Source organism: Xenopus laevis, chromosome 2S (genome assembly GCF_017654675.1).
Source record: "Xenopus laevis strain J_2021 chromosome 2S, Xenopus_laevis_v10.1, whole genome shotgun sequence".
Classification (NCBI taxonomy): domain Eukaryota; kingdom Metazoa; phylum Chordata; class Amphibia; order Anura; family Pipidae; genus Xenopus; species Xenopus laevis.
The window spans coordinates 144,828,264-145,072,056 of NC_054374.1; the positions used below are offsets into that span (position 1 = coordinate 144,828,264).

The window sequence follows — 243,793 nt, forward strand, 5'->3', positions numbered from 1 at the left end:
CTACCTTTTTCCTTTAGCAGAGTAATCCATATCAACCAACCAGATGAGAGGAGCCTGAGAGAGCGAAATTCCATCTTGGGCAGAGACACGCGGTCAGATTTGGGGAGATGAGTCACCCGGCGACAAATCTTCTCTTCTTCAGGGCGACTTCAGAAGACGAATCGCTCAGAGTGCCAACCCGTCTGCGATTTACATTCTAGCTGGCGGGAAGGCAGGGGAAGGCAGTTCGGGGAGATTAGGTATTTTTCCTCTAAAAATTTGAGTTTTCCCCCACCAGAAAAAATGGAGGTTTAATAAATAGGCCCCTAAAAGTTACCTATAGGTCATTCTGATTATTTATTTATTTTTTTGTTGTTGGTCTGCTTTTGTAAGTAATTATTACTTGAAGTTTCTAAACCTGACTGTTTTGCCAACTTAAATAAAGCAAGGTTTTCCTGCAAAATAAGACCGCGAGTGCTGGTAAATTTCTCCTTTGTTTTGCCAACTTGTCATTGAGTTTTTAATACTAATGGACTCCTGCAGCAGCCCCTTATAGAGGAACATGGGTGGATGAGATGTAATGTAAAAGCATCAGGCAAATACTTTTATGGCACATTTATAAATAGCAAAGACAATGTGAAAAAAGTTTAGTGGTATCTCTTTAACATTCCTTGGTAAAACTGTACTTGGAATATATAATTAAGGATTGATATTAATAACAACAATAATAATGAACTAGAAATAAACAAAATGAAATGTTAGAAAGGAAGAGTTTAGGTATAGAGAGAAGATGTCACATTTGGCTTTTGTTCTCACTGGAGAGGTGGAATTTGAAAGGGGCTTTGATACTACATTACAAACGTGTTAACAGTAAATATAGAGATGGCTAAGGATTTTCTAATGTGAATGAAAAATAGAACAAGAGGTCGTTCCTTAAAAGGGGACCTGCCACCCGAAAAAAATATTCCAAATCCTATTTTATCACGTTAGTCAAGCAAAATAAGATTTAATTGCACTATATAAATTATTTGAATATGGTTTTCTTCGGTCTGGGAATTCATAATTATAACAAGCAGGCAGGAGCCATTTTGTGGACACTGTTATTAAGACAAGCCTTGTATCATCTCAGAATCTTGTTTGTGCACCAGAATGGGGGACCTGATGTCCATCCCCATGTCCTGGTTACACAATTAAATGGTAAAGAGAACGGGGGAATGTGGGGAGAGCAGTGACATTAGAAACAAAACTGAAACAAATTAGAATTATGACCAGGTCACACTTCCATCTACAATGTAACAAGCCAACTAGTTCAGGTGATTGTTATCAGAAAGTATATAAAAAGTAACCTTTAATAATTGTTCCAATATAAATTCATTCACACTGCCAACACAGACTCACAGCGTATTGCCTTCAGAGCTGTGCAGGACCATGTCCCTAAAATGACATTAACTTAAAAACAAAAGTGTAGGATGGAACCATTCTCGTTTCTAGAATTCTAATATTCATATTCGCTCTTGGCACAGTGCAGGTTAAATTATTAGTCTCAAGTCGCCGCCAGTCCCCTCCCTTCCACCCTTCCCTCAGTGCAGATTCTACCTGTCTACGTTGGGAAGAGTGGGAGCTAAGCACACCACCTTCCACCTACGCCCGCCCAACGCGTTTCGCTGTTAGACAGCTTCGTCAGGGGCGGGCCAGACAATATTTGATTGACAGCTGAGATTTTTAAACAAGTTTACAACAGTTATGAATACTTTAATAAAAAAAAAAGAATTTGGATTTCATTTTTAATTTGAAAAGGACCTTTATTATACAGCTTTTTATGTCTAGGAACAGATCTTCTTTAAGGGCTACTTATGCTTAAACTACTTATAGCCAAATAAAATAGTTAACTTATTTCCCAATATAAAACCATCAAACCTGTTTACAGATGGTTCCAGTTATTTTTGGTTCAAGCCATTAACTGTTTATAAAGTAAGGGGTGGTGGCCTATTTTAGTGGTTTTAGAGGTTTTTGAAAACACCATTTTATTCCCTTTCTTTAAAACCATTAATGTCATGAGATTTATTAATAAAACCCAAAACTGAAAAAGTATGGGAAAAGTTGGGAAAACCTTATCACACAGAAACTACAACTTTTTCGTATAGTCACATAAAAGCCAACATCAAAAGCAATCGAAAACGTATAAAACCATAAATCAAAGAGAGATCTTCCAGCTGTTAAAGGGATATCTGACATTGACTTCTACATGATTTCAACTTGGTTTCAGCTGGAGTATTTTCGTATTCAGCATTATCACAGTTTTGATGCATAATAAATCTTGGAAAAGTTGCGTTTTTTTCCCCCCCCTACTTTTTGGCATTTTTGAGGGTTGATTTATCAAAAATAAAAAAAAACGCAAAGAAAGTTGCCAGAATAAACTCGGCAAGTAAAAGCTATATAGAAGTCAATGGGAATGTTCTCTAACAACTTAATTTATTGCTGGAATGCAATAATGTGTAAATATTTTGTCACAATTTTTCATATTGACATATCATTCGAGAAAAAATATGCACAAGATTTGTCTGCATTTTTTTCTCCATCCGCGTCACCCCCCCAAACTCAGATATTGATAAATCTGCCCCTTGCTGTCAAAAAGTCGCGCTTTAATAAATCAGCCCCATAGATTTAAAGAAAGCCAGTTTCACCTTGTGCAACATTATTTTATGAAGCTTTGATTTTTTTTATGTTCGAGTTTTTTAGGGGGGAAAAAAACCCTTGAATTTTTCCAGATTTATTATGATGCAATGCTGCTAAAAAACCGAATCTGAAAATACTCCAGCTAAAACCTGTTGAAATCGTGTAAAAGTGGCAGATGTCCCTTTTAGGGATGTAGCGAACCGCCGATAATGTGTTCGCGAACGCCGTTCGCGAACACCGGCAAAAATTGCGAACAGTTTGCGAACAGTTCGCGAACTTCGAACATCCGAAAATCGTTCGATTCGAACGATCGAAGGATTTTAATCGCTCGATCGAACGATTTTCGTTCGAATCGAACGAAAATCGTTCGATTTTAGCGACCGAATGGTCGAATGGTCGAACGATTTTGACGCGAACGCCTATTGGCGAACGTCGCGCGACGTTCGCGAACTTGCGGCGGACGCGAACAGCCGATGTTCGCGCGAACAAGTTCGCCGCAGAACAGTCCGCGACATCCCTAGTCCCTTTAACAAGATGTTTTTCACCTTCATGATCTTCAAGAGTTTTGGACTGGTTTTCGTTTTATCATCTGAAAAAGTTTGTGACCATATCTCATAATGACGTCGGTTAGAGTCATTTCCAGTATGTGCAGAATATCCAGTACTATAATCATTAATATAACGGATGTTAAGTTGTATGTCTGCTTGCTATTAAGAGGGAATTATTTTCCCTAATGGATATAGGAATATAGTATTTATGTCTAAATAACTATTCATTAACTAAGGGGCCTATTTATACCAATATCCAAAATTCTATTTTTTCACAAATCCAATTTTTTCTAAAAATGTTAGTTTTTTTTTTTTAAAAAAAATTCTCAAAAACACGAGATTTACAAATTGTAAAAACCACAAAAAACTCAGCAAGTAATAATAGTCAACATCCTCTAGAAAGTCATTGGGAGCTGCGCCATCAGACTTTTAGAGTTCTTCAGATTGTTTTTTTTTGCTAGTGATTGTTGAAAAACTGCAACTTTTAGTGGTTTTCAAGGTTTTTGTATTTTTTAGCATAATGTTCAGTGGTTTTTTTTGTTGTTCATAGGGGGTTATGTAATAAAAGGTACTAAGTTTGCCCAGGAGCAGTAACCAATAGCAACCAATCAGCTGGTAGTATTTATTGGCAGGGGCGATCCTGGCCCCTCCGCCGCCTGAGGCAGCAGCAGTTGCTGCTGCCCCCCTCCCCCGGAAATTCGATCTTAAAGTACCAGGAGCAGCATTTTTGCTGCCCCTAGTACCTAGTGGAGCGCTGCCGCCTGAGGCGACAGCCTCAACTTGCCTCGTTGGTGAAGCACCCCTGTTTATTGGTCATCTGTTTAAAAGCAAACATCTTATTGGTTGCAATGGTTTTCTGCTCCTGGGCAAACTTAGTGCCTTTTATTAGATACGCAAGTTAAGGTGGCCATAGATGCATGATATTATAGTATGAAAGATCTTTCTTACAATAATCGGTATGTGTGTGGTTGGACACAAGGCGACTGATTAAAAATCCTTGGATATGGATCGGGCAGGACTTGAGGGTGCCCGAATATCGTAACGTTAATGCTGAATCATCAAATAGAGCTAACAAATTCTTTTACATTTTTTGTAAAACAAAAAAAAAAACAGTGGGAAAATGATGACAATATACTGTAGCTTTGCGTGCAGCATACCTCCCAACATTTTGGAAGTAAAAAGAGGGACAAAAATGTGTTTCGAACATAGAACAGTGACGTTTTTGACCATGCCCCTTTCCGTGGCCACACCCCCTAATTACCATGTTCATTTTACAACATTTGGCAGGTTATGAAAGTTTGAAAATATTTCTCCTTATCTAAACAGTTTTTTTGTGTCTCAAAATTGTTACAAAGTATCTTATTTGCACCTGTTTGGTGTTCTGGGCTCTCTGCTAAAAGCCAATTAAGTGAGAAACTTTGTTTCTTTTTCTGGCTGTTCAGTGCAGAGAAAATAGGGATTTTCCAGTACAAATGAGGGACTGCGGGTTGAGCTGTCAAAAGAGGGACTGTCCCTCCGAAAAAGGGACAGTTGGGAGGTATGGTCTAGTTTTCCAGTAGCCTCATACAATGCAATGCACAACATTGTAAACATTATAGGCATTTGCCTGTATTTAACACATATTTTTACGTTTAGCATACTTTTACTTTTCTTTAAACAATCTGAATAGAATGCATTATCTTTCAGAAATGTTTACATCTACAGATTTCCTCTTATTCCTTTGTGCCTTAACTGAAGTCATGACACGTGGAACATGGCACTAATGCCTTCAGGTGCTGTTTGTTTAGCTTAAGACACAATAGGAGCATTAATTAAAGCCATGACTAGAACACATTCACATATGGTCCACTTATTCAAAACAAAATGTCATTATGCCCTATTAGCTCTCATTGATTTGATTGATTGTTCTGTTCAAGAGAGTGAAAATAATCTGATTTTAACATTACAGGATCATTATACATTTTGATATAATTTATACACAGTATAAATTAACTGTGTAATGATATATTATCAGCTTCTCGTGACCAGAGTTAGGACATTTGGCAAGCTAGGCCTTACTTGTTGAAAGTTTTTACTCATGGCCATATCCATCAGATACTAACTATACCAGTGATTCCCAACCAGTGGCTTACAAGCAGTATGTTGTTCATCAACCACTTGGATCATGTTCCCAGTGGCCTCAAAGTCTCAAAGGTGCTTATTTTCGAATTCAAGGCTTGGGGGCAAGTTTTAATTGCATAAAAACCATGTATGCTACCAAACAGAGCCTCCTGTAGGATGCTGGTGCACATAGCGGCTACCAAATAGCCAAACACAGCCATTATTTAGCATCTCCAGGGACTGCTAAATGCTTGTGTTGCGCCCCAACTTTTTTTTACATTTAAATGTGGCTCAAGGGTAAAAATGGTTGGGGACCATTGGGCTGAGAGCTGAGATGGGAGTTGATGATTGATGGAGTCTACAGGTTAAATGGGGTTAGCCTGCCTAGAAATTGGAAGACAGTAACAGATTAAGAAGAAGGAGAGATCCTGAAAACTGGAAAAGACAGGTAAGGGAAGGATGTGACAAACAGGTTCAACTGGGATTGCTGGTTAAAGTTCTTGGCTATCTAGTATAAGTAATTCTAAAACAACTGGACTTTGTTCCTGGCTATCTAGTATAAGTAATTCTAAAACAACTGGACTTTGTTCCTGGCTATCTAGTATAAGCGATTCTAAAACAACTGGACTTGCTGATTATTGATGAAATTTCATTACTCATCTGAGCAGCTTTTTCAGTTCAACTGACTGGTGTGGGAAATCCTCGGCATATAAACTCTTCCACTAATCCAATCACAATGGCACATTGTAACTCTTCAGAGAGGTGACATCTGAAACTCACAGAGGTGTGATTATGTAGCACACATCATCTGTGATAGGAATACCAAGGTATCATGCAACTCCTAGAAACAGGTGTTACTTGTGAGAGTTGCATGAACCAATGTGTGAAGTGTTCTGAAACTGCTGGGGTACAGATGTTAGAACAGCAAAGTATGTAGCTGTTCTAACGTCTGTACCCTGGTGGTTTCAGAACAATTTTATTTTTATTTTCTTCTGTGTGTTTTTTTTTTTTCTTTTTGCCTATGGCTATGTTCAGGCTCTGGCATGAACGGATTCAGTTTGCGCTGTCTGGAGTTTTTGAAAGAGACAACGATGGAAATGAAAACAGCCATTCTTCATTGTGTTTACTATTTCAAATGATCAGTTATCGTTTGGCACAATATATAATTTATTCGGTTCTCACTTTTGTCATGACAGAATGACTTATGAAACAGTTTCATGTTATTTACAGTATCCACATTTAATCTTAAAAACAAGAATGACAGTGCTGTACACCCAAACTATACAATTATCTTACGTAACATCATAGATAAAAACAGTTTTCTAATGCAGAACTGTAGAGTTAGATGAAATGTCAGAAGTTCTTCTCTTTTATTGCTTACAATTAACCACTTTCAGAACCAATGGTTCCTTTTCAAAGGAGCAACAACAGTGTAATTGACTTGAAATACAAATAGAGATACACAATGAAAATTAATCTGAGACAGTCTATAAACAATTCAAAATGCCACTTATTATCATTCATTTATATAGAACAGATAGTTTATATAAACAGCCTATAGTTGTTTTTTGATTTTATGCTGTTAAATCAAGGGTTGAATTTTATAACATAGGAAATCCTGGTTTGCCTTATTTTCACAAATGATTTGCTTCTAGGGATGGGCGAAAATGTCGCCGACGCCCATTAAAGTGTGGGCGTAATTTTTTTGGCAAAACAAGGCGAAAAAATTTGCCCATCCCTATTTGCGTCAGCTGGACCATATAGAGGCAATAGGGGATAGTTGTACATTAATACATTAAGGCCCCGGCAGATGAGATAGGAGACAGCTATCAGAATAAAATAAATCTATAAGGAGCTATATATATACAAATGACATGCACATTTTCTATGAATCTTAGGCAAGCCAGCAGGAATATAATGATAGACAGGAGGCATGAGGGATATGATGCAGTACAAGTATAAACTAGTGCATCTTGATAACTGTCCAACAAGTATTTTTAAGAAATATTTGTAGTGGTTATAGTAGTATATGATGCATAGGAATACCCCACTTGGTGTATGAATTAAGAGATTAGCATGAGAGATACATGAACCTGGGGCTGTATTTCAGAAATGTGGGACCTAAGGCAACTCCAGTAGGAGTACTTAGAATGTAACATGTTCCAATAATGCAGTTTATTAAACGAGATTAAAATATCATCAAGGGAACAGTGATCAAAGGGTCTCATAAACAAGCCTCTCTTCCCTGTCCTAAAGCTAGCACTTTTGCAAACCCTTGTTAAAGTCCCAAGGTTCAATTGACCCAATCTGTGGCTGCCAGATGTAACCTTGGAAAAATTGTTCTGATGGCTAGTGTAGGGATGTGAAAATCTTAGACACCCTTACACTTTATTGACAGGCACATCCTTAGCTATTTGGATACCTAAGTGGGTCCTAAAACACAGTTGGGAGGAGTACTGTGCTCCTGTGCTTATGTAACCCCTGTAATTCACACTGTGACCTGAGTGGCGCTGTGCCAGAGTATAAAAGGTTTAGGAGCCATGTGCTCTGGGTCCATTGCTTTAGCCCAACCAAACAGGCTGGAAGGGAATGGGTAGTGCTGACCCTAGAGTCCAGTACCCTAGTAAGTAGATAGCTATACTTGTTCATAGATCACTCTAGGAGTGATAGAGAGGTTAATTAGTTGAGCAGCTCAAGGCTCCTACGAGGAGATTAGTGGGATTAAGATCCCTGGGTAATACTGACCCAGAGAGGGACCAAATGTGTTGAGATTAGGGATGGTAGGTTTCCCCTAAGAGCAACCAGGAGTGCCTGAGTACTGAAGATATATTAATACCCACACCTGCTGCAACTACTCTCTGCTGCTATTCCCTGGCCTGTGGGGATTCAGCCTATGCGTGCTGTGAGTATAAGCTCCTTTAATGCTGCTGTGGTATTTGATGCTCCATTGTGGATAATTGTACTGATCATCTTCATGCTTTATTGTTCAATAAATATTCTTTTGGTTTACTGTTAAAGAACTATTGGCGCCCATCATTGTGCTATTGCACTGAGTTGCAGTTGCACTACACCCTTCCTCCACTTCGTTGTGAGGGTTTGCCCCTGAGAAAGAGAGTTGATTTGTGGCCAGAGCCCACAAAGGAAAGTAGCTATAACTGCTAAAGTAGAAGCAGTTTACTATAGCGCTACATTTTGGCGCCCAACGTGGGGCTCTAAAGGGTTAACTGTAACCATTAATTGTTATACTGCACGCAGCCTAGTGTGACAGGCGCTGCGTGTGCGGACCCAGTAGGAAAAAGGCACCTTACTGTGGGGAAAGTCTGTAGTTCTTATTCCCCCAGTGCTGCCATACTGATTCCAGTGAGAAGTGTATTGTTTGCTTGGTTCTGTCCTTATTAAACATTATGGCTCCCCTATCTGAAGCTGCAATGTGGGATTGGTCCCTGGATATGGGAGCGGATCCTGAATACACATTTATGGTAGATGATGTACCTGAGGAATGTCCCATAGACGTTGTGAATCAATCGCTAATGGGAAATTCTATATTTGATGCGTTTGCTTATGTAGCTAGAGAACCCTCAGACAAGAAGGGATTTGTCCGGCTCTTATATTGGGTTCCTGTAGTGCCCCAGAAAAGCACATGGCCTTCTAGAGTCTATCCGATGGGAGTCCAGAGCGAAGGGTGCCCTTGTCGGTACAGAGCCCGCCAACACTCCCTCCATTTGGGTTTCAGCTAGCTCCTTTTAGTGACTGTGTAACTGACTCTTTTAACTGCTCGAGTTTATTGGGAGAACAGAGGGCTGCAGCACTAAAGTGTCTGATGATTATGAGATTAATGTGTCTACCCCTGGGCTTAATCCGTTCCTAGCTGATGATGTCAAGGACTGTAGTGTCAGTTTGCCCGTGAGGAATGTCCTAATATTTGCCCAGGAAAAAGACCCGTTGGTGGATAGCTGTCTTGCTACACCGCCAACCTATTTCCCCCTCGCACAGGAAAAGTGGCTGTTAAGAAATTCTCTGCTGCGCCACACCCTGTGCCCTGGACCTGCCCAGAAGGGGTTAAGTCAGAAAGCCCGCGAAGAAGTAAGGGGCATACTCACTCACCTCTAGGAGGCGTTACTGAGGAGATGTCGCGACGTCCTAATTTAAAAGATAGCTTGGCTGGCATATCCTGTTTGCCGTTCATGCTGCTAGGATCTTCGGAGCTAGTGGACTGTGACCCGAATTCTGTTATGGAGCGATTTCCGAAACCCGTTGTTCCGAGCTGCCCATGGAGCCTTTGCCTCGTCGAGCGAGAGCTGATTCCGTTCCTATCCGGGTGGAGGCTGAGTGGCAGTACATATACCAAGGAACCTTTACCCCAAGTGAATGGGGAACAATGATTCCGGCCTGTGGCGTGTGCGACTTGGAAGCACCCAACGCCTTGGAAGATCCGGAGAGTGTTTTGTTTCCAGTGTGAAGCTCATCTGTGGATGGGACCATTCAAGCGGGCTGATCAACCTCCCTGGTGGACCGAATACGGGACAAGGTGAAGCGGCAAAACTATTCTCATCTATAACGAGATAGAGGGTGCCCCCGGGGTGGTAGCGGCTGCGGGCCCCATATCTGGAGCTGCACCCAAGCTTGTCTCCGCCCCGCTCCAGAGCTTGTCCATACACCAGTCCCTGAGCCTGCCTATGGACTTTGTTCTATGCCCGAGTCTGTCTCAGTGTCTGCAACAGTGCCGGCCTTAAAACTCAGTGAGGTTAAGTTCATGTGCGATTGTGCCTCGCAGACTGATCTGATCATACCAGGGGGAGAGGAACTTGTGACCGCCGCTGCGGGTCACGAAAGAGTGCCGTCCGGGCTGGGCGGCTGATGTGACTCCTAATATCCCCTTGCTAAAGTCCGAGGGTGAACAAAATATTTTGGCGTGTCCTGCGCTTTTGCCTCTTAAAGCGTCTTCCCCAGTTTCAGATGTACTAGGGGGAGACTTGAATTCCTTACTAACAGTTGAGGACCCTGACTGTTGGGTCCCGGCACACCCCAAGAGAACTTTCCAGAAGGGGTGTGGCACGTGTTAGAGCCTGATGTAGCTGGCAGGGCTGAAAGCTGCTCTTGTATCCTCAGAGGAGGAAATGTCTCAAGCCGTTCATATCTAGCTATGCTGAGCCTGATGTTTCGTGGGAGGTGAATTCAAATCCTGAATTGCTCCATGCCTCAGAAGAGGAGAATGTTGGAACTGACCAGGAGCCTCTTGTGACGATTTGCCCCAAAGATGATCCTTTGCCCCGCAAAAGTATTGCTCAGGGCATGGGACTTCATGGGATTTAACAGTGACTGTCTATACAGCCCTAGCTGTTCCTGCACCACTTCCAGTCCTTAGTTCTGATGTGGACTGGAGGAAGTTTTCCTTTGGCAGGTTGGGGACCATTGCTCCTGTTGCTCCAACCATTCGAGATCCTCCCATCCTGGAGGATGAGGAGGACCTGTTAGAAAAGTTGATCTCTGCCAGTGTGGACAGTGATGGAGATTCCACATTGGACCTTCCGGCTCAGGTCAGATGTCAGAGCCGACGATCTGTGGCTAGTGAGCCAACAAAGAATGTGTTGCTCCCAGGTGACAGTGTTTCAAACTCCTAGTGAGCCAGGAGAGAGCACTCACGTGTCGGAGCTGTACCATCACGAGTGGGGTAAGATATCCATAGAGAGGGAGAAAGGACTGGTTGCTACCATTCCAGTTGTTGCTGATGACTCCATCCTCAAAAGAGCCCTGGATGGGAAGAATATGAAGAAGGAAACTCCTGAAGCCGTGTCTTGAGCCAACACCTTCTATAGAGAGACCTTCCAGTTTCACTGCACCTCCCATCATTGGTCCTGAGGAGGAAAAGATTTTTGGGTGCTGCCAGGGACGGCAGACCCCAATGTATTCACCTCTGTATCCAGAGTACAGAGGGTGATAAATTTTCATGTTCATAGAACTTGGGGATATTTCATGCCCTATGCACCACTGTGGGTGTACGAGAAGGTGGCGGCATCTTATGAAAATTGGCTCATAGATGAGATTCTTCGCAAAGAAAAGATGCACCACAGTTGCCCTTACCAATCCTGACAAAGTGAGGAGAGAGCAGGATTGGCAGTACCTGCGTTCCATAGAAAGGGAATGGTGGTATGGCCCGCACCATTCTAAAGAATGCGTGAAAGCTGTGGCAAGTATAACCCCACCAAGTACTTCAACTTGGAAGTCTATTTGGGAGATGGACAGTGGGTGGACAAACCCCATCCCAAATACTACCATCCCCTATGAAGATACTAAGGCAAGATTTCTTCACATGATTTAATCTGCTGGTGGGTGGGTGTTTATTTCTTGTTTCACTGCTGATACTCCATTGGGAGTTTGTTTGTAGCTATTTTTTGAGCTATATGCCTATTTTCCTGTCCCTTCAAAGTGACTGAACTTTCTACAGGGGAGGATTGTTTTTCATTTTACTCCAGTTGGAGTTAGGCCCAAGGACTGTTTTAGTTAATACCTGCCCGTTGGTAGGTTCATCCAATTTCTCCTAAGTGCATTTTCAAAGAGGATTGGGGGTTCGACTATTTGATGGACTAGAATACTGATTGTGTTTGGAACTGCAGTAGTTCTAACTTGTGTTCTTTTGCAGGTGTACTGATAAAAGTTTACCTGTTCATGAATGAACTGTGCTATTGATATGTTCTCTTTCAGTTATTGCCATTGTACCTGGGTTACTCAGGAGAGTTACCCCGAAGAGGTTATAAGATAATGGTATAGTAATGCAATGTGTTCTTTGAAAAGGTTTCTTGCATGATGTGGCCTTAACTGCTATATTTTCAGTATTGTTTTTTTTGAAGGTTCCTTGCCGGGACGGAAGGAATCCACCAGGGGAGAATGTAGGGATGTGAAAATCTTAGACACCCTTACACTTTATTGACAGGCACATCCTTAGCTATTTGGATACCTAAGTGGGTCCTAAAACACAGTTGGGAGGAGTACTGTGCTCCTGTGCTTATGTAACCCTGTAATTCACACTGTGACCTGAGTGGCGCTGTGCCAGAGTATAAAAGGTTTAGGAGCCATGTGCTCTGGTCCATTGCTTTAGCCCAACCAAACAGGCTGGAAGGGAATGGGTAGTGCTGCCCTAGAGTCCAGTACCCTAGTAAGTAGATAGCTATACTTGTTCATAGATCACTCTAGGAGTGATAGAGAGGGTTAATTAGTTGAGCAGCTCAAGGCTCCTACGAGGAGATTAGTGGGATTAAGATCCCTGGGTAATACTGACCCAGAGAGGGACCAAATGTGTTGAGATTAGGGATGGTAGGTTTCCCCTAAGAGCAACCAGGAGTGCCTGAGTACTGAAGATATATTAATACCCACACCTGCTGCAACTACTCTCTGCTGCTATTCCCTGGCCTGTGGGGATTCAGCCTATGCGTGCTGTGAGTATAAGCTCCTTTAATGCTGCTGTGGTATTTGATGCTCCATTGTGGATAATTGTACTGATCATCTTCATGCTTTATTGTTCAATAAATATTCTTTTGGTTTACTGTTAAAGAACTATTGGCGCCCATCATTGTGCTATTGCACTGAGTTGCAGTTGCACTACACCCTTCCTCCACTTCGTTGCGAGGGTTTGCCCCTGAGAAAGAGAGTTCATTTGTGGCCAGAGCCCACAAAGGAAAGTAGCTATAACTGCTAAAGTAGAAGCAGTTTACTATAGCGCTACACTAGATTTATCAGTCGCTACCTGGATCCCCTAAAGGGAATAAACTCCAACCCAGTCATGGAATCAGGAATGTCATTCATATCCACTGCCATTACAAAATGCCAGTATGCACGGCTGATTTACACTTTACGCAAGTATGACATGTCTGGAGAAAATGAAAGGGCTTGGGGTTTCTGGCACCTAGGCACTATTTGTAACCCTTTTCCGTGCCTTCAAACTATAGTACAAAGACCTTCACCGGCACAATCAATTTTTTCTCTCCAAAGCAGCCTCCAGTTGCACCATAAGGACATAGAGATCTTATATTTGTGTTATTAACAGCTGTATATTAGGAACAATTTTAAATAGGAGATAAGGCATGGAAAGGGAGAGGAGACAGTGACAAGAAAACAGAGGGAACAGAGAGATGCCAGTACAGGTATAGGACCTTTTATCCAGAATGCTCGGGAACCTGGGGTTTTCCGGATAATGGATCTTTCCATAAGTTGGAGCTGCATACCTTAAGTCTACTAGCAAAAAATTAAATAAAGCCCAAAGGCTTGTTATGCCTCCAATAAGGATTAACTATATCTTAGTTTGGATCAAGTACAATGTGCTGCTTTATTATAACAGAGAAAAGGAAAATAAGATGGAAGATGGAGTCTATGGGAAACTGCCATCCTGTAATTTGGAGCTTTCTGGATAACAGGTTTCCAGATAATGGATCCCATACCTGTATAAATGAAAGAATAGGGAAAGGGAAGAGGTAGATGAAAAAACATACAGATATGTACTAATTGTAACAGCTCCTTTTTTATACTACTAATTTAAACCTGCATTTTCTACCTGCTGGCAATAAAAATAAGGACTTGTGCTCTAACCCATCATGAAGGTGTAACCAGAATTTACTTCCCAAGGCACCGTCTTTCCTCCTCCTCTTGCATGTTCCTCCTTTGGCCTCCAGCCTTGTGCATACCTGAAAAGCTAGCAGCAAAATGAGCTACAAGTCTGCTCTTTCCTAGTTTTCATTCTCATTTTTTTTCTTCAAGAGACCCAGATGTCCTCAAATGTCTTTACAAATTTTTCTGAGCAAAGTTTTTCACTTTACACTCGAGCTATGTGAAAATGATGGAGTGACACACGAGCCAAAGGCTTGATTTTGGCCTTACTGTGGCAGGTGCACAAGTGAACTCAAAAAAAGGAAGCCCGGTGTCCATTGTGAAGATACCATGGATACACCTTGTAAGGGCAGTGGGTAATTAATCATCATCAAACATATTTTCCAAAAAAGAACTAGACACTGACTTAGAATCATCAATGGGGAAATGCTTTTATGGCAAAATTAACATTATCAAAGACAATGTTATGGTAGATATAAAAAAGTTTTTTTTCTGATGTCAATATCTCTTTAAGGCAGTGATCCCCAACCAGTGGCTCATGAGCAACATGTTACTAACCAACCCCTTGCATGTTGCTCCCAGTGGCCTCAAAGCAGGTGCTTATTTTTGAATTCTAGGCTTGGAGGCAAGTTTTGGTTGCATAAAAAACAGGTGCCTCCTGTAGTCTGCCAGTCCACATAGAGGCTACTAAACGGCCAATCACATTACTTATTTTATCCTGCCCAGGAACATTTTTTATACTTGTGCTGCTCCCCAACTCTTTTTCATATCTGAGTGTGGCTCATTGCTACAAAAGGTTGGGGACCCCTGCCTTAAGGGCTACAAAAAAAACATAAAAACACAAATCATATTTTGCCAGAGGGAAATTTGACAGCTCTATTCACTTGCATAAGATTTTTAGAGACATAATTATCAAGGGATGAAAGTAAGAGGTCGCCCTTTGATAAAAACTCCACTTAAAATCCTTTGTGATATTTCTGAACTCTATTGTCACCCTTTGCTAAATATGCTCCATAAACATAAAAAACCCCATAGGACTGTTTTCCTACCACCATGGATGTATGCATTTTAAATCATCATCAACATCAAGTACAAGTTCAAAAAATAAAAAAAAATTCAATTGTATTAAATAGTATTTTATAGGAAATAACCTTCCCATGTATGATTTATTCAATTGTAAATATGTTTTATACTTCCATGTGTTAAGGATCATTAAGGGCACTGTTGCTTTCCCTTCTCTTTATCAATGGAAATTAAATTATACTTAAAGGAGAAGGAAAGGCTAAAATTAAGTAAATTTTATTAGAGAGGTCTCTATAAATACACAAGTATACCCTCAAAGTAATTCTGCTCTGTCCTCTGTCAAAAGAAACATAGCATTTCTTTCCTTCTATTGTGTACATGTAACACGGTTAACACAGTTAACTTAAATATATAAATGTTCGCCAAATATCTCAGATCTGCAAGAGGTTAAATTCCTGACAGGAAGAATCACTTGGACTGTACCAAAATACTGACCAAAAGTGCAGAATATACCTTTGAATGTTTTACTGTTAATTATGTTCTAGTTAAGAAATAAATAGTTCTAACAGAGCAGCTAACTTCTGTGGGAAAGATCATAGCCACACTCTAAACAGAATCTTTACCAGACCACAATCCTTAATGGACTTTCCCTTACCCCCTGTCTATATCCTACCATTTGGTCTGGTCCCTCCTCAGTGCTTTAGTTCCACAGAAGAGGTAAGATGTCTGTTACTGCTCTAATCACCTCAAAAGTTTTATGGTTGATTTTAAGAGTTATTCTTTTGCTGAATCAACTTGTCTTACCTCCAGCTATAGCAGCATTATGCTTTTATCAGGTCCCCAGCAGACAGTGCCAATCAATAAAGCATTGTAAAGTTATGATATCTCTGCCTGTGTTCGAGTCCTTATGCCTGTTGCAGTAACAACCCCTACACTGGTGGAGTGTGTGGAATAGAGGGCACGTGGGTCGGGTGTGACAGAAACAGAGGGTTACATTTGGTGCCGTGACTCGGATTTCATCGATTTGCACCGGTGACCAGTGAGGATTCTCATATTCGCCAGCGGTAACTGCAGCTGATAAACAAATAAGTGGACTTTGTTCAAAGGTTTGAGAGACTATTTTACAAGGACTCTGTAAAGTGGTATAGAAAGACAATATGTCTGAGCATCGCACAACACCTCTCCAGGGCACTTACAATCAACCCCTGCACCACGGGGAAGAGGTATTCAATCACGTGACAAATAAGTAATGTAAATTTAAGTTTTGGCATGTCAGCAATTCAGACCTGAAAGTTCACTGACCAGGTCTGGTTCACCTGCACTAACTGGTCATGGTGTAGCTGAACTGCAACATCAGCACGCTGCACAGGTAGGAGGAACAATACAAAATAGTGACCCTTATTGCAGAGGTGCAGCTAGCTACATGCAGGGTACATCTGAAAACCCTCAGTTTTTGTCCGATCTTATAAAAGAAGTTGGACAACAGATTAGCCACTCAATTATAACAGGGTTAGCAGCCCAAAACACCCAGACTTGGTGACACTGCGCCAGTGAGTGACAAGCAAACTGAGGAGTGGGCTAAATTAAATTGGATACTCAATGCAAAAGTAAAGGAACCCCCTGTATTTAGGGGAGATGAAAATGATAAATGTACTGTATATGAATGGGAGGAAATTATGCAGTCTTACCTACTAAAAAGGGTTACCAACTTGCTGAGCATGGTAAAGAGATTATGGATAGACTTATGGGTCGTGCAAAAGAACTAGTGAAAATTGGGTCAGAAATAACCCATCTACAGATATTAAACGTGACCCAAGAGCGATTTACAGTATCTTGAAGCAACATTTTGGGGAAGCCATATCCTCCGCAACCCCATTAGCAGACTTTTATTCCACACTCCCAAAGCTTGGTGAGAGTAGTTTAGACTACTGGATTCATTTAAATCAAAGTCATTGATCTTGCCAATGAGTGTTTAAAACAGGCAAGGGAAATGTGTGGAAGACCAGGTCACGAGGTGGCAATGATGTTTATTAGACACTGCCCAGAGGCCAGATTTGCAGTGTGTATTCAGGTGTAAACCCGCTGAAAAAGTGGACTGTGGGTGAGGTTCAAGAAATGATAGATAGTTATCATAATAGAGACAAGAGACTGAGGCCCGAATGTAAGCCAGTCAAACCCATAGCTAGCAAGAAGGGGGAGATCTTAAATGTATCACTGATTCCCACTTTTCTGAACCTCCAGTAAACGAGAACCTTCCATCTTATATTTAAAGAGGAAGATAATACAATGTTGAGAGATTAATTACATTGCTAGAGAAGGTAATCCCAGTTCAAGGGGCCTATCAGCACCCGGTGCTGCCTGTAAACAGCTGGGTTAACCCATTCAAGGAGGCACAATACTTGTGATTATATGCAAAGATGGCAAACACTCAATACAACAAAGCACATTGTATGATGAACAATTTATGTTTCCTGTGCTGGCCAATCAGGTCATAAGAGGCAGGAATGTCCAAAAGGAAACTGACACATCAGTTAAACTAGAAAGCCTGCATGTAGAGGGGTGTAGTGTGGGCACAAATTCACAAACCCCAATTTCCCATGATGTCCATGACCTAGGAGAATTGCTATAGGGGAACATTGCTCAATCCATAACTGACAAGGACATTGGTAGTATTTCAACGAACACAAAGGGGTCGCACCATATGACAACTTGTTCTATACTACTGTTGTTGTTCAAGAAAAATGTGAACTAAATGCTATGATTGATAGTGGCTCAATGGCCTGTACAATCAGTGAACAAGTAGAGGAGAAATTAGTGAAAGCTAATTTACTAAAACATGTTCTGGTTTCACCAAGTGGTATTGTACTTGTAGGTTGTGGTGGCAAACAGAGTAACCCAAGAGCTCAGTACGAAATACTGTTAGAAAGTTTAAGTGTAAATGATTGTCCATACTAGTGGTGCAGGGAACTGATGATATATTATTGGTACAAATGTTATCAACATATTATACGCCATCGCAAAAAAAGGATGACAATTTTTTGGAAAGTGTCTAGCGGCCTGAAAAGCATAGCGATGAAGATTCAAATCTTTTACAAACTTTTGCTATGTATAGGCGTGGAAGGTGACATGTCGTAAAGCTTAATAACTTGTATTGTTTACACCCCATCAGGAATATAGTATGGGGTAAACTCCCAGGAATGTAGCTTAGTAGTTGGGCAAGTATTATAGAGCTATACTTCCAAGTCTTGCCATGTAATGATTGGTAGGCGCTACAGTTACATTTTGGGGTGAACAGATGGATTCCATGAAGGTGATTAATATACTATTGATAGCAAATAACATTCGGAGAAATGCAATAATTGTGATGCACCCTTTGGGTATTGCTTTAGAAGATCTTTGAAACTGGACTGTCAAGGAAAAGCAAAGCTGTTACTAATATCACACAGTACATGAAAATACTTGCACGTGGTAATTCTATGAAAAGAGAATGTTCCATATCTGAGCAATATAAACCTCATGAGATATGAGGATCGTACTGAAAAATCTTGGCTTGGAAGAGTTGAATATAGATTTATGTGAGGTCTCAGAGTTCTGGAAACAAAAAACTGGGAGAACTAATTACTCATTATGAACAGATCTTTTCCCAGGGGGAAGTTGGACTGTGGTGATGCCAAAGACTTTTATACACGTATAAGAGCTAACAGATGACCGACCTTTTCGCCTTCCATACCGAAGAGTCCCTCCTGCACATTTTCAAAAAATGCGAGAAGTCTTGAATGAAATGGAGGAGAAGGGAATTATTCGGAAATCCAATAGCGAGTGGGCCTCACCACTTGTCTTAGCATGGAAACCGTCTGGGGAACCCAGGATTTGTACAGATTTCAAGGTGGCTGAATGCTCGTACAATAAAGGATGCATATCCTTACCAAATCAAACAGAATGCTCTAGCTTCTCTTAGTGGGAACTGCTGGTTTAGCACTATGGACTTAACATCAGGTTTTTATAACATTCCAATACACGAAGATGACAAGAAGTACACTGCTTGCATTACACCTGTTGGACTGTTTGAGTATAACAGAATGGCACAGGGATTATGCAATAGCCCAGCAACTTTTGCCCGTATGATGACATCAATCTTCGGTGACCAAAAATTACCTAAGTTGTTATGTTATTTGGATGACCTCTTGGTGTTTGGAAAGACTGAACAGGAAGCCATTGACAGAATCGAGATGGTCTTTAGTCGGCTTAGTGAACATAACCTGAAACTAGCTCCCAAGAAATGTAAACTATTAAGGCAATCTGTCAAGTTTTTGGGACATTTCATCACAAGGGAAGGAATAAAAGCTGACCCAGAGAAAATCTCAGCAATAACCAATGTTGCTGTGAGTGACCTGATGGAGATGGATAAGAGAAACCATCAGTAAAGAAAATACGGTCATTTTTAGGACTAGCAAATTATTATTCTCATTTCATTCCAGGACTTTCGAAAACAGCTAAGGCCCACTTTAACCAGTTAACAGCTGAGCCAAAACAAGGCAGGCATATGTCAAAGAGAAATGGACAAAGAAAACCATTATAAGGAAAATTTGCCCTGAAGACTGGACTATAGAGTGTCAGAAGGCTTTTGATGATTTGAAAGCAGATTTCCAAAACACGGTGATGCTAGCACAACCCAGACTTTAGCAAGCCTTTTATCCTGTCAACAGATGCATCTATGGATGGACTTGGCGCAGTACTTAGTCAGATGTCGGAATGCGGGAAGAGGGCCCAGCCTATTTCATTTGCTAGCAAGGCTCTAACTAAGTCCCAGTCAAAGTACCAGCACATCGCCTTGAATTCCTAGCTCTAAAGTGGGCAGTGTGTGACAAGTTTAGCCACTGGTTAAAAGGACACCGCTTCACTGCCTGGACTGATAACAACCCCCTCACATACATAATGAGCAAACCAAAGTTAGATGCTTGTGAGCAGAGGTGGGTTGCCAAACTTTCACCGTATGATTTTGACTTGAAATATGTGCCAGGAACACAGAATATACCAGCTGATCTCCTAAGTCGTCAACCATTTGTAAAGACAAGAATCAACAACAGAATTGTAGCAGAACCCTACCAAGATCTGTTGGAAACTTGCCAAACTTTTGATAAGGATGCAGTTCAGGAATCATTTAGACTTTCAGTGAGTGTCCAAGGAGTGGAGCATACGCCACTTCATACAGTCCCTAATTCCTGTTTGATGACAAGTGAAGAAGTTAAAGCAGTAATGCAAAACCACTTGCAACCTGCATATGGTCAAATACGCCACACAGTACTGATACTACCAAAAGTGAATACTCTGATACAGCAAGTATCAATTCCACTTCCAAAGTTCTCCTTAAAGGATCTTCAAACTAAGCAGAGTGAAGATGATGACCTTTCCAGGGCCATATACTTTGTCCAAAGAGGGAGAAGACCATCCCGTAGGGAACGTTCTTATGAATCCCAACAGACTTTGAGATTGCTAAAGCACTGGGATAAGCTCAAGTTGGACAATGGAATTCTTTACAGAGTTTCAAGGAACAGGTCTGGAATTAAGAGATACCAGTTTGTGGTCCCTTCTTCTCTAAAAAGGGAAGTTCTGAAAGGAATCCATGATGATGCTGGACACCAAGGTCAAGACAGAACAAACTTTCTAGCGCGTGAAGATTTTTCTGGATTCAGATGGAAGACGATATTAAAACATATGTAAGACAATGTAAGAGATGTGTTGTCAGTAAAACTCTAGAACCAGAAGGAAGAGCGCCTCTTGAATCCATTCTTACTACCCCACCCAATGGAACTTGTATGTATTGATTTTTGGTCCGCTGAGGACAGAAAATAATGAAAGTGTTGATGTTCTAGTTGTTACAGACCATTTTACAAAAATAGCTCATGCATTCCCATGTTTTAAACCAGACAGCCAAGCAAGTAGCCCGTAAACTTTGGGATAATTTTTTCTGTATATATGGATTTCCTGAAAGATTACATTCAGATAGAGGATCAAATTTTGAAAGTGACTGATCAATGAGCTTCTACAAATTGCTGGAGTAGAAAATCTCACACAACACCCTATCATCCTATGGGAAATGGTCAAGCAGAACGTTTTAACCGTACTCTAGGAAATATGTTAAGGTCCTTAACTCCGAGAGCAAAAAGTAAATGGCCACAGATGATCCAAACACTGACCTTTGCATACAATTGCCACTGGTGCATGAAACCACAGGGTATCCACCATTTTTTCTTATGTTTGGACGTACCCCACGGTTGCCTGTAGACCATCTTGTTCAGAAGTGTATTAAAGGATGAGACAGTTACAAGCCATGAATGAATTTGTTGCATCTATGGAGAAATGTTTGCAGGAAGCAATAAGTATAGCACAGAAACATTCAAGTCAAGAAAAAAAGAGACAGGCCAGGAAATACAACCAAAAAGTAAAAGGTTTTCAAATTCATACTGGTGATCATGTTCTACTTGTAAACAGAAAAGAACGAGGAAAACGTAAACTAGCTGACATTTGGGAGTCTACAGTGTATGAAGTTGTCAAGGCCAATCCAAAAATACACATTTTTCAGATACTGTACGTGATCCAAAAACTGGAAAGATCCAAGTAGTGCATCGCAACTTAATACTACCAGTTAATTTTCTGCCTCTAGAGATCCCTGATGAAGATTCATCAGACAATTCTTCTACTGTGTCCAGTTTGGAAGCAGAAGATCATCATGACTCTTTTGGTGAGGATGGAGATACTGAAAGTACCCTGAATTGGGTTTTGCAAAATAAAGAGAGTAGTAGCCCAATAAACCATACAGAGAGAGGAGATTCACTACAGTCATGTAATGATATAAATACAGCACAAACAGAAGGCATTGGAAATGAAGTTTTATTTGACCTACAAGTACCCAATGATTTGTCGGATTCACAGCTTAGTAACCAACAAGGTGACTTTGTTTTCCAGTCAGATAGGCAAAGTGATGTTACTCCACGCTTCAAGTGACAAAGAATCTTCCCATTTACCCAGAGATCCACAAAGTCCAGTAGAAGGTTTACTCAAACAAGGTCTGGTAGGATTGTAAAGCCAGTGGACAGACTTATTTGCTCAATGAATGCCATAATATCTAGCTGCCAAACTGAAAGTCAGTTGCTAGAAGTACTTAAATTGCTAGGCAATGCCCTTAACAACTGAAGGATAGAACAAACTATCACTCTACTAGCGCTTTGATAGGAATATGTAAGAGCTTATCTTACAAAAATAAGGCAAGACAAATGGTGTGTGTATGCATAGTTTAGTGGCATAAAAAACAGAAATTGATAAGGGGTTTAGTACCATATGTAAATAGTATCTCCTCATTTGAGCATTGTGTAAATGGCACTTTGTGTTACCTACTGTACGAGGGTAGTGCACACCCTCTAAGTAGTTCTTAAATGAACCTTTGCTAAAGGGCTGAGGAAAAGGCTCTATTACCTTATATTGTAAGCACAGATACCTATATAGCTTATTGTAATATAAGAACGCTATGTTATATTATTCCAATTTAATGAGTAGATGTGAATTTTGGTAAGTCTCACAACATACTATGTAAAGTTTTGATTCAGTTGGTGTAACAATATTTGGCGAAATTAAGGAGGGGTGAATGTAACACGGTTAACACAGTTAACTTAAATATATAAATGTTCGCCAAATATCTCAGATCTGCAAGAGGTTAAATTCCTGACAGGAAGAATCACTTGGACTGTACCAAAATACTGACCAAAAGTGCAGAATATACCTTTGAATGTTTTACTGTTAATTATGTTCTAGTTAAGAAATAAATAGTTCTAACAGAGCAGCTAACTTCTGTGGGAAAGATCATAGCCACACTCTAAACAGAATCTTTACCAGACCACAATCCTTAATGGACTTTCCCTTACCCCCTGTCTATATCCTACCATTTGGTCTGGTCCCTCCTCAGTGCTTTAGTTCCACAGAAGAGGTAAGATGTCTGTTACTGCTCTAATCACCTCAAAAGTTTTATGGTTGATTTTAAGAGTTATTCTTTTGCTGAATCAACTTGTCTTACCTCCAGCTATAGCAGCATTATGCTTTTATCAGGTCCCCAGCAGACAGTGCCAATCAATAAAGCATTGTAAAGTTATGATATCTCTGCCTGTGTTCGAGTCCTTATGCCTGTTGCAGTAACAACCCCTACACTGGTGGAGTGTGTGGAATAGAGGGCCACGTGGGTCGGTGTGACAGAAACAGAGGGTTACATACACATGGGCTTCTGTATCAGACTTCCTGTTTTCATCTTAAACCTCCAGGGCAGGGCTTGAGCATGCTCAGTTTGCTCCTCTCTCCCTCCCTCCTCCCCTCCCTGCTGTAATCTGAGCTCAGAGCTATGAGCAGGGAGAGACTCCGGCAGGAAGTGATTTCACATCAAGGTAATATGGCAGCTTCTATCCTAAACAAACAGAGAGAGATTCTAGAGCTGTTTACTCAGGTATGGTAAAGCATTCTGCAGAATAAATATAGTCTTATAGCTTGCACTATTGTCGCTAATCTATTGGCACTAAACTCGTTCGTTAGTTTTCCTTCTCCTTTAATATCAATAATATTGTTTTATTCTTTTGGAGTGAGTTTCAATCCTTACATGTTTTCTCATATCTAATTTAGAACAGTATAAAGAGCAGAGTTCAGGTTGCCCTACCATAACTTTAAAACAGGTTGGTAACTTGTAAAGGTTTCCTGTAGATACAAATCACTCAATCGCTCAATCAACAGTTTGTCATTCAAGTTGGCCATTCCCAAGGTCCCATTTACTAAATGACGCAGAAAGTTTTGTTTTTCTCTTTTTTAATTTACAAATTGATGTGGATTTGCTCTCGGCACACCATTTTTTCCAGCACAGTCCCTCGGTTGCACCCACTGCACCAACTCTAGAAACATTTAGAGGCAGCCCATAATAAATATCCATATAGACACACTCCTAACTGGTATACTTTTCATTATACTATGTTAAGTCAATTATTGGGGCATGGTACAGTGAAAAACCTGTATTTAAAACCTGCCAAAGCTCTGTAAATTTTGAATATATTAACAAAGGTGCAACTGGGACAAGGCTGTTGAGTGCACCTACACTGCACTGGGAGTGGGAGCTAAATTGTATGCCTATTGGCACATATAGTTCTTGCACCTACCCTACATATAGGAACCCTATAACTCTTTATCTTTTTACTAATTTAATTAACATTCAATATTATTGACAAAAAGCAATCAGTACTTTGATGACACAATTAATATCTGACTTTTATGGACAATTTAAGAGCATCATTTATTTATGAAAAGTATTCTCTTTCCCTCAAGAGGTAAAATATGTTAACAAAAACAGTGGCATTAGAGGGGCGTATTGATGAATTATACATAATATATATTGTTAAGTATGTGTAATATCCTGCCTGGAGTTGTACCAGAGTCCTGGTGTTTCTGGGCTGTCTGAGTTACCACTGCTCTATATGAGAAGACAGCTAAGACTCTGGTTCACTCCAATTGCTATACTAGTAATTGCAAATCGGCATGGCTTGGTTCACCTGTTATCAATCTGGCCCCATGTGATCAGTGTAAGCCTTTAGGCTGCCTATAAAGACCCCTGCTCTGTGTCAGGACCACTGGCGGGACCTCTTCCCGACGGGGGAAGATCCAAGATGGCGACGACCATGCGGTACACGTGGGTGCACCCAAGAGGCCCCGTCCTTGCCCAATTATAGGTCTTCATTCCAGTGAGTACCTGGGTGCAATATTATTAGCCTGACTGATTCCTGGACTTTGATTCTTGCTTTGATTCTGACTCCGATCCTTATCTGCCTGCCTATTTGAAGTCTTGCCTGGACTTTTACTACGCTTGTGCCTGATCCCTTTTTGTACTGCATACTTGGACTTAAGCCCTGGCCTCCTCCTTGGTCTGGATTACTCCCTCTGGGAGCTGCTAGGCCCCCTGACACTCTGCACTGAATCATTGCCCAATATAGGTTTATGTTCCATAGTTCCTGGGTGTGATAATCCTGCCTGTTTATGGTTTTCATCGTTACCTATACTGACTCTAGCCTGTTTTTGACCACTCCTCAAATTCTGATTTTGTACCGCGTTTCTGTTTGGTTTTGACCATGGACTGTGACCTCGACTATGCTTCTGCTCCTGATTTGGTACCTTATTGTCTGTTTGGTATTGACCCAGCCTGTCCCTTGACCTTGCTCTCCGTTCCAGTAATATGTTACAGTTCCCTTGCCTGCCCAGAGCTTCCCCCTTGGTCCACTCACGTAAAGTCCTGGCAGAATCTGAGTAGCGGAGGGCTCCTTCCGAAGCCAAAGGCCGCTGCTATAGGCAGAAGTACGAGCTGAGACTGGGACCTTGGGGTTAACTCTGGGTTTTGGGATACCAGACATTACAGTATGTAGGACAGAGATATCCAGTCTGGGGGCTGATGCCACTTGTTATGGAGTTGAGGAAAGGGGAATTAATTGTGTTGAGAAAAAATAGTCAGCTTTATATTTTACTAGCAACCCTACCACTGTGTGAGCTTAGTACTTACCTCCCAAAACTGCTTCAACCAGACTGATGAGGTTACAGACAGTACTTTCCACTTTAAATTCCCAACATGTATTAGGTTTAATACACATCCTGGTTTAATACACATCCTGCATGGCTATTTACTAGTTAGATGCATGCTACAATAGTAGAGTAATTCCAAAGTAGCCATTCAGATGTTTATATTTGTTTGGATTTACAGGAGATTTAAGCGGACACATGTTTGACATTGTTTTCATTCCTTTTCAATTGATGTATTATAAAAGTACCCAAACAAATGACATTGCCCATGCAAAGTGCCAAACACAGTTATGGGATTAACCTTGAGGTGTTTTTCAACAAATGACAGTCTTTACAAGCCACAGTACAACTGCAGTTTGTTGTAATCTGATCAGGAATGTGAAGTTGAATCCAGGTGCTTCAGGTTATACTAGGTTCGTTGGGATGTGGTGTTTGGCCGAGTCCTTAGAATGATCTCATACCAACTGATATATCTATCTGACTGCTGTTCCTTCTGTGGGGAAGATGAAAAAATGATTGTTAATAGTAATGTGTTAATGACTTTCCAGTATTAAGTTTCAAACAATTAGACAGCATTTTCTGCAAAGAACAAAAAAAAATCCAAATTGTTCAAAATGTAATCAAGAAGATGTTTTCTTTCCTTATTTTACCAGCATTAGACCAGTAAAAGTTAAGTGGTTGCTATGAGTTACTGGATCACCTCATATTGAATTACATGTCTAGACGTAATCAGTATGGCAGCAATTGTATTTATTTGTTTATATATGAAACTACTATATATGTGTCACACCAGCCCCTATGGCAGGTTGCACTAATAAATACATTTAGCAACTAGGGATGTAGCGAACTGTTCTGCTGCGAACTAGTTCGCGCGAACTTCGACCGTTCGCGAACGTTTGGGAACGTTCGCATTTTGAGTTCGCGTTCGATTCGAATACAAGTTGTTCGACCATTCGACCATTCGAATTCCTTCGACCACTAAAAATCGAACGATTTCCATTCGTTCGAACGATTGTAAGCATTCGATCGAATGAAAAGCATTCGATCGAATGGCTTCGATCGTTCGATTCGAATGAAAATCCTTCGATCGAATGATTAAAATCCTTCGATCGTTCGAATCGAACGATTTTAGCGGGTGTTCGAAGTTCACGAACTGTCCGCGAACGTTCGCATTTTTTGCCGGTGTTCGCGAACGGCGTTCGCGAACACCAAATCGGCAGTTCGCTACATCCCTATTAGCAACATGCAGATAGAAGAGAATAAGAATAAGTAGTGGAATAATTTATTATTTACTGCACATTTATAGAAAAAAACCCTACACAAATAGGTGTATATTTTTCCTATAAATGCTTGGCTGCTAGGGGTTTTTGATCTTGCACATGGATATCATTTCATAAAATAGTATAGTTATTGCCACTTTTGGTGCTTTCATTGGGGAATCTGCAACATTTGTGATATTGAATACCCTTTTCCAGCCCCTTTTAACCAAGTCAGTAACTTATCTGCTGGGGGCCAAATAAACCCTCGAATTCGACCCTGGAAGTAAAATCCTATGAATTCGAATATCGAATTCGAAGCATTTACCGCAAATCCTACGATCAATGGAAGGAAAAATCGTTTGATCGATTGATTAAAATCCTTTGATTCGAAGGGTTTTAATCGCTCGATCGAACGAACGATTTTTCTTCCACCAAAAAACCTTAGAAAACTGATGGGGAAGGTCCCCATAGGCTAACATTGAACTTCGGTAGGTTTAAACTGCCGAAGTATGTAGTCTAAGTTTTTTTTTAAAGAGACAGTACTTCGACTATCGAATGGTCGAATAGTCGAACGTTTTTTAGTTCAAATCGTTCAAGTCGAAGTCGTAATCGAAGGTCAAAGTACCCTCAAAAAAATACTTCAAAATTCGAAGTTTTTTTACTTTGAATTCTTCACTCGAGCTTAGTAAATGTGCCCCCTAGTGTATGGTCCTTACCTCTCAGCCTCCCTGGCAGATACCTAGCCAAAATTGGGCAGATATCTAAAGAGCAGTTTTGAAAATCCTACCATGCTATCATGTAATTGTTGGTTCAGGGAGCAAATGATCAGATCATCTCAATTTGGCACAAAATGTATCGGGCAAAGATCTTTTTATTGGGCATACGATTGAATCTTATGGCCGGCTTAGAACAGATGCGTTGATCTTAATAACTATATAAATATATGTTTCTGAATATGATGTAAAACAACACAAGGCACACAAATTAAATTCCATTACAATAAAGAACAGTAATGTGATGGCAGCATTCTTTTAACTGATAGAAAAATGTCTTACACAAGCTGCTTTCTACCCCTAACTGACAATCCCCGGGACCCTCCCCTACTGTCTTTCTCTCTTCTACTTCTTCAAATAATCCGCCTGGTGCTTGTGTAGGCAGTGCTTCCCTCAGGCATTCTAACACGTAGTTTTATTGACAGAGTTCTTGTGCTGCATGCAAGACTCACATGCCTTATATTGTGGATCTACTACTTTTTTGTATTAAATTTTAATTGCCCCAGATCTCTTCATCTACCAGTTCTGATCTCGACTGCAGTTCCAAATCACTGGCATGGATGTTTGGAGATTTAATGACAAACCTCTGCAGCAGGTAAGTAATTATCCTCTCATTTATATGTTTGAGGCAGCAATGTTTGTAACAAGGAGGTGTATTGGTGATACCCTTGATATAAATAAACTATGTTTGCAAATTGCACAAGTTCTTCAGGCTGCCATTCTAAGTCTCATTACTAAGTTTCAATGAGAGAGATGTTTATTCTAAGAAAAGTAATAGATTCATTGTCATTGTCATTCAAACATTATGCAGGTATGAGACCTGTTATCTGGAATGCTTGGGACTTTGGGGTTTCCAAATAAGGGGTGTTTCTGTATTTTGGATCATCGTACCTTACCAAGTCTGTTTAAACCATTAAAACATAAATTAACTCAATAGGATTGTTCTGCCACAAACAATATACTGTTTTATTATTACAGAGAATGATTTGCTTACACAGAATATATAAAAACATATAAATAGAAAAATAGCAATGGAAAATAGCATTCTCTATCTGGATGATAGGTTTCCAGTTAATAGATACCTTACCTATGCTGCATATACCTGTACGTATATATAGAAAGGCAATGCTGTGGAAATAAAAAAAACATGTTTCAAACCATTCATCAAAATGTACCCGGAATAAGTGAATACATTCATCAGCCATAAATGAAATATTTTACCCTTTGTGGAACACTACAGTGCCTTCTTTAAACATATACACATTTCACAGACGCCTGTATGGATTCCTCAAAGTCGGGGCCCCTTGAAAGCTGAACCTAAAAGCAAATATTCTTTTCAAAGACAGTTGTCTAGTGTACTAATATGATATTTGCCAAGTCCATGGGCTTTACTTACTTTATTGTGCATGGGAAAAAGTGATTGAGGGAGCGGTGGCTTCAAACGAGAATATATGCTCATTTTTGATATATTAGTGCAAAGTTGTAAAGTTGCAAACTGTGTATTCTGTAATCATCCTTGAAAAACTAAAAGCGAACAAGGCTGTAAAAGTTCTGCATTAAATCTATAAATAAACCTCACAGTGAAGTGTAGAAGAAACCTGCCAAGCCTCTTTTCTAGTTATTCAAACATAAAGAGAAATAGTTATTGCTTCCAAAATGTGCCCACATTTAAGCTGGCCATAGACTCAAAGATCCGCTCGTTTGGTGACATCGCCAAACGAGTGGATCTTTCTCCGATATGCCACTAACGGCAGGGCTATATCGGGGGTAATTCGAACGTTCGGCCGTATGGTCGAACGATTGAATTACGATATGCCGAGGAGCTCCGACGGGTCTGTCGGGTAAAAATCAAACCTTCCCGATCGATATCGTGGCCAGATATCGATCGGGAAGACCGGTCGGGAGCCCCCTTACATGGGCAGATAAGCTGTCAAATTGGTCTAAACGACCGATATCGTCAGCTTTATCTGCCCGTGTATGGCCACCTTTACAGTATAAAGCATACTGCTTAGTGCTCTGCAGTCGTAGATATCCAGTTCTCAGCGCAATTGTAGACATTAAGGGGCAGATTTATCAAGGGTCGAATTTTGAAGTGGAAAATACTTTGAAATTCGGCCATCGAATAGAATCCTCCAACATTCGAATTTGAAGTCGGAGGATTTTATTCATTGTATGATCGTATTCCGATCGTGGTACGATCGTACGATCGTATTCCGATCGTACTTTGAATCGTATGATTCAAACGATTTTATCGTACGATTGTATGATTTTCCTTCGAATATAAAAAACGTAGAAAATTGCTCTGGAAGGTCCCCATAGGCTAACACAGCACTTCGGCAGGTTTATGTTGGCGAAGTATTGAAGTCGAAGTTTTTTTTAAAGAGACAGTACTTCGATTATCGAATGGTCGAATACTCAAACGATTTTTACTTCGAATCGAAGTCAAAGTAAATTCGAAGTCGTAGTATCCTATTCGATGGTTGAAGTATCCAAAAAATTACTTCGAAATCCGAACTTTTTGTGCTTCGAAAATTCACTCGGACCTTAGTAAATCTGCCCCTAAAATGACGTGGTTTGGTTTAATCTGATTTTGCTTGTCTTTTTTTATCTCAACAACGGAACTTCTTTACTAATAGATTATTTTAAAATCTTCAACATTAATCTCACTGGGTCTTTTTAATCCGCTTGATTTCACAAGTGATCAAAACAACAAGAAGTAGACAAGAACAGAAGCAAAAAAAAAAATACCACTTTTATACCTAATGTAATACCTTGAAGTGTTAATGACACTAAAAATGTTCCTTTCAAAATATTGATCTACATAAAAAGTTACCTATAGGTCGTTTTTTGTTGATAGTTCTGCTTTTGTAAGTAATTGTTACTTGAATATAAAGAGCATCAAAGGGACTTTGACCCCACAATACATGCGCCCAAAAATATAACATAGTGATATAAATGATCAAACATCCTAATAAATAAAAAGCAATTTTTATTCACCACCATCCCATGTTGTTAAGCTAAAACCATTTAAAAACAAGCAGCGCTACATGTGAAAAGCAGGATCCCTTTGACCCCATTGACTGATTAAATTAATTTTATCAGATGTGGGGAAATTTGAATGCAAGTAATTGAGATGAATACTATTCCATTGGTATGTAGAGAATATTCAATTGGATAAATCCTTAGTGGTTCTATAGAGATAAAATTCCAAGGTCAAGACAAATAACGTGCACACATTCCCCAAGATGACTCAATGATCCGAGAAATTTCCCAAATGTACTTGTTGCCTGTAGACCAGTATGTAATAATAGATAGAATATGACCAATATGAGGGTTAACAGGTACTGTTTGTGCCGGAGTTAGTCTGACCTTACAGGAGCGCTCCAGTGAGCTGCATTATACACGGAGCGTTTCAAGGTATATAATAAAGGATTTGTATCGACTGTGCGTTGAGTTATACTCCCGAATGCTGTGTAGATTGATTAGATAAGCCGCATGTCCATGCCGCCTCAGACCTCCGTTCCTCACGACCTGACTGTTTTGCCAACCTGACTGTCCCTTCTTAACCTGACAGTTATAGTTTCTAATGCTTAGTGACCACTGCTGCACAAATATGGCAGCCCCCTGTAATGGAACATGGGGGTAAGAAAGGTAATGTAAAATAATCAGGCAAATACTTTTATGGCAAAATTGTAAAAAGTATTCATTCAATTGTTATCAGTAAAGGTTATTTTCTGGTGTCAGTATCTCTTTAAGTGTTTCTCTTGCTTTCCGAATATATTAGTTTAGCATTAGCTTAGTATTTTTGCTGATTAAATCAATTGTTCTAACGTGGCTGAAATCATTGTTTCCAAAACTGGGGCACTGTGCTCACACACAAACCAAAGGCACACATACTTGCTAGTTTACATCAGCCAATGAATAGGCAGAGTTGCAATTTCTATACCCAGACTACTTCCTGTTACAGTTAGAACCTGCATTTTCTGTCAGGTGACCAGTGAATGACATACAGATAGGGTTGACACCTTTTCTGGAAAAAAATACCGGCCTTCCTAAATTCTTGCCATTTTTTCCTATTAAAAACATTGGCATCAAGCATCATTTTTACCGGCTAGGCCAGTATAATTCTGGCCAGGTGGCAACCCTACACACAGAACATCACAAAAGGTTGGCTCAACATAAAAGATTGCAGTAAAAAATATGAATATGTGTATGCCAATTTGATTCCTTCATTTGTCACTTAAAGGAAAACTATACCCCTCCCACAATGTAGGTCTCTATAAAAAGATATTGCATAAAACAGCCCACATGTAAAACCCTGCTTCATCTAAATAAACCATTTTCATAATGATAAACTGTTTTAGTAGTATGTGCCATTGGGTAATCATAAACAGAAAATTGCCATTTTAAAGATAAGGGCTGTCCCCTGGGATCATATGATTCACAGTGCGCTCAAACAAATCAAACAAACTATACTTGTTAGGTCACATGAGCCAATTAACAGACAGAGTTGTGTCTTTTCCTCCTGTTACAGTTGCTGTAGTATTTCTGGTCAGGTGATCTCTGAGGCAGCACACAGACCATCACTAAATGTTGGTTTAAGAGATGTAAAAGGGCAATATATATTCCAGTTTGATAAGATTCTTTAATATGTCACTTAATTGGATATAAACTATCTGTTGCTCAAGTATTCATTTTGGGCATATAGTTTTCCTTTAATAAGATATAAATTTTTCAGTTGGTACAGTATCCTTTCAAAACACTTTAAGCAAGTACATGATCATATCTTATGGCAATATGGCTACTGGAGATAAGACTTGAGTTTATAGATAAGATATATAGATATATATTTTTCCAGCTGGTAATATGAATAGCTAGGCAGCTAAAGAACAAATCGCTGTTACGTTACAATTTACAGAACATTCACTGTAAAATAAGGACAATACAGGTATAGGATTTGTTATCCAGAAACCTGTTAATTTGAACGCTCCAAATTACTGGGAAGGCTATCTTCCATAGACTTCATTTTAATCAAATAATTTAAAAATTTAAAACATATTTCCTTTTTCTCTGAAATAACAAAACAGTGCCTTGTACTTGATCCCAGCTTAATGGAGGCAAAACAGCTGGGAATAAGCTTACTGGAGGCAAAACAGACAGGAATAAAAACTTGGAGGCAAAACAGTTCTATTGAATTTATTTAGGGGCCGATTCACTAAGGGTCGAATATCGAGAGTTAATTAACCCTCGATATTCGACTGGGAATTGAAATCCTTTGACTTCGAATATCGAAGTTGAAGGATTTAGCGCAAGTAGTGCGATCGTACGATCGAAGGATTATTCCTTCGATCAAACGATTAAATCCTTCGAATCGCACGATTCGAAGGATTTAAATCCAACGATCGAAGGAATATCCTTCGATCAAAAAAAGTTAGACAAGCCTATGGGGACCTTCCCCATAGGCTAACATTGACTTCGGTAGCTTTTAGATGGCGAACTAGGGGGTCGAAGATTTTTTTAAAGAGACAGTACTTTTGACTATCGAATGGTCGAATAGTCGAACGATTTTTAGTTCGAAGTCGTAGTCGAAGGTCGAAGTAGCCCATTCGATGGTCGAGGGAAGCCCAAAAAAACCTTCGAAATTCGAAGTTTTTTTTACTTCGAATCCTTCATTCGAAGTTAGTGAATCGGCCCCTTAATGTTTAAATTATTTTTTTTCAGTAGACTTGAGGTATGAGATTCAAATTACGGAAAGATCCCTTATCCAGAAGAACAAGGGCCCCAATCATTCTGGATAACAGGCCCCATACCTGTATATAAAAACCCTGTGTGCTTCCCAAATCATTATACATTGACAAAAGTCCATACCGGTGTCCCCTAATGCATCATTTTTAATTATTATGTATTAGACTTAGTACTAGTTAAGGTGATGTGTACAACGGTAGTAATAATAAGTATACAGTATGATTCTTTATAGAATATATTCCCCATGTTAAAAAAATACATGTTCTGTTGAGGTGAGAAAAACATCTTTTTAAGTAACAGTGTAATAAATCTGTTATTCATACAAGTAATGAGCAATAAATAGATAATTATAGCTCTGGTTCCCTGTAATTTGTATAATGCACCGTAGAACTGGTAATATTCTCTGTGATGAGCTTGGAAACAAGTAATGAAAGAGACAGTAACAAGTGTCTAAAAAAAATTATGCATTGCAATCTGTTGGAAATTGACTTCCAGTCTGTGAAAATATGCAGGGTTATTTAATAAGTGGCGTAAATGTATCATTACAATGATTTAGTTGTAAATAGCTGCTTTTGTTTATTTATATTGGGAGGCAATACTTTGCTACGCCAGGATCTGCCGGCATTTAGTAAGTAGCAATCAGTAGATCAACCCCGGTAATTCTGACATTGATATCATGCGCCAACTAATGTAAAAGAAAAAATACAGAACTTTCTGGGATAGAAACATGTAGGATTGTCTGAAAGCTGAATTTTAAATCGGTGTCTTTTAGATTTAGGGGTTTCTAAAACCATTTTTCAGGGGGAGAAAATGTGCTACCCATTAATTAGTTTAGAGTAGGTTATGCACCTTATGTTAATTATGTTTATTAAAGGAATCAAGAAGACACTTTCCAAACACTAATTTTTGCTTGTGTAAGTCTCAGGGGCAAATTTACTTAAGGTCAAATATCGAGGGTTAATTAACCCTCGATATTCGACTGCCGAATTGAAATTAGAATATCGAAGTAGAAGGATTTACCGCAAATCGTTCGATCGAACGATTAAATCCTTCAAATCGTTTGATTCAAAGGATTTTAATCCATCCATCGAACGATTTTTCTTCGCCCAAAAAAAGATAGCAAAGCCTATGGGGACCTTCCCCATAGGCTAACATTGACTTTGGTAGGTTTTAGGTGGCGAACTAGGGGGTCGAAGTTTTCTTTTAAAGAGACAGTACTTCGATCCCCTTGTTCAACATGTGTGCAATGAATAGGGCTTGTATTGGTCATACTTTTTGCCTATTGTTTTTAATCACTAAAAATCTATGTTTTTATCATTTCTGTATCCATGTAACAGCACAGGGCAAATGTAATCTGAAGCTAAACCATGTTTGATCAGTGTGAAATAGATAATTGAACCAACAGTCAGGGGCATAACAACTGGGGCTGCAGGGGGTGGGATTGCACCTGGGCCCACACCACCTTGGGGCCCACTTTTGCCTTTGTGAAGGCACACTGAAAACTGCGTCAGGAGGGGGGTCCTGGCTGCATGGCCTGCACCTGTGCCTGACCCCGATTAGTTACGTTACTGTCAACAGTATAACCAGTATAACCCCCTCTCCACCCTTTGTTGTGCCTGTTTAGTAAGCAGGAGATTCAAATAAAGGGCACATGTGGTGGTGGAAGGTCAAGATAGTTTTCTGATTACTATTTTTGGATTTGGGGGATGTTTTTTAAATATTCATTTCATGAACATGGATTTTAATTGTAAATTACCCTATAGCTTGTAAATGCAGTGCCTTAATAACATTATAACACAATGTAATCATTGATCAGTCTTCTCTTTTCTCTGTTTTCATTTCAGGAGAAGACAATTATCTGCTGCAGTGACAATAAGGATTTGTGTTGTGACAACCACAGCTTCTGTATTTGTTTTTAAAAACAAAACTGTAGCAAAATTCGATGAAAATGGATAATAATTATTTATAAATCTGTGAAGCATGGAAGGCCTTTTAGAAGGTGAAGACAATTCATTTTATCCCATGAGCTACATGCGCTTCTTAAGAGCAGAAAATGAGCCTTATCAATTCCAAGCAGGAAGGAATGAATACAACGGGCACATTGAGATTAATGACAATATACTGGACATGGAGACTATTATTACAAATTTGCCTCCTATAAATGAAGACCATATGGCATTTACGGAGACCGAAGAAAGGCCACGCTGCGTTATTGTTGGTAAGGAATTTGAAAGTGAAGATGTATGTGGTGCTGTATTATACCCACCATTAGCAGAAGACAAAAACTTCTTAGCTGCCAATGCAAAGACCCGATATATACAAGTGGTTGAGCATGAACCAAGTGCAATCCTGTTTCGGGATTTTTCATCAGTTACCTCTATACCTGGGACCATAATACACAACATTTTAAACTCTGAAACCTTAGAGGAAAGCGACGTTTATGATGAAGACGAAGAAGAGGAGGCTGATGAAAACGGCGATGTCTTCACAGATTTACCGCAGTATCAGTCAAGGTTTCCTGGACTTAGAAGGAGTCAATGTCATCCAATAAACCCAAATGGCAACATCATTTTCAATTTTGAGGATGTTTGTCAACTACTCGGTAGTACTCAGAGTGATGTCGCGCAAACATTGAATGAAGGTGAAAGAAACAATCTCATGGTAAGAATAAAAATATTTCTAATTTTATCAGTTGTAAAAAATGTTTGCTTACTTTGCGTTATATGATGATGAATTCGGGGAATAACAGAGAAATCCAAGAATATACTTACATTCTACAATGTATATTGGTCATTGCGGGGAGCTAAAGGTGGACAGAGATTAATGTTTTTCTATAACTCAGTTATCATATATGAATATTCTTCACTTGGCTGTGTTTATTAATTAGGGGTTTCTTTGTATCTAAATATTTCCAAGCGACTATATATGTCTCTGGACATCATTGGCACAGGTATGGCATATGTTATCCAGGATGCTTGGGACCTGGATAATGGATCCTTCTGTAATTTGAGTCTTCATACCTAAAGTCTACTAGAAAATCATGTAAGCATTAAATAAACCTAATAAGCTGGTTTTGCCTCCAATAAGCATTGATTATATCTTTAGCAGGCCATAGACGCAAAGATTAATTTGTACTATACAAAGGTTTGTGCAAGTTTTTGGACTGTTTGTGTATAGTCCCGTCATTTTTTGTACCATGGTGATCGGTCTTTAGTAGATTGGACAGATTAGAAGATTTTTGTCGGCTAACCATAATATCCCTGCATGTATTGCTTATCTGATGATATCAATAGGTGACTGCCATGTCTGCACAAGTGATGGGCCAATTTGAGCCGTTTCGCTTTGCCAAAAAATTAGCGAATTTCGTGCAAAATTCGCGAAACGGCAAAAAATTTGCGAAACGCGCCGTTTTGGACTCCGGTGTCCGTTTTTTTGATGCTGGCATCCGTTTTTTTGGCGAAAATGCGTCAGCGTCCAAAAAACGGACGCCAGCATCCATTTTTTTTTGATTCTGGCGAATTTTCACAGCCGTTTCGTGAATTTATTCGCCGGCGGCGAATCGCGCCAAATTCACCCATCACTAGTCTGCACATCTATAGCCAGCTTTCATTTGGATCAAGTGCAAGATACTGTTCAATTATTTCAGAAAAAAAGAAAATAATTGTTTAAAAATTTAGATTATTTGATTATACTGGAGTCAATGAGAGATGGCCTTTCCATTAAGGGTGCAGGCACAGTAGAGAAATGTTGTAAAAAAATTCTGTACTTCTCTGTCGCACACTCAAGTATTATGGGGATGCCTTAAAGACTATAATATATAGAAATATAAGAGTGGTCTTCAGCAACAGTACCCAGTACCCTTGCCTAGTTCATTTTTAGGGAAGAGGCCATTCCAGAATAAGACTAAGTGGAGTGCCCAACAATTTGGTGTTGGACTGGGATGCCAGGTGCCCACCAGAAAACCTTAGACTGCTGGCCCACTTTCCAAACTATTATTCCTCTTCCCCTTACTTAACCTCTTTATTATTTTTTTTTTTTTTTTTGGCCCCTTTGCAGGCAAATATATCTTGAATGGTGTCAGAAATCTGAATTAGGGATCCTTCCATAATCTGGGTCACAACATTACCAGTCTGCCTAAAATTAATCATACATTGGTATGCTACCAATATGGATTCATGCAGCTTAGTTACCATCAAGTGCAAGCTACTGTTTTATTATTACCGAGAAAATTATAAATTACTGTAATTCTGAGCTTTCTGGCTAATAGACCTGTACATATGACCACGGAAGTTGGAGGTTCCAGACTGATTTATGAGGATTATTAAAGACTGAACTGGGAAATGATGCAGGGCTTTGTTAACTTCATGCCCCCCCCCCAAAGAAATATATGTCTTAGGTACCTTTGGAACCCAACGGGCAATCTGTAAACTGTAAAATACCATAGGGGTTGCCTGTAGAGTACGATACACCAATACTTTATATTGGGCATCTGGGATGCTGTTTTGACCTTTGACTAGTTGAAAAGCCAGGACCTATTTTGAATCTCAGGCATGAGTGTCCCCCATACACTTATATAATGTTCTGCATTCCTGCGGAGGAAGCATTCCTGTTATAGAATCACCACTATGTAATGTAATAACACTCCCTGAACACACCTTTTCCCACAAGGCAGATGTGTCACCCTCGTGCTATTTTAAAGATTTTGTACTCAGAGTAGAATAACAACAAGGGGTTTTGGCCAAAGTTCCAAGCAAAATGTGTATCTCAAATCAAATGTTGCCCACACCTCAAAAATAAAAATCATACCTGCAGTGATGTATGGTGGTGGTTACAGCATGTTCCGGAGCTGCTTTGTCAGTAATGACAGGTTGTCCAGTTAAAATAGAAGGGATGTATGGTATGAAATATGTGAAACGGTTTAATTTTTTTTAAAAATTTAAACTTGAGTAAAAGTTCCTCTTTCAGAAGGACAAGGATCCCAAACATAAGGGCATAATAACACTTTAGTGGCCCAAGAACAGAAAGGTGAATGGCCTTAAATAACCAAGTCCAAGCAGGCCTGTGCTGGCAATCTGTGGATTGTGGCAGATGCCATAGAGGCTGCCATAAAGTTCCATAGACAGTCACTATTTATTGAAACTGTAGGGGGCTGTTTGAGCCTCACTGTACTTGAAATACCCAGGGCCTATTTTAAATCCCATGCCAGACCTGAGTTCAAGCACTTATCTTATTCTAACTGGGAGTCATTGGAACTGGTGAAAACGGGCCCAATTTACATCCAAGCATTATGCAAAGCTGATATGGATGTACCCTAGAAGATTTAAGGTAAGCGTGGCTGCAGTAGGTGACACTCCAAATAATTAAAGGGGATCTGTCACCCAGACATAAAAAGCTTATAATAAAGGCCAGTTTTCAATTAAACAGGAATCCCCATTTTTTAAAACTAAAACATCCATACCTGTTAAAAACATTTTTAAAAATCTCAGCTTTCAATCATATATTGCATGCTCCTCCTCTATGCCTTAGGCAATTACTTTCACTTTCCATTCTGCACTTCCTAGATATCACTTCCCTCCTCACATTCTCTCCTAACCATTTAATTGTTTAGCACTGAATGGGCATTGGCATGGCAGGTACTCCCCACCCCAGGCACATAAATTCGATTTTGGATGCAAAGCTTGCCTGAACAACAGTGTCGACAAAACGACACCTGCCGGCTTGCTGTCATTGTGAATTCCTAGACTATAATGTTTTTTTAAAGATTTAGATCATTTGTATAGTGTAAGTGAAGGTAATTTTGCTTGACTAACATCATAAAGTAGGATTTGGAATTATTTTGTGAAAGGGGACAGGTCTCCTTTAAAGTGTGAGCATTGACTATTTATACCAACAGTATAAAAGCAATTCCTTTTTTCTTAAGCTTTTTTACCCCCCCCCCCTAACATAAAACAGTGTTATATTTAAGAAAAAATTTATAGTTTCATTATAATTTTCATTATACAATTATCACAGAGAACAAAACTTTGGAAAATATTAGGTATTCAGTAAAATAAGAGAATTGTTCAAGGGTCCAATACTTTTGCAAACCAAAGAAGGTCAGATAGTGGAAACAGTGAATGGAACAGCATGTTCTCAGCAGATTTATCACATGGATATCCTTTAGGTTATAAGAACAGAAATAGGACATTTTGCCCAGATAAGGACCCAAAGAACTTGTCTGACAGTTTAGTTTCTAGCTGAAAGGTTAAACCTTATTTCAGGGTCAGGATAGCCTTTTGGCACTTGCAGTTGCTGCATTCCTTGCTAGTACAGCTACTTATACTTCTGCAGTCTTCTGAGTTTTTCATGTAATGCACATTATCATCATCATCATTGTTTTTGATATATATGGCCAGTTAAGCTGCACTTCACTTCCTATTTTGCATATGCACATTTTTCAAGCCCCCAAAATGTCTAGAGGTTTCTTTGTTTTACCAATATTTGTTGAAATTATATATAAATTATATACCTCCTGGGCACCCCTGCAGCCACAGGGTCTGCTTCCGTTGTAGTTAAACCCCTGATTTTGCTATTTCTCTAACAAAATAATCCTTATTCATCATTGTTCAGTATCTTGACATACTGAAGGTCAAATTCATTCAAGGGTTGCTATTAACAGTGGCTTATTTACAATATAAACTATAGATTATATTTTTTTCTGTCTGATTTTATTTGGTTTCCATTTGTGATCAATTATTCACAAATCTACATCATTTTTGTATGAAATTGTACTTTTGGGGGCAGATTTACTAAGCTCGAGTGAAGAATTTGAATGGAAAAAAAAATTGAATTTCGAAGTATTTTTTTGGGTACTTCGACCATCGAATTGGTCAAATTCTTTCGAAATCATTCTACTATTCGACCATTCGATAGTCGAAGTACTGTCTCTTTAAAAAATACTTCAACTTCATACTTCGCCACTTTAAACCTACCGAGCTGCAATGTTAGCCTATGAGAACCTTCCCCAGCTTTTTTTGATCTAATAAAAATCCTTAAAACGATTTTTATTCGATTTATTCGATCGTTCGATCTAAGTATTTGCGCTAAAATTCAATATTCAAATTCGAAGGATTTTACTTCGAGGGTTGAATTTATTTATTAACCCTCGAAATTCGACCCTTGATAAATCTGCCCCCTAAAGTACCATTCTCTTCTAAATCCAAAAATATTTTCCATTCAGCACAACAGAGTAGAGCAGGGACTAGTTTAGCATATAGAAATTTCACTGACAAACAGTGTGTGTGCCAATGAAATCTCTATATATATACTGAGGGTGCCGATCCCTATTTCATCAGGCATCAAGCTTATCCTTCCACCGGTAGACTAGGGTGTGTAGAGTCTTTCCTGTTTCTGGAAAGGGTTGGTTAAAGGAGAAGCAAACCCAAAAGTTAAAAAAAACCCTACCCCCCTACCCTACATAGACCCCCTCCCTCCTCCCCCCAGCCTAAGTGTTACCCCAGGCAAATGACTCTAACTTTGTACTTACCCCTCGGTGCAGATTCAGGCATCGGAGTTCACTAGGCGTCATCTTCAGCCGCTTTGGTAATCTTCAGAATGAGACTGGCGCTTTGGTGCATGCGCAGTTGTCACGAAACAGAAATTTGCTCCACTTCATTTTGAAGATTACCGAAGAGAAGAAGATGGCGCCCATGAACTCCGATGCCTGAATCTGCACCAAGGGATAAGTAAAGATTTAAGGGCATTTGCCCGGGTAACACTAAGGCTGGGGGGAGGAGGGAGGTCTATGTAGTCTAGGGGGTAGGTGTTTTTTAACTTTAATATTTGCTTCTCCTTTAAATGATGTCTGTAAACACAAGGAAACTGTTAAAAACTTGACTGGTGGTCTAGTGAGGGTGCAACAGGGACGCCTGTTGCATCCTTGGCGTGGACCACCGCCGTTTTCAGCTCCTGCAGTGTATATATTTTACTCTACCGCGACCCCGAACAAAGTGGGGTCGCGCCGCCCCACTAAGTAGCGGATCTGGGCCAGCGGGGCCCACAAGAGCCCGGGGCCCACCGGGGTTTTTCCCGGTGTCCCGCCGGCCCAGTCCGACACTGTCCAGGTTCACACGCTCTGCATTTTAAAGTAATTAAAATATAATGAACTGTCGCTATACATTGGTAAAAGTATCTGTTTGCTTTAGAAAGATTAGTGTAGTATACTACTGTACTATGTAATAGGTTATTGTGGGGGACAGACATTCAAGCTAAAAAAGGAGAAAAGGCACAGGCTACCTAGCAGATAACATATATAATATGTAACAGCATACAATGGGATTCTACAGAGTGCATCTGTTATCTGCTATGTAACCTGTGCTTTGAATGACTGCCCCCATGGATACACAGCAGCTTGTTTATAAAAGCGATAGAAGTTTTTCTACAGCAAACACACCAGTTTTACCAGTGCAGAGAAACCGTACATTATATTTAATTACTTTAAAACACTTTTGGTGTTATTGTTACTTTAACACTTTTCAACAATGACCAGTTGAAGAGTTCAGTCCCTGGTGTTGTATCTGTGTATGTCTATTGTTACAACCGCTGTGCAAAAGCAACAGCAATTCTGTCTTGCTTTGTGGCAAGGATTCTAGGTATACTCCTGGCATGAGAACTGCAGCCTTACAAGACCCACAGCAGACAATCAATTTCCCTTTATCTTACAAATTCAGTTTTGGCATCACTATTGGTTTTACATACGAGTTACAGATTTATTAGGTGAGTGGGAGAGATAAGTAAGGTTTTCTTAGGTAAGCACATTATCTATGGTCTTTTATACATTGTATTTATAGATGTATGCAATACAACAGTTACTTGAAAAGTTTATCATACTGAAATAAGAAAATTTCTAAATATGATCAATAAAAAATTCAGTACCATTTCTGAAATAATCAAGTTACTCTTCACTATCCCCCTCTTAGCATGTGTTTCTCTTTATTCTCTCATCATTCAGGAGTGGGGTGTCAGTTTTTCATTGACAGTTAGCAGAGCCGGGCCAAGCCGGGCAGGCGCCCTAGGCAGCATAGGCCTTAGGCGCATGCGCGAAAAACGCTTCTGCGCATGTGCGGAAAAACGCTTCTGCGCATGCACAAATTGACGCATACATACTCGCACAGATGGTATAGTGGGCGGTTGGCAGAGAAGGGACCGGACTAGGGGTAGGAGTAAGTACGTGCCTGGCGCCCCTCCACCTTTGCGCCCTAGGCACGTGCCTACTCTGCCTACCCCTAGTTCCGGCCCTGACAGTTAGATCCAATATATTTAGGGGGGCTGCCTTTCCTAGGAGATGTATTAGGGCTCACTGACATAACTGATTCCAGCACAAACAAAATCTAATAAAATAACTGACTTTGACACAAATCTTGCACATAGAGAGATTTCTGGTGAGTTTAAAATAGTGAGCTCTAGCACACCTTCTAGGCAAAAGGGGCCCCCATCAAAAAATATATTGGATTTGTCATTCAAAATCAGACTCCCAACTCCTGCATGAAGACAGAATGAAGAGAGACAGAAGCTCAGATGGGGATAGTGAAGACAAACTTGATTATTTCATAAATGGTTTAATTGATTGTATTTATAAAATGTAATTTCAGTATGGTGAAGCTTTTATTAAATTATCATTTTCCACAGAATAAAGAATTAATGAGGAAAAAAAAAACACCTTATAATCCCTCTCCATCCTGTATAAAATGGGGGACTATTCTCCATTGAAGTTGAAGTTGTCTTTTAACACTCGTTTGCCGAGGGGGTTTATATCCACAACACAGAGATATGTCAGCAGATGAACTGGATTTAATTACATATTTACGCTTCACCACTAGAATTCCTGTGCGATTATTGATACATTTTTCAGCATATTTCTGAATGGCTAGGTCTATACAAAAAAAAATTATATATATATATATATATATATATATATATATATATATATATATAACTGTCAGAAACCTGTTAAAACTCGTCAGAGCGATTATACTACATAGGATGATGAAGAACGTTCTCTGGTCATTGAAATCTCTGGAAGCTTTTAAGATAATCTAATTTGAGATTGGTATTGGCTAAGGAATGTGTGTATTTAAACACAAATTGGACACCTCGGCTCTGTGCAATTTCTGACATTATATTTTCTATGGGAGATTTGTTATTGGAACTCAGTATGGTAGAAAGCATATGACACACACATCATACATGTAGAAGTGATGGAAGTGTCCTAAGGCAACACAGAAACCTTTTCTACAGTCATTAAATCATAATATTGCTCACTTTTTTAAAGTAGCACAGGAATGTGAAAATGTACTGAGAACGTGCAGCATTTAATGACACAGTATAAGCCTCATTAACTTACATATTCAGTTGGGGGCAACATTGCAGACAATTACACCTGCCACAAAATGAGAGCGCAGCAAACAGGGCTTGTTTTTAAGAGAAGAAAACTTGTAGAGGAATCTTTAGAAAGTGAGTGTCTGCCTAGAGGCAGGTGTTAGGAATTAGTGCTGGTTTGTATGGGGCCAATGTGCTGAGTAACATACAGCATACAAGAACTGTTCTATGAAGTTCTATATTTTATTAAAGAAAAATTAAAATGCAGGGAAAGACAAAAATAAGCCTTGAAACAAGCTGACGGTCAGGGCTTACAGCAAAGAATCATATCCTGGAAACAGGCTGAGGGTCAGGGCTTACAGCAAAGAATCAAGTAATTGAAACAGGCTGAGGGTCAGGTCTGGCAGCAAAGAATCAAGTTCTTGAAACAGGCCAAGTGAAGTGTGGACAGCAATTGTATAGAGGCCATGGTCAGAACTAGGAGGTCAAATAATGGGAAACAAGGACAGGATTTACAGGAACAAGAACAGGATCAGGAACAAGGTTACAGGAGCAGGAACAAGGTTTCAAAAGCAGAAACAATGTGTTATATGATATCTACTACTCTCCCGCAATTTCTCCTTCACTGCAATGGTGGTGCTGGTCCTCCATTGACCCGGCCAGATCCTTTAGTAACAGTAGTCAATACATGGATCCGCACACACGTTATTATCTGCAGTCGGGGACTTGGCCCCTCTTTTTATTTTTATACCACCAGTAAGATCAACGTTTCGGAGGGTTTAACCTCCCTTCATCATCCATTGATGGTATAAGAATAAAAAGAGGGGCCAATTCCCCGACTACAGATAATAGCGTGTGTGCGGATCCATGTATTCACTACTATTCTTTTCAATGGGGACATACGTAGTTAGGGCACCACCCTCTTTTAAATTCCAAGTCAAGCTGGGCTAATTTATGGAGTAGTAACCCATAGTAACCAACAAATGTATCTGTAGAAATAAGTCAAATCAACTGGACTTGCTGTGTATTTTCCTTGAAAACGTTTCACCAGTCATCCAACTGGCTTTCGGTTATTCTGAATTGAGAAAGCCAGTTGGATGACTGGTGAAACGTCTTCAAGGAAAAAACACAGCAAGTCCAGTTGATTTGACTTATTTCTACAGATAAACCATGACCTGGAAGAATGAGAACCTTCACAAGCATAACCAATGAATGCTTAGCTATGTTCTGGCAGCTGCAGGAGAATAAAGAAAGTAAATTTTGCGTTGGTTACAATAGGTTACTGCACTAGTGCAAATTTGCCCACTGTTAGTCTCAATAGTTCTGCACTAGCAAGCAAAGCAATATGCACCATGGTGCTTCTTTTACTGCAAGTGGGTCTCCTAGCACTTATTGTCCCTCCTATTATTATTTTTACTCTATATCTATATCTGTATATATATATATATATATATATATATATATATATATATATATATATATATATATATATATATTTATAGTAGAGAACAGTTTATATAGTATGTATATATTATTTATATGTTCCTCAGCACTACCTACATAAAATATAATTTAATAACATCAGTCCATGTCCCAATAGCGCTTACAGTCTAAATGATGCAAGTGCAGTGTGCAAAGTGCAATTTCAAATGGAATTTGCTATGTTTTTCCCACAATGCAGTATACACACAATGACAGCATCACTGGCGAGATGCTAAACATTATATCCATAGCATAGCTGGTGTGTAGTGAGGCTGCCATTGCTGAATTCTTTACTCAACAGTAGATGGCACTAAAACACTATTCTGTGCAACTGCAGAAGCCAATCCTGATACTGCAGAAAACTATTGCTCCTTGAATCCAGAAATGAGTGTGAAGAGAGGCCTCAGTTTCAAGTGCCGCAATCACACACTCATTTAATTACGCTCATTTAATAATGAAGGGCATGCAGCCAGATACAGTGCTTTGGAATTAGTTATTTGTTTTGGAATTTTTCTTTAACAATGCATTGTCATCCCATTGTAATTAAACACTGCTTTTGTTCAGTGACTTACCTAGTCCCCTTTCCAAACCCCTATCTACAGTGATGGGTGAATTTGTCCTGTTTCGCTTCGCCGCAAAATTCACGAAACGGGCAAAAAATTTGTGAAACAGGAATTATGAAGCCGGAGTCAATTCGAGGGCGACAAAATTGAGGCTGGCGACAATTCTGACGTCAATGGCCGTCTGTTTAATTGTCGACGGCGAAATGCGGAAAATCATGTGAATTCTCGACTGCCCAATAAATTCGCCCATCACTACCTGTCTGCTCTACCCTAAGACTGTCCCAGGTCCGATCTAACATTAAGGTACATTATTATTATATCATAAACAATGATGGGGCTCACAGTCTGGCTCGGCTACGTTCCTTGAATATTAACAATTATAGCAGCAATCGCTATCAATGAAATATTCTCTATATTCTATTTATAATTGTAATTTAGCGATAATTGCTCCATAAAAGCAGCGTATATGCTCACCCCATGCTTCTGGGTTCGCTACGCTATAGACAGGCAAGGTTGTAATTCAAAGGAACAAGCACTCACCAAATTGGACGAGGTGCGTCGCCCTGAACCCGTAGCTGGAGGTGAGCTGTACTTGAAGACAAAGAAATCAGCAAGCACTCCTTGAGTCCACTCACAGAGGTTTTATTTCAGAAGATTAAAAACATACAAAATCCTGACACGTTTCATATCCACTATATGTAGTCAAGGGCATCTATGGCTCACATCCAGCTGTGCACATTCTTGTTCCCTTATCCAGAAAGCAACCATCTAAGTCAGATTAGAAAGATTGAAAGTTTGAACACATTTCTGTGGTTTTTATGTGTTGTTACAGTTTTGCTAATGAATGTGAATTAACCTTTAAACTGTGAGTCTAAGTTCTCCCAAGAGACCTCCTTATCTTAAACTGTTACAAAAGTATCTAAATATCTATTCTGGGCTCTCGCCAATTAAGTTAGAAGCGCTGTATCTTTTTCTGGCTTTTCAGTGCAGGAGTTCAAAGAGAAAGTCGGGACATTTTCACAAACCCGGGACTCTTGGCTGAGCTGTCAAAATCTGGACTGTCCTGCCAAAAACGGGACAGTTGGGAGGTATGAAATATGGTTCTGCAATGCTTTTGCTGAATAAATGGTGCCATTATATGCTTTCCCCCTTATGTGCACAAACTCAAGCAGAATCCCTATGAATATTTCATAAGTTCCTGGATTTACTGATTTCCTAGGTGGTTTTTTCACACCTGGTACAGCATGGTGAGCAGATGTGTTATATATAATATACATAGTTGAAATAATGAGATGATGCTGCTTTTGGATCATTCCACGGCATGTTGCTGTCAGAAGGACAGAAGTTGCCTTAATAGATATGAAGAGTTGGGAATGTAGAACTGCTGTGATAAAGATGTGGCAACACAACAGGACATGACTCTGTATGGCAGAGGTCAAGCAACTTAGGTGTAGATATAGCAACCCTAGCAGTTGAGAGAAATATAGGAAGGGATATGGATTTTGGAGTCTCAGTTATATCATTAAAGACAGTTACGTAAAACTTTGTGCAGGATAGAAATGTGTTGCACAGTGAACAAATTGGCCCTGTGGTTATTTATATTTATAAAACTGGACAAGATTGGGGTATTTAATGTGCAAACATAATAATAAAATGTGGCACAATCACAAATTTTGAAAAATGATGGGCACACTGTGCCCGAGTTATGGCACAACTTTGGTGGTGGAAAAAGTTTCCCTAAACAGATTTCTCAAATTGTTCATAAAATTACGCGCAAAACGCAGAGTGGCCAATCAAACATCCATTTTATTTGTGAATATTTCTGTACAATGCGCATGTCACTGCGATTTGTAAAAGAAGGAAAGCAAGACATGAAAAAATGCAGGCGTATAGGGGAAAACATGTGCAAAATATAATATATATATTTTGATAAAGGCTAGAGTGCAAGCCGAAACGTCAGTTCTTTTTAATAATTAACTTTTTCACTTTCTAAGACCTGAGAGTGCGGACATTACTGTTCAATTATTAGGCGTAAGTGCTACTATTAAATGATTTTATTTGTAGAAGTGTGCAATCACATATGTTTTATTGACCAAGAGCAGTTATGTATTTGGCACACAGAGCTGTGACATAAATGTATAGTTAATATCCGGGGTAATACACAAAAAGGACAAACCAAACCCCCCACTATAGCCTTGTAACCCATAGCAACATCTTAGTCCTTAGTAGCTTTTACTGCTGTACCAAGGATATAGAAGGATATAGAAAGCAAACTGCAAAGTAAATGAGCCATAACACGAGAATAATCTTTCTAAATGTATCCAGGGACAGATGACAGAAATGTCAAGTGTTTGGCAACAGATCTGCAGTTTTACTGCACATTTGAAAAATCCATATTCCTAGAAGGGAGTAAAAATACCATTTACCAATGGATTTTATCAGCAAGAGTCAAGATAACTGCTTGTTTCTATCTCTTTTATAAAAGATACAAAAATTATACTGCACCAATATTACATAGTAATCACAGAGGTTTTGCCTTTTATTGCTGCTTCACTGTTATTTTATTCAAAGCTCACCTTTCCTTTATGATCGTATGTCCTTCTCGGCATTCTCTGCATAATGATCAAACATTGGGCAATGTTGTTGTTTTTGTACAATCCAAGGCTTTGTCTTGTGCCTTCACTTTGCATCATTGCATTATTAATTGAATAATGTCAATCCAGTCTAAATCCAGGAAGGTCCCCATAGGCTTTCCTAGCTTTTTTGATAGAAGGAAAATCGTTCAATCGATGGATTAAAATCCTTCGAATCATTCAATTAGAAGGATTTTCGATCGTACGAACGAAGGAAATGCGTTAAATCCGGTCGATCCTCGATATTCGACCCTAACTAAATGTGCCCCCTAGTGTGAGCAACATGTTTGGTATACCTACAGTCGTGTGTAGGCAGTGTGTCATAGTATAATGCAGTGTTAGAGCAACGGTGCCTGTAATTGTGGCATGTGAAAAAGTTTGGACACCCTTTCAAACTGGACCTGTTGACAATGGCATAGCCATAAAAAATCTTTGACTTGGGATATCACTCAACAACAATGGACTACTCAAAGCAATTGAGAAGGCATCTGAAAATGAAGCTAATTGGTTTCTACCAAGCAAGGGATTAAAGTTATAAACAGATTGCAAATGTTTCTAGCTCTCATTTTCTCAAGAAATGACAGTTAGGGAAAATCATTGGAAGTCTAGGCAACATCTGTAAGAGCATGAAACCCTTCCAAGATAACTGCCCACTCCAGGGTGCAACATTGCTTACACGCCATGATCTGCATAGAATTCATCATCAGGAGAAAGCCTGCAAAATAGCATCTGGACATGTAGAGGGAAGACTGGATTCCACTAAATATCAAGCACAAATCAATGGAAGGAAGCAACAGACAGGCTTTACCAGTTTCTCATAAGTACAAGAGATAGACTTATTCAGTACAAATTTTTAATGAGGATTTACCTGACCCCTAATAGACTCCATAAAATGGGGAAAATACCCCTTCCAGTGTGTAAGAGATGTGGAGATAATGATGGCTCACTCTGGCATATGATATGGTCGTGCCCTATAATTTCTAGATACTGGGGCAGGGTGGTAGGCTATATGGTTGATACACTGATGTTACCCCCCTCTGAAAAAAACAGAAATTTGCCTCCTGGGTCTGATAGATGATGTGATACTGGCCAATAACACCAGGGTACTAGTGAGGACACTGTTATTCTATGCCAAAAAAATACTGATAATGCAATGGATGGCCCCTTCTCCCCCCAAGAAAGGAATCTGGTTTGCCTATGTTAATAAGATGCTGCTGCTAATAAAGTTGACATCTGGAGGACAATCTGAAAATTTTGAAAAGATATGGGGTGTTTGGATGGAGACACATATGGTAACCTTGCCATAAATGTGTGATACAAACATTGCTGGTCTTTGAATGTGTACAGACTGTGATGCCATAATTGCTGCTGTGACTTTGTTTTTCCTTGTCTGCTCCCTTCCCTTCTTTTCTGTACCCCCGCCCCCATTTGAAAATGTAATAAAAAGAACTTCTGTTAAAAAAAAAAATATCAAGCACAAAACAAAAACTGTGGTACCGTGTTAGCCAGCAGCAAAACAAAACAAATACTAAAAGTATTGTAAAAGTGATACCTATATTGGCTAACAATAAAAATACATTGCAAGCTTTTGGAGCACCAAGGCCCCTTCGTCCGGCATTTTGCCTGACTAAATATCAACAAATTCTGGGTGCAAATGGGAAAGAGCCAGTCAAGAAGCTAAAGCTAAAAAGGGGATCTGGCAATGATCCTGAACATGTTTCAAAAGCCATCCTAATTGAAAAGAAGCAAGCTCAAGTGCCCCCTGACTCAAACATCATAAAACTCTGTGGGTAGATCTTAAACATACTTGGTCAGTATTAAACGTGAACTGCAAAAACCTCAAAGACTTTTAGTTGGATACGAAAGGTGTGTGCAAACTTCTATCTGTGCCAAAAGGGCTGTTACTAAATACTGACTTGCTAGGGTGTCCAAATGTGCACAATAAAGGAAAACTTTACCCCCAAAATGAATACATGAAAATGAAGCAACAGAGAGTTTATATCATATTAAGTGACATATTAAAGAATCTTACCAAACTGGTATATATACTTAAGTAAATATTGTCCTTTTACATCTCTTGCCTTGAAACTCCATTTCATGATGGTCTGTGTGGTGCCTCAGAGATCACCTGACCAGAAATACTGCAGCTCTAACTGTAACAGGAAGAAGTGTGGAAGCTAAAGATATCTGTTAATTGGCTCATGTGACCTAACATGTTTGGTTTGTTTATGTGCACCATGAATCATACAATCCCAGGGGGCGGCCCTTACTTTTTAAAATGGCAATTTTCTATTTAGGATTACCCAATGGCACATACTAATAAAAAAGTATATTATTATGAAAATGATTCATTTACATGAAGTAGGGCACCTGACCAGAAATGCTGCAGCTCTAACTGTAAGGGGAAGTGTGTACTGTGAATCTTAGGATCTTAAAATGGCACTTTTACTATTTAGAATTTCACAATGGCACATACTGTACTACATACCAAGTATATTTTTTTTCAAAATTATTTATTTAAATATAGCAGGATTTTATATATAGGCTGTTTTATAAGATATATGTTTATAGAGACCTAAAGTTTTGCAGCCAGAATAGTTTTTTCAAATATTTTCTTTTTATCACACTGATTCCTACAGTATTTGTTCACTACTTGAATTGCAACTGTCTATATGAATTAAAAAATATAAATGTTTTAAAAGCCACACTCATTGGGGCAAATTCACTATGCGCCGAAGCGTCTAACGCTAGCGTAAATTCGCTAGCGTTGGGCATTTTCGTTACTTCGCAAATTCACTAACGGACGCTGGCGTAACTTCGCTAGTGTTACTTCGCACCCTTACGCCTGGCGAATTTGCGCAACGGACGTAACTACGCAAATTCACTAACGCGCGCATTGTTCTGAACGCTACCTTTTATGCTAGACTTCCTTCGCCACCTCAGAACAGGCGAAGCGCAATAGAGTAGATAGGGATTTCTTCAAAAAAAGTTAAAATTTTTTCTAAGTCCCAAAAAACGCTGGCGTTTTTTTCTATATTATGGGTGATAGGATGAAAAAGATCGAAAAAAAATTTTGGGGCTCCCCTCCTTCCCCCCTACATTTCCTAACTCATGGCAACTTAACTATACAGTGGGCACATGTTTAGGGCAAAATAAAAATTTTATTTGATGTTTTGAAGGTTTCCCAGGCATTTGTTGTGCTGCTACATATTCCTCCATTGAAATTTGAATTTGGCGAGGTATGCAAGTTAACCATCGCTAGCGTAACTTGGCTTCACTTAGCGAATCAACGTTAGCGCAACTTCACAGCCTTACGCTACCCCTGAGCGCAACTTCTGATTTTAGTGAATTTGCGAAGCGCTGGCGAAACTAAGCCTGGCGAAGTGCGGCGAAGTTACATCTGGCGCAACTACGAATCTTAGTGAATGTCCCACATTATGTTGAAAAGCACAAATTAAAAATCAACTTTTCTTTACCATCAGATATTGTTATAGCTTCAGTCAATTATTAATTTTAATCGCATCCCTAAAGGGCTCAGAATAAACTTGCGTATGGATTTATAGCGAACAAACATAAAATGCGAGCACAAAATAACTACAGGACAGAAATTATATTGCTTTCAATCCAAAGGCCATTTGAGCTGTCAGAAACAATCTTTGGGATCACTTCTCATAACCCGTGTGCGTTTGGAGCACGCCATTACCAAGATGTGTAATTGCTGACTTTCCTGTGTGGTTTCATTGAGAAGTAACCACCCCAACCCTAACGCCGAACAAGAACTCCTTATTAAAATGACTTTGGATTTCTGCAACATTCCAGCATTTTAGATTGAAATACGTTGGCAGTGATCGCACATACAGCATTCAGTCTTGCAGGCATGTAGAACAGACAGACACACTACTATTAAAGTCCACGGCTGAATAGAATTATTGTTCACCATCAGAAGCTTTATGTACACTTTAAAGTCGTTCTTTTTTTTTTTGCCTGAAGGCAAGTTGAAGTGTATTAATTAAGTTCTGACACCATGTTTTCTTTACATCTTTATTTCATTCTGAGAAACATTTCTTTCTCCGCAGTTCACCTGCAATAAAACCTATATAATTAAATCTTTGTGTTAAAGCACCCTTTGCGCTCAGGAGCAGCAACACAGTGATTAATATAATAATCAGTTATAGGTACCATTGAATTTAAAGCCCCATAACATACTGATTGTGCAGGCTGGGATGATTAAAATACCCTCTTGTAAACTGTTTTTATAATAATCATGAAAATGCTTATATGCCCTTCACATGCAAAGAGTAGCATTGTTCATCTCTGCCCACGGTCATACCATCTAACCCTCTGCTAAGGGTGAAGAGTGTAGGAGTCCAAGGGCAAATATCTGCTGTATCAAGGAATGTGAAGGGAACTAGACCACGAGTTCATGTGTGAGCCAAAGGTTTATCTAGCTGGTTTTAGTGCCAGAGTTTGGAAGTCAAGAATGTACCGAGTATTGATGGGCTTATTGTAGTAGTTTGCTTCCATGAACTATGTTATAAAATGATGGAAATGCAAGTGAAGTGCAAAAGAAAGCACGGACTCGTTTCCTGAAAATAATTTGTATTTTTATTTGTACAGGAAGAAAGATTTCGGATGTCTGATGATGAAGCTGATGAACAGCTAAATGTAAACATCGAAGAGGCAGTCATGGCTGGTGCTGCCCAATTAAATTTGATCCCTACAGACTGTGGCACACAACTGGTAGGGTTGTTTTCTTTTCAGAAAACGCAAAACTGGCTACATGCTATAATACCAGTTACTTTGCGGAGCAATTAGATATTAGTGCAATTGGACATGTTGGGGCAAATTTACTTAAGGTCGAATATCGAGGGTTAATTAATTAACCCTCGATATTTGACTGTCAAAGTTAAATCCTTCGACTTCGAATATCGAAGGAGTATTTTAATCCATCGATCGAACGATTTTGGTTCGACCAAAAAAAGATTGCTAAGCCTATGGGGAGAAAAGCGAAAAAGGACCGCACATGCTCACCGCTCTCCCCTCAGGTCAGGTGCTCAGTCAAACAGTGTCCCCACTGTAAACACGACAAAGACTCGAAAGGCAGACGGCACTTCTGAAAATGGGGTTTATTGGAGTTCCTGCTGGAGTTCCTGCTGGAAAAACCTAACCTAGGTTTTTCCAGCAGGAACTCCAATAAACCCCATTTTCAGAAGTGCTGTCTGCCTTTCGAGTCTTTGCTAAGCCTATGGGGACCTTCCCCATAGGCCAACATTGACTTCGGTAGCTTTTAGGTGACAAACTAGGGGGTCGAAGTTTTTTCTTAAAGAGACAGTACTTCGACTATCGAATGGTCGAATAGTCGAACGAGTTTTAGTTCGAATCGTTCGATTCGAAGTCGTAGTCGAAGGTCGAAGTAGCCCATTCGGTGTTCGAAGTAGCCAAAAAAACATTCAAAATTCGAAGTTTTTTTTCTTCTATTCCTTCACTCGAACTAAGTAAATGGGCCCCGTAATGATTAGATATTGGTGCAATTGGACAGTTTTCTATAGAGCAGTCATTGTGCCATTGAAATCAGTAGATGGTTACAATGGCTGATCTATAGAGAGCTATAGTTCCTGTACAAGAGATGACCTGATACACATGTCTAATTGGGTTGTGGGTTTTAGTGCTGAATGAGCTGGCATCTGGCTAGGAATGGAAATCTGTAAATTCTGTCAAATGGCAGAGGGGAGATAAGATACCATAGACAGTCATTATTTATTGGGCTGGTGGGAGGACTGTTTAGGCCTTTGTGTTGTTGAAATCCCAGTGTAGACATGACTGACATAATACCCGTGGGTTTACCTTCAGGTCAGGAGGGTTTGGTTTGCAGTCTGGACTTCGGGATCAGGTATAGGTCAGGCAAACGTTGCTTATTGCCAACCACAACAAACATTTAACTGTGCCCCAAATCTGGTTACCCCATTCCTCTCCATCCCTGTTTGCTTGTGGGATAGTGAGGCACCTATCCTCTGGCTCATCTGACATCATCTCTGATGTCATCTTAGAGGGCAGGATAGTGCAGCTACAAAAGTTCCCTCTCAAGCTCTGGCCAGGGCCCACTATCCAGTATTCTACTGCATAAAACTCATAATGTACTCTATGGTGCAGCTTTGCTATTGTGTTACTCATCGTAGTCATAGCAATGTAGAAAAGAAGTCTTCTGCAACTGTTAAGGTCCTTACATTTTGCATTCATTTTTCGGAGTTTCTGTTTTTTTAACTAGCCCATAAGCACTTCTGCAAAGTAGCCTAACCCATTCTCACAAACTGACACATCCATCAGTTAATGGAAAAATTGGACTTCAGGAAAACCCTCTCAAACCCTGAGTTTGATTTATAGTAAATTGGTACCTAACCTTAACATTTTTATACATTTTCTCTATCATTTTAACAGGGCCACACATTAGACATTGGCTGGGAAGTGACACACTGTGGTTTTTGTACTGGTTTTGCAACTGATGTTGTGTCTGCCCAATTTGTGCCACTCTTCCTTACTGTACAGTCTCCTCATGTGATTTCCTCTCACTGTAATTGTACTTTCCCACTGTCTGTATGTGGTTTCTTGGCTAAGACAAAATTGTGTTGATTTATTTACTCAAGAAGAGACATAAAAGCAGCTGCAACAGAGTGAGCACAGCTGTCATCAGAATACTCCATGTTAGCAGTTATGTTTTTTTTCAGTAAAGTGACCAACCATGTCCTTGCACAACATATTTCATTATAAAATGCAGTCTTTCCAAGTTCATTTTTACAAAACCATATGGCAGCAATTACTGCAGTGCTATAAATATTTTATGTAAACTTGACCCAAAACACAGAGGGGAAATATGACTTTATTTACTAGACAAAGAGTTCACCGGCATTGCTCAGGGTCTATGTTAAAGTAGGCTTGCGGGCCAAAGGAAGTACAGACAGGAAATGGAAAGCTAATGAGTCATGTTATTTGAACATCAGGCTTATAACATTTCATAATTCATATCTTAACCACAGTGTTGACGTTGGAAGATTTGGCGTGGGAAAATTCAGACCTTGTTGTGTTGGTATATAGAATAAAGAGAAAAGGCACACACCCTTAAATTAAACTACGGGGGGCTAATCCATAGGTGACTCCCCATAAGGGTCTCCATATAGAATTGCAAATATTAAGAGTAATGGATAGCACACCCGATTTGAAAAATCAAATAAGTTTATTACAAAAAGAAAAAAATAATAAGAAAAAATAATATACAAAAAATAAATATAAGAAGGTGAGCCCAACGCGTTTCGACCTTAAGGGTGACAAAATAAACAAAAAATCAAAAAGGGCTCACCGTCTTAAATTTATTTTTTGTATATTATTTTTTCTTATTGTTTTTTTCTTTTTGTAATAAACTTATTTGATTAATACTTGTGTTGGTAGTCACCATGTGTTCAGAATGTTTGGTAATTGTTGTAATAAAGCACGTTTCTATTTCCAATTTCAAAATTCTGGTGATGGCATTGTTACATCACATTGGGGTACTTCACTTTGACATTAATGTTAAGTATTGTGTGGGCAGTAGAATTCCGATGGCTCTTTAAATTGTTTAAACATTTTGTAGTTTTCAACCAGGGAGCAGCGTTCAAATAGAACAGAAACAGAAATAGTAGAGGGCCTAAAAAGAAACAAAATATTACAATAAAACGGAATCCTCACAGTCAGTTTGTATGACCAGTGTTGTGGTTTGTGAACCCTGACAACCAGACAGGATTTTAAGAAGATGAATACTGGAAAGAGCCAGATAATCAAGTTAATTTGAAGGCAAACTTCATGTGACCATGTCTCATGTGACCACTTATTTTATTAAAGTTGGCTGTATGTTTTTATTTGTGGCTTCAATAAATCAACAGGGTCTTAAGTTAAAAGGAGGACAAAACCCTAAGTAATTAATGGAGCCCCCTGCAGAGATTACCCTCCTTACCCAAACTATTTAGGATGCCCTAAGCACAGCCATTTCTCCACCATGTTCCGTAAAGCAAAGTATTGCCGTGGGGTCAGAAAATGTCATCTTGTGCTACTTCAGGTCCTTAGCCAGCAATGGGCAGGTTCAGTTGAAGTCAGGTGTGCATCAACTTCAACTGTGCATGCTCCTGTTAAAATAACCCCCACCCAGCTGTGCTATTCTGCTTTACAGAACAAGGTAGAGAAAACAGTCATGTTAAGGACCTCCTAAGTGGTTTGGTAGGTGGCCAGGGGGGCAGTAATTACTTTGGGCTTGGGCTTGAGCATACTCAGTTTGCTCCTCTCCTCCTCCCATCCCTGCTGTAATCTGAGCTCAGAGCTATGAGCGAGTAGGGAGAGAATCAGGCAGGAAGTGATCTCACACCAAGCTAATATGGCTTAACAATCAGAGACAGTGTCTAGACCGGTTTACTCGGGAATGGTAAAGCATTCTGCATAATAAATATAGTGTTATAGCTTACACTATTGTGGCTAATTTATTGCCAATAAACTGCTTTGGTAGCTTTCCTTCTCCTTTAAGGATCAGGGCACACGCTCAGATTCGGGAAGATTAGTCGCCCGGCAACAAATCTCCTCTTCTTCAGGGCGACTAATCTCCCAAAACTGGCTCCCACCAGCTAGAATGTAAATTGCCAGCGGAATGGCACTCAGATCGCTTGGTTTTCCGGAATCGACAGAAGTTTCCTCGTGAGGCAACTTCGGATAATGAAGCGCTCTGAGTGCCACCCCCCGTGATTTACATTCTAGCCGGTGGGAGGCAGTTCGGGGAGATTAGTCGCCCCGAAACAGAGGAGATTTGTTGCCGGGCGACTAACCTCCCTGAATCTGAACGTGTGCTCTGACCCTTAACCTATGCCATTGAGACTTTCTTCCTTCTAGTTTCAGACTGCTGCCAGAGAGAATCAGCACTGGAAAGAGAAGTCTAATGAGTGAAGTGTGTCTTCCATCTAGATTTACATTGGGTGCATGGCACAGGGCAGGTCTGTGAGGGCAATAATATAGTCATTGAAAGAAACAGTTGCACTTTTCCTCCTGTCACCTTTTAAAGACTTTTATAACTACTCCAACATTTGGGTAAAGCCATACGGATTGCAATGTGCTGTTAAATTAGTATGCTCATAGCCCTTTTGGTAACATTCTTTGTAGTTGTAAATTGTAGTCGTGGTTCCAGAGGAACTTAAGGGATTGGTAAGAAATGTAGTTAAGGAATATCACCAGAACTGATTGATGGAGATCCATGACCTTAGTCTTATTTTTTCGGGAATATATGAATATCTTTCTGCTAATTCCCTTCTTAGATATATATCTAGATTAATCATACAGGGTTGTTCAGGCTAACGGGAAACATAATGTACTTGTTGTTATTGTTGCAATGAACAAATAGAGCTGCTTTAGCGTGTTGCGCTGACAATATGGTGAGGTTTGGTGAGTCATGTTTGGTGGTAAAAGGGAAAGCCATGATGATAGGGCCAATGCTTATAATTATTCTAGTTTCAGAATCAACATTCAAATAATGTTTAGCTTCTAAAGAATATCAAATATTACCCACGTTTTTAAAGTGCACTTTGGCAACAATTCCAGTTCTAGAAGCCTGGAAACAACTTGTCCTCAAAAAAACTCAGTAATGCCTTGTCTTATTGCACCCTGTCCATAGAGTATAATGTTCTCTGTGTTTTTGTATTATACATTTTGGCACGGTCTGGGCTCACTTTAGACACTGCATCATGTATTCATCCCCCCACTTTCACTCAATTTCCTTTGGTAATAAAGTTTTTTTTTTAATGATCTCATTAGCCCCACTATATTGAGAGAATAATGTTTTCCATCTTTCTTCCTTTTTAAATATTAATTTTTAATGTAGAGGACATTGCTTTGTTTGGAGGCTTCTATGCTGTTACAACACTTATTTAAGGAAGCGAATTTGGTATACAACATTTAGAGTGGATTTCTACTGATGAATATGTTATGGGCTTTAGCAGTATGATCAGGGAATTATGGAAGTGTCTGCTATTCTTACTTCCACTTAATCTGATTTTTTTCTGAATCAGCTTTGACTGGTATATACATTTCCCGGCAATGGAAACTTTCCTTTTTACGAATTCACACATCATCAGTGAATCCCTAATGGCAATCATCTCATTATATCCAGGCTGATGATGTGTTAAAAGCACAGTTGTATTTACTTTATCTTTGTGCTTTTGAATTGCATCAACAGATAGCGGAAATAATAACACTGCTTAAAGGACAAGGAAAGTCTAAAATAGAATAAGGCTAGAAATGCTGTATTTTGTATACTTAAACATGAACTTACTGCACTACAAAGCCTAATCAAACAAATGATTTATGCTTTCAAAGTTGGCCACAGGGGGCTGTCATCTTGTAACTTTGTTAAACATCTTTGCAAGACTAAGACTGTGCACATGCTCAGTGTGGTCTGGGCTGCTTAGGGATCGTCATAAACAAAGCTGCTTGAATTCTGCATGGCTGGGAAGTAAGGCGGGGGCTCCCCCTGCTGTTCATAAGTATGATTGTTTCCCTGCTCAGCAGTTAGGGACCGTCTGACAATTCCTATCCACAGCAGTAAATGAAAGGAGAATTTCACTGCATACAGTCAGGTTTCTTATAAAAACAGTACACATTTTTTAATTAAAGTATATTGGAGATAGGTTTCTTTTACATTAAAGAAAGTATTTTTTTTGCCTTTCCTTATCCTTTAAAGAAACATACAGTACTTTGGGCTTGATATATTCAGCTTATCCTCAGATCTTGAATTCAATACCAAAAATTAGGAAAATAATTTGTAGCATGGTTGCTAGGGTAATTTGGATCCTAGCAACCAGATTGGCAAAACTGCAAACTAAAGAGCTGCCAAATATAAAGTTAAATACAGTAACTCAAAAATTAAGGTGCTATAATAAGCAAGCTACCTTCTTTCCCAATGCAAATCCAATTTGCTGAGGATGGAGAAATATGTCTTTATCAGACTCACTATTCCAGTCATGTCGGTCAAATAAATACATAAGCAAGGATACTTCCGATTATTAACCAACAGGCTACGCTTCTTTGGCTGACTCGGCCATTGCTGCAAAATACATTTTTTTATCTAGGATAAATTGTATTTCTTAAGGTAAAGGGCTCCATAATATAAAGCTCTGTGTTACACAGAGAAGGAAAAGACAATCCTGGATGCTGAGAACTGAGAAGTGATCAAGGAAAATGAAGAATGAAAAAGAGGTGACAATGTCCCAGCGGGTGGTTATAGGTTTCATTAAAATGTGAAGATGGGAAAAAAAGAGACTGACAAAAGCTGCAAAAGGTTTTACTATATGAACTCCCAACATAAAAAAGATTGAGTGCGGGGATTGGAAATCGCATGGTGTTCATACTTTAATTAAAACATTTTGAATAATGGTTTAGAAAAATAATGACACCCTGTTCTGCAATAAAATAACGAACGTTAACTCAGCAATCATGTGAGAACATTTATAATGTCTATTAACATTGCCACGGGCTGTGTGCCGTTAAGTTTTGTTCAATAGAAACGGTAATTTTACTGCGCAGGTTCCAAGGCGCATATCAGTTGAATAGTGTGACACTCAAAAACTCCCCACGGAAAGAGAGGGAATTAGTGTTAGTTAGTGATGGGCGAATTTTCGCGAAACGGCGAAAAATTCGCGAAACGGCGCCGGCGTCTCGTTTTTGACGCCGGTGCCCGTTTTTTCGACGCCGGCGCCCGTTTTTCGACGCCGGCGCCCGTTTTTTCGACGCCGGCGCCCGTTTTTTGACGCCGGCGCCCGTTTTTTGAGGGGAATTTTCGCGGGCGTTTCGCAAATTTATTCGCTGGATGCGAATCGCGCAAATTCGCCGCAAATTCGCGCCTGGTGAATAAATTCGCCCATCACTAGTGTTAGTTTCATGGTCAGAAGGTTCTCCAAGATATTCTTCTTCTATGGCTGTAGTTTCATTATTGTAATTTGTCATAACTTAATTATATATAGTTATATAATATTACACATTAGTACGATACATTATAAATATATAATAATATACTTATCTTAACTCCATTATAATCTCATTGGCAAATAATTCATTCTTCATTTTATTAACTTCACAGTGTATACTCTGAAATCCAATGGTCCTCTAAGGATTGATACCTATTCAAACCTACCTACTCAAAAAGAATTGTTTTATAATTAGAGTTAAGGAATTAACCTGAGATCCCAGTCATGGCTGGTTTGCATCACCGATTCTCTGGTGTTTTTGAGATTTGATGATATCACATGAAGTTTGAGAATTGCTGCCATTTTAACGATGTCACTAAAGATATAGGAAACAATTGGCTCTATGAGATTCTTAGGGGTAAATTTACTAAGCAGCGCAAATTTTCCAGCGACAGCTTCGCAGCCAACACTTCACCAGGAGAAAATTTGCTCAGACAACTAATTTACTAAAATGCGAAGTGGCGTCCAGGGCGATGAACGCTGGCGAATTTTTGCTAGAGTTACTTCGGCAATCAAATTGCAGATGCCTTAGCATTCAATTATGCCTAACGCAACTTTGTTAGAGGGCTTTGATCAGGTTAATTTGCATACGGCGGAAAATTATAAAGTTTAATTGGCGCATATGTTGCAGCAAATATATAACACTACACATGTCCAGGGAACCTTAATACAGAAAATAGAGTTGTTATAATGCCCTACACATGAGCCCAGTGTATAGTTTATGTTCCATATGTTAGAAAATATTTAAGGGAACCCAGTTACCCAAAAACATTTTAAGGACTTTTGCAGGCTATCACTGAAAAAAAGGAAAAGACGCCAGATGATGATGTAAGTAACAGAAGATTGAGGAAGATCTATGCACTCCAATTCACTTTGCCTGATCTGATCTGAGCTGGCGAAGTCAAGTCTGGCGAAAGAGGTAACGTTCCGTAAAATCCACATCTTAGTGAATTTGCGGAGTAATGTCCATTCGCCAGAGCAAAAATTTGATTGGAGATAGAGTGCGAATGACCACTAGAGTCTGTCTCTTTCTGTAGCGAAGTTACGCCAATAGTAAATCTGCAAAGTGCCTGAAAACGGTAACGCTGGTGCATCGCCGCCAGCGTTACTCACTTCTCACTTTAGTAAATCTGCCCCCACATATACAAGGACATGTCAGTGTACTCCATAGCTCAGGTGCAATGTCCTGTGCCCTCAGCGAGATAATAGGGTAAACTGAAGTCTGTGGAATGCAGACACTTACTGTATATGCCCAGACCAGGTTTGTAAAACGTGTGGAGGTTACTAGAAGGAAAGAACTTTAATTTGAAGCAACGTAGGGGGTTCTTCACAGTCAGGACAGTGAGGTTGTGGAATGCACTGCCGGGTGATGTTGTGATGCTGATTCAGTTAATGACTATAAGAATGACTTGGATGATTTCCTGGACAAACATAATATCAAAGGCTATTGTGATACTAAGCTCTATAGTTAGTATAGGTATGGGTATATAGAATTTAATTAAAAGTAGAGAGGGGTGTGTGTATGGATGCTGGGTTTTCATTTGGACGGGTTGAACTTGATGGACTTTGTCTTTTTTCAACCCAATTTAACTATGTAACTATGTAACTACTTTATTGGAGTGACCAGCTTCCTTAGAATTCAAGTACAGATAGTACCACAATTATTGGATGACTTGTGACTATACTGCAGATTTAATGCATCTCTATGATTAACAGTTGGCAAAATGAGATGATACAAAATAAGAATGTCTGTAATCATTCATACAGTTTACTATATGAAACTCAGAAAACCAAGCATATAAGCAAATCTTATTTGGAATGGAAGCAAAGCTAAAGTATAAAATGACATCACTTACTTGAGAATCCATTGCACGGTGCTGGTGTGATGTCATGTGTAGCCCAGTGACTGGGAGATCCCTATAAGGTCTTTCTCAGAATGCTCTATGAGAAACAACAGATTTCAAAAAAAGCAGGAGCTGTGTTCACTCAGGCTCAAAAAAATCCAGTAGCATCACCTATGGGGGGGAGGTGTAGGAGTTGGAGGCCAGAGAAAACCCCCTTAAATTAAATAAAATAAGTAAAACTAAAATAATTTACTTTTGTGTTTGAAGTAGTCATTAATAGAGGCTGAGGCCTTTTGAATTAGCCAGCATCAGAGACTTTCATGCTACCAGTGGACAAGTGCGTCCCTGTTTCAGACAAATTAGCTTCAATTTATTTTTAATTTTGCTGTAAGGAATTAAAAAGTACCCAAATCTGTAGAAAACCACCTACTATAAAACACAGACCTGCTTGAAGTGGTGTCTCTTCTGTGAAACGCATGTCCATTATGTTCAACCTTATAGGCTAGATGAAGCCTGGATACATGTTGCAACAGATACCAGCCTCCATAAATATTATATCTGCTTTTGATGGTGCATATTTGTATTTAATCTGACTGCCCATATTGGAATACTGTAAAAATAGACTACCAGTGGCTGCCAGTGGCATCCCATTATGTCTTAGGTACTATAAAATGCACTATTAACGGGTGACAATATCAAATGGTTTAAAATAACGCAAATGGTGTCTTATTTACATTTTACTGATGTAATTTACAAGGCATGATATAAATAACACTCACATTTTTGACCTTTTGTGAATCGGCCCCAATGTGCCCCTTGTCATATCACCCACTAATGATCAATGCCACAGATAAAAAAGTGGTATCTATTCTCCTCTGGACAATTCCATTGTTCAACTTCATTTGACCATTTGAGCCAGTTGTAAATTAGTGATTGTGGGTTGCAACTAGTGATGAGCAAACCTGCCATGTTTTATTCTGCCGAGAAATTGGTAAAACTATAAAATTGTATCAAATGGTATTGGAGTCAATGGGAAGCCAAACTTGCATTGTTTTTTTTTACTCTGAAATAGCATATACATGTCCCAGCATTGTTAGAGAAGCTCCTTTCCATTATACTACAACTGTTTTCTCCCAAAGCAGTGTCCAGACAGCTCTTTAGTTAAACAGGGGTAGGGCTGAGGATGGCTTGGGTTGGTTGATGTGGAAGGTGATCGGCCAATAATAATGACTTGTATTTGCTTTATGGCCAACGTAAAACTGAACAAGTTAACCAACTGAACAATTTTCAGAACCGTTTACAACTCAATGAAACCTTTTACTTGATCCCTATACAACCAGAACATGTTTATAAAACTGCTATTGTTCTCCTAATTCTTGATGATCGTATAACCTTCTGGCAGTAACAAGAAATAAATGAATTCCATCTCCCATCAAGTCTCTGATTCCCTAGAGCAGCATGCATTTGTCTGTATTAGTGATGGGCAAATTTATTTGCCAGGCGCTAATTCGCGGCAAATTTGCGCGATTCGCCGCCAGCGAATAAATTCGCCCGAAAAAATTTGCCAGCGTCAAAAACGGGCGCCAGCGTCAAAAACGAGACGCCGGGGCCGTTCCGCGAATTTTTCGCCGTTTCGCGAATTTCGGCACAAATTCGCCCATCCCTAGTGTGTATACGTTGCTGCAGCTGCGAGTGCAATTAATTGTATTTTTATTGTTGCTCTATACTCTAACGATATCCTTTGACATTTAATTAATGGATGTTTTTCTGTTTCTGCTCGAACCAATTATTAGTGTAATACATGAATGCGTAAAAGAGAAGAGATTACTGTGAAGCTTAATGTAACGTTTTAACCTCAGTGCAGTAAGTAATGGCTATGCATCCCATTGATCCTTAATGACGATTTTCATCTGATCTCACAGCCACACAAAGAATATATATACATAAACCTCTCACTGGACTCTTTTATGTATTTTTATTTTCTGCAGAAGGTCAGTCATTCAAGAGATATATATCTGACATTCACTGACTAATGAACATATTTTGTTTCAATTTTTTGCTGTAGTTGCTTGCTGAAATTTAATATTATAACACTACAATAAAATATTAAGCCGGAAAGGGAACATTCATTATAAGCACGAAAGGCATTGGATACAGATATTACTAACACAAATTACATCTTTAGTCTAACTTGGAAAATATTAAAATAACTGCTATCAAATTTGGTACAAACAAAGTACAGGTATGGGAACCATATCTGGAAACCCGTTATCCAAAAAAATTACAGAATGGCCATCTCCCATAGACTGGATTTTATCCAAATAATCCAAATCATTTCCTTTGTCTCTGTAATAATAATACAGTACCTTGTACTTTATCCAAATTAAGATATAACTAATCCTTATTAGAAGCAAAACCAGCCTATTGGGTTTATTTAATGTTTACATGATTTTCTAGTAGATTCAAATGTATTAAGATCCAAATTACAGAAAGATCATTTATCCAGAAATTCTGGATAATAGTGATGGGTGAATTTATTCAGCAGACTCAAATTCGTGGCGAGTTTGCGCGATTCGTGATACGGGCACGAAAATTCGCTGGCAAAAAATCATCTGCTTCAAAAAAAAATGGATGCCGGCGCCGTTTCGCAATTTTTTTTACGGCGCAAATTCACCCATCACTACTGGATAATCCTTTATCCAGCATTTTGGATAACAGGTCCCTTACTTGTATTTCTTTTTAGGTTGAAGGGTTGAGTAGCAGCTAAAGCCCTCAAAAATTATAGATTTATTGTGTTACTAGATGTGCCCATATGTGGCTGCTGTCTGTAGCAATCTGTACAGCAACACCATCATATTCTTTTTATCAGGGATTTAGTTGGAACTAGAGGTAGACAGAAAAATCACATCTAGGGAGCAATGGTGGGGAGGGGGTGCTAGACACGTACCTATTACCCCGGGCCCTACCCCTAGTCTGGACAAGGTGGGATTTGACCACTGGATTATAGCATTTCCTAGTGGAAATTCAGCAGAGAGCACACGTTACCTGCACCTAAGTAGGGTTGCCACCTGGCCAGTATTTTACCGGCCTGGCCTTTAAAAATTATAGTTGATCCGAATGTTATTAATAGGGAAAAACGATAAATATATAGGAAGGCCGGTATTTTTTTCCAGAAAAGGTGGCAACCCTACACCTAAGTCAAAGAGAAAGAGAGGAAGGGGTAGCAGGTTGGAAGTCGCTGATGCATTTGGACCCACAATGCCCCTGATTGATAATTACATTTTGTCTGATGCCTAAAACAATTACAAGGAGCATTCCTCCTAGATACTGCTCCAAACAGACCACAAATCATTGTCTAATTGACTTTTAGGGCATATCTAGGAGAGCAAATAAGCATTCTCTCCAAATCTTCCCCTAACTGCCATTCAGCCTGAGCACTGCCACTGCTCCAAGCCACCCCATTTGTCATATATCCTCCTCTTACTTACATACAGGGGTGTAACTACAGAGGAAGCAGACCCTGCGGCTGCAGGGGGACTCAGGAGGTATAGGGGACCCCATGAGGCCCTAATTAATGTGCAATTTCAACATATATTTGTAAAACAGGATAACCTCTTTATATGTTGGGGGTCCTAAAATGAATTTGTTGTGGGGCCCAGTAACATGTAGTTATGCCACTTACATATCTGGTTGTGCCCCATCCGTCATGTTACTATAAACATTATTATTAACATTTATTTATATAGCGCCAGCATATTTCGCAGCTCTGTGTTAGTTGAGGTATTGGCAAATATTTTCAGCATGCAAAGACCGACATCAAGGTGCCATGGAAAAGCAAAGTATTGTGAGGCTGTCAACGTGTTGATTTGAGGCTAATAACCCAGCAGCTTCTACTCTAATTTATCAATTCAAATAAGCATATTTAGCGCGCAATCTTTGCCATGCTGCTGATGAAACATAAATGGAAAAGAATTACCTAACTTAAAATTGGTTTAGTCTGCTGATAAATCTCAGACCTTTAGTGTTACTAACACATTATCTCAAGTAGGGATTGCTCTTTCATCCGGCTCTTGAGGATAGAAAATAACCCAGCTCTGCTCTAGTGAAAGAGATGCCAATACAAGGAGCAGGAAGCCCTTATCTATGAAATTCATGAAAACCTCACAGGAAAGCTTTATATATAATCTTTCCTTTGCACTGCTGTGACATGTTCTGCAGCGCATGATGTTTAATAGAGTAAGGAAATAGGGATGTAGGTTCCAGCTGCATTGCATTCTCTCTTGGCTCGTTTCTAATGACTTGCTTAAATGTGTCACCAGATGTGGTTGTCACCTGCTGTTCAAAATAAAATAAAATAAAAAGATACACAGATATCTGATTAATGAGGTTGTACTGTAGGCCACCAATATCTCAGGGGGAATGAAAAGCCGGGCCAGTTCTGTCAGCAGCCGTAGGGTCTGTACTTGGCTAGAAGGGAATAAGAAAGAAAAGCTTTGTTGCAGGACCATTATTTCCATGTAAGCAACTTGAATGAACGAGTGTTTTGTAACTTCCACAAATATTTGGCATCTCTCCCTCTTAGGAACATATGTTTGGGCGTTTTTATCTGCTTTTTGTGTTTTTATTTTTATTTTTTTTGTTTGATCTGGCGCCCACGGCCAAGTGTTCTTTTGCAGTTCTCTAACACTCTAATGGGGGAATGTAATATGTTTTGTTAGCGCAAAAAAAGTTCACAAAGACCACTGCAAATATTAGCGACCATGTTTGCATCCTTTTCGGCTGATTACAGACCCCATGACTTCTATCTCTCCCTACTATACCTGCTATCCTACAGTCACACTCCCTTCCCAGAGACTATTATCTCACTGTTACTATAGGCACCATCTCTCCCTACTATACCTGCTTTCCCACAGCCACAGCCCTTCCCAGAGACTATTATCCCACTGTTACTATAGGCACAATATCTCCCTACTATACCTGCTATCCTACAGTCACACTCCCTTCCCAGAGTCTATTATCCACTGTTACTATAGGCACCATCTCTCCCTACTATACCTGCTATCCTACAGTCCCTTCCCAGAGACTATTATTCCACTGCTACTATAGGCACCACCTCTCCCTACTATACCTGCTATCCCACAGTCACACTCCCTTCCCAGAGACTATTATCTCACTGTTACTATAGGCACCATCTCTCCCTACTATACCTGCTTTCCCACAGCCACAGCCCTTCCCAGAGACTATTATCCCACTGTTACTATAGGCACAATATCTCCCTACTATACCTGCTATCCCACAGTCACATTCCCTTCCCAGAGACTATTATCCAACTTTTACTATAGGCACCATCTCTCCCTACTATACCTGCTATCCTACAGTCCCTTCCCAGAGACTATTATTCCACTGCTACTATAGGCACCACCTCTCCCTACTATACCTGCTATCCCACAGTCACACTCCCTTCCCAGAGACTATTATCTCACTGTTACTATAGGCACCATCTCTCCCTACTATACCTGCTATCCGACAGTCACACTCCCTTCCCAGAGACTATTATCCCACTGTTACTATAGGCACCATCTCTCCCTACTATACCTGCTATCCCACAGTCACACTCCCTTCCCAGAGACTATTATCCCACTGTTACTATAGGCACCATCTCTCCCTACTATACCTGCTATCCCACAGCCACAGTCCATAGCACTGCATTGAGCATTATACAAATAGTGACAGGCCTGTGTGCTCTGTTTCAGATCTCAAATACCTGTGGTTCCCTTTGGTAATAAAACTCTGATTGTATAAGTCAGCACTGTATTAGTGAGGGGTGGGGGGAGGCGCATAGACATCCCCTCTGGTCTTTGAGGGCCCTTGACACTCAGCACTGCTTGCACTCTTCCTCCCAAAAGCAGCTGTACCAGTTAAAATAGTTTAATGCATTCCTCGGTGTTAATTAGCTCAATTATGTGATCTGAACTGTACTATAATAGATTTTACTGAAAAAGATTGCTTAAAAGAGTCTGCATAGACCTTGCCCTTGAGGAAAGTCATTTGCTGCTTTAAAATGAAATGGATAGGTTTGTCTGCATTGCGGCTACTCAGAGAAGGCTGTCTATGTGGTGGCTTCCCTGTGGAGGAACTGCATAAAGAAGAATGTATAAAATATGTATATGCTCTGACAATTTTCACTGTTTTGAAAATGCTTTCTTTGAATTAATTTCCAGATGATAAAAAAGTCATAAAAACTGTCTCAACAGCCTTTTAGCCTGCTTCACTATATTTAGCCTGTATTGCTTGGAAATTGCATGCTTCAGTTCAATGCTATAAAATATGCTAGCTCCACTTAATGAGCTTGATTTTGCTTTTATTCTTACGGTTTTACTGTTTGCACTGAGGCTGCTGATTTAGCAGCTTTATGGAAAACTCTGCATGGGTGGTGGGTTTAAAGCAGCGCGAGCTGGAATCTCTGTGTATGGCACTAATTATTATCCAGCTATGTGTACCTGGAAATACCTGGACATATATGAAAGCTGTAATGTTGTATTAAAAACAATTGTAGATATAAGCTTATAGCCCACACAGGGGTTACGGTGCAACTGTTAAGTGTACACCAGGGTCTAGTAACCTATGGTAACCAGTTAGCAGTAATAAGTGAGATGGTTTTAAAGCAGCATATGATTAATTCTTATTAAGAACCAGCCATATTCATTACCAAAACAGTGTTTTGTTTGTTGTGACTTTTGCTGTGGGACTGGAACAGTGACAAAAATGCAGATTTCCAAATATTCTCAGAGTGGGGATGGAGTCACTTCTGGTGGGGCTATTTATGGAATCTGTTATGGAGACCATGAATACAATCACATCCAGGTAGACTCAACAGGTGCATTGGTCAATCCCACACATAGGTGCAAAATCCTTTTTTTATAAATGGAGTACATAGCAGTTGCTGTTTTGTGTGACAATGAACCCTATAGTCATCAAAATACCCTGTGTACTTTAAGTTTAAGACCAATGGCCTATTTTCTATAGAAAAGAAAATGGAGAAAAAGAAAACCTGCTCAGATTAACCCCCCCAGGGAAGGAACCAGGAAGATAGGATGCTCCTACGCTGCGACACCAATAGAAAAGAAGAAGGGGCGATAAAGGTCACACTCCTTTATTTAATTATGAAAAACATGAGTGGCTGCTGTGGTCCAAAAGCCTAACGTGTTTCGGGTATAAAACCCGTATTCATGGGCTTTATACCCGGATATGATTAATAAGCAGCCTATGATTATGAAGCAGATTTATCAAGGGTCAAATAGTCAATTCAAACTTGAATTTTCCAGTTTAAAAATTCACACATTCAAATTTTAATCGCTGTATTCGAATGTAAATTTGAATGTGAGATTTATGACAAAATACTCCCTCCTTTGGAAACCTCCAAGCATTCCAGATAATTGATTTCCTACCTGTATTATTATAAGTCAAGCCACTAATTTAAGAAGCTGCCAGACCCTTGCCATTTTCTATTTTGTTACTCCACTTTCAAGGTAAATTTAAAATGTTTGGGTTGAATTAAGGTGCATTGAATTGCATGCAATTATACCCGGCTATGATTAATAGGCAGACTATGATTATGGAGCAGATTTATCAAGGGTCAAATAGTCAATTTAAACTTGAATTTTCCAGTTTAAAAATTCACACATTGAAATTTTAATCCGAATGTAAATTAAAATGTGAGATTCGTCACACCTCGACCATGGAAACAGTCCTAATTTGAATATTCGCCACCTAAAACCTGCCGAGTTCATGAACAAGTAAATGGCAGCTGTCTGTTGAGAAATTGGAGATGTTAATAGCCTTCCTGACATTCGGGGGGGGGGGGTTTCGGGAGATTTGCGTGAATCTATTACAAATGGAATACGATTCAAATTTTCGGATTGTAACCATTAGATCGAATATAAGACATTCAGTTTTTTTCTTAAAGGGATCCTGTCATCGGAAAACATGTTTTTTTCAAAAAGCATCAGTTAATAGTGCTACTCCAGCAGAATTCTGCACTGATATCCATTTCTCAAAAGAGCAAACAGATTTTTTTATATTCAATTTTGAAATCTGACACGGGGCTAGACATTTTGTCAATTTCCCAGCTGCCCCTGGTCATGTGACTTGTGCCTGCACTTTAGGAGAGAAATGCTTTCTGGCAGGCTGCGGTTTTTCCTTCTCAATGTAACTGAATGTGTCTCAGTGGGACATGGGTTTTTACTATTGAGTGTTGTTCTTAGATCTACCAGGCAGCTGTTATCTTGTGTTAGGGAGCTATTATCTGGATACCTTCCCATTGTTCTTTTGTTTGGCTGCTGGGGGGGGGAAGGGAGGGGGGTGATATCACTCCAATTTGCAGTACAGCAGTAAAGAGTGATTGAAGTTTATCAGAGCACAAGTCACATGACTTGGGGCAGCTGGGAAATTGATAATATGTCTAGCCCCATGTCAGATTTCAAAATTGAATATAAAAAAAAAACAATTTGCTCTTTTGAGAAATGGATCTCCCAGTCGAATTGTGAGTATATTTGAATTTTAAAAAAAAATTCACATGAATTTGAAATTCGACCTTTGATAAATGTACCTCTATGGGTTTTATACACAAGATGTGTAAGGCCTTTGGACCACAGCAACTCATGTTGTTAATAATTAAGTAATGGACTGTTTTTAATGTTGAAGAAGTGCAGCCCCTCCTTTCTTCTTCTCCAAGGCCCATGGCACACGACTACTTGGAGTTACATATTTCAATACTGTGGGAGACTAATCTCCAGCATAAACTTTCCCACTGACAATAATGTAAATTGTGGTGTATGCAGCGATTCATTTTCCCCAAGTTGCCCTACCAGACAAATTACAAAAAACTCCCTCATTTGGAAACCCCCAAGAATTCCAGATAATTAATTTCCTACCTGTATTATTATAAGGCAAGCCACTTGTTTGAGAAGCTGCCAGACACTTTCCATTTTCTATTTTGTTACTCCTCTTTCATGGTAAATTTAAAATGTTTGGGTTGTATTATTTTCTTTTTTTCATTCTTAAAGGGGTCACCCTGACAGTGTTGTTGGTGCATATTTATTATGTATGCATGGCTAGTGTTGCAAGAGGGACACATAAATTACTGCTATAAAGGCAGTTTTCCCTAAGCCACTGATTATTTAAGTCTTTATACATAAATAAATGTGACTGGAATTCTTTAAGTGCTAAACTAACATTAAGGGGCTGATTCACCATGGGTCGAATATCGAGGGTTAATTAACCCTCGATATTCTACTAGGAATTGAAATCCTTCGACTTCGAATATCGAAGTCGAAGGATTTAGCGCAGAAAAAAAATTGGATTGAAGGATTATTCCTTCGATCGAACGATTAAATCCTTCGAATCGAACGATTCGAAGGATATTAATCCAACGATCGAAGGAATATCCTTCGATCAAAAAAAACTTAGGCAAGCCTATGGGGACCTTCCCTATAGGCTAACATTGACTTCGGTAGCTTTTATCTGCCGAACTAGGGGGTCGAAGTTTTTTTTAAAGAGACAGTACTTCGACTATCGAATGGTCGAATAGTCGAACGATTTTTACTTCGAATCCTTCGAATCCTTCGATTCGAAGTCGTAGTCGTCGAAGTAGCCCAAAAAAAACTTCGAAATTCGAAGTTTTTTTACTAAAAATACAGCATCCTTCAATTAAGATGCATTGCATGCAATAAGGATTTTGTTTTATTGGCATTATATGTAACAGGAGCATTAGACCAAACCAATGAGCTGCGTGGGAAGTTTCATAGAAAGTCCTGTCCCTTCGTTAGAGTGCAAGTGACAGTTCTCTAGTGCTGACATCCATTATCTGCTCACTTATCAGTAGAAATGGCAGTTGCTGAAGGACAGGCAAGTGCAAACTGTCACTTGCAGATTTCCCTGCTTTTGGCATGCTGTTCATGTGGGTCATTATGACATGTGCCAACTGACAAGATCTAACGGTGTTCTAAGCACAGCTTCAGTATAGGGTGATTGTGTAAAGTTGTAGGTAAATGTGGCAACGCACTTATATTTTACTGCATACGCCGTGATCACAAATGATTTCAACAGCAGTATGAGAGGTGCTCTGTGAATTTATATATATATATATATATATATATATATATATATATATATATATATATATATATATATTTTATATATATATATGTAGTTCCCGCAGTACCAGCACTCTGATCATTAAGCTGGTTCGTGGTGCACGATCAAATTCAGGATAAATAGAATAAGAAGGATCAGCACTCACTATATTGATGTGAAGAAAAATTCGCTTTTATTATTACATCATTAATCCATAATGTAATAATTAAAAGCGAATTTTTCTTCACATCAATAAGTGAGTGCTGATCCTTCTTATTCTATATATATATATATATATATAGAACAATGCTGTATTTTATATATATATATATATATATATATATATAAGATACAGCATTGTTCTACTCATAATCTGTGAGAACAGCTAGAACCATTCGACCTATTACGGTCATTCATATCTGCAATTCTTTTGCAGTTTTATACTGCTGGTTGCTATTAGAGTCTCTTTTAAAGGGGTTAATCTTTTAGTATGTTGTAGAATGGATCATTTAAGTAACTCACATTTTTTTTTCTTTTTCTAATTATTTTTTAATTTAATCTTTATTTTTTGGTTATTTGCCTTCTTCTTCCTCTTTCCAGCTTTGAAATGGGGGTCACTGGCTCCATCTAAAAAACAAATTCTGTATTCTGTAAGGCTACACGTATATAATAATTGTTAATTTGTATTACTCATATTTCTATTCAGGCCCTCTCCAATCCATATTCCAGTCTGTTATTCAAATCAATACATGGTTGCTTGGGTAGCGTTAACAACCCCTTTAAAGGGGAACTAAAGCTTAACTAAAGAAGTAGACCAGAAAAGTTGTACATTATATTTTGGGCTTTTGTACCAGCCCAAGGCAACCACAGTCCTTTAGCGATAAAGATGCCCCAGTAGCTCCCTATCTTCTTTTCTGCTGATTCACTGCACATGCTCTGTGCTGCTGTCACTTACTGAGTTTAGGGACCCACTCACAATATACAGTACACATAGAATAGAAATGTCACAATATAAGGCTGATTAGTAATTAATACAGATAATTACTACATGGCAGAACAGAAACCAGTGCAATTAGCATCAGAATTTAATAATCAGCCCTGTAGCATCAGCTTATATTACAGACAAACCTTGTTTTCTGCTTGATAATTAGTGACGACCCCTAAGCTTAGCTTCTCAACAGCTGCTCAGAGCCCACTGAGCATGTGAGTGTCACAGACACTTTCCAAGATGGTGACCCCCTGTGACAAGTTTGAAGTCCTGGATCATTGCTGCTATTGACAAGCTGAAACTTTAGGCTGGTGCAATAAATTCAGTATATAAAATATGGCATTTTTAGCCATATTTATTTTTAGGGTTTAGTTCTCCTTTAAAACCATTTAACAGCTACAGAGTTGCTTGTATAAAAGATTTTGATATATAATAAACATTTTAGAATCTGACATCCTGGAAAAAGAGATCAGAGCCTGATAACAAAAGGACTATGTATTTTCATATCTACCAAAAAAAAGCATTTTAGCCCCTATTTATAGAGCACCACAGAAGGGATATTGGTTGAACAGTGCACATTCTTCTGATTTTCTATACTCTAATATCCTTTGGAACTTTTATTTCCACATCATTGTCGCTTATATCTATTTATAAGAAACTTGACATCATGTTCAATAAAAATATCAATTTGTTCTCCAGCTGAGACCTGGCAAATCTCATTATTTCCTATGGAAGAGTGAGGGACACAGCCATTGAAATGTTATTATAATAATAGGATCTCACTAAAACTGTACTGTGCTGATGACATTTCCAGTCCTATATTGGCAGCTATTTCTCTTCCTCCAACTTTTTGAAGGTTTAGCAACAGGCAGTTGCTGCTTTGACAGAAACCACCAAAGCGTATTGAACTAGGAAACGTCTTGCTATTTTATAAACCGGGTGCAATTTCACCAGGATTCATGCAGAAAAGCCATGGTTCTTTATCCATTGGGCAAGTCCTGATAATTTATCAGAATAAGCATTTTTTAAAAACTCTAAAACCACAAAAGTCATTGAATTTATAAAAAGATTCAAATTTAAAAAAATACCAAAGAAAAAAAAGTGCTGAACAATGCAGCAAAAAAACCTCTAAAAATTGGTGTTTTGCTAACAATTTTTAGCGAAGAAAAAAACTGAAAACCTAGTCCAAACTAATTTAAAGAGGTCCAATAGGATCAGCACAACTCCCACTGACTTCTATAGGACCTTGACAAATTTTACTTGGTGAAGTATTGCCTTAGATGTTTTTGTGGTTTTAACACTCCATGAGATTAGAGATTTTTAGGAAAATAGGAAAACCCCAAATTTTGCGAGATTTGTGTAGAATAAATCGCAATTCGATTGGTAGTAAATGGGCCCCCTTGTAGATGCTTCCCAGGTGATAGAACTATTTGTGTTGGTATAACTTATGCTTGGTTTTAAAGCAACAAGATGGTGAGATTTAAAAGTCTCTGAACGAATTGTTGGAGGGAACCCCTATTAAAAAATTCCCTCCTTCTTAAAACCTTATGATTAAAAACTAGAAATTTGACTCTAAGGGCTCTTACTCACAAGCGGTTGTAGCTGCGCTCCCCTGCGTTCTGTTTTTCTGCGTTAAGCCACAGGGGAGCGCAGAAATAGACGCATTACGCTTTTTCCAATGGGGCTGTACTCACGCAGGTTGAGACACAACATGCTGCATTTTTCCTGCGTTCGGCACCTACACGCGCCTGTGTGAGTACAGCCCCATTGGAAAAAACGTAATGCGTCTATTCCTGCGCTCCCCTGAGGCTGAACACAGAAAAACGGAATGCAGGGGAGCGCAGCTACAACCGCTCGTCAGTAAGAGCCTTTAGGGGATGATGTATATTTTTATTTGTTCCTTGAGGGCAAAGTACTGTACAGCAGAACAATAAATTAGTAGCACAAACAGGGGGTCATTACAATGAGTACAAATAAGTATAAAAATACAATATGTATAATTAAATTATACAGTAGTTACAATACATATCAAGTGCATATTGCCAAGGAGACAAAAGGATGGAGGTCCCTGCCCTGTAGAGCTTACAGTCTAAATGGGAGGGTAACATACAGACACAAATCAGCGGGATATTAAAGTAGAAGGAAACCCCCTGGGCGCAAAAACCCTCCCCCCTCCCCTGTGTTGCTTCCCCTCCCTCCTCCCCCCTGGCCTACCTGTCCCGCTGGGTATATGCTGGGTATATGCAGGAAGAAGATCGCGTGGAAGAAGATGTCGTCTGTGGACTGGACCTGCGCAGAGGGGTAAGTAACAAGTTAGGGGCATTTGCCCAGCGGGACAGGTAGGCCAGGGGGGAGGAGGGAGGGTGGGCAACACAGAGGAGGGTTTTTGCGCCCAGGGTGTTTCCTTCTCCTTTAATTGCTGTAGGTTACAGTGGGTGACACTGACATATACTGTAAGTGCCAGTTCCTAATTCAGGTGTTATGCAAGTGCTCCAAGAGGTTGTTGTGTTTAGTTCTGAAGGTATTGAGATTGAGGGAGGATTCTCTCTGGAGAAATATAACTTTCCAAATATAAGGTGCAGCAAGACAGAAGGGGTTTATGTGGGAAACTGCAGTAGTGGTGGGTGGTGCAGCCAAGCAGTTGAACACTCATATTAAAAAGTCAAGGTATTTTAAAAATACAGCTCCTAATTGAGTTGTATTTTCAAAATTCAAGCTATTTTTTAGTTTAGTTTTCAAGTTAAAACCTAAGGTTTGATTTTCATGTCTTTCCATAAACAAAAAAATACAAAAACAAATAGAGTTCGAATTTTGATAAATCTGCCTCTGTGGGGGAAATGTAATACAATTTCCAAAGAGAACAAATCTCCGAATAAAAATGTACACGTTGCAATGTAATATTCTTCCTTAGGCTTTTATCGCATTGGGAATGTTAATTGCGCGTTGCAAACCTTTAACATCTGCTTGAAGGAAGCGTAAACTTTTGGAGCAAACGTAACAACTGTTTCATGAAGAAGTTTTATTACATTCACTGTGCGCTGTTTCTAGGAAGATGATTTAAATGTAATTAATCAACTGAGTATTTTTATCTTCTAGGTAAATTCATCCATGAAGGACAGAAGGTCGCCTGGTAAGTCTTTGCTGTTAAAATATATTATTTTTCATGACATCTGCAATAAGGCAGCAGTTATATTTATCCTAGCTGTACATATTTATCGGACAGTATGAGACCTACACAGTTGGGCACACAAAGTAAGCCACACTCCACAATCAACCCTTGGCAACTACTTTCTATCGCTGCACTATTCGGCAATTGCCCCCTCCTATCCCAGTGGGCAACTCCTCTCTTCTGTCTAGTGATGGGCAAATAAATTTGGCAGGTGTAAATTTGCAGCCAGTTTCCACATTTCGCCGTTGGTGAAAAATTCGCAAAACTGCTGGGGAAAGTCCCAAAATTTTGGATGCGTGTCGGAAAAGGTGTTCGTGCCAGAACTGTTGTGTGTCAACACTATCGGACACCCATTGACTTTAACACTGGCGTACAAATTGACGTGAATCGACGCAGGTGTCAAAACTGTCGCGTTCATCAAAATTCCCGTTTTCAATTTTATTTTCTTTCGCAGGAAATTCGCACATTTTTCAGCAAAATAGCAGAAATTCGCCTATCACTACTTCTGTCCCCTTAGCACAGGGGTGTCCAAACTGCGGCCCGAGGGCCACATTCGGCCCAGGATGCCTATGAATGCGGCCCAGCTTGAAACGTTTGGTTCCCGAGGAAACGTCATGTCACAAAGGATATAGGAGGAGGGGGGACTCTGCCCATTGCCCAGTTAGTAATAATAATATAATAATAAATCTATTTAATATCCAGGTGTCCCATATTCCAGTGTAAAGCTCCATCTGGTTATCCAACTGGCATTGTAGTTCTTTTCTGTGTATTTCCTTTACTTTTACAAATCAAACGTGTTTGTGTATTTCATGTGTGGCCCCAGACATTGTGGCCCGGCAAGCCAAAAGTTTGGACACCCCTGCCTTAGCATCCCCTTTACGGAAGGACTGAAGTTAGAGATAGCAGAAGAGGTACAGGGAGTGCAATGGGTCCCATCGCCCTCCTCCCCCCAACTTTGTGCCCTAGGCATCTACCCCTGTTTCCAGCACTGGAAAGAATTGCTTTTAAAGGGGAACTATTGAAAACATTAATATGTTTATCTCATGGAAAAAATAAACATTCTGTATTGTTTCTGAAATAATCAATTTACTCTTCAGTATCCGCACCCTTCCCCCCAAGTAACTTGTCACTCATCCTTCTCTCATGCACAAGTCAGGTCAGATTTGGGTCGACAGGCCGGTCTAATACATCCTTTTCCTAGCAGATATATTAGAGCTAACTCAAATAACTGACTCTTGCACAATTCCTGCATGTAGAGTAACCAAGATTTCCATCAGAGCTGGTTATTTTGAAACAGCTAATACATCTTTTAGGCAAAGAGTGCAACCCCCCGCTCCAAGGATGTATTAGACCTGAAGAGAGAATGAAGAGTGACAGGTTGCTGACTGGGGGATAGTAAAGAATAATTAGATTATTTCAGAAACTGTACATCATTTTTAATTAATTATATTTGGAATTTTTCACATATTAGTGAGATGGAGCTTATAATAAATATTAACTTTTGTGATAGTTTCCGCGTTAATGATGAACCGTCACCGTTTTTACAACTTTTATGAGTTTCCGGCATACAGGATATGATGTCACTGACATAAGATTTAGGAGGATTTAGCTTCATCTTACCAGTTTGTCAGGTCTAAGGAGGCGAAGGAAACTCTGGCAAAAGAGGTAAAGTTCTGTAATATTTGCACTTTAGTGAATTTGTGGAGTAATAACCGTTTGCCTGAGAGAAAATGCACCTGACAATATGATGTGAACGTACGTTAGTGACAGTCTCTTTCAAACAAATTGTCCTCAACACCTGTTAGTAAATTGCCGATGTCCCTGCGGATGGGATTCCTGGCAAATTGTCGCTAGCAACGGCCACTTTGCCCTTTAGTAAATCTGCTCCATAGAGCGGTGTACTGCAGATCCATTGGGGAATCTGATTATATCGCTGAACTCCACGAATGATTCTTGTCAGATGGTGTCGCCACGACAATACGCAGATGACATGTCGGACATAGTCGTAACAAGCGTCCAAATATAATGGGACTGATAGAAAAATCGCAGGTATAAACTACATGTATCTGACGCATGCTTCGTCTTCATCAAACAGTCTTGTCGTGTGTAGTTTATACCTGCAATTTTCCTATCAGTCCCATTATATTTGGATGCTTGCGACTATGTCCGACTTGTCTTCTGCGTTTTTTTTTGGCGGCGACACCATCTGACAAGAATCGGTCGTGGAGTTCAGCCCTTATATTGACAAAACTGTCTTGTGGGCTTTGGAGGAGGACTATTTGCCCCAGAATTGTATGTCCCTGCACTTGATTCTGCTGCCTCACCTAGGTGCCATTTACTGGAGAAGCATCAGCAACTGAGTTCATGTTGTCCTGGGACCTGCTGCTTTGTACTTAAATCCAAGTGACTTTGAATAAACATCTGGTACATGGGAAATTCTCTATCGCCTTCCATGTGTGACTGAGAAAATCCGATGTTTTGCAATGCAAACAATTCCGAGTAAAGTGCCTTTAATTTCTCAGAAACTTCCACAGAGCAGGATTCTTGGGATCAGGTCTGTGGCCAATTCTGATTGTAGAGTTGCCACTTTTGCTACATTCCAAGTGTGTTTCTGTTTTGCTTGTTTAACTTCAACCAAGTGCTACATATCGTTTAGGGTTCTGGCCCACTTTCTCTTTCCCACAGTCAGCAGCAGCTTAATCTTCATATCCAGTTAGTGTCATATGCCCGAATGCAAGGAATGGATAAGCTGCTTTCATCAGGTCTGCTCTTTGGCCGCCTGTTAGAGACACTTGTATTATCCGTATGATTGTGGATATAGAGCTTATGAAAGAAGACAGACAGAGCAGGGAAACTAAGTAGGTGCTATTTACAGCCTCATACAACACAAGAAAATGTCATCTCTGTGCCTTACTTTTTGTTAGCTCTTAACTACATTTCCTTGTTGCTCTAGTACCGTTAATGTAACAAACTCTAAGAAATGTATGCTATGCTATTTATTTAATGTTTTTATTTTTTACCTTTTCGTTTGTTAAAGAGGCGCTAGAAAGCACTGACCTCCTAACCCCTCCTATGTGATATGGTTGTATGCACAGTCCCTTCCCAGAGACTATTATCCCAATGCTACTATAAGCACCATCTCTCCCTACTATACCTGCTATCCCACAGTCACTCTCCCTTCCCAGAGACTATTATCCACTGTTACTATAAGCCCCATCTCCCCTACTATACCTGCTATCCCACAGCCACACTCCCTTCCCAGAGACTATTATCCCAACTGTTACTATAAACATCATCTCTCCCTACTATACCTGTTATCCCACGGTCACAATCCCTTCCCAGAGACTATTATCCCACAGTTACTATAGGCACCATCTCTCCCTACTATACCTGCTATCCCACAGTCACACTCCCTTCCCAGAGACTATTATCCCACAGTTACTATAGGCACCATCTCTCCCTACTATACCTGCTATCCCACAGTCACACTCCCTTCCCAGAGACAATTATCCCACTGTTACTATAGGCACCATCTCTCCCTACTATACCTGCTATCCCACAGCCACTTCCCAGAGACTATTATCCCACTGTTACTATAGGCACCATCTCTCCCTACTATACCTGCTATCCCACAGTCACACTCCCTTCCCAGAGACTATTATCCCCACTGTTACTATAAACATCATCTCTCCCTACTATACCTGTTATCCCACAGTCACACTCCCTTCCCAGAGACTATTATCCCACTGTTACTATAGACACCATCTTTCTCTACTATACCTGCTATCCCACGACCACAGTCCCATCCCAAAAACTGTAATTCCCACTGCTACTATAGGCACCACATTTGTCTACTATACCCACTCTACAACAATTCCTTCTCAGAAGCTGTTATCCTCACTATCCTACTATGTGTGCTATTTTTCTAAGTGTTGCTGTGTCTGTGCACAGTAAAGAGGTGAAAATGATTTTGTCCATTAAGCTTTGTCATATTTTAGCTACGTACAACTGCTGCGTTTGGGCCCCATTATATGGGTCACCAGTTGAAATCCTCTAACATCAGCTCTGGTGCCAGGAGAAAAAAATAGCAAATTTTGAAAGAAGATTTGCAGCACACATTCTTTGTTTATATACCCTCTTCCACAAAAAAAATGCCTTTCTGCTTTAATACATTACCAAACAAAAAGAACTGCGTCAAAGAGATGTCAATGTGTCTTCAGCTCCAGCAATATCCCTTGGAAATTTGTCTATATCAAAGAGCTCAAAGAGCAGAACAAAAGTAGAATAAATTTCTCTGTGTATTTCTCATAACATAATCCATGTCTTGATGATTTCTCACTGCAATATATCCGGATGTACGTGTGTTTTATGGAAATAGGAGCAGAAATATGTGTTTGCATTCAGAATATTATATCAAGCCATAGAAACAAATTACATTTGCCCCTTGAAGTTATCTTGATTTATGCCTCTAAATGACAGGAGCGAGCCAGGCCAGTTCTAGGAAAGAGGTAATGCATTTTATACGAAGAAAAAGTGCGTAGGGCCAGATTCCATAAATCTATTTTCAACAGTGTTTTTAGGCAAATGACTCACTTGTACAGTAGATCATGTCTACAATTGTCTCCTTGAAAATTACTGAGTGGTTTTTGGTTTTTACTTGCATAGACAAAATGCTCCTCTGCAATTTGAGTTCAGAAAACCTTGATGATTCATTGAGGGCACCGTGCTGCACTTGCTTATAAATGCTTCATGTGCTCAGCTAGGCTTCACTGCCTCTCGCTTTTTTAAAGTGCAGTAGAAAATCTGACCCTCCACTGAAGTGACCTACATTTCCGAAAATTGTTTAATCTACAGAGACTCTGTTGGATAAACAAGTGTAACCTGATAAAAAATGTAAACTCAAACAGAAGCCTGCACTGGGATTTTTTTAAAGGAACATCAGTCACCATAAATTTTCCTATTTTAATGTTTTCCAATAAGTGCTGGGCAGTTTATGTTACTTACTACATCCACTTTCCATATTGACATATTTTTATTTCGTGTAATTTGTTTCATCATAAATTCAAAATACTAATATTAGAGGACTCTAAATCATGAAGGGCTATAAACAGTGATGTCAACAGGATAAGTGACCACTGAGGTACGACTAATGTATTAAATAGGGAACAATGTCCCCCTATGGCAGTGCTGTCCAACTTCTGTGGTACCGAGGGCCAACATTTTACTGGCCTATGTGGTGGAGGGCCGGTAATGGAAGTCAGTGTTGGCCACTCCTCCTTTTAAACCACACCCACTGTAAACCACACCCATATTACCACAAGATCATATCCACATTAACGGTGGTAGCACACCAAAAAACCAAATGGTTGGTGCTCACTGCAGGGAAATCACTCATATGTGAAAAATTGAAGTCATGTTAAAACATACCCTTAAATCCATATGCCTCATCCTCCCCTGTGGATAATACAACAACACCCAACACATGATTAAACACCTTAGGGGCTCTTAACAACAATTTCCAAATGCTAATAAATCCCAAGAACAAAGCCCTAACAGGCTTTCATTCCACAGGTAGCATAGGGCAAGCAGAGAATGGTACACACAAGCAGCACTGGGCAAGCAGAGAATGGCACACACAAGCAGCACTGAGCAAGAGGAGAATGGCACACACAATCAGCACTGGGCAAGCAGAGAATGGCACACCCAAGCAGCACTGGGCAAGCAGAGAATGGCACACACAATCAGAACTGGGCAAGCAGAGAATGGCACATACAGGCAGCACTGGGCAAGCAGAGAATGGCACACACAAGCAGCACTGGGCAAGCAGAGAATGGCACACACAAGCAGCACTGGGCAAGCAGAGAATGGCACACACAAGCAGCACTGGGCAAGCAGAGAATGGCACACACCGGCAGCACTGGGCAAGCAGAGAATGGCACACACAAGCAGCACTGGGCAAGCAGAGAATGGCAGACACAAGCAGCACTGGGCAAGCAGAGAATGGCACACACAGGGAGGGAAGGCAGAACAGAGCAGGAGACAGGGAAACCTATCATTCTAATACAGTGACACAGTGCTGGTGCCCCATTAGCATTTTGAATAAGGTGCAAACAGGTGAACAATGTGGGCAGTTTCAGTCTGGATCTCAGGTGTGAACAGTACAGGCCTTTAGGGGAGTGAACAATAGAGGTGTCACAAGTGTGAACAATGCGGGGGATCACAGGTGTGAACAATACAGGGGATTAGTCTGAATTTTAGGTTTAAACAATGCAGGGGCCAGTTAATCTCTGTAGTGATACCTTTTAAATGTTACACATAGTAAGCAAAAACAGCATGTGAGGGCCACAGAAGGGGGGCCAGTTGGACAGCCCTGCCCTATGGTGATATATAAGTATATTAGAAGTCGAGTTCCAAGACTTTATAAAGGTGCAGGATGAGTGTTTTGATAAAGGTCATGGAACTCAGAAATGATGTCTTATATCTTATATTTTAGAATAGGGTGTACATTATCCCCCTCACTAGATTCGTGGGCTCCTTGCCAAACCCTGCACTACCCTCCAACTGCCTCCCATTCACTGAACCTTTTCCTTTCACATTATCATTGTATCATGGGGTGGAGAGCACCTGAGAGCACTCACAGTTCCCAACGTGGGAGCAGGACTGGGTCAGCAGGGCCCACCATGTTCTTCCTTGGTCTCGGATGACCCGAAATCTTTTCGGGTGTGAGACAGGTGGCTGGAAAAAAACATTGCGGGCTACCAGGCCTTCATTTGTATTCCTCTAATCTGAACCATATATTGCACTTTTGCAAACAAGACTTTTGCCTTCTTGCTTTGTGAGATAAAGAAAGGAGACTTTAGGGGTCATGTATAAACGCAAGTGCAGTGTGCAAGTAAAATGTCCGATACAAATATGCATTTTTTTTGTTATCGAGAATTCAGTATTCTTCCCTGTAATTCCACTGCAATGGCAGCAGCAGAGTAGGGGTTACATCAAAATGCGCTTGTGGTGAGCATCAAAGTTATATTTTCATTTCAATTCTACTGCACCTGTTGAAGTAACAAGGTCCAGGGAGGCAGTAGGTCCAGTGTTTCTCAGCTTATGCATATTGCAATAGTGTATATTGACCCAAGCACCATACTCTGTTAACTTTTAGTATATAATAAGTATTGCTAATTCTAAGGGGCACGTTTATTTAGTTCGAGTAAAGGAATAGAATAAAAAAAACCTTCGACTACGACTTCGACTTTGAATCGAACGATTCGAACTAAAAATCATTCGACTATTCGACTATTCGACCATTCGATAGTCGAAGTCTCTTTAAAAAAAAACTTCGACCCCCTACCCCATTGTACGATCGATGTATCAAAATCCTTCAAATCGTTAGATTCAAAGGATTTAATAGTTTGATCGAACAATTTCTCATTCGATCGTTCGATCAAACTAATTGCAGTAAATCCTTCGACTTCGATATTCAAAGTCGAAGGATTTACCTTCGGCAGTCGAATATGGAGGGTTAATTAACCCTCCATATTCGACCCTATGTAAATCTGCCCCTAAGTATCTTTTGAATTGGCCTTCATTTTTTTTTGTTTTTGTTGGTTTCAAATTAATTGTCTTCTTCTTCTGTCTCTTTCCAGATTTCAAATGGGGTTCACTGACCCCATCTAAAAAACAAATGCCCTGTAAGGCGACAGATGTTTTGTTAATGACACTTTTTATTACTAATTTTTTTCTATTCAGTCCCTCTTCTATTCATATTCCAGTCTCTCATTTAAAGGTTCACCTTTTTAAAAAAAAAAAAATGTATACTTATAAGCTATTTAGTACGAATATACTGCCATCATCTCTCGTTCTTTATTTATTTTTTTTCAAAAACTGTTTAAATGATGAATTTGTACCCAATATTATGCTTCTTCTCTCAGAAAAGTAAGTGGACATGTTCACAGACTCATTAGTCAAGGTTCTGCACCCACGTTGCATCGTCATTCCTATTCACTATTTTTTTTATGTCATATCAGTTTTATACATATCTATGTATCAAAAGTCAATGCTGCCTTTTCTTTTGGTTCGTTAATCTTTTACCCTGATATAAAACCTATTTGCAGCTGAAGTGCATCTCCGGTATCTGAGTCAGTCACTACAATGGTATAAGGGCAATGTACAGTATAAATTATGTTATAGAAAAAAATGTGGTATGTGCAGGTCTAAAAATGTCCCATCAGCACATATTTTAGGAAAAGGATGATGGGAGACTCCTCCATTCATGTAACTTATATTCTTTGTTGAAAGCTCTTGTGCTTTTTCAACTTGTCAGGCAGGAAAGGTTTGACACATAAAACAAGATATAAAGAGGGATTCGTTTTCTGTTTTCCCCCCAATGTCAGTTATTACAGATGTTTTTTCAAATTAATTCTTCGGTGGCATATGGTTTTATTAATTATAAAATACATTTCATAGGTTGCATTCTTGTGCCAAGATAAAACTTGTTCCATGAAGAGAAATCATAATCGGCAGCAGAACGGGTTGTTTTAGGGGCACAGTACAGGTATAGGATCCGTTATCCGGAAACCCATTATCTAGAAAGTTCCGAATTATGGAAAGGCCATCTCCCATAGACTCCATTATAATTAATTAATTAAATAATTAATTAATTAATTAATCCAAATTTTTTAAAAATGATTTCCTTTTTCTCTGTAGTAATAACACAGTACCTTGTGCATGATCCCAACTAAGATATAATTCATCCTCATTGGAAGCAAAACCAGCCTATTGAGCGTATTTAATGTCTACGTGATTTTTTGGTAGACTTAAGGTATGAATATCCAAATTACAGAAGCATCCGTTATCCGGAAAACCCCAGGTCCTGAGCATTCTGGATAACAGGTCGCATACCTGTACTTGCAAAAGAGTGACAGCAATGGGAACAAGGGCTTCCTGAGTGATACAATGCATGGGCGAAGTTTGTTTGGTCCTGCCGGGCCTAACCTAACCTGACACCAACCTGGCCCACCATTCTTATTTATTTACCGATGTCCAATTGGCCCCATTTCTGACATTATTGGAGGAGCAGATGCAAGCACGAGTATACAAGTAAGCACATCGACTCATTTGACTGAGGAGGCTGTTGATAGGCTAACCAGGTCGGCAGCAGAAATGGGCCAAAACCTGCTTCAGTTTTGTCAATTGGAGTCAATTGGTCTGCCCAACCCCACTCAATCCAAGGGTAACTGTAGGGGTTTCCGGCCAACCCACATATTGCTATTTCCAATGCAGGAGGCTTTGCATTGGGAATGAATGACTGGCCCTGAAATTTCCATGGGATAGCGGTAACTAGTGTAGAATGTTTAATACATATTTTAATACTTTACAAATCTTTAGTTCCTCTTTATGCATTAAGGCTATGGACACACAGGGTGTTGTCAGCAGCAGATCAGCGGCTGTTGTCAGCCTGCATAATTTTGCAGACTGAGAGAAGCAGATCTGCTCAGTGCCCCTGCTCCATTGATTTGAATCTGATCAGCCTCAGGCCCGGATTTGTGGAAAGACCACCAAGGCCAGGCCTAGGGTGGCAGGACTTTAGGGGGCGGCATGCTGCCCAACCACAACCACATTTGGGGGATGTGCAGGAGATACAATAGTTTTTTAAATTCCTGTGCACCAATCTCCTTTGTTCCGGTCCCAATGATGAAAATTTGAGTGAATAAAAGGGAGGGGATGGGGAAGATGAATGGCAGCGGGACTAGGGGCTCCTACTATGTACATCCGGCCATGATCAGCCTGTGCACGCTCACACACAGGCCAAGGTCAGCTCAAATATGTAGGCTCAAAACAGCCACTGCCAAAGCCTGTGTGTCCATAGCCTATGGGTATGCACAATTTACACACAACTGATTATAATGATTTGCTCAGAGTCAAGGGTCTGTCAATTGAATTGCTAGTTCTATATAAGGAAACTCTGTTTCTGTGAAGAGAGATCAAAATAAGCAGACAGAAGACAGGTTGAATGCCTTGAGACCTGCAGACTCCAGACAATATGGAGTGCTGGGAGACCTACGCTGAGGTGGTGCCCTTTTACATTAAACATTGAGTGACAAGGTTACACTAGCTGTCAGCAGGATTTAATAGTCTTGAGTCAGAAGGAGTGGCAGCACAAGGGCATCTCTGAATCCATTATCTGTGTAGGGGACTGAAGATTTAGTCTAATGGTATAAAGTACTCACAGACAGCACCAGCCATGAATTCTTTGGTTAAAACGCCTTTATTAGGACATGGGCTCTGACCCAGGAAACCAGCAACGTTTCAGACTGCCATGAGTCTTTTATCAAGCTTGACTCATGGCAGTCTGAAACGTTGCTGGTTTTCTGACACTGCCCCGAAAATCATACGAATCGAGGATTGGTGCGATCGGATCTTTGCGTCTACGGCCATCTTAAGTCTTATTGCTTTCTAACTGTCTCCCCTGCTACCTAGTGCAGAATGAACCTTTCATTTATTTTATTCTCATATGGGTTATAAAGGAGAGTGAATGGTAGAATCACTGAAGGGTGCCAAGATGATAGGCACCCCCTCAGTGAATGTAGCCCGGATCCCCAACCAGTGGCTCATGAGCAACATGTTGCTTACAAACTTTTTGCCTGTTGCTCCCAGGAACTCAAAGCAGGTGCTTATTTTGGAATTCCTGGTTTGGAGCAAAGTTTTGGTTGTATAAAAAGCAGGTGTACTGCCAAACAGAGCCTCCTCCTATAGGCTGCCAGTCCACATAGGGGTTACCAATAGCCAATCACAATTTCATCCTTGTGTTGCTGCCCAACTCTTTTTACATTTGAATGGCATACCTCCCAACTGTCCCGTTTTTAGAGGGACAGTCCCTCTTTTGACAGCTCAACCCGCAGTCCCTCGTTTGTACGGGAAAGTCACGTTTTTCTCTGCACTGGCAGAAAAAGAGAGCCCAGAACAGCCACCAGGTGCAGATAAGATACTTTGTAACAATTTTGACATAAGCAAATAAGTAATTGTAACAATTTAGATAACAGGTCCCTTGGGAAAAGTTAGATTCACAGCTTAAAGGGCAATTCACCTTCATTAGCAAAACTGTAATAACTGAAAAAAATGACAGGAATATGTTCAAACTTTCATAACCTGCCAAATGTTGTAAAATGAACATGGTAATTAGGGGGTGTGGACAAAAAATGGGCGCTACGTGCGTCAACTTTTTTGTCCCTCTTTTTATTTCCAAAATGTTGGGAGATATGGAATGGGGCTCACGGGAGTTTGGGGGCCCCAGGCTGGTGGTCCTCTTCTTCAAAACAAATGCATCAGCACTGGGTATTTTCCCTGTGAGTACCATGCGGCCATATTGTCTGGATGTCCCAGGCATCCATACGCAATTTCTGTACTGTTCTGTACTCGGCAAACCCCCCAGTGACCTACCTTTCATTATCCTTTGAAATGTGAATACAGAACATTTATTCTGTGCATATGTATGTGGCTGCTGATAAAGGCTATTGTAAGATATACATCAGTGTGCGCGATAACACAGCTCTTGGCACCACAATACAGCTTCAACCTCTAGCAGTAATACTGTAGGAATTTTCCACTCATGTGTAAACATACTCTACGGCACATCAAGTGTAAGCAGGCTAGCTTGGTTATAAACCACATTTGCTTTCTGTTGTATAATATTGAGACCTGATGGGCTTGTCGAACATTACTGACATAGATCAGTCCAGCAGTTGATAGAAGGGGCATCGTTCTGTTCACTCCTTGACAAAGTAAATAATTCCACCGGCACACAGGTCTTAGTTGCAAGCAGGGACAAGCCTTGCTGTATTTTATTTGCGTGATGCAACGTTTCGGGGTGATCCCCTTCGTCAAGTTTGTGGGTTTCCGAAGCCTTCTCGGCCGGGCACCGGGCAATATACGATTTGGAGAGCCAGGGTTTGCAAGCTGGTAACTATACCTGTTTCCATTCCTTGACAAAGACCAGATGCTCCTAGCTTTGTATACAGGACCCTGGAAAAATAGACTAGATGCCAATAAATTCTGAACATGGATAAATGGATTGTAAGAGTTCTCTAGATATAATCTTTTTTATGAAGAGACAGATATAAGCGATCATCTATCTGTGCATTAATAAGAGCTGGCTGGATCCTAAACTAAGTGTGACCTGCGTAGCTCTGTAATTCACTCTGACATGCAATAAATCATTCAGTTGCTCTTGCACACAATGAACAATGCACGCTGGAAAGCTCTGTCTTCCAGGCCAAATTCATTTCTCACACCAAGCCTTCTGCTGAAAGTATTTATAATACTCTTGCCTCCATGCACTAAACAGCTACAGAGTTATTGTGGGGAATGAGATTGTGCCTCAGGGGATTGCGGACAACATCATTCTATTTAATAAATCCTAGAACCTTCCTGAGATTGATTCTGTTCTATGCCAATAAAACCTATAGCATATATATACATATATATATAGGTATCAATAGGATGAAATTCAAATGTGTAAGAGAGAACAAGGTGCTCCAGAATTAAATGTAAAGTAACTCACCATACAGTGAAAGTGGTCCGGGTGCACCAGCCCCAGACCCCCAGCTTTAGGGAGCGGTACAGCAGAAGATAAGGAAGCAGAGCTGTCCGGCACTCAAACGGATCCACAGGACCAGAGATATTCAGTTAAAAGATATTTTTATTAGTAGAAAAATTAAAAATATATTTGCATCTCCATCCACCCTACGCGTTTCGCACCTTTTGGGGTGCTTAGTCATGGGCTCTTGGTCCCAACAGTCCCAGGATGAACTAGCTTTATCTCTGGGAAACCCCTAATGATTAAATTAACCTATTGTTCTTGCAGGAAGCTTTCTCCTTAAATGTGATTAAATTATGGAATCTGTGATCACTGTTGGTCTGGGCCCACCAGGGCTGCTATATCAAGGGCCAAGTACCCTCAACCCACACACAATCTCAACCTGAGTTCGCCAGCAAATTCCTCCTCCTAGCACTACTACTACTATAGTTTTCTAGCTATTCCCTTCTCCTTATTTACAGCGGCCATCAAGAGGAGTGCCTGCAGCTCCCAGCATGGAGAGTGGAAGCCCGCCAGCCCAGTCCAACCCTGTCTTTGGTAAGATTTGTGCCTTGGGGTGTTCTCTCCTGTGGAGTCTCCTGATTGGCTGGAGTTGCTTAGTCTACTGGTACATTATCATTTTTGCCATGATAACAGTGGTGGTGGCCTACAAGTTAATTAATCAGCCTTTGGTGTGGGAGCTCATGCCAGAGACCCTGGTTCATTTCCCAGTGGTGACTAGACTAGTGCCTGGAAAAATGTCTCAGCATGCTTATTGAACCCGTAATAGCTGCCATTCTTGTTGCTAAGACGCGATACCCATCTTGATTAGATAATATGCAATATTGTGATATGTGGCCCTTAAAATGAAGATGATCTGCCTATAGGCAGATATTACATCTGAGGAGTATATGCTTTGTTTGACAGTTGCCCCTAGGGGAAAATGCCTCCCCTGCAGACGTCGGTTCCAACGTAACCTTAGCCACTGTACCTTATAAAATATCAGCTTGTTCATCAGACCTGTCAATTGGGCCTCCTCTAAAAATACAGTGGCCTTTTCTTATAGCTATGGTAGCCAATATTGGGCCTGCAAGAATTTTTATAGATAAGAATATATGACCTGTGGGATTTTGAACCCAAAGGTATTAATCAGGTAAGGGTGGAGTTGGGGCATGGCCATTGTCTATTTGGATATGGTCATTGAAGAGCATGATGCATGGTCTGATACTCAGTCTGATACTCATGATCTGAAATTCAGTGGTTTTGATGAATGTTTGTAACTTGTAAACCTCAAAACAATCGAATGAGTGAATCCATCTGATGATGCGCAGCTCTGCCAAACCCTTGTCTTCTCACTGGAATAAATGAGAATGTTATCTCCAGTCACGACACGTTCTGTTCATATCAGTGCGATTCCTTCCTTGAGTTGAATTAATGGAATTATTTTGTGGGAAACACACACATTTTCCAAATTCTTTTTGAGGGCCTGAATAGAGAGAACATTTTATGCTATCATACGGCTCCTGAAAGGGTCCAGTATGTTGTGCTGGTGAGGTTTTTGTTTGTGGCTTCTGCAAATCACAGTCTGACCTGAAAGGTGAAGACAGACAGAGCTACTAGTAGCAGCTACCTGTTGTGGTTACAAAATGCCCTGCCATAGACAGTACTAAAAATTGTCTCTTAAAATACACGAATTGTCTAAGCAAAGCCAATTATCACTATTGTCTCTTTTGTAGGGATGCACCGAATCCACTATTTGGGATTCAGCTGAATCCCCAAATCCTTGGTGAAAGATTTGGCCGAATACCGAACCGAATCCAAATTTGCATATGCAACTTAGGGGCAGGAAAGGAAAAAGCAGAAAAAAAGTCACGTGATATTCCTACCCACTCCTAATTTACATATGCAAATTAGGATGTGGATTCGGCCGGGCACAAGGATTCGGCTGAATCCGAATCCTGCTGAAAAAGGCTGAATCCTGGCCCAATCCCAAACCTAATCCTTGATTGGGTCATCCCGACTATTTTGTAGCTGGGACAAGCAGCTGCAACTAGTAGCTCTGTGTGTCTTCACCCTAAAAAGGGTAAGTTCTAGGTGGGTCATGGGCTTAGGTGGGCGGGCCAGGGGCTACATTACAGATGTGCATCATAGATTTGTAATATCGGCCCTGGCCTGGGTGGGTGTTTTACTGGCTTGGCCGGGTAGCAACCCTAGTCCAATGCTGTTCTCCACCTAGATGCACCATGGCTCAGGTAGTTAGGTGATAAATATAGTTTCTGTTTTTCTGCTGACATCTTTTAGGATTATTATGAATATTTTATAAGTTGTTAAAGGAGAACTAAACCCCCCAATAATAAAAACCCCTACCCATTACCCTACATAGCCTCTCCCTGCTTCCCCCTCTGCATAGGTGATTACCCCTGAAAGTGCCCCTAATTCATTTTCTCATGTATAGGTTCAGAGTAAGTGCAGTGGAGCTCAAGGGCACCATCTTCCAGTTCTTCAGTAGTCTTCCGGTCCTCTTCTTTCCCTTATGCAATTTTCAGCACTTTTGGGTCATGCGCATTTGCTACAAACTGGAAGACTGCTCCAACTGCTCATGCGCCAATACGGCGCTCACTTCCCGCAGAATACCTGCAATGGCTAATCATAGATATTACCTCTGTCCTAGATTTGATTCCAGCCAGGGCACTATCTATTTGTATGTTCTTCCTGTTAATGGCATAAAAATGTCTTCATTAAAAGTCTTTAAGAAATGAATCCCAGTAGACGAAGTGTCTTTGCAGACTGGGGCGTATGCATGGTCGGACTGGACCATTGAGGGCCCACCAGGTTCCATAGTTCCGTAGCCCCCGCATGCGCAAACGCTGGCGTGCCCTGCCACATTTACTATTTTTATGGGCCCAGCTGATCGCGGAGCGAGTCTGGCCTGACGGGGGCCCATGAGGGCCAGGGTCCATCTGTTTTTTCCCAGATTGTATGCCTTGAACCAAGTGGTAGAATTATATCCGGCACTGAGTTTCTACCCCTGCCAGGTGAAGATTTTTTGGGTGGGGGACAGTGTGTTATTGTTACTCCATTGGTCAGACTCCAGATGCAATTGCAGTTTTGCATATCCTTGGTGCTCTAGCACTTGCAACTGGGATAGTAGTAATGACCACTATAGAGCTTTGTTTCAGTTGTAACTGAACTACATTTTTTTACAGTAGAATTCCACCCACTCAGTTAACGGGAAATTTATGGGAATTTGTAATTCTATAACATCTTTAAATGGAATGCCCTAGCTATCTTATCCCTGAAATGGACCAAAGTAGGATTGAAAAAATGTACCTTTTGCTTTTAATATTTTTATTATAAGTGCAAAGCTTTAGTCCTCCAAATCTTGCAGAACCACATTTCCCAGCATTACCTAAGAGCCTCAAATGGATTAATTTCTGCTCTTGAAATGAACAGGTTCCAGCTAATAATAGCCCAGAGAGCAGCTGTACTCCTCCTGGAGCCTGGTGGAGAGATAGGCTAAGTCAATAGAGGAAAGCATGGCATGGCTGGCAAGGTAAATGAAGGAGAAAGACACAAACAATTAGGGCTCCCTGTATGACATGGACTCAGGGAGGGAATTTAAATTGCAGGATTTCATATCTTATTCCAGAGAGAGGGGAGAGCTGGGAGCAGGACAGACAGGAGACAGACAGGGGAGGGCTAGTGGTGTGAAAGTCACAGGAGCAGCAGCAGCAGGAGATGATGGAGTGTGGAGTTGTTGAGTGGAACTAGCATGTGCCTATGGCTGGGAGCAGCTGGGAATGGAACGCTACTGATCGCTGCTGCTGCTGCTGCCGCAGAAACGCTCCCGGGATATTTACAGTTCTATTGCGGTCCATCATGCTGTGGGATTTACAATGACAAGCAAAAAGAGATCGGCCAAATTCCTGCTGCGGAGGTCCCTGAGCGAGCAGTTAAAGGACTCCGCTAGCAAAGCGTGGGACCTGCTGTGGAAGAACGTCCGCGACAAGCGCCTGGCAGGTCAGTGCGTGCGCGCAAACTAGTCTAGTGATCGCAGCGACTAATCTTCAGCTGTGCGCAGCCTGCAGGACGACAAGGTGACTGCGGCTGGGTCGCTGGCGATTGGGGAGCTTGTGAGAGCACAGGCTGCACAGCACCCATGCAACACAATGCAGAAACTCTTGCACAGCCAGGCCTTATTATTCTTGATCTTGACCCTCAGTTTATTGCTCAGTTTGGCACCAAAATCCCAGTGGGGGTTGTTTACTAAAGAGAGAAGCTGTGCAAGCAGGTAGTTTATTGTGGGGGTCTCTGTATGCTGTGGGAAAGTCAAGTTAGTGGTAGCCGTCTCGTTGAATTTTTGAGTTGCAATGAGAAATGCCTTGGATTCAGTGTGGCATTACATGCGTCAGTCAGTGCAGGGTCCGGAGTTATGGAGCAATGGGCGAATTTGTCCCGTTTCGCTTCGATGAAAAAATCAGCGAAATTCGCAATATCACCGGCGTCGGAACTGTCGGCAATTTCACAAAGATTCGCTGCGAATTCATGCCTGCCGAATAAATTCGCCCATCACTATGGAGCAGGCATAAGCTTGGATAGGGTAGCGGTCACCAGTTCCCACCCCTGATGTCATCAACTCTGTGTTCCCTGTCCCATCCCAATGTGTCGCATTAAGAGGACATTAAAATACATTGAAACCCCTATGAAAAATTCATATGGTGCAAAAAATATGATACTGTACATACAGTAAAGAGACAAGGTTTCAGGTTAGTTAATCCGCAGTAGTAGTTTTGAGCTGCTTCTACATCACATTTTTTGCACCATATCAGATTTACAATGTGCTATGGTTTTGTGTTTTAATAGTTTCAGCAGGGAGCAATGCTCCCTCTTATGGCAGAGACACACGCTCAGATTCGGGGAGATTAGTTGCCCGTCTCCTCTTCTTCAGGGCGACTAATCTCCCCAGAACTGCCTTCTGTAAATCGAAGGCGGGGTAGCACTCGGAGCGATTCGTTTTCCGAAGTCGCCTGAAGTTGCTTTAAGAAGAAACTTCGGGCGACTTTGGAAAACAAAGCACTCCGAGTGCCATCCCGCTGGCGATTTACATTCTAGCCAGCGGGAAGGCAGGGAAGGCAATTCGGGGAGATGAGTCGACAGGAGATTTGTCGACGGGCGACTAATCTCTCCAAATCTGAGTGTGTGTCTCTGCCCTAAGGTGTGCGCACGCACAGATTTTGCGCCCAGTACACACAACAAATTGTGGGGCACACAAAATTTAGTATCAATTCTGATACGAGCACACCGTTTTTAAAAACTGCACACACAAGTTTAAAATGTGCTCACAAAAAGTATTTTTTTGCGTACATAGCTGAGATTGAATTAGAGGGAACATTGACAGGGAGCTCTTTTGATTAAATAAATATCATAAAAATGACAGGCCTGGTCCCAAACCTAGAGGGGGCAGTTTAGTTGCAATGGAGTCCTAAGTTCAATTCCAGCTAGGGAACTTTCTGCAAGGAATCTCTATGTGCTCCTTCTGCCTACAAAGATTCCCTCTAGGTACTCCAGTTTCCTCCCACACTCCAAAAATATACAGGCAGGTTAACTGACGCCTGATAAAAACTGACTGCTAGTGTCTGAGTGTGATATGGACCTTAGACTGTGAATGATATATAAAAGCTGTAGAAATAAAGCAGTCGTCATAGGGTTGGGTGTCAGCATCACTAATGGCCAATTGGTGTGAATTTCAAGGTTTTCCCAGTCGGCTTAAAGCAAACAACCCACATAAATCTCATAGCATTGCATCTAGTGACAAGATCTCACCTTGACCTAGTATTATTAGGGGGCATGGCCACAAAAATGGGCGTGGTCAAAGAAAAAAAAATGTTGCCCCTCTTTTTATTTCCAAAATGTTGGGAGGTAAGGGATTAATGTCAATCATTTTTAATTATTATTTCTATTTTCTATTCTTTCAATATTTATTTTTGTTTGCGCCGGCACACCTGCTGGGAGGAGTAGGCAGGCAAGACACGTCCATGCACCTGCATTTGTGTAGGTCCATTTACATGACTGGCTGACCCGTGTGGATCTGCATGTATCTGCACCCAACAGTAGCCTAGAAGGGGGGGCTGTGAATGTAACCGTGGGGCCCTATATCTCATGAATCCACAACTGGCACCAGAGGCCTAAGTTATCTGAATCTATGCTACTTAGGTTCATTTTCTCTTTTTTTACATTAAATGGCTATGCCCCATATACATCCTCAATGTTGGACTGGATCTCTTAGGGTCACCAGAGAACCTGACACCATGGGCCCACAGCATTTAGAATTATAGGTATTGCCAGATAGTATAAGTAGTCATATAGGCCCACGGTGGGAATAAGCATGGGCTGATGGAAAGTCTCTTAGGCTGGCAGGACTGTCTGAATGGCTCATTTGGATGCAAAATATGGAGAGTCATTTCAAATGTAATTCATTAAGAAATCTAGTTTGTTTAAGTATTTAGTAAACATGTCTGTGAAGGTTTTCATTCATCCTTGTCAGGATATGTGGGATCTAGTGGTGATTAGTCTAGCAACTGGACTATTTTAGTAATCTTTAAAAATGTTTCCCTACTCATCTGAGCACCTTCTTTAGTTTATTGGCAGGAAATCCCCCATCATTTAAACCCTTAAGGGTAGTAAAGTCATCCAATCACTATGCTTCCATTGAACTTTTTTAGGTACAGTAGGTGTTAGCTGAAACTCACAGAGATGTGAAAGTGTGATCCAGTCACCATGGTACCACAATTTTCATTGAGGCATGTGTTGTTTTTTCAATGACTGGAAGTGCGAATTGTCGTGAAACCCCCACGGTAAGGATGTCAAAGAAGCATTTTATGTTAAGTTGTGTTCACGCATTTCAAAAGAAAAATCCCAGTGTAAAACCAAAAAATTTATTATCTCATCAGTAATACATGGGGTCTGGGTGCTCATGCCTCAGACCTACAGCTGGAGGTGGAGGTATCCAACTTGAAGCCTATGATTTAGTGCTGGATGAGACCAAACGCGTAAGGCTATGTATTGATGTTTTGCTCTAAAATAAAGTTTTCAGTTTTTTTACAAGCCCGTTTGTGGGATTTGTGAGTGCCCACCGTTTTCCTTCTTAAGTTGTGTTCCGGGCCTGTTTAGAGATGGTTGTTCTAGTTTGGCATAAATGGACTCCTTCACGTCTCTTTTAAGCCATCTGTCTTCCCAGTCCAAAGTATTCTAATTGCTGTCCTTAAAGGAGAACAAAAGCTCCAACAGGGATGACAAACTCCATAGGCCCACCTGAAACATGTCCAACTCTGACCCAATTCTGCCTTTTGTGTGTCATTGCCCAGCCACCCTTCAAGACTGCCAGAAAAAATGCTGAAACCCTAGGAGGGGTTAGGGTTATCCTGAAGTAAAGGTAAAAATATCTCAAATTTGATTATTTCTACCCAAGCACAGAGAGCTATAGGTATTGTTTATATGTTTATATAGTGTTTGATCTGTGCAAGTTACTGTAAAATTTTGGGGAGGATTGTTGCTCCTCTTACATCTATGTCAAAAGACCCACACGCAGATGACCTGGGCTCTGTGCCCACAAGCAGCAGCCAAATCCTTAATGGGACTTTATTTAGATTGCAGTCAATTTAGTTTGGGTTTCCAGGAAAATTTGGTCACTTGTCTAGAATATTTTTTCTGTTACGAGTGTCGGTTTTTAATGGAGATAAACACGGCTTAGTAGCCTAATGATACATAAATATAACGAGAGACACTAGCTAGCAAACCAGTGCACATCAGAAAGACACGATCCCTCTGTTTGGATGTGCAGCGACAGATAATTATGGCGAGGAATTAGGAACAGATGTCATGTAAATAAAGAAGCATAGTTTGGAAATGTGATCAAAATGTTTAAAATTGTTATTTTTGACTGCAAAGATTACTGCTGGTTCTATTATTAGAAACCTAAGCAAGTTATCATGATGGTTTGCGTATTTTTTTTGTTCTAGTGCAAAAAGATCGGGACTTCCTTTTAAAGGGGAAATGTCATAATTATAATAATATATTCCTGCAGTGAATATTAAATGTATTTATAAATACATTTTTAAAGTATTAGCAATTATTTCTTATCATTTTTATATGCAGTGTTTGTTGGCTCATTTATGCTCCTGCCCTTAACTCTGTCTTTCACCTCGGGTTGTCACCTTACTTACGTTTTTAGTGGCCTCAGTATATGAAGGGAACCTATCTGGAGTCAATTGGTGGACTTTGAAAAATCAAATTGAATACGATCTTACTTTGATTGAACGATTCAAATGCAGCCTATTTACCTTTTTATTTTTTTAATAAAATTCAGTTGGTTTTCTTTTATTCCAATTTCAAAGTTATAGGAATTCAAAAAAACTCCAATTACTTCGAAATCCGACCCTTGATAAAGTCCCTAAGAGTCAGTACCAGACTGGGGTATTGAGGGCCCATTGGGGTTGTTGCCTAAGCGCCTTGCACCCCAGTTGTGAGTTTCACCTCCTCCAAACGCCACCCCTCTTTCCCCGGCACATACCTCAATCCTTATAATTCCTTCTCACATTCATCTGGGGCAAAGTGGAGCACCAGCGACCGCAGTTCTCAGTAGTGGGTGTAAGTCTGGCTCAGCGAAGGCCACAGGAGTCTTTTCCTGGTGTCCCACCGGCCCAATATGACCATGCTTAGAGTGGTACTGATACTTCCCAGATTTAAACATAAATATGTGTTTATAGCTTTAAAGATCAACCTGGTGAGAATTTTGCAGTCTACAATTTACCCACTGCCTCCATTTCTTTCACATTTGTGACCTGTGTCTGCCAAACAGCTTCAAATAGCACTGTCTTAGGAGTGATGACAATCTGTGGGTGTGGGGTAAAGACCTAATAGAATGGGGAACTAATTGCATTTATCCTCCAGATTATCAGGTCTTTTCCTCACCCCTCAAACCCACAAAATTCTAGAAATGGGGGGTAGAGAAAGACAGGTACAAAGCAATTTTTAGAAATATTTTTCAAGATTTTTATGGGCTTGATTTGGACATTCCTATTATGGCTGGATTGGACTTTCTATTGCTACAATTGGACTTTGGAAACTATCACAATAATTAAGGTTCTATTAGATGTATAAGGACTATGGGCCAAATTCATTAAGATCCGAAGTTGTGCCAGCGACAGCTTCGCCGCACTTCGCCAGGCGTAGTTTCGCCAGCGCTACGCAAATCCACTAGAATGCGAAGTTGCGAACGGTAGCGAAGTTGCGCTAGTGTTAATTTGTCAAGCAAAGCAAAGTTACGCTAGCGATGCCTAATTTGCATACAGCGCCAAGTTAAAGTACAATGGACATATATGTAGCAGCAAATACATTAAACTACACAAGCCTGGGAAAGCTTGAGTTGTTATTTTGCCCTATACATGTGCCCACTGTATAGTTTAGGTGCAGTATGTTAGGAAATGTAGGGGGGAAGGAGGGTACCCCCAAAAAAATTTACGCTCTTTTTCAGCTTTTCACCCATAAAAAAGGAAAAGACGCCAGAGTTTTTTGGGACTTAGAAAAAATGTCAACTCTTTTTTAAGCAATCTACTCTTCGCCTGGTGCAAGAGGTAACGTTCAGTAAAATGCGCAAGTTAATGAATTAGCGTAGTTACGTCCCTTCGTCATAGCGCAACTTCGCCTCGCGTAAGGGTGCAAAGTAGCGCTAGAGTAGGTCCACTTCACTAGCGAATTTACACCAGCGAAATGTAACGAAGTAACGAAATGACGTCACGCTGGTGAATCTGCGCTAGCGTTAACCGCTCCGCGCTTTAGTGAATGTGCCCCTATGGGTATAAAGGTGATTGTGCACTTTATTCTGGATCCTGATGAAGGGAGGTTGCGCCCTCCCGAAACGTTGATAACTTTGATGATACAATAAGAGGGGTAAGCTCCCAAATTGCAAAAATTGACTGTGTGTGCGGATCTGTGAATATTTTGCTTTTGCAGAGATCAAGCCAGGTCAACTGAGGGCCAGCACCACCAGTGCAGTACATGTGAATTGCAGGAGTGTGGTGAATTAATAACATTAACATTTGTACAGCCTGAACTGTATTTTATGCATCAAAGTATTGGGTTTAGCTTTGGGTTGTGGGATTCTGCTTTGATTGGGTGTAATAAGTTAAATTGTATGGAATGTGTCTCTTTCAGGCAGAAAGGTACAGTTCCACCGTCAGCATAGGAGGACCTAGGTCAAATGGTCTGATTTTGTGTGAGTTTGACTGCAGCCTGTGTCTTTTTTTTACTGTAAAATAGTAAATAAAAATCAAGCTTGAATACAGCTCAGGCTCAGTTCATGATAAAGCGTCTGCAACAAGTGACTTCCACTGAGATATAATTATTGTCAGTGTCATTGTATTGATGTTGAAAGTGAAGGCACGTTATGATGCCTCAAACTGGTCCCAGGGGAAAGCAAATCATTACATTTTTATTTAATGTCCTTTTTACTCTATATCTATAATAATAAAACAGTAGATTGTATTTGATGGTAACTATGCTGCATGAATCCATATTGGTAGCATAACAATCCACTTGGGTTTATTTAATGGTTCTGTGTTTTTTTTTTAATTAGTTTAAGGTATGATGATCCAAATTACAGAAAAAATCTTAACCCCAGGTTAACCACAGCATTCCAGATAATAGATCCCTTTCCAATATTTTGATTGGCACTCCTCACAACCTTCAAAGCACTTAAATCAGTTAAACTACAGCTTTTTATCCATCTACACTAGCTGGGCATGCTGTCATAGATATAAAAGAATAGTGATGGGCGAATTTATTCGCCAGGCATGGATTCGCAGCAAATTTCCGGATTCCGCCGACGGCAAATGGTTTCACGAAACTGCAGCGGAAATTCAATGTGATAAAATCATAGTTGCTCATCAAAATTGTTGTGCGTCAAAATTATTCAGACGTCCATTGACTTTAATGCATTTGGAGAAAAGAGTCGCGTATATATAAATTGGCACTTATGTCAAAATTGTTGCGTGTCAAAGTAAATTTAGAAATATGGAATGAACATTAAATATGCAAAATAGTTTGAAACAGAAGGGCCCACTGACACTTAGACCCACCGGGAGTTTTCCTGGTATCCAAGTGGGTCCCTCCAACACTGGGTATTGCAGAAATAGATGACAGGGCAAGTCTATATCTACTTATTTTGTCTTCCTACTCTCCTTGGCTAGATTTAGCTGGATTCTTCCCAAAATATCCTATTTTAAGAGTATTAGAGCAATCAAGGTCACTTGGAGCAAACTGCAATTCCAGCCATATGGATCTCCTCTCTGTTATTGCTCAATATCTTTGCTCCCTGGGAAAGTTCTATTTTATCATTCAGATTGATCCTTTTTCATAAAGCATTTCTCCTGAAATTGAACATGGATTTTCCTGGATCCTAAACTGCAGCAAATTGTAGAGCACATGATGGAGCTTGCATAAAAATTGATTATATTTTTAAGTGGATCATTACTGGAACATACATGTTTGGAAGAGGATGCGTTCCATTGATTAGATTTAATATGTAAAGGCCTTGGGCCAAACATGTAAAGAATATCCTACCTACTGTAAAATTCCCATCAGGATTGTTACTACTGTATATCTATTCCATATTTCTAACAATTCATGGTAGGCTGATACTTTGCAGCATTTTTGTCTTTGTTGCAAGCTGTTTTAAAAGACAACATTTGCTTTGATCCTTGATTTAATTCTCTACTTTCTTTAAATCCAGTACAAAAGTGGCAAATCATCAGGAATGCTTAGGGGCACATTTACTAAGGGTCGAAGTGAATTTTCGATTTCAAAAACGTTGAATTTCGAAGTAATTTTTGGGTACTTCGACCATCGAATAGGCCAAAATTAGATTCAAATTGAACAAACTTTGAATATTCGACAATTCGAAAATCGAAGTACTGTCTCTTTTAAAAAACTTCGAATTTGACACTTCGCCACCTTAAACCTGCCGAATTGCTTTGTTAGCCTATGGGGACCTCCTAGAACCAATAGCCAATATTAGACTACGTTTTTAGAAGTCGAAGCTTTTTATTTTGAAAATCGTTCGATCAATTTTAATTTGATCGAAAACAGCTAAATTCAAACAAAAAAAAACTTTGACTGTTGAGTTTTTTAAATTCCATGGTCGAATTTCAAAGTATTAGCACTTCGAAATTCGATCCCTAGTAAATGTGCCCCTTAATGTATATTTTAGTTTCGCTATGAATCGGATGTTTAAAAATAACTCTGGTCTTTGATTAAAACACCATGGGGTAGATGTACTAAAGAGCGAAGTGGCTAACGCTAGCGACTTTTTCCCAGCGTTGCCACCCGCAGGGACATCGCCAATTTAATTACTATCTAGCTAATTTGCTAGCAAAACAGACCGTCACTAGCGGTCATTCGCAGTCTATTGCCAGGCTCCTTTTGCTCTGGCAAACGGACGCTACTCCACAAATTCACTAAAATGCAGATTTTACTGACCGTTACCTCTTTTGCCAGAGTTGCCTTCGCCACCTCAGACCAGGCAAAGTGCTATAAAGCAGCTCGATCTTCCTCAATCTTCTGTCACTTACATCATATCCTGTAAGTCGAAAATGCATCAAAGTTCAAAAAAACGCTGGCGTCTTTTCCTTTTTTCAGCGTGATTGCCTGCAAAAGTCCTAACAAACTTTTTTTGGGGGAACCGGTTTTCTCCAGACATTTCCTAACGTATGGAACATTCATTTTACAGTGGGCTCATGTGTAGGGCATTATATTAACTCTCTTGTCTTTATTAAGGTTCTCTAGACATGTGTAATATAAACCGGTAACTTAAACCATTTGCAGCAACATTTATAGTAAAGACAACTTTAAATTATCCGCCTTATGCAAATTAACCTGAGCACTAAGCAGAAATGAATACTAGCGAATCTTCTCTTTGAAATGCTCGCACTGCCGAAGTAACGCTACTGAAAAGTCGCCAGCATTCGGCAGCCAGGACAAAACTCTGCATATTAGTGAATTGGCGTAGTCTGAACGAATTCACGCCTGACGAAGTATTGCGATGGGTGCGAAACGGACCCGTTAGTGAATCTGACCCATGTTTTCACCCATAAGTGATATATAGGGCAGTACATTTTTAAATATTGAGTACCCCCTGGTGGGTGAATGTGTCCTTAAGGTTCGTGGAACTGTAAAAAATTTTAATTAAATATAACAAAAACATTGCTTAGTAAAAGCCAATGGTGAAACAACATAGCATTCACACAGTGAGTTCAGATACTCACCAGAGTGATAACAGATTAAAGCCAAATTAATAATCTGAACCGCTCCTGATGATTTGCATATTATGAAGAAAATAAAAAATGTATATAGTGCAATTGCCCTGCCCAGCAAACGTCCCGTAAAAACACGCGTGTCCATCACGCTTCCTTAGGAGTAAGTCATGACCAGCTGGGCTATCACTTTATTGCTATTTAAAACAGTGGTGGGCCAAATGTTTTTTAAAGCAGTGGTTCTCAGATGGATTAGGTTTAAGGTCCCCTTTGAGGCCCTACATGCAGTCAGGCCCCATTTAGCTGAGTTGAACGCATATGAATACATTTCTAAATCATGCTATTCATCCATAGAATGTTTAATAAAATCTATGACATCAGAAAAGTGTTTGTCCCAAATTGTGTTCTTATTAACTACCTAGCAGAGCAAAAAAGGCACTCTTACCAAATCTGTTCCTAACTGGTTTTCTAACTGCCCCCCGACTAGGGTTGCCACCTGTCCGGTTTTAACCCTGGACAGCCCAGTATTTTGAAGGGCTGCCCGGGTCAAATAAGGAAATCCGAGTAGGATTCCCCATGATTGACACGGTGATCGGCCAATTGCTGCATCACAGCCACGCCCCTCAATGTCACGGCACCGTCCCCTCGACATCACCGCCCCCTGACTGGTCTCCAGCAGGGGAAAAGGTGTCAACCCTACCCCAGAGCCTTCAGCCCCACAGTTTAGGATCCATTGTGTGTAGGCTGACCTTCTTATGGAACCCCTAGTAATGTTATGAGTCCTTGCCAGATTTAAATATGAGATTATAGGTGAAGAATTATGAGCAGTATGCAGAATAATGGATTTATGCATTACAGCCTTGTAGTACTTGGGTCCTGTTTTCCCCCGGTTGCTTGCTCTGTCCCACCCTGCAGTCTAAAAGAACAATTATAATTAGATGAATGCAGGGGCCGGATTAACATAGGGGGCGCCCCTAGGCCCACTGCTGTTCGTTGCCCCTGTCCCCTCCCCTTTATTCGTGCAAATTTTCATCATCTGGACCAGGGCAATGGGGAATGGCGCATGAGAAATATAAAAAATGATGGTATCTGCAGCACATCCCCAGTGTTTTTGAACCAATGTGGGTGTGGTTGGGCAGCATGCCGCCGCCTTTCCACAAATCCGGGCCTGGATGAATGCGCTCCTTAGGAAAACTCTTATATGTGAGCTGTAAGCCTTAGAGGACAGTTGCTAATGTGAATGCTGAAGGCAAAGCCCTGTGTAATATGATGGTGCTAGTGGAATTTATTGTCTTAACAAAACCCCATCCACTTGAATATGTTCAGAAGGGCCACCCATCTATGGACTACTGGTTTACTGGTGAGTCAATTACAACTAAACCCTAAAAATGAAAGTGGCTAAAAATGCCATCTTTTGTATAATGAACTAATTGCACCAGCCTAAAGTTTCAGCTTCTCAACAGCAGGAAAAGTGTCTGAGCAGCCGTTGAGAAGCTAAGCTTAGGGGTCCTCATTAATTATCAAGCAGAAAACGAGGTTTGTCTGTAATATAAGTGGTGAGTTGTCATGTTTAATGCCATGTAAAAAGGTAACTAGTGTATGTGTCCTCTAGGGCTGTGTTAAAGGTTTTGCAAGCCTGAAGCAGCAAATGAAATTGTGACTATTCTCCAGATGGTTTTCAATGTTAACATTAAATAGACAGAATACTAATTTGTATTGTATCTGGGTTGCTGTCTCCTATATAGTAAGAACAGCCTGTCTCATTATAGAAAATAGTGTCATGCCCAGCTGGGAGCGACCTGTCAGGATGATGGATGTCATAGCTGGTAGAAAGTAGAACCTGTCTGCTGTTTATCCTCATAATTAGATTACATTGGAAGTAATATATGTGTGGTTTGAAGGCAAAATCCAGCCCTACTATATATGGCTCTTTGAGTGGTCTGCTACTTGCAGGAAAGACGTTGCGCCTTGTAATTAAAGCACTTTATTATTTATCCCTGTATCTTTAACCTTCCACTGTCAATAAGTGCATTAAGTTAGTATTGATGATGGCTGCTAGAATAAGCTCTTAAAATGAGATAATAAATTGCAGGGATAAAAGCTGGTGTTTAAGATCACAGCCAAAAATTAAATCAGAATCCTTCTTTTCATTTCTTTAAAGGTTTATGTGGTGTATTTTAAAAAAAGAAAGAAAAGGTAAATGTTGTAGTATTTGAGCAGCTGTGTTTTTAAATAATAGACTGCACAGCGTGAGGGTATATTTTCCAATATGCAACTTCTAAATGAGTCACTAGGTGGCGCTGTAGAAATAGTCTTCAGCTGCAGCTTTCTCCTTTACTCCCCCAGCTCCTGTGATTGTCCTTTTTTACTTTTCTTTTTCCTTTAGTCTGTTTATATGTCTTTGTTGCCAGCTTGGAAAATATGTTGTTCATATATTGTGTGCTCCTAGCAATAATAATACAACATAAGATACAGTTGTAACAGATGTACTTTAACCTCAGCGGGATATAATGACATTTATTGCACTGTTGATGTCTGGATAACATTGCGGATACTGAAACCGACCAGAGATAACTGATTGAGATTGATTGTGCTTCAACATATCTGCATTTTATTAGATGTTTTCTGACTCACTTGTGTAGCATGCTGCGATGCTGATTATATGCACAGGGTCATAGCTCATATCTGTATGATGTCCAGCAGTTGTATTGTGGGACATGTAGGGGGTTATTTATCAAAATCCGAATTTTTCTGATGTTTTCAATAAAAAAAAGTCTGACCAAACTAAAATCCACAATTTACCCTTATTTATCATTAAAAAAACACATAAGAATCGGATAAGTAAAAACCTTTTAGAATTATAGACGAAAACTATGACTTTTTTGGATTGTTGCGCAAAAAAATCAGAATTTTTCAGATTTGACGACCGAAAAGTCAAAATTCTTTGTGAAATCGGCATAAAGGCCCAAAATGTTTGGATTATCGTACAAAAACCAGCGCAAATCATAATATCTTCAGATTGCAAACAGTACCTCGAAATGTTGAAGATGGAGTATTTTCGGATTCAGACTTTTTGCATCCTCGTGGTATAAAAAAAATCTCGAATTTGAGGGGTTTTTCCCACTAAAGAAAGTAGAATTTTCTAGTAAAAAACCTCAAATCTTTTGAGTTTTTAGCATTTGGGCATCAATAAATAACCCCCACCGAGTTTGCTTACTGCAGTAGTTTTGTTTTATGCTGGGAACCCACCTGCTGCTCCTGCTTGTGTTCTATCTCACTCTTTCCTATACAAATAAAATACAGTGTAGCCTGGTGGTTGCCAAACTGTGGGGCTAGCCACGGGGGGGGGGTTGAAGAGTGGTCGGTGGGGGGAGTCACTAGAGTTCAGTTTGTAAGGAATGGTAATTTTCTCTCCTATACAGTATTTGCCTACAATCCCAACTCGAAGCTCATTTTGGGTGAGAAGCCTAAAGCTACATTGTACAATACAGTACGTGGGCAGTCCTCTAGTTACATATTGATGTGTATGGGGTGTGTGGCACAAGACACTTGAAAGACCAGCACTATTTAGTCCAGCCAAGGACTTAAAGGAGAACTAAACACTAAAAATTAATAAATACTAAATATGCCATATTTTATATACTGAACTTTTTGCACCAGCCTAAAATTTTAGCTTATCAGTATTAGCAATGATCCAGGACTTCAAACCTGTCACAGGGGGTCACCATCTTGGAACGTTTCTGCGACACTCACATGCTCAGTGGGCTCTGAGCAGCTGTTGAGAAGCTAAGCTTAGGGCTCGTCACTAATTATCCAGCAGAATATTAGGTTTGCCTGTAATATAAGCTGATACTACAGGGCTGATTATTAAATTCTGATGCTAATTGCACTGGTTTCTGTTCTGCCATGTAGTAATTATCTGTATTAATTACTAATCGGCCTTATATTGTGACATTTCTATTCTATGTGTACTGTATATTAACAAGCAGAAAATGAGGTCGGACTGTAATATAAGCTGATGCTACAGGGCTGATTATTAAATTCTGATGCTAATTGCACTGGTTGCCATGTAGTAATTATCTGTATTAATTACTAATCAGCCTTATACTGTGACATTTATAATCTATGTGTACAAAAGCCTGAAACATAATGTACAATACTTCTAGCCAACTTATTGAGTTAAAGGAGAACTATTGCGAAAATTAAAATTTTATATAAGCTTCACCCTACTGAAATAAGAAACTTTCCAAATACAATCAATTGAAAATTATGTACCGTTTCTGAGATAATCAGGTTTATCTTCACTATTCCTCTCTCAGCATCTGTTTCTCCTCATTCTCTCTTCATTCAGGAGTTGGGTGTCAGATGAATGAACCAATATATCTTATATTGGGGCTCCTTTTCCCTAGAAGATGTATTAGAGCTCCCTCGAGTAAAATCGCCAGAAATCCTGTCTCTCTACATGCAGAATTTATGCAAAAGGTAGTTATTTTGTTAGATTTTGTTTGTACTGAAACCAGTTATTTGAGTGAGCTCTAATTCATCTGCTAGGAAAAGAAGCCCCCCCCCTATAAGATATATTGGATCATTCATCTGACACCCAACTGCTGCATGAAGACAGAATGAAGAGAAACAGATGCTGAGAGAGGGATAGTGAGTATAAACTTGAGTATTTCAGAAACAATGCATCATTTTTTTTTTTTTTTTTTTTCGCGATAGTTCCCCTTTAAGCTTCAATTCTCCTTTAATAGTCTTTATTAATGTAGGGTTGGACCTGTCTGGCTTTGACCTGGACAATCTTGTTAAAAACTGTCTGGATTTTAGAATTTTGAAGATCAGACAGGACTGTTCCATGATTGACACATTATTTAGCCAGTCATGGACTGTTGAATTATAACCACAACCCCTTATATCCTGAACTGCCCCTTGACATCACCATCCTTTCCCAAATGGCATCCTTCCACCCCCTGCATCACCGGCTCTGTCCCCCAACAATGAAAGCTGACAACCGTGTACTTATAACTGACACACCAATTGTTTCCTCTACCTGTAACTTTGTTATGGACTAAAAGGGTTCTAAACAGAGGCTGGACTTCCAAGGAAAGTTATATTGAAAAACTCCACCAAACACTGATATAACCCATAGAGTCTTGTGAATCACTGGAGTCTCTTGTGTAAACTCTCCCATAAGCTTCACTTCATTAATTGTCCATAACTCACAGCAGTTCCTGCTACAGTGAAGCTTATAGTAGGCCATAATATTCCGGCTAGAAATGCTTGCAGTCTATCCCATGGAGATTACTCAAATGTCTGCTAATTCAGATGCTGCTATTACGGTACTCTACATTTCAAAGGCTAAAAAGAAAAAGTGGTAGCAGCTGCACCTCCCTAAAAATCCCAGTATGGTTGGATTGCTCAGCTCATGAACTTAATGATCAACCAGTCCAATTTGACCATCCATGTGTGGCCCAATCTCACAAGAAACCCACGGGCCACGCAAACAGATTGCATGCCGTATTTAATTATTGACCCTCCAGTCTGTTTAATCAATTCTGCAAAATGATTGAATCACCGACTGTCTAATTTGGTGATCATTTTAAAGTGCCGATCTATTTTATATCAAGTCAGCCATTACATTTTTACTGAGTCTGCAACTTTGGCTTGCAAAGTTTAATACACTGACGATTTTTGACTTTTTTACGATAATGAAAAAAGATGAATGTTGTGAAAACACAGTGGAATTAGGTCATAAAGTATGTTCGAATAACATCAAGATGGCAGTTATAGCATCAGAAGGCAGGAAATCATTTGTTATTGTAAAACACGGCCGTGATTCAGATACTTCAAATATTATTCGCTGCAAAGCTTAAAACAGCTTTCATTCACTTTTAACAGTTTTATGATCCATGAAAATGACCAAAATGAGATGGAACACAGAAAGTGAAATGTTTATACTGATGGGTGATTTGCTTGTGTTTGTGTTTAAACAGTATATTACCAGTTATGTTTCAAGATGTTTTTATTGCTAGCATAGTTTTGTGGATCAGTATACAGCTGTGTTTTCTCTTATGAGCCTTCAGCTGTTGGGAATAGATGGACCAATGCACCTTGTTGCAAAATTTGTATGTGTTTACTGATTCTGTCTTGATTTTTAATGATGTTGTTTTTATTTCTAAGTTACAATGTTTACACTGCAAATAATTCATTCTACAATATAAAATTTCATTCCTGAACCAGCAAGTGTATTTTTTCTAGTTGTATTATTGGTGTGTAGGTGCATCTCAAGTCATTTTGCCTGGTCATGTGCTTTCAGAAAGAGCCAGCACTTTAGGATGGAACTGCTTTCTGGCAGGCTGTTGTTTCTCTAATTCAATGTAACTAAATGTGTCTCAGTGGGTCTTGGCTTTTTACTATTGAGTGCTGTTCTTAGATCTACCAGGGAGCTGTTATCTTGTATCAAGGAACTGTTATCTGGTTACCTTCCCATTGTTCTGTTGTTAGGCTGCTGGGGGGGTTGATATCACAGTACAGCAGTAAAGAGTGACTGAAGTTTATCAGAGCACAAGTCACATGACTGGGAGCAGCTAGGAAACTGACGATATGTCTAGCCCAATGTCAGATTTCAAAATTAAATATAAAAAAATCTGTTTGCTCTTTTGAGAAACTGATTTCAGTGCAGAATTCTGCTGGAGCAGTACTATTAACTGATGTGTTTTGATAAAAAAAAAATTCCAATAACAGTATCCCCTTAGTGACTTTCCCAAACTCCCATGGCCCCAGTCATAACCAGAATTTTCTTCCCAAACCAGGAATATACTGGACCTCACCATTGCATGTAGGATAGCAGTTCTGTTATTTCCTTATTATCTAATTATTTGTGTACATAGTAGGACCAGTTGCAGTCCCAATCTCTGGCTTTCCTCTAATGACACCACTGATATTGGGAGAGTTCGTTTACCATAAAGTAAATCAATATGGTTTGGACATCCCTGGTCTATACATTGTCCTAACAGCAGCCTTCAGATGGTTGCTTTATATATTTTGTTTATGTTCAAAATGTATATTTAGCCAACTTTAGTAGCTAGACATGACTTCTTACAACTGGCTTCTGTTATTGCAGGAACATTGAGATATGGCAATAGTATGGGGTACGCAGGAAACAGGCCCCTAGATCATCATTATCAAGGCAGGTAAACAAGACTGGCTGTGAACCAACAAACCAGTTGCTGTGACTTAAGATGGCTATACAAGGACAGATAATTTGGCAGGGATGTAGTGTAGCCTCCTCAACCCTATAATCAGCAATTTCTGTTCAGAAACCATTATAGTCTATAGCAGCGATCCCCAACCAGTGGCTCGTAAGCAACATGTTGCTCTCAGCTCAGACCCCTTGGATGTTGCTTCCAGTGGCGTAAACGCAGGTGTTTATGTTTAAATTTCTGTCTTAAAGGCAAGTTTTAATTGCATAAAAAGCATGTGTACTGCCAAATAGCTTCCTGCAGGCGGAAAGTCCACATAGGGGCAACCAATAGTGAATCACATCCCATATTTTGCACCTCTAGGACTTTTTTTTGCATGATTATGTTACTCTCCAACATGTTTTACATTTTAGTGTGACTCACAAGTAAAAAAAGTTAGGGACCCCTTATCTACCACCTAAGCAGTCGACTAAATCGCCAATATTTGGTCCCTGAGCCAAGGATCCACATGGGAAAATAATGACATCCATAGCCTGAAGCATTCCTTGTCCAGTGGGATTATTCTGCCTTCCTGAGGAATATTTGAACCTCCATAAATATCAGACAAGGAGGCTGTTAGTAGAATCCCCATATATGGACCATTAAGCTTTCAGCTTGATCAAGTTTTGTCCAGTTTGGAAACTAAAATGGAGTTATTTGAATTGGTTGAACTCTTTTGGCAATAAAAAAATCCAACAATAAGGGGCAGATTTACTAAGCTTGAATGAAGGATTCGAAGTAAAAAAACTTCGAAGTTTTTTTTGGGTGCTTCGACCATCGAATAGGCTACTTCGATTCGAACGATTACAAATAAAAATTTGTTCGACCATTCGATGGTCAAAGTACTGTCTCTTTAAAAAAAACTTCGACTACCTACTTCGCCACTTTATAACCTTCCCCATAAGTTTTCTAAGCTTTTTCTGATCGAAGAAAAATCGTTCGACCGATTTTTACTTCGATTGATCGAAGTATTTGCGCAAAATCCTTCTAATTCGATATTCAAATTCGAAGGATTTAACTTCGAGGGTCTTAGTAAATGTGCCCATAAGTGCCCCTAAGTTTATGGGCAATGGCAAAGGGGGCATTTAAAGGGGAATATTTTTGAAAAACCTTGTCTAAAAGCTTGAAATCAGCCCTAATTCACTTAAATTTTACTTGAAAAGCAATTATTGTTTGGAAAGCTGATTGACAAATATAGTATGTTTATTGTTGATCTCTACCTGCCAAATAGGAGCATTTACTATGGACTGCTTGTTTTATTCCATACATTTTTTACATGTATATTAATATTGAAAACAGAGACTTTTGCAAACAAATCAAGGTGATGATGTGCCAATCCTCTGATTGTTTGTCTATTGTTTGTTCGTCAGATGCCTGAATAAGGCTGTTTGTGACTGATTTTTTAATAGTACCAAATAAATAGGACTAAATAGGACTGAGTCACCCTCTTCTTGGGTTAGAAGAAAGGACTTTTTCATATGCTTTACAAATGATAATGATTCTTTGGAGCTGTCCTGAATGAACACAAAAGACTGGAACTCAGCATTGGGGGGAACGCATAGCATTAACCCAGCAGCAACCAGACTCTAGCCCTTTAAAGTAGCAATAATTCCTATTCACAGAAACTTTGAGAAGAGGATCACATCTGCTTGCTTTGTGTTTGTTCCGGTGGACACCTGAAAGGATGTCTAGCTAAATATGGCTAGACATATAAAGATCTGTTTATTTGGCAGAGCACCAGATTAGTGAATCTCAGCCCAGTTTGGCCACTTAAATGATGGGACACTCTGCGCTCATGTTAAATCCAATAATCAGATTGTATGAGTTCCATGAAAACATTTTAAGATGAGCAGAAGATTGTGTCAACTGAGGTCTGAATTTCTACCTAGAAATTAATCAGGAATATTGGTCCAGTTCAGGGTCCAGTTGGCTGCCAGTTCCACCAAGATAGCCTGAGTTCATACCAGTTTATTAGCACCTTAAATGATTTTATTGATAACTTATTCAACTTATTGATGGAGGCGTTTACTTTGTTGACATTACTGTATGGGCTGGAATGGTTGCATTATTCAGGTCTGAGTGAGTATTAAGTACTCGTTTGAGTTGTGATGAACTGAGGTCTTCATACTGGCAGGTGGAAGTGATCCTTATTGTATCAATATCCATTATGGGCTTTGGAGCACTGATATCACACTTTCGGTGTTCAGATGATAGGCCTTATTTCTAAAATCTCAGTGTTGGAGCATTCCCTACTAGAAATCAGTTTGTGGCCATTTCATAATGGTGGCCATACACGGGCAGATAAAGCTGCCGATATCGGTCGTTTGGACCGATTTGACAGCTTTTCTGCCCGTGTATGGGGGCTTCCGACGGGTCTTTCCGATCGATATCTGGCCACGATATAGATTGGGAAGGTTTGATTTTTACCCGACCGACCCGTCGGAGCCCCTTGGCGCATCGTAATTCTATAGTTCGGCCATACGGCCGAACGTTCGAATTACCCCTGATATAGCCATGCTGTTAGTGGCATATAGGGTAAAGATCCGCTCGTTTGGCGATGTCGCCAAATGAGCGGATCTTTGAGTCTATGGCCACCTTAAGTGTTTCCCTGATGAAACAGAAATGGCAGGAGGTGAATCCAGTGAAACCATTAAGCACTACCTTTCATTTAATACAGTTGGGGCACAGCCAAAGATAATGGTATATTGGTGCAGCACATTGTTTTAGCCTTTGGAAATATGCTCCGGACTTTAGAAAAAGTCATTGATTCTCTATTCTCCAATTCTGTGTGGGCATAGGTGGAAGGTGATTGGGAGGCTAATTAAAGGGGAGGTTCACTGTTAAGTTAACTTTAGTATGTTATAGAATGGCTAATTCTAAGCAACTTGGCCTTGTTTTTTTTTCTTTTTTGTAGTTTCTGATTTGTTTGTTTCCTACTCCTGAATCATCTTTCAAATGGGGCTCTCTGACCCCATCTGAAAAGCAAATGCTCTATGAGGCTACACATTTATTCTTATTGCCAACTTTTATTCAAAATGTTTCTATTTAGGGCCTCTCCTATTCCTATCCCAGTCTTTTATTCAAATCAATGCATGGTTGCTAGGGTAAGTTGGCTCTTTGTAACCAAATTGCTGGAATTGTAAACAGGAGAGTTGCTGAATAAAAAGCTTAATAACTCAAACACCACAAATTATAAAAAAAGAAAACCATTTGGAAATTGGCTCAGAATATCACAGTCTACATCACAGTACTAAAAATAAATTTAAAGGTGAAAAAATGCCCTTACTAGATTCCTTCATACTATACCAGGACCAATTTCTTGTATAACACCCCAGAATACATGGCAGGACAAATATAGTGAATGTATAATGACAACCAGAACACATTGCAGGATAAGAACAGTGCCAGGTTCATACACTGTGTTCTACAGAGGTCCCTTGTTGAGAATCATATCAACAAAGCAATGTGCTCATTGTCCAACAGGATATTCAAAGCTGTCCAATTGATATCTGGCTGATTTTCGGACAGATGTCTGTCAAGCTGGTTCATCAGGGGGGTCCCATATATATAGACCAATAAGCTGCCAATTTGGTCTCTAGAGGGACTGATTCAGCAGTGTTTTTTAACCCAAGTATGGTGACCTTTACATTGCAAGTTTCACAAATAAATGATATATAATATCTGGATAGAGGTGCTGTAAATATAGATGATAATTAAATATGGGGTACGTTTGAGATTAGAGCTAGCAACAGAAAATCTCACACACTTTCTATTCTTTCATTAAAAGTAATTTGTCAGTGGGTGAAAGTTACAGTTCGCTATTTGATTAATACACTTCTAAAAATCCAATAAGAATGAATAGAAGGTGGGTGAGTTTTTCTGTGGCGAGCTGTGATCTAAAGGTGGCCATCCACAGGGAGATCCACTTGTTTGGCGATGTCGCTAAATGAGCAGATCTCACCCCCATATGCCCACATTGAGGTGAGTGATATGGGGCTGATCCCTAGGGCCTAACGATTGGATCATAATGCTGCCAATACTGGCAGTCGGATCGTGGGACTACAGCTACGAACAGATGTGCCCGTGATCCGACAGAATTTTTAACCCTGCCCAATCTACATTTTGCAGACTTTCTGCCAGATATCAATCGGGGAAGCCCGTCGGGGGGCCACACACGGGCCACTAGCTGGTATGCCCCTCCAGAAATCAGATATGAGCAATTTACATTATGATGTTTCCATGAGGCACTGCAGTAGCCACAGCCCTGGCACTGTCATATGTTTTAGGCTTTTGCTTGTATGTATGGGATCTGTTATTTGGAAACCCGTTAGCCAAAAAGCTCAGAAATGTGGGAAGCCCAAATAATGGGAGCTTTCATCCCCCACTATTTTTTCAGGAGTTACCATATTTTTAGGTCCGTCCGCTGGTCTCACGTCACTGTTAAGCATTCCCTCGATTTTGACCGAATTTTGGGAAAAAATATGATCGATCTGCGCATGGGCAATGACATCAGGGGAGCTATGTGTACAAGCGCAGCGCGGAATCTGTGGCTTCATGATGGGTTGTGCTCATGCATGTTACATCAGTTCTGTGCCAAAAAATGTTCTGATCCCCCTTCAAAGAGTCTTCGATGGCCGACAGCTCTGGAAGTCCATCTCCCACATACTCCTTTTTAATCAGATATTTCAATTTTTTTTTAATAATCTGATTTTCTCTGTAATAATAAAAAAAAACAGTTCCTTTTACTTAATCCCAACTAAGATATAACGAATCCTCATTGGAGGCAAAATAATCCTGCTGGACTAAGTAAATGTTTAAATGATTGTTTTAGTATTAAAGGACACATTAACCCAAATAATGATTTTTTTTTAGTTCAATAAAATAAAAGAATAAAAGAAAGTAATAAAAGAAAACACAATTTATAAGCAACTTTCCAATATTATTTTAGTAAACATTGTTAGTGCTTTTAAAGTTATATGTAAATGTAATTGCTATTGAAAGCAGCAATTGCTGAACTCCTGGTTGTTACTTTTTAAACAAAGTCAGTCTCCTCCAGCAAGAGAGTTCTGTTAATCAGCTGCCTTGTCTTACAACAGTCTGACGGTCAGGGCAGAGAATAGAAAGGGACAAACACTGCTTTCAATAGCAATACATGTACACATAACCTAAAAACATTGTAAATGACTGTATAGTGTAAAATTACTTAGAATTATGGATTTTTTTATTAGGCAAAAAAATTATTTGTGGGTTGATATGTTCTTTAAAGTATGGAGATCTGGAGATTATATGGAAAAACCACCAGGTCCTGGGGATTCTGGATAACGGGTTCCATACCTGTACATTGAATGTGAATAATACATGAAAGACTGCAGTGGAATTCCCCTCAGTGAAATCCTGACTTTGCCCAAAATGCATTTTTGTTCTTGTTAGAGACACACACGCGAAGATTCGGGGAGATTTAGTCGACCGGAGTTAAATCACCTCTTGTTTGGGCGACTAATCTCCCTGAACTGCGTAAGGGCAGGGGCACACGGGCAAATTCGGGGAGATTTAGTCGCCCAAACAAGAGGCGATTTAACTCCGGTCGACTAAATCTCCCCGAATCTTTGCGTGTGTGTCTCTAGCAGGAACAATTCGTGCAAATTTTATAGACTGGAGCAATGGGGATTGGCGCACAGGAAATTTTAAAAAGTATTATATCTCCAGCGCATTCCCTATGTTTTTGAACCAATGTGAGTGTGGTTGGGCAGCATGCAGACCCCCTAAAATCCTGCTGCCCTAGGCCCTGGCCTAGGTGGCCTTTCCACAAATCTGGGCCTGTCTATCGGGCGACTTTCTTCCTTAACTGCCTTCCCCCTGCCTTCCTCCTGCTATAATGAGAAAACGCCAGCGCAATGACAGTCGCAACGCTTCGATTTCCAAGGTCGCCCGAAGTTGCCTCACAAGGATACTTCGGGCGACTTCGGAAATCGAAGCGCTGCGAGTGCATTGGCACAGGCGATTTTTCATTTAAGCAGGTAGAAGGCAGGGGGAAGGCAGTTCGGGGAGAATGTCTCCCTGAAGAAGAGGAGATTAGTCTCCAGGAAACTAAATCTCCCCAAATCTGCTCGTGTGCCCCTGCCTTAACTCGCCGGCTGGAATCTAAATCAGCGGCAGGATAGCACTGGAGTGCTTAGTTTTCCGAAGTTGCCTCAGGAGGAAACTTCAGTCGATTTCAGAAAACAAAGCGCTACAAGTGCCATCCGGCAGGCGATTTAGATTCTGGCCAGCGGGAAGGCTTTTCGGAGAGATTAGTCGCTTGAAGAAGAGGCTAATCCTTTTTGTGATGAAAATTGTAATGTGTTTCGTTTATTAAAATCCATGCTGTGAGTGTTTTGAGGGTGCGACCTCTCACAGTAACAACAGCGTCACTATCGTGTGCAGCCGGTCACACAATACAATACAGTAGGAATTCTTTTGTGCACTGTAATTGCCGCTGCTCACTTGTCTCTTGGCCTCAAACCACAAGTGCTTTTCACTGCTTAGTCAGCCCCAAGGTATGTCATTTAAATATGTGCATTTGTGAGGAGGATTACACATGCCTGAAAAGACTTTGCCTCCACTCTGTGTACTTTTACTCAACATGCAGCCTTTGATTGGCCCGCCGGGGTCATGTGAGAGGCCTGGAATCCTGAGTCGTACTGTACAGCTGCTGGCACTCCTCTCTTGCTGGATAACTTTCCCATTGCAGCCCCATTCTGACTAGTTGCAGTCTAATAACCAGGAGTGGGAGGAAAAGCTCAGGGTTCTTATTGTAGTGACACAGACTCAGGGGTGCAGAGATGTGGCAGCAAGAGCCGGCAAGTCCAACCACAGGCTGTAAGCGGTTAAATTCGGTGTCACCTGAAGGCCAGGAGTATTATGTGTGCTTTGATAAGAAAAGGAGATCACCCTATAGAATGAGCAGGATCCTGGCACGCCAGCAGCTCCTGGCTAAGATACAGCAAGGTGAGTGTGAGATTTTAACATTCCCACTTATCCCACTGCTAAATATTTCTTATTATCGTCTTATTATAGAGATCAGCCTCCTAGGCTTATAAATAAGTGTCACCTAGTTGGTGCTGTGTGTCGTATATTGCTTATATATAGTTTGCCTTTACCTGTATGTGCCGGGGGCCGGGTACAATATTGCTACTTCCAGAAAAAGGAAGGAAGCCTTTCTGATCTAAAGCAAACTTCCTGTAATCATAAAACATACGGAGGATGTTATAGTTTATTTGCTTTAGGCGTGGGATGGATTTTCATTTAATGACATGGTGGTAAACAAGAGAAGTTTAGTAAAAACACCTTCACAAAGGTTATTCCCAGTGAGACTTATTTTACACTTAATATTGGAACAGAGCTGCCATACTGCTTCCACTGCTGAGGGCAACTAATCCCACTGCAGTATAGCGGCATTTAAAGGCAGTTATCTACAATGCAAAGAAATCAAAATGTAAATGATTTAAACTGCATTTGTGATTCATTTACATAGACCAGCCTTATCAAACTAGTGTTTGAGGGCGGCTTGTTGCCATAATTCTTATGTTTTGTGCCTGTATGTGGGAGCTCTCTATTTTCTTGATGATTTTATATACAATGTAGCTAAATAAAAACTAGCTACTGTCACGTTATTAATACACATTCAAATAAATATATATATATAGAGAGAGAGAGATAGAGAGAGAGAGAGAGAGAGAGAGAGAGAGAGAGAGAGAGAGAGAGAGCGCGAGAGAAGAGAGAGAAAGTGAATGTATATACTCTTCATGGTCCATATAACATTTTAGGAGGCTGCATACACAATGGAAAATATATAGTACAGATTATGTATATATAACTATAAATATATATTTTTTTCTTGATTATTTTATATACAATGTAGATAAGAAATCAAGCTATCGTCACATTAGTAATACATATTGAAATATATATATATATATATATATATATAAAATATATATATAGAGAGAGAGAGAGAGAGAGAGAGAAATAGAAAGAGAGAGAAGAGAGAGAAAGTGAATATATATGATATATAGAGAGAGAGAGAGAGAGAGAGAGAGAGAGAGAGAGAGAAAGTGAATGTATATACTCTTCATGGTCCATATAACATTTGAGGAGGATGCACGCACAATGGAAAACATATAGTACAGATTGTGTAAATACATAAATAAATATATAAATAAATTATATATATATATGCCCACTTCTGACAGAATTTTGGGGGCAGCATGATGTCACAGTGGGTATAACGTCTGCCTTGTATGTTGTGGTTGATTTTGACCTGGGCACTAGCTGCAAGAAGTTTGTATGTTCATCAAATCTGTGTGGGATGCCCCTATGTACTGCGCTTTCCTCCCACTCTCCAAAAACATACCGGCAGGCTAAATGACTTCTGATTAAATTGACCCTTGTGAATGTTGTAGGGACCTTAGATTGTAAACTCTGCTGGGTCAGGGACTGATGTGAATAATGAACAATCCTCTGCAAAGCTTTATATGCTTCTTTGGAGATTACAGGAACTTCAGCAGGATAAAGTCATTCAGAAATGTAAGTGCAGTGTGCAAAGTGCAATTTCGATGCACATGGCCATGTTTATTTACCCATGGTGCAACATTTCCCATCATGGCAGTGTAATTGTAGCTGCACTCCGAGCTGCATCTAAGTTATTTGTTCCCTACGCATCAAAATGGACACTATTGCTGTTGTCTTTTGATGTAAATCAGGTGCAATTTGCAAATCAGGTGCAGTGGGGGCTGTGTCCCCTCTGTTGCAGGTGTTAAATTCACTGAGCTCAAGTCTGGTGCAACAATTAACACAAAATGATGTGGGAACAAAAGGAAATAACACCAGGTGCAGGGTGATCTTAAATCCAAGGTTCAACAGCTTCAATAGGTGCAGTTATACATAATTTCTTAGAAAGTAGAGGTAGGATGGAATCATTGGAAAGCACAGGAGTCTGTTTTTACACAAGAACCTGTGAAGGAAAAGGAAAGTTGGATCCCGCTTAGAGATTCCAAATGTTAGGCACCCCCAAGTGAATGTGTTTACTTACCTGAAACCCCGGGGGCTGGTGCTACTCTTCCGACTTCTTCTTTCTTTAAATTTCCTGGGGCAGACGCATGCGCAATAGAACAAAATAGCTGACTTTTTTCGGGAAAGTTTGGCTCTAATGCGCATGCGCAGCAGCAAGAAGAAAGAAGAAGCAGGAAGAGGATTGTTTCGTGGTGCTCGCTGGAATAACCCAGGGTCGGTACAGTTTTCTGCTGATAGAAGCACTGAACTGGGGTTTCATGTAAGGAAATACATTCACTTGGGGTTGCCTAACATTTGGCACCCCCTAGTGAGATATGACTTTGCTTCTCCTTTAATGAATTGTATCAGTAACTAGCAGTTGGGCAATCACATAGAAAACAAACACAAATACTTATTTTTCAAATTCATCTCTCAATGTTACTATGTAATATGTGCTCTCCGTTGCATGGGCACTTTTAAATGATCCCTCATATATCTGTTACCTCTGTGTAAAGTAAGATTGTGTGGCAACACAGGAGGATCCAACTGCTAGAAATACACTTTGCAATAGATTGTTTAATGCTGCAGCTTTTGGAAAAAGGTTTAGTGCTCCAATGTTCTGTATCAGGAAACTACTTCATTGTTATTGTATGTTCTGTTTCCATAACAAGCACATTAGTGGTGCCTTGATGGTTATTAGCTCCAGGGTTAATAGCTGCCATGATAATTAGCATTATACTTTAATGCTTATAAGCATTAAGGTTAATGAGGCACTGGGTTTTAGCCTTATCTTGATATGTTAATGTAAAGGAGTGGTAATGCTTGAAGGCAGACTGTTTTCTGAATAAATTGCCTACGTCTGTTTGAAAACAATAATTAACGTTGTGTGAAGTCATATAGTTTTGTGAAGAATAGTTTTATTTATCTGTTGAAACAGTAATTGCTGCTTTCTATATTTTAGTAGGGGAATCGGTTTCATGTCGGTCACCTATTTCTGTTTCCTTTCTGGTAACCAACAGAAGCTCAGCCTTTCTTTATGGCTATGATTTTAAATATTTACTCTCTCACAAAACAAGTTGCGATCAAATAGCCTTCTAATGTCTCATTTACATTTACAACACTACTGCTTGGAATGCCGGTGGCTGATGAAGACTGAAAGAGAAAAAAAGATAAGGAGGCTTGGCTGAGGCAAAATTAATTTTTGTATTGAACTTAAAAACGACATAAATATATGGAATCTAAACCTTTCAGTGTTACAGAATGACTTTTATATCTTGTGCCAATGTAAAAAAAAGGTATCCTTTAAAATGACTTTCTTTTGTATGAAGACTTTTGTTCTGTACGACTCAAGTAAAATAATCTTTAAACATTAAGCTGGCCGTGTGTGGATCGTCCCAACATTTTTTGTGCCGTATCGATCAGTCATTTCGATTGGACAGGTTAGAAGATTTTGTTGGGGTAACGATAATATATCTGCGTGACAATATCAATGAGGGACTGTCACTACTATTTGTCGGACCTAACTGTTGTACAATTGCTTTAACATTTGTTCTTTTACTACTATATTTAATCTGAATGGTTAGATGCAGATAAGAAGATTGCTATGTACGATAGGTCGTCGGATACGAGGCTAAAATCTGCACGTCTATAGCTGGCCATAAATGTTGAGATTTTTAAAAGATCCGATCCTCATCGTGAGACCACGATTTTCTCGGAACGATCGTACGATCGTACGAATTGACCATCAACTAAAAAGACCAATTTGCCAGGAAAACAAAGGGGAGCTGCCTGCTTGGCCCTGCAAACATAGATACATTGCACTGGGACTGACAAAGATTTTTTGACCTGGCTGATCAATTTCCTGACAGATGTCGGCCGACAAATCTACGATCGTTCGAATCCCACTAACCGGACGACAATTTGAAGGATTGGTCGGACTTCCCTAAAAGCGGTCGTTTGGCAAGAAGAATCGTCGCGTCTATGGGGAGCTTATGGCTGATTCTCCTAAGGGTGTGACAGTTTTCTGTGTACATAGGGACAGGCCCCTGGGCAGCAACATAATTACAATGGGTGTAGTTGCCTTTGGTTGAAACATGACAATAGACTGTGTCTTAGTTTCAAGTGAAATGCTTTGTAGTTGTAATAACATTGCAGCAAATATCTCCGGCTTAATTGTAAGTTGAAATAAACTGTTACATTATTGATGACTTATTATATTTATGGAGGTTACAAAGAATTCTGATATTTGTTGCCTATATGACATGCACCCTAGGAAACAGTGACATAAAGCATTTGAATGTGACAATAGACTAATGTCTGGACCATGCAATGTAAAGGTGGCCACCCTACACAGGGTGATAAAAGCTGCCCAGAAATTAGGCAGATATTGATTGAGCAGTTTTAAAAATACAGATGGGTGAGGGGCACTCAGCAGCATCAAGGTGGGCTCTTTGCTAACCTTGACAAACAAGCAGATATTTACATGTACGGTCAGTTTAATGCAGTATCTTAAGGAGCAAAGGTTTATTTTATAAATCTTAATTCAGTGGGTAGGTGGCCAGTAGTCAATATGTGTGATCCAGAAGTTTAGCTCCTTGTCATCCCATGGAGACTTAAAACAGTCATTCATAGAGTCCCAGGGTTTGTCCTGTTTGGCACAATACACAGTGATCTCAGCTTTCTCCAGGTGGCAAATTAATGTTTTGGGGGAAGCAACACCTTTGAAATTTCCCATCTGACTCCATCATTGTGGCTCCAGGCTGGACATATACATATATATCTCCCTAGTTCAGTTACTTGGGGCAAGCTGGAGGCAGCTACTAGTACATACAGTCATTTGCCAAGTCATTTGCATCAATAATACAGTCCAGGGGGCAAATTTGTGAATTTTTGCCAGCGAACGATCCGCCACATTTGGTGCCAGTATGCCAGGCACAAATTCGTTACCAGTACATCAATTCACTAAAATGAGAAGTTGCGTCTCAGCTGCCAAACGATGGCGAAGTTTCACTAGCGTTAATTTGTCAGCGGGAGCATTTCATAGTTAACTTTCACTAGCGTTCTTTTCTCCCTAACAAAACTACGTTAGTACTCTTACGCTTCGGTCAATTTGAATAGGGCTGGTATATATAGCTCTTATATATGTCTTTTGATTTGGGTGTAAATACTTGAAGTGGCCATTTTTTATTACAAATGTCCAAGGAAGCAAAATAAAGACAAAAGAGATCTTCTAATGTCCTAGACATGAGCCCATCCTAAAACAAAAGTGGCATGAGCTTCAATTGGTTAAAAAAAAATAAAAAATATTTAACAGTTACAACTTTTAAACATAATCTCACTTTAAAATATGAAAAAACGCCAGGGTTTTGTAATTTTTTTTATAACTTTTCGACATACAGGATATGATGTCACTGACATAAAATTGAGGAGGATGTAGCTTCATCTTATCAGTTCGCCAGTTCATGAGTATAACCTGGCAAAGGAAACTCTGTCGAGAGAGGTAACGTTATGTACATTTGCACTTTAGTGAATTTGCGGAGTAACGGTTGTTTGCCTGAGCGAAAATGCGCCTAGCGATAGGGTGCAAAGGTGCACTAGCAATGGTCTGTTTCACTAGTGACTAGTCCTCTATGCCTGTTAGTAAATTAGTGATGTCCCTGCTGATGAGATTTCTGGCAAATCTTCGCTAGCGACAGCCACTTCTACCTTTAGTAAATTTGCCCCCAGGTCTGGACTGGGGTTCAAAATAGGCCATGGTATTTCAAGCACATGCAGCCACACGCCAGTCTGGCCCTGATACAGTCCATCTGGTCCTAGTGTAAAATGTTACAGCTACACAATGTTGCAGTTTCCTTTCTCTAAAAGTCAAAAGACTGCAACATTGCCCTGACAATTAAATCTTGTGAAAGCACGACACAACTTGGCTTGGTAACCCCCAACATATTTCTCATTCATTTGTAAGATTAAAGCAAATAAAAGAAATAGGTTTTCTATGAAGAGTGTTCACTCACTGAGGCTTATTTATCAACACTGGGCAAATTTGCCCATGGGCAGTTACCTATAGCAACCAATCAGTGATTAGCTTTTTGAAGCCAGCTGCAAGTAGAACAATGAATGCAGCAATTTGATTGGTTGCCATGGGTTACTGCCCATGTGCAAATTTGCCCAGAGTTGATAAATGACCCCCAACTGTTTGTAATTGTGCTGCTGTTTTCTCTGCATTTAAGTGAATCGTTTGCACTGACGTCACAGTGAGATCAGACAGTTTCAGGGCAATTAGAAGGAGGAATGGGGAAATATATGGGGAAATGGAATGCGCCAAACCAGAATAAATATTTTTCTAGTAATCAGAAATAGAAACATACAATAGGAAAAAATAGACATCTCAGAAATAATAAATGAAGTCAATAGATGGAATGCTAATTGTACTTTATAATACAAAACTCTTTCTCTGGTGAGAATCATGGTGTCAACTGTTGCCTGTATCAAGGAGTGAAAATTCACTTGAGTGTGAAAATGCACAGTGCTTGTTGGGTGTGAAAATCCCCGTGCTTTGAGTTGTGATTAACGGCAAGGGAGTTTTTGGTGACACTCATCTCATAAACTACAGTCTAAGGCAGGGGTCCCCAACTTTTTTTTACCCATGGACCACATTCATATGTAAAAAGTTAGGGAGCCACACAAGCGTGAAAAAAAGATCCTGGAGGTGCCTATTTGGTAGCTTATGTGTAGATAGGCAGCCTACAGGAGGCTCTGTTTGGCAGTAGATCTTGTTTTATGCAGCCAAAACTTTCCTCCAAGCCAAGAATTAAAAAAATAAGCACCTGCTTTGAGGCCACTGGAAGCAACAGCCAAAGGGTTTGTGAGCAACATGTTACTCACAAGCCATTGCTTGGAGATCACTGGTCTAAGGCAATAATTACTAATAAAGTGGCTACCAAGCACCCTGACCCTTTGCACCCCAATGTACCCTCAAAACATTGCAGTATAAAAAGGAACCAATTAAGAGTGGCATAACTATGTTACCATCTCCCAGCAAGATCTTTTTATATCCCTGCAAAAGGTTTTGCAGTCAGGCAAGCTGGGGACACTGCCTAGGTGGCACTTTTCCAGCAACCTGGTGATTTTAAGAGACATTTTTGGTTTTTTTACTGTAAATATGGCATATTTAGCATAGAGAGCACATATGCATTTTCTGTATTAGTGAAACTATTTCTTATACCCTGGTCTGTGCATGGAAAGCATAGGAATGAGGTTAGAGTAGCAGATGCCTATCTATGCTCCATATTTTGAACGTACACATCACTTAGAGCCTGGGCCACCATCAGAAATCGCAGGGCCCCATATGAAAAAATTTCTTGCGCCCATGACAAGCCCTACCTACAGGTCCACCCTCCCCACCCCACAGGTCCACCCCCACCACACACTAAAAAAAACATTGGTGGCTATGGTTCCCACATGTTAATAAACATTTTTTTAAAATATTGGTGGTCAGGGCCCCCCCCATTGAAAAAAACATTTGTGGTCAGGGCCCCTCATTAAAAAAATATTGGTGGCTAGGACCCCACATGGTGAAAAAAATTGGTGCCCCAGGGCCCCGCCCACGTTATAAGAAAATTGGTGGCCAGGGCCCCCCTTAAACGTCCATATAAAAAAAACGTCCCCCCCCCCGAAGTTTAAAAAAAATTTGGTGCCCAGGGCCCCACCACACAACAGGGGCCACAAAGGGTTACCTTTAGGGGGGCCCTGCCATGTTACACTTACTTCATTAGCTTGGCCCACCTGCTGTCAGTGAGCTGCCAACTACAGAAGGGAGGAGGGGAGTAGAGGTGGCTGCATCTTTTTCCAGTGACAGCATTTTCTTCCCTTATTGGTCACAGAATTTCAAGTCCTGGTAAAGCTGCATGGTGATTGGATGAGCTGGAGGAGAAGTTCAAACCTCAACTATCCAATCCCTGAGCAGCTCAACCGGGACTTAAACTCAGTGACCAATAAGTGCAGTGTGGCCGGGCCCCCCTTACCCTCGGGGCCCCCTACAACTCTCCCCCCTGTCCCCCCCTGATGGCTGCCCTGCTTAGAGCCCTCAATAGAAGATCCTGAAACAATCTCTGCCAATAAACTACCTGAAAATGCCAAAGTTTCTCAGCCAAATAATGTACACCAGAGGTTCTCATTATGGTCAATAGGAGGGACAGTTGTGGATGCATCTTTGCATATTAGTCTTCAGCATAAAACTTCTGATGTTGCTAATGTCACTTCCCAAGGCAATTTATTTAATAGTAACATAGTAGGGTGGCTCTGAGATACACCTATAAAATGAGCATAATCACCCAGGATAATCCCTATTTCAAACTGTTTCTTTTAATGTGCTATTATGTGCACATCTGTGCACACTGTATGACACCAGCTGACCCAACATATTGTGCACTGATGACTTTGTTAGCATATAAATTGGTAAAGTTTGAAAGGTGTGAGCTCCTGTTATGACCATTGTTTTGCATTGTCTGTCAGAATGTAACCAACATATAGTGGGTTGGGTTAGAACCAGGCTCCAGAGAATTGGACTGTTAAAGAGGTAGCATTAGAACACTGACAGCAGTGGAGTAACTATAGAGAAAGCAGACCCCACAGTCACAGGGGGCCCAAGGAACAGGGGGCCCAGACTGCAGGGTCTGCTTCCTCTATAGCTATCAAGAAAAAAAACCCTCGCCAGCTGCTCTCTTACCTGTTGCGGGGAAGGGGGGGCCTGTGTTGGCACAGGGCAGGGTATGGACAGAGGCTGGCAGGATGTGTGCATGACGATTGGGACTGGGAGCATTGGGATTGGAGTGTGTTGGGCTCCGCTGAAGATTTTTTTGCAGGGGCGCCCGGCACACTCTGGTTATCCCACTGACTGACAGAATTGAAGCTAGAAGATCCAAAACGCAGGGGATCAGGGCCATAAAAAGATAATGTAATTTCCTATTTGACAGATTGTTTTCTAAACTGGAATGATTTGATAGTTATCAGGGAACAATAATTCCAGTAGGTGCTCCGCATTAAGCACTATAATTCCATTAAAGGGGTTGTTTGTCTTTAAATGAAATGGTAGTATGAAGTCGAGAGTGATATTCTGATACAATTTGCAACTGGGTTTTCATATTTTATTAGTTATTTAGCTTTTTTATTCAACAGCTTTCCAATTTGCAGTTTCAGCAATCTGGTTGCTGGGGTTCAAATTAGACTGGAATATGAATATGAGAGGGCCTAAATAGAAAGATGAGTCATAAAAGTAGCAATAACAATAAATGTTTAGCCTTACAGAGCATTTGATTTTGTAGATGGGATCAGTGACCCCCATATGAAAAAATGAAAGAGTCAGAAAAAAGCAAATAATTAAAAAAAACTACAAAAAAAAAAGAAATTAAGGTAAAAGTTGCTTATAATTGCCCATTCTACAACATAACACTTCTAAAAGTTTACTTAAAGGTGACTCACCCCTTAAGGAATGGTGTTCAACTGCTGAAGTTCCTATCCTTATACCTGCAGCTCTTATTTTCCATGTCAACCCTTTGCTTGGTTTCATAGAGATAGGGTGGAGCTGAAGCCTTATTATGTAACTACCCTTACAGAACATGCAATAATAATTTAAGGAACAGTAACACCAGTAAATGAAACTGATTCAAAGTAATGAAAATATAATGTACTGTTGTGTTGTACTGGTAAAACTGCTGTATTTTCTTCAGAAGTTTATATAAACAAGCTACTGTGTAGCCGTGGGGGCAGCCATTCAAAGCTGAAAAAGGAGAAAAGGCACAGAATACATAGCAGATAACAAATAAGTTCAGTAGTATACAATGGGATTCTTCAGACCTTATCTGCAATCTACTGTGTATCCTGTGTTTGAATGGCTGCCCCTATGGCTACACAGCAGTTTGTTTATATAAACTATCGTTGTATTTCCATAGTACAGTTTATGAGTGGAGGGCAACAGTACACTATAAACACTTTAAAACACTTTCATTTTTTGGTGTTACTGTTCCTTTAAAGGGGAAGGAAACCTAGTCGGCGCAAACCCCCCACCCCCCCCACCCGTTTGTTGCCCACCCTCCCTCCTCCCCCCTGGCCTACCCGTCCCGCTGGGCAAATGCCCCTAACTTGTTACTTACCCTTCTGCGCAGGTCCAGTCCAGGGAGTTCACAGACGACATCTTCTTCCACGCGATCTTCTTCCTGCTGTGAACGGCGTTTTGGAGCATGCGCAGTAGGATCATTGCACCGGTACGGATCTACTACGCATGCGCCAAAAGTCACGCGCATGCGCAGTAGATCGTACCGGCGAAATGATCCTACTGCGCATGCGCCGTTCAAAGCAGGGAGGAGATTGCGTGGAAGAAGATGTCGTCTGTGAACTCCCTGGACTGGGGCATTTGCCCAGCGGGACGGGTAAGCCAGGGGGGAGGAGGGAGGGTGGGCAACAAACGGGAGGGGGGGTGGCGGGTTTGCGCCGACTAGGTTTCCTTCCCCTTTAAGCACATTGCCATTGTGTAGTCGGTGATAAAAAAAACATCAGAGGATTGGAATGATTGCTGCACCCTCATACCCACGGGGCACACAGAAAAGGGTTAGCTTATTGCTTAAAACTATAAAATCAGAGTGTTACAGTAGTTTGTGTGTAGCCAACCCATCACAGGCATTTCAGGCAGGGCCCTTAGTGAAATACAGGCTATATTTATTGCCTGAATATTTATAACTAAAACACAATAACACATGTCATTTCATTTAGAGATGAAGTGTGTCAGTCTCACCTTGGGATCCAAGCTACAGAGTGTTCCTCGCACTTGGACACGGATTCACAATTCTAATTATACTTCGACTATTGTACAATGTAACAAGGTTGTCACAAAAACAGCCTTGTCAACATGTGAGTGTGAAAGAGAGAATTATGGCTCCGGCGGGTAATCCATAGCATCCAATCAGTAGATGGCATTTATCATTCTGGTGCAGTTAGTGGGACGATAAAGAGCCAATAACTGCTTGGACAGGTGTCTCCAAGTTACCTCTTATGAGATTTTTGTAGCCGTCTTCTATGGCTGAGAAACTGATGCCACTAAATTTTTTATGGTACCCGGCTTCCCCCCTACATTTCCTTACATATGGCACATAAACTATACACTGGGCACATGTGTAGGGGAATATAACAACTCTATTTTCATTTATTAAGGTTACCTGGGCTTGTGTAGTGTAATGTATTTGCTGCAACATATACGTCTATTGAAATTTAAGTTCCCATAGTATGCAAATTAGCCAACGCTAGCGCAACTTCGCTTTGCTTGCCGAATTAACGCTAGCGAAACTTCGCCATCATTCTGCGCTCTGGACACAACTTCACATTTTAGTGAATTAGCGTTGTCCTGGCGAATTTTCGCCTGGCGAAGTGTGGCAATGTGAATGAAGGTTAGTGAATTTGCCCCCTAGAGTGTACTATATCAGTAGCAAATGCTAGAGGGGCTGCTATAAGATGCCATAGACAGTCACTATTTAGTGAGGTGGAGGGGGCTTTTTGGATTGCCAGGGCCTGATTGATTTTGATTCCCAGTCCAGACCTTCTATCTTATACCTCATTCACAGGACCCTGCTCCCTGTCTTTACCAAGTGATTAACTCCCTTGGAGTCTCCTTTACTGGGACCTAAGTCCCAGGTTCTCCAGCGCCATCCACACTGTTCCACAGATGGAGGAACCACCTGCTCCCACATACTATATCAAACTATCACGGAAAATGGTCACCACCCTCTCAGACCAAAAATTACTTTTCTACCTCCAAAATCAGCTAATGAGTAGCTATTTCCCTTAGCTATTTTAAAAGCAACTTATTGTGAGGAAAACTCTGTGGCTATTTCATTTCGTACTCAAGGCTGAAGGCTGCTCAATCTAGCTATCAGTATCTGTAGAATATCCTTCATAGGAAGGTGTAATTTGCATATCATGCTACATGATGGAAAAAAGAAAGTTCCACCAAGCCTGTACTGGCAATCGGTGGGTTCTGGCAAATGCCAGAGGGGCTATAGACCGTCACTATTTATAGGGCTGGTGGGAGCTGTTTTGGCCTTGTTGCATTTGGAATGCCATGGCCTACTTTGACTCACAGTCCAGGCCTGAGTGTCACTATGTGCTGGTAAAGAATAGAAATGATGCCTTACTGTAGTAACTATACTTTCACGAAGCTTTTCATTTTTTGATGTTACATACAATCATACATTTATCAAGCAGAAGAAGCACGATTCTTTTTTATTGAATGTTTTCAACAAGTGCATACATTGTATTTCCATATACCTCTCTTAGGAGTAAGGTCTAATGTTAAAAAGCTAGGTTTAATTAGCAAATACATTTGGTTTCACATAGGTTTAATTACACCGTTAAACACTGGTGTTTTCTGCCCAGCTACCTGTAACGTGAATGTAGAACAGAAGAAACTGATGTGGTGCCAGGTATCCTCAGGAAAAGAATGTCTGAAGGGTAGCTTGTAGCACAAGATGTAACAATAAGCGTAACGCAAATCAGCCAAATATTCAAGATACACCGGTTTTGCTGCCAGACATTGGCCAAATGTGCTTCATCATGCAAGTCCCGACATGCTCTGCATTTCATGGATACAATGTAATTTCTCCTACCGCACACCTGTAGTTCACCAATCCTGCAACTGGTGGTGCGTCTCTTCCGTAGACCCGGCCGGGTCCCCTAGCAACGTATATGTATAGAAAGACGGATCCGCACAGACTCTGATTGATGCAGTCGGGTGGGTGTTTCCCCCCGAAACGTTGATGTTTGGTGGCTAAATAAAAGGGGATACTCCTCAACTGCATCAATCAGAGTGTGTGTGGATCCGTCTTTCTATACATATACGCTGCATTTCATGGAGACAGTGGCCGATGCATTCATGTTGTGTCATCAAGGCAAGAAAGGGAAATGTAGTTACTCTTGACATTTATGGAAAGCAGCTGAGCAAGGAGGATGAAAGCAAGAAGGGAAACTCTGCTGTGACCTCACAGATAGGAGAACTTTCCCTTAATTAATGAACTCTGGTTCAACGGGGTGGAAAGCATTCAACGTGCTTTAATCCTTGTCCTTACATTTGCCTTTGTAAATAATAGCACCCTGACATAGAAGAGGGAGTGTGAATGGAAATTGGTGTCTGTAAACAACTGCTTTAGTTACAGAGAAATAGCAATATTCACACATAGGCGTCATACACTGGTGGACAATGACTGGGGATTGTGACACGAATCTCAGTCAAATATACAGTAGTACCTGCATTTATTTGTTCCTATAAGCAACTGCAGGTTCCTGTGGATGCTTGTCTTCCATAATCAGATAATAATTCTTGTTTCACTTTCAGGTACATGCAAAAACATATTTTGGAAAGTTTACATTTATTTATTAGGTTTAGTGTCTGATTTTCTGCTTTTATGTACCATCATGTTCCCCAAAGCCAGTGGTTTTTCAATTCAAGCATCCCTTGGAGGTCTTGCATTTGGGTAGGGCTCTTTTTAACTGGTTACAGCCTAACAGATATCACACATTCAGCCTTCAGGCTGGGCTTTCAAGGAGCAAATACAGTATGCATTCTCCCAAATTCTCATCTTAACTGGCCTTCAGGCTGGGTCCCATCACCAATACTCCAAACTCCCCATTTTGGGAACCACTGCCCTTAGGCTTTCATGGATAATGTGTGATAATCTCAGCCATCAAATTTTAAAATAGATGGTGATGTATATACTCCCTTTTGTAAAATATAGGGATATTTTAAGTTGCAGAGGAGTTCCATGAACATATAAAAGCATGAGGCAGAAGGGTGAGTGCTTTTCTAAAGTAAATCAAAAACAAAAAAATCGGGAGAGACCTACTGTTTAGTGAAAAAAGTAGCCCATGTAACATTTAAAAGTAAAAAATCTTTATTAGGACATGCATTAGCCTAACGCGTTTCGTGCCAAGGTGGGAACTTACTGATAGGCTGCTTTTTATACAGGTCATGGAACTCCAAGGTGACTTCTAATGTCCACATATTTGACAACAGCTTGTATATATTATTTATTATAATACACAAGTTTCAGTGAATCATGTGACAGAAATTATATCATTAAGCACAAATTATAACCGATGACATCACTAAGCACCATTTATAAGGATATGATTTACAGGCTATTCATGGCTCTTGTTTATTATATAGTGAGTACTGTACCCCAGTTATAAAATATAAGGATACGAAGAATGAAGGCCTTATGCTTTTGTCATGAAAGTCTTTTGTGACTTATAATATCCTTATATATTACAGTAGGAGGGTTCATTATTCACTGTATAAACTGCGGTTTGTGATATCATCACTTATAATCAGTGATGTCACTGGTGCCACATGATTGGCTCTGTAATAAAATATAATGAACCCTTGAACTTGGGCATATTAGATGCCACTTTGAATTTCCATGACATATAAAAATCTGTAGCCTCATACCTTTATATTGGTCCTGGAGACTTCCAATAGCCTTATGTTTTATAATAGTGTACACAGTGTAACAATATGTTTTCACTTTCATTGATTGTAGCTCGGCCAAGAGACCACCCTTCAGTATGGGAGCCGACTTTTTATATGTTAAACAACTCGATGGAGACAAATCCCGGTCAGTCTGACCAGTGGCATGACTAGGAGTCACTTCACTTATACTGGGATCACTGTTACAGCAACATTAATAAATGCCATGATCTATAATTCAGACACAGCTCATCTTTGTTTATTTTGCTGCCTGGTGAAATGACTAAACCTCAGTATGTCTTGTAAGCATCAAATGCTGCTCAGCTGCCTGTCAGCTGCATTTTGTGTCCTTGGGAGTGCAATACAATGAGAAGTCTCATTTAATGACTTCTGTTATTAGAACATAATCGTTCCTTACATGTTTAGCCTCAGAGCAGAAACACCGCCGCTGGCAGGCCTGGACTGGCAATCTGTGAGTTCTGGCAAATGCCAGAGGGGCTGCTGTAAGATGCCATACAAAGTCACTATTTAGTGGGCTGGTGGGGCCTCTGTGTGGGCTGATTGGGCCTCTATGTACCTGAAATGCCAGGGCCTATTTTAATTTTCAATCCGGACCTGGCCGCTGGCCTAGGGGTGCCGGAAAGACAAATCCGGCCCTGTTCGGGCGACTAATCTCCCAGAACTGCCTTCCCGCCAGCTAGAATGTAAATCGTCAGTGGGATGGTACTCGGATCGCTTCAGCTTTCTGAAGTCGACCGAAGTCTCCTCATGTTGGGCGACTTCGGAAAGCCGAAGTGATCCGAGTACTATCCCACTGGCGATTTACATTCTAGCCCTGGGAGATTAGTCGCACGAAGAAGAAGCGTTTTGTTGCTGGGTGACTAATCTCCCAAAATAGCAGCGTGTGTCACTGCCCTTTAAGTTACCCCCCGTTCAACATACCATTAGTGCAATGAATAGGGATTGTGCTGATTATTCTTTTTGCCTAATTATTTCAATCACAAAAAATTCTATGGTTTTGTTATTTCTTGAGCTAAATAGAGAAAATGAAGCTACAGCATGTTTGGTCCTTGCCCTTCACTTTTCTGAATGGGCACAGTTCTCTGTGCTCTGCTTTGAAGAAAGGTAGAAAAAAATCCAGTAGCACACTGCTATTCGTGAAAAAGTGTTTTGTATTTTATTTAGCTCATATACAAACAAAAATGGTCAATGTTTATCAGGCTTGATAAAGGGCCCAGGGGGCCCATAACTGTTCCGTTTTTTGTATGTATATGGACTAAATAAGACACTTTTTCACAAATGGCAGTGTGCTAGTGGTTTTTGTCCTGCGTAACAGTTGACCCAAGACAGGTGACGGTCTTCCAGTATAAACACCTGACACCTTCACAGGTGAATACCAAGGAGGGTTGAGCTCTACATATTGCATGTATTGTGCTCTGTTTTGCAGCATTTGTCCCATAAATAGGTACAGCCTGCATTTGGCAGCACTGCATGAGTAGTAGAGTAGTGGCGCTGTATTCATGAGGTTTACTACTGTATTCATGAGGGGTAGCACTGACTGCATTCATGAGGGGTTGTCCCTGTCCCCATATGCCTTCCCCTATCTCCCAACTTGCTTATCATGCAAATGCAAATTGAGAGGGCACCTTTGGGTGCATTGTGCTACGGAGCTCTGTCCTCACTGCACTAGGCACCTAGTGTTGGTTTGAATTTCAGAGGGCAGATATGCCCATGCCACAAGTGCTTCCAGATTGGGCACAATTTTGCACCTTGCAGTGGTCCTGCATTTGCAACAGCGCCATAAGTAAATTACTCTATTTACTAGGCTCTATACAGTTGCTGGTCCTCACATTTACCTTAGTCTGGTGACCCTATTATTATACTATAGGTGGGAACTGTCCAAAGGTGCACATCATTAACTGGATCATAAGCTGGGTGCTAGACAAAATTGGAGTGGTAATAAAAGAAAAATAACAGCACTCAGGATTTACAGATGAACCAACGTGTCTTGTTTATCTGCTCAACATTTCAGTCCCCTTCAGGGACCTTCGTGAGGAGCGTCCAGGCACCAATACATTGAGTAAATAAACAAGACACGTTGCTTCATCTGTGCTGTAATTTCCTTTTAAATAAATATTCTGCATGTACTGTATTTATATAGCACCATAAATTAATGAAATGCTTTGCAAGATATAAGCACACAGTTACTAAACAGTGTAAATATATAAGTGCCACTGTTGGAGTGAGGTCTCTGTCTCAAAGAGCTTACAATCTATGGTATATATATATTTGTGAAATGCATACTTAAAAAACAACGTAAATGCAGGTGGTGGACTGTTTTTATCCTCTATCATTTTTGAAAAATAACATTGGCCACTGCCTTGTTTTCATTCGTGTTCGGGAGACACCCCCCCCAGTGGCAGAGGAATAAATGAGGTATGAAATGACATGTTATTGCACTTACGCAAGGCTATGCCAACTTACAGAGCCCTATCTATCCCACAAAGAAAGAAGCATTCATACGCCGTTCCATTTCAGTATGAAAACATTTCCTGTGGCATTTTAATCTCTCCCTGTAAACATCTCGGTTTCTTTTGTTGCCAGACACGTCAGCTGCCTCTTATTTGGGAACGGAGGCTGGGATGCACATTATGTCACCAACATAAATGTCAGCCAAATCTACAGACCAATTGTCAAAGTTTAAAATACAGAGGGACTAAATAATCTGGAGCACTAATAGCGACTGCTGAACTAGCATTATCCCTCCGCTGAAGAGAGAAGCTGGATTTCTGCAAGAGCTTTTGCTCCCAGCACTTTCTACCCAGGGAATACTGTATTCCTCTTGAAAGTGATGGCTTTGGGCACCGTGAGTGGTAGCAGGTGTCTAAACTTGTGTCTTTTTCTAAATATAATCAAGCTGTCCAACATTTTGCTCCCTTATATAAACAGTAGAAAATGAAAGCATACTAGAGATTATGTACTAATATTTCAAATGGAAGAGCACTTAGAAGCACAAAATTGTGCGTCTTAATTGTCATTAACTAAACACTTGCTTTCAGGGCATAGCTTTAATCTGTACCTAGCACTGGCATGAGTTGCAGAGCACAGCACTAATGGACACTTATCTACCCAACACAGGCAGCTCTTTTTTCATCTAGAATGCACAGGCCAGGAGCACAAAGACCTGGTCTGGCAGGTGGGTGTCCCACTCAGGTCTGGACTGAGAATTAAAATAGGCCCTGGCATTTCAGGTATACAGAGGCCCAATCAGCTCACACACAGGCCCAAACAGCCCCTACCAGCCCACTAAATACTGACTTTCTATGGCACCTTATAGCAGCCCCTCTGGCATTTGCCAGAACCCACAGATTGCCAGTCTGGGTCTGACACCTTTTAGCCTCTGTGTCATTTAGACACACAGACTAAGAAGCTTCAGAACACAAGTTCAGTGTGCAAAGTGTAATCTCAGATGCAATTTCAGATTTGCAAGTACAGGAGGCTACCAGAGGCATTGAAAGTGATGGCTTTGGGCACTGGGAGCCGACAGCCTGTGTGTCTGAATAATGCAGAAGCTAAAGGGTGTCCAGTTGAACACCCACCTTCCAGACCAGGTCCTTGTGCTCCTGACATGTGCTTTTTAGATGAATACATAGCTGCCTGTGTGTTGAGTGTCCATTAGTGCTGCAGCTTATTCCAAAAGCTAGGTACAGATTGAAGCTATGCCCTGAAAGCAAGTGTTTAGGTAATGACAAATAAGAGTCACAATTTTGTGCTTCTAAGTGCACATTGAGTGAGGGGTACAGTGCCGGGAGCTGGGAGTTAAATAATCTAATGACAAAATGGCTATTCAATGGCTGCAGGAAGGAAGACTACAAGCTACTAGTTTTGTAAGGGATTCAGACAAATATATTATACATGTAAAGTATGAACTTGGAAGTGTCATATAATCAGTGGCCTAACTACTGAGGAGGCAGATCCTGTGGCGTGGGGGTGCCAGTGGTACAGGGGGGTCTGATAGGGGCTGCTATCCACAGTTTTGTGTAGGCGGTTGCAGGTGACCCAAAATGGGAGCAAAATAGTTGGTCACTCCTGACCACCACAATCACTGTTCTCCCACCACACAAAATTGCAGAAAGACACCCCTGTGCCTAAAATACCGCTGCTTTATATTTTTATGTGACATACTGTAGATTCTGGAGCTCAAAGAGAATCTAAAACAAAAACAAAAATATAGAAATTCATTATTACTTCTATAAGCACTTTTGCAGTTTATGTTCATTTTCTATTATTAGAGATATTATCAGCCTTTATCTCCATAGTCCTCTCAGATGCTAATATAGCACAAACCACTAAAACAGATACAATTCATTGCAAAAAAACTCAAAGGAACGCTATCATTTTTGGTTTAATCCACCTTTAAATGTTACAGTAGTTACGTTTAATAGTAGGAACCATTCTGCAGTAACTGCTATTTTGATAAGCTGTGATGGTTATAGTCACATTAATGTAAAAGTTGTTTTCATTTCTACAAAGGGAAGTTCAGCTAAAAAATAATCTTTCATGATGCAGACAGTAGCATTCTAAGACACCCTGTGACTGGTGTTCCCTTTTTTATTATTGCCTCTTCATCTTTTCACTTTGAAATGTAGTCAGGCCGTTGGTGATTCTAGATTGTAATGCAAAATAGGATCTCCAAGGGCCTGAATTTTAGCACTAACACGTAGCATTAGAGACTAACCCCAATATGTAATTAAAGGTACTAAGTTTGCCCAGGAGCAGTAACCTCTTAAGCAGATGACCAGTAAATGCTACCTGCTGATTGCCATGGGTTACTGCTCCTGTAGTGCCTTTTATTTAATAACCCCTTTACTTCATTACTCTACTGGCAACGCAATGAAAAATGCTTACTGCTGATTGGTTGCAGTCGGTTACCATCTTAAAGCAAATTTGTTGCAAGCATGTAAGTAGGGTTACCACCTTTTCTCAAAGTTTTTACCAGCCGGTAGGGGCGGGAACAGAAAGGGGGTGGAGCCACATAAAGTGCCGCAGAAGGGTGCAGGGCCACGTTGCTCGATGGCCAGAAGGCCGAAAAAAATGTACGTTCTAAGTGAACTGGGGGCGGGCCAAGGGCTTTTTGGTAAGGGTATTACAAATTAACCGGCAACTACATTGCCGGTAAATTTGTAATACCGGCCCCAGCCAGGGCAGGTGTTTTACTGGCTAGGCCGATAGATTGCATGTCGTGCAGGTCGTTACTGCTATGTCAGGAAAACACAGACGTATTTACAGGTCTAACTGGATTCTGTGCTGCTTTGGCTCTCGAGCTATGTTGTGCTTGCTGTTTACTCTCCAGTTCTGACTTAACGTTGTTGGAACACGCTCACTTCTTCCCTCGTGGGTGAGTGCAATGTTTAGAACAACAGAGACAAGTTCCTTGTTCGTCAGCTATTTACTGGATATGCAGGAAGTACTCTCAAATATATGGATGACGGGGTATTCCAAAAATACTCCATGTATAACTATTTACAGAAACCACCACTAATTGGTGAGTCGGAACAGAACTCATACAGGAAATAGAAGCTTTCTCTCCTCGGATATTTATGCACATGAAATGTGTAACACATCTAAAGGAAATGTATATTTTATATTTATATATAATTCTTAAATATCCCACAAATGTATCCAGCAGCATTCACCCAGTTAAGGTAGTGTAGGTCCTACCATTTAGTATCGATACATTACATCAATGTATTTTATTTCCTGATAATACATATTACTAGATATGTACTATATATATATATATCTATATATATATATATATATCTATATATATATATATATATATATATATATATATATATATATATATATATATATGTGTGTGTGTAACCCTTTTTTGGCCACCCCCCTGTGCCAAAGGTTATACATCATACCATTTCTTACCAATTACAGGTCCTGAGTCCCCTTTGCTATGTGAAAGGGTACTGGGAAAACTCTTCTCTGGCAGTGCCTCCACCTAATGTGATCTGGGAATACACCTGCGGGTGACCCCATTAGGAAAATATTCAATGCAAACACTTGCTTTATATAAATATCAACTATATACAAGGAAATGCAGATTACAGGGGAAGTAAACTGTAAAAGTACACATATGCATTTAAAAGCATGACCCACTACCCTGGTGAACCTGTGCCAGTCCTATCCTGGTAATTCCCTACCAGGCAAAGTCCCGCTCTACTCCTTTGGTGACAAAGAGTCTCTGTCCCTTTTCCCAGCAAGAGCACAAATGGCCCCTAGGTGCTTAGTTGGGTAATTTGTACTGATGTAAAGCAGTTTGGTAAGAAAAGACCAACCTCAATAAAATCTGATCCTGAGAATCATATCCTAATGGGATGTAAAAAGGTGCTTGCATTCCTTCAGTGAAGAATTCTTTACTGTCATGCGCTGTTGGTTCATAGGTTATGTTCCTATCAAGTGCTTATTTGTGGAATATTTTCATCAATATTCATTTTGCACAAACAGCTGCAGGGAAGGTGCTTAAAGGGTAACTATTGCGAAAATGAAAATTTTATATAAGCTTTAGCATACTGTAATAAGGAAATTTTTAAATACAATCAATTAAATATTCTGTACAATTGAAATAATCAAGTTTATCTTCACTATTCACTAGATAGAGCTCACTCTATTAAAATCACCAGATATAATATCTCTCTACATGCAGGATCTGTGCAAAAGGCAGTTATTTTGTTAGATTTTGTTTGTATATTGATCTGATGTTGCCTGACTGCCCCTTCTCCTTGAGAAAGAGTTATATAGAGATAGAAAGAGCAATAAATAAAGGCATACAGACAGTGATATAGACAGATAAAGCCATATATTAGATAGATTCGATCGATCGATCGATAGATAGATAGATAGATAGATAGATAGTGATAGGTACAGCAATATAGAGATAGAGTTATAGATTGATAAAGTGACTGAGAGAAATAGATGGATCGATAGAGTGAGATAGAATGAGCAATTAATAGAATGATAGATAAAGTGATAGATTACATATGTATATGGAGTGATAGAGAGATTGATGTATAGAGCAATAGGTAGAGCAGTATAGAGATAGAGTGATAGCTGGATAAAGTAATAAAGCTTTTATATATAATGCATAATACAGTGATAAACTCTCATACCTGCCGGTACATCTGTGTGCCTGAGACACAGGATTACATTCCCTATAGCAGAACTAACACTTTATATCGCTAAATAAAAGATCTGTCCTTCAAGTTGAATCTCCATGCAGGTTCCCTAGAAGTATAATGTCAGCAGCCTGTTAGAACTTTGTTTTCATTGTGCAGTATTAATACCTGTAAATGCAAAGTTTGTTTAGTCCGAGAGCTGTTTATTGTCTGGGAAAGAGATGGCTGGGTTTACATCCTAGTTTACAATAAAGGAATGCAAAAAATTAGAAATGTTAATGTTGCATTCTCTAAACAGAGAGAGTTACATACAGGCAAGAGACATGCTCTTCCACCAGTAGGGGAAAATGTAAAAGGTTTTATTATTACCTACACTGCAGCATTCTTTCTCAGAATTCCAGGGTAATTGTTGTCCACTGCTCCACATACTGTAAGCACAAAGATTTATATGGCTTAGTGATTTCTGCACAATTAGGTTATGACATAAGGGGTAACACAGGCCGTAACGTTCCTAGTGCTGGTGGGGCCCGGGTGCAGGACATGCAGCTGGGTTCCCCCTCCAGAAGCAATTTTCTCTACATATTTGACCACTCACAAGGCTCCAACAGGCCCCGAGGGGGTGTAGGCTGTGGTGTGATTGCCCCCCATGCACCCCGAGTAGTTCCACCACTGCACATGGGGAGATAAGAGTGTGCACTTACAATAATTTGCAGTTAATTGGCTCATCATTGCTACCCTATAGTCAATGGCAGATAGGCATTACATACAGGGCTCTCTAGATGTGTGCATGTTTATTTATGTCATATAGTGCCAACACATTTCCACAGCTCCTTACAAAGATTATACATCGGGTCACCCATTCCGATTAGAAGATAGGAGGTTCTACCTAAATATTGAGAAAGGGTTTGTTACAGTGAGAGCTGTGAAGATGTTGAATTCTCTCCCTGAATCAGTTGTACAGACTGATACATTAGATACATCATACTATTCAAAAGGCAATCAGATAGCACTCACACAGCAAAATGTGCTTGCAATTTGTGATTTATTTAGATCTCACACAACGTTTCAGAGGATCTACCCCCTTTGTCAAGTGAGCTTACAACTAGCAGTTAGGCGGGTTAAAATAGAATTAACCAGTTGAACTTGATAGACGTGTGCCTTTTTTCAACCTAACTTACTATGTTACATCAGTCCCTGGCCAAGCTTACAATCTAAGGTCCCTATTGTATTTACACACTTTGGGACAGTTTTACCAGGAGCCAATTAACCTGCCTGGATGTTTTTGGAGTGTGGGAGAAAACCGGAGTACCCAGAGGAAATCTATAAAGTATGTATAAAACTGTATTTCACCAAGAGCAAGGTATAGAAATTACATGAAATATGTATTATTTTATAATGCCATCTTGTTACTGTCATTGCTCTATAAATAACATAGACGTGCTACTGTTACAGCAACCGAAGGACTGGGCTTGTAAATGCCATCTATTTTGGTTCTTTCCGAAATATCTTTATTATTTAAACATCTCTGTTACTTATAAACTTTTATGTAATATTTATTCATAGCCAGTTGATATCAGACATACCTAGAGGTTACATTATTGTTTCTTTGTTAGCGTTGGAGTCGCATGGAGCAGGCAATCTGATTATCTTTCGGAGTTTATTGGCTGACCCCATGGTTCTGCTGAGTTTCTCCCTTGGTGAAAGCTTTACGTCAGCATGTGTTTCATTTCAGAGAAGGACCTCCTTGCAGAATGACTCGGACAAACGTGTTGCACAAGGAATGTTTTCTGGGCAGCCCCATTTACATTCTGCTTATTAACCTTTTTGGCCTTTAAAAAGAATCACTTTTGACCCTGCTGGGAGACTTTTCAGAACTAAACATACAAGCTGAAAAATAGCCCCAGTTTGTACAAATTCAGACAGAGCATCACATGGGAGATGCTTTATTGGTTTCTTGTTTCTTGTTATAGCATGAGCACCAAAGGGGAAGTTTACCAAGTGCATGACAGGGTGCAAAGTGCATAAAAAACAAACAAAAGCTTTGCGCCATGCCCTGCACTTTTCAGGATTGCATCAAGCTTTTGTGGTCCAAAATGGAACCCAGAGACCTGCATTTGCCCATAAATACAGTGGTATATTCATTTAGTAGCACTGTTTTTATGAGTGTGGGTGGCTGAGGCATAAAAGATGGTCAAAGTGAAATTCGTATGCACTCCCTGGCCTTCCTTGGTGCAATTATCCGGTGCTCAGTCCTCTAGGGAGACGGCACTCCCCTGGATCCACAGGAAACAAGCAAATGAGGAACCGGCACACAGAGATGAATGCAAAAGTGGATAGACCCCTATGAGTTTATTGTGTCAAACAAGCACAACGTTTTGGGGGCTGGCCCCTTCGTCAGGTGATGTGGCAAGCTAATACAAACAGCCCTTAAATAGCCTAAAAGGCCCTCCCACCAACAGGCAAAAAAACGAAAAAAACTTTACTCAAAGAAAACATTTTGTTCTTGCAAAAAAAAATTAAAAATGAGGCATAAAAGATCCCCCTCATACAACCTAACTTATGTGTCAGACGCCCTAGTGAATGCATCACCCCCAATCCTTTCCCCTGTGGCAAGTACTGGGGTGTGTTGTGCCCCCCTCACTTTGTACCCTGGTGCAAGGTATAAAGTGTGGATATTAGGGTTGCCACATTTCCTCATGGGACACAGCAGTGATGTCATGTGTCGGAACTGATGACATCAGGGGCAGGATTAAAACATTGCGTTTGGCTGATTGCCTTTTTAAATAGTAACAGGTCCCTTGTTGAATGTATTAAAGTATGTATTTTGTGAAATATGCACTTTAATAATGTAATATGTAATGCATTCAACAAGTGATGATACTATTTACAAAGGCCTCTAGTCACATTTTTACAAACACGTTATGGACATAAAAACGTGACTGTAGTTCTACACCCTAAAAAAAGGCATATATACATACTTATAGCTGATAAAATGGATTCCTAGAATTCCGGACATTTTTATAGAAATGGCAGTTGCATAACTAAAAGATACTGGGCCCCATATCAAATTCATTTCAGGGCCCTCTGGGAGTAAGATACTTTTCATACTGCTTATCAGTTGTATCCCAGTAGTTGGAGGATGTGCTTCCTCTAGTATTATGACCCCAACAAAGGGGTTTCCTATATCCCTTTCCATTCTCATGCTCCTGGTTCCATCGCATTCTCATCAGTGGTGTTGACTATTCCACTAGTTTTTTCATTCTGATTATATTGAACTGGATATTGATCTCCCAGCAGAGACTCTGCACCCAGATCAGTGGATGGCCAATCCAGCTAAAATCAGTAGAATAAGCATCACATCACACCATATGTGGGCATACCTCCCAACTGTTCAGTTTTCTGCGGGACAGTCCCAATTTTGACAGCTCAGCCTGCAGTCCCGGGTTTCTTACTGAAATGTTCCGACTTTCTCTTTGATCTCCTGCACTGACGCCAGAAAAAGAAACAAAGTTGCTGAAACTTAATTAAAATAAGAGCCTTTTTGTCCAAGAGCCAATAACAGCTAGCATCTGCACTTTTGTAACAATTTAAGATAAGCAAAGATAAGACAAAAAAGTCTCAATGGGGAACTGAGACTCACAGCTCAAAGGAGAACTAAAGCCTAACTAAAGAAGTAGGTAGAAATGTTGTACATTATGTTTTATGTTTCTGTACCAGCCCAAGGCAACCACAGCCCTTTAGCAGTAAAGATCTGTGTCTCCAAAGATGCCCCAGTAGCTCCCCATCTTCTTTTCTGCTGATTCACTGCACATGCTCTGTGCTGCTGTCACTTACTGAGCTTAGGGACCCACTCACAATATACAGTACACCTAGAATAGAAATGTCACAATATAAGGCTGATTGGTAATTAATACAAATAATTACTAAATGGCAGCACAGAAACCACTACAATTAGCATCATAATGAAATAATCAGCCCTGTAGCATCAGCTTTATTACAGACAAACCTCATTTTCTGCTTGATAATTTCAACAGCTGCTTAGAGCTCACTGAGTATGTGAGTGTCACAGACACTTTCCAAGATGGTGACCCCCTGTGAAAAGTTTGAAGTCCTGGATCATTGCTGCTATTGATAAGCTGAAACTTTAGGCTGGTGCAATTAGTTCAGTATATAAAATATGCCATTTTTATCCATATTCATTTTTAGGGTTTAGTTCTCCTTTAAAGGGCAATTTCACCTTCATTTGCAAAACTGTTACAACACATAATGAAACATGACCCTAGAACTCCCAGAAATGTGTTCAAACTTTCATAACCTGCCAAATTTTGTCCAAAAATGGACATGGTAATTAGGGGTGCGGTCATAAAATGGGTGTGGTCAAAAAATTCACAGCGCTGCGTGCGGCACAAGTTTTTGTTCTCTCTTTTTGTTTTTCAAATGTTGGGAGGTATGTGCGGGCAGTATCAAGATTATAATATAGTAATTATACATGTCCTACCCTAGGAGCCTAACCTTTCCAAAACGAATAGGAACAGATTCTGTTTCGCTATTAAGAGTCAAATTTGTACCCCACAGCAAAATGTCTGGCCCTCTTTATATGGGTAATTGGAAACTGGATATAAAGGGTGACATATAATGTGCAATGTTATTTTAGGAACACAGGGCTATGCAAATAACAAACAAGGGTAAAATTCCACTCCTAGTTATTGCCCACACTTAGGAATAAAGTAATTCAAGCACAAAGCTGTTTCTGGAAACCTTATTTTCCCAAAAACGTAGACAGTTGTTTTGTGTCCACTAGAGGTCAGCAACATACCTCCCAACTATTTAACTGAGATAATCTTATAAATGTAGGTCATGTATCTCATCTGCCCTGGCTATGCCCACTTACAAGCATCCCAAATCGACCCCAAATATCAACTAAATAAAGCAGGGGTGCCAGTTTAACAGTTGTAGCAGTGTGCTGTATTTTCCCTAAAATGCCATGGTACTGGTGTTTTGTAATTGTAGCACTAACTTTGTTAGTCCAAGTTAATACGTCTGACTAAAGCTGCTTATAAGCAAATATTATTTAGTCATTCAGCTGTGTCTGCTGCTTCTGACAACACACATGCACAAACTCTTAATTACGGGTTTGGTGTTATGGATTGGAAAAGAGTTTCCTACAAAAATATGCTGAGAATATCTGCTTCCTGTGTTTTCAGCAATCCTACACATCATATGTTCTAAAGATTAGCTTGGCCCTTCAAAATAAGTGTCATTTTTAGGGTCAGACTGTGCTGCTAGGTTGGTCCTAGACCTAGTGGGCCCCAGCTTAGGGCAATTCCAATTATCCCATTCTTAATTACACCGTAGGTGTGTATGACAGCTATAACATGTAGTACTGTTTACATCTAAATGTGAGAGGGTGACCCTTGATGTCAGCTTCTCTGGTGGGGCCCAAGAAGGCCCAGAATGATACGTGTCATTTATGTAAGTGCAGAATGCACCTTGTATACCTATAACATTAGGAAATGCATCCAACTATCATTGTTTTTTTTATCACATGATGAACTTAAATGATAGGCGTAGGTCTGAAATGCTCTTAAAACTCTACATGATGCTTTTCAGTATTCTTGTTAGCAGCATCTCCCAGCCCAGAAAGTGTTAGCTTCGTTGTTGTTCATGTATAGAAGCAAGTTCAGTGTCAGAAATACCAATCAAAGTCTCAAAATCCCATAACTTTTTCCAGTGTTGGACTGGGACACCAAGGGTCCACCAAAAACCTTAGACCAGGGGCCCACCCAAAAACCTTAGACCAGGGGCCCACCAAAAAACCTTAGACCAGGGGCCCACCCAAAAACCTTAGACCAGGGGCCCACCAAAAAACCTTAGACCAGGGGCCCACCCAAAAACCTTAGACCAGGGGCCCACCCAAAAACCTTAGACCAGGGGCCCACCCAAAAACCTTAGACCAGGGGCCCACCCAAAAACCTTAGACCAGGGGCCCACTCAAAAATCTTAGACCAGGGGCCCACCCAAAAACCTTAGACCAGGGGCCCACCAGAAATCTTAGACCAGGGGCACACTATCAGTACTATTATTCCTCCTCTCCTCACTCAACCTCTATTCTCCTAGTCTCTATTCTTTACATACTATAATCTTTTATTCCATCTGTTTAGCATCTTTGTTCTCAAAGAAATAGGAAATGGCCATGAAATAGTCCAAATGTTGAGCAGCACAAGAGCCCCCTGACACCTGGGCCCACCAAGAGTTTTCCTGGTATCCTGGTGGGCCAGTCCGACACTGATTTTCTCTATACTCTTATTTACCTGCCTGCACCAAGAATGTATACATATCCATCCCTCTATAGAAACCAGATATGGAATATTACTGTCTTGGCGTGATAAGCAAACAAGTTATCTCAAAAGGTGTCCTGAAGTCATTCAAACTTCATCCCTCTATCCAGGGTTGGACAGGGTTGGCAGGACATGGAGGGAAAACTCCCAATGGGTACAGACACACCCCCTGCCTGAAACCCTTGGTGCTGCCCCCTGGTCCCGATTGTGATCACAAGAAGAGAAAAGGGTACAGGTCCGAGGGTCTGCCCCAGGTCTTCCCCTGAGGCAGAAGCCCCCAGACCCACAGTCTGGGAGCTTCTGTATCTATTATAACTAAGGTTTAGTTGATATGAAGAAAAAGGGTGTAAAGGAAACATTTTTGTACCCGCAATTCATTTTTTTTAATCCTTAATCTATACAGGCTATTGGTGTGCAAATATCAAGAAGGTTGATTTCAGTTTATTGTTTAGTAGAGGGATTGTTTCACCTTTTTTGCCTCCCACACCTAAATAGGAAACTTCACACCCTAGTTGACTTCCTTCTTGAAATAAACTCATACTAATTCTTCCCTACAGCCCGGCCAAAAGTGCATACTTTTCTTATCTAACATTTTCACATTTATCCAAACGATCACACCTTTTAAAGCTTAAAGGGATACTGTCATGGGGAAAAAAAATTTTTTCAAAATGAATCAGTTAATAGTGCTGCTCCAGCAGAATTCTGCACTGAAATCCATTTCTCAAAAGAGCAAACAGATTTTTTTATATTCAATTTTCAAATCTGACATGGGGCTAGACATTTTGTCAATTTCCCAGCTGCCCTTGGTCATGTGACTTGTGCCTGCACTTTAGGAGAGAAATGCTTTCTGGCAGGCTGCTGTTTTTCCATCTCAATGTAACTGAATGTGTATCAGTGGGACATGGGTTTTTACTATTGAGTGTTGTTCTTAGATCTACCAGACAGCTGTTATCTTGTGTTAGGGAGCTGCTATCTGGTTACCTTCCCATTGTTCTTTTGTTTGGCTGCTGGGAGGGGGGGAAGGGAGGGGGTGATATCACTCAACTTGCAGTACAGCAGTAAAGAGTGATTGAAGTTTATCAGAGCACAAGTCACATGATTTGAGGCAGCTGGGAAATTGACAATATGTCTAGCCCCATGTCAGATTTCAAAATTGAATATAAAAAAATCTGTTTGCTCTTTTGAGAAATGAATTTCAGTGCAGAATTCTGCTAGACTAGCACTATTAAATGATTCATTTTTTAAAAAAATGTTTTTCCCATGACAGTATCCCTTTAACACTTTTGTTCTTCTAAACATCACAAACTGCTTCTCCAAAATTTTCTGACCGCTAATACATGCAAGATACATTTTGTTTAGCCAAAGAACACTGGAATGACGGGTGTCCATGGACCTGCAGGTTGTACCATAGAATTGTTATTGGGTTCGGTCCTATACACAGACCAACAGATTGGTTAAAAACAGTGACTTGGGTTATCAGACTTTTATAGAAAACCAAAAACAGCTATAAAAAGACTATAAAAAGAGATCACCAGTCTTTTCGCTTTACTCCAACATATGTGGAATTTAACCAGGCTATTTTCCATATGTTTTCACATATCCTAAAGGTGACATTGTAGTGTCAAAACAAGCTGTAAAAAAAAATTATATTTTGTGCTTTATTAATTAAAATGATCCAAGAATTATTTCTAGCTTCCCATGCTATACGGGAGAGTCAGTAGCACAATAGATACTAGCACACCCGGATTTGTGCAAAGCAGGGATGGCAAATCTTTTTCGCCTTGTTTCGCCACAGAACCCTATACCCAAGTCACCTGATTTTCAGTGATGGGCCAGTAAATTAGGGTTAAAATTCTGAAAGTGGGAGACTAGACTGTTAAAAGTGGTTAACCGGGTGAGTGGGGGCAAATCAGGGTGACTAAACAATTAGGGTGAGTTGACATTGCTAGGGAACTATGGGAAGGGGGTGCTGCTAAATATGGAGCTGCGTGATTTCTGACCGTTGCCCTGTATCTTTTTAGTTTTCACTTCATGCTGCATTCCAAGAATATATTCATACAGTAGTTCATTAATATTGGGTTGAATTATGCAAATAACTAACCTGTACAAAAATAAATCGCCAGTGTATAAAAAATTAAAAACTTCCCATTAAGTCATTTCCTTACCAGTTCCAAATACTGTACATTCTGCATATATGGATTTTTTAGGTGATTGTTTTTTGTATGAATACATTTTTCCCTGTTAAATTCAAATCTTGAAATGTCCCATTGTTTTCCAAAGTGATGAAAATTCTCATACACGAGCAAACAGTATTGTGTTCTGTTCTCTATCAGTATAAGCCACAGTAAGACAAAGGTTAGGATTATGTTTGGATGAATCAGTGCAACTATGAGTTGTGGGTTTCCAGTATCCTATTGTATAATTGCTGGAATTAGTGAGTGTTGTGTAAATCGCAAGCATTTTCCTGGCTGCCGGTTGGTTTACAGAGAAGCTGGTGAAACCTCTGCTACTTTCAGTAACTCGTTTTGAAATCAGCGATTGTTAATTCTGACCTGATAGAGTGCGTTGCTCACTGCCTTGTCCCAGTTTCAGAGTAGAACTGAAATATTCCGCACAAAGGATGGGTGGTTTCATCATCACAATAACACAAGTTCATATTTCATGGTAGTGCGAGCAGCTGTGTACAGTATCCTAAAGGCTTCCCAGCTGTGGGCTTGTGCTCCTCAGGAACTCGGGGTGGAGACTGAGGGGAGACGACGTGAAGTCGAGCAAGGATGGGGCTAAGGATGTAGAGCACAGCTGTGCTTAGTACCACTCAACCTCCATGGCAAATATCAGGCACGCTGGGTGATAAAGAGAAATAATATCTGTGGATGCCACCAAACTGCAAGAATTAGGCAGAGCACAGGAGACTATGGAAATGCTTGCAAGGTATTGTTACTGTCTTACGTACATTAAGAAAAGTTATATATGTTATGTTTAAGTTTTAGAGTGCTACATGATCATTTGAACTAAGAATCATTTAGGTTTTGTGATGAGCAGTCGGCAACTGATAAATTGGCCATTGACCTCTTGCCTATGCAACATTTTAATTTGAATGGGTTTTTCTATTGTGTCCGGAGCAGTGTTATCTGTTTTATCAAAAATAAACGGTGTTTTCCCCTTAGACGCCATATCACAAATGCTCTACAAAGATCTTCTGCTCTAAGTAGCTTCACTAGACCTGGGTAGGGTCTCCAGTCCTAGGGTTGACACCTGGCCGGTATTTTACTGGCCTGGCCGGTAAAAATGATGGTTGATCCCAATGTTATTAATAAGGGAAAAAAGATAAATATATAGGAAGGCCAGTATTTTTTTCCAGTAAAGGTGGCAACCCTATCCAGTCCCCTTGTCCAAGTATATTCTTCTCCCCCAATGCACGATCACTGGCTGTGCACATCTTTGCCTAGAATGACATTGTTTTCTCTATTGTGGATATTTGTAATGGGAACCGTAACATCGGGAATTACAAGAATGGGCTATTGTGTTTGAATGCGCTTCTTTAATTTGGTAGATGGATGAGTACTGGGGGCCACAGCGGAGTAGGAAACAATATTATGATAGGGGAGAGAGGATTTTTACCCTGAGTCACAGAAAGGCAATCTTAGCTGATTATGTCCTTTCCTTTTAAAATTACATATTAATTAATCATTTAGTTTTCACGTCAGGGCTGTCCGACTATAGCCTCCAGCATCCCTGAAACTCTCATTTGCCATCCCATGTATTTCTTATTTATTAATGGGAACCCCCTGGCTTATTACATTGCCCATTTCCAAACTTTTCCAACTTTGGAATTAGATTTAAAAAGATGGCTACTTGCTTGCTCTACAGCCATGAACATCCTCTGTCTGTGCACTTTGTCTGAGGATGTTGGGAGTCGTAGTTTATACCAGCTGTTCAATGGAAACTGTAAAGTAAAAGTAGTATGAATAAAAGGCAAGACCAATTTTTGTAGCTCCATGGGAAAGGACAAATTGCTCAAACAATTTGGAGTTTTTATCCTCCTCCCTGGAAACTACAAAGCTCTCATTCAATACTCTTAGTTTGTTGAGGGCTCTCTGATTGTTTCCACTGACGTCTAGCTTTTGGCTGCCATTTTGATAGCAGTGACATCATCAATGTGTAGCTTTCTAATGACATCACAGATGTCTTCAAGATGTGTTTTATAAAATAACAACTGCTCTCTTGTTGGCATGTACTGTAGTAGGGTGGAGAATGCCTCAGTGAGTTGTGGATAGTTTGAAAATGTTCATAAATGAAGTTCGTAATGTGTAAACACATCAGAAGTTTAGAAATAGCTTCAAACTTTTGGTTTGACATCTCTTCTGTAGACCAGACAGAACATCCCAATTAAAACCACCCAAAACCTAACAATTTGACTGACTATGCTCATAACAAGGAATATCGTACAATAATATATCTGTTCATAACAAGGAATATCATACAATAATATATCTGTTCATATTAATAGTACATTTAATCATCTATGGGGGCCCCCAAGTGAAAATCAGCACCCTAAGCTGAAATATAGTTTGTTTTACAAGTGAAATTGCGTCACCAAATGTACCCTGTGATGAGTTTTTAGGAGCTTTATAGGTAAACACTTTGATGTGAAATGGTAAAAGCTATTCCAGCGGAGACCTAAATATTTATTCTACAAGATAAGGAATATAAAGACAAATTACGTTCGCCTTCTTTGAAGAGGCTAAAAGAAAGGAAAGAAAAAAAAGTTGGCTGTAAATTGAAGGGAGAGAAAAACCCCTGAATGTTATTACCCAATATGGATGACAAAACATTGGAGCATGTGTGGGAAAATGGATCAAATCCAACGTCTGGAATCGTTTATCTTCTGCTAAAGTCATAAGGATGTGACTGGTTAATGTATTTTTACTGAAATTCCTACTGATTGTTTTATTTACTCATGAGCTGGGAAAAAAAGACTTGCACAGAGCTCTTCAGAAAAGAGAAATATTATTAAATTCTAAAGAGAGGAAATAATTCTGCTAAAAATAGAGCAACTCAACAGAGAGATCATTGGCTGGAGCTGGACATCCGTGACTGGCAGTTACAGTTGTAACTAGTAAATTATTCTCCAGCTCCCATGATATGTATATCTTATATGTATAGGCAAAGTGAACTTAACAATTTATCAAATGAGTGATAACATCTAACTGATGTAGACAGTGATATTCTGTAGTAAATTTGCAGTTGCTAGGGTCCCATTTAGCCTAGAACTCAGACAGAATGACAGAATGGAAGACGATAAAGAGAGAGACAGAATATTAAGATAAGTAACAAAGAGTACCGATAACAACTTAACTGTAACCTCACAGGATCAGTGACCCTCTCCCCAACTACATTTTTAAAATGGTAAGAGGCAAAAACAAGAGGGAGATGGTGCCTATAGTAACAGTGGGATAATAGTCTCTGGGAAGGGACTTTGGCTGTGGGATAGCAGGTATAGTAGGGAGAGATGGTGCCTATAGTAGCAGTGGGATAATAGTCTCTGGGAAGGGACTGTGACTGTGGGATAGCAGGTATAGTAGGGAGAGATGGTGCCTATAGTAACAGTGGGATAATAGTCTCTGGGAAGGGACTGTGGCTGTGGGATAGCAGGTATAGTAGGGAGAGATGGTGCCTATAGTAGCAGTGGAATAATAGTCTCTGGGAAGGGAGTGTGACTGTGGGATAGCAGGTATAGTAGGGAGAGATGGTGCCTATAGTAACAGTGGGATAATAGTCTCTGGGAAGGGACTGTGACTGTGGGATAGCAGGTATAGTAAGGAGAGATGGTGCCTATAGTAACAGTGGGATAATAGTCTCTGGGAAGGGAGTGTGGCTGTGGGATAGCAGGTATAGTAGGGAGAGATGGTGCCTATAGTAGCAGTGGGATAATAGTCTCTGGGAAGGGAGTGTGACTGTGGGATAGCAGGTATAGTAGGGAGAGATGGTGCCTATAGTAACAGTGGGATAATAGTCTTTGGGAACAGACTGTGGCCAGGGCCGCTCCGGCCACTCCGGCCATGAGGCAAGGTGAGAATCTTGCCTCAGGCGGCATGGAGCGGCCAGTTACCAGGGGCGGCAAAAAGCCGCCTCTTGTAACTTTAAGAGCCGAATTTCCGTTTTTTAAAACGGAAATTCGACTCTTCTAGCGCAGCGAGCGCAATACCGCTCACTGCACTAGCGATGCGGCCCCTCCTCCACCCGCTCCGACGCTGGTAGTTAGAAGAGCGGAGCAGGAGGAGGGGCGGCATTGTGGCTGCTGCCTCAGGCGGCAGCAGCCCTGAAACGTGCCTGACTGTGGCTGTGGGATAGCAGGTATAGTAGGGAGAGATGGTGTCTATAGTAACAGTGGGATAATAGTCTCTGGGAAGGGAGTGTGGCTGTGTGATAGCAGGTATAGGAGAGAGGGATGTGCTTAATATATGTCATTTTATGAATATTTTCTGCCAACCATTATCTTTGTTTTTGTGTGTTGTGTAATACTTTTTGTAGCTTCTTTTGTTACTGCACCCTCTCTATCTTTGGCCAGCCCTTAGATAATAAAAAAATAATTAACAAAGATAATTACTACATGGCAGCACAGAAACCAGTGCAATTAGCATCAGAATTTAATAATCATCCCTGTAGCATCAGCTTATATTACAGGCCAACCTCATTTTCTGCTTGATTATTAGCGACGACCCCTTAACTTAGCTTCTCAACAGCTGCTCAGAGCCCACTGAGCATGTGAGTGTCACAGACACTTTCCAAGATGGTGACCCCCTGTGACAAGTTTGAAGTCCTGGATCATTGCTGCTATTGACAAGCTGAAAATTTAGGCTGGTGCAATAAGTTCAGTTAATAAAGTATGGCATTTTTAGCCACATTCATTTTTTGGGGTTAGTTCTCCTTTAATGACTACATGTTGCTTGTCATGACAGAAACACTGCTATGCCCTTATCTATCAGTTTTGGGATATATGTACTATATATTGTGAGTGGGTCCCTAAGCTCAGTAAGTGACAGCAGCACAAAGCATGTGCAGTGAATCAGCAGAAAAGAAAATGGGGAGCTACTGGGGCATCTTTGGAGACACACATCTTTACTGCTAAAGGGCTGTGGTTGCCTTGGGCTGGTACAGAAGCCCAAAACATAATGTACAACATTTCTGGTCTACTTCTTTAGTTAACCGTTACTTCTCCTTTAAGTTGTGTAGTATATGTTGGTCTATGTGTAGCAGAGCATAAAATGTAAAAACAGCGATAGCTTCAGGAAAAGTCTACAAATGGCTTTGATACATGAATAGGTTATACCAGTTCTGTGGCACTGTAATATGGTGTAATATATTGTAACATAGTGGTGCAAGGTTTGGAGTTGGCCTGGATAGTGTCTTTAAAAGGTGGCAATTTTTTTGACCAGACCCATTGTTGTGACCACACCCCCTAATTACCATGTTCATTTGACAAAATTTGGCAGGTTATGAAATTCTAACACATTTCTGTGGTTTTTATGTGTTATTATAGTTTTTGGTGAATTGTCCTTTAAACTGCAAGTCACAGTTTCCCCAAGATACCTGCTTATCTTAAATTGTTACAATTGTATATTTGCTTATCTTAAATTGTTACAATTGTATATTTACTTATCTTAAATTGTTACAATTGTATATTTGCTTATCTTAAATTGTTACAATTGCTTCTTTGCTGATCTTAAATTGTTACAAAAGTGCACCTGCCACTTATTCTGGGCTTTCTGGCAAAAGCCAATTAAGTTAGAAACTTTGTTTCTTTTTCTGGCTGTTCAGTGCAGGAGATCAAAGCGAAAGTCGGGACATTTCAGTAACAAACTCGGGACTGCGGGTTGAGCTTTCAAAATCGGGACTGTCCCGCTCAAAATGGGACAGTTGGGAGGTATACTTTATTCTCCCCCCTTCTTCTTTCAGATTGTGGGCTCTATTGGGCAGGACCTTTTTGTTTTGTTGTATTTTTGTATGTAATCTTAATGTTAAATGTATACTACCTTCCACTGTACATCGCCATGGAATATGTTGGACCTTTATAATTATGTGTTATTATACATTTATGAATATTTCTCCAACAAATGACAGTAGGCTTTGGCGAATTTGACCCCTATCCTTTTTTGGACGTGCATCATTTTTTTTGACGCACAACTCCATACAAGTCTATGTGCGCCATTTTCGCAGCAAAATAAGGCGAAAAAATTCGCCCATCCCTATGAGGAAAGTAGAATTGTTGTAAATGAGCTTTAAAATGAGTTGTGATGGATTTGGCTGAGAGGTACTCAAAGGTATTTTAGTCCTTGCCAAGAGCTTGGAAATTCTTCACCTTTTTTAACATGTGCGTTGGTTTATGTGCAGATAGTCGGTTGATGGATCATGATTAACGGCTCAGAACACTCTGTTCCGTCCAAACAGGGAAATGAAAAGGCACAAAAATGATAGCAGCTGATTGATCAAAATGTGCACATATTTCATTGACAGATGGGAAATTATATCTAGAAAGGGATCCATTTAATCTGAATGTTTCATTGTTACCTTTGTTCTTGCACTGATATCAGTATGAACTGAATTCTCCTCCTTAAAGGGATCCTGTCATTGGAAAACATGTTTTTTTTTCAAAACGCATCAGTTAATAGTGCTACTCCAGCAGAATTCTGCACTGAAATCCATTTATCAAAAGAGCAAGCAGATTTTTTTATATTCAATTTTGAAATCTGACATGGGGCTAGACATTTTGTCAATTTCCCAGCTGCCCCTGGTCATGTGACTTGTGCCTGCACTTTAGGAGAGAAATGCTTTCTGGCAGGCTGCTGTTTTTCCTTCTCAATGTAACTGAATGTGTCTCAGTGAGACATGGGTTTTTACTATTGAGTGTTGTTCTTAGATCTACCAGGCAGCTGTTATCTTGTGTTAGGGAGCTGCTATCTGGTTACCTTCCCATTGTTCTGTTGTTTGGCTGCTGGGGGGGAAAGGGAGGGGGGTGATATCACTCCAACTTGCAGTACTGCAGTAAAGAGTGATTGAAGTTTATCAGAGCACAAGTCACATGACTTGGGGCAGCTGGGAAATTGACAATATGTCTAGCCCCATGTCAGATTTCAAAATTGAATATAAAAAAATCTGTTTGCTCTTTTGAGAAATGGATTTCAGTGCAGAATTCTGCTGGAGCAGCACTATTAACTGATTCATTTTGAAAAAATGTTTTTTTCTCATGACAGTATCCCTTTAAAGGAACAGTAACACCAAAAACTGAAAGTGTTTTTAAGTAATGAAAATATCATGTACTGTTGCCCTGCACTGGTAAAACTGATGTGTTTGCTTCAGAAACACTACTATGGTTCATATAAACAAGCGGCTGAGTAGCAATGGCAGAAATTGAAAAACGGCTATATGGCACAGGATAAATAATGGATAACAGATAACACCATTATGTTCTACAGAGTTTATCTGCTGTCTGCTGTGTTACTTGAGCCTTTTCTCTAGTAGTGTTTCTAAAGCAAACACAGCAGTTTTACTAGTGCAGGGCTACACTGCATTATATTTTTATTGCTTTAAAACAATTAAATTTTTTGATGTTACTGGTCCTTTAAGTTGGCCATAAGCATTGAGATTTTTAAAAGATCTTTTCGTTATCATAAGACCAAGCTTATCCTGAAACGATTGTTTAAATGTATGATTTTTCCATCAACTAAAAAGATATTTCAAGAGACATTTCAAGAGATATTGTTAAGTTGAAGCCAGGAAAACTGTGGCTAACCGCCTACTTGGCTCGGCAAATAATTGGACAATGAATACATTTCACTGTGAACAATGACAATTTTCTAAACTGACTGATTGTTTTTCTGACTGATGTTGGAGAAAAAATTGTTAGGGTTAGTTCACACGAGGAGATTTTGAAGCGGCGCAGTGTTTTCCGAAGTCGCCCAAGTTTGAGGCAACTTTGGAAAATGCCGCGCCACTTGTGCTTTAGCGCAGTCGACTTTTCATTATGGGAAGACACGGGGAGGCAGTTCGGGGAAATTGTCGTCCAGAAGTCGCCAGGTGACAAAATCTCCCCGAATCTCCTCGTGTGAACTAACCCTTAGATGCACAATCATTCAGTCCCACTAACATCACAATAATTTGACGCATTTGTCAGATCGCACTAATATTGGTCGTTAGGAAGAGAGAAATCTTAATGTATATGGTCCCTGGCAATGCAGCCCAAGCTGTGACCCTCCAGCTATTGTTAAACTACAGTTTGCACCTCTTCGCTTTTGCTGGCCAGGACTCCAGTGATATCAAATTCAGCCATTAGATCATTACCTGTCTGCTTCTTGGAAGTGGATTATAATAAAATAGGAGGCCAATTTGGAGGTGATAAGGAAATTAGTGGGCAGCCTCAAACAGTGGCAGCTTAGGCAATGGCAAATAGCATGCTGAGCCAATTATTTCACAATAAAATCTGGGGTGGAACAAGATTCAATTCATTTGGATATGCACTTCATAATGTATAAATGACAAAGAATAAACAGAAGACCATAGGGCTCATTTACATCTGCAAGCAGAATGGGCAACTTGTGCTTTTCCCTGTAGTGAGTTGCGTCAAACCACTTTCATTAAATATATTTGCATTAAAATGTTCTGTTTGCACTTCCATATAGTTGCTGTAGCAGCTTCAAGGTCCTCTTCACACCCTGCCATCAATATGCACAGAACACTTGCACCTAAACAATCAGGTACAGACGTTGCTAGCACAGCGAAAGCCAGAAATGACACCAGACAGGCTGTGAAAATATTCAGCGCAACTTCATCCAGTTTGTATTATATAAGAGCTCATTCAAACAACATCTAACAAAATAACTGCCTTTTGCACAAATCCTGCATGTAGAGAGACGTGATGTCTGGTGATTTTAATAGAGTGAGCTCTAATACATCTTCAAGGCAAAAGGAAGCCCCCTATAAGATATATTGGATCTAACTGTCAATGAATATCGCACACCCAACTGCTGCATGAAGACAGAATGAGGAGAAACAGATGCTGAGTCAGGAATAGTGAAGATAAACTTGATTATATCAGAAACAGTACAGAATATTTATATTATTTGATTGTATTTAGAAAGTTTCTTATTTCAGCATGATGAAGCTTATATTTTCGCAATAGTTCCCCTTTAAACTGAATCTGTACCCTCAGATTTGTGATGTGCCACTCAGAAAAGGGAAAGACAGTAGCCAGCATCTGGCTATAAAATGTAATGAAGCTGACTATTGCCCCCTGGCAGATGACTAGACTGTTGCTCATGACTCATTTATCAGGGAACTTGCTCCCCTGCCAGGGGACTGGAAATCTTCCAGATGTTATATCTGTGCTCACAGGGCCGGACTGGTGCATTTGGGGCCCACCGGATTCCAAACCTCAGGGGCCCCGCGAGCATGCGCAGAAGCCGGCACGCAACGCACATGCGTGAAAACTGGCATAGAGGCTGCAAACAAGAAATCTTGCATTCATGCACGAAAATCTTGCACTCCACGCCGCACATTTTTCTTTGTTTCACCGAATCGAAAACAAATCCTGTGTGCTCAGAAAGTGCCTCCATGGCTGCAATGCTGTTTGGTTTTGGTTCAGATCCATGTTTGGAGTTTGCCTGCAGCTTGTTGGCAGTTATTGAACATTGCCTATTTTGCTGAATTTGACTTTGCCACCTCAGACCAGGCGAAGTGCTAAAAAAGAAGCTAGATCTTCCTCAATTTTCTGTCACTTACATCATATCCTGCTGAAACTGCATTAAAGTTCAAAAAACTTTGGCGACTTTTCCATTTTTTAAGCTGGATTGCCTGCAAAAGTCCTAACAACTTTTTTTGAGTAATCGGTTTTCTCCAAACATTTAATGCCATATGGAACATTCATTTTATGGTGGGCTCATGTGTAGGGCATTATATTACTTCTCTTGTCTTGGACATTTGTAAGAAAAAGTGGTAACATCAAGGATTTGCACCAACATTTATAATAAAGACCTCCATACAACTTTAAATTACCCGCCAGAGGCGTGCCAGACCGGCCAGGCTCCCTTGGTAACCTGCCCGGCCACGGCGCCGGCTGAGGGCACGCATGCGCGAATTGGTGACCTTGTGTGCATGCGCAAGTTCAAGATTGCGCACATTGGCATTCACTGAAGTGTAAATCGTAATGCGCGCATGCACTGAAGCGTGAATCAGAGTGTGCGCATGTGCGGTAGCGCAAGAAACTGCCACACCTAGTCGGGGAGAGAGGGGACTGGACATGGGGTAGGCGGCAGAGCCTGGCGCCCCCCAGCTTTGCACCATAGACACGTGCCTACTCTGCCTACCCCTAGTTCCGGCCCTGTTACCCGCCGTATGCAAATTGACCTAAGCGCAAGTTCCCTAGCGATTTTCACTAGGCACAAACGAACTATAGCGCATCTTTGCTATGAAGTGCTCGCACTGCCAAAGTAACGCTAGCAAAAAGTCGCCAGCATTCGACGCCCACGGAACAACTTTGAATATAAGTGAATTCGTGTAGTGGTAGCGAAATTGCGCCTGGCAAAGTAGTGCGATGTGTGTGAAGCGGTTTCTGGCGACAATTCGCCCTTTAGTGAATCTGCCCCATGGTGTTTGACTGCATCATCTGTCAGTAGGTAGAGAGGCAAGAAAGAAAAAATGGGGGAAACTGGGTTTTCCAAAACATAAAAGATTTACATTTTAACAGAGCATGTAAAATTACATCAATGCATATACCATGCAGTTTACATCACACAAGTATATTATAACTATATAAATATAAGCACGAAAACTACATTATAAGGATAATGAGCCAATAAACCCCTAAAGTAATATAAATAACCAGACCAACATAAAACCAAACCTCGCATGGTGGATTTACAAAATCAAAAAGTTTTATACTGATATCAACTCATCAAAATATAATAGTTAAATCTGTAACAGCTCAAAAATGTTAGATTTATCAGTTGCTATTGTTATTTGCACATATCCAACTAACCATAATCATTCCGCATGTGTGAGCAGTAATTTGTGAATATCATTCTTTCTCTGCAAAAGAAACTCATCTTATTAGGTGTTTACAGGGCCGCCATTAGAAATCACAGGGCCCCGTACAACAAAATTTTCACTAGTGCCCAAGCCCCACTCCAGATCCCGCCCACTCCACCCAAGCCCCACCTCATCCCGCCCAAAGACCACACAGAAATCGGCGCTAAAAATGTAACCCCTATAGCTATTGATGGTCAGGGCCCCCTTATAAGTTAAATAAAAAAACATAGGTGCCAGGGCCCCCCTTACAAGTTGAAAAAAAATTGGGGCCCCAAAAAAAAATGTAAAAAAAAAACATTGGTGCCATGGCCCCCTTACAAGTTAAAAAAAAAATTGGGCTTCGGCTATTCTCGCGACTTCTGGTCTTTTCGCCTGCCTCGGCTGTTTTCGTGGCTTTGGGTCCTTTGGATATTCTCTGCACTTCCGCATTTTGGCTGTTCGTGATGGCCGCACGCACGGCTTCTGCGCTCTCAAGGAGGACCCGGCTCTTTTCAAAACTGCAGCACTGCCGGGCCCCCTTCATGCCCGGGACACTTGTCCCGGGCATGACTTGTCCCCCCTTATGGCAGACCTGCATGTTTATATCTTGTATATCTTTGAGATTTAAGCCAATAGAATGTTAGCTCATAAGTCAAGGTTTGGCATATCAGTTCAAACAGCCTGCAAGCCAGTTGGTCACATAAACTATACACTGGGGGTTAATCATCTAACAGACTGAGGTGTTTTAATCCCCTTCCAGGCAGTACACAATATGGAATACGCGAGCGGGAACAGCGTATTTGGGGAAAAGTGGATTAGCATTGTTAGCAGACATTTTCACAATAATCGGATTATAGTTTTACAATTAAGGTGGATGATACTTAAACTCATTAAAGTGAACCTGCCAATGCCGTGCCAAATTGCACATGATGGTGCTACAGGGGTTGGTATAGGATACAGAGAAATATGAGAGAAAGCTTATATCAGGGCAAGCAGAACTAGAATATGTATAACTCAACTTAACTTATTTCCATCTCCATGAGCTGTGTATGTGTGACTATGATGCTGTATCTACTACCGAAATAGGACCTGTTATCCAGAATGATGGGCACGTGGAGTTTCCCGAATAACAGATCTTTTCATAATTTGGATCTTCATACCTTAAATCTAAATCATGTAAACATTAAATAAACCCAATAGGCTGTTTTTTCTTTCAATAAGAAATAATCATATCTTAGTTTGGATCAAGTACAAGAAACTGTTTTTTTATTACAGAGAAAAAGGAAATAGTTTTTTTTTTAAATTTGATCGTTTGACTTAAATGGAGTTCTTTCCATGGCTTATAATACTATATAGAAAAATAGTAGGTGAGCTTTGTGTAATTTCTGGTTGAGTAGTAGTGGGGGTAAGCCCCTTGGAACGGTTTATTGTTTGGCAACACTATACATGCAAAAGCAAGCATGATATGGATACTTATTTTCCAATAGCATTACTGCGGCTTCCATTTCTAACAGTAAGGGACCAATTCATTAACTTCGAGTGAAGGAATAGAAGAAAAAAAACTTCGAATTTCAAAGTGTTTTTTTGGCTACTTCGACCATCGAATGGGCTACTTCGACCTTCGACTTCCAATCGAAGGATTCGAACTAAAAATCGACCATTAAATAGTCGAAGTACTGTCTCTTTAAGAAAAAACTTCAACCCCCTAGTTCGCCACCTAAAAGCTACCGAACCCAATGTTAGCCTATGGGGAAGGTCCTCATAGGCTTGGCTAAATTCTTTTGGTTGAAGGATAATCCTTCGATCATTGGATTAAAATCCTTCGAATCGTTTGATTCGAAGGATTTAATCGTTCGATTGAACGATTATTCCTTCGATCGCAGTATTTGCGCAAAATCCTTCAACTTCGATTTTTGAAGTCGAAGGATTTTCATTCCCAGACGAATATCGAGGGTTAATTAACCCTCGATATTCAACCCTTGATGAATTTGCCCCTAAATGTAATATCAAGGTAAATAAGAATTTCTTTATGGAGACGTATACCTCGCAATATTTCAGTAAAAGAAAATTAAGACATCAGGCCATACTCGCATTTTAAAGTGGTGGTTCACCTTTAAAGGATTCTGTCATCATTTCTATGATGTATTTTTTTTTTACACTGCAAATAATTAACTCTACAATATAAAATTTCATTCCTGAACCAGCAAGTGTATTTTTTTCTAATATTGGTGTGTAGGTGCATCTCAGGTCATTTGTCTGGTCATGTGCTTTCAGAAAGAGCCAGCACTTTAGGATGGAACTGCTTTTTGGCAGGCTGTTGTTTTTTCTATTCAATGTAACTGAATGTGTCACAGTGGGACCTGGATTTTACTGTTCTCATATCTACCAGGCAGATGTTATCTTGTGTTAGGGAGTTGCTATCTCTTTACCATTGTTCTGTTGTAAGGCAACTTGCAGTAAAGAGTGACATGACTTGAGGCAACTGGGAAACTGACAGTATGTTTAACCCCATGAACCCCAAAAAATATTGGTGCCATGGCCCCCCTTACAAGTTAAAAAAAATTGGGCTTCGGCTATTTTCGTGACTTCTGGTCTTTTCGCCTGCCTCGGCTGTTTTCGTGGCTTCGGGTCCTTTGGATATTCTCTGCACTTCCGCACGCACGGCTCCGGCGCTCTCAAGGGGGGCCCGGCTCCCCCTTCATGCCCGGGACACTTGTCCCCCCTGATGGCAGCCCTGCGTGTTTATATCTTGTATATCTTTGAGATTTGAGCCAATAGAATGTTAGCTCACAAGTCAAGGTTTGGCATATCAGTTCAAACAGCCTGCAAGCCAGTTGGTCACATAAACTATACACTGGGGGTTAATCATCTAACAGACTGAGGTGTTTTAATCCCCTTCCAGGCAGTGCACAATATGGAATACGCGAGCGGGAACAGCATATTTGGGGAAAAGTGGATTAGCATTGTTATCAGACATTTTCACAATAATTGGATTATAGTCTTACAATTAAGGTGGATGATACTTAAACTCATTAAAGTGAACCTGCCAATGCCGTGCCAAATTGCACATGATGGTGCTACAGGGGTTGGTATAGGATACAGAGAAATATGAGAGAAAGCTTATATCAGGGCAAGCAGAACTAGAATATGTATAACTCAACTTAACGTATTTCCATCTCCATGAGCTGTGTATGTGTGACTATGATGCTGTATCTACTACCAATATGGGACCTGTTATCCAGAATGATGGGCACCTGGAGTTTCCCGAATAACAGATCTTTTCATAATTTGGATCTTAATACCTTAAGTCTAAATCATGTAAACATTAAATAAACCCAATTATCTGTTTTTTCTTTCAATAAGAATTAATCATATCTTAGTTTGGATCAAGTACAAGAAACTGATTTTTTATTACAGAGAAAAGGGAAATAGTTTTTTTTTAATTTGATCATGTGACTTAAATGGAGTTCTGTATGGAGACGTATACCTTGCAACATTTCAGAGAAAGAAAACTAAGACATCAGGCTATAGTCGAATTTTAAAGTGGTGGTTCACCTTTAAAGGGATTCTGTCATCATTTTTATGATGTATTTTTTTTTACACTGCAAATAATTCACTCTACAATATAAAATTTCATTCCTGAACCAGCAAGTGTATTTTTTGTAATATTGGTGTGTAGGTGCATCTCAGGTCATTTGTCTGGTCATGTGCTTTCAGAAAGAGCCAGTTTTCTATTCAATGTAACTGAATGTGTCACAGTGGGACCTGGATTTTACTGTTCTTATATCTACCAGGCAGATGTTATCTTGTGTTAGGGAGCTGCTATCTTGTTACCATTGTTCTGTTGTAAGGCAACTTGCAGTAAAGAGTGACTGAAGTTTATCAGAGCACAAGTGACATGACTTGATGCAACTGGGAAACTGACAGTATGTCTAACCCCATGTCAGATTTCAAAATTAAATATAAAAAAGTCTGTTTGCTCTTTTGAGAAACGTGTTTCAGTGCAGATTTCTGCTGGAGCAGCACTAATAACTGATGTGTTTTGAATAAAACATTTTTTCCCATGACAGTATCCCTTTAAGTTTTTTAAAAAAATGATTTGCTATCTTCTTCTGACTCTTTCCAGCTTCCCAATGGGGGTCTAAATGCAAATGCTCTGTAAGGCTACACATTTATTGTTATTGCTACTTTTTATTGATCATCTTTCTATTCAGGCCTCTCCTATTCATAGTCCAATCTCTTATTTAAATCACTGCATAGTTGCTTGGGTAATTTGGACCTTAGGGTTGCCATCTTTTGAAGCGGCTGAGACCGGGCAGGGGGGAGTGACATCAGAGGGCGGGTCCATGACGTAGGTGGGTGTGTCGGTGACATCAGGGGCTACTTCCTGCCCGGTTTTCCAAATAAGGAAAACCAGACAGGATTCCCTTGATTGACACAGCGATCGGCCAATTGTCAATCGCAGTGTCAATTAAGGGAATCCTGCCCGGTTTTCCTTATTTGGAAAACCAGGCAGGAAGTTTTGACCCGGGCAGCCCTTCAGGTCAAAACCAGGTGGCAACCCTACCCTAACAACCGGCTGAAACTGCAAACTGGAGAGCTGCCAAATAAAAAGCTAAGTAACTCAAAAGCCACAAACAATCAAAAGATGAAAACCAACTGTAAATTGTCTGGCCTCAAAGCAGGTTCTAGTTTTTGAATTACAGGCTTAAAAGCAAGCTTTAAAGGAGAATTCAACCCTAAACTTGAAAAACCCCTACCCCTCTACCCTACATAGACCCCCTTACCTCTTAAGTGTTACCCCGGGCAAATGCCCCTGTTTTACCTCTACCCCTCGGTGCAGATTCAGCCATCGGAGTTCACAGGGCGCCATCTTCTTCTCTTCGGTAATCTTTGGAATGTTGCCAGTGGTGCACATGGCATAACGTTTATTGGGCCCTGGGAGCTGTATAGTAGCTTCATGAGAATAAACAATTATATTATTCACCAAAGGGGGGGAATGCAACAAATAAATAGGCAAGGGTTGTGGAAGGAGGTGATAGAGTGATGGCTTAAAAAATAAGTGGAGAATAAGGCATTTTACTGAGCTCTTGGTAAAGAACCTGGAATAGCACATCACTCTGGAATATGTTGGCCCTTTATAAATACAAAAAAATAATAACATCACCAATTCTGCAAAGGGAATATCAAGATAAATGTACCAGTTACAGGATCAAGGATAACACAGCTGCATCCATTATGTTTTCTTAAAGAATTGTTAAATGTTCTACTTACAGTATGTTCCTATGTCAGGTAACTGCAACTCCCAACAGCCCTTCGCCTCCCAAAGCTTTAGGAAGCTAGCCAAGAAATCATTGTTTTGGATTTTAACACTCATTTTATCTTTTCAGTAGACAGATGTGCTCCTTTACATCACAAGTCTATTCATGGTCTGTGTTTTTTTTCCTCCACGAGTACTAAATGTACTCCAGAGTGCAACGGCATCTACAAAGGGCACGCTGTGACACTCCGTTCTAAGTAAATAAAGTATAATGAGCTGGCGTAGAGGCTTTCCAATAAGTGCTTTGGGCCAAGAAATAAGTTATGCTCATACTGGACTCCCTTATGGATTTCAGCGCACTTAATAAGGGCTCAGAGAATCGATCAATGTTTATATACTGCAGAGCTCCAGCTGTTGTTTCTACTCACATGTGGACTCTATTTATCTCCATCATGTCCTACTGTACAGTAATGATCTTACAAGAATATATCTTTTGTTTATTGCTTTAATTATTTCTTCTACTAAGAAGAAATAATGGTCAAAACAGTCAAATTAGACCAGGAAGTAATTCAAATTTTATTTGAGTTTTTAAAAAAGTTCAAATTCAATTTTCGAGATTTATCATACTCTGGTTTTTTAAGAATTCAAATTCAACTATTCGCCACCTAAAACCTACCGAATAGTTGTTTCCGTTAACGGGAGAGGTCCCGGGATCAATTTGGAGCTATTTGCAGCCTTCCTGACATTCAGAGAAAAAACTCAAATCGAGTTTAGTAAATTCAAATTTAATTTGATTTGAATTCGATTCGAGTTTTCAGGTCAATTCAATTCATCCGAGTTTTAAAAATTCAGTTTTAATAATATATTTAGATCAGTCGAATTTATGGGAGTTTAGGAGAGTTTTTAAAAACTCATATGAATTCGAAATTCGACCTTTGATAAATGTGCCTCTAGGGGGGGTTATTTACTAAACTCCAAATGCAAAAATCATGAAACATTTGTGATTTTTTTAATATAAGATCAGACTTTTAAAAAATTACAAATTTTTCGGAATTTATTAAACCCCGAGGATGGAAAAGTCTTTATCTGAAAATCCAGCATCTCAGACCTGTCAGTCAAGTTGCATATAAGTCAATGGGAGAAGTCCCAATGATGTTTTGATATGCGCTGGGTTTCAGGCAATACCCCAAAGTTTTTGTGAGTTTTCGGTTGAAAATTACGAAGAAATCGGTCGAATTTGGCTACTTCGACCATCGACTATGACTTTGACTAAAAATGGTTCGACTATTCGACCATTCGATAGTCGAAGTACTGTCTCTTTAAAAATACTTCGACCCCCCTAGTTCGCCACCTTAAACCTAACGAGGAAGGTCCCCATAGTTTTCCTAACAATTCTCTGATCGAAGGAATATCCTTTGATCGATGGATTAAAATCCTTTGAATCGTTAATTAACCCTCGATATTCGATCCTATGTAAATCTGGCCTTTAGATTTATAGATTTACAACATGAGTTTGCACAAAAACGCCTTGCATGGTGTAGTCCAGGGATACCTAGACCTAGGTGAAATTTCCCACTGAGTCTTAAGATGGCCATATATGTAAAGATTTTTAAAAGATCCAATCGTTATTGTGAGACCAGGATTATCTTGAAATGATCGTTTAAATGTACAATGTGTCCATCAACTAAAAAGGCCATTTCAAGCGATATTGCCAGCAAAACTGAAGAGAAGCTGCCAGCTTGGCCCTGCAAACATAGATAGATTGCACTGGGACCAATAAAGATTTTTTAACCTGGCAGATCAATTTTCTGACAGATGTCGGCCGAAAAATCGTAAAACATATGATCGTTCCAATCCCACTATCCGCACGATAATTTGACGGATTGGTCGGAAATCGATCGTTCACCAAAGAAGAATCGTCGCATCTATGGGGACCTTTAGGGTGATGACATATGCTAAGATTCCGGGGAGTTTAGTCACCCAGCGACAAATCTCCTTTTCTTTGGGCAACTAATCTCCCCGAAAAGCCTTCCCGCCAGCTATAATGTAAATCACTAGTGGGATGGCACTCGGAGCTCGTTTCGTTTTCCATAGCTGCCCAAAGTTTCCTCGTAAGGCAGCTTCATTCAGAAAATGAAGCACTCTGAGTGCCATCTCGCCGGCAATTTACATTCTAGCCGACGGGAAGGCTTTTCGGGGGAGATTAGTCGTCCGAAGAAAAGCAGATTTGCCGCTGGGCAACTAATCTCCCCGGAATCTTAGCGTGTGTCACCATACTTAGGGCCTATGTGTGTTGATACGATATTGGGGGGAGGGAGTCAATCCAGCTCTGTCAGTATTCCAAGCTTTTGGCTGGTTTGCCTTTCCTGAAGAGGGCCAGTTTTTCTGTGGCACACATCTCTGTGATTTCATTGGTGTGTGAATGGCCACATAACTGTTACACACTTCCCAATAAAGTAAATGTGAGTCAGCAGGGTTGCTGTGTTTGATTATCTTTTAGAGACTGTAAATCCATCATTCACTCAAATGTAGTTTCCATTCATCCAATATCAGTATAATTGTAATATTAAGATTATTATGATTTTAGTGAAGCTAAAGATCAGAGGACAGGACCTCACCAGTTATTGGACTATTTCATTATTCTTGTGTTTGGAATAAGGTTTAAACACTGATGGATATGGATGATACTTTTGTACAGATCAAGAGAATAACCTACACACGGTGCTGCTCTGTTCTTTTGGAATACGCAGCAGAGACATGCAAGGAACATCTGGTTTGGAGACGTAGGAATATCTCTTAATCTATCATTGACTTGGAACAGAAGAAGTTATTATTATAAATGTTGTGGGGTGGGCCTTTTTATTTTACAAAGATAATGGCATCTTTTGGGTAAACATTGGAACTCTGGCCAGAGAACTGTTGCACTGAAATATACTCATTTTGTTGTAATTATTTATATATTGTGATTGCCATTATAATGACCTATAACCCATTGATACTGAAATACTCTATATTTAGCTATTGCCTTGAAGTCCAGTGACCTGTATAAAAAGTCACTCCTGTGAGAACTTTGAAGGTCTGGATCATTACTACAACTTTATAGTCAGGTAACAGGACTATAAATAATTTATTTTTGGTTCTCAATTCATGTTTTTGTTTCATTGTAGAACTCGAAGCCAAAGAAGCGTGTGATTGGCTACGTGCAGCTGGATTTCCTCAATACTCTCAGCTTTATGAAGGTAAAGCCATCAGTTCCTTCCCAGATATTATTCAGTCTGCCACAATTCTATCGCTTTAATGCATGCACATAAGATTTTTTATTTCTGCACTGAGTTTACTGTTTTATGGCAACCACTACAATTATATGTTGGGAAAAACAGAACCCATTCATCCAGGCCACCCAGCTGACTGCACTTTACTAATAACAATGTTTTTGTTTGGCAAACATTAAGTACCAGGTAGTTGCTACATTTGCTGTCAAAGGAATCTAACAATTATGAATTTCATTTTCTAGATTCCAAGTTCCCAATTGATATCGCATCTGTAAAACGGGACCATGATTTCCTCGACAGGGACCATGTAGAACCACTTTGCAGGTAACAAATAAATCTGCTTTGATTTATAAAGTTTAAAAGGATACATTATTAAGTTATTTACTAAAATCCGAATTTATCCCATATTTTATAAAAAAAAACCACAACCAAACTCCCATGCCCAATTTTAGCTAATATATGAATAAAAAAAATTTGGTTTTGATCTATTAGTGGAAAAACTCAAGCAAAAACCCCAAATTGCTCGAAGAAACCCCAAATTGCTCGAAGAAAACTCGAATTGACTTATACAGGACCTCGAGAGGTCTGAGATTTTCAGATTTGGGTTTTTTGCAGCATTGGGGTATAATAAATCTTGAAGATTTGGTGGGGTTTTTTCCATGAAAAGAGTTTTTAACATTTGGACTTTAATAAATAACCCCCTATGTATTTATATTAAATATGTATAAAGCATGCATGTTAATTATACACACAAAGGCCCTTGAGTCAATACATTCTGCTCTGTAGGCCATTTAATCACGCTTTGCTGGATAAGGTGCAAAGTACAGAGAAAATGCCAGCGAGGGAACATACACATGCACACATGCCCTGGGTTTGAGTCCTAAATTTAATTTACTCATTAAGGTTGCCATACACGGAGAGATCTGCGATGTCGCCAAACAAGCAGATCTCTCTCCGATATGCCCACCTCAAGATCATGGGCCCAACGATCGGATCCTGACGAACGGGAACGGGCGGTCGGATCGCGGGACCGCATCAACGAACAGATGCGGCCGCGATCCGACGGGATTTTTAGTCCCATCGATCGAGATCTGGCCGACTTTTGGCCAGATCTCGATCGGGGAAGCCCGTCGGGGGCCCCCATACACGGGCCAATAAGCTGCTGACTCGGTCTGTCCGCAGCTTTTATCTGCCCGTGTATGGCCACCTTTAGTCTTAGTATTAGGATAATGGAGGCTGAGCTCGCTTGTGCAGAGTTGGGATAAAGTCAGGTAAGGTAAATCAATGAAGTAAAGGACATGGAGGGTAATCTTGTGTAGTTTGTGACAGAGCTGGGCCTTGTTCCATTCCATGTGTATATACTTTCTATTTCCACCCTTATAGTTGAACAATGTTATATTAAAGAGGCCACAGTATAGTTTGTTGTGTGCTGTTGGGACACTTAAAGGGTTATTTATCAAGCTCCGAATTTATCTCAGTATTTCTAAGATGAAAATCCGAGCAACTCCGAATTCCCGAATGGACCTTATTAATCATTAAAAAAGTCAGAAAAAATAGGTTCGGGCAAAAATCCAAAACATTCGGAAAAAGCCAAATGCCAGAAAAGTCAGATTTTTTCTGACTTTTCTGCAAAAACCACAATTTTTGTTGGTCTTTTCAGACATTTTGGTCTGAAATCCCCAATATCATCAGATATCGGTACGGACAGTAGCGCAGACACTGGGACCTTCCCCATTGACTTATACAGGACCCCGAGAGCTTTGAGATGCCGGATATATGGATTCGGATTTTTCAGACCATCAGACTTTAATAAATCCTGAAAAAATTCTTTTTTTTGGTCTGAAAAATCAGAATTTTTTGGATTTTGGATATTGGGAGCTTGATTAACCCCCTAACTGTGTGTTGCCAATGTTACTGTGTGACCTTAGAGGAGTCATTTTCAGACTTTTTCAGTTCAAGCTCCACATGAAGGTCCAGCCTCGGGTTACCACCATTTTGTGTTGGGAGGTTTGGACAACGGGTGGGCTGGTTATGATTTATGACTATGAAATGGCGATCAGTGATTGGGTGAGTGTCCTGTTCCAGCCAGACAGGACAATTTAATTCAGACAGCCCTTATGAAGCCGGACTGTTGGTGGCAACCCTAGTCCAACCTTTGATCAGGGTCCACCTCCGCTCATAATATGGTAAGAGAACATTAGTTTATCAAGTGTCCAGTCTTAGTTCCTAGGATATATAAGATGTTTAATATGTTTTCAGCCCAACTCTCAACCTCAAGCTGGGCTTCCAGGTGTATCTAGAAAAGCAAATACGCACTATCCACAAACCTTACTTTAACTGGCCTTCAGGCTGAGCCCCCCAGCCTGTAAGACAATGACACAGTATGAGGAACTTCTACCTTATTTTCTTGCCATTATTTGCCCTGAGTTTTAAAGTTAATAGCTCACCTTATGCTGCTCTTACTACAGTTGTTTGTGCTGCGTTCCTGTCAGGGCAGATTTCCTGATCATTATCCAGTATTTAGATCACAGAACATGGCAGGGTGGACCATTCCTGTTTAAGGCTTGTTGGATTTTTCTTCCTTCCTCTGAGGATACCCTTTCCTAATGGAAACCAGTGTATTACCTTCTACTTTATAAACCATCATTAGCCTAGACTGCAGCAGTAACTGTTGTTTATCATCATTGGTTTCCTATTCAGAGCTATAAAGCACTTTATCCTATTTTTATAATGGTTTTAATGAATGGTATTTTTGCCTCACGGAACTACATTTGTTTTGGTATAATTGGCTTTTCATTGCTTCCCTGCCAGCAACCTTGGCACCTAACAGATAGGCTCCCCTAATTATCATTATTAAAGCAGCTTACAGAACATTGAGCTTCCAGAAAATATGCCAGTATGAATACAAATTGCAAAGAAAATAAAACTGAAATATTACAAAAGGCAAACGATAATATATCCTTTTAAAGGATTATTCATATAAATCCGGCTTTCAAATAATTTTTAAAGAAATATCTTAAAAATGTTCATTTAACATTTAACACTGTTAAGGCTTATATTTTTTTTTTTCCACCAGTAGGCAGTTCGTTTTTTCTGGTGTGTTGCAGAATTATATATTATATCGTTTGCCTTGGATTTCTGGGTTGGTGTACACCTTTGTACATAGTACAGGTACCTGTTATCAGGGCCGCCATTAGAAATCACGGGGCCCCATACAACAAAATTTTCACCCACCCAAGCCTCACCCCAGATCCCGCCCACTCCACACCACAGTCAAAAGACCACACAGATATCAGCGCTAAAAAAAGGTCACCCCTTCCCCCCACACAAGTTATAAAAAGCTATTGATTGTCAGGGCCCCCTTATAAGTTAAAAAAAAAACTGTGGCTTCAGGGCCCACATAAAAAAATTTTTTTAAAAAAAAATGGTGGTCAGTGCCCCCCTAAAAGTTAAAAAAAAAAAACATTGGCTCCAGGGCCCACCATAAAAGTTTTTTTTAAAAAAACATTGGTGCCAGTGGCCCCTCCCCCCCATAAAGTTGAAAAAATGGGGCCCAGAGAATATTTTTTTTTTAATCGTTGGCGCCAGGGCCCTCCTGACAAGTTAAAAAAATTGGGGCCCCAGAGATATTTTTTAAAAAAACATTGGCCGATAGAGTATTAAAATACTGTAATACATTGGTCGCCAGGGGATTAAAAAAAACACACATTGGTGATCAGTAGAATTCAACTTCACCTCCTTTCATGACTTCGGGTCTTTTCGCCGCTTCAGGACTTCAATTTTGGCTGTTTTCGTGACTTTGAGTCCTTTAGCTGCTTCAGGACTTCAATTTTGGCTGTTTTCGTAACTTCGGGTCTTTTCGCCGATTCAGGACTTCATTTTCGGCTGATTTCATGACTTCGAGTCTTCCTCTTCGGGACTTCAGCTGTTCGACTTTTCAGTGGTTCGGGACTTCGGAAGGGCGGCACGGCTTTGGCGCTGTCAAGGGGGGGCCTGGCTCTTTTGAAAAGTACAGCACAGCCAGGCCCCCCTTCAGGCCCAGGCCAGTTGTACCCCCTGTGCCCCCCTTATGACGGTCCTGCCTCTTATCCAGAATGCTTGAGACCTGGGGTTTTCTGGATAAGGGATCTTTCCATAATTTGGATCTTCATACCTTAAGGCTACTAGAAAATCATTTAAACATTAAAAAAAACCCAATAGGCTGGTTTTGCTTCCAATAAGGATTAATTATATCTTAGTTGGGATCAAGTAAAAGGTTCTGTTTTATTATTACAGAGAAAAGGAAATCATTTTTAAAAATTTGTATTGTTTGGATAAAATAGAGTCTATGGGAGACGGCCTTTCCATAATTCGGAGCTTTATGGATAACAGGTTTCCCAATAACTGATCCTATACCTATCATAATCCCATTTATCGCTTAGGACTTTAGAACAGCCATACAATGATATAAATCATATGTATCCCCTCCTTGAGTCTTCCTTATAGCAATGTGTTGTTATACACAGTAGTGGATGTTTAATGTAGGAAATGCCAAGTTTTTGTCTGTTTGCCATACAGTTTACTTTATTCCCTTGTATTGTAAGCACAGTTCATAAACACTAAAAACATCTTTCCTTTCTGTTGTTAGAGGAAGTTACAGTAACAAGCGGCACGGCCCATTTTCCTTCTCTCTGCTCACTTTGATGTGTTTGTTGAGGCTGTTTGTAGATAGTCTGCAGAGTTACGTACTGCACATCGCTCCCAGAATGCCTTCCCACAGCACACACATACTGTATATAGAAATATCTAGTAATATATACAATACAGGTGCATTGGCGTAGCTGCCATGATACTGTTTCATTTAGACAGAATTCCACATATAAGAAAAATGTACAGCAATACACATAGGCAGGGCTGATTGTGGCTTATGATTAAGTATCTGCTGAGATACGAAACACATAAGATCTTGCCTTATAGAACCTTATAAACACACTGGATTTTTATTACGTCTTTCTGTGTAAGAATGGTCTTTTAAATGCCTGCTCAATTATATCAGGGCTGATTTTGGGGCATTAGCATAGCATCTGGATCTGCCATTATGTTTGGCTACTGTAGCAACGGAGACAAGCGCCACCAAATTACTACACAAAGAACCAACAGGGGCACAATATTTGCTCATAGTTTGCATAGAGATACTATAAATCAACAGATATTAAACTGGGGGGCTGCTGGGCCACCTATAGCAAACTAGTGACACTAATCCTGAACAAGAGATGAGGAGAATGCCTAGTCTGTCTCCTAGAAGCCCATGAATCTGATAAGTGGGTTAAAATATTTTTGGAACTGTGACTCAATGGTTTTTACAGTAATAGCTCAATACTTATGTACGCTCTGTGTAAAACACCCAAAATTGTTTCCCCCACTGAAAGTGCGGGCCAACATCATATGCCTGGGTAGGGCCTCCATCAGGGGGACACTGGGGGACAATTGTCCCGGCCCGATGGCTTCTATATGTTAAAGGGGCCCGTCCATGCTGCATTTCCTGGATTAGGCAGGCCTCCCTTGAACTGCCGAAGTAGGAGCCAAGTTGCACTGAAGTAGGAGCCGAATTTCGCTGAAGTAGGAGCAGAGTTGCGCTGAAGTAGGAGCCGAGTTGCACTGAAGTAGGAGCCGAGTTGCACTGAAGTAGGAGCCAAGTTGTGCTGAAGTAGGAGCTGAGTTGCACTGAAGTAGGAGCTTGTAGAGAGCAGATGTGCTTTTTTTTAACTTGGGGGGGCTGGCCACCAAGTGTTTTTTTTTTTTACTTGTAGGGGGGCCTAGAAATTTTTGTTGTACAGGGCCCTGCTAATTCTGATGGTGGACCTGCTCCAGCCCATAATTTGTCAGTGCCCCAACTTCACTGCCCGGGGAAACGAATTTTTGAATGATAGGTGCCTTTTATATATTTACCACAAATTTCACCATAGTGGCATAGTGCAGAGAGACTGGCGAATTGCTAATGTGGTGCTTCTATTCAAAAAAGGATCCCGTTCTCAGCCTCAAAACTATAGGCCAGTTAGTCTGACGTCAGTGGTAGGAAAGCTTTTTGAAGGGTTATTAAAGGATAAGATACTGGACTTTATAGCAAATCATAATACTATGAATGTGTGCCAGCATGGTTTTATGCGTAATAGATCTTGCCAGACTAACTTAATTTATTTTTATGAGAAGGTAAGTAGAAACCTCGATTCTGGGATGGCAGTGGATGTGATTTACTTAGACTTTGCTAAAGCATTTGATACAGTTCCACACAAAAGGTTATTGGTTAAATTAAGGAATGTTGCCTGGAACATAGTATTTGTACCTGGATAGAGAACTGGCTAAAAGATAGACTACAAAGAGTGGTGGTAAATGGAACATTTTCTAATTGGACCAGTGTTGTTAGTGGAGTACCGCAGGGCTCTGTACTAGGTCCCTTGCTTTTCAACTTGTTTATTAATGACCTGGAGGTGGGCATTGAAAGTACTGTTTCTATTTTTGCAGATGATACTAAATTGTGCAGAACTATAGGTTCCATGCAGGATGCTGCCACTTTGCAGAGTGATTTGTCTAAGTTGGAAAACTGGGCAGCAAACTGGAAAATGAGGTTCAATGTTGATAAATGCAGGTTATGCACTTTGGCAAAAATAATATAAATGCAAGTTATACACTAAATGGCAGTGTGTTGGGAGTTTCCTTAAATGAAAAGGATCTAGGGGTCTTTGTAGATAACAAGTTGTCTAATTCTGGGCAGTGTCATTCTGTGGCTACTAAAGCAAATAAAGTTCTGCATAAAAAAGGGCATTAACTCAAGGGATGAAAACATAATTCTGCCTCTTTATAGGTCCCTGGTGAGGCCTCATCTGGAGTATGCAGTGCAGTTTTGGACTCCAGTCCTTAAGAGGGATATAAATGAGCTGGAGAGAGTGCAGAGACTAAGTGCAACTAAACTGGTTAGAGGGAGGGAAGACTTAAATTATGAGGGGAGACTGTCACATTTGGGGTTGTTTTCTCTGGAAAAAAGGCGCTTGCGGGGGGGGGACATGATTACACTTTACAAGTACATTAGAGGATATTATAGACAAATAGCAGGGGACCTTTTTACCCATAAAGTGGATCACCGTACCAGAGGCCACCCCTTTAGACTAGAAGAAAAGAACTTTCATTTGAAGCAACGTAGGGGGTTCTTCACAGTCAGGACAGTGAGGTTGTGGAATGCACTGCCGGGTGATGTTGTGATGCTGATTCAGTTAATGACTATAAGAATGGCTTGGATGATTTCTTGGACAGACATAATATCAAAGGCTATTGTGATACTAAACTCTATAGTTAGTATAGGTATGGGTATATAGAATTTATGTGAAAGTAGGGAGGGGTGTGTGTGGATACTGGGTTTTCATTTGGAGGGGCTTGATGGACTTTGTCTTTTTTCAACCCGATTTAACTGTGTAACTATGTAACTATCATGGCCTTGTGACCCTGAGCCTGCTGGAAGTGGCATCATGGGGACGATGCCTGAGTTTGGGTTTTTAAACCATTGCTTTACGTGCAAAGTTAAAATAACATAAGTGCAGGTTTTGATTTGCCAAAGGCAGACAAGATAAGCTAAATGATGCTTGCTTTACAACATGATGGGATAAATACTTAAGTATGTGACAATTCTGTTCACACATCCAGTATTCATTGTCCTTAACCAGCCCATTAGCATACTAAAGCCCTAACTTTTGTTGTGCATAGACCCTGATAAAGGTTCTGCTGTTAATGCAATGCCTGGATGTCTTGCTCCACCAACTAAGCCGTCAGCCTGTAAACCTATCTGCCAAAGAAATGTAAAGAAGATATTGCAAATTAGTATATCCCATTAAGCAGAGAGGAATGTGATGGCAATACTGTATCTATTTCAAATAAAATCCCACCCTGATCTCTAAAAAAAAAAGGGCTGCCAAAAAAAGGCATGTTTCATTTTTTTTGCATAATTTCATTTATACATATTTCTTACTTGGGACCAGCTGGCCAGCAGTATTATATTTGATATTATGGGATGGAATCCCTTATCCAGAAACCTGTTATCCAAGAAGCTCCGGATTACGGGAAGCTCCCATAGAGTTTATTTTAAACAAATACCTTTAAAAACGAATCCATATTGCTGGCAAAACAATTACATTGGGTTTATTTAATACAGGTTATCCAGAATACTCGTGATCTGGGGTTTTTCCAGGTAACGGATCATTCCATAATTTGAATCTTCGTTCCTTAAGGCTTGTAGAAAATCATATACATATTAAATAAACCCAAAAGGCTGGTTTTGCTTCCAGTGGATTAAGTATGTCTTAGCTGGGATCAAGTAGAAGGTGCTGTTTTATTATTACAGAGAAAAAGAAAAATTATATTTATCGTTTTGGATTATTTGGATAAAATGAAGGCTATGGGAGACAGCCTTTCTGTAATTTTGAGCTTTCTGGATAACAGTTTTCCAGATAACAGATCCCATACCTGTATTTATATGTGTTTTATAGACTGAGAGATCCAAGATTGTAAAGTACATTCCCACAGTGCATTTTTGCAGTTTTGCTTCTGTGGTGTTCCCATGCCACACAGGTACAGGCAATATTAGGCAATATTCCCACTCTACAGCTGTTAATACTTTGTGATTGCTTGTGTGCTGGGAATAGTAGTTCTGCAGTAGTGCAAATAATAATCCTGTAATACATGCGTGCCACAGCTGTTGTGTTACTAGACTAGCGTTCTCTTTGATCTCCTGCACTGAAGCCAGAAAAAGATACAACGTTTCTGAAACTTAATTCAAATAAGAGGCTTTTTGGCAGAGCCCACAATACTTATCAGTTGCACTTAGATACATTTGTAACAATTTAAGATAAGCAAAGATACAATTGTAGCTATTTAAGATAAGCAGGTCTCTTGGAAGAATTGCATCTTAAGGGTAAGGGCACACCTGGCGATTCAAGGAGATTTAGTCGCCTGGCAACTAATCGCCTCTTCTTTGGGGCGACTAATCTCCACGAACAGCTTCCCCCTGTCTTCCGCCGGCTATAATGAAAAACCACCCACGGTATGGCACACGTGGCGCTTCATATTCCGAAGTTTCCTCATGAGGCAACTTCAGCCGACTTCGGAATACAAAGCTGCGCATGTGGCATTTTTTCATTATAGCCGACGGAAGACAGAGTAAGCCGTTCGGGGAGATTAGTCGCCCCATAGAAGAGGCGATTAGTGGCCAGGCGACTAAATCTCACCGAATCGCCAGTTGTGACATTACCCTAAAGGGCAATTCTGCTTTCATTATAAGAAACTGTTAAAAAAACATAAAACATTGCCCTTAATCTCCCATAAATGTGTTCAAACTTTTATAATCTGCCAAATTTCTTAAAATGGACATTTTAATTAGGGTCATAAAATGGGCAAAAAAATTTCACCACACTACCTGACAGATCTTTTTGTCCCTCTTTCCATTTTTCATACAGTATGTTGGGAGGTATGCACTCTAGGGATGTGCAGGGTGGCCCGATACCAGTGGGTCGGCGAGATTGGCCTCGGCAAACCACTTGCGGGTTGCTGTCTTGCACTGGCAGTTTTCGCCTTTCAACTTTATAGACTCATGCCAGCCACGCCCGACCCATTTGTGACATCATCGGCAGGGATAGGTAGGCGTCGGTCTATTAATAGAGGGCAGAAATCGGGTGCAGACAGACTTGGGTCGGGTGTGGGCCAAGTTCTTCTCCATCCACACATCACTAGTGCACGCCGGCTGAGAGCAGTGGAGCCAATGCTCCGTCTGCCCTTGGCCTTAGGGCGACGATCTATTTTGCATACAACCCTCACCTGGCTCAACTCACCCTACAGAAGCTGCTGGCTGTGCTTAGTTACACTGCTGCTGTAAGATTTACCCTCAGGCTAGTGTCACAATGTGCCAGCAAATTAACAAGCTACTGCAGAACTACAACTACAATTCCCAGAAGAATAGCTCTAAAACATTTTTCCTTTGAGGCACATTAAGTTATAGGCTGGGTAGAATGGTACCTATTCTACATTATATACACATAAGCAGACACTGTTTTGGTTTGCAAAAATTGTACATTTAAAGACCATTTTAAGGCCAATTCAGGGCTAAGCACAAGGACAGATGGAATGTTGGCTCTGCTGCTCTCAGTCTGCGTTTTTTTTTTGGGAAAACTGGCAGGGGGTGGGCTAGTGATGTAGGGGTGGGACTGTGACATCAGGGGGCAGGCCAGTAATGTCAGGGGTGGGGCTGATGATACTGCGACCAGCAATTGGTTGATCGCCATGTCATTCACTTCAATGTTCTTACTGGATTTCCTAATATTCACCTGGGAAGCTATTCCAAAAACTGGGCTGTTTAGGTAAAATCCAGACAAGTGGCAACCCTATTACAGGCACACATGGCTGATTTTGACAAAGAAATATGACAGTTTGTAGTCTCCCTCTGAAATCAGCCGCATACAGGGCTAGAACTAGGGGTAGGCAGAGTAGGCACATGCCTAGCGCGCAAAGCTGGGAGGGCGCCAGTCACGTACCTCCTCTGTCGCCTACCCCAAGTCTGGTTCCCTTCTCTTGCCGACTTTTTGCGCTTTGTGCGCTTCTGCGCATGTGCAAATTCGCGCACGCGCACACTATACAGGAGCCGCGAGTGCCGCGCCTGCCCAGCATGGCCCGGCACTGGCCGCATATGCCTGTACCCAAGCAGACACAACAGGTACAACAGGTCTCTTGTGGGCCCCACCAGCCCAGATCCGCACCCTGCACCTTCTCTGATGTGGCAGTTGCCTGAGTAGTATATGCAGAACAGGAGTAGACTGGACAAACATAACATGCCCTTTCATTACCCCTTTCCTATTCCATGTAGTGTCAGTCTGCATAACCAACATTACAATTGTGCTGACAGCAGGGGCTGTAATTTAGGAGGGCAAAGCAAACTTCTCACTTAGGATGAGGTGTTGAATCACATTAAATACCTGTCTCAAAACTGTCAAAAGCTCAGAACCCTGTGAATTGATTGGTGTAGAGATCATGGTGCCTCCTGCCTAATACAATAGTGCCTGACACTCAGCCCAGGTTTTGGACAATAAAGGTGCCACTCACACTCAGAGGAATCACATAAGAAGTCAATGTAGTCCATTGGTAACATTTTCCCTGTAGCATTGAGAATAAAGTTCTTGTAGAAATCTATGTTGCTTAGGTTCTACCTACCCTAGCAACCAGGCTGTGGTTTAAACAACAGACTGGAAGACGATTTTGAGCGAGCCTGAATAGAAAGTTTAGTGGTTAAAAGTATCAACAACAATACAAATCCATCTTCAGGATTTATCTGCTTTCTGGTCACAAGGGGTCACCGGGCATCTGGTAAGTGGCGTTTAGGGGAAAGTGTCACTTTCATGTGTGCCTTTCTCCATAAGGGGATAACAGTTAATTTCCCCCCACTGCTTAATCTGTAAAACACGTGTTCACTGCATTGTTTGATGTTTTGACATAGCTGTCATGATAGAACAGATATTGATTGCTGCAACATAAGCACTTAAGGAAAAGCAAACAGTTTTGCCCAGGAAACAAGTGAAAGGACAGATAATTATTGAAACAATACATTCAGAGCTCTATTAAAGAGGTGGTTTACCATTAAGTTAACTTAGTATGTTATAGAATGTCCTGTTCCTAGCAACTTTATAAGTTGTCTTTATTATGTATTATTTATAGTTTTGGAATTATTTCCTCTTCTGCAGCTTTAAAATGTGGGCCTCTGACCCCAGCAACCAAAAACCCTTTGCCATATGAGCTTACAATTTTATTATTATTGTTACTTTTTATTCCTTATCTTTCTATCCAGTCATTCTCTTTTCATATTTAAGTCTGTCATTCAAACCACCGCCTGGTAACTAAGGTCAACAAGACCATAGCAACCAGACAGCTGTTGAAATTACAAACCAGAGAATTGCTGAACAAAAAGATAACTGGAAAACCACAAAAAAAAACTAAAAATGGAAATTAAAACATCAGTTGTCAACTGTCTTAGAATATCAATGTTTATCTTATAGGAAAAATTAATCTAAAGATGAAAAGGTTTAGCCATTGAAAAATAATCCCAGAAACGTGCTTAAAGATAAAAAGTATACGTTTCTTTCACATTATAAAAGTCAAAAAGTACCCCATTATGGCGCCTAACGCGTTTCATGCTTACCTAGCACTAAGTCATAAGCAATCGCTGGTGAAAAGGTTTAACTGATAGTGATGGTGGATATAGATATACATACATGGGCTGATCTGCTTGTTTGGAGAGGTCACCAAATGAGATGATCTTGCCCAGATATGCCCTGTGATATCCTGATGATCTGATTGTGGGTCCTAGGGCCCAATGATCGGATCACAATGCAGGGAATGCCGGTGGTTGGAGCGAGGACTGTATCAACGAACCAACGTGATCTTCAATTTTTAAACCTGCCCAATCGACATCTGCCCAATTTTCAGCTAGATGTCTGTAGGGGAAGCCCATTGGAGTACCCATACACTGGCCAATAAGCTACATGTCAGCCACATGTAACTGTCATTTCCAGACCGTGGGGGCAGGACCTGGGGCAGACAGAGTATGAGGCTCTTGGGCCCTCCTACCTCAGGCAACAGCTTTGAATTTATGTTGAGAAACTCCTTAGAATTAGAATTTCTTTCATTAGGCTAAATGTTATTTTTGGGTTTTCGATCCCCTTTAAAGGAGAAGGTTAAATCACTAGAGATGATTATAACCTGGTGATTACAATAACTTAGCTCATACTAGTGCTGATGATACTGGTAGCAGAAAACTGCACCTGCCTGGGATACTTTATGTTCCTGCTTCATTCTTCTTCGACTCGGGTGTACATGTGCAGTAGAGTGAATAACCGAAATGTAATCAAAAAGCCAACCTTTTCACTGTATTGCTCATGCATTGGCCCAGGGACATTGAAAAATGAAGAAACAGAAGAAGAAGACAATTGCTTAGTGGTGCCCCGCTGAGAAGTACCCCCAGCAAGTGCAGTTTTCTGCTAAGAGCAGTGGCATTTGTCGCCTGCGGTTATTTATGAAGGCAGGCGACAAATCTCCCAAAAATGTCTCTCCATTGGAGATAATTGAAATTGCCTTTCTATGGAGAGGCATTTTCAGGAGATTTGTCACCTGTGCTAGCTCAGAAGGGCAGAGACACATGGGCAGATTAGGGAGATTAGTCGCCTGAAGAAGAGGCGATTTGTCAATGGGCGACTAAATCTCCCGAATCTTAGCATGTGTCACTAGCCTAAGGCATAACCGCTAGAAGCAATGCAGACATGTAAAAAAAGTAATCAATGGCCTTGCTTGTTTTACCTGCAAATCTATCACTTTAATTTGCTTATTTTATCTCAGTCCTATAGCTGCACCGAGCATTGGTATCAGCAGCATTATCCCATTTTCTTCCTATTTTCAGACAAAATTGCAATGAAACTTGATAAAATTCTCTATTGTCGTCCCAATTACTGTATCTTCCTGCTGAGCATCTTAGCTTGATAAGAGAACCCTACAGAAATATAATGGCTGTAGAACTACGAGCCGATGAAACCTTCCTAAACTTACATTCTTTTTAAGGCTTTGTTATTTATTTGCGACCAATAAAGCTTTTCATTGTACAGGTATGGGACCTGTAATCCAGAAAGCTCAGGACCTGGGGTTTTCTGGATAACAGATCTTTCTCTAATTTGGATCTTCATACCTTAATGGTCCCCATAGATGCAAAGATTTTTTTTTGGTTAACGACCGATTTTAGTGCAATCCAATCAATCAGTCAAATTATCGTGAGTTTAGTGGGAATTGAACGATCGTGCATCGAAAGATTTTTCGTCCGACATCTGTCAGAAAATTGATCGGCCAGGTTAAAAAATTTTCATCTGTCACAGTGAAATCTATGTTTGCAGGGCCAAGCAGACAGCTACCCTCAATTTTCCTGGCTTCAACTAGACCAAACAAATTAGTGTGAGTGGACGCACACCCACAACACCCTCCTGTAGAGTCGCCTTGTGCTTGGTAATGGAAGTTTCGGCAGCTTCCTATTCAATGTACAAGAAGAAAGTTACCAGCACTCACGGTCTATGTTTGCAGTGCGGTGATGCAACGTTTCGGGGCCACGCCCCTTTATCAAGCATGCGGATCCCGTGTTACACAGGGTGATCAATTTAAAATTTCAACATACAAAATTGTAAAAATATAAATACAGTGTTAGTGTAAGCAGTAATTCATCCACCCCCTTCCGGGTATATTAAAAATGTAAAAGTAATTTTTTAATTATTAATAAAGTGCAGTTCATTGATTCAAGTCCAATGTTCATTAAGCAGGAAAAACAGTGATTGCATATGATCCAAAAATCGTGTAGTGAGTCCAATTAAAAAAGCAATGTAGGCAATAACATTTATAAACATATAGCTCATCCATAAGGCTTAAAGCAATAATGTAACAAACAGTGGTATTGGGAAATACTTCAATACCATGTAACAAGCATTGATATTACCTTAATTTTGCAACAGTTGTAAATATAAAGACCATTACCGTAACAAAGTAGATAACTCACCCTATCTGTACAGGAAAGGGGAGGGGGAAATTTTTATCTATCCCTGGATATTGTTCAGCGCTTATCTGTTAAGAAAAAAAGAAGAAACAAAATTATGTATTTTCACAAAAAGCAGGACAAATTATATTCTTCATTGAGACCTTTCGGGCATCTGGATTGCAGTAGCAAAATCCAAAAGCATTCCCTCTGGAGTAATCGACTTTTTTTATCTTGGCCCTGTTTTATCTTAACCTTCTCTAGGATTTGCCATCGAAGTTGTGACACTTGATGCCCCTGTGTGTGGAAATGCCTAGCTAGTAGTGTTTCTTTTTTAATTTTCTCATTCCCTTTGTTCCCAGCAGGATTAGCCTGTATCATTGGTGGTTGGCAATTTCTTATTGTGCATTTATGCTCATTAAGTCTAATTTTCATGGGTCTAGATGTTTGGCCCACGTAAGCCAATCCGCATGGGCATTTAATACAATATATCACATCACTTGTATCATATGTGAAAAACCCTTTTACTTTATGTTTGGAACCCTGTAATGGATGTGTCACAGTATCTCCAGGTATTTACCCATTATAATGTCCGCAATTTCTGCATGGGAAGGTCCCATTAATAGTACCAGAATTGGCAAATATATATACTGATCGATCAGCAGGCTTAGATTTGATGAGGTCACCAATATTTTTCCCTCGTTTATAAGAAAACATAGGGGGTGATTGGAACAAGTGGCCATATTTGGGTTCAACTAGACTACATTGTTTGAAATGGTCTTTCTAGTTGATGGACAAATAGTACATTTAAGCGATCGTTTCAAGCTTGGCCTTACGATAACAAAAAGATCTTTTAAAAATATTTACATCTATGGCCATCTTAAGTCTACTTGCAAATCATGTAAACATTAAATAAACCCAAATAGGCTATTTTTGCTTCCAATAAGGATTAATTATTTCTTAGTTGGGATCAAGTACGAGCTACTGTTTTATTATTACAGAGAAAAAAAAATCATTTTAAAAAATTCGGATTATTTTATTTTTATTGAAATCTGTGGGAGATGTCCTTTCCGTAATTCAGAGCATTCTGGAGAATGGGTCTACGGATAACAGATCCCATCCCTGTATTATTTCTCCTTGTGAAAAAAACTCAGAGCAATAAAATGCCGAACACATGGGGGTACAGCCTCTCTCACTCCTAAAAACACAGATGTCTTGCATTGTTTGTATGCATTAGGTATGTGCAACCTGCAGACCTTCACGTGCTTTTCAGAACCCTCTGAAATAACAAATTGATCAATAAAAAATGTATTACGGGTTATTTTCAACCCAGAAGGGGAAAATGCAAAAAATAAGAGCATAATACGCGGAACCCCTTAGTGCTCCAGCACGGTGCATAGCTAATAAGCTTTCTTTCATTTAGTTAGTACTAATATTAAGTTTCATTTGCAAAGCCTCGGGCCTGGCACTTACCGGAGCACAGAGAGGTGCAAGTCTTTGCACCCCACAATACATTTTAAGGGCCTGTGCATCTCCCAGAAATACAGTACAGGTCTCCCATTGTGTCCGGAGATTAGATAAATGACCTATATTTTTTTTCTGTTGGGATTTATATCTATACACACTTGTGTTATGGCTGATAATGTGAAATTGAGGGGGAGCAGTTCCATAAGCATCATGTCTCGATGTGCACGTGGGCATCCCAAGCAATAATACATACTGTCGTTACCGTTATTTATATATTAGTTTTACACCAATGATATCATGAATAACTATCTAAGCTTTAAATAAAATCTGAATACACAAAGTGAATTGCAAAGTGCTGTATAATCTAGAAGTCATTCTAAAACCACACATAATCATTCCACATAAATGTCATTCTAATCTCCAGGCAATGGTCTCCAAACATTTGCAATCCAATGTAGGACTGTAAACTAATCAGCTCAATTGCTCCAGATAACTCCTGTAGATATGTTTTTAGTGACGGGGTTAGAGCATAAAAGATTACCAGGAAAATTCTGATTGAATTAGTTGGGCTACGTTTGCAATTTGTATTCGGAATGTGTTAATCCATTACCCCCAAGCTCCAGTCTGCATGTCTACATGACTGTGGGCGGGGTTAAGCCCCAATTGGCCAGAAATCATTGGCTGCTCTAATTGGAACCCTGTGCAGCATAAGTACCTCCCTCATAATACATTGGTACAAGAGCTTTATCATTAGAGTTAAGTGTTCAGTTAGTGTTCTACAGATGATGTGTTTGCCAGGTTAAGTGCCAGTGGCATTTATAGCCAGCTTACACCAAAGAGACGTGGATTTACCTTCTGGGAAAATGGGAGGCCAGCCTTGGAAGAAGCAAAGGACCGAGAAAAGGAGAAGTTCCTTGTCCTCAGTGAGCCAGATATTTATACCAGGTTGTGTGTTTCCTTCCAGGCGACTGAAGACCTTGAATAAGTGTGCCTCAATGAAACTCGATGTCAGCTTCCAAAGGAAGAAGGTATGTGTTTTTATAAAGATAAATAATTCTATTTATACTGTATATATATATATATATATATATATATATATATATATAATCTAGACCGTAGGAATCCGATGGTGTGGACCATGGATCTTAGAGTTGGATCTGTATGATGCTCACAAGGTGTTCATAGTGGAATATACATGCCCATAATGGTAACACTTTAATGGCAATCTGTGCATTCCCAAAATACTTTTTTTTCCCAGTCTCTTCTGACCCAACTTATATTCATGGTATACATTTTTATATATGTCAGATGTAAAAGACCGTGCATAAACTTTAGTACAAAACATTGAAATATATATAGTCTGAGATGGAATGGCCTTCCAGAGTACCAGGATATTTCCCAATGTGCCCTTCCCATGGTGGTAACCCGATGTTAACAGTGTATATAGTGTAGTAAAATCATAAACATGGTAACAGGTTTTATACAAAGCCTGACCTGCTTTATTATGAGCTCTATATTCCAGAAAATGTGCTGGTACAGCTCATAAGAACCCATAACATAGTAGACCCAAGTGGGTAAATATAATGTAAATTGAGCTCATTTGTTGTACTGCCTACATTATATGGAATGTCTGGCTTGTGTTTTTTATCGACTGTACTTTTAGCCATGTCCTGCTAACTGGGCTGGATGGTTTCCTGATTAACGCTGGTTATAGAGAACTGGATAATCAAAGTATTGCTGAGTGTTAAACACCTTTTTCTTTGCCTTTCCTGTCTGTCACACACAAGTCAGAGGGTGCCGGGTAAAAGCCAAAAGGCAACAAATGACTGTGTGAATTGCTGGCCAGACTAGTCGGGATTCACACTATAGACTACAGGCTCCTAATTGAAAAGAAAGGTGTCGCAATTGTCCCCTGCTCTTTATTTAGGAATAGCTAGTACTGTTAGATCTGGCTCTTTAGCAACTGTACAGCTGTGAGAAATACATTTTAATCCACATCTGATTTATGTATTACAGGAAATTAGCCAAAAACATGTGCATGTGGTAATGGTAAAGACAATTGATGTGATTAGAATGAGAGAATTGCTGTGGTCAAAGTAGAATGAATATTATTGGTGAACTCTTGTACCAAGTAGGGTAGCCAGGGATTATTTTTAACTTTAGACTTTATGAACTTTGCTTTAGATAGTACAGCTATGGGACTTGTTATCCAGAATGCTCGGGACCTGGGGGTTTCCGGATAACGGATCTTTCCGTAATTTGCGTCTTCATGCCTTAAGTCTACTAGAAATTAATTTAAACATTAAGTAAACCCAATAGGCTGGTTTTGGTTCCAATAAGGGTTAATTATATCTTAGTTTGGCTCAAGTACAAGCAGCTGTTTTATTATTACAGAGTAAAAGGTTATCATTTTTTTAAAAAAATTGGATTATTTGGATAAAATGGAGTCTATGGGAGACAGCCATTCCGTAATTCTGAGCTTTCTGGATGTCGGGTTTCCGGATAAGGGATCCTATACCTGTATAGTCACATTTTCCCATCCACAAAGCTGTTTCCTTTCTTCCAAAAATGCAGCAACCCTGTCTGGCCTTTTGTAAGGGTTTCTAGATGAAAGATATGTAAGTATGGGATGTCATTGCTGCAGGTTAAATGAGGTGCATGTAAAAGGATAAGGTGCTTAAAGGGATACTGTCATGGGAAAAAAAAAATTTCAAAATTAATCAGTTAATAGTGCTGCTCCAGCAGAATTCTGCACTGAAATCCATTTCTCAAAAGAGCAAACAGATTTTTTTATATTCAATTTTGAAATCTGACATGGGGCTAGACATTTTGTCAATTTCCCAGCTGCCCCAAGTCATGTGACTTGTGCTCTGATAAATTTAAATCACTCTTTACTGCTGTACTGCAAGTTCCCTTCCCCCCCCCCAGCAGCCAAACAAAAGAACAATGGGAAGGTAACCAGATAACAGCTCCCTAACACAAGATAACAGCTGCCTGGTAGATCTAAAAACAACACTCAATAGTAAAAACCCATGTCCCACTGAGACACATTCAGTTACATTGAGAAGGAAAAACAGCAGCCTGCCAGAAAGCATTTCTCTCCTAAAGTGCAGGCACAAGTCACATGACTTGGGGCAGCTGGGAGATTGACAATAGGTCTAGCCCCATGTCAGATTTCAAAATTGAATATAAAAAAATCTGTTTGCTCTTTTGAGAAATGGATTACAGTGCAGAATTCTGCTGGAGCAGCACTATTAACTGATTCATTTTGAAAAAGAAAATTTTTCCCATGACAGTATCCCTTTAACAACTGTCCAGGCAATGCTGGGGTTTACAGATAAAGATATGTACCTGCTTCACAACAATTATCACAATGTGTATGACTGCATCTGGTGCAGATTCCCCTGCTTGAATGTAACAGCATCCAACTCACCGCTGAAAATAAACCCTCAGCTTTTCTTTGCTGTCAGATAGCAGCATGGTGATATTTTATTTATTTTTCAGCATAGACCTATTGTTTTTTTATAAAACACTATGATCCAATAAATATGCTTCAATGTGTTATTTTTAGAGTGAAGATTCAGATGAAGAAGACCTTTGTGCCATCAGTGACAAATGGAGATTCCAAAGACTCAGCCGTCAATGGTCTCGGGTAGATGACATTGATTCGCTGTTTGGGCGATCGGAGAGACTCGGTTCATCCGGGGAAATGAAAAACACGACTAGCAGCGAGAGTGTCTTGACTGATCTCAGTGAACCAGAAATATGTTCTATCCACAGTGGAAGTAGTGGTGGGAGTGACTGCAGGTGTTCCTATGTTGGCAATAGTGCTTCCAGGGAGACATTTGAGTGTGCGGACACAATGTGTATTCATGATTCCAATTCAATGACCATATTACCTCCATGGCCAAAAGATTGTCCAGATGGTAAACTGAATGGCAAGAACGAAAAGCCTGCACACACTAAAACAAAAACATTTTTAAAATGCATGGGGACTCTTAGATCTAAAGGAACTTATGGTAAATCTAAAGGCCTTCAAAGAACTGGAGCTATAATAATTAGTGAGCCCATTCTGCAACTGGAGCCTGACCCACTTAAAACTAATACGCAACTGGATCCCGACCCTCTTAAAACAATGAGCTGTGTTGGCAATGGCCAAGTGAAAGACTCCGCTATGAACTTTACAACAACTGGAATTCTAGATTCAGTATCTGAAATTAAAGCCTGCACTGAGAGCACTTCTTTCTTAGAAGAAATTCCAGCTCCTGAGTCCAACAAGCGAGGAGGTATGTATCTAGAGGACATTGACGTCTTTACAGATTTGGGGACATCAAAAGCTGGTCATAATCACAACCATAATTTCCATTCACAAGAAGACCTGGTTGTACATATTCCAAAGGACCACAAGCCTGGAACCTTTCCAAAAGCACTTTCTATTGAAAGCCTTTCTCCGATAGAGAGTTTCTATGGTGTCAACTGGCGGAGTGCAGGTATTTCTCTTAGCAGGCAAAAAGGTATTCGTGCTAAGGAACCAAGAATTATGTCTTCAAGGTGCTCCAGAGGTAGCAGACTTAGTGTTTATGATAATGTGCCCGGATCTCATTTGTATGCCAGCACTGGGGATCTCATGGATTTAGAAAGAGATGATTTATTTCCTCATTTAGATGATGTCTTGCAGCACATTAATGGACTTCAACAGTCTGTATACCACTGGTCAAAAGACATAATGCCAGACCTTCAAGATGACAATTTGTCGGTTGGGGAGTCTGGAACCTCAACTTTTCATTCACCTAACCCAATGAGCTTGGACTTTGAAGGCAATTCTATTTCTGATGGTAGGACTACCCCAAGTGACATGGAGAGAGATGCTGCTTCGCTTAATGAATCTGATACTACTGGAACCAGAGAGAGAAGGGATTCTGGGGTTGGAGCCTCACTTACAAGAACAAACAGGTTAGAATGTTTTCATGTACAATTAGGTCTGTTCACTCAAGTTCCTTGCCCCCGTTGATATATTATCTGGCACCAGAAGCCGGTTTAAAGGGATACTGTCATGGGAAAAAAAAACATTTTTCAAAATGAATCAGTTAATAGTGCTGCTCCAGCAGAATTCTGCACTGAAATCCATTTCTCAAAAGAGCAAACAGATTTTTTTATATTCAATTTTGAAATCTGACATGGGGCTAGACATATTGTCAATTTCCCAGCTGCCCCAAGTCATGTGACTTGTGCTCTGATAAATTTCAATCACTCTTTACTGCTGTACTGCAAGTTGGAGTGATATCACCCCCTTCCCTTTTCCCCCCAGCAGCCAAACAAAAGAACAATGGGAAGGTAACCAGATAACAGCTCCCTAACACAAGATAACAGCTGCCTGGTAGATCTTACAACAACACTCAATAGTAAAAAACTCTGTGTCTCACTGAGACACATTCATTTACATTGAGAAGGAAAAACAGGAGCCTACCAGAAAGCATTTCTCTCTTAAAGTGCAGGCACAAGTCACATGACATGGGGCAGCTGGGATATTGACAAAATGTCTAGCCCCATGTCAGATTTCAAAATTGAATATAAAAAAATCTGTTTGCTCTTTTGAGAAATGGATTTCAGTGCAGAATTCTGCTGGAGCAGCACTATTAACTGATGCGTTTTGAAAAAAAACATGTTTTCCCATGACAGTATCCCTTTAAGACTTTTTGGCTTAGTTGGTCAGACCTTCTTAATGCAAATGAATCTGTACAGGGGAATTGTGACGCTTGGAGATGAGAGCTAATAAGGCTGAAAGATTGATTGTGTGTTATTTTTAACGTTATGGTTTATAACAGCCTGATAACATTTTTTTTTCCAGTTATGAACATAAAGATTGAAATAATCAGCATCCATTTCCATTAAAGCACAACCATCATTTTTTACTTATGACATTCACTTCATATAACTGCTTGACAGGGATTTGTTAAGGCTTGAGCAGAGACAATTCTCACACATTACTGATCTGCTTAATGTCATTTTTATTTGCATTTCTCATTTACTAAAGGCGTCTACGGTGGAGCAGTTTTCATATCTCCCATCAGCAAAGTGGCTCAGTGGCATCACTTCAGATTAGCAATCAGTCAGCAGGTCAGCTCAATCTGCTGCAGAAATTCTCTTTGCTACGCCTGACGGCTATCATGGAGAGATATTCACTGTCAAACAAGCACGGATGGACATGGTAAGTGTAGAAACCATTTGTATGCCTAATATCCTCCCATATATCCTGATATCAACCACCCAGAAGCTGGATCTGAGCAGACCTTTATTCACGCCAACTTGTAATCATTTAATGCCACTGGCTGCCTTAAGAGGGGGGTTTATTGCATTTATACTTTTATAAGGAAAGAAAACATTGTGTAAATACCCCCATTGTAAAGCCTGTAACTTCACTTATATGTGAATAATGGTTACATAAGAGTGTGGGAGGTGCACTGGTAGAGTAGGATTAATTGCACAAATCAACTTTGGTACACCATTGATTTCATTAAATAAAAATAGGAAATTTACTTTATTTTAAACATTTTTATAATTGTGATATTAATACCTGAAAATTAAGAAAATGAAATCAAATGGAAAATTATGTCAATTTTATTTACACATACTTTGGCAATAGCTTTTCAGTATATCATCTGTATAAAAACTAATTTCAGGTCTGTGCCAAAGTTTATGAAGAGGATGAAGGGGCCGGATTACAAGGATAAGAATATTTTTGGTGTGCCTTTGATGGTTCATGTGCAGAGAACTGGGCAGCCTCTACCCCAGAACATCCAGCAAGCGTTACGTTTCCTCCGCGGTCACTGCCTCGATCAGGTAAGCATGGCTGGACAAATATAAAACACTCCATGTTGTCATTATTATCCCAGGCAGTCGAACGCTACTTAACATAATGATACGCAACAATAAACAATGGTGATACATAATGATGTGAATAATAAATAAACACAAATACAAGACAGTGATTAGGCACTTTTGTTGCCCTTGAGCCTATTGACCTTATGTTTTGTAATGGTAAATTAGCATATTTTTAGCTATTGTAACAGTTTAACCTTGGCCTCCATAACAATGGAAGCACCTTGCCTGGTGTTTTATAGCATGCAAATGTACCCGGCACCACTCCATGTGTGTATATATTTAGGCATGCATTCCTGGGAGTTGAGATTCGTTTTATAAATGCCGCAATGTCTACAAACGCAGAGTCCAATGCTTGTATAATTTAATTAGTGTATATATAAGGGGAGTTGCCACTTAATTTGAATAAACCTAAAAGTGTCATGTGCTGATTATTTAGAACATTGCCATGTCCACCATTTCCAATAAGGGAATGGACTTTATAACATCAGCATACAAATTATCTTAATTTCAGTTCAGAGACTAACATATTTAAAGGGATACTGTCATGGGAAAAAAAAAAATTTCAAAATGAATCAGTTAATAGTGCTGCTCCAGCAGAATTCTACACTGAAATCCATTTCTCAAAAGAGCAAACAGATTTTTTTATATTCAATTTTGAAATCTGACATAGGGCTAGACATTTTGTCAATTTCCCAGCTGACCCTGGTCATGTGACTTGTGCCTGCACTTCAGGAGAGAAATGCTTTCTGGCAGGCTGCTGTTTTTCCTTCTCAATGTAACTGAATGTGTCTCAGTGAGACATGGGTTTTTACTATTGAGTGTTGTTCTTAGATCTGCCAGGCAGCTGTTATATTGTGTTAGGGAGCTGTTATCTGGTTACCTTCCCATTGTTCTTTTGTTTGGCTGCTGGGGGGGGGGAAAGGGAGGGGGGTGATATCACTCCAACTTGCAGTACAGCAGTAAAGAGTGATTGAAGTTTATCAGAGCACAAGTCATATGACTTGGGGCAGCTGGGAAATTGACAATATGTCTAGCCCCATGTCAGGTTTCAAAATTGAATATAAAAAAATCTGTTTGCTCTTTTGAGAAATGGATTTTAGTGCAGAATTCTGCTGGAGCAGCACTATTAACTGATTCATTTTGAAAAAATGTTTTTTTCCAATGACAGTATCCCTTTAACATCTTAAAGAGTCCTCATAAAGTTTGATTCTGGTTTCATTTGTTCAAGCACTGTCACTAGTGCAGGATCCTTCAAACCTTCATGTTATAACATAAAATATGGAGACTGCAGCAGCATAATTACAAGCGTTTCTGAGTTCAGTGCTCTCCCACATACAGTAATTTTAGAACTGAGGTCTTGGGAGAGAGCACAGAAATCCCAGGGGACCTGCCATTGTTGTCCACCCAACTGATGCTGAATAGAGTCAAAAAAAGCATTTCTCACAAGATATTCTGAGGGGGACAGTGAATCATTAATATTCACTTATCAGTTGACCCCTGCGCTATGGAAAGTATGGCTTATAATAAAAGCATGTTGTATTTATGCTGCCATGAAAAAAAACATATAGAAGGAAACCTCTGATTATTCTCGACATAATACTAATATACTTTTTATTTTTTTTATAAATGTTTTAGAATTGCTTGTTCGTTTTTTTTTTTTTATTTAATATTTCCATGCTCAGTTGTACATTTGATACTTTCTCACAATATTGCAGATCTCATTAACTAGTCTATATATTTTTGTTATTTAAGTTGCTTTTCAACCTGGTGTGTACAAAAAAAGGGAATTCTGGCTGCTGAGTAATTCTAATTCCGCCTTCAGATCATCAATGAAATATATATTTTTCACAGGTTGGTTTGTTTAGAAAGTCGGGCGTTAAATCTCGAATCCAGGCTCTACGCCAGATGAACGAAACATCGCCAGAGAATGTAAACTATGAAGATCAGTGCGCCTACGACGTGGCAGATATGATCAAACAGTTCTTCAGAGATCTCCCCGAACCTCTTCTCACCAGTAAATTAGGGGAGACCTTTCTCCATATTTACCAGTGTAAGTACTTTTATTTTAGGAACAGATTTATACAATGACTGATGGGACTATAACAACGTTGACAGCCTTGTAAAAGTTCAGTACAAGGTGGCTCCTTTCTTATTTGAAACCTTATAAAACCACCAGCCACTGTAATCATATTCAGCTTTTCTATTGTGGGAAAGAGCACATGCTTTCTGTTCATTCTGTATACACTGTGTTTCAGCACAGTAGGGGGTATACACTTTCATTCTGCAAGATAAGAAGGGGTGGGTCTAAATTATATGGATTTCCCCAATTTTCATTTACAAGATAATAAACAATTCTTTAGTTGAGCAAAACTAACCTGGCGGACAATTTGCACAGGCAATAATTAGATATTCTGCACTTCCAGTAAAGAATATTAGGACTTTTCTCAGCCCAACCCTACTACAAGAAGTTGAGAATGATGGAGCTACAAAAATGACGGCCACTGCACCTCTATACATGAATAACAATAAATATTGAGGGTGGTCAATAATTGTGCTGCCATACCCACATTTCACCCTCCATATTATAACATAAACATGTTTAGTAGTAAAAACTATTTGTTTGTTCCTGACAGTGCCCTGTTGTCTGGCATGAGTTCTTCTTCGGCTCCCCTTAAAAAGAAATGTAGACAACATGATCAAATAAGTTGCCTGTGTTTTTTAATGTGTCATTAATCACGCATTCCTTTGATTTCTGTAGATGTCCCGAAAGACCAGAGGCTCCAGGCTGTGCAGTCGGCTATCATGCTGATGTCTGATGAAAACCGTGAGGTCCTACAAACCCTGCTGTGCTTCCTCAGTGATGTCACCTCGGTGGAAGAGAATCAGATGACCCCGATGAATCTAGCTGTATGTTTGGCACCATCTCTCTTCCATCTCAATTTATTGAAGAAGGACAACTCCCCAAGGTAGCTACGTCTCTGAATCATTTCTCCCCTTATAATGAATAATGAATGACACTGAATATGAAAATGATACTGTAGATATCTTAGATATAAAAGTGTTGTTTTGAGACTAGATTGTCCAGTTCAGTATAAGTCAGTGGTATTTATCCTTTGGAATTGCAAATGGGTATATTGGAACCTGGCAGGCCCGGACTGGCAATCTGCGGTTTCTGGCAAATGTCAGAGGGGCTGCTATAAGGTCCCATAGAAAGTCAGTATTTAGTGGGCTGGTGGGGGCTGTTTGGGCCTCTATGTGGGCTGATTGGGCCTCTGTTTTCATGAAATGCCAGGGCCTATTTTAATTCTAAGTCTGGGGCTGGAACCTGGTGCCATGCATATCTCTGCGGAGCCTGATATCTTGTGGGCAAAATGCAGTTACTGTGCATATAATATATCATGTAATCTGGTTCATAGCTGGTTAGGCATGGGAAATGGTCTGTGTGTGTTTTATTTGCACTGTTATAACTATAACTTGATATCTTCATATTCTTCCACAGAGCAATACAGAAAAAATATGCAACAGGGAGACCTGATCAGAAGGACCTAAATGAAAATTTTGCAGCTACACAGGGTCTGGCACACATGATCATGGAGTGCAACAGGTTATTTGAGGTTAGTTAATGGGCAATTGCTTGCATTCTCCATTTTTAGCAGCAAGTACTAAGGCTAATGGCTAAGGCCGTCATATCACGCTTCCCTCCTGAGTCCTTACCCTTGGCTTGTCCTACTGATTAGGTCAATGTTAACAAAGTCACATCCCTATAGCCCTTGTGAATAAACACTCCCCGGAGAAAGTGTGTGAAATGTTGCATGAAGACGAGTTCAGCTAAACCCATTGTTTATGTTCTACTAATCGCCATTCTGTCTTGTTTGTAGATTCCACATAAAGTCATAGCCCAGTCTTCCAATTCCTATGTAGAAGCCAATGTGCATGTCCAAACAATGGAGGAACTAGGAAAGCAACTGGAAGAGGAAGGAGGCAATGTGAGCACGTACTTTGAGAGTACAATTCAGGGCCTTCAGAAGGAAGCTAAGGAGAAGTTTAAGGGATGGATTTCCCTCTCCAGCGCAGAGAACACTGACCTTGCTTACAAAAAGGTAAATGTTTCCAGGGTACATTTTGCAGCACAAAGTGCAAATAGCGGACACAATTTACCATGTTTTCTGCACTTTTTCCATGCCCTGCACCTTAAAGGGATACTGTCATGGGCAAAAAAAATTTCTTCAAAATGAATCAGTTAATAGTGCTGCTCCAGCAGAATTCTGCACTGAAATCCATTTCTCAAAAGAGCAAACAGATTTTTTTATATTCAATTTTGAAATCTGACATGGGGCTAGACATATTGTCAATTTCCCAGCTGCCCCAAGTCATGTGACTTGTGCTCTGATAAACTTCAATCACTCTTTACTGCTGTACTGCAAGTTGGAGTGATATCACCCCCTCCCTTTTCCCCCCCAGCAGCCAAACAAAAGAACAATGGGAAGGTAACCAGATAGCAGCTCCCTAACACAAGATAACAGCTGCCTGGTAGATATAAGAACAACACTCAATAGTAAAAACCCATGTCCCACTGAGACACATTCAGTTACATTGAGAAGGAAAAACAGCAGCCTGCCAAAAAGCATTTCTCTCCTAAAGTGCAGGCACAAGTCACATGACCAGGGGCTGCTGGGAAATTGACAATATGTCTAGCCCCATGTCAGATTTCAAAATTGAATATAACAAAAATCTGTTTGCTCTTTTGAGAAATGGATTTCAGTGCAGAATTCTGCTAGAGCAGCACTATTAACTGATTCATTTTGAAAAAAAAATTTTTTCCCATGACAGTATCCCTTTAAAAAATTGCAGCAGATCTCTGTCCTCCATCCCATTTATATAGTTGTAATCACGGTGGTTGGTGGAGGCATGTAGACACCCCTATTCCACCTCCTACCAGGCCTGTACTTACTGCTCTGCACCTAGAGGAAGATTTCCAGAGGGCCGCAATTCACCCGACACAATTGCTCTTTAAAAGAACCTCTTGCACATTATCCAGGGCCAAAGTAAATGACCCCTTATTTGTTTGTTCCTAGCTGCAATGATGGCACTAACTCTTGAAACAAGTCAACACTCCGCTAATTTCAGTATTATTTCAAATACTGAATTTTTTCAACATTTAGGAGTCTTTTGGAGAATAGTTAAGACAAGTGATACTTTCATTGTAATCTGCAGTTTGGAATATATTTTAGCTTTAGGAAATCAAAGGAAATTTAAAAGTATACGCAGAGGCATTTGTTAATTGGTTCTATTTATCCCTTGCAGGTTGGGGATGGAAATCCTTTGAGATCGTGGAAGGTGTCAGTGGAAGTGGAGGCTCCACCATCTGTGGTTCTCAATCACATTTTAAGAGAACGACAGCTCTGGGATGATGACTTCTTGCAGTCGAAAGTGGTAGAGACTTTAGATAACCAAACAGAGGTGTACCAGTACGTGTTGAACTGCATGGCTCCACACCCTTCCAGAGACTTTGTCGTTTTAAGGTAAATATTGTGTAGAATTGTTTCTATTTGTGCATCATCATTCTTATATTATCCCCATTGTATTTCCTAATGGTAGATCATTGTAAATGTATAAAGAACCTTTCTGCTATAAACTTATAGCAATGCAATTATAGACTTACAGTGGGCCTATTGCTGCTGTCTTGAAAAATACATAATTTCACCTGTGTTCGATATAAAATGATTGGCTAGATGTTTAATGGCAATAATCTTTGTGCTGAATATGGAGCCAATTCTCTGCACCTCATTAAATGGTGTAATTAATATATTCAGTCGTTGCTAACCGGCCTATCTATCCTTAGGTCCTGGAGAACAGACTTGCCAAAAGGAATCTGCGCTCTGGCAGCCGTATCAGTAGAGCACGATGAGGCCAATCTCATAGGAGGAGTGAGAGCAGCAGTTCTGGATACTCGGTTCTTGATTGAACCCTGTGGCTCTGGCAAATCAAAGCTGACACATATCTGCAGAGTTGATCTCAAGTAAGTGGCATGATAAACTATTCTACTGTACAGTTAGTAGTGATGGGCGAATTTGTCCCTTTTTGCTTCGGGAAACGCGCATTTGGACACCCTTGTCAATTCTGACGCTCGGGTCAATTCTGACACTGGCGTTAAAGTCAATGGGCATCCGAGTAATGTTGAGGCGTGGCAGTTAAAACGCAAGCGACTTTTCTGACGCGCATTCAAAATTTTAATGATGCCAGCAAATTTTCGCGGCAGTTTCGTGAGTTTATTCAGCGGTGGTGAAACACGGAAATTCGCTGCGAATTCTCGTCTGGCAAATTTATTCGCCCATCACTAGTTCTTAGTAAAGGTTCTCAAACTGTGAGGCAAGTGCTGAAGCCCGCACAGACTGAAAAGCATTTCCCAGCAAAAGATTGAGAATACTTCCGATTATGTTGCCTTAACATGAAAGCACATGGTATATACTGTATATATAGATATATAAATATATATATATATATATATATATATATATATACTGTATATTTATAATACACAAAAGCCATGAACATCCTGTAAATTATATCCTTATAAACGGTGACTAGTGATGTCATTTTTGTCACATCTCACTAAAACGTGCGTATTATAATAAATAAAGTGCCCCTTGTTGGAAAATATGAGGATATTAGAATTAACTTCGGAGTTCCATGCCTCCATGGTCATGGAACTCCTCTGTGACTTATATTATACTTATATTTACAATAGGGGCTACTTTATTCACTATATATCTATATATATAGTCCAAGGTGGAACGCACAACCATAAGTTAAGTCCAAGCCTGGGTGCCAGTCCGTAGTTAATACAAAGTATCCATCCAAAGATGAAGGTTCTTAGTTAGAACCGAAACGTTGGATACAATAAACCTGTTATGGTTTATTATTTTTTGTTGTTCCTAATTGTTTGACTCGGAGGGCTGTCACCTTTGGATGGATATCTATCTATCTATCTATATATATATATATAGATAGAGAGATATAGATACATACTTACATAAATCATTGAGAACACCATATGTCCCTCTGGGCTCACAGAACTCTAGTTTACAGGTAAGACAACCTATCCCCACTCAACTACACACCAGTTGCTCGGGCAGCAATGGATAAAGAGACCAAAAATAACTTTCGCTCCCCACCTCATATAATAAAAAGGAAGAATAGATTCTATTTATAAGCTGACAGTGCACATAAAGGCAGAACAATGGATATGAACGCTCAGTAAGTATAGCAGCTGGGTGGAAGTCAGTGAACTGAGTGGCCCTAGAAAAGGAATGAAGTCTGGGCCTCCCCATTGAGAGGAGGAAGGAACTATGAAGGGAGGTCCAGTCTGTAGCCCTCCTACTGTTGTTGGTATATCTGTAGTTATTATACTGAGCATAGAATAGTTATGGGCCACTTTCTAATCTGATATATTTGTTTTTTTCCAGAGGCCATTCTCCTGAGTGGTACAATAAATGTTTCGGACATCTCTGTGCGTCGGAGGCTTTAAGGATCCGAAATTCTTTCCAGCCAATTTCCACGGAAGGCCCTGAAACCAAAATCTGAGAAATATTATTACATCAGTGGTCGAAAATGAAATGCTGTGAATTGCAGGCAACTTCAGCCAATGCCCACTGACTATAGAGGGATGCTGGGATATGTAGCATAAAGGCAGCTGGAGGAGTTTAGGTGCCATGTTCCTGCTGTATTCCAGCAAATTATGGACTTTGTCTGTATTCATTCCCTCAGACATTCCTCAGTCACATCATAATTAATATTATGTGTTTTAATTTAAAATTGTACAAAAGGTGTAAATATCTGTGTATAGCGTATTGGAAGAGGATTACATATGTATCACATATATGTAAATGAATATAAAGTATATAATTTAATGCTTTCTACGGAAGCTGTGATATTAACATTATTATTTTTAAAAATATGAATATTTGATTCTGATAAGGCTCACCTTGTTTCTGTATATGTACAAGTGCTTCTTGGTCTTACCACCAGTATTATATCAGTATAAGGGAAACTGTGGTTTATTAGATCTGTGTATAGATATATATATTATGGAAGTAATATTTTGTTCTTCTCATCTGTGATGCACTGCGACCTTAAAAAGGTACCTTGTAAATAAAGAGTATTTTTTTCATTCATTGTCTGAATGTCTGTGACCGTCTGCTGAATTCACTGCTATTCTTCCTCTGGGAATCGCTTCTCACTCAGCTGATGTAAAGGAGCGTATAAATGAACTGAGGGCAGGACTATATGGCCGATTCAGCCGCGATCCGACACGCTGCGCAAAATCGCAGGCGTCACATCGGATGCGACGGAAATAAGGTAAGTAATTCAATTGTCGCATCGTGTCGCAGCATTGATGTGACGCGACGCGACTGTCGGATGCAGATGCTGCACGCTGCGTCTGCATCCGACAGTCGTGTTGCATTGCATCAACAATGCGACAAGATCGGACACTGCCATTACTTACCTTGTTTCCGTCGCATCCGACGTGACGCCTGCGATTTTGCGAATTGCGTCGGATCGCGGCTGAATCTGCCATGTAGTCCTGCCCTTACACACGGCCATTTATGCCTGCGCTCCCCTGCGTTGCACTTGCGCTTTCTTCCGTTCAGCGCAGGGGAGCGCAGGAGTAGACACACTCAATTATTGTGAAGGGGACTGTACTCACACATGTATGCTCCGAACACAGATGAAATGCAACATGCTGCGTCCCACCTGCGTTTCGTGCTTCCTACCCCTGTGCTCTTCTGGGGCTGAATGGAAGAAAGCGAAACGCAGGGGAGCACAGGCAAAAACGTCCTTGTGTAAGAGCCCTAAGTCATGATATTATAACGATGAGACAAATGTTTCAACACACAAATGACACCTATATGATTACAATGGGTTAAAAAAAGAACCCATGGACTTTTTGCTGAATTTCGGCAATTTCGCTAATTTTTGGAGAAGCAAAACCGGTCAGATTTGCCCATCACTAGATATTAACAGTTTAACACTTCAAATATTAGGAATCTGTAACAAGAACTCCCTTGCCGCCACCATTGTCAGGACAGAAGAACAAATGATAGAATATCTGATCTGCTGATACATCTCTGCTTGGTTCTAATGAGAACAACAATATACACAGTTAGTAAAATGAAGCTCTAGTAAGTGGGTGACAGGTATTTAGCTAAAAGGGAGCAGAAAAGGCAGCTATTAATGAAGAGGGAAATGTTTCAAAAGAAGATGTAGGTTTTGGCTGACAAAAGACAAACATAACAGAATATGGGAAACTTCTTGCTGCCATAGAAGTAGGTGAAATCATGTCCAAATCAGCTTGGTCTAGGCTGGATGGATAGAATTCTAGAGTGAATGCAATCAGCATGTGTATTTGTAATCATAAAGTTGTCTGAAGAGGGCTGAGATAATAAATGGCCTAAATAAGTTGCAAGACTTCTGTTTGGGATGGTAGAGATAAAAGTAGTAGATATCAGACATGGCAGACGCAGGATAAACGTAAGACTCCTGACCAATGGAATTCAGAAAGATTAAAGAAGTGATAGAGAGTAAAAAGAACAATGGCTAAACAAAGCCCTCCTGCACTACAATCACACAGCTGAGGATACAGTCCAGACCAACAATGTCGGCTCAATTTAGCCCCAGTGAATGGTATTCTTATATTATACTGTATCCCATATATATCCCATTCATCAACATATCAGGAAAGTAGATCCTCCCATACAGTGAGAATGTTGTTTTTACGGGGCCCCATGATTTCTGATGGCGGCCCTGCTTGCTGTACTGGTATTGACTTTCTCTCTTTCTCTTCTCATTTTTAATACTGCAAAGTTATAACTGCTCATCTGCAGTTGCTGGGCCTTTATATAATTTAGCCACAAGAGGGTGCTATCTAAATGCTGCATTTACATTTTAAAAGCAGTCCCCATAAAACACAGTTAATCCTTTTCTTGCTTTTATATAATAAGATCACAAGTGCAGTGTGCAAAGTGCCAATTTGGATGCAATCCACAGGCAGGTGTTTGGTTTTTTTTATTGTTACCCCATAAATCCTGTCATTGTGGTCGCCAGAAGGAGCTGCACTTGATGCATTTATGCTTGCACTTTGATGCAAATCCAATGCAACTGCACTAAACATTCGGTCCGATTGGTGTAATTTCTGGCATTCATCATGTTCACCCTACATTTTCGGGGCAATGTTGCTGCAGCAATCGACGCTTTGGCTTGAGGGTTCCCCTGCACAAGTACGCACAACAGCAGAATAGTTGGAGCAAGCGACAGAAGGAAGGCAGCAGTGCCGGGATACACGTAACAAGTCATTTCCAGTACCTTTAGTATATGAGCTATTTAGGCAACTAACTGAATATTAGCAATTGCACTTGTGCTTGTCAATGACCCCTAGTGGAGGTTTCCCAACTGGTAATTAGGCCATTGCTAATGGCAGTCAGCTGGTTAATTGGAAACACTACATTTTGCTAGATACGAGAACTAGTAACAGTAACAAATCTCAGGGTTACAAAACTCAATCCCTGGGTCTCTGCTCCGTAGAGCTTACAGTCTAAGCGGCATTGATGTTTATATACTTTTTACATTATACGATCAGCTGTCAGCAAATTTTAGTGGTTTTAAGGCAATGTCCCGATTGTTTAGAGAAAGAGAAGAAAAATATGGTGGAAAACTTTTTTTTTAGAAATATCATTTATTGATATTTGAATAGTGGGCAGTTTCACACAACACATTCTAATATTCAGTAGATAGGGGTAGAGGCACAGAAAGGGTGAGCCAAATCACTTATATTATCTTTATTGTTACATAGCATTGCAAACACAGTTATGCAGACATTGTACACCCTTGCCCCATAGAGCTTACAATCTTACCATTCCTTAAAATCCAAGGAAATACTTGTCTTGCTGGGGTAAGTAGGGGCTGACATTGGAGTGTTCTCCTACATCCAAACCCAGTCCTCTAAGCGCCCAATGTATAGCAATCTATTTGCATGTTCTAATCGAGAACGAATCTTCTATTGCCCCAACATGGGCAAAAAACAAGTCACAAAGTTTGCCCTGGATCTAAAGCAACCAGTAAGGCAGCTGCTATATGCTGATTGGTTGCTATAGACTGCTGAGACTAATTATATTACCCCAATATCTAGAGGCATGTACCTAATGCTAATTATAGTATAAGGTAAAAAGCCCCATTCATTTTTCATTACTATGTTTAATCTAAAAGTATTTTATCTGTACAGCAGGTACTGGGGACAATAGTGGCCCTATACTGGCACCAGAGTGGGGACAATAGTGACCCTATACTGGCACCAGAGTGGGGACAATAGTGACCCTAAACTGGCACCAGAGTGGGGACAATAGTGACTCTAAACTGGCACCAGAGTGGGGACAATAGTGACCCTAAACTGGCACCCGAGTGGGGACAATAGTGACCCTAAACTGGCACCAGAGTGGGGACAATAGTGACTCTAAACTGGCACCCGAGTGGGGACAATAGTGACCCTATACTGGCACCAGAGTCGGGACAATAGTGACCCTAAACTGGCACCCGAGTGGGGACAATAGTGACCCTATACTGACACCTGAGTGGGGACAATAGTGACCCTATACTGCCACCAGAGTGGGGACAATAGTGACCCTATACTGGCACCTGAGTGGGGACAATAGTGACCCTATACTGGCACCTGAGTGGGGACAATAGTGACCCTATACTGGCACCTGAGTGGGGACAATAGTGACCCTAAACTGGCACCAGAGTGGGGACAATAGTGACCCTATACTGGCACCAGAGTGGGGACAATAGTGACCCTATACTGGCACCAGAGTGGGGACAATAGTGACCCTAAACTGGCACCAGAGTGGGGACAATAGTGACCCTAAACTGGCACCAGAGTGGGGACAATAGTGACCCTAAACTGGCACCAGAGTGGGGATCTGTTCAGCAGGTACCAGAGTGGGGACAATAGTGACCCTAAACTGGCACCCGAGTGGGGACAATAGTGACCCTAAACTGGCACCAGAGTGGGGACAATAGTGACCCTAAACTGGCACCAGAGTGGGGATCTGTTCAGCAGGTACCAGAGTGGGGACAATAGTGACCCTAAACTGGCACCCGAGTGGGGACAATAGTGACCCTATACTGGCACCAGAGTGGGGACAATAGTGACCCTAAACTGGCACCAGAGTGGGGACAATTGTGACCCTATACTGGCACCTCACATGGGATGCCACTTTATCTCTGATAGGCAACTTAATGGTAATCTTATAATTATATTGTCAATGAATTGACTTTTTAAATACAGGGAGTCCCTGGGTTACAAACATCCGACTTAAAGGGATACTGTCATGGGAAAAAACTTTTTTTTCAAAATGAATCAGTTAATAGTGCTGCTCCAGCAGAATTCTGCACTGAAATCCATTTCTCAAAAGAGCAAACAGATTTTTTTATATGCAATTTTGAAATCTGACATGGGGCTAGACATTTTGTCAATTCCCCAGCTGCCCCCAGTCACGTGACTTGTGCTCTGATAAGCTTCAATCACTCTTTACTGCTGTACTGCAAGTTGGAGTGATATCACCCCCTCCCCTTTTTCCCCCCAGCAGCCAAACAAAAGAACAATGGGAAGGTAACCAGATAACAGCTCCCTAACACAAGATAACAACTGCCTGGTAGATCTAAGAACAACACTCAATAGTAAAAACCCATGTCCCACTGAGACACATTCAGTTACATTGAGAAGGAAAAACAGCAGCCTGCCAGAAAGCATTTCTCTCCTAAAGTGCAGGCACAAGTCACATGACCAGGGGCAGCTGGGAAATTGACAAAATGTCTAGCCCCATGTCAGATTTCGAAATTGAATATAAAAAAATCTGCTGGAGTAACACTATTAAGTGATGCATTTTGAAAAAAACATTTTCCGATGACAGGATCCCTTTATATACAACTCACACCTAAAAACTGAGGCTATTACAGTAATGTACTGTAGTTTGCTTGGCCTTTATTAGCATTTAGCTTTAATAAACCACCTGTCCCAATCCCCTCTGGCATGTGTTGTCTAAAGAGGAGCACAGACAGATAACAATTAATATGTACAGAAAGGTAAAATAAATACCTGTAATATGTTAAGACAAACATTTGTTACATTCAATGGGTAAATGTACCTGTTCCAACTTACATACTAATAAACAAACCTACAGACCCTATCTCATATGTAACCTGCCTGCATTTAAACTGTCAGGCTTGTGCCAATGTTCTGGAACTGGGCCTGGTGCCCCATGAATAGAATATTGTGTGCGTGCTTAATTTCATTATACAATAAGGTACATCATCCATGAGCAGAGAGTAATTCAGAGCTTATTCCCTATTACATCTAAGTGCACTTCTGAATTGCCAAACTATTTGGCCAGATACCCATCACCTACGCTACGTCTGACGCACATAATTATATATTTTACATAATGAATAACAATCACACACATGAAACTACCTTATGAATATATACTACTCAACCGTTTGGTGCGCCATGTTCAGTCACCGTTGTGTTGATTCATAACACACACGTGACGTTTCTAAAACTAGTTGCAAAGTTATATACATATATACATTTACACATCACTGTAGAGATTTGGGAGAGCAGCAAGGTCTTGCTAGCCCATCTCATATTCAAAATCAGAACATAATAATAATACAATAAATGGAATAGGAAAACAGAAGGCGAGAAGAATAGTTGTTGCACCCATTAAATATAATCTCCATTAGCTGTGAATCTCTCAAACATGTTTCAAAGTCGCCACACAGTCAGTCTGCTCAATGGTGAGTGGAGTTGAAGCCTTGGTCTAATGGGTGGTTTTGGGATTTCTGCTTGGCAGAAGTTGTAGGGTTTAATGGAAGGTTCCTGGGAATGTCTGTACATAATCCACATCCTGCAGGGCTAATTAGCAATTTGTTTAGATGTATATTGCCTGTCTGCAGGGGGTATCTGAATTAATAGCCAATAAGCCAGGGGTGCCCAAAAGGTAGATCGGGATCTACCAATAGACCTTTAGCTGGTGATCAGTAGATCTCAAGACACTGTCTAGTCTTGAGATCTACAGCTTGTCTTAATCTCCCTTCTGTTTAATTCAGATATTTGTCATGGAATATAACGCTAACAGTGCTTTTATGGATATAGATCATAATGGGACAACATCACTTAGGGGCACATTTACTTAGGGTCGAATATCGAGGGTTAATTAACCCTCGATATTCGACTGTAGAAGTTAAATCCTTCGACTTCGAATATCGAAGTCGAAGGATTTACCGCAATTCGTTCGATCGAACAATCGAAGGAAAAATTAACGAACGGATTTTAATCCATCGATCGAACGATTTTTCTTTGACCAGAAATTTGTTAGAAAACCTATGGGGTCCTTCCCCATAGGCTAACATTGATGCTCTGTAGGTTTTACTTGGCGAAGTAGGGGGTCGTTTTTTTTTAAAGAGACAGTACTTCAACTATCGAATGGTCGAATAGTCAAACGATTTTTAGTTCGAATCGTTCGATTCGTAGTCGTAGTCGAAGTAGCCAATTCGATGGTCGAAGTAGCCAAAAAAACACTTCGAAGTTTTTTTCATTCGAATCCTTCACTCAAGCTAAGTAAATGTGCCCCCAAAAGTAGACCTCACATTAGTAAAGTATGGGCTCTCCTGCAATAAGCAATGTAGGATGTGAATCCAATTTTAAAATATAAGGTGACAACCCTAGATTCCACTTTTACTTGGTATTGAGAGATGAACCCATTTTGACAATCATTCATTATCTTTGGCTTAAATAAACTTATTAATAAACTTAATTAATTCAGTTACACAAGCTTGAACCTCATTTAGACAAAACCTCATTGAAGCAACCTATTGATAGTTACAGTAAGCACTACTTAATTATGTAATAGGCAACATAAATATATAGTGAATAAAGTACCCCCTCTTGTAAAATATAAGGATATTATAAGTTACCGAGGAGTTTCATGACCATATAAAAACACGAGGCCGAAGGCCGAGTGTTTTTATACAGGTCATGGAACTCCGAGGTTACTTCTAATATCCTCATATTTTACAACTGGGGGTACTTTATTTATTATAATACACAAGTTTCGGTGAGTCATGTGACAGAAATGACATCAGAACTCACCGTTTATAACTGATGACATCAGAACTCACCGTTTATAAGGATATAATTTACAGGATATTCATGGCTTTTGTGTATTATATATGAATATAGTATAGAAGTTTGTTTCTTTTTGTTTTATTTTCATTATTTTCACTTATGGGGTTTATTTTGGCTTTTTCTTGGTTTCGTTTTGGAGATTTTTATTTTTCTTAGCAGGAAGACACTCACACAGTCATTTGTATTCCATGGAGAGCAGTGGCATAACTATAGTGGAAGCAGACCCCGCAGTTGCAGGAGGCCCAGGGAATAGGAGGGCCATAAACTGTGGGGTCTGCTTCCTCTATAGCTAATAAGTAAACCACCTCCTCCCCAGCCGCCTTCTTACCAGCGGGGAAGGGAATGCAAGTCAGGTCGGGCCTGGGCGGGGTCAGGCAGGGCATGGGCGGAGTTGGAGTGGCGGGAGGATGGGGATCGGAGTGCGCTGGGCCTCATTAAAGGTTTTTTTTGCAGGGGGGCCAGGCACACTCTAGTTACGCCACTGAGCACTTTTAGTTCAATATTTAGGTAATTGTGACTAGGGATGCACCGAATCCACTATTTTGGATTCGGCCAAACATCCGAATCCTGCTCGAGAGATTTGGCCGAATACCGAACCAAATCCTAATTTGCATATGCAAATTAGGGATGGGAAGGGGAAAACATTTTTTACTTCCTTGTTTTGTGACAAAAAGTCATGCGATTTCCCTCCCTGTCCCTAATTTGCATTTGCAAACTAGGATTCGGATTCGGTAAGGCCGGGCAGAAGGATTCCTGCTGAAAAAGGCCTAATCCTGGCCAAATACCAAACCGAATGCTGGATTCGGTGCACCCTAATTGTGACCCTAGTCAATGATTTTTTTTTTATACTAAAATTGACTGTGAGGTTTAAGATTATATTGGGAACTTGGGTATATATCTGGAGCCCCTATAGACTTTCGTTTGGTTTGGAATAAAAAGAGAACTAACGGTCAACAATGAATGAGTCTAAACACACTGGGGGTCATTTATCAACACTGGGCAAATTTGCCCATGGACAGTAACCCATGGCAACCAATCAAATTGCTGCATTCATTGTTCTACTTACAGCTGGCTTCAAAAAGCTAATCACTGATTGGTTGCTATAGGTAACTGCCCATGGGCAAATGTGCCCAGTGTTGATAAATGAGCCCCCTTATGTTTTATGCTTCTGTATCAGCCCAAGACCACCACATCTCTGTAACAGTGAAGATATGTGCCCCCACAACCTGCTCCCAGTCTTCTTTCACAAACACATTCTCTAGGCTGTGGTCACTTGCCTTAGCTTAAGGTAAGGCTCCCCGACCTTTTTTTTTTTTTTTTTACTTTATTTTTATTTGTTTTTCAAATTGCATTTGGCCTCTTCACGTTGACCTTGTTAAACAGTTACATACAGTGGTTTTCATTCAGTTTCAGAGAATCATGTTGCATCACAGTTTATCATTTACACAATTGATTGTCTAATTGGAAGAAAAGAGAGAAGGGTCAAGAAAGAAGAGGACGAGGAGGAGATAAAGAAGAAGAGGAGATAAGAGAAATAGAGTTAAATAGAATAAAATAGAGTAAAATAAAATAATTTGTAACAATAACAATGTAACATGTTGTCACCATGTCGCTATTTCTCTTAATATTCAACGTACAGTAGATGTTTCAAGTTAGGGGGCATTATCTTCCATTTCTGATGAGGGCCTGGTCCTTCCCATATTGAGGCAAGGGCACATCTTGTAGCTGAGCATATTTCAGTCGCTAATTTGTTGTAGCTTTTGGGTATTTCAGGGAGTATTTTGCCCACCAATTGTGCCAGTTATCTGCCACCATTCCGCAGCCCCTAAAGCATGTTCCTGGATATTTTGGGTCACATTTGTATAACTGGTCCGATGACACGTACAAATCGTACAGGATGTTATAGGGTTTTTCTTTAATGATGATGTTCCGTGAGATATGCGCTATAGCTACAAACAAGTCTGTCCATTGTTTGATCAAGAGGGACTCTCCTATGTGTGTTTCCCATTTTTGTTGGTATTTTGTTTTCTCTGGGATTCTATTGTAGTCTGCAATAGTAGTCTGTTCATCTCAGAGACCAAGGCTCTTCGAAAGGATACATTGCTATAGATCAATTTGAACCTTTTTAATTTAACTTCAGACATCTTTGGGAATACAGACTTAATATAATGAGATACGTGGCAGAATTGAAATCTATCTTGTTCGTTTGCTTCAAATATGTTCAAAGAAGTGTCTTTGACTTTATAGTAATGCTGTCGCAGGATTACGTCCCTTGGAGGTTCCCCCTCTCTAGGTTTGCTTCTGAGTGTCCTTTGTATCCGGTCTATCATGTTCCAGTCGGGCTCAATATCGGGGAGGATTTTCTGAAATAGCATTGAGATGGTTAGTTCAAGGTCAGTGTAGCTGTCAGGCAGGTGTGGAGATTATTACGTCTAGAGTGGTTCTTAAGATCCTCTTGTTGCTCATTTATGACGCATAGTTATCTTTAAATCTCTGAAATCTCAGCGTCGGCTTGGGCGCACTAGGCTTGGATACTGTCTATGGCCTCCTCATTTTCTGCCACCCAATTACCAAGCGCCACTACTTCTGCGCTTATTTCTATAACTGTCCGCTGCTGCAATATGGTAATTAGTCTTTCAAGCCTATCGTATAAGTCTGTGAGGTCTCCTTTACAGACCTGATCTGTGAGTTCTGTTGTGTGTTCTGTCAGAGACTGCTCGTCGCCATCTTGGCTGCCTGGGGCCTGTTTTTTGCATTTAAAGAAATCTGCCTTATTGCTGCCTTATTGGTTTTTGGCTTGGGTCCCATCTGTGTAGCGTAGACCAGATTTTGCTCTCAGGGAGAACCAGTTAATCCATGAAGAGTCTTTTTAGTGAGTTTTCATACAGTGGGTGAACGGAGCTCACAGGTCACACTGCCATCCGGGTACTCGGCATGGCCACGCCCCCAATTTTTTTTTACCCATGAGCCACATTCAAATGTGAAAAGATTTGGGGAGCAACACAAGCATGAAAATAAATCCTGGGGTTGACAAATACGGGTTGTGATTGGCTATTTGGTAGCCCCTATAAGGACTGGCAGCCTACAGGAGACTCTGTTTGGCAGTACAACTGGTTTTTATGCAACTAAACTTGCCTCCAAGCCTGGAATTCAAAAATAAACACCTGCTTTAAGGCCACTGAGAGCAACATCAAAGGGGTTGGAGAGCAACATTCTGCTTGCAAACCACTGGTTGGGGGTGACACTAGCTTGGGGACTGATGTACAATATCCAATCTATAAATATATTCCTATGACAAGTGTATCCTTCCTTTACACTCTTGTTTCATATGACCCATATTCTTAACTTCTCAACAGCTTCCCAGAGCTCACTAAGCATGTACAGTGCCCACTAGAACACAAAAGACAACCCCTACAAGATGCAAGATGGGAAGCTCCTGTAGTTAAATCATAGATCATTACATAGGGCTGCTGACCCCTCTAGGCTGGTTCAATAAGTTCAGTATATAACATTCAGAACGTCTAGCCATGCACTTTTTAGTTCTCCTTTAAGTTTGTGACCTGCAAAACATCTGCAAGGAAAGTTATAGAAAAGTACAGTCTTGGGCAGTCACCTTAGTATATGAGCTTGTATATCTGCCTGGAGAAGTAAAAATTATGCTTGATGTTATAAATAGGAAAGAAAGCTATAACTATAAGTAGCTGTAAGGTGACAAGCCTACATGTACAAAGCCATAAGAGTCAGAGTCAAAATAGGCCAGATATCTATCAGAAAGGTTTGAAAATCCCTTTGGGATGAGGACCACATTGGTCATTGATACAGTCCTCTCCTGCCAGCCTACACTGCCGCCTACACTGCCGCCTACAATGGCTAAATCGGCAAACAAGCAGATCTTTCCCTGATTTGCCCACTTAGAACTGAACCATATCGACCAACATCAGACAATGTTCGGCAGGCCCTTCGGAGGGTCCCATATACAGACCAATAGGCTAAAGATTCGGAACAGAAGGTCCAAGTGGGCAGCTTTAATTGGCCTGTGCATGGCTAAGAGTGTTGTTGCTGAGGGTGGGCAATAGTTAGATGCCAGGTCTCTAGGTCTTGGGCACTGTAACAGGTTGGGTATTAGGTTTAATCAGATTAGGGGAGGTGAGTCAGTAAGAGTCATCTCGCCAGGTGATGGAATTCTAATTTGTTGACAGTTTTGTACTGGGTACATAGGACATCCTTTTAGAAGACACGGCCTATGCTTCATTTTCAGTTACTAATAAGGACTTTAGTATAAACTGTTGGGCCACCAACTTTACAAGTGTCTGACATAAACTAGCAACCAAATACCTGCCCATAAAAAATGTTGTCCAATTTGTGACAGCTGCATTTAAAAGAAGGCTGCCAGTTACTGTGTATTTCCTATCCAATCCAATTCAAGGAAATGCTTTGATTAAATAGTGCAAAAACGTTTACATATAATAGTTCTAGACAATACAAGAGGAAGTAACAAAAATAGATTCATACAAAGCAGTCTATGGGCTCAATAACATAGGGCTCTCCTATACAATGGTTCACAGTATTCGGCAGTGCAAAAGGGGTCCTGGTTGATCCCAATGGATGCCATAGGAAGATTATATCATGTTGCATAAGGAATCTGGTACCAACAGGATGAACCAATATTTTGCTTCCTCTTCCTTCAGCCAAAGGGACAGTTACATGTGATTGTGCAAACTGCTTTGTCACATCTCATCTGGAACAGGATCACTACTTGTATCTCCTTTTACCTTTTTTTGAATAATATGTGATCATAAAAACAGACACAATTAAAACAATAAATATAAAGGCTACAAATGCCAGGAGATATTTTCTGGTCTGGAAGAAGTGACAGTCTGAACATGGGGCCAGCTCTACAGGACATGTGACGGTTGGCATCTCAGGGTTTGGGAATCCATTTTTGTCTATGATTTCTTGATAATGTTTCATGGAGGGCTTTGGAGCAAAGCGATTGGCAGCGTAAGCGTATAGGCCATATCTGGGGTCCATTCTGTCATTAAAGGAATAGGCAAAATATCCCTGTAGGTTGACACCATCAAGAAGGATTGCTGAAAATAATAGGAAATGGGTTTTTATTTTGTTATCAAGTAATTCCATAAAAAAAGACAAGATACAAGGATAACTATCAGAGTAGTCTACAACAAGGGTGTCTAGCTGGAGAAACTTGAGCTAAATTGGCTTTCCAAAGGATTCTTATGGTCGAGTACTGCCCAGGCCTCCTGAGACTTATTTTAAGGGTGGTGGCACATGTTAAGATTTGGGAGAGATTAGTCGCTCAGCGACAAATTTCCTCTTATTTGGGCAACTAATCTCCCCAAAATGCCTTCCCGCTTTGTTTTCGGAAGTTGTTTTCGGAGAAATTTTGGATGACTTCTGGAAAACTGAAGCGATCCGTATGCCATCCTGCCACAATTTACATTCTAGCCGATGGGAAGGTATTTTCTGGGAGATTAGTTGCCCAAAGAAGAGGAGATTTGTCGATGGGAGCGACTTCGGAAAGCCGAATTGACCCAAGTGCCATTCCATCACTGGGCAACTAATCTCCCCGAATCTCCAGGTGTCTCTCTTTTAACTATAACTGGTTGGTTGCTCTTTACTGAGCTTGTGAAAAGCCATTTGCAATAAGTGACATGCTGACACACTTATTGCAAATGGCTTTTCACAAGCTCAGTAAAGAGCAACCAACCAGTTATAGTTAAAATCTGGCTAAAAGACTTGTTGTCATGAAATACCAAACAATATTTGCCCACTTGCTGGGAAATGTTGGCCAAAATAAGAATAAAGGACAAAGAACAAAGGATATGACTCATAAGGACACAGATTGCAAAGCTGGATATTTTCAAAGAAGATTACAAAAGTGTATCTGTTTCTAGATAGTTAGTTTAATAAAATAGTATTTTAATCAGAAAGTTAGAGCCAAGCTGGCTGGGTTGCCTGGGCCAGTGATACCCAGCAGTGGCTTGTGAGTAATATGTTGCTCACCAAAACCTTGGGCAGTTGGGTGTTGCTCCTAGTTGCCTCAAAACAGGTGCTTATTTTTGAGTTGTTGATTAAGAGTCAAGTTTTGGTTGAATAAACACCAGGGGGCACATTTACTTAGCTCGAGTGAAGGATTCGAATGAGAAATACTTCGAATTTCAAAGTATTTTTTTGGCTACTTCGACAATCGAATTGGCTACTTCAAACTTCGACTACGACTTGGATGATTCAAACTAAAAATCATTCGACCATTCAATAGTCGAAGTACTGTCTCTTTAAAAAAACTTCAACCACCTACTTCGCCACCCAAAACCTACCGAGCACCAATGTTAGCCTATGGGGACCTTCCCCTAAAGCTTTCTAAGCTTTTTTTGGAAAATCCTTCGATTGGTGGATTAAAATCCTTCGAAAAATGATTTTTCCTCCAATCATTTGCCGTAAATCCTTCGACTTCGATATTCGAAGTCGAAGGATTTTACTTCGAGGGTCAAATATCGAGGTTTAATTAACCCTCGATATTCGACCAATAGTAAATGTGCCCCCAGGTGTATTGTCAAACAGAGCTTCCTGTAGGCTGCCAGTCCACATAGGGGATAGCAAATAGCCAATCACAGCCCTTATTTGGCACCACTCAAGAATATTTTTATGCCTCTGTTGCTCCCCAACTCATTTTACATCTGGATGCGGCTCACAGGTGAAAAAAGGTTGGGGATCCCTGGCCTAGGGCGTCCCCTCTAACATATTGGTTTCTCTCACTCATAGGAAACCATACTTTAGACTTTCAATGCCACCAAAACTGTGAGCTTAATACACTGCTCTCTCTACTGGCAGCAATATAATTAAAATATCAAAAGATTAGTAGATGGCTTATAAAGAAAAAAATAATGGATTATGTTTGATCCATCTTCCTGTAACCTGGTAACTTGAAAGTAATAAATGCCTTGTGAGATTCCTAATGGTTGAGCCACATGTAACGTAGGCTTCAGAGATAATCCCCATCTGAGAAGAGTTATTTGTAAAGTAACTAGTGTAACATTTATATCATGAACTAATGATTCCTATTATTATTGTGGGGTTTGCCAGTGATCTGTATCCAACCCTCAATGATAAGTTCAGGAAAGCAGCTATTTTACGGACTGCTTAGTTCTTCCATTACCATTGGTTTTATCGAGTGCAAAACCTATAAACTAGTTTTATTTCTTCTTTACATACAAAGTTGAATACTATGTATTAAATTATAATACTATGAAATTACATTTTTCTATGGCTTGGCAGCAATAACAAAAGTATCAGCACCGGGGCCTGGGTGTAGGCAGAGCAGCTGAACACTCACCCTCCCTCCGGACGCAGTTTTTAGAGCAGATTTGCATCAGTGACAGTATCCGGAGGGCCCCAAGCTAGCGCTCAAAGTAGTTGCTCCCAATTTGATCAAATGGTTTATGATTCATTTACTATTATGGGGTAGTTCTTCACTGCCATCAATAAAATATGTGAAGGTCCCAAAGAACCTACTGCCTCATCTTTTATCATCATTAGCCACATTCTACTGATATTAGAATGTGTATAATATATATTAAAAAAAAACAGTTACAAGTATAGTTATAGGATCATTATCCAGAAACCCGACAGCTCCAAATTATAGAAAATCAATCACAGACCCCATTTTAACCAAATCACTCACCTTTTTTTTCTGTAATAATAACACAGTACCTTGTACTTGATCCCAACTAAGATATACTTATTCCTTATTGGAGACAAAACAATCCTATTGGGTTTATTCCATATTTAAGACATTTTTAGCAAATTTAAGGTATGGCAATCCAAATTACAGAAAGATCCATTGTCAAGAAAACCCCAGGTCCTGAGCGTTTTGAATAATAGGATAATGGTGAAAGTATAAGGGCAGAGACACATGGTCAGATTTGGGAAGATTAATCACCCAGCAACAAATTTCCTCTTCTTCGGGGCAACTCATCCCCCCGAACTGCCTCCCCTGCCTTCACGAGGAAACTTCGGGCAATTTCGGAAAACCAATCGCTCTGAGTGCCGTCCCGCTGGTGATTTTAATTCTAGCCAGCGAGAAAGCAGGGGAAGGCAGTTCGGGGAAATTAGTCACCCACGAAGAAGAGGAGATTTGTTGGTGGGCGACTAATCTCGCCGATTCTGACCGTGTGCCTCTGCCCTTAGAAATAAAAAATGTGCAAAGTGTTGCAGCTAAATTAAAATAGAAACACAAACTTTCTTACCTTTCAAAGCCTCATTAATGTAGTTCTCCAAGTAATAGACTCTTAACTTATCCTGCATGGGACTGTGAGCATCATCAATGCCATTTACTAAGATATAAATTGGAATGTCGCCATACTTGCATTTAACCCAGTTCAAAACTTTCCGTAACCCCCATGGAACAACGGCACATTTATTAGGGGAGTGCATCCACGTGATGTCTGTGATAAACTGAACCTCCAGTCTGTGATCGTACTTGGACACGTCTTCTTTCTCCCACTGTACAAGATCCGTGGTGTAATGGCTTAAAGCGAAAAAATCGAAAGTTCCTTGGATCAAATTTTTCTCCTCCTCTGTGAATGAAGGCAAGTCAAACTCGAATACATCAAGATTGTTTCTTGGCGCCAGCCAATCCCGCATCACTTTCGGGTAATCTCCACTAAGAAAAATGGGATCAGCCAACCGGCCAATTTCGAATTCTAAAATCCTGCTGCTGGTTTCTTTATCGTTCTTAGAGAAAGGGGATGCTGGTTCCACCCAATCCGCTTGGACAGCTATGGATATTTGCCCTTTCTGCATTTTTCGGAAGTCTCTGTCATACAGACGCCAGGCTAGCGCATGGGCTTTCAGAAGATTGTGGCCGGCAGCATAGGTGAGATTTCTCATAGAAGGTTCATTCATGGTTATCCACATACCCACATAATTTCCAAGTTCTTTAAAGCAAAGTCTTGCATATTCAACAAAGGCAGTGACAGTATGGTAGTTCACCCACCCTCCATTTCTATGTAAGTCAATTGGTAGACCTTGGTTCTCAGCGAGAGGCTGCCACAGGGCTACAACTGGCGTGATGTTCACCCGGAGCAGCTCACTCACAAAGCACTGATAGTAGTGTAAGACCTTGTGGTTTATTAGACTCAGATTTCCAAGAGGAAGGATGGCAGCCCACTTTAGTGCAAAGTAGAAATGAGTGATATGTACCTCACGGAGCATAGAGATTTGCTGTCTTATTGAAGCAAGGTCAACGCAATGAGTTTTTCGCTTTGGGACTGTTATTCCTTCCACTTTAGTGAGGCCGTTTGTTTTGTTCATGTCCCATACATACACATTAGGATCATTGAATTGGGAGGGAGTGGTATCTATCTACAAGGAGAAAAACAGACATTGAACAGAACATAAGCAACAAAAGATCCAATTGAGGGGTCACTTACTGAGACCATGGTTGCAAGTGCAAGAGCACTAAGAGGTCTAGCTGCTCTATGTGTTGCATTAAAAATCTACAAGGGCATAAGGGTGGTGGCACACAGGGAGATTAGTTGCAAAGTGATAAATCTTCGCTACTGTGGGTGCTTAGTCTCCCTGAAATGCCTTCCCACCAACAAGAATGTGAATCGCCACTGGGATGGCATACATGTTGCTTCGGTTTTCCGAAGTCGCCTCACACGGGCGATTTCGTAAAACAAAGTGATGCTCATGCCTTCCGGCCAGTAAATCACATTCTTGCCGGCGGGAAAGCATTTCAGGCAGATTAGTCGACCGCAGTATTGAAGATGTATCACTTGCCGGCTAATCTCCCCGTGTGCCAGCACCCTTAAGTACAGGGCTCTGGTATGGCACTCCATAACCTCTGAATGTCTGGTAGGGTTGCCACCTGTCCGGTTTTGACCCAGACAGAACATTTTTTTTGAAGGGCTGTCTGGATCGAAACTGCCTCCCCGGTTTTACAAATTAGGAAAACTGGGCAGGATTCCCTATGATTGAAGCGGCGATTGGCCAATTGATAATCACCACATCATAGCCCCGCCCATGATGTCATGACTCTGCCTCAGCGCATCACACACCCGTCCCATTACATCACAGCCACGCCCCCTGCCCTTAGTTAGACGGGCCGAAAGTTGGAAACCCTAAAGTCTGGGTGACACTCAAGTTAGGGGGCAGGTAGGGGGCGCAGTGGCTGTACCTGGGCATTCATAATTGGCCCTTATAGTGTCTAACTTACATGGATTGTGTAGGCTGAGGTCCCCCAAGCAAAATCACATGGAAAGGTTCCTTGCACTGGTTGGTTATCTGGCAGCAGAGGAAATCCATTCAACTTAATAAGCTGCTGATAAAAGAGCGCTGAGGATTTGGGCATCAGCTTCTTGTTATGGCTTGTGAAATCAACATAGAACAATCCACGCCTTATGGTATATTCTCTGAGCCACTCAAATCCATCCATCAGGGACCAGGCAGTATATCCAATAACATTTACTCCATCATGTTTAATTGCTGGAATGAAAGAAACGAACAGGAGAAATTAAACAGGTTGTGATTTTAAAGGGAAAAACAAAAAAAAAACTCAAATTTTTTGAGATTTATTATATCCCGAGGCTGCAAAAAGTCAGGATCCAAAAATACTCCAGCTCAAAACTGCTGAGGTCATGTAGAAGTCAATGGCAGATGTCCCTTTTACAGTTGTAAGATATCACGATCTGCGTTGGGTTTTGTATGACAATCCACATAATTTGTGGTTTTCGGGGTGTCAGAAAAATTTGTACGATTAGAATTTTTTCACAACTTTATTGAGTCTTTTCCCACACCAAAGTTTTTCTGTAAAATTATGGATGGGAGTTTGGTCGAATTATTTTAAATAAAATAATGAGAATATTTTGAGTTTAAGTAAAACATAGCATAGCAGCTAATTAATGGAGCAAGTAAGTTGCAGGTAAAACTTAGTCCCTTTGAAAAATGAAGCAATGAAAATTGAGCGTAGGACTGGCCAGATATGGGATGACTTTGACGTAGTTGGCCAGCTTAAATATATTGCAATATATGGACAAACAATCCCTGTTTTGTTTAAAGGGTTCTTATTATTAGACCAAGCTACATATAAATAATATGTCAAAATAGACCACTTCCATGTCCAACCTGGCCACTAGGGATGTAGCGAACGTCGGAAAAAAAGTTTGCGAACATATTCGCGAACTTGCGTCAAAAATGCGAACGGTTCGCGAACGTCGCGAACCCCATAGACTTCAATGGGAAGGCGAATTTTAAAAGCTAAAAAAGACATTTCTGGCCAGAAAAATGATTTTAAAGTTGTTTAAAGGGTGCAACGACCTGGACAGTGGCATGCCAAAGGGGGATCAAGGGCAAAAATGTATCTGAAAAATACATTTTGACACAGCGCTGCGTTTTGTGCTGTAAAGGGCAGAAATCACACTACATTTCTAAACCTGTGTAATAAACTGCTTTAAAACGTCCGGCGTCTACATGCCAATCAAGTCGTGTAAAGGTTACAGCCTGTTCACACGCAAAGACGAAACGCGGCGCTTACTGCAACGCAAAAAAACGCAAAGAGCTTTAATGAATGATACCGTCAAGTGAGCAAATAATAGTTGTTAATTACTAGTTGCTTGTCACCTCCAGGATGTTCGTCCTGTTGGTGGCAATATTTCTGTAGTGGTGTGTTTAGCAGTCACCGTGCTTGTGCGCACGTGCACGGTCAGGCAGAGGTAGTTCAATGTACAGTGAAGTGAACCAAAAAACACTGATTCTGCAGTGTGGGCCCAGTTTTGGTCTACTTTATTGATCACCTGCGGTGACCATAAAAGATGCGATTTTGCCACTGTTGCAGAACCCTGAAAAATTAGGCATGTGTACTTTCCTGAAAAATTATGTTTTTTTTGTCGCAGCCACTGAAGCACAGAGGCCAGAAAAAATATGCCATATGAATGCTAAAAATATAAAAAATTTTTGTCGCAGCCACTGAAGCACAGAGGCCAGAAAAAATATGCCATATGAATGCTAAAAATATAATTTTTTTTTGTCACAGCCACTGAAGCACAGAGGCCAGAAAAAATATGCCATATGAATGCTAAAAATATAATTTTTTTTTGTCACAGCCACTGAAGCACAGAGGCCAGAAAAAATATGCCATATAAATGCTGAAAATATGAATTTTTTTTGGTCGCAGCCACTGAAGCACAGAGGCCAGAAAAAATATGCCATATAAATGCTAAAAATAGTCATTTTTTTGTCGCAGCCACTGAAGCACAGAGGCCAGAAAAAATATGCCATATAAATGCTGAAAATAGTCATTTTTTTGGTCGCAGCCACTGAAGCACAGAGGCCAGAAAAAATATGCCATATAAATGCTGAAAATAGTCATTTTTTTGGTCGCAGCCACTGAAGCACAGAGGCCAGAAAAAATATGCCATATAAATGCTGAAAATAGTCATTTTTTTTGTCGCAGCCACTGAAGCACAGAGGCCAGAAAAAATATGCCATATAAATGCTAAAAATAGTCATTTTTTTTTGTCGCAGCCACTGCAGCACAGAGGCCAGGAAAAATATGCCATATAAATGCTGAAAATATTCATTTTTTTTTGTCGCACCCACTGCAGCACAGAGGCCAGAAAAAATATGCCATATAAATGCTGAAAATATAAAAAAAATTTGTCGCAGCCACTGAAGCACAGAGGCCAGAAAAAATATGCCATATAAATGCTGAAAATATTCATTTTTTTTTGTCGCAGCCACTGAAGCACAGAGGCCAGAAAAAATATGCCATATAAATGCTGAAAATATGAATTTTTTTGGTTGCAGCCACTGAAGCACAGAGGCCAGAAAAACTCAGGATTTACCTGGATTCAAATGAAACCAGTAGGGTTTGCACCCTAGTTTGTAACGGTGGCGGAGGGAGGAGGACGCTAAAGGACAGCTGTGTGTGGAGTCATGCAGCGTGCAGAGAAGGACAGCTGCATGGGGAGTCAGAACAAGTCTTCCGGCGTGCAGTAACCCTCCGAGATCCACGCCTCGTTCTTTTTAATAAAGGTCAGGTAATCCACACTTTTGTGACCTAGGCGAGTTCTCTTCTCAGTTACAATCCCTCCTGCTGCACTGAAGGTTCTTTCTGAGAGGACACTTGAGGCGGGGCAAGACAAGAGGTTCATGGCAAATTGTGACAGCTCTGGCCACAGATCAAGCCTGCGCACCCAGTAGTCCAGGGGTTCATCGCTCCTCAGAGTGTTGATATCTGCAGTTAATGCCAGGTAGTCTGCTACCTGCCGGTCGAGGCGTTCTTTGAGGGTGGATCCAGAAGGGTTCTGGCGCTGCCTTGGACTGAAAAACATTTGCATGTCTGACGTTACAGAGTGGCCAAAGTGCTTTGTCCTTGCAGGTGCGCTCACGGCAGGATTACTGGCACCTCTGCCCCTGGAATGTTGATGAGTTCCTGAAGTGACATCACCCTTAAAAGCATTGTACAACATGTTTTGCAGGCTGGTTTGTAAATGCAGCATCCTTTCGGACTTGTGGTACGTTGGTAACATTTCTGCCACTTTATGCTTGTACCGAGGGTCTTGTAGCATTGCGACCCAGTACAGGTCCTTCTCCTTAAGCCTCTTGATACGGGGGTCCTTCAACAGGCATGACAGCATGAAAGACCCCATTCTCACAAGGTTGGATGCAGAGGTATCCATCTCCGCTTCCTCGTTATCAAGGACTACATCATCCACGGTCTCCTCCCCCCAGCCACGTACAAGACCAGGGGTCCCCAAAAGGTCACCACAAGCCCCCTGGGAAGCCTGCTCCTGTTGGTCCTCCTCCTCCACAAAGCCACCTTCCTCCTCTGACTCCACTTCTGACACCTCTCCCTGCGTTGCAGCAGGTGCCTGGGCTCGTTCTGGTGATTCCGACCAGAAATCATGCGCTTCTTGCTCCTTGTCACGCTGGTCTACAGCCTCATCTGTCACTCGTCGCACGGCACGCTCCAGGAAGAAAGCAAAGGGTATTAGGTCGCTGATGGTGCCTTCGGTGCGACTGACCATGTTTGTAACCTCTTCAAAAGGGCGCATGAGCCTGCAGGCATCGCGCATAAGCACCCAGTAACGTGGGAAAAAAATCCCCAGCTCTGCAGATCCAGTCCTACCACCCAGTTCAAACAGGTATTCATTGACGGCTCTTTGTTGTTGCAGCAGACGTTCCAACATGAGGAGCGTTGAATTCCAGCGAGTCTGGCTGTCGCAAATTAAACGCCTGACTGGCATGTTGTACCGCTGCTGAATGTCAGCAAGGCGTGCCATGGCTGTGTAGGAACGTCTGAAATGGGCCGACACCTTCCTGGACTGCCTGAGAACGTCCTGGAATCCTGGGTACTTCGAGACAAAACGTTGGACTATTAAATTCAGAACATGTGCCATGCAGGGCACATGTGTTAAATTGCCCAGTCTCAGTGCTGCCAACAGATTGCTTCTGTTGTCACACACCACTTTTCCGATCTTCAGTTGGTGTGGGGTCAGCCACCGATCGGCCTGTGACTGCAGAGATGACAGGAGTACAGATCCGGTATGGTTTCTGCTTTCCAGGCACGTCATCCCCAAGACAGCATGACAACGGCGTACCTGGCACGTCGAATAGCCTAGGGGGAGCTGGGGGTGCACAGGTGTGGAGGAGGAGGACCCAGCAGCAGAGGAGGAAGAAGAGGAAGAAGACGAGGTAGAGAGCGAAGGAGGAGTAGAGGTGGTGGCAGAACCGCGTGCAATCCGTGGCGGTGACACCAACTCCACTGTTGTTGTTGAGCCACAGATTCCCTGCTTCCCAGCCATTACCAAGTTCACCCAGTGGCAGTGTAGGTGACATACCTGCCCTGACCATGCTTGGAGGACCATGCGTCAGTAGTCATATGGACCTTTGGCCCAACACTAAGTGACAGAGATGCGGTGACTTGGCTCTGCACATGGTGGTACAGGTGTGGTATTCCCTTTTTTGAAAAAAAATTGTGGCTGGGTACCTTCCACTGCGGTGTCCCAATTGCTACAAATTTGCGGAAGGCCTCAGAGTCCACCAGCTGGTATGGTAAAAGCTGGCGGGCTAAGAGTGCAGACAAGCCAGCTGTCAGACGCCGGGCAAGGGGGTGACTCGCAGACATTGGCTTCTTACGCTCAAACATGGCCCTCACAGAAACTTGGCTGGGGGCAGATGACTGGGAATGGGAACTGGTGGTCAAGGTGGAAGGCGGAGTGGAGGGTGGTTCAGACGGGTCAAGGACAGCAGAGGTAGAGCAGTAAGATGCTGGACCAGAAGGAGGGTGGCTTTTAGTTTGTCTGTTGCCTTTGAGGTGTTGCTCCCAAAGTGCTTTGTGCTTGCCGTTCATGTGCCTTCGCATAGAAGTTGTACCTATGTGGGTGTTGGGCTTCCCTAGACTCAGTTTCTGACTGCACTCATTGCAAATTACAACGCTTTTGTCAGAGGCACACACATTAAAAAAATCCCACACTGCTGACCTTTTTGAAGCTGGCAATCTGGCGGTAACAGTAGAAGTTGGCGGCGTTGGCGGCAATGGCGGGCGCGTTGGCCGGCTGACCACAGGTGCCGATACATGTTGTTGCCCTACTGTTCCCTGCGAGCTGTCCTCCCTGCTTCTTCTAAGTCTTATTCTCCTCCTGCCTCTCTGACTCTCCGTCTCTCCATCTGAACTATCCTCCTCTTGCTCTCTTCTACTGGGCACCCACAAAACATCAATCTCCTCATCATCATTCTCCTCAGATGCATCAATTTCTTCTAACAGCTCACAGAAGGAAGCAGCAGCGGGGGCCTCCTCATCACTCATTATGTCCATCTCTGTTGTGTTCTCTGCCAGAATTAAATCTGGTGTAACGTCCTCATCTCCTTCATCTTCTTCTGCCAATAATGGTTGCGCATCACTCAGTTCAAGAAACTCATGTGAAAATAACTCCTCTGACTCCAGTGAAGAAGGAGCGCCGGTGGTGGAGGAAGTGTTACGTGGGGTGCCCATAGCAGTGGAGGATGAGGATGTTGTGGTAAAGTTAGAAACGGTAGAGGATGGGGTGTGCTGTGTAAGCCAGTCAACTACCTCTTCAGCATTTTGGGAGTTCAGGGTCATTGCCTTTTTAAAACTGGGCAATTTCCTAGGGCCACAGGATAGCATAGCAGCACGGCCCCTAGTGCCTCTGCGTGGCGGCCTGCCTTTGCCTGGCATTATTTTTAAAACAACAACAACAACTCAGGTGGTGTTTCTGGAGACGGTATTATTATTGATATTTAGACAGATTGTGAAAAAGCTCACACAGCTAGATGGCAGTTGTTTGAAAATGAAGAACACACTGGGCAAACAAATTGAAACAATGCCTGCAAGGTCAACGTATACACTACTACAGCAGTGGATACGGAATATATTATTGCTGCTTGAAAAACGTCACTCAGGTGGTGGTTCTGGAGACGGTATTATTATTGATATTTAGACAGAATGTGAACAAGCTCACACAGCTAGGTGGCAGTTGTTTGAAAATGAAGAACACACTGGGCAAACAAATTGAAACAATGCCTGCAAGGTCAACGTATACACTACTACAGCAGTGGATACGGAATATATTATTGCTGCTTGAAAAACGTCACTCGGGTGGTGGTTCTGGAGACGGTATTATTATTGATATTTAGACAGAATGTGAAAAAGCTCACACAGCTAGATGGCAGTTGTTTGAAGAACACACTGGGCAAACAAACTGAAACAATGCCTGCAAGGTCAACGTATACACTACTACAGCAGTGGATACGGAATATATTATTGCTGCTTGAAAAACGTCACTCGGGTGGTGGTTCTGGAGACGGTATTATTATTGATATTTAGACAGAATGTGAAAAAGCTCACACAGCTAGATGGCAGTTGTTTGTAGAACACACTGGGCAAACAAATTGAAACAATGCCTGCAAGGTCAACGTATACACTACTACAGCAGTGGATACGGAATATATTATTGCTGCTTGAAAAACGTCACTCGGGTGGTGGTTCTGGAGACGGTATTATTATTGATATTTAGACAGAATGTGAAAAAGCTCACACAGCTAGATGGCAGTTGTTTGAAGAACACACTGGGCAAACAATGCCTACAAGGTCAACATATACACTACTACAGCAGTGGATACGGAATATATTATTGCTGCTTGAAAAACGTCACTCGGGTGGTGGTTCTGGAGACGGTATTATTATTGATATTTAGACAGAATGTGAAAAAGCTCACACAGCTAGATGGCAGATGTTTGAAGAACACACTGGGCAAACAATGCCTACAAGGTCAACGTATACACTACTACAGCAGTGGATATGGAATATATTATTGCTGCTTGAAAAACGTCACTCGGGTGGTGGTTCTGGAGACGGTATTATTATTGATATTTAGACAGAATGTGAAAAAGCTCACACAGCTAGATGGCAGTTGTTTGAAGAACACACTGGGCAAACAAATTGAAACAATGCCTGCAAGGTCAACGTATACACTACTACAGCAGTGGATACGGAATATATTATTGCTGCTTGAAAAACGTCACTCGGGTGGTGGTTCTGGAGACGGTATTATTATTGATATTTAGACAGAATGTGAAAAAGCTCACACAGCTAGATGGCAGTTGTTTGAAGAACACACTGGGCAAACAAATTGAAACAATGCCTGCAAGGTCAACGTATACACTACTACAGCAGTGGATACGGAATATATTATTGCTGCTTGAAAAACGTCACTCGGGTGGTGGTTCTGGAGACGGTATTATTATTGATATTTAGACAGAATGTGAAAAAGCTCACACAGCTAAATGGCAGTTGTTTGAAGAACACACTGGGCAAACAATGCCTACAAGGTCAACGTATAAACTACTACAGCAGTGGATACGGAATATATTATTGCTGCTTGAAAAACGTCACTCGGGTGGTGTTTCTGGAGACGGTATTATTATTGATATTTAGACAGAATGTGAAAAAGCTCACACAGCTAGATGGCAGTTGTTTGAAGAACACACTGGGCAAATAATGCCTGCAAGTGCACTACTATTGGTGCACTACTATGAAGAACAGCAAACAGCACTGGACACGTTAAAGAACAGTAAGATAAGTAAAATAAAAAAAAAATATATGTATATTAAAAAAAAAAATTACTCGGGTTGGTGCTGCTGAACTACTAGGAGCAGCACAGTAGCACACCAGTCCCACTCCCCAACACAGCTAGACTAATAGCACTGGGCTCTTATAGTAGCAAAGTAAAAAAACAAAAAAGAAAATAAAAGCAGTCCTTACAAGGACTATTGGGTTATTACAGCAGTCAGCAGATGAGATCAGAAGAGATCAGTGCCCACAGCAGCTACATACAGAGCACTGCAGTAGAAGGTAGATTACTAGCCAGCAAAGCTACCTAACCTAAAATGTCCCTCAAATCCCTGCAGAGTTCTGTCCCTCCAATACAGAGCAGTATCAAGTAGATTACTAGCCAGCAAACTTACTATCAACTGTCCCTCAAATCACTATCAGCTCTCTCCCTACACTAGCTCTTCCAAGCACACACAGGCAGAATGAAAAAACGCTGCAGGGCTTCAGTTTATATATGGAAGGGGAGTGGTCCAGTGGGTGTGGGGGTGGTCCAGGAGGGAGAGCTTCCTGATTGGCTGCCATGTATCTGCTGGTCTGGGGTGAGAGGTCAAAAAAAAAGCGCCAGCTAAGGCGAACCCAAAATGGCGAACGTCGCGCGACGTTCGCGAACATTCGGCGAGCGCGAACAGTCGATGTTCGCGCGATAGATCCCGATCTACCTTTTGGGCACCCCTGCTTTAATAGGTTTCCTGCATCTGTAAGCCAGTTATAAATGTTTGGTAAGCTCTATGAATGAAATGATTTCACCAACCTCGTTCCATACCTTCCCAGTAGTAGGATCATTTAACACTGATTGTAAAAATGTGAAATCTTTGATCTATGTCTATTTTGCCCTGGCAGAGGGTACAGCGTGCACCTGGGGTTCCAAAGAGCCATTTTCTACTCTCGAAGCACACATGAATTGAATTGATTAGTAATTCAGGTGCAGACTCTAAACTTTTACAATTTTGCAACATTGAGTTGATCCATTTCTCAGCAGCATCGCTGGAAAATTAGCAAATATTGTATCAATTCTAACAGCTGTCTTTAATGAAACCCAGAAATTCTGCTCAGCAGGGACAAAGATAACAAATGTATCAATTTAGAACAGTTTACAGGGGCGGCGACCCCTTGTTTGAAGGTGAACCACCCGTTAAGGTGCAATAGACACAGCTAATATATCTATTCCTGCAAGCTCCTAAAATCACTCTGTGCTCCCACAGGTTCCTCTGAGCCTAGTTCTGATGATCACATTAGTGAGTAGCACCACCAGCAAACAATAATCCTAAAGATTAAAATAACATGAAGAGTGACAATCAAGGAACTATTTTGTATTGGTACTTTGCTATTCACTGACTTTCTTACTTTTACCTTTTAACGTGTCCATGAGGAACTTCTTCAAATAATACATATACTTTGCATCCTCCCATTTAGTATTTCCAGAGAGAAACCAGCTATTTTCCACAATAAAGATTCTTGGCTTGTTGTACTGCATATTTATCCAGTACAGGATTTTCCGAAGACTTGTGGACTCCACTTGCCGAAATTTCATACCCGGGTCTAACATTTGGAAACTGAGATTAGGCCCAAAGGAGAAAGAAAAGAAGTCAGAGGTGCCTTTGTTGAACTTCTTCTCCTGGTCTGAAAATTGCGGTAGAAGGGAAAAGAGATTGTTTTTCATAGTCTGAGGGTAGTCTCCATCTATGAAGATGGGGTTGGCGAACCAGCCCAATACAAAGTCTAGAGACTTCTGACATTCCCCAATATCATGACTTGTCATATTGACAGGGCTTATCCAGTGAGAAGCGAGGGCCATGGAAATCTGACCGCCTTGCTGTGGACGAAATTTCTCATCATAGAGGTGCCAAACTGCAGCATGAGCCTGTGGGAGAGGCCAAAACATACACATAATTACACATCAGTCTCACTGTATAGAGATCTAGTCGTTATTCTGGAGCTCATTTAATACAAAGCAGTGCTAAATTCCCCCAGTGCAATCATCAGAAGCAACCAATTCTGATCAGTCTATTACACGTTACAAATTGAAATGTTTCACTGGTTGCTATGAATACCAGCAAGATTTTCCACTGAAGCTCCTCTTTGAGGTATAAAATACAACCCTAAATTTCAAAATTGAAGAGACTCTCTGCCATATGGGGAAACATGTTTTTACTAAATGTATGTCTAAAAGAGCAAACAGATTTTTTTTGTACATATAATTTTGAAATTGAACATGAGACTAGACATGTTGTTAGTTTTCCATGTGGCCTCAGCCATGTGACTTGTGCTCTGATAAACTTCAGGCACTCTTTACTGCTGCGCTGCAAGTTGTAGTCATATCACTCCCTCCCTTTTTCCCCCAGAGGGCCATCAGCACAACAATAACCAGACAACAGCTCCCTGACACCTGCATTGCTAAAAATGCTCCCATGCCCCACCTAGTGGTAGATTTGAGAACAGACCTCAATAGTAAAAATCCAAGTCCAGCAAACCTGACATGGTTCCTCCAGACAACCTGGAAGCAGTTCCATTGTGAGGCCCAGGCTGATTGGCTCCCTCAGCACTCACTATGGGCTCCATATCTATTCCACCATGTGTTTACCTATTAACTGGGTACAGCCCTGTCCTTTATTCCACGCTAGATATATCTATAGACATTTTTTTATGAGGACCCCCTACAAGTTTACAGAAAAACATTGGTGGCCAGGGCCCCTACAATTTATTTTAAAAAAAACAAATTGGCCAGGGCCGCTACAAGTTATTAAAAAAATTATATTTGGCCAGGGCCCCTACAAGTTAAAAAACAAGAAGAAAACTGCACTTACCTTAGCCAGGTAGCTCAGGTGCCGGTATCTTCAGTTTCCAGTGCTCTGATCCAGTGAAATGTCCCGGTAAAGCTGCATGGCGAATGGCTAAAGTAGAGGGAGGTTCAAACTTCACCCATCCAATCCCCATGCGGCTTTACCAGGACTTACACTTCATGCCGAATCAGAGCACAGGAAGCAAGATGCAGTCATCGGAGCTCCAGCCTGCCCTCCCTTCCGAAATCAGCAGTTCACTGATGGAAAGGGCCCGGCTCTGCAAGTAAGTGCAGCACGACCGAGCCCCACTTAACTCCCCAAATCATCTGGGCCCGGGACAGTAGTCCTCCCTGTTCCCCCCTGATGGCACCCTGTGCTACTCTCAGCCTGAGTATTTTTGTAGGCTGTCTGTCGGGCCTGTCGGGCCTGGACTGGCAATCTGTGAGTTCTGGCCAATGCCAGAGGGGCTGCTATTATATAGAAAGTCACTAATTCATGGGCTGGTTGGAAGCTGATTGGGCCTCTCTGTACTTGGAATGCCAGAGTCTATTTTGACTCCCAGTCCAGACCTGCTGTCAGTCCCATGTCTAGGGTTGCCACCCGGCCGGTATTTTACCGGCCTAGCAGGTAAACACCTGCCAAGGCCGGGGCCGGTATTACAAATTTACCGGTAATGTAGCTGCCGGTTAATTTGTAATACACCTAACAAAAGCCCTTGGCCTGCCCCCAGCCTGGTCAAAACTCACCTTTTTGCAGCTGGCTTCTGGTCAATTGCGCACCGTGGCTCCGCCCCCTTTGACGTCCCAACCCGCCCCTTTTGACGCCACGGCCCGACCTTTTATTCCCGCCCCTTCCACCAGCCGGCGGAAATTTTATTAAAAGGTGGCAACCCTACCCATGTCCCTGCTCCATTGATTTGAATCTGATGTGTCTCTGTGTAGAGATCAGCCCAAATAAGTGAAAGGAGACATCTCCGGGCTGAACTCTTCTGCGTGTGTGCACACACAGGTGCATCAGTCTTAAATCAATTGGACATGGAATGTACCTTCTTTTCTCAGCCTGCAAACAGGGCTGATCCTATCAAATGTGGGGCCCAATTGGGACCATGTTGGCGGGGCCCCTAGACAAAGTGTTGCTGTCTACTGACACACCAAGTATTTAGGAAAATAAGGACATCGAGGCACAAAATAGAAAGGAAAGGGGCAGACAAGGTAAGAGAGTGAGAGGGATGAAATAGGGGCACACAGGGTAAGAGAGAGAGGGAGGAAATAGGAGAGTGGACTGGGCCAATTAGTGTGGGGCCGGCTGGGCCGATTCAGTTTGGGAGCAGGCTTGGTTGGATTGGGGGCAGGCAGGGCCTATCAAGGTTGGAGGAAAGCTGGGCCTATGAGAGTTGGGGGCAGGCTAGACCTATGGAGTTCAGGGATAGGCTGGCTTATCAGAGTTGGGGGTGGGCTGGACGTATGGATTTGGGGATGAGCTGGACTCTCAAAGTTGGGGGCAGGCCAGGCAGCATCATGTGCTGAGGGAAATATTATCTGTGCTGCCCTGTGGTGCGGGGCCCCCAGAGGTGCGGGGCCCTATTGGGCCCAATTGGTCCAATAGGCCTAAGGCCGGCCCTGCCTGCCCACAGCCTAAGCCGTTTTGCCATGCTACTAGGACTTTTCATTTACATGAACAAGACACATATCTGTAAGTTCTGGGTGCCCTTGTCTGCATAGTTAGAGTGGTTCTGATCCAACTAGATGGATGCCAGGCCAAATAACAAGATCAAGTCAATACCATGTATTCCTATCCAAGTTGCACTGACCCAAGCACATTATGTAACAGTCTGCAAGCGTCATTAGTCTCTTACCCCTGTCCGGTAAAGAAGAAAAATTTTTTGCAATCATCACGTACGAGGGAGCATGCCAACCACATGCAATATGATTTTCCAGAGTGCTCTGGCACTTGTAAAATGCCTCAAATGAGTAGCTTATTGGCCTATGTATGGGGCCTAACCAAGAACCTGTCCATCCAATAGCTGTATGCAGTTTGGTAAGTCTGAATATCCCATCTAGTGAGGACCACACAGGGCCCTTCTCCTGACAGGTCTACATAGGTCTCTCCATTATGACTGATGTACTGGAGACAAATCCTCAGATCAGGTAAATTTGGCCCATCACAGAGAAAGAGATGTGGGGTGAATTCTCAAGTTAGGGGATGGGCAAGGGGTGGGTGCAAAATGGAACCCAACATGGAAAGTGGAGACCTACAGCAATTCTGCTACGTGCAGGGCAATATTAATGTTTTCTGTATTTCTTGTCCGGAATGAGTTAAGAGGGCCAGTAAAATTGCTGTGTCACATAAGTATTTAATCCATAACTCCGACGCTGAGTCTGCTATTCAAATCTGAATTGATTTTAACCAAACATTCCACTGATACACCAGCGTCAGGTTTTTGGCACAGACGTTACATTAATGAATAAACAAGGCAAGGATCAGAAGAAAGCCAACTGCTCACATCTCCTTTTTATAACTAATCATTAAACAATTAATTGAGCATTGGGTTCAGAAGTTATTTCGATTATTTCTTTATAATGAAATAATTCCCGTTAAAACAAAAATAATGATAAAGATCATGAGTGATTCATTGGCAGAGCTGGAAAATTGGCCCATGTCTTCTAGAACTTCTATAATTAATATATTTAATCATCACATGCAATCAGATGTTACTGGGCCCCACAGCAAAATTATAAATACATATTGAAACTGCTTATCAGTCAGTGCCCAAATGAACCCCATAAAGCCTCTGGACCCCCCAGCAGTTTATTTGCCTTTATTAGCCTATAGGATTCCTGGTTCAATGTATCCACTGTAGCAATGACCCCTATTAGACAAAGTTATATGGTCCAAACCTTGAACTAGAGCTCAGTACATTTTGATGACAATCAGTGCTTAACTGTAAGTATAAATTCTTGGCAAAGTCCAAAAGTTCTTTCACATTTGCAAACCTAGTTTTTGTGCACGGTGCCACAGCACATTAAAGGACCAGTGTGCCCATAAATGAAATTCCCTAAAAAAATGTATATAATGTGTGGATGTTTTAAAAAATATGTTACCATTTCTAGAATGCGAGATATTTGTATCCGAGAATGCCTGTTGTTTTCCTGATATGACTTTTGGGGAACCTCATGATAAATAAGTATTAGCTAATGCTAGCCATGCACACTGAGTCTTAGGGGGTTATTTACTAAACTCCAAATGCAAAAATCACGAAAAATTTGTGATTTTTTAAAATAAGATCGGACTTTTAAAAAATCACACATTGTTTTCCAACCCAGAGGATGGAAAAATCCGACATCTCAGACCTGTCGAGGTTGGATATAAGTCAATGGGAGAAGTCCCAATGATTTTTTCATGTGCACTGGGTTTCGTGCACTACCCCAAAGTTTTCAGGTGAAAATTCCTAATAAAATCGTGAAAATCGAATGAAAAATCTGAAAAAATCTGAAAAAATCTTGCAAATTGGATTTTTTCCCGCAAAGCAAATTTTTTTTAGGGAAAATGTAATAATAAATAAGCAAAAAGAACCCGAATTTGATCGGAGTTTGTATCAGAAAATATTGAGATAAATTCAGACTTTGATAAATAACCTCCACCAGTTTCAAGCATACTTCCAACCATCTGGGTATGTACGTCAGGTGAGAGAACTACAGGGGGTGTAAGAATTGTAGAATAAAATTGTAGTCAATTGAAAATCCTTTTTGGGGTGCATTTTATTATGTAAAACCTTTTTATTTAAATATAATGTCAGATGATAGCAGCGCTACTTCCTGGGTACTGTTGGGTAGTGGCAGCTATATAGGTTACAGTAGTATGGGCAGGTACACTAGAAGATCAAGGCAGGGGAGATATCGTCAGTCAGCTTGTGCTACGATCATGTAGTAGGGTATCTATCATCCCTGCATAGAGAGGGTTGGCCAATTCCTTGTGTACAGACACTGTATCTATGCTCATCTGTCTGTGGCATTGCCATTCCAGGTAACATTTATTGGTCATATTCTCTGTAAATGTCTTATTGCCTGGCAGATGCCCTCTAATTACTCCAAGGCCTCAAGATAATACTTTGTGACCTGAAAATATGGATCCACCTTCCAGGATCATACATGATCCTACATACGTTTACATATTATTTATCATCACAACCCCAATAAGGATTTTTTATCTTTTGAGACCTGAGTTACTGCCAATTACACAGCACACTGTAAAACGTGTTGATGATTAATCTTTTATATTCCCCGCGGCATCTGAAAGTTATAGAATGACAGATCAAACAGAGCTAACCTGTTAATACTGCAATAAACTGAAGGGCTGCTATCTGCTGCCACGGGAAAATCTGATTTTTAACAATTTCTCCTACTCTCTACTGAGCCTGGCTCCTTCTGTTCCACTGTGCCGTACTTTCTGCTGAGCATTAATTCCCCACTTTGCTTCCCCTTCTACATCTGCTCCACATATACACTCTCCCCACTCTGCTCCACATATACACTCTCCCCACTCTGCTCCACATATACACTCTCCCCACTCTGCTCCACATATACACTCTCCCCACTCTGCTCCACATATTCACTCTCCCCACTCTGCTCCACATATACACTCTCCCCACTCTGCTCCACATATACACTCTCCCCACTCTGCTCCACATATTCACTCTCCCCACTCTGCTCCACATATACACTCTCCCCACTCTGCTCCACATATACACTCTCCCCACTCTGCCTCCACATATTCACTCTCCCCACTCTGCTCCACATATACACTCTCCCCACTCTGCTCCACATATACACTCTCCCCACTCTCCCACATATACACTCTCCCCACTTGCTCCACATATACACTCTCCCCACTCTGCTCCACATATACACTCTCCCCACTCTGCTCCACATATTCACTCTCCCCACTCTGCTCCACATATACACTCTCCCCACTCTGCTCCACATATACACCCTATATTTGCTGTTACACAATTGCAAATTGGTTACACAGCTTTATAACTACATGTCATTTTAAACCGAGTTGCGTTGCGTTGTTAGGATGTTGTGATGTGCCGTGTATCTAACATACCTTTATAAATATGGAGTTTGAGTCCTGCCTTCTGCACTAGGGAGTGAGGAAAGAAGTCCAGCATGTGCCCTATTTACTTGGAATAGGGGACAAGATTTGCAGTTGAGTCATAATAGGCATATATTATATAAATTATTATAATATATTATCTATAACATATATTATGACTTTACGGCCTGTGGCCAGTGTCGGACTGGGACACCAGGGGCCCACCCAAAAACCTTAGACCAGGGGCCCACTCTTAGTACTAATATTCTTCATCTCCTCATTCAACCTCTATTCTCCATTCTGTTTTCTTACATACTATAATGAATTATTCCATATATTTAGCCTCTTTGTTCTCATAGAAATATGGAATGTCCATGAAATAGGCCAAAAGTTTAGCAGCAGAAGGGCTCACTGACACCTGGGCCCACCGGGAGTTTTCCTGGTTTCCCGGTGGGCCAGTCCGACACTGCCTGTGGCACACGTAATGTTTCTTCTTTGGTGGAGAAACGCCCAATATACCTGATCTGCTATTTATATGAATGCAAACACACATATACACAGATAAACTTGTAGTTCTACCAAGGCCATAAAGCCAATGCGAAAGCATAATCTATTAATACATTTACACGGAAATACACAGAGCGTAAGCCATTCTGTAACTGATGACATTATCCAGCTTTTGGAAAGTCTTTTTCACTTAATTTATGAACACTGTGTAACCGTGGGTTCTCTTTACTCTTCAGCCTTTTGGCGATTGGAGAGATTGGAGAACCTTAATTTAGTTAGAAGCAGAGATAAAGGGCTGCACAGGCAGAATGGCTTTAGAATGCAGTTAATACACATAATTCTTATAACAGAAGAGTGCATGCTTCCATCACTTGTACACTTCAATATATGTGATAGCAGGAGAGGAAATTATACTGAAAAGAACATTATTTTCAGACTAGTGGTGGCAAAAAGTGCACAAAGGCCAATGAGCTATACATAATCTCTGTGCTTGGCCTTTAGCCTTGCCAGCTGCCTGTTCTAACCCCAGCCAATAGCAAATAGCAGGACAAGACAGATTCAAGAAACACTTGACAGGGATAAGATTCCATAAAGGATAAGTAAACCTTTAAAATAACTGAATGTGCAACTGACGATGGTGCTATTCTAAGCACTTTTGCAATATATATTCATTATTTCGTTTGTTTTTATTCCAAGATATTAAGGGATACATGTACTGTAAATATGAATGGATTTTGTTACAACATCGCCACCTGCTGGTCAGTTTCCCACCAGTCTGACCATCAAGTAGTCAAGGAAGTTGTCAGGAGAAAGAAAGAGGCTGCTCTGATGTTCTTCTGCTTAGGAAAGATTTAAAGGGATCCTGTCATCGGAAAACAAGTTTTTTTCAAAACACATCAGTTAATAGTGCTACTCCAGCAGAATTCTGCACTGAAATCCATTTCTCAAAAGAGCTAACAGATTTTTTTTTATTCAATTTTGAAATCTGACATGGGGCTAGACATTTTGTCAATTTCCCAGCTGCCCCTGGTCATGTGTCTTGTGCCTGAACTTTAGGAGAGAAATGCTTTCTGGCAGGCTGCTGTTTTTCCTTCTCAATGTAACTGAAGGAGTCTCAGTGGGACATGGGTTTTTTGTATTGAGTGTTGTTCTTAGATCTACCAGGCAGCTGTTATCTTGTGTTAGGGAGCTGCTATCTGGTTACCTTCCCATTGTTCTTTTGTTTGGCTGCTTGGGGGAAAAAGGGAGGGGGTGATATCACTCCAACTTGCAGTACAGCAGTAAAGAGTGATTGAAGTTTATCAGAATTCTGCTGGAGTAGCACTATTAACTGATGTGTTTTGAAAAAAACATGTTTTCCGTTGACAGGATCCCTTTAAATCTTTCCTAAGCAGAAGAACATCAGAGCAGCCTCTTTCTCTCTCCTGACAACTTCCTTGACTACTTGATGGTCAGACTGGTGGGAAACTGACCAGCAGGTGGCGATGTTGTAACAAAATCCATTCATATTTACAGTACATGTATCCCTTAATATCTTGGAATAAAAACAAAAGAAATAATGAATATATATTGCAAAAGTGCTTAGAATAGCACCAGTCGTCAGTTGGACATTCAGTTATTTTAAAGGTTCTTGACTATTTCTACTAAGTTTACTACTCTATCCAGGGACATGTTCACTGAGACGGTGTAACTCGGTCAACAACATCACAACCAGCTGTTTCTCGTGCATATAAATGTGTTTACAGTATGTATGTTTGCACTTCTGCAGTTAAATTAATAAACGGAGCATGCCAAAGGGCCAATTAGATGAAGTTACAATTTGAGGCGGTATATCACAAATCTGGAATTTTCCCCCCTGGAACACTAACAGAGAACATAATCGCGAGTAACGTGCCTGAACCTGCCGTGATTGCTGTCAGACAAGAAATCGACTTAGCATAACTATACTGGAATGTTATCATAGGGTTTAATTAAATCGGATTGGCGGAACGATTGGTTGGCTTTTTTTTATTCAATTAAACTAAATTAGCAATTAAAGGAAAATAGGACTCTTTTATACGTCCAGATTTATTTCAGTCCCTTTACAAGACAAATATAAGATCATAGTTTATCATGGGCACGGAATATCCTTTTTCTTGGTATGTGTATGTTTATAATTTTAGCATAGAAAGTCTATGTACAGATTTTTCTTGTGTGTTCTTAAAGTGCTAAGTTTGTCCAATTCAAAAACTGCTCCAATGCTTGGAGATAATTGGTTTTATTTTGTGGGCTCCAGGTGCATACAGTATGTGAAAATCATTTATAGCAAATGCAGTACACAAGGAAAATAACAAGATCACTGACTGCACTTGAAAAATAAAAGTGTAACCATGGCAACATAGGTTATATAAGGAAATAAGGCGAAATCCACTTCTGAAGAAGCTGTCCTCAGCAAAACGCGTCAGGTGTGACATCACTTCCGGGTCGTAGCAGAGGTGGGACACACAGGAGAGAGAGACCCAGCAAAATCCATCTCTTTGTATTGCAAACGTTCACCTCCACAATCTGCACCGTAATACTGGAGAAAGTGATTGTTTGATATGTGCTCAGAAGTGTGATAAGTTTTAAACCCTTTTTAAAAATGAAGGCAAATTATACCACGGGCGCTGTCCCTTGCTTTTTTAATGTTTTTACAGAAAAAGAAATACCCTGGATTTGATAATGATATTCTGTTTTGAAATCAGGAGTCTTGTAAATTTCTAATCCCACCAGAGAATGGAGAAGCCACATGTTTTATTGTTGAAGAAAACACCACTGCCCCTTTCTTTAACTCATTCTACCTTTTGAAGAAATATAAGCACCTTGTTTTACTTAATTATAATATTATTTTGTAGATAGCACTTTGTAAAAATCACTATAGCACTTTTAGAACGCACAAGAAAAATCTGTACATAGAGTTTCTATGGTTCAAGGCACACACAGATTTGTGCTGCAACACCCTGGTGTCTGTACTAGATATTGATTGTGAAAGATTGTGCTAGTTTCTGTTATTTGGTTTTTTCCCCATAGCCTGTGGCACTGATTTATGATTTTATCTTGATTTAGTAATTCAGTGGAGGAACGACAAAAAAGATCGACAATTGAGTGTTGTTCTTAGATCTACCAGGCAGCTGTTATCTTGTGTTAGGGAGCTGCTATCTGGTTACCTTCCCATTGTTCTTTTGTTTGGCTGCTGGGGGGGGAGGGGGTGATATCACTCCAACTTGCAGTACAGCAGTAAAGAGTGATTGAAGTTTATCAGAGCACAAGTCACATGACTTGGGGCAACAGGGAAATTGACAAAATGTCTAGCCCCATGTCAGATTTCAAAATTGAATATAAAAAAATCTGTTTGCTCTTTTGAGAAATGGATTTCAGTTCAGAATTCTGCTGGAGCAGCACTATTAACTGATTCATTTTGAAGAAAAAAAATTTCCCATGACAGTATCCCTTTAAAAACACGTGGCACAGGGATTGAGTTGTGACCATGAATACAATGTTTTCCCCTCCTTGAATATAAGGAGGGAACAATCACTAGAGATCCACTAAATGCATTCAGCTGTACACTGAACCCTCCAAAAAAGATTCAGCTGAACATGAACCCCTAATTTCCACTTTTGCAAAAAATATTGTATCAACTGTGATGAAAATATTGTTGTATTCAGCTGTCCAAAAGTTTTGGGTTCAGCTGAACACTGTGTGACTGAATCTGAATCCTGCCAAAAGGGCTGGGAGATCCCAAACTGACTCCTGGATTTGGAGTTTCCTTACAAACTACTGTTTGTTTCTTTTGCCAGTAAAAACCACACCAGATATTTAATATCCCACTTACACTGTATGGAGTGAAAGCAAACTGGAGAGAACTGACCCGAACTGATTAGATACACAATTGTTATAAACCAACAGCCTTTCCAGCATATTCTTTCAAACACTCAGAATAACTTGGTTTATACCTAGAAAGTCATTGTACTGTATTTGGGTGGAAATAAAGAAACTGCCACATTTTCACATCTCTTTTTTGCCCCGATGATAAACATTTATTACAATATTGGATCAAACAGGTGCAAAAGAATATTGTTTTGTTTCATCGGTTTTATTTCATTGGGCCTCAGTGGCAGTTCCCATGGGGAAAGGGGTAGATGAACTCCAGTGATTCCACAACTGAAAATGAATATCATTCTGTTCGACAGAATGGGGGGAAAGAGAATGAGATGAAAAAGGGAAAGAAGGAAAGTGGGAAAATAACCAAAATGAAGAGAAGAAGACAGAGGGGTAGAGAAAAGGGAAGGGTACAAAGAAAGGATATTATGGCAAGAAAATAGGAACAAAATGTTATGCAAATGGACCTGTGTTGTGTGTTTTTTTCTGGTGGGCCCTTGGCACTCTAAGGGAGGAACTCCACAGGCGATTTTGGCACGATCCGACACGATGCGCAAAAATGCAGGCGTCGCGTTGGATGCAACGGAAATAAGGTAAGTAACAGGAACGTCGGATGGTGTCGCACCTTTTATCCAACGCGATACCACTGTCGGATGCAGACGCTGCGACTTCATCCGACATTTCCATTTCTTACTTTATTTTGCATCCGATGTGATGCCTGCGTTTTTGCGCCGAATCGTGATGAAATCGCCCGGGGAGTTCCTCCCTTAGGGTGAAAGGAAAGGGGGTGCTTCCTGTAAAAAGGGCTGGTTTTGGGGGCATGACCAAGCAGGTATTGGTACATTACCGGTAACACTGGTCAACATTTTAATCCATAGAATGCCATAGCAATGTAAATAATGTTCTCAAGGCCAAACAAGACTCATAGCAAATACCTCACAACATTTGAAAAAGGAAAAGAGGGCCAAAAACTTGAGCGTGAAGGAATTGTTTTGCCACGCCCATTTTATGACCACACCTCCTAATTTACATACCTGTTTTAAAAAAATTGGCAGGTTTAGTGAAATGGGAGGTTTAATGAAATGTGTTATGTGTTATAACAGTTTTGCTAATGAAAGTGAATTGCCCTTTAAGCTGCAAGTCTCAGTTCTCCCAAGAGACCTGCTGATCTTAAATTTTTACAATTGTTTCTTTACTTTTCTTAATTTGTTAAAAAAAAGTATCCAAGTGCACCTGCTGGCTGTTCTGGGCTGTCTGCTAATATGGCTCTTATTTTAATTAAGTTACAGAAACTTTGTATCCTTTTCTCGAATCAGTGCAGGAGATCAAAGAGAAACTTGGGACACTTCAGTAAGAAACCTGGGACTGGGGGGCTGAGCTGTCAAAATCGGGACTGTCCCACAGAAAACGGGACAGTTGGGAGCAATTATATTGTGAGCTGATGGAAATTCAATGCCCATAACTTTTTTTTTATATGATCAAAGGGCCTCAAATGCATCCAATAAAATTTGATTTCATAACATTGCCAAGTCTTGTTTTGAAGACTCGCATTATAACCGACGATGTTATTACAAGTATAACCCCACCTTACAGCCACTCTCACATTGGTGGGAAAGAGCTTGTAATGGTGTTAAAGGGGAACTATCGCGAAAATGCAAATGTAATATAAGCTTCATTGTACTGAAACAAGAAACTTTCTAAATATGCAGAATTTGTGTAAAAGGCAGTGATTTTTATTAGATTTTGTTTGTACTGGAATCCGTTATTTGACCGAGCTCTAATACATTTGCTAGGAAAGGGAGCCCCCCTATAAGTTATATTGGATCTAACTGTCAATGAATATCTGACACCCAACTGCTGCATGAAGACAGAATGAAGAGAAACAGATGCTGAGAGAGGAATAATGAACATAAACTTGATTATTTCAGAAAGGATGCAGAATTTTTAATTGATTTTATTTGAAATGTTTCTTATTTCAGTATACTGAAGCTTATATTAAATTTTAATTTTCACGATAGCTCCCCTTTAACTGTTGGGGTTCACTATGATATTTGCAGGATCATTGTTTTGACTGTAGAAGCAGCAGTAGTCGCTGTTATTGTTCCGTATAAACTGGCCAGGGATTGATCTGCCAGTATGAAATGTAAGAGACATTGAATTTCAAATAACCAACTCCAGAACCGATGCAAGAGAACACCAGAAGTGACTCCAGCCCTGATTGCGAAAATAATTAACGTAACTTTGCCCGATTTGTACACACACAGTTGGATTTATTTTGATGCGGTTATGCCAGAAGTAGCGCAATTACATCCGATTGATTGAGCCCCTTATGACATTTGAATTCTTGGGGGTATGGTGCATTGTGGGAAAAAAAACCATGACAATAGTGCCCGGAATTGCACCTTGCTCACTGCGTCTGGGTAAGTGAATGTGACCTTATATACAGTATGAACTTTTGCCATGTATAAGAAATATGTGCACCCAGTTTTGTTTGCATGGCACTACTCATAATCCTACCTGCCTCCCTCATTTATATGTTACGCAATAAAAGTATAAAAACAGCAATAAAAATATGTAGCTTTTGCATGGTTGCCAAGGTCATTCACCTCAGCAACAAGATGGCACCAGGGCTTAAAAAAAGATAACAGCACAGGGATTCAGGCACAATAAAAATGGATTTATTTGTAATTAAGAACCAATCCATACTGTATATTCAATTGGTTCCTGTTGGGTAGAGTTTTACATTCTACAAGAACCATGTACCCCCTATTGTAAAATATAAGAATGTTATAAATCACCAAGGAGTTCCATGAGGAAAGGGGGTGCTTCCTGTAAAAAGGGCTGGTTTTGGGGGCATGACCAAGCAGGTATTGGTACATTACCGGTAACACTGGTCAACATTTTAATCCATAGAATGCCATAGCAATGTAAATAATGTTCTCAAGGCCAAACAAGACTCATAGCAAATACCTCCCAACATTTGAAAAAGGAAAAGAGGGCCAAAAACTTGAGCGTGAAGGAATTGTTTTGCCACGCCCATTTTATGACCACACCTCCTAATTTACATACCTGTTTTAAAAAAATTGGCAGGTTTAGTGAAATGGGAGGTTTAATGAAATGTGTTATGTGTTATAACAGTTTTGCTAATGAAAGTGAATTGCCCTTTAAGCTGCAAGTCTCAGTTCTCCCAAGAGACCTGCTGATCTTAAATTTTTACAATTGTTTCTTTACTTTTCTTAATTTGTTAAAAAAAAGTATCCAAGTGCACCTGCTGGCTGTTCTGGGCTGTCTGCTAATATGGCTCTTATTTTAATTAAGTTACAGAAACTTTGTATCCTTTTCTCGAATCAGTGCAGGAGATCAAAGAGAAACTTGGGACACTTCAGTAAGAAACCTGGGACTGGGGGGCTGAGCTGTCAAAATTGGGACTGTCCCACAGAAACCGGGACAGTTGGGAGCAATTATATTGTGAGCTGATGGAAATTCAATGCCCATAACTTTTTTTTTATATGATCAAAGGGCCTCAAATGCATCCAATAAAATTTGATTTCATAACATTGCCAAGTCTTGTTTAGAAGACTCGCATTATAACCAGCGATGTTATTACAAGTATAACCCCACCTTACAGCCACTCTCACATTGGTGGGAAAGAGCTTGTAATGGTGTTAAAGGGGAACTATCGCGAAAATGCAAATGTAATATAAGCTTCATTGTACTGAAACAAGAAACTTTCTAAATATGCAGAATTTGTGTAAAAGGCAGTTATTTTTATTAGATTTTGTTTGTACTGGAATCCGTTATTTGACCGAGCTCTAATACATTTGCTAGGAAAGGGAGCCCCCCTATAAGTTATATTGGATCTAACTGTCAATGAATATCTGACACCCAACTGCTGCATGAAGACAGAATGAAGAGAAACAGATGCTGAGAGAGGAATAATGAACATAAACTTGATTATTTCAGAAAGGATGCAGAATTTTTAATTGATTTTATTTGAAATGTTTCTTATTTCAGTATACTGAAGCTTATATTAAATTTTAATTTTCACGATAGCTCCCCTTTAACTGTTGGGGTTCACTATGATATTTGCAGGATCATTGTTTTGACTGTAGAAGCAGCAGTGGTCGCTGTTATTGTTCCGTATAAACTGGCCAGGGATTGATCTGCCAGTATGAAATGTAAGAGACATTGAATTTCAAATAACCAACTCCAGAACCGATGCAAGAGAACACCAGAAGTGACTCCAGCCCTGATTGCGAAAATAATTAACGTAACTTTGCCCGATTTGTACATACACAGTTGGATTTATTTTGATGCGGTTATGCCAGAAGTAGCGCAATTACATCCGATTGATTGAGCCCCTTATGACATTTGAATTCTTGGGGGTATGGTGCATTGTGGGAAAAAAAACCATGACAATAGTGCCCGGAATTGCACCTTGCTCACTGCGTCTGGGTAAGTGAATGTGACCTTATATACAGTATGAACTTTTGCCATGTATAAGAAATATGTGCACCCAGTTTTGTTTGCATGGCACTACTCATAATCCTACCTGCCTCCCTCATTTATATGTTACGCAATAAAAGTATAAAAACAGCAATAAAAATATGTAGCTTTTGCATGGTTGCCAAGGTCATTCACCTCAGCAACAAGATGGCACCAGGGCTTAAAAAAAGATAACAGCACAGGGATTCAGGCACAATAAAAATGGATTTATTTGTAATTAAGAACCAATCCATACTGTATATTCAATTGGTTCCTGTTGGGTAGAGTTTTACATTCTACAAGAACCATGTACCCCCTATTGTAAAATATAAGAATGTTATAAATCACCAAGGAGTTCCATGAGCATGACCTTTTATACCGGTCATGGGACTCCGAGGTTACTTTTAATATCCTCATATTTTGCAACAAGGGGTATTATATTTTAGGGATGCACAAAATCCACTATTTGGGATTCGTCCGAATCCGCGAATCCTTGATGAAAGATTTGGCGAATACCAAACCGAATCCGAATCCTAATTTGCATATACAAATTAGGGGCAGGGAAGGAAAAAGTGGAAACAAATCTTTTTTTGAAGAAAAGTCACGTGATTTCCCTCTCCGCTCCAAATTTACATATGCAAATTAGGATTCGGTTCAGCCAGACAGAAGGATTCGGCCAAATCCAAATCCTTCTGAAAAAAAGGCAGAATCCTGGCCGAATCCCGAACCAAATCCTGGATTCGGTGCATCCCTATTTCATTTATTATAATACACAAGTTTTAATGAGTCATGTGACAAAATTGACATCACTAAGCTCTGTTTATAACTGATGACATCACTAAGAGAAATTTGTAAGGATATAATTAACAGGATGTTCATGGCTCTTGTTTATTATATCCTTATAATACACAAAAGCAATGAATATCTTGTAAATTATATCCTTATAAACGGTGACTAGTGATGTCATCAGTTATAAACGGTGAGTAGTGATGTCATTTTTGTCACGTGACTCACTAAAACTTGTATATTATAATAAATATAGTACCCCTTGTTAGAAAATATGAGGATATTAGAAGTAACCTCGGAGTTCCATGACCTGTATAAAAGGTCATGCTCATGGAACTCCTTGGTGACTTATAATATCCTTATATTTTACAATAGGGGGTACATCGGTCTTGTAGAATGTAAAACTGTATGAGGATATTAGAAGTAACCTCGGAGTTCCATGACCTTGTGCTTCAGCCTCGTGCTTTTATATGGACATGGAACTCGGTGACAAAATATCCTTATATTTTACAAAAGGGGGTACTTTATTCATTATATAAACGGCATATTCTGCACTCACAATGCAAGGTTATTGGCTTAAAGAGACAGGCACGTCTATGAGCTCACTGTGAGAGTAGCAACGCTGCAAAGTTCTATGTCTTTTATGCAATGCAATGGGCTACAGCCTAATACACTACAGTTGTAAACTGAGCTTAGTGATGTCATCATTTATTATCAGTTATTATCAGAGCTAAGTGATGTCATTGGTTAAAAGTGATGTCACTTGTGTCACATGATTCATTGAAACCGGTGTGTGTGGATAGTTTAACTTTACATTAATAATCTGATAATCTCAGACAATCTGCAACTGGTCTAATATGTTTTTATTCAGCAGCTCTCCAGTTTGCAATTTCAGTCATCTGGTTGCTAGGGCCCAAATAACCTTAGCAACCATGCATTCATTTGAATAAGAGACTGGAATATAAACAGGAGAGGACTGAATAGAAAGATGAGTGATACAAAGTAGCAATAACAATACATGTGTAGCCTTACAGAGTATTGGCTTTTTTTTTAGTCAGTGACCCCCATGTGAAAGCTGAAAAGGGTCAAAAGAAGAAGGCAAATAATTTAAAAACTATAAAAAAAAAATAAACTATGAAGACCAATTGAAACTTGCTTAGAATCGGCCATTCTAAAACATACTAAAAATTAACTTAAATGTGAACTACCCCTTTAAAACATAATTCAGCCCATACTAAGAATACTTCATATTAGTCTGGTGTCTCTTGGTATGTGCTTGGCAGTGTATCAGTATGGCATGTATAAATATATATATAGTGCCATTAGATGCCACAAACCCGCCTACATGTAGCACAATGTGTTGCTGGTGTATAAAGATGCCCATGGATAAGTAAAAGCCCCTTAGATACCCCTCTGTGCTGCACTGTTCTTGCTCTCCCCAACCAGTCCCTCTGAGATGAAGCAACATGGAGCCTAAGATCCAGACTCTTCATAGATACAAACGCCCATTATTAAGACCCGGAGGTTCCAAGAGCATAGACCACAAGCTGGTCCAACAATAGACTTTCTGTGGGTGTGCTTAGATGTGTATATACAGTATAGATGAATTATGCCTTCATGCAGTTGTAGCTGAAAGTTCACTGTTCTGTAGGACAGTCTTATTTTCAGGTTCAATCCATGTGGCCTTAAAACCAACTCCTCAGCCAGTTTGCTGAATGACACCTATTTTCAGCATAATCCTTAGTTCATCCATTCTAGGTTTCCCCTACAATCACAGCTAGAGACTAAATCAAATCATATGTAGGTAGAAGTAACTACATAAATAAGGGACACCCAGCCTAAAGCCCTTAGGCTACAGCTCACACTTTGGTCTACAGCCAACTCCCCAACAGGGCCACTAAGATTCTGCCCTACCCCGCCTATGTGTGACAGTGAAACCACAGGCCAGACTACTTTTGAACAATGACACGTCATTGGATTTTATTGACTGACCGTGTAGGGTCCCACCACCAACCGAATAAATGGCCATCAGTCACCCAATAGGTCAATATCTATCTAAATTATTAATAAGTATTATTAATTATTCATCAATTGTTATCTGCATTATTTGAATGGCTATTGGTTAGTGATGGCGAATTTGTCCCGTTTCTCTTCGTTAAATTCGCAAATTAAACGGCAAAAAATTTGCGAAACACGTTGAAGTCAATAGGAGTCAAAATTATTTTGATGCGCGTTAATTTCGACGCCCGCGACAACTGTTATACGCGTGCCTATTTTGGACAAATGCATTAAAGTCAATGGGCGGCTGAATAATTCTGATGTGCGACAATGTTTATGCGCACAACTATTCTGAGATGCGTGCACAAATTTTTTTGGCGGTGAATTTAGCGCCAGCCGTGAAAAGTGGAAGTTTGCTGCCAATTTTCGACTGGCAAATATATTCGCCCATCACTACTATTGGTACATACAGCTCTTATTCAGCTCAATCTACATTCTCTTACCTTTATAATATTGTGCCCAGCCTTATAACCCAGTACTTTGTCCCCTTTGATGCCAGGAGCCACATTGCCAGTTGCGTAGCCCTGCCATGCCACCACATAGGGATTGTCGATAGTGATCCAATACTTGACCTCATCTCCAAAGAGCCTAAAGCAAGCCTCAGCATAGTCCCTGAAGATGTCCACCATGGAGTCATTGATCCAGCCACTATACATGTCCTGCAGCCTCTGGGGCAAATCCCAATGGTACAGGGTCACCACTGGCTTTATCTTGAGCTCCTTGAGCCTGAGGATCAACTTCAGGTAATAGGACAGTCCAGCTTGGTTTGGACCCGATTCGGTGCCATTTGGGAAGAGCCTTGACCAAGAGATGGAGAACCTGTAGTGAGTGACCCCCAGGTATTCTAGGGCTTCAGTGTCCCTGAGCTGGTTGTTGTAGCTGTCACTGGCCACGTCCCCCGTGGCTTCCACTCGCCCAGTCTTCTTGTGGCAGAACGTGTCCCAGATAGAAGGGGCTTTGCCATTCTGCCGCCAACCTCCCTCCACCTGATACGCGGCGGTACCTACTGACCACATGAAGTTGGGGGGGAAGGTGCCATAGAGGAACAGGTTATCCTCGGGGAAAGGGAGTTGCGCAAACCTGCTCCATACGTTCCTCTCTGCGCAAAGCGCGCAGCCACAAACCGCCCACAGCAGCAGAGTTTGAGCGCCCGATCTCATAGTGCAGCCGACTGGGAATATCCTGCGCTCTCACTGCTGATCTAACGCTCTTGTCTGCGCTCCTGCTGGGTCCTGAGCTCAATTTAACGTGGCTCTTGCCAGGCTCAGAGCTATCCCCTGTACCGGGGAGGCGGGGCGGCTAATCATTAGCTACTACCTTGTCTGCCTTTAGTATTACACCCCTGCCCTGCTGCTTCACACAGCTACACACTGCCCCAATGCTGCACAACTGTCTGCCCAAGCCCCAATGATAGCACCCCTCATTGCACCCCTCAATAGACACCCATAGGCACAGGTCAACTTACTAACATGGGGCAACTACAACAGCAGCTGCAGGTAAAGGTGGGGAAGGGCTTCACCTGTACTCAATGGATATAGAAAGGCTGGATAATGAAAGGTGGCCACAGCAGTGATGTAGTTTAGTGTGTATAGTAAGCAGTGTTGGACTGGGACACCA

The 243,793-nt window shown here is 40.5% G+C and overlaps 2 protein-coding genes across 6 annotated transcripts; one reads left to right on the plus strand and one right to left on the minus strand.

Moving 5' to 3' along the window:
* Positions 1-35,154: 35,154 nt before the first annotated feature.
* Positions 35,155-197,341, plus strand: stard13.S (StAR related lipid transfer domain containing 13 S homeolog). Of its 5 annotated transcripts, XM_018248448.2 has the most exons (15): positions 35,155-35,952; positions 76,411-76,444; positions 166,149-166,220; positions 166,496-166,577; positions 183,254-183,317; positions 185,861-187,242; positions 188,324-188,497; positions 188,970-189,129; positions 191,023-191,221; positions 191,930-192,137; positions 192,671-192,785; positions 193,050-193,271; positions 194,476-194,693; positions 195,014-195,190; positions 196,638-197,341. In XM_018248448.2, exons 1-15 carry the CDS (start codon positions 35,272-35,274, stop codon positions 196,753-196,755), a joined length of 3,906 nt encoding a protein of 1,301 aa, XP_018103937.1. In that variant the 5' UTR covers positions 35,155-35,271; the 3' UTR covers positions 196,756-197,341.
* A 10,271-nt stretch (positions 197,342-207,612) lies between these two features.
* kl.S (klotho S homeolog) lies at positions 207,613-243,431 on the minus strand. The gene is made up of 5 exons (XM_018250248.2): positions 242,620-243,431; positions 223,920-224,430; positions 214,653-214,921; positions 212,680-213,796; positions 207,613-209,502 (listed from the first exon to the last, which is right to left on the minus strand). The coding sequence occupies exons 1-5, from the start codon at positions 243,334-243,336 to the stop codon at positions 209,165-209,167; spliced, it is 2,952 nt and encodes a 983-aa protein (XP_018105737.1). The 5' UTR covers positions 243,337-243,431; the 3' UTR covers positions 207,613-209,164.
* Positions 243,432-243,793: the final 362 nt, after the last annotated feature.

Excerpts from the sequence above, each read along its gene's own strand:
- stard13.S (XM_018248448.2), top strand. The coding sequence starts at position 35,272 with ATGGAAGGCCTTTTAGAAGGTGAAGACAATTCATTTTATCCCATGAGC. Across the intron at positions 183,318-185,860 it reads TCAGCTTCCAAAGGAAGAAG|AGTGAAGATTCAGATGAAGA; the intron begins GTATGTGTTTTT and ends TGTTATTTTTAG. Across the intron at positions 187,243-188,323 it reads TCACTTACAAGAACAAACAG|GCGTCTACGGTGGAGCAGTT; the intron begins GTTAGAATGTTT and ends CATTTACTAAAG.
- kl.S (XM_018250248.2), bottom strand. The coding sequence starts at position 243,336 with ATGAGATCGGGCGCTCAAACTCTGCTGCTGTGGGCGGTTTGTGGCTGC. Across the intron at positions 224,431-242,619 it reads CTGGGCACAATATTATAAAG|GCTCATGCTGCAGTTTGGCA; the intron begins GTAAGAGAATGT and ends CCTCTCCCACAG. Across the intron at positions 214,922-223,919 it reads CCTCATGGACACGTTAAAAG|CAATTAAACATGATGGAGTA; the intron begins GTAAAAGTAAGA and ends CTTTCATTCCAG.